Source organism: Chironomus tepperi, unplaced genomic scaffold (genome assembly GCF_022539635.2).
Source record: "Chironomus tepperi strain 1889 unplaced genomic scaffold, CSIRO-AGI_Ctep_v1 contig_260, whole genome shotgun sequence".
Taxonomy (NCBI): domain Eukaryota; kingdom Metazoa; phylum Arthropoda; class Insecta; order Diptera; family Chironomidae; genus Chironomus; species Chironomus tepperi.
The window spans coordinates 920,715-1,189,370 of record NW_027226382.1 but is presented as its reverse complement, the minus strand read 5'-3'; the positions used below and the strand labels follow the sequence as shown (position 1 = coordinate 1,189,370).

The 268,656-nt window shown below is 32.7% G+C and overlaps 13 protein-coding genes, 1 long non-coding RNA gene and 2 other non-coding genes across 16 annotated transcripts; 9 read left to right on the top strand and 7 right to left on the bottom strand.

The window, feature by feature from the left end:
* Window positions 1–27,492: 27,492 nt before the first annotated feature.
* Window positions 27,493–29,290, bottom strand: LOC139091733 (G-protein coupled receptor Mth2-like). Its single transcript, XM_070641893.1, has 4 exons — window positions 29,278–29,290; window positions 28,305–28,542; window positions 27,816–27,998; window positions 27,493–27,689 (listed from the first exon to the last, which is right to left on the bottom strand). Exons 1-4 carry the CDS (start codon window positions 29,288–29,290, stop codon window positions 27,611–27,613), a joined length of 513 nt encoding a protein of 170 aa, XP_070497994.1. The 3' UTR covers window positions 27,493–27,610.
* A 24,009-nt stretch (window positions 29,291–53,299) lies between these two features.
* Window positions 53,300–149,282, bottom strand: LOC139091684 (dentin sialophosphoprotein-like). The gene is given in 17 exon segments (XM_070641834.1): window positions 53,300–55,054; window positions 55,251–55,480; window positions 55,558–55,700; window positions 55,772–55,970; window positions 64,717–65,037; window positions 65,929–66,016; window positions 66,089–66,240; window positions 68,570–68,715; window positions 74,070–74,115; window positions 82,654–82,710; window positions 82,805–82,876; window positions 89,065–89,124; window positions 89,126–89,175; window positions 94,227–94,273; window positions 96,896–97,065; window positions 97,251–97,481; window positions 148,430–149,282. Coding segments are annotated over 17 exon segments (2,928 nt in total). The 5' UTR covers window positions 148,793–149,282; the 3' UTR covers window positions 53,300–54,501.
* LOC139091711 (uncharacterized) lies at window positions 98,602–103,646 on the top strand. Its single transcript, XM_070641870.1, has 5 exons — window positions 98,602–98,617; window positions 101,648–102,068; window positions 102,120–102,702; window positions 103,006–103,193; window positions 103,454–103,646. Exons 1-5 carry the CDS (start codon window positions 98,602–98,604, stop codon window positions 103,644–103,646), a joined length of 1,401 nt encoding a protein of 466 aa, XP_070497971.1.
* LOC139091687 (uncharacterized) lies at window positions 103,778–105,391 on the top strand. The gene is made up of 3 exons (XR_011544532.1): window positions 103,778–104,087; window positions 104,147–104,511; window positions 104,648–105,391. It is a non-coding gene; the product is annotated as an uncharacterized lncRNA (long non-coding RNA).
* On the top strand, window positions 120,999–123,748 carry LOC139091685 (probable cytochrome P450 6g2). Its single transcript, XM_070641835.1, has 3 exons — window positions 120,999–121,391; window positions 121,466–122,331; window positions 123,471–123,748. The coding sequence occupies exons 1-3, from the start codon at window positions 121,126–121,128 to the stop codon at window positions 123,641–123,643; spliced, it is 1,305 nt and encodes a 434-aa protein (XP_070497936.1). The 5' UTR covers window positions 120,999–121,125; the 3' UTR covers window positions 123,644–123,748.
* On the top strand, window positions 124,091–125,851 carry LOC139091686 (probable cytochrome P450 6g2). Its single transcript, XM_070641836.1, has 3 exons — window positions 124,091–124,483; window positions 124,573–125,423; window positions 125,496–125,851. The coding sequence occupies exons 1-3, from the start codon at window positions 124,218–124,220 to the stop codon at window positions 125,666–125,668; spliced, it is 1,290 nt and encodes a 429-aa protein (XP_070497937.1). The 5' UTR covers window positions 124,091–124,217; the 3' UTR covers window positions 125,669–125,851.
* On the top strand, window positions 126,152–130,289 carry LOC139091710 (probable cytochrome P450 6g2). The gene is given in 10 exon segments (XM_070641869.1): window positions 126,152–126,534; window positions 126,589–126,743; window positions 126,746–126,864; window positions 126,948–127,437; window positions 127,489–127,652; window positions 127,979–127,987; window positions 128,102–128,108; window positions 128,367–128,901; window positions 128,991–129,841; window positions 129,905–130,289. Coding segments are annotated over 10 exon segments (2,781 nt in total). The 5' UTR covers window positions 126,152–126,268; the 3' UTR covers window positions 130,090–130,289.
* A 25,090-nt stretch (window positions 149,283–174,372) lies between the features above and the next one.
* On the bottom strand, window positions 174,373–175,308 carry LOC139091698 (uncharacterized). The gene is made up of 2 exons (XM_070641852.1): window positions 175,007–175,308; window positions 174,373–174,934 (listed from the first exon to the last, which is right to left on the bottom strand). The coding sequence occupies exons 1-2, from the start codon at window positions 175,263–175,265 to the stop codon at window positions 174,447–174,449; spliced, it is 747 nt and encodes a 248-aa protein (XP_070497953.1). The 5' UTR covers window positions 175,266–175,308; the 3' UTR covers window positions 174,373–174,446.
* A 2,032-nt stretch (window positions 175,309–177,340) lies between these two features.
* Window positions 177,341–178,051, top strand: LOC139091732 (venom allergen-1-like). The gene is made up of 2 exons (XM_070641892.1): window positions 177,341–177,532; window positions 177,593–178,051. Exons 1-2 carry the CDS (start codon window positions 177,413–177,415, stop codon window positions 178,049–178,051), a joined length of 579 nt encoding a protein of 192 aa, XP_070497993.1. The 5' UTR covers window positions 177,341–177,412.
* A 513-nt stretch (window positions 178,052–178,564) lies between these two features.
* LOC139091731 (antigen 5 like allergen Cul n 1-like) lies at window positions 178,565–179,333 on the top strand. Its single transcript, XM_070641891.1, has 2 exons — window positions 178,565–178,831; window positions 178,890–179,333. Exons 1-2 carry the CDS (start codon window positions 178,565–178,567, stop codon window positions 179,331–179,333), a joined length of 711 nt encoding a protein of 236 aa, XP_070497992.1.
* A 758-nt stretch (window positions 179,334–180,091) lies between these two features.
* LOC139091692 (antigen 5 like allergen Cul n 1-like) lies at window positions 180,092–181,042 on the top strand. Its single transcript, XM_070641844.1, has 2 exons — window positions 180,092–180,393; window positions 180,448–181,042. The coding sequence occupies exons 1-2, from the start codon at window positions 180,121–180,123 to the stop codon at window positions 180,904–180,906; spliced, it is 732 nt and encodes a 243-aa protein (XP_070497945.1). The 5' UTR covers window positions 180,092–180,120; the 3' UTR covers window positions 180,907–181,042.
* An 8,059-nt stretch (window positions 181,043–189,101) lies between these two features.
* On the bottom strand, window positions 189,102–190,375 carry LOC139091730 (leucine-rich repeat-containing protein 15-like). The gene is made up of 2 exons (XM_070641890.1): window positions 189,358–190,375; window positions 189,102–189,298 (listed from the first exon to the last, which is right to left on the bottom strand). Exons 1-2 carry the CDS (start codon window positions 190,373–190,375, stop codon window positions 189,102–189,104), a joined length of 1,215 nt encoding a protein of 404 aa, XP_070497991.1.
* A 5,490-nt stretch (window positions 190,376–195,865) lies between these two features.
* Window positions 195,866–196,839, bottom strand: LOC139091729 (alpha-tocopherol transfer protein-like). The gene is made up of 2 exons (XM_070641889.1): window positions 196,692–196,839; window positions 195,866–196,632 (listed from the first exon to the last, which is right to left on the bottom strand). Exons 1-2 carry the CDS (start codon window positions 196,837–196,839, stop codon window positions 195,866–195,868), a joined length of 915 nt encoding a protein of 304 aa, XP_070497990.1.
* Window positions 196,840–197,377: 538 nt separating this feature from the next.
* On the bottom strand, window positions 197,378–198,601 carry LOC139091728 (retinaldehyde-binding protein 1-like). The gene is made up of 2 exons (XM_070641888.1): window positions 198,466–198,601; window positions 197,378–198,141 (listed from the first exon to the last, which is right to left on the bottom strand). Exons 1-2 carry the CDS (start codon window positions 198,599–198,601, stop codon window positions 197,378–197,380), a joined length of 900 nt encoding a protein of 299 aa, XP_070497989.1.
* Window positions 198,602–228,840: 30,239 nt separating this feature from the next.
* LOC139091752 (U2 spliceosomal RNA) lies at window positions 228,841–229,026 on the bottom strand. The gene has a single exon (XR_011544539.1). It is a non-coding gene; the product is annotated as a U2 spliceosomal RNA (small nuclear RNA).
* Window positions 229,027–229,271: 245 nt separating this feature from the next.
* LOC139091753 (U2 spliceosomal RNA) lies at window positions 229,272–229,457 on the top strand. Its single transcript, XR_011544540.1, has one exon. It is a non-coding gene; the product is annotated as a U2 spliceosomal RNA (small nuclear RNA).
* Window positions 229,458–268,656: the final 39,199 nt, after the last annotated feature.

Here is a 268,656-nt window from a genome sequence, read left to right as displayed (position 1 = left end):
AGCAGGGTGAGCCATCGCCATTTGTGATGCTCGAAAGGCTATCCTAAAAATGAGTAATTATTAACGACCCATGCATGCTGTAGCTTTAAAATTTCCATCCCAAAATTATCATTCATCCTCTTTAAAATTCACTTTCATTTGCAACTAAAACCTCGAAAATGCATTGAAATAAATTAATTAATTTATAAGATTTATGCATCATAAATCGTTTAATTAATTAAATTTAATGAAATGAATAATTAAAAACTGTTTATGAATAATTTACACTTCAAAGCACATAATTGGTAACAAAATCAATGGAAAATTCCCTTAGGGGATTATAGTAAATGTGCTTCATACATAAATTACACCGAATAGTGCAAAAAAGCAATTATTCAATTATTGCAGTTATAAGGAGTAGGTGGAAGTAGAAGGAATGGAATGAGAAATAGAAATATTTCCTTCAATTTCTCACATTTACATTTCAATGCGCACATGGAAGTAGAAGATTTCCGAAAATTATTTCCATTATATGCTATGAAAAAGATGAATGGATAGAGGAGTTAGAGACGCTGAGAATAGCCGCAATTTGTAGGAAAGGATTTGCACAATTAATTTCTAAATTGCATTAAATTATTCACTATTGCCTCTGCATTGTATTAATTCCACTTGAATGACTCAATTTCCAACATTCATCAAAATCACAAGCACCGAACATTTCCTGATTTTGTGTGGTATTTTTGGCTTTTTAGAATGTCATTTACGCATGTTTTTGTGGCATTTGTGGAGTGAGTGGGGATGAATCAACAAAAACCGCACCGGTAAGCATCGTTACGCACGCAAATCAATCATAAATGAATGATCAAAAGTTAAGATCCTAATTTCACGCTATTTTTAACATACCACTTATGCCATGTTCCTTCCCTCTTACTTTACTTTCCTACCATCATGTATGTTTGTACAATATGTAAGTTATTGTTATATAACACCTTGATAGAACATATTTGAAAAATTGTAAATTGTCGTAGCGAACATTTAGACTGCTACTGCCCAACACATTAATTATATCGTCGAAAGTCACGGTTATGTCCTGTATTTTGTAAGTTAGATTTTTTGACTGTCAACACTTTGTCTGCTTCTGCATGAGAATTGCAGAAAGGAGTAAGCAGAATCAATCTTTAATGGCTTAAATTTCCTGAGCAGCATTTAGATATCAAAGTCTCACTCCGAATCTAGTCAACATTATCAAGCCAGTACCTTCTCTTGGTATCCCATGATAATTTTTAAGGATACCGCTGGCGACTCGAAAAATTTGCCAACGTCAAAATTTCTTCAGCGCCATTTTAAGTACATTAAAGAATATTGAAACTCATCACAGTTGCATGGCCAAGGAAATACTAATGTTCCTAGCCACAATTTTTGTATCGGGGGTACACAAGAAGCCGTAATGGTGTAATCTAGAAGCTGACAAAAATGTCACCCGAATTTGACTACACCCTCTCGTGGTATCATCTGATACCCGGCTAAATAGGGTCGGAACCACTGGCCGGTGCGAGCTATTTCGTTGCATCCAGGTTAAGTCCGTTAGATTGGATAGAGTTAAAGTCCTATCCAAAGGATCTTCGTACTCAAGATAGGCAGTCTACACAGCAAAGTCTGGCATATGGTATTGGTTTACAAATGACCGTGTCCAAAATCATACTTGTACAAAGAATAGAACATAAAGGAAGGTCGAGCGACAGTTAGAAGGCTAGACTCACTGCCAAAAGCCCTCTGATCCTCTCCCAAAAGACAAGAGCTTGTTATAAGATGGCAATATCAGGATATTTTCTCGTCATTATGCTAGTGTGTTTCGATGCGTGTTGTATAGATGCAGGGGTTCATTACACCTCAAACTTTATATACAGTCATTTTGATGGAATCAGATATGAGATAGGAATTTTTTATTTTTCTGTCGTGATTTTCTCGAGTTAGAAATCACTTAACAAAATTAAAATCGACTGCCTTTTATATTTATAATACTTTTTTTTTGTCGTCAACATCGCAATTCAGTTGTTATTGCTTGGTGCTTACCGTGGAAAAAAGAAATGTTTGTTTGACAAATAAAAATAAATCCAAGCGCTACAATTTTCATTACAGTCAATTTGCATAATATCTAATTTATAATATCATCAAAGTCGAAAGTGAAATGAATACGATAGGTTTTTTTATTCTGTTGCTGCTTGTAATTTATTCTCTTATGTTTTATTTGTTTGTCTCATTCTTGCATAATTTCCACATTGTATCATTAAAATGTAATGAATAAATGATAAACAGTCGTGGTTGGAAAAGAAGAAATGGAATGCTTTATATCACTCTTTTTCCTTATTCAATCCATTTTGTTCATTATCATTGTTATTGCCATTATTCTTATTATTTCGCATTATTTTCAGATAGAAAAAAAGGAGAAAGTTTGTTTGTATGTCTTTTTTTCGTTATAAATTGTTATCAAGTTGCTTGTTAAAACTATGGTGGGAAGAACAGCAGAGAAGAGTAAAATAACAAATGAGTCGTGCACGAAATGAAAATGATAAGGGTATGAAGGAATTAAATATCATTTAAATTTTAATTACCGAGTTTTTATCGCTCTTGCTTTCCTATGCTGTTAAATTATTTTCTCTCCATTTCTTTTTGACATATTTTTCCACTTGGGACGGAAGGTGTGAATGCAACACACTTTGATTGTCTGTCTGGCTCATGTTCTTAGTTGTCTTTTAATGAGTTTAGAAGACGAGCTAGGGGATCGATCACTTATTAGGTAAAGCGAAAGATTTACTTTTTGGATTTTAATCTGTTGAGGCGTAAGAAAATCAGCTCTTCCACCTCAAAAGCGTTGCGTAATAATGGAATGTCTTCTAAGATCCTGATTAGACAATAATACATTATAACCAGTTAAAGGCATGTCGATTTCCCGTCAAGTTTACGAATTAAATTTACGAATAGTGAATGTCGGTTAATTGGTGCTTAATCCGGCACTAGACCGGCATGACTCCGGTGGCTACTCGGCATTGATTTTATCGGTTCTAACGTATTTTTGTCCACTTCTCACTTGTGGCACTCCTTTCATATTCACTAGTCTAAGTTTCTAATCCTTCTATCGGTACTCTAGATGAATTCGAGATCAATATATCCTAGGATTGTCTTGATCTGGAAAATTTGTAGATGACAAGACTATGAGATTGCCTTATGACAGTAAATGCAAAGTGTGCAATGCTGATATAATGACACATTAGCCAAATCCTTTATACTATCTCCAATAATTTCTATATAGGAAGAGCTATGTTGATAATTGTGCAATTATTCAATTAATCTTCATGCACCAATTCCTCACTATTCCTTCAGTCCGCATGTCTAAAATCAACTAACCCAGATAAATAAATTGACAACATCACCAATTCAATTTTTTATTGAATCTCAAATGTTCATAAAATCTTAAGCATTTGCCTTTGGTACGCGAATTTATCAAAGGTAGTTCTTACATAAATCCACTTTCAAGTGCCTTGCAAACTTGCCGAGTTGTTTGCATGAAAAAAGAGTCTTCTACATCATCATGATGGTTATGAAAACCAAAAAGTTTTTCTTTTAATGTTATTTGAGTTATACTTTTTCCTCATATTAAATGACCTATATTTCCCACTGAAAGATAGTTCCTTTTTGTGCACAGGAACAAATAAAAAAGTTGTTATTAAGGATTTTAATTTTCAAATTTAATATTTCATATGAAAAAAAACTTTTTCTCACATAATTTTTTGAAGGGTGGAGATTAAACTTCTGTTAGTGCTTTAATACTGTAGTTAAACTGCTTTAATTGCTCCGGAATTAAAGCTTAAGAATTTAATTTTGTTGAGTATTTCGAATGAATTTTTTATAGTTACTTTAAGTGGTTGTTACATAAAAGGTTAATGATTTAATCAAATTGAATTAATTTCTAATGAACCGAGCAACACAGATGAAGAAGGATCCGCTAAAGAGCTTGTCAAATGGAAGTTATGGCAGGATGTCACTTGGAGACGGTTTCCATTTAGTGCTTCTATAGAAGGCAAGCGATCATGTGAACACACCGAATACTCATGAAGAGATGCACTTGGCATCGGTAATTGGCAAGTGGTTGCCAGCGATAGATTTAGCTTCAAACGCAAACTTAGAGAGGCCATGAATCACAATTGATCAGTACGACCAGAGAAGTAGGTGAGCGAGTAAATCATTTGTGCTGCTCTGGTATTGAACATGTCATTTGCTACATCCCCATTTCAAAAAAATTGTAATTAAATTCTTCATTTCCTTTAGAGGTTTTGTATTATTTCAAACAATAGCATAAACAACTTCAATGGGCTTTATAGCAAGCATGCACTTCAAAAAAGAAATCCATTAAACCTCAAAACTTCACATTTTTTGATGCTTTTAACATAACAGGAATAATAAAATTTTCCATGATTTTAAAATGGTCATTTAGGAATTTATTTGAATTCACCCCTTTTTCCATTTCCGTTTTTGTGAGACAGGACACATTTTTATTTATATTTAAAGAGCATTAAAAAATATTCTTTTTTTTTGAACGTTTTATGCTAAATTGAAAAAAGTTGAAGGATGTTTCGTTGACAAGAACAGTAAATTTTTTATTTATTTATTTTGGGTCACTTAAGTACAATGTATATCACATCAAAAACAAATTATAAAGGTTGGGGACAAGATTGATGAATTTTTTCTTTTAAAATGTGATTTTGTGTGGTGAATTTGAGCAGAATCTTAATGATGAAGATGCTTGGTATTGCTGGAAATTTAGTCTTTTATGAAAATGGTCTTAAATTGCATCTAAATTGAAGAATATGGATGTCAACTGTCATTTAATATTCAAATTGTATCAACAACTTCAATTAGTTGATTTTCCCCTTTCATAGTTGTCGGCCCCTTCATATTTACAATTCAGTCTGTTTTCTGACTTCAAACAATAATCATCATTCTTATTTATCTGCTCAACAGCATTAAAATCTGATAAATTCATCCTAATAGCTTAATATTTTCCATACGGCAGAAATATTTTTCATCTACGCATAAATGCACACGTATTACCAATTTATTGATTTTCATTTTAACCAAAAATTCCACTTTTTTTTTTTTGTTTATCAATCCTTGTTTGCTTTTGATTATTTTTAAGAGTTTTATGGCCTTTATTTCAATATTTTAGTACTTTTGAACTCCACAGTGAGATAGAGACGAGAGACATTACGTCACATAATCTGTTCGATTTTTTCTTTTCAACAACGAGCTTTCTTCGTAAATTTTTGAAATACAATCCTTATACCCTATTGAATGTCATAAAGCTTGATTTATCTTCTCAACCATAAAAAAATGTAACGAATCATGTATGTACAATAGACATTCAAGAGGCTGCATGGAAGATGTGCATGCACAAAAGAGGAAAAATGAAAAGGAGAAAAGTAAACTGAGTGTGATGAAAAATCAATAAGCCATAATCTGATATAAAATGTCATAAAATTTTGCGGACATGATTTTATGCATCGAGTGTCTCTGTAAAAAATTTATTTTGCGAATCTTTGAATAAAAGCTTCAAGTTTGTCTAAGGTCTTTGTGAGGTTAAGTTTACTTTATTTTATTAAATAAAAGCTGTTGGTTTTGCCATGTTGAATGATCAACAAAAATTTGGGTGGATTTATACTGTTACTGATAATCTGAATGCACAACAGACTTTCTGTATCCGAGGGAAGTGATGATGACTTGTGACTTATTTTATGTATTGAAGGGCATTCATGACACTGCCTTTTAAAGCAGCATTGATATTGTATCCTCATCAGCATGGTGCTAACCCGAATCCCAACAGCAACTTATCGATCCAAAATCCGACACCAGTTCGGCATGACTCTTGCATGATGCCAGATTTGAATCAGATCATCAAGACAAAGTTATGCATGGGGCTAGATTTTGACATTCTATACATAGCTAAGTGTTGTATTTTCCATGTTCCATGTTTCTTGTCACACTGAATGACTGTTGACTGCCGTCAGTTTCCAATCACTTTCAAGTTGATTCCACCAACATATAAATTTAAGAACATCCGCTAATGATGTCCATTAGAAAAATTAGGTTTCAAGCAGTTCTCAAACTTTTACTTATCTCGCAGGTCGTACAGATCAATAGATCTGTATCAATAGATCAATATCCTGTATCAACCAGATCCTCGTTCGGGTCATTCCTACTATGTGGCTTAGATTGACGGTCTCTACTTGGTCTCTACCTCGAGAACTTGAGAATTGTGCATAGTGGAGTTATTCTAGGTGAGGCTAATGCCACATTCCGAGTTCACCACCTTTAGGCTTCACAATTCTAAAATGTAACAACCTAGGCTCCAAGTCGGAGCATGCTTACATTAAATAAGGTTTCAAAATCACAAATCTTCAATCATTTATTCCTCAAAATACTGCATGGCATAATTATCCGACTTCAGCATGACAATATCATTTTATGCATTGTCATTTATAAGAATGCGCCTAAGTATTCCTCAATGTATGGAAAATTTCATTCATTCTTGAACGTAAAAAAATGATAAAAAATATTATACGATTTGAGATATTTTTCAACAATATGTGCTGAAATATTCTTTTTGTCATTATAGTTGACATTTCATCGAGTGAGACGAACATTTTTTTTTTTTGTGTATGCATGAACATTTTTCGAATGTCATCGAAAATACATTTTTCTGAAGGCAAGAAGTGAGAACTAAATGACAGCAGTGATTGGTGAGATTTTTTATTTCACTTCAAGGACGAAAAATGATGAGGAACAAAAGACAATAAAGTAAAGTTTTTGTCCAACAGATGCTTACATGTCCACAATGAATGTGATATTATGGTGATATCCAATATTTTTATCATCATCATAAATTGAGAAGCTTGTTGCAATATTTCATATACAGTATTGTGCATGAATTATGAGCACATGCATATGAATATTCAGCGATTTTCTTTTTTTGGCACCGCTTGATACTTTTTTCCAATCACCTCGACAAACAACTATGACCGAGTCATTTCCATATTAATCACATTTAAACGATTCGCGATTGTAAATATTTGCTTATGAAACGACATGAGTCCCAATTTTGTTCATCTTTTGACTTCTTTATGTGACTCATGATCTTTTCAATTTCCATTTTGGTCGCCTAAAATGTCTTTTGCCGATGCCGATGTTTGTTTTTAATTTTTAATGAATTTTAATTTATTTTCAGTGACTTTTTTTATTTTATTCAAAATTCCGAAATCAATTCAATTCAATGTTCTCATATAATTTCCAATAAACGCCTTAAATGCACACAATTATAATAAGAACGATGAGAATGTAAAGTCAAAGAAAGAAAGTGACACATACTAAGTGTGAATCACAGCATGTTGTCTTTTTTGTTCAGGTCTTTGTTTTAAACAGAGCGTGAAGTTGACTCGAGTTTCATATGGAGCTGATAAGAGTCAAGTCGACGTTTCCATGCAAGATTCGAGGTGAGTTAGAATTCTAAATTCAAGAAAATTTTGAAATTGCACTTGCTGGTTGATAGCAATAAGCAAGTTTTATTTTGGTTATTCTTGCAATAACCCGAAGAGACAAGGAGCATGCTCATGATTATTCTCATTAAATTGAGCATCCTCAATCATATACGCTTATTTCGTTGAGTACACTCATCTGTCTGTAAGGGAATTTTATGACAAATTATGCCAAATTTAGAATCCATATGGGAAACGGCGACCAGGAGCTCCAAAAGCTACTTGGTACAGAACAATGATGAACAGGAATGTCACCTTATCATGCGGATCGGTAATTTGTACAAACTAGGTGACAGAGCCAGCAGCAGAGTCAGATTGATAGCTTTTTGTTTTCACCTAAGCTCCACATAAGAACATCAATACAGTAAGTAATTAATTATAAAGAAATTGACGATTCCAAATTCAGCACAAAAAGACTATCAAATCTAATTGACACACAATTAAAAACAATCATTCCATGCAATTTCGAACATAAACAGACACATAAGAAAACCAATAAAAATGAAAATTTCCAGTCGTGTTCAGACAGCATTAAAATAAATCGCTGATAAGACGTAAGGCGCTAAAGTATTCATTGAAACTAACGGAAGTTGTAAATTTCATTAAGGAACCATTTGCTACCGAGCTGCTAAAGCTTGTCTTATCCCTATTAAATTTCAATTTCAAAACACGAAAAAATTAACAAAATGAAAGCCGGAAATGAGGAAGGAAGAAATGCTAGCCATTGAGTAGTCAAGCAATTACAATCGAAATTAAATTTTCTATAAAACTATCCACAAGAAATTTCATGCAATGTCATCAGTATCCAACAATGAAGCAAGTTGCATCTTGTTGAGATTTTAACGAGAAATTTTTTCCGTATGAGGAATGAGCAAAGACACGAAAGAATGTCATGAAGAGGCGACAAAAGGCGACATCAGAGAAATAACCTTTCATTATTGCCAAAGAAAATCAATAAATTTTGTAATTGGATACTTTTCCACTCTAAAACTCTTCAATTTCATGTTTCATTTCTTCTTCTTCTGTCTGTAAAAGTTCTTAACAACAACAAATGGTCTCTAAAGTGTCTGAATGTGCACTGGTATCTTTAATGTTCAAGGAAGTTTTTTGTTTATTTTCAAAAGTGAGAAAGTAAATGGAGAAGAAATAATTAAAAACTTGGGTATTTAAAGTTGTCCTTAAACTTCCGTGCTGAAAGGGACAAATGACAAAATTCTTACATTCTTTTGAAATGATTGCCATCTTTTGGAATGTGATGTAGACTGAGATTTACTGACTAGAAGGTGGCAATTTGAGGATAGAGTCATCAGCTCAAGGTGGCAACCTGAAAAAGGGGCCTGATGCGGATGTAGTAGTTCTACAGTATTTGCCGATTACTTCTTCTTGCATGCAAACTCTGGTGTTAGTCAGCACATTAAAATCCTTACCTTAGGAATTATGACCCTTGGACATAGCGACGACTGATTTTGGCTTATTTGAGACATGTGATTCGGTGCATTGCGTAACTCGGAGGTGGGCTAGAATCCAAATTTTTGTATGTTCAGTATATCGTTGAGACCGAGTGTGGGAGCACATAGCAACTACTGTGTCGATTAGCATACTTTAGGTAACAAAATTCTAAATCACAGCAAGGAAGTCCAATATAGCAACAACATTGTAGTCGTTGTTTTTGGAAATTAATTATTCCGAAAACATACACGTGTATGCCTGTCAGAAAATATAATATCGTAATCGAAAGCAATTTGCTATCAATTGCCATACGATCCATTGATTTTTACTATTTAAAAAACAACGAGCATTTAATTAGAAGCAAAATTTATATCTCTGGCGTCTTTTCGATGTAAAATGAGAATTTTTAAAGATCTGAAATGTTGATATGACAAAATGAATAGTACCTAGCACTTTGTAAGCATTTTAATTTTCTGAACAAATTAATTTAATTATATTTCCACTTAACATTTGCTTATCTTTGTGTTTGATCAATGTGCTGAGAAATTTGTAGTTTTTTGTGTTTAACATTTAAGATTTTCAACTAATTTTTTTGTTTCTTTTATTGCTTAAGGTTTTGTGTTTGACCATGCAAAGCAAATATTTTGATGTAGTCATCAACCTAATGTTATTTTTGGCAAATACTACATTTCTTGCTTATTCTCTGAATTAATTAGAATAAAAGATGATTTTATTGGCAGAAGAGACTGGATTATTTGCAGTTCACATCGGTCCGTCAAAGGGAACAGACGTGTTTTTGATTCGCTCCGCAATTAATTCAAAATTCTCAAAAGCTCCAGATAACAACAACAGAGATTAAAGTTTCGAATCTCAGTTCAACTTGTTCAGACGTGTTTTGACTTGTTCGGCAAAATGGTAGAAACAACAACAAATCTCAACAACGAGGAAAGTAACCAAAAACTTTCGGAAAAACAACCTGAATCTCAACAACAAGATTCAGCACCCGTGACAACTCTCATCACCGAGGATATAAACAACGAAAAGCAACATCATTGAGATGGAAAATCTCAAAACAAAACAGACAACAATTCAATTCGTCCAACCATTAAGGGCAGAAAAACGTCGCAGCCAACTTGAAATCTTCAGTGCGCCAGCCAAAAAGATATCTAGTGCTAGCAAAAAGAAAGATGACAACAAAAAACAATTTGACTTCTCAAATGCCAGGATGAATCTGTACGATGACAGATTTTTCAACTTCAGCGGAGATAACAGCAATGCACCAGAACAACCAAAACAAAGTGAAATATCATCATCATCGAAAGACAACAACCTAACATCACAGCAGAAACCAAAACCACCACCGATCCATATAACTAGTGGTGGAGGACAGGAGATCAGAAGGTTGATGAACCAGATCAACAACCAACCCAGGAGTTTTATGATCAACGTCAAAAAGGATAAACTCAAAACAAAAGTTGTATCAACGGAGAGTTGGGACGACTACGACAGATTCATCAAACTCCTCAGAGAAAAACAACACCACTTTCACACCTATGCAAACCAGGAACCACAGATGAAATTCGTGCTCTACGGACTTCCAATGATGGAGATCGTAGACTTGGAAAAGGAGTTGAAAACGGAAAACATATCACCAGTTAAAATTGTCAAAATGACAATGAAACAAAGGAGACACGAAAACGACGACGACCAGAACTACCTTCTGTATTTTAATAAAGTACAGGAAGGTAACATTTTGGAAAACCTTCGAAAGGTTAACTGTGTCTACGGCTTCAAAGTAAAATGGGCTTACAACAACAGGCGTAACGGACCTTCTTTCTGTTCGAAATGTTTGCAGTTTGGTCATGGACAACGTGGTTGTAACAAACCACTAATCTGTTTCAGATGCTCTGAACAGCATGATTCAAAAACCTGTCCTTACATTTCGATTGAAACCAACAAGGTCCCAATCGAAAAACTAAAGTGTCACTTCTGCGGCGAGAAACATACAGCAATCTCACAAGAATGCAACATCAGGAAACAAATAATCGAGAAGTGGAATTTGCTAAATCAATGAACGACAACAACCGAAATCAAAACAGACCATCAGGTGAATCAACAAAGGAATTCACGAAATCCTGCTGGACAACAAAGGAATTCACGAAATCCTGCTGGACAACAAAGGAATGCTCCACCAACATCAAAAGCAGGTGAACGATCAGGCGGATCTGATCAACTTACATCACAAAGACCATAGGAGTATCCCAGAGCCGGTACCAACAACATCTAGAAAACCAGCTTCTGAAACCTTCGCCAGTCACCATAAAATCACAAAATAAGCATCCACAGCAGAAACCCTCAAGTCAGGGAAATCAAAACAAAAACCGTAGAAATAGGAGAAGGGGAAGGAATGGAAATAACAACAGGTCAAAGCCAAAGACCAATAACAATCATCAACAGAACTCAACGCAGGTTGTAGAAATTATGGACCTAGACTTCAATTCACTAACCTTGGAAACAAACAAGGTCGATCCTGAACCTTCATCCAGTGGTAATACAAAGGAACAAATTTCACCAGCCCAAGGCACAATCGATGAAATGAGCACAGAGACAGATTTATCAAAGTGCATGTTCTTCATCAACTCATTCTTCGAAATCATCACCAAAAAACCAGAGTACCTAAAAGAGGAACAGGTACAACAAGCCATCGGCCAAGAAGTTGCCAAAATCTACATGAGTCAACATGGATTGTAGTCACCAAAGAATCAACGTAATTTACTGGAATGCTAACAGCCTTGCAGATAAGATGACGTTGATGTTGCGTGCATATCGGAAACATTCCTAAAACCAAACTCCAAAGTAGACTCGCATCCTGACTACGTAATTCATCGATTTGATCGCATTGATAGACCAAAAGGTGGTGTTGCGATCATTGTCAAAAGAAATCTAAAACATCAGCTTCAACCAAGTTACAACACAAAGCTAATAGAATGCATCGGAATAAAAGTCTTCATCAACGAATCAATAAGCTGCCACATCCTCTCCGTCTATCTTCCAGGAGGAAGCAAAGGAAGGAAATAGACGATCATCTAAGAGATGACATCAACAAAATAACAAACATCAGAGGAAACTACTACATCTGCGTAGACTTCAATGCAAAACATCGAGAGTGGAATTGCAACGTAGCAAACAAAGCCGGGACAATACTACAGGATATGTCCGGTGAGTTCATGATCTACTACCCCGATTCACCAACGTATTATCCAGAAGATCCGACGAAATCTGTATCAACAATCGACCTAATGCTCTCAAATTCCAGTCTGAACACTACAGAACTAAAATGCACAGAGGCAATGAGTGACCATTGCGCTGTGTATTTTCAAATCAGGACATCCAAAGTTGACAGAACAGACAACACAGTTTACAGATATGACTACAGAAATGCCAACTGGAAAAAATTCAAATCGTATATAACTCGTCGCATCGAAGACAGCACTCTGGAAAACCCATGCAACACAGTAGAGGAGATAGAACATCATATCAAAGTATTCTCAGAACTCATCATGGATTCCAGAAACAAAACTGTGAAGAAGAAAAAGATCAACTATGAATCGACAAAGCTCACACCAGAAATCAAAGACTTAATCAGAACGAAAAGAAGTCTTCGACGAAGATGGCAACGTAGCAGAGATAATCAAATCAAAACTGAATTAAACATTCTACAGAAAGTCATCAAAGACAAAATTAAGGAACTCAAAAATACAAACTGGAATAAGCGGCTTTCAGAAATCCAACCATCAAACCAAACAGTCTGGAGGATTGCAAAGCATTGCAAGAAAGGTTCAAAATCGATGCCACCGTTGATTGATGCAGATAGAACATTCATCACTAATAAGGAAAAAGCCAGCGTTCTCAGTGACTATTTTCGTAAAGCTCACGAAAATCCACTTGAGGATAACAACCCAGTACATACCCAGGAAGTAGACAACGCAGTGAAGGAAACATTGGAAGGAGAAAAAAGTGACTGCATAGAACTTACAAATGTAGAGGAAATCTCATACATTGTAAGAAATCTGAAAAATCCTAAAGCACCAGGATTAGACGATGTCAACAACATACTCCTCAAAAATCTTCCACCAAAAGGCATAGAATATTTGAAGTTCATCACCAACACGTGTCTCAAACTTAACTATTTTCCGAAAGTTTGGAAAAAAGCTAAAGTAATCCCGATCCCAAAACCTGGCAAACCAGCAAACGAAGTGAGCAGCTATAGGCCAATAAGCTTGCTTAGTTCCCTAAGCAAAATATTGGAGAGAGTATTGCTGAATAGAATAAACGAGCATCTGGAGGATAACAACATCATTCCGACTCAACAGTGTGGCTTTCGCACAGGACGATCAACATCTCACCAACTCATCAAAGTAATCAAAACAGCAAAGGAAAACATAAGCAGGAAGAAATCAACAGGAATGATCTTCCTAGATGTGGAGAAAGCATTTGACAGAGTCTGGCATAACGGACTCTTGTTTAAAATGATCAAATTAGGGTTTCCACTACCACTTATAAAAACTGTAAGATCTTTCCTAAGTGAAAGAACTTTCTCAGTTTTTATTAAAGGTCAGTTCTCAGAAACCAATGAAATCAAATTCGGAGTACCACAAGGAGCAGTGCTTTCACCAACTCTCTACAACATCTACACATATGATATTGTAAGAGAAACAACCAACAATATCGCACTCTTCGCAGATGATACTGCATTGTATCATTCTGCAGAAAACTCAGCCGATATTGTAACACATCTACAACACACTGGAAGAAAAGTACAACAATACATGAACAAATGGAAAATAAATCTCAACAAACAGAAGACTCAAGCCTTATTCATCACAAATAGGTACTCCAGGCAACTTCCTAGAGACAACATCAAATTCCTCAACGAAAACATCAAATGGGAAACCGAAGCTAAATATCTGGGAATGATAATCGACAAGAGAGTGACATTAAAGCAGCATGTAGAATATGTGACCAACAGAGCTCACAGTGCACTAAGACTACTTTATCCCCTCATCAGCAGGAACTCACATCTCGACGTTCGAAACAAACTTCTCATCTACAAGCTAGCCGTGAGACCCATCTTCACATACGGCTGTCCAGCATTTGAACGGATGGCAAAATCACATCTACAAAAACTACAAGTACTACAAAACAAATTCTTGAGAATTGTTCTCAACAAAACAAGATATGAAAGGATATCAGATCTACATACTGAAGCAAAAATACCCTCTATTGAGGACTACGTCGGAAATTTGCAAGCGAATTTCAACACTCGTCTTGCGTCGCGAAACACCGAATAAACCACAACATAAATTAAAGCAAAACAATTTCAAAATAAAATCAAAAACTAAGTGATTGAATGCGATAAGTCAGAATCCTTAAAAATTTAAATACAAATAAAATGTATCCAAACTTTGTACATAATTAAGTTAAAAATTTAATGAATAAAAAGTTTATTTAAAAAAAAAAAAAAAAAAAACTGGATTATTTGCATTATTTGTGCAAGAAGAATGTAAGGAACATTACCCGAACAGCACAACGGACTCTTTAAGGCACTGATAAGTGACCATGTCAACGGTAATAGACAAAGAGATCCTGACAGCAACATAATTGGTGATTTTGCATCGATAAATGAGTTTTGCCTTATTGTGCTTTTCGAGTAGTCAAGTTAGTTCAAGCTGCATGTCCAAGCTACGGCTAGTACTAGCTCCAGTTATGACAGTGATTCTTGAAAATATGAATACACCTGATTATTGAGCTCCAGAGCTTATGATTGTTTAACGATTGAGAGTGTGCCATACCACTGCACTTAGTAAACCAAAGTAAGATGCACTTAGTAAACCAAATGTGAGTCGCGTTTCCACTGCACATGATTCGAAAAATGCCAGGTGAAATAGTTTCTCTTGCCGAGTCTTGAATTCACATGACCGCTTGGTCGATATCACCATAATTAGGTACCGAAGTATGAAACTATTACGATACCGAGCCACCTCGACTCACAGAGACAATTGGTAGAAACTCTTAAAATTCATCTAAAACTTAATGTTTTTACCATTGAACTTCTTTATTCTACATTAGTAAATTTGATTATCTCAAAGCAAGTCACATGGGAATTGTTCAAATTCCATCATATCTAGCGAATCTTAAAATTAAATCCAAAATAGGCCCTTGCATCTTATTTTTGAATACTTCCAAACTGAACATTCTTATCTTAAAAAAATTATGATAATACCTAAATAAAATTTATTCTATAATAGAATGAACTAAGAGGAGCAAGTGAACAAGGAAAATATGAAGTGAACATAATATGAGATTATGCAGTATTATGTTGATTTAATTTTCATACGAATTTATTTACTTTAATGGAATACAACACAACATAACATAACATAACATCCATATAACAGAGCATTATTAATATTATTTCTGATGATATTTATTTGCGGAAAGAGGATTTTCATTCATACATTATAATATTTATGTGCATTAAATCTAAAGAGGAAAGTCTAGACATTATGCTTTATGATTTTCTATGCAAATATTCACAAAGAAGAATTTTCGACACAGAGACACTGAGTGACTTTAGGTTCCTCTTTGATACGGGAATTTCTCTCATTAAATTTTGAAACTTCAACATCATCATCATCAGCCTGAATCAAATTCATTTGTTGGAATTTATGTTTTCCATACATTAAATCCACTCAGCCGGTACAAGACACATATTTTAATTCTTCATTGCAATTGTGGGGAAATCTATAGATGGAAGGATCGGGAGCTATTTGTGTAGCTGCAAACATGCCTTAATTATGTTTTAGTAGGACCGTTTATTAGTGATTATTAGTTTATTAGTCCAGAATAGAACTGATTTATATTAAATCATATTGGTATGGGATTCCACTATATATTGTACATATGGCCGAATAACTGTCGGTAGCTTAGTGATAGAAGTCCGGAGTAGGTCAGTGAGACCGGAAATCATTGGATGTGGGTTCAAGTCCCACTCGGGTCCAATTATTCAAAATTATCCCTTTTCTATTAGATCAACATAACTAGACATAAAATTGATTTATATTGAGTTTAATGCCTTTACATACAGAATCCATCTCCCTTAATCCAGGACGTACATAATTATAAGTAAATTCCGATCCTCCCCATGCTTAACCAATATTCTAATCACTCATATTCACTTGAAATCCTACCCATAGCATGTGAATATTCAATCCTAAATTCAATTCAATGCTCGAAGCATTGAAATGAAAAATTTAAATTTATGCAAATCAATTAGGTCGAAATGTGATGAAGAACAAGTAGTAGGAGCCATAACATAAACTCACAGACATAATATAATATAAAATCAAGTGAAGAGGTGAAACATTGCAAATATCAATCTGATAAAATGATTATGCTAATTTATCTTGATTGCGATGATGATGCTGATGATGCTTCAATCAAAAAAGATCAAAGGCAGTTTTTTTCATGTGTTCCTGTATACTGTAGTATGCTCGTTGATATTTTATGATGAAATTTAAAGATTGCTCACATTTTTCGTACGATAAAAATCAAAATTTAAGCGTCAGCCGCACTTTTTGGCTTTAATTCTTTGCTATACATTTACGAGCATCGTGAATGTACTTTATACATTTTTGAAGTAGTGAGATATTTGAATAATTCATAAAGTATCGTACGATAAAGGCAACGAGAGGAGGAATATTTTTTTTTTTGTAGAATTTATTCAGAATATTCATGGAATTTTTCCTTTCAGCTTTTTTTTGTTGTTTCTCATTTTTTTTCCGTGAATATTTTCTGCAAACATGTCCACATTTTAGCACAAAAGTACACAAAGCCTTACATTTCCATCAACACAAAGGAAACTTTTTTGTTGCTTTGTACTTTGAAATGTAAGCATGAATGTTTTGATGGTGTGTTGTTGAGGGATTTTCTATGACTAACAATTGAATGTAGAATAGAGGCTTTCATGAATTGTTTAAAAATGATGTCTTTTTGTGTTAGAAACTGGCACAAGTTGTTTGAAGATAGAGGCAAATTTTTGACATATTCTGAATGGACAATGGGAATATGTGTGGCTTTCCTAAGGAAGTAAGGAGGTAAATTATAAATTCAGAAGATGAACGTATAAAACTTCCTAAAAAACGTATTGTATGTCATTAAACAAATCTCATGTGTTCTGTGTGGTTCATCATGTGTTCTGTGCTATTTTATACGTGTTAAGCATTCTTCAGAAAGAAGTACATTAACCGAAACATAATAGATTATGGAATAATAGACGAATAGATAAAAAAAGAATTGAATCGCTAGTTTGATCTGCTGTAAACAATCAGTGTAGAAATAGATGATTTGATTCCCGAACCACATAAATGAAGAAGCCTCCATTACTGACCTTCGAGGTGCTAACATTTCATGTTGAAGACGGTCATTTGAAGTTGATAAATAGGTTGCATGATGTGCATACGCTCCCATGCTGTATTTCACTAGGATCATGAGCATGTGTAGAAAATTTGGAAAATGAGTAAGCCTGCTTATGAATGTTAAACAATTGAGCCTGCCTAACACAAAATTGACGAAACTTTCACAAGCAAGTTCATTTAGGTGAGTATTCTCATGAGCTTAAAACTAAGTGTAGCTTTGTACAAAATCGACGAAGGAATCCATACTAAATCTATTCTTAATTCTCTATAAGCATACAGATCAATTTGATTATCAGGGAAGGCTTGATGTTTCAATTTGCCTGATACCTATTCTATCGCTACTTATTTGCTAGCCGCACATATCAATCGTGATCCATTAGGGAGGCCCCTAAGATGTCACGCTGATCGCTGTCACTTGTCAATTTCCCTTACCAAATGTAATATAGTAATTTGTAGATAACAAAATATTATTATTATGTAGATCTGTGTCTAGATTTCCTCCTTCATTAGCATTTTTCAACAAGTTCACTATTGATTATTTCGACGAATTCCCTCAACTTGTTTAAAAATTCATAAAAAACTTAAGATCATCTTTAAAGCAGACAAAAGGGAGAATGAAAGAACAACAAGAAATCTTGATGGAAAAAGTTTCAAATTAATTCAATGTCATTTAAGACATTGTCCTAATTTTTTTCTCGTCTCCTTTCAGAACTGTCGTATAAAAAAGCTCTTATCTCTATTAGTTATCTTAAATGAATGTATAAAGGAAGTAAAGGAAATAGTGTTAAGTGGAAATAGGAATGGAATGTTGTATAAAATGTCATTTTAAAGGATGACTTTTAAGAATTGTTTGCGTACATAAAATTTTATAATGTCAAAAAAATTCCACAATGAGAAAGTTTTTTGGGAAAATTCCTTTTTTAAAGTTTTCGGTAGACAAGAATGGGTATGGGTAGACGGAAAAGCTGCAGTATAAAACTATTAAAACTTTCTTTCTTTTGCAGTTTTTTGCTCCTTTTGCTTTTGCTTTGATAGGAAAATATTTAACTTTACTTATATAATATGGACATAATGTGAACACATTTGAGCAGCAGAAGAAGAAGCAACTTTTCAGCACATAAAAGAGAAAAATTCCGGAAGAAATTCTCAATATTAATATGGAACATAAAACTTGTCGAATTATTTCTTCCTTTGAAACAAGCAGCATGAGAAAAAAATAAATCAAATAGAAAATTGCTGCAATGGCAAAAATAATTCTTTACTTTTCATTCTTCTATTTCTTTGGCTTCCACTGCAGTCACTTTAATGCTCTTCAGCAATTTATCCTCTCCTCTACCTTACTCTACAATATACTCGAAAGATTAATGACACATAAACACTGTACACACAGTAAGATTCATGTTAAATTTAATTGGAGTTTAAAAGCAACTTTCAAGTTTATTTTTATTTTATTTACACACCTTAAAGGCAATAGGCACCTTTAATGTTTACTTAGCGAGCCGTTTAAGTATGAAAATGTGGTCATTATTGAACTTTTGACTGTTTGGTGAGATGCCAGAGTAGACAGGGTATCGAGCTGATCTAGGCAAATCTGTCAGTGTAAGAACAAGTTAATTGTGGTGTAGGTCACTAGAGCGGTCAGGGAAAAGAACTGGCATTTGTAATGTTCTCTTTTTTGAAGACATGAGCTCGATTTTCATCAAATGCTGATTCTTATTACGAAGAGTTTGCATAATACTCAGAACTAAACGCATGCACAAATATCATGAGTCGGTTAAATGACCAAAATCAGGCACATGGCCGACTCAACTCAGATATGGTCTGGATTTACTTTGTGATTTAAGCCGAATCCGACACCAATCTAGAGTCACGCCGAATTATGATCGAATGCTTGATGGATTAAGTGATCTTGGAAGGAGACTGTGAATAGAGACAGTGCTACACTTGGCATTGCAATTGGCAAAGGGTAATCAGCAATGGAACCAGAATGACGTCAACTGAGAGAGACCATGGATTCCAGCTGATCTTTATGGCCAACGAATTAATTAAGTAAGTAAGATTAAAATAAGTTGTATAACAGGATACTGTTCCTTATTCTGTTTATATTCTGTCTGGCCAACAAGAAGCCCTACTAAATAATTTCTTGACCAACTTTAAATGCGTCTCTAAAACTACGTCCCCAAAACTATCGTACTCGTCTCAATTCCTTTATGTATCTCACACCCACGCACAATTTGCACAGACAGACACGCGTATGTATGTAACGTAAGTCAGACAATCGATAATAATCTACCAACATGAAAATCACTCCATCTCATTTTTAAATTGTTTGTTTATTTGAGGAAATTTCAATCATTCATTTTTATTGTTACGTTGCTTTATTTGGGCAACAACAATATGCCGAGTTCCATGTGAAGACGATATAAAGCAAGAATGAACAAAAAAAAATAAAGAATAATTTAATGTGTAAGCAAAGAAGATCTCACCGTGTCGTTTTGTTGTGTTATGATTGAATGTCGCGACGGCTTTCTCTTCACACAAACAATATGTGTAGCTGATTTTTTTGTATATTTAAATGTTTACAAAGGCGGTGACACCTCCCAGTCGTATACATTGTTTAATCATTTGTAGATTGCATTTAATATTGTGGGATGGCTTGTCATGTAGTTCTTCAAATACGAAAACCAAAATTTTCATATTGTTGTGTGAATAAATAACAAAAAAAAAAAGAAGTATAAAGCGAGGCTCAATAAAATCCAATTAAAATTACAATAAATAGAATACGATTACATTTTTTTTTTTATTTTATTTCATTCATACATTGTCGATAGGGGGGCTTACTTGCTTGTGATGTGGAGAATACAATTATTACAAAAACGAGAGTTCTGTGTATGAAAATGATTCACACTTATTGTTGCCATTGTTGAATTTTTTGTTTGCAAAATTTTTTTTATGTGGCTTCCGATTTAATTTTTAATTTCTTTCCATTCTGTACTTTATTTTATTTAGCTATTGAGCCGTCAAATAAACAATTCTCTGGAAATTTTGATTTATGTACGAAATTTTATTTTTTTTTTATTATTTGTCATAGCCATTATTACAAATTGCTGGTAATGAAGTGAAAATGTACATGTGTTCATGTACTGTAATGTTTACTGTTGGGTGGTGTACATTACGCATTTTTTGACTGCAAATAGCATGAAAATGAGGTTTTAGCAATCAATTTGCGATGTAGATGCAAATGACGTTTTATTTACTCAATAGGATATATTTTGCATTTTTGATTCCAGTTGATTGAAATATATAGATTTAATTTTCCCGAGCGACACATAATGAAATGAGGCTTCTCTAATGGCCCCTCTTTTTAGCAGGCATATGGAAGCTAAACGGATTCGACCTCCTTTTGGTAACAAGCGACAAAACTTTAGAAGGCTCCCCTGGAATTTTCAAGGCTAAAGTCTGTGTCTATTAGGCCATGTGGAAGTTACAAGGAGGATACTTCTATTTGGTTCTGAGCGACACACGTAGCGATGATGAGAATGTCTAAAGCCAACTCTATCTTAAGATTATATCCAATTTAGGAGTTCTTTAGTCTTCCTCGAGATCTCTTACCATCCACAAATTCTGATAGTGTTACCCTGTATGGGCGTCTTGTGAGCGTCTATAATGTGGGAACTCTTATATAGGAAAGTCATACGTAGGCCATTGAAAGCCATACAGAAGCACATCCCATTTGGAGTTAATAAAAGACCGTATGCCGCCTTCTTATTTTGTGTCGCTCGGGTTTATAGATAGTTGAATTTCTAGAAAAACTAAACTAACTATTTCATGTTGACCAAAAAATGTTTCTCGCCTACAAATGTTCAGCCTTTTGCGATTTGTTTGTTTTCAGTCTAAAACATTTGTGACAATCGCCATTGATTTAATCCAAAAATTTCAAACATGCCGCAATTGTGACATTTCACGAAATACATATAAAAAAGCTACAAGCCGATCAATCCACAGATCGTAAAAAAAATCTTAAAGTTTGCCTTACAAGCTCAAATGCTGTTATCTTTTATGTCTAAAACACAAAAAGTCTTGTTCAAGTTACAATAAGGTCAGTGAATTAATTTTGGATTAACGATTTGACAAGCTGGAACATTGGTATTAAAAAGCAGCGCTAAGTAAGCAAACATGAGGTGAATTAACACAACAAGTGAACAAGAAATTGTGACAGCCAACGCAAATTTTTTATTAAATTAACATAATTTATTAACATTTTTTTTTTAATTTTATTAATATTTCAACAGACTCAGCAAATTGTATGTGAAATCAAGAGGCAGTGCCAATGAAAAATTAAACATGAAAATGGGAAAATATTGTGACCGCAGGAAAGATTTACTGATGATTCATTTGTTTTTTTCATTAAACATAAATTTTTCATTGACATAAATTATAAAATAAAATGAAGGTAATTATAGGCTCGTTTCTCTTGTGTATCTCGTGCGGTTGATTAATTTTTAGCGTAATATTTTGGAAGAATGCTTGAAGTTTTACTACATCTTTTGGTTGGGTATCAAGTAATGTTAATGGAAAATGTCTTATAACTAGTCCGAATAGAACAAGTCGAATAATTGATGCAAAATCCAGAACCATATCGGCGTGACTCTGAATATATACCAAATCCGATATCAAGTCACGATCATGTTGACTTGAGGTTCATTCTTGCTATGTTTTGTTCTGAATCTGGTGTTTAAAATACTGCAATGACCAACCAATCACTAAAATGCAACCTGATTTCCAAAGCAATCCCTCGCTGATGACTTCAGGTCTCTGTGATAGACAAGAATGATACATATCAGTAGCATAGTTCAGAAAACTGCATTTTTCGCCTTAAAAATTTTCGAAATTTGCAGTCACGGTGACCTCACGTAGCTTTGCAATTGACCGTTAATACGACATCATAGCGATGACCTTGCAAACACTGTGTCTTGTTCAGGTGCACTTGAGGAAGACCATCCAAGTCAAGTGTTAATCAATCTAGCATCCAAAACAAGCTCGACATGACTCTGATACCGGTTTTAACTGATTTAAATCGAATCAATCCTGTACCAAATCAGAGTCACGAAGTTGATTTTTCGCGTTACATAATAAATGAACGTTCCCTTACCATGAGGTGCTATTCGGCCATCAAATAATTGGACAAAATAACAATCGCTTTGGCCATAAAATTAATATTCCTTTCATACTTAATGCACCGGATGATTTGAGGGTTAAAAACGTTTTTTTATTTCCTTTGATCTTTGCCGATAATTTCTGTCAATTAAAACCGCTTCTCATGCTTCAGTTTTAAATTTCTTTCCATCTGCCGCTAATTAATCATACAAAAAAAAGCAAAAAAATTGCACGAGGGGTGCACTGAAGCCATTTATAGCAGTTATCGTTATTATAAATAGGTAATGAGGTTTCTTTTGAAAATTATTTTTTATTGTCTTATTATTTTTATGTAAAAATATTCAACTCAAAGCTAAATTGAGGTTTTTTGTTGCCACACTAAAAAATTATACTTCTCTCGGTGCTGTTTTCAGTTTTTTTTTTCGCAGAGTCAAGTAAATTAAAAAACTTTTTAATCATAACAATTCATGAATATTTTTTTCCAGTCGTGAAAACTACTTTGCACCTTTTTCAGCTTCCTTTATGATTCGGACTATGAATGAAGTTGTAAATGTAAGTTGGGATATTAGCGTCTTTTTGAGGAAATTGAATTTATTTGACAATTTTTAGCTGCTTTTTGGAGCAATGCAGTATTAAGGAAAAGTCAAGGATCCAAATTCAAGATTGTAGTCAGAAGCTTTATATCATCCACTATTCGACCAGAATGATTAAATGGTGTCTATTATCTGAGTGATCAAATGTGACAAACAGCTATTTTTGCTTGAACATGAGTTGCAGTTTGCAGTCAAGTTGCCATCTGAGCAATTTCGTGTCTTTCCGTTAATGCAGCGACGTAGTGGTATCCCAGCGAATACGGTATACTGTTCGAGTTAGTGCTAAAAACTAAGAAACAAACATGTGACATAAGCCCCTTACAGGCAAATAGCATGCTTTCATGGTACAGGAACATCACTACGGTATCTATAAGCAGTTTTTTTGCCTGCTAGGGAACCAAATAGACAGCGAGCATACTTATCTAAATGAGTGTACTTATGGGTATACTCAACCAATGTAATTGAACATGCTCATTTTTATAAGTATACTTATGAGTCATAAATCATGAATCATGATCATTCTCCTTGTCAGCTCGGGCTTATAAGCTACAAACTGTCCAAAAACGTTATCATAACCTTTTGTTAGCAAGACAACAACTTCCATTTACCTACAATAATGCAATTTTACTTCATAAAGCTGATAAAAATTGCTCAAAAGGAAAGCAGCAAAACTTTTTAATTCAGAAGAATATAACACTGAATTATTCTGGTTAGTGAGAAGAGCAGCATAAAAGAAAAGAAAATTAAAATTTAATGCTTGCAATTTTCTCATCGCCCAACATCCAAGTCCCTTTTTGTCTGTGCTATAACGCGAAAAAGAAGAGAAGAAAAAGGGCGAAAAAAAAAACAAGAAAGCTTATTATGAGTTTATAACCTTGCTAAGCATAAAAGAAAGTAGAAGAAATGAGAGATTCAGTGTGACTTACTTTTAAAACAAGAAGCATCTTTCGACTTGCTATGAAAATTATGATGATTTTTAGGTGAAAATTAATTATTAATTTAATTAGATTTTTTTTTCATGAAAATAGCTTTTACTCTTAGTTACTAAAGAAGTGAAGCAGATGCTTAAGGGAGATTCTTGAATGTTGGATGTTATTCAATGGTTAATTTTTTAGTGACGATACATGTTGTGATGAAGATTTTGTTATTTAAAATTCACGTTTTGTAGACCTAATTTGAGTTGATTTACAGCCAGATACATAACTTTGTGGATAAATGGAGGGTTGGCATTAGGATCGTAGCCAACGCCCAACTATCCCCTGAGTACCCCCACTCCTACTTCCTCTAAAAACACTTCACTGAATAAGTGTTCCGTCAAATCTGTGAGTATTGAGTATCCAATTTTTTGGTAGATAATCTGCACCTAATCGCTGATTTTATATTAACATCCATCATTTGAAGAATTGAAGAAGCAGAAGTCTGACTCCGAAGCTGACCAAAATTTAAGTGTATACCTTCTTGTAGTATTCTCTGATATCGCTAAATAAACTTCTGGCAACCAAGTTAAGTGCCGGAATAATTACATTAAATAATAGAGTAACAGCATATCCAATACACCTTGGCTGTGTGACAGCACCACAGTCAAATTTTGAATGGTTAGGCTTACAACCGACTATTTTCCAAATCAACTTGTACAATGAAAGTAACTTAAGGTAAATACGAGTGAATTAAGAATGAAGACCCAATTTTGGACCCAACATCATTTGTGGACGTCCCAAATCATCATCTACATGATCCTCGTTCTTAATTGCATCAAAAAAATCCTCAAATGATAAGCAAAATTTGTTTATGAGAAATTTGAAACAAAATCTACAAAATTTAGATGATCTCATTAAATATTCAAATCATTCATGTGTCTGAACGTACGCATCTATATAATCTACATTTACAATATTGTATGAGCAAAAAAAAGAATCCCTAGCATAATCAAAAATTCAAACAACATTATTTACAAGTCTACAATGACTCATCAAAAGCTATTTTTATTTCCCATCTAAGGCCATAAAAAATATAAAATTTGATTAGCAATTTGAAATTCAGCAAAATCTCCCCAATAAATTTAAATTTAATCTAGTATACACTTACAAAACATCTACAAAATAAGCATAAAATGCTGTGCTACATCCCCAAAAAAACAGAAAAAGTTTAAAATTTATCTAGGAAAATTTGCATCACAAAAAAACTTTGAAATTAAGAAGAAATAAAGAAATATCTACCGACCTTATCCTGATGACTGCTTCTTTCTTATTCTCAGTCATTCTGCTTACGTTTCTGAGGAAAAAAAATCAGATCACGTTCGAGCACATGAAAATTGTTAATGAATATTTGTGTACTCAGTTCATCGAATGTCAGAATGATTTAAGGGTTGCTGATTGCAATAAATATATATCCACAAGATAAGGAAAAAAATATCCGTCAACATTGATCAATGTAGTCGGCAGACTTAACTACATTTGATGACTGAAATTCCCTCTTCAGTTCTTTTTGTACCATCATATGTGTATCAGTTGGTTATACGTGGAAACAACAAAAAAGTAGTAAGGAAGAAGAAAGAGTGATAGGTAGTAGAATGGATGGATGGGAGATACATCTATAAAATAAAGAAATTGAGGGTTTTGACGCATATAACGGAGAATGAATCAGATTTACGTGATGTGAATGTAAAGCATATGAAATTTTTGTTGGAAGTAAAGAAAAAAATTGTGCGGTGATTAATTCACTCAAATGCATCTTTTGGTTAGTTACTGAAAATGAAAAGGAAATGAAGACAGTAGATAAATTTACATTCGAATCGTGTCTGAATACAAAATGAATTTTTAATATTTCGGCAATTTTCTTCTATTTTCTTATGAGATTTGATTACAGGAAGAGTATTGATTGTAGGAAAATTGAAGACAAATCAGGTTTAATTGTTGGAAATGAAATATTCAATGCTTATTCGTAGATGATGTCCTATTAGACCGACATGTAACGAGGGTCGACTGATAGCCAAGCTCGTACGCTAGTAAGAGAGGCAATCAGTCACAGTCAGAGCTCGAAGTTTATTCCGATTTTGTATGAAAAAGTCAAATCGACTCCATATGAAATTTGAGTCGACTTCAACTTCTGGTCACAGTTGATCTTTACGGCCAGCAAAAAAGAAGAAGAATAAGAAGAAGAGCATCAGATTAGTATAAACTATCTCAAGTATAAAGTAGAACTGCCCTGAAAACTGCCTTACACGCAGTTGCTGTTGTTTATTGGCCGTACAGATCAATTGTGTGATTCATGTAAGGGAGGTCCTTCACATGTCTCCAAAAAATAGTTCTATCGTGTATTAGATTACACGCAGTTGACACGATACTAGCCCATGATCAAATGTATGTCCGTGTACTATCCGGATCTCTTATATCTCCGGGTCCTAGTCATTGATCTGGACGACTATCGAGCAATAACATCAATTATCCTGGTCCCTGTGTAGTTAGACATTTCCTATTCTAGTTATACACATGACTATCCAATAAAATGACTATATTTAAATATATTAATCATTTTGAATTAGTAACTTTATTTTCGTCATAAAAAATTTATTACTCTCATATAGGGGTTTCAATCCCGGGATCCCGCATCCCGGGATCCCGGGATCCCGGACGTTTTTCCGGTCCCGAAATCCCGGAATGGAGAAGCTTCAATCCCGGGATTACGGGATTGAGAATTCATTTGATGTTGATACAAAAACTTCAAGTTTAAAGTCTAAAATTTTAAAAAAATTAAGAATCACACGTTTGAAAATCATGTCTAATAATATAATATAGTAATTTCATCCACAATTTTTGAAGTTAAAGTTAAAAATGAGGCTTTACAGTATCAAATAACAAAAATTTATTGAAACTTTCTTTAAAAATTCATATTAAATTGTTAATATTTTGAAAGGCCAGAAATTAAACTTATTTGTATGAAATTTCTTAAAATTCTGTTAAAGCGTACCAAAGATCTCAAAAATTTAGGCAAACTCTGTGTTGATTATGCTTTCTTGATATCGGGAATCCCGAAAATTCTATTCCTGATCCCAAAAATCTATCTAGATTGGGATTTTGAGAAAGCATGATATTGACATCTTGATTTCGGCTTTGAAATCACAAATCTTGGCAATTTTTTGTCATTAATTTGTCTCGTTGACTATTTAAACTACATTTTTGTGTACTGGAAATGATTTTTTTTATCCTCAAAATTTCTAATAAAACTATTAGTATTACATTTGCAATGGAATTCGACTAAAAACTTGATATTTTTTTCATCATCCAATCCCGGGATTAATCCCGGGATCCCGGGATTGAGATTTCAAATCCCGTAATCCCGGGATTGAGATTTTGTCCCGGGATTGAAACCCCTACTCTCCTATTTGTATGATGAACATCTCCATTTCCGTTAACGCATCACGTGATGCAAATTTTTTGGTTTTATTAAATCTAAAATGACAAAATATGAACAAAGTTTTATTATTTTTGTCAACGGTGCAGCTTAAGTTATGTGTCAAGACACGCTAATGTGTCTAGACGAGATCTCAAGTGCAGCATAAAGTTCAAGATACATACCTCTTATTTAAGATGTATTTAACTCTTGTATTGCACACAAAAGTTAGGAAAATAATAGGTCCTTGCATATTGAACAGAACGAAAGCCACAAAATACAATCTAGGATCTCCAATCAGACTGGAGCTAACTTCTACGATCCAATGAACTCCCATTACAATAGCAAGTCGCATATACAGTGATGATCTGTAAATTAACGTGATTAAGTCATAAGCATAGTTAGAAGATGAGTCAACGTAGAATTGACTAAAACCGGCTTTTTCATATCGACTTCGAGGTTTGTCCTAACATGCAAAGAGCCTGCTTTCATGGCACAGAAATACAACTACGGCACCTAAAAGTGGGTATCTTTGCCTGTTAGGACAAAGCATAGGGAACCTAAGGCTTAGGCTCCTAGGGACCATTTTAAGGAGACGTAGTGGTATTTCTGTACCATAAAAGCGGTCTCTTTGCATGCTAAGGCTGGTCACAAGCTTTAAATTATTTCAATACTTATTAAAGTTTATGTTCTTCTTAGAGAATATTTTGCATGAGGTTCCTCTCCGATATGCTGTAGTATTCTGTTGATGTTTGTAAATCTTTATAGAAGTAAGGATATAAAGGATTGTATTGACAATCAGACAAAATGCTAATGGTCCATAGATGTAAATTATTTTTGGAAGTTTATCATGATTTGCGAAAATTTTGCATGACTTCACACCAATTTTGTTGTTGTATTTGTCAGGAACGACTTCATAATGATTCAATAAGAAAAATATGATTTCAAGTGTTAATGGAACTCCAAAAGCATACAGACAGTATCGGATGAACACTGAGTTGCTTTCAATCCTTAGTTTGGACCTATAAAAGTTTTATTTAGTTAATACTTTTTTCGATTAATTATGGACAATACATATCATACTTAAATGTCCTCCAAATATCAAAACACAATACATTTGACCAAAAACAACAGCATAATATAGCTGTCATCCACAAGTATCCAAGTATTGAGCATATTTCGGTGTGTTGCTTCAATAAAACTTTATTATTGAGCTCAATTATAGATGATGTTGCGTAAAGAATGGCAAATGAGAATACATATGACATAAGGCATTTGCCATGAAGATTTCTTATTTCCGAGATGAAGGCATAAATAAAAAATGTTGTCACAAGAAATGGTATTGATGATAACATGACTAAATGACGGTACAAATATTTATTTAAGTCAACTTTTTTGAACTTGAGGGTTTTATGTCTAGAGCTCGAAGTCGACTCGACTTCATGCCCTAATGACACAAAGGAAGAAGGCTCTGCCATAAAGCTTTTAAGGCTCCGCTAAAGCTCATTTATTAACATCATTTGGACGTCAAACGGAACCGGTCTAACGGTCTAACGTTCCGTGGTCGAGTCTTTATCCTTTATGTCTTTCGGGTATGCAGTCGAGTCAACTTCGAACTCTGGTTAAAACAATCAAGTTCAAACTTACAGTATGGACACATCATGTAACCAGAGTAACAGTCATTCTCATCACAAGGAACAAGATATGAACTTTTAAATTCATCCTCGAATAAAAAATAACATCCTATTAAAATTAAAGAGGTTAAAAGGAAACAAATCACAATTCCTTTAAATTCCATTAAATTTGTATTCAACTCCTTTTAGTTCTGTTTATAATGTGCAACTAACTTTTATTTCTATATTTAAGTACAGTTCATAATTTATAACAACAGATGAGTTATTATGTTGAGTCAAATTGATGAAATCACAAGATATGAATATCCATGTATTTCAAAATAATTTAAGTATTCAAGCTTGTAGTTGTATTTTTTGAGTTTATGAATCTAGAATCAATTTAGAAATATAATTATTTTAGTTTATTTGATACATACGAACAGCATGCGCTCTATTTGAAAAATGGGCTGAAATCTGCTGTCACATGACTGTCAGGTTATTCTCACATCTTACTGTCACCACGAGGAAGTAACAAAAATTTATCGATGACGTTATGCTGCTCGGAACAGTATTAAGATTCTTATCTTTTTGTATGAAATTCTTTACTCTTGCACTGCAGACAAATGTCATGAAAATAAGTGGATATGCATGTGTCGGTCGGGATGCATAAATGTTTCTTCACAAAAAATTAATTCAGAAGATGTAATCGAAAGAAAATGATCAGCCATTCAATAAGCAAAGCATGAACTTGGCATTTACCTTTCTTGATTATTAGCTATTAAGTCACATCGCTACCATCTTTATATATTCTTATATTATCTGCATATAAAATAATAAAAGCATTTTTTTCACATATTCCACTTCCATTCTTCCTCATTTCAATTTTCCTCTACTGTCAAATTTTATTTATTCATCCATCTATACACATACTATATGTCTAGAAATACATATGTGGATTAGTAAAAGTGGGGATGATAATAACATAAGAAGTTTATGTGTATATATCAACATTGAATCATATTTTCCTCATTTTTCCCTCTTATGTGTCACACATGTATGTTTTTGTCGGTGAGATAAAGGGAGAATTAGCGGGGGTAGAAAAAAGTGAAGTTTAGAAAGTAAAATAGACATGGATGGGAAGTTTGTGGAAAAAACGCTTATCGGTAGAAATGACAAAAATACACTTGATTGGATTTATGACACTCTTGAGTAAATTATGATTTCTGAGAAGTAGTGCTGTAAGTCTGACAAATGAGAAAGTACGAATAGATTGAACGTACAGATCGAAAGAAAACTATAACAGAAAATGTCATTGCTGGAATAGAAACACAAGTTTGTTACACTACTATTGGCTAGAATCCAAGGGAAGCGTCGCCAAGAAGTTCCAAAAACTATTTGGCATAGAACAATGTTGAAAGAATGTCAGTTTAACGTGCAGACAGATAAATAGTGCAAACTAGACGACGGACCAGCAACAGAGTCAGATGACAAGCCTTTTGTTGTAAACTATGCTCCGAATACACAGGAACATGGTAACAGTAAGTAAATAAGTAAGATCTCTAAGTCGGCAATGTTAAAATTGACAGTTGAAGTCGACTTGAGTCAGTTTGACTTGGCTTCGAGTTCTTCCAAGCCACATACGGCATTTGGTTCATGACTAAGGACATTACCAAGTTTTTAAGGTACTATCATGTCAATATAATCATCATTTGATCCCCACAAATACATCATTGTCACATATCAACATATTGTCAAAATGACATATTGAAGCTTTTAAATAATTCAAGAAAAATTGTGAAAAACTCAGAGAAAAACTCTTAATACCTGTTATACCGAAAATTAAAGACAATATGACAATCTAATCTTGATAAGACCACACAATTATTCGCAGCATAATATAGATACCACTAAAACACGAAGCGACATGACAAGGAATTTTGTGAATGTTAATCAAGCTTCAATATATGCGTATCGAGTGGGAAAGTTGAAGAAATATAAAAGCAACAAGATATTTTCCTTTTTCATAAAATAGAGACGCCTTGGGGATGTGTTGAAATCACTAAAATATAGAAAATTATTGAGCTGTCTATGAAATTTTAGCAAATTAGAGAATAAATTCCTTTTCTTTACTCCCTTCTTCATGTTGTGGAAATATGAAGAACATATTTAATGGATTAATAGAATTTAATGAAATTATTTACGATGCGCTACATTTTTCACTTAGTTGACTTTATGTATATGTGGGAATCTCATTAAATTTTCATCATTTTTACACGCGAAGGAATGAAGCTGAAAAAGTATAAAGTGTTAAAAGAGGCAATGAAGGTTTTTAATCAAGTAATTTTATGGGTGTGATGTACATACATCTTCATTTTTCAACTGAATGCTTTATGATACAATAATTCCCCAGCTCTTTAATGCTTTCATCTCACATGACATGTAAATGCTTTTGTCTACAATAACACCTTAATCTGTAAAAGCAAACGACAATGGAATGCATTGAGCATTTTCTTTTACATATTCTAGTTCCTCCATATTCAGTGTTTTATTGCAGCATTTTTTTTTGCAAGAACGCGAATTTTTTGTGCTCCATTTTCATTCATTTGTGCTTTTTTTTTGTTTATTTGTAAGCGGAAACAGCAAAAAGCATGAAAGAGGAAAAATTTATTTATGACATGCAAAAATGTTGGTGGAAGCTTTTTTGCTGACATAAATTTCACTTTACAAAAATTTTTGCACCCTCATACACGAGGAAATGAAATTGCTTGATATAATGAATTACGTAACAACTCTATGGGCTGAAAAGAGGATGAATTGAATATAAATTTGGAATAATTTTTTAAATGCCAGATCCATAACTTTTTGTTTGATTTTTATAAATAAATTTCCGAAAGAATTCAATTAAGGTATATAAATTTAAATTATTTATTAGATGTAGGTACGTCAACAACGATTTTTGAAATTGTTGTTCTAATTTGGTAACACTGAGAAATCATAAAGTAATGACACACGTTTTATCTGAATCAAAGACTTCTTCTATTTCAAAAATCAACTAACAGTACAAAGCACTTCAATTATACGATTGCTGCAGATTTGCTAGCAGTTAATGCTTAGGTACAGACAAGAGATTTCTTCCCTCTTAAATGAAGCTAACTAGGTTTTGCCAAAAACTGCGGGCTTTAAGGAATAACGGTAAATTTGTAGTTTGGGATGCTCATGGATAGCTGCAATATAACACATGTAGTGCTAAAAATCATGTCCTAATGCCAACAATGTCCTCGATCTTAAGATAGTCTGCACATTCAAACTGTTGAGCTTTAAGTCATTATTTCTTTTCCGTTTTGGGTTGGTCTTCATTTCAAATTCCAATTCGGCTCTCTTACCTTGTATTTAAGGATGGCAACTTGCTAGGTTAACGTATCCTGTGTTAACTACTAAAGCCACGTTTGACTCCACTCTAATATGTGGTATGGATTTCTGGCAGCAGTTGGTACATACTAGAGTTAAGATAGATTTATTACGTGCACTTAAAATGCACAAAATTCAGCTCTGCAGCTATTTGGTGAACCCGAGAGCTAACGTGTTTGTTACATCTGATTATGAAATGACCCATCTGGTAACATTGGTTTTGAATTGACGCAGATATCATTTGACACGAAATATTCTAAAGCTGCATATTCAAATCACTAAAATGGTTCACATAATAAGCAAACAATCTATAAATAAAGTGCAATAACCAGAAATTTTTTTCGTATATCTTGCATTAAATTATAATTTCATACATTTCTATTTACACATTAATCTCATTAATTAAAATGCTGTACAACCATTTACATTAAATATGTATATTCAGATCGTGTGCATTCTTGAATATGGTTGATAAAAAAAACTGAAAAGTAGCAACTCGCGGATTTTTCATGCAAAAGCATTTCTCCCTCATGTGAATTGAATGAAAAACCCTTTTCATTTTCATAATTTTTTATGCTAAAAGCATTTTCATGTAGCACTAATAACTGTTCGAGTAATTACAAATTATAAATCATAAATTTTAACAACGTTAATTAACATGAAAGAAAATGGCTTAAAAAAAACTAAACCAGTATGAAATCGTAATTGAAAATGCACATTTTTTGCCTTATGTATGATTATTTAATTCACAAGTGGTAAAATTTTGTTGAGTTTATGCTGGAATAAAAAGTTCTCAGTATTTTATTACATTTCATGTGGAAGTAAAATAATTTTATCATAAGCTTAAGCCCGAGCAGCATATCCTGACATGCAACGGGACTAATTTTAGGTACCACTGTGGATTTTCTTGATCTTAAAAGCCCGCACTTTTGCCACAATGCGAGGAACCGTATTTTTCGCTGTATATCCCTAACATGGCAAAGAACATGCTCGAGAGAGCTGACTCACCTCAAATACACTAAGTGAGCATCCTCGTGAGCGTTGCTCTCAGATTATTCGGCTCTTGAGGGCATGCCCTTTGCCTCTAGAGTATATGGGTTAGAAATCACCCGTCACAGTATCGTCAGGGTATCTTCACATCTTACCGTTCATATATGTGACGATTGTTGCTGATTCCTTGCCATCTAGGGTATATGGGCGAAATCAGCCGTCACGGTGTCGTCAATATCTTCGCATCTTACCGGTAGATGATATACTGCTCTGCTATGTCATCTATCAGCATCCTCGAATAACTCATAAAGCTCATTATTATATCCGCTTCTAAATTCCTCGTCGTCACTGATGGGAATACGGCGTCATACCGCTGCCCTTCAGAACACACTGTGCTGCTCGGAAATATTATTTGTTACAATGAAAATGAATTTTTATGAACATCATGGTAGAGATTTTTGTACATGAGGAGTAATTTGTAGCATGCATAAAATTTGCATATTTCAAGTGTCGGTTGGAATTAAAAGGAATTAGCATACTAATGAGAAAATTTTCATTAACAATATCGAAAAGTGAGTCCATTTGTGAAAAAGTTGTTTAAAATCGTGTGCTATCAACGATTTTATGTGTTCTCATCTGACGAGTCTTATCATTATTTGTATCAGTGTTCTTATAGAAAGGACTTTAAAACTATATAGCTGATTAATCAAGGTCGTAAAAGTGCTATCATTGATCTTTAATTTTCTAAACTATTTTTCAATTTTATCATAAGATTAGATCTTAAATGAAGCACGTTGAGATATTGAGTATCAATTTTATGATTTTTGCAGGGTCAAATCATTGCGAAGCTTTTGAGATTTTAACTCAAACGTAATGTTAATGTCACTGTATGCCTGTGAGGCTTGCCATGAAAGTGGCCACTTCGCTTACTTATATCTTCAATTTTTCGTTAACAAGTGCTTACGAAAGATCTGCGGCTTTAGGAGATGTCAAATAAATCCCTAATAGCAAAAGTTTGTTAATCCATCAAAAATCTTACCCTAGACCGGAGTAACATAGACTTGACACCAGATACGGTTAAAATCTGGCATCATGCCAGAGTCACGCCATCGTGGTGCAGGATTATGGATCGATCAACCGACTTATATTCTAGGGAATAATTAGCAACAGTGAGCATGCAATGTATTCAATGACAGGACAATTAGTTATTGAAATTGAGATTAACAGAAAGAAGTGGGGCTGGATTGGCTATACTTCATTGAATTATTAAATAGACAGGAATACTTTTTGGAACGTAAAAGACACTCGAAGTGCTGGAAAGAGGAAAATCACTTGATTCACAACCATAAAAAAGAAGACAGAGCAACAAGAAGATAAACTAGTAGAAGTACCCATTTTAGCTAGAAAAAGAAACCTGTTCACAACCATAAAAAAGAAGACAGAGCAACAAGAAGATAAACTAGTAGAAGTACCCATTTTAGCATAATATCTTGAGAATCCGCCTTATGGTGATTGGAACTTAAAAATTATTCATCCTTAAAAATCTTAAATCCTAGCTTTACAGAGTCGATCATCAATCGCAGTACCTGTTTTCTTGCCAGTTAGCTCAGGCTGTATTCTGTTCCATTTCCCGACATTCTTAAATTTTCTTTGAATCCGTCGCTAAGTGCTTGCTTATCTAGTTTTAAAAAATATTAAAATTGATCCATCAATTTGTTACTGCCCGAAAATAAATCTTATTTTAGACTTCAAGGATAAACAAATCAACTTACACTCTTTTTTATAGTAAAAACTTGAAGGTCGAAACAACAATTTTATGCCATAAATATAAGCCTTAAAAATATTCTGTCCCCTTGCTGCTCTCATCGCAATTCAATTGAAATTGATTTCTTCTTTATATTCTTTTATATTTAAACCCTTTTTTTTTTTTTTGTGACTCGGAAAGACTGCTATTTATGGCAATTTGAACGATAATGGAATGTCAAAGAGAGGCCGAAAAGTCATAAATTTCTGAATTTGGCAATAAATGAAGACAGAACGAGAGAAAAGGAAAGCTTTCAATTTGATCCATTTGTGATGAAATTTATGGTCAGTGTCTCTTTCCCTAGCGCCAAAATGGCAAGATTTTTGGACGATATTGCCAGAATTTGAATGCAAGATTTTTGCCCGAGAACGATTTTTGCCAGACTTTGCAAGATTTTCCATACATTGAAAATCCTTAACTGCACGACAATGCAAGAAAACAGCTATAAATCGGACCGATTTTTTTTATCGGTCCGATTTTTGCAAGATTTTGCCAGACAAATCGTCCATAACTTGACTAACTTGCATGCAAGTTTTGGACGATTTTTGCCAGATTTTGAAAGATAATGCAAGATTTTTAATTAAAAAATTTTAAAAATTTAATTTTTCCCATCTTTTTTTTGCTTTCTCATATACTTCACAAGTGTATTAATCTTTTTAAAACCTTTAATACTCGTCCGATTTTTGCCAGATTATGCCAGATTTGTCTTGGGATTCGAACCTTGGATCGCTTGTTCTGAAAATTGTTTGAAGTCCTATACTTAACCGCTGAGCCACCGCTATCTGAAATTATATAATATTCTAAATGGCTAAAGACATATATAAGTTATTAACTTATTGCGAACGTAAAACATACTTATATTTTGAATATATCTATTTGAATTATATTTAGGTATATTGCAATTATTTAAAAAAATTAATTACAAAATATTTACTATTACTTTTATTATATAATCGTAAACAAACATTATTTTTACATCTTATTCAAGTGTAAATGAATTAAATTTGTTTAGATTCGGAAATCAGTTTTTATGAATGACAAATTCATTATAGATTTCTAAATAATAATCTAAACACAGAATTGAAATTGGCCAAGGAAATTGCAAAATTTCTTTTTTGCAATATAATAAACTTCCATTTTGATCATTTTGGATATATGATCAAGATCTGCTTAATAAAAGAATTATTAAATTTTAAGAATGGTAGAAACAGCCAGTGATTTTAAAAGGCTGAGATTAAACATACATTTAATCTAGTATAAACTCTGAATTTTTTAAGATTTCCAGAAAATTCCAAAAATTTTTTGAAAAATATCTGGCAAAATCTTTCAGAAATCTTTTAATTTCTGTTCGATATTCGAAAGACTTTTTCATCCGATTTTTGAAAGATTTATCTTCCATAATCGGGCCGAAAACTGGAAGAAATTTCGTACGTTTTATCAAAATTTATGTCTGGCAAATTCTGGCAAAAGTCGGACGTTTATTATTCGTCCGATTTTTGCCAGAAAATGCAAGAAAAATTTTCTGGCAAAATCGTCCAAAAATCTTTCAAAATCGGACGGAGATTTTTTTGCAAAAAAAAATCGTCCAATATCTTGCAAAAATCTGGCAAAATCTGACGGAGAAAAAAAATCTGGCGAAAATCTTTCCATTTTGGCTCAAGGGTTGTAGAATGTGTGCCTTTTCATTGAAAATAAGACAGCAGCAAGTTGGAAGAAAAAAGGAAACGAAAAGAAAATCATAAAATAAAATTTATTTTTTGGTTAAGCAATACGAAAAGGAAAGGAAGAAGTTGAGCTTCACATTTGAATATTAAATTGAACTTTCTTCCATTGGCTTTTTCTCATGAATGATGAGTGGAAATATGATGTCTATGAATAGTTAAAAGTTCCATTTTCCTGTCAGATTTATTGGTGGCGTAGAGACAGTGTCGTAGCATGGGGGCTCCTTCCTGAGCAGCAGTTTGTCGCGACATCGGCTTAAGAAGTTTGCAATCAAAGAACCGACCATGCAAAGCTAACACGAGTGCTCAAATCACATCTCCGACTACACAAAACCCTCGTTACGTCTCGTAATAAAGACAAACTTTCGTTCCACTTCTTGAGCACGTCTCTTTTATATCCTTTGATCTGAAATTATATTAAGAAAAGGAGGAAAATCTTCATATTTTTGCCATTAGACCACTTCCAACATGCCATTTCCGACTCAAATATTTCATTGCTAAGTACTTTATTTTCCTTAAAAACTTTTTCTTTTGCTTTTAATCCTCCATTAATCTCCTCAACAACTATAATCGTCTTATGTCTATATAGAAATAAATACATCGAATTGAGAAGCATTATCGATGGAATATCTACATATATTCAATAAAGTCATTCTATTCATTCTTTATACTTACATATCCCTCATAAATGCATAACTTGATGTAAAGTGAATCTTGACTTCTCCTATTATTCATCATTTAAGCTCATCATAAAAAAGCAAGGAAGACTTTCTACTCCCATAAAATAATGTTCATGCACTGATTTTCATCTTCAGTCTTTTATGATTCATACAAATTTGATTCTTAAATATGGAAGAATGGATGCATGATGAAGGGATTGTTGTCTCATGATTTAAAATAAATATGCTGATGCTTAAATTTACTCAATTTGTGATGAAGTATATCATACTATGTCTTTCGAGATCTTGTCATTGTCCTTTTGGGGATTATTTGTTGTGTATGGTTGTGATCGGATGCAGAAGTTTTGAAGAAACATGTTTGGAAGAAGTTTGGAAAAAGCTGGATCTGATGCTTAGAAACGGAAGCTTTGATGATTATTCTGGATAGCACAAGTCGGTAAATTGATTTAAAATTCTGCACCAAGCCGGAGTGGCTCCAAATTTTTGATTTAAACCATTTCCGATACCAAGCCAAGCCGAAGCCACGATGTCATAGGGTTAAATTTTTAATCGATAGTTCTTGACATGACTCGAGGCATGACTCTGGGTTCGAATCGGATTTTGCAAAATTTGGTTCCTCGCTAAGGATTTTGGTACTCGTAACGCAGATGACGTTAAGAAGTCAGAAAATAATGTCCTCAGTACATCGTGACTTTAGCGTGGGGCTTGATTTGGTTGAATCCGACTCCAACCTAGAATCATCTTGGATTAAGCCCGTGTAGCACTCCTATAAGTCCTGTAAAAGAAGAATTTGTAAAAAAACCATAAAACTTCTGCTCCAAAGGTGCCGACTTGCTTTAATTTATTACTTGTGGGATGTAAAGTTATGTCTTCAAGTTCATTTAATCTTTTTCAAGGAACAAACTGCTTAAAGCCTTTTTAATCCTATAATTTCAATTACATCCTCACCAAGTTCAAGTCACAAAACACGATAACAACCCCTGTGAATGATGTTCATATAAATACCATAAAAACTTCACATGTGAAGGGATACACAGACTTAAATTTTATTTTATTTATGGAAAGGATGTTCAACAAACTGTAAAGTTTACTTTCTTGTTAGCTTCTACATCATCTTAATAAAATCTTGAATGAAATTTATTTTCCTTTAATTAAATCTCATCAGTCAGTCTCATCCCTCCTCCTGTATGATGAAAATGGGTAAATATGCAGCAGTGTGAAAGGAATAAATTATGGGATACATAAAAGGAACAAAAGGAATTGATAATGATGAAAACACATACAAATATTTCAATTTGTTTCAGTCAATTCATTTTATTTTTTTTTTCTAGATTCTGTGAAGGATCTTCTTCCATTGCTGTTAATGATGACCAATTAAATTTAATTCTCTTAAATTGGACAAAAATTTGATTTTTTTTAACATACACAATGTTGTATTTCCGACCTTTTCAGTTTGGCATGTAATACTTTGTTCAGCTTAAACTTTTTTTTGTGAGCTTTTTTCTCTGCCATTTTTTTTAGCTCATAAACTTTTTTTTTACTATTCAGCCTTTTTATAAATTACAATTTTTTTTTCTGTTGGACATATAAAAATTTTTCTTGATAATTTTTTTATATTTTTGCTGTTTTTAATTAGTTTTTGTTATCTAAACGACGATTTGATTTACGAAATAATTTTTTTTTGATGTTTTTATCTACTTACTCGTTAGTGAAATATTTCAACCTTTTTTTTGAGTTTCTAAATACTTAATTTAAATGAATACATGAAAATTTGAATTTGCTACAGAAATGGATTCAAAGAGAATTTATGGGAGTTTTTTGATTTTTTTTCCGTTCATTTTCGTTGTTTCTAATTGCAATTTCAAGAGTCATTCAAAAATGACGTTTGTTAAAAAAATAAATTCAAGATCTTTCTTTAAAATAAACTATCATGGAAGGCATACGGAGTAGAAATGGTCAGAAATCCGGTTGCAGGCCAGTATGACTTTGGTTCTAAGCCAGATTTGATGAATTTTACTTTCAAGCTAGATCCAAGGCAGTCTGGGTTTGGAATTTCGACCATTTCAACTCCATCTACTTTCTGGGTATCAAGCTTTTGATTAGAGTTGACAGATAGGTGTCTAGTTGATACCTAGCCCGGACACACGAAGAGTGCACTCACTTTAGTGATGGCACTTGTGAGTACACTCACAACTGCCATCACAGTGCCATCTTTACAAAGAGTGCACTCAGAGTGCAGTGTGAGTGCACTCATGTTGTACAACATTCTGGATTTGTCGCATTAGATTCAAAAACTACACTCAGAGTACACTCTTTGTTCAAAATTTGAGTGCACTTTCTGAATATCCTAGAAACCGTACTCTGAGTACAATTTCTACTGATATTTTGAAGTCAGTTTTTTTTAGTCCACAGAAAGTACACTCAGAGTACACTCTGTATGAATCTATTGAGTACACTTTCTGGATATCCTAGAAACCGTACTCTGAGTACAATTTCTACTGAAATTTTGAAGTCAGTTTTTTGTAGTCCACAGAAAGTACACTCAGAGTACACACTCTATGAATTTATTGAGTACACTTTCTGGATATCCTAGAAACCGTACTCTGAGTACAATTTCTACTGAAATTTTGAAGTCAGTTTTTTGTAGTCCACAGAAAGTACACTCAGAGTACACTCTCTATGAATTTATTGAGTACACTTTCTGGATACCCTAGAAACCGTACTCTGAGTACAATTTCTACTGATATTTTGAAGTCAGTTTTTTGTAGTCCACAGAAAGTGCACTCAGAGTACACTCTGTATGAATCTATTGAGTACACTTTCTGGATATCCTAGAAACCGTACTCTGAGTACAGTTTCTACTGAAATTTTGAAGTCAGTTTTTTGTAGTCCACAGAAAGTACACTCAGAGTACACTCTGTATGAATCTATTGAGTACACTTTCTGGATATCCTAGAAACCGTACTCTGAGTACAGTTTCTACTGAAATTTTGAAGTCAGTTTTTTGTAGTCCACAGAAAGTACACTCAGAGTACACTCTGTATGAATCTATTGAGTACACTTTCTGGATACCCTAGAAACCGTACTCTGAGTACAATTTCTACTGATATTTTGAAGTCAGTTTTTTGTAGTCCACAGAAAGTACACTCAGAGTACACTCTGTATGAATCTATTGAGTACACTTTCTGGATATCCTAGAAACCATACTCTGAGTACAGTTTCTACTGAAATTTTGAAGTCAGTTTTTTGTAGTCCACAGAAAGTACACTCAGAGTACACTCTGTATGAATCTATTGAGTACACTTTCTGGATACCCTAGAAACCGTACTCTGAGTACAATTTCTACTGATATTTTGAAGTCAGTTTTTTGTAGTCCACAGAAAGTACACTCAGAGTACACTCTCTATGAATCTATTGAGTACACTTTCTGGATATCCTAGAAACCGTACTCTGAGTACAATTTCTACTGAAATTTTGAAGCCAGTTTTTTGTAGTCCACAGAAAGTACACTCAGAGTACACTCTCTATGAATCTATTGAGTACACTTTCTGGATACCCTAGAAACTGCAATCTGAGTACAGTTTTTCATGTAGAATTTGGGAATAATTTTTAAATATCTTAATGAATGCAGTCTGATTGTTCTTTTTCTTCAGATTTTGAGTGAACTTTTTAAGGCCACTTTATGAGTGCACTCTGAGTCCAGTTTTTTGTGGTCATGTGAGCATGCTATGAAATGTGGTGTGACATGAGACATTTTTTTAAAAATGACATGTGGCATCATAAACTTGAGCATGCTCAGAGCACACTCAGAAGCATGCTCAACGAGTGTACTCAAAATACACTCACTGAGTATGCTTAGAGTGTACTCACTAAGGATGCATAAAAATGCAAAATTTAAAAAAATTATTTATTTTTACAATTCTTTAATATTTGTATTATTAGAAATTTGTTTTTGTTATAAATTCTGTTTAATTAATGTTCTGAAAAAATCAAAGTTAGAAAAATTCTGCTTTTACCTGGGTTCGAACCTGTGACCGCTCCGTTGCTATCTGATACTATCGCCTTAACCATTTCTCCACCGCTGTATTTAATATAATAATTTTTAATTAGCTAAAAGCATATATAAATGTTATGCATTTAACTGATTAATTTTTAAAAGTTTTTTGGTTATTTTTTTCGGAGTTACACTATATAACAGGTGTTTTTAGGTGGACACTTTTCATAGATTTTTCCAAAATGTTCTAAATTTCTCGTTGTGCTCAGGGTGTGCTCTTGAACATGCTCAACGATGTGCTCAGACTATGAATTTGAGCACGCTCTTTGTACATTCGGGTTTTTCTGCAGATTTTGAGTGAACTTTAATAAAGCGACAAAATCATTAGCATGCCGTTTCTAGTGAATGCCATGTTATTTAAATCATTCTAAGCTATTTCTCTCAATGGAGGCACATTAGAGACAGAACATTGAACACCTGCGAAGTTGTCTTAGGAACAAGCAGAAAGAAAAGTGAGGAATATATCCAAGAGAGTACCTGGAAGACAATTGACCTAAGGAAAGAGTTGTATGTAATGCTCTTAAGTGCATCGGAGGAGAACGCGGAAAAACTATGTCAAAAGAGAAGTCTGAAAGGATTGGAGGCATCCTTTGAACATCTTGGCTAAAAAAGCGCAAGCTGCTTCTGATTGTGATAATATGAAGGGCCGGTATGACACTATCAAAGAGCTTGGTGGACAGTCGGCAAGAAAACAGGCGCCAATCAAATCAAAAGAAGGAAAAGTCTTGGTCACCCTCGATGAACAGATTGCTAGGTGGAAGGAAGAAGTGCTTAATATCCAAAGAGATGGAAAAGTTGTTGAAGCAATTGACAATCCTCCATATTTACCGATTAGAACGGAATCCCCAAGCATGAAATAAATTTTTGAGGCAGGAAAGAGACTGAAGAATGGCATGGCCGCAGGTGTTGATGCAATTCCTGGTGAGGTCCTTAAAGTGGATGCAAATGCCATGGCAAAGATGCTCAAGCCACTGTTTGACGAGACCTGGTTTCAAGGAGGAGCTACTCTGGAGCAGTACCCAGAGGATTGGATATAGAGTCTTATAGTAAAGCTCTCTAAGAAAGGAGATGTATGTAGCTGTGGAAATTGGAGAGGAATCACCTTGTCAGTAGTGAGTAAAACGTTTATTTCAAACTGCTGATCAAATTAGCACTTTGAGGATCATTATTGAACAATGGTAATCAGCATTATATCTCGTTTTCGTAGACTACGAAAAAGCGTTTGACTCCATAACCAGAGAGTGTATCTGGACGGAGTTTCGGAATCTCGCTGTTTGTTCCGGAGAAGCTTATAAGGCTCATCAGTGAGGCTTACAACAGATTTAGATGGAGAGTACTGCACGACGGTGTACAATCTGAGCCATTCGTGTCCCTTACAGGAGTTAGGCATGGAGACCTGCTGTTATTCCTATTCCTTATTATGGATAACGCAGCTACATGGAACAAGCCAAAAGGGATAGTTGGGACACAAAATAAGTGGCTTGAAGACCTTGATTACGCAGATGATCCATGTTTACTGGCACATACACAGCAAGATATGCAAGCGAAGTTAAAAGACCTTGAATCTGAATCAGCAAAAGTTGGGCTGTTCGTGAACAACAAAAAAACGAAGAGATTCGAGTAAATGCCCGAAATAATCGACCATTGCTAATAGGCAACGAAACCATAAATCGCGTCGAAAATTTCACATATCTAGGCAGCAAAATATCAGCTGATGGAGGCGCAATGAAAGGCGTGAGTATGAGAATCCAGAAGGCAAGAGGAGCTTTTGCAAAGCATTCAAATGTATGAGAGTCCACTAGCATCACCAAAAACCTAAAGATTAAAATCTTTAATGCATGCGTCAGTGCTGCTGTATGGTTGTGAGACATGGTTTGTGACAAATGAAGTCAAGCGCAAACTGCAAGTATTCGTCAATAGCTGCTATAGAATGATTCTCAGGATTTGGTGGAACGGAAATCCAAATGATTGGCCTTCGAACGATAAGCTTCAACAATAAGTCAACAAGACATCAACAAGGAGATACAGATGAAAAAGTACGGCTGGATAGGGCATACGCTTCGGAAGAAAAATATCATTGTTGGGACAGAAACATTAGTTTGTTACACAGTAATGAAAGAAAGTCAACTCGACGTGCGGACAGAGAATTTGTACAAATAAGGTGACAGAGACAGAGTCAGATGGAAAGCCTTCTGTTGTAACCTAAGCTCCACATAGGAACATGGTTGCATGTCATTGGCAATACTTTAGGTCATTGGCGTGTCATATATGTCACAATATATATTTTTTTGTGAACATTGGCATGTTGGCAATATGAAAGTGACAATATAACTTAACCGCATTTTTTGTCGCATTTTTGTCCCAGCGATCAGTAATTGGTTAATAAATCACTTTTAGACCTAAAAAACAAGATCCAGGTTACTTCCAGACCTAAAATTAATGATCCAGTAAGATCCAGGTCACTTCCATACCTAAATACAAGATCTATTAAGATCCAGGTCTTTTCCAGACTTAAAAAATCAGGTTAAATAAGATCCAGGTCACTTCCTGACCTAAAAAACAAGATCAAAAAAGATCCAGGTCACTTTCAGATCTAAAAACAAGATCCAGTAAGATCCAGGTCACTTCTAGACCTAAAAAACAAGATCCAGTAAGATCCAGGTCACTTCCAGACCTAAAAGCTTTCTTGCAAAAGTTTGTTTACATTTTGTACTGAAATATAAAATTCATTAATTATCGCATTTAGAGATTGTTTTAAGAGTTTAAAAATACTTTGCGGCCAATAAAACAATGGAACTGATATTTTGAAAACATTGCGAGCTCTCTACGATATCTAGTTTAAAAGTTTTTCTTCGCCCGAACAGCCGAACAAAGTGTCTTATTAAGTTTCTCTTAATTAAAACAAGTTTCAAAAATGCGCTAAAAATCACGATTTTCCTTGAATTTTTACATTAAATTAAGAGTTTTAAGGTAGAAAATCGTCATTTTTCCAGAGTTTCTCACCTTTGTCTTGCAAGCGTTGGCAAAAAATTGCTATTTTTCATGATTTAGGATTTGGGATTTGTATAAATTCTGAAATCCCAAATAATCGACACCCCTAAGTGTAACTTTAAAAAAAATAACCAATAAACTCCTAAAATTTATCGGTAAAATACATAACATTAATATATGCTTTTAGCCAAACATAAATTAATAGGTAAAATGCAGCGGTGGAGCAATGGTTAAAGCGATGGTCTCATATAGCAACGGAGCGGTCACAGGTTCGAACCCAGGTAAAAGCAAAATTTTTCTATCTTTGATTTTTTCAGAATATTGGTGGAGCAATAATTACGGCGTTTATCTTAGTACATAGCAACGGAGCGGTCACGGGTTCGAATCTAGGTAAAAGCGAAATTTTCTAACTTTGGTTTTTCAGAATATTAATTAAACAGAATTTATTACAAAAACAATTTTCTAATAGTACAAATATAATATAATTAAAAAAGTGCCCCTCCCATAGTAAAATTAATTAATTTTTTTAAATATTGCATTTTTAAGCATCCTTAGTGAGTACACTCTAAGTATACTCAGTGAGTGATTTTGAGTACACTCGTTGAGCATTCTTCTGAGTGTGCTCTGAGCATGCTCAAGTCTATGATGCCACATGACATTTCTCAAAAAATGTCTCATGTCACACCACATTCCAGAGCACCTTAAGAGTGTACTCAGAGTGCACTCAAAGTGCCATCACAAAAAATCAAAAAGTATCCTCACATGACCCCCAAAAACTGTACTCAGAGTGCACTCATAAAGTGACCTCATGATGGTACTTTAAGAGTGTACTCAGAGTGCACTCAAAGTGCCATCACAAAAAATTAAAAAGTATCCTCACATGACCCCCAAAAACTGTACTCAGAGTGCACTCATAAAGTAACCTCATGATGGTACTTTAAGAGTGTACTCAGAGTGCACTCAAAGTGCCATCACAAAAAATCAAAAAGTATCCACACATGACCCCCAAAAACTGTACTCAGAGTGCACTCATAAAGTAACCTCATGATGGTACTTAAAGAGTGTACTCAGAGTGCACTCGTTGCGCGCAACATGAGGTCCCGTTCATGTTGCATGCAACTACCATCAAAGTACCATCAAAAAGTGCCATCATTGCGGTCAAGTAGCCTCATCACTCTGATATATGTAGTGATGGTACTTTCAAAGTGAGTGCACTATGCATAGTGAGTGCACTCTGAGTGCACTTTTCGTCTGTCCGGGTAGCTTTATCATGGTAGCTTTTGTCTAGGAAAGACCATCAAATTTGCCTTATTGTAGGCTTGTCTAGCCAAAAGCCTAGGTAACCTAAGTGACAACTATGCTTTTGATCATACTAACAATTTTTTACTCTACGATATGCACATTCTATGTATTTAAACAATTTCTAACAACAATTAAAAGTTACATTTTGAAAGCAATTCTATTTGTCAACTCAACTATTAAAATTGGATTTCAATCCAATGTGAATAAACTAAGTATTAATATCGACAATATTCTTCTAAACTTAATTCGTATGGTAACGTTGAAGGCAAATCAGTCAATTGAACACTTGAATGAAAATGGAATTAAAGATTAGGGGTCGTTCACTTAATACATTAAGGTGGTGGATGATGGTTGAATTCCTTCTAATTGAATGGTTTTTTAGTGCCATTTCAGTTTGAATACTTTTAAATCAATTTCAAATTTTTTGAAAATAAGTTCAGATTAAAATGCTGTTCTATGATGATTAAGTTCATGTGGAACTCTTTTAACTCATACGGAATTCAGTTAAAATAGAGAATTTAATTTGTACAAGCTTTGTAGTGTGACCAGCAATAACTTGAGATGTGAAGCCGTTTTAAGGATTCTGAGTACTGGGAGTTAATCTAACGATTCAGTTTCTGGCCTACACTTTATGCATTATATTTGCGGAATCCTTCAATTTTGAAAATTTTGGCTATTTCTGAAATGGCTTTAGTCTTGAGGATATTCAGAAAAGGTATTTCTATTATTATTTCATAATTTTAACTTGCAGGTAAATATTAAGAACAAACCAAAAACTCTTAAAATCTATTTCCAAAAATGTATGTCGAAATGCATATTAATAGACATCAAATTATTAAACCTTTTAAAAAGTGCTCTAACATAGAATTTTTAATAATTGAAAATTTGTACCACTTTAATGCTCCTCTTAATTATACTTCTAAGGCTCATGCATTGAACATAATTTTATACACGACTGTTCAAACCTTAAATTCATTTACCATCAACAAAATACAGACCAAAAAACCTTCAATTTTAAATCCAATTGAAATTTGTTTTTCTAATCGTGTAAATGAGCTGCAAACAGCTATAAACCAATTATCCAATTTAGAATGTGAGAAACTTTTAAATTAAAGGTTTTTTGTGTCGTAAAAAATTCAAAAAAAAAGTTTCAATTTACATCCAACATGAAGTTTTGCTTCGTCGTTCCACTTGTGCATGAACGGAAAAAAACATTCTAACCCTAAAAGCAATAAAGTTCAAATTCCAATCAGAAAGTTTGAGTTTTGCTTGTTTTTGTTTGACTGCTGTAAAATTTATCCTCAATTCAATTTTTATCGATTCCCATAAAATCTCCTTGATCCTGAGCTTTAAAAAATATTTTTCTTTTTTTTGAACAAGTTCAAGTTTTGGATTCTAAATGCTTTAAACAATGTCTCGGACATGACACATTTTTTTATTTGATACTTTTCCAGACTGTCATCAAAAAATGAAAAATAGAAAAATTTGGTTCTGACAGTTGATTGTTAGAACTGCTGTTGCTGATGATGATGATGATGATGTGATGTATTTTATGAATGTCTATGTTTGCTGTGTAAATGTTACTGAAAGGCCAAAGGATGGAATTTTTCTATAAATAAATTTTGATCATTTGTAGTCTACATGAAGTAATTTCAAATAGGACATGACATTTTTATATTTTCGTTGATGAGTGAATAACTGATGCTAGGCTTTTATTGCGAAACTAGTTTTAATTAATATTACATTTTGATTGAATATTTAGGACAACTTAGAAGTGCCAGAAATATTTTTGGATAATAGATCCATAAAGAATTAATGAAATTGGCAGTGAAATGGTTGATCCTTATTTTGGTGCAGGATTAAATCTTTGGTTTTGTTCAATTTACGAAGCTAGTTTTCCATTTTAATGTTCTACTTACGAAGTTTAGGACGTGTATTGAGTGCATATTGAGGTCTTTGATACATAATGAGTCCCTATTGCAGCATTCATAAGGATATGCGATTACCTTAAGATTTTCTGCATGAAATTCATGCGTGTCCTCGCAATGCGCAGAACTTTCAAATGGTTTAGATTACTCTATAGTTTATAAACTGTAAGTCTTAAAGATGTGGCAGAATAGATTTTTGGTCGCAGTGCCTCAAAATGTCAGAATTGAATCCTTAACTCCCCTATAAATTTTTGGAATCCAAACAAAAAGATTTCAAACCTTTTTCTAGCTATACTCCTGACCTCAGACATCAATTGCAACAAATATACTCTAGCTTGTTCCCAACTCATGATAAATAAAAATGTCATGTTCCTGAAATTCACTAATTTTATGTCCAAAATTTTTAGTTTTCTGTTTTTTTTTTAATCTTTCTTTATCTTCATTTTTAACTTTTTTCATCATTTTTTGATTGTGTAACAAAATAATATTCAACATATTGGATATTAATTTATTAATTTTTTAAATTTCATCATTTTTCTTAAATGATTAGTATCGCATTTCCTACTAGAATAATTAATTTCCTATTTTATTTACAAGTTGCAAAAAACTTCATTTATTGATTTTGTCAATAAATCGGATTTTCAATATTTTTGTAGTCTCTTCTGTTTAGAATTGAAAAATTGAAGCATACATTTTTAAGCTTTTATTCCAATTCTATCTGCAATGAAAATATTTCATAATAAAAAAAATTTAATAAAGCATATCTTGATCTTATAAACTCAATTTCGCATCTCATAAATTTCTCTTGACTCTGATTTATCGAATTTTTATTCAAATTTAACTCTTTTTAGGTTCCGAGTGACACAAGTGAAGATAGGTCCGCCATGGAGTTTCTTAGAGTTTACCAAGGAGCTTTAAGGGATCCACCAAACCTCTTTTATTGACACCGAATGGAAGACGCCTCTGTGTGGCTTCCATATGGCTGTCAAAAGAGGAGTCCATATGGTTACCAAAGTGAGGCAGCTTCCATAAGGCTGTTAAAAAGCTTTCATTTGGCCGCATCCTTTTGGTGACCATATGGAAGCCATACGACAGCGACTACCTACCATTTGGTCTTAATAAAAAAGCTTCAAAGGACTCTTGAAAACTACATGACCGACCCATCTCCAACTGTGTCACTCGGAAAAACAATTTAAAAGCGAGAATTTGTCAGCATATTAATTTGAATTTCATTCAAAATGAATAATGCTTATGATTGCATCCAATATTTTGATAAATTGTACAGCTAAACTGAACAGCATCCAACATTAATCATTGCTCAATTTAGTGATGGATGCTTTGTTTTTCTGAATTTAAAATTGAGATGCAAAAATCATTTCAATGCAGATATATGCAGACCACATAATCATTCAGTCAATCTGATTTTTTTGTATGTAATCAGATCCTTCTATTGCTCACTATTTCGTTTATTTTTTTGTTCCTACATACCTACACTTTTTACAAAAAGCACATTTTAATGTTCATTCATTGAATTTTCTGATTTAAAGCAGAGAAAAATTGATTTTTTTTAAAGTTTTTCAATTTTTTTTTATTGTGTGAATTAGATTTTTTTTTATGTTTTTTTTGTTAACTTACATTCTGTTTTTTTCAGATAAACTAATTACAATTGATTGAATTTGTTAGCTATTGCTTACTACTATGTTCATAACAAAAGCCAATTTTATCAAAAATAGCAAAAAAATTTAACAAATTTAACAAATTAATTTCAGTGTTCAATTTATTTTTATAAATTAATAAAATTCGATAATGTGATTCATAAGTTTTGACCCGAGTGACATAAATGATGAAGGCACTGGCATAGAGCTCGTAAGGCCTTCACCATGGAGCCCTTAAGTTCTGCATCATGGAGATCTTAAGGGTTCTATCATGAAGCACTTAAAGGCATCCATCATGATGCTATTAAAGGCTCTATTATGGAGCTCTTAAGGCTTCCATCATGATGCTCTTAAAGGCTCTACTATGGAGCTCTTAAGGCTTCCATCATGGAGCTCTTAAGGCTTCCATCATGGTGCTCTTAAGGCTTCCATCATGGAGCTCTTAAGGCTTCCATCATGGAACACTTAAGGCTTCCATCATGGATCTCTTAAGGCTTCCATCATGATGCTCATGGAGCTCTCAAAGTCTTAATTACGGAGCCTTTAATGCCTAAATCACGGAGCTTCTAATGCTTTCAGCACGGAGCTCTTGAGGATCTTAAGACCCCGCTGAACCTCTTTAGCCACCCTCGTTTGTCTAAAAATTGGAGGTTTCCATTTGGTGTTAAAAGGGGCTTAGTTTAGCCTTAAGAGCTTCGTGTCATAACCTTCTGCATTTGTGTCACTCGGGTTCATATTTTGACTTGAATTTGAGCTCAATTTTAGATCCACAAAAATTCAATGGAAATCCATTTCAGACACTTTAGGTCATTAACAATGATGAAAAGTGAATTCCATTGAAATTTTTGTGTCTGCACAAAATTGACACCTTTTCAAATAAAAGAAAGTTTTTTCCTCATCAGCCATAAAAAAAACTGTGAAAATCAAAAACTTTTCCATCCAAAAATGACTGAAAAACTAAATTAAAGTTTCATTTTTGTCCTCAATTTTCATATCAACATTAAACATATTTTTCATCCATTCCTTCAATATTCATTTCTTTTTTTTTGTGTGAATTTAAACCTTACATTTGACATCTGCTCTCTATCTATCTACATACAGGATTTATTTGACTTTTTTTCATGTTTTGTTAGACACGAAAAAACTTAAATATGAGAAAAAATTTCATATATAAAAAAAAGGAATCGAATCAAGTTTGGAGAGGAGCTGGAAAAAAAAAGTTCTCGTTTTTTTTTTGGCATGAAATATATAAATTTTATAGCTGTCGGCAAATAAACTAGAAAAAAAAATTATTTCTTGCAAGCTTTTTTTCAAGCATTAAGCGAGCGAGCGCGAGGGATGTGGTTGAAATTTATGTGATATATATCGAACTATTGATTTACTGTATTGTTGAATTTTATAAGGCAAAACGAATTGTTGTATGTATATCTTCTGTATATATCATTTTACTTGTTCTGTTTGTTGCAACTGACTATCATTTGGAAAATGTATAAAATATTTTTTAGAGAGTATAAATGGATATAAATTTTCTGCTTTTTTTACTAGTTTTTTAAATATAAAAAAAAAGACTCGAAACAAAGACAGAAATGAAAATTATTTTTCATTTTATTGCTTTTTATTCTACATTATTGGCATTCATCGTCTAGCTTGTAATCTTGGAGTTTACCACGACAATGAGTTTGAGGTGATTTTCAGAAAGAGAACGAATCATGAAAGTGGATTTAATAGCTTTTTTTGTGAACAAAAGTCATTATAGTTTACAATTTATTTATAAAGCTCATGCAGACTTAAGCAGACTATTTAAAAGCTCCAACAAGTCGAATAATGTCCCTAGCAGGTAAAGAGCGTGTTCTGAAAACTTGCTTCCTGATAGAGCCTGATAGAGTTTGGGAGATTTTGTGCATCAATTATCAGAAACATCACTGACAATCTCTGGTTAGACGTGTTTGAGTGTTTAGGTATTGAAGTCTAAATTTGAACTAGAAATCATAAGCGCACCTTCAATATAAACTGATTTAGAGTTATGGTGATCGAGAGGATTTCGTGGTCGTATTTCCTTTGAGCATGCTCACCCTCATGAACGTGTTCGTTTAGATGAATATACTCCCCGAAAGCAACAAGTCGAGTAACAAGCAAAGAGCATTGTCTTTAGTGCTAGTTCATCTTAAATTTACCAGATGAGAATGTTTATGAGCGTTGCTCTCATCTCACTCTGCTCTTGACTCACACTCTTCACTTTCACGGCTTATTGCCGTCTACCAAGTCGGCGTGAATCTGGCATGATTCTGAATTTAAACTGAATTCGGTACTAAGTTAGAATCATGTCGATCTAAGTCCTGATTATTAATTGATTTGTGTTGTTCGGGCTCATCGTGGTATTGTCTGTTGGGGTCTGGCTCCTCTTTGATCTAGGATCTAACCCATTGTCAGGTTTTGTTTAAATCACCAAGCAGACAGCTCATAGCCTAAATATTCACATTAAATTGTCTTTTAAAAATTCCATCAAATTTGCATGAAACAATTTTTTTCCAAACTTTTCATATCCCCATCCTCATGTTCGTGAATTGGAATTCCATTTTAATGGATCATTTTCTCATTTTCATTTCCCAAGTCATAAAAAAGATTTGCGTGAAGGACTTTTTCTTTCATTCACTTTTCGATTTTGGTTTTGTTCTCCTTTGAGGACTATTATAAGTTAAAGCAACAACAACAAAAAGAAAGAGAAAAGAAGTAAATAAAAACCAACATACAAACAGTTAAGGATGAAAAGGAAACTAAAAACGTTCCTTTTCATCGCCTATATGCTATGTTTATTTCCCACAAAGAGGAAAATTGTTGTGCAATAAAAATGAAAAAAATCTTTAACAGCAAAAAAAAAGAAGGTAAAAGGCAATAAATTTCAGTTTTGTGACGTACTGGATATACATGTATTATTACAACTCTATCGTGTGTATAAAAATTCACAACAACAACAACAGCTCCGCGTGTCTTGAATGAAACGGAATGTATGAGCTGGTGAGAATGAAAGAAAAATTTATGGAAAATCGATTTTCCTTACCACTGCCACTTCCGCTTATTTTTCCTTTCACACTTTAATGTTATTGACCCAAAACTTTTATTTTGTGGTTTTCCTCTCGTATCCAGTATAGAAATTCCTCAAGTGTTGCGTTCCGCTTCCAAATAGAGATTTTGTTACATGACTTGAGTGTCAAAAAGAAAAACGAGACGGAAAAAAGAAGAAAGACACAAAAAAAAGGAGGTTGAAGATGTTTTGGGCGATGTGTGTATGATAATAAATTATGTCACATAGGAACAAATTCTTGGATTTTAGTTCCACAACATGAAATTCATGAATGTAGAGCTTATATGGAAGGAATGAAGCAGAGTTGGAAGGACTCTAATGTGGAGTTGCCCTTATTGGAGTCTATTGAACTAACAGGCAAAGAGCATGCTCTCGAGAGCTTGCTCACATAAATGTACTGGATGAGCAAGTCCATACTCTGTTTTTGAGAGCACACTCTTTGACTGCATGGATTGGACTTCGTGGAGTCTCTTAAAAAAGTGGAGCTTCCAGTAAATGCGCCTTTTTGAGTCTAGACTCTCAAAGCACCTCCAACTCTGCAATATAGCACAAAAAGCTCTAAACTTGTGTCTGCATTAAAGAATTTTTGGGCAGGGCAAATGGATGATTTATTTATTGGAAAAACAAATATTTTTTTATGGATGTGAAGCTTATGCTGAACACGCTATATTTAGACGAGCCTAATAGAATGTTGAGTGTATTTTGTATCAAATTAATCGTGTAATGCACGCTATTTTGACGAGCTTTAAATTAAGCTGAAATGATTGACATCAAATCATGTTAAGTGTGTTATTTTGATGGAAGTAACTGAGCAGGGAATTTTGGACTGAGTGAAATCGCACGGAACAGTCTAATTTGACCGTTTGATTAATTAAGATATTGTTGATGGATCAATGAACTAAAAGCTGTCCAAAATGGTCAAATATTGGTTTAGCATGGAATTTGGAGATTTTTAAGCTAGTTCATTGCCTAGGGGGTATTTAGGGTATTTATTGAAAACGTCAGTTCCATCCAGGGTTCCATCCTAATACCTCTCTGTACCATCATAAAGGGAGAAGTCAACTTGGAAGGGGGATTTGGTTTAGTGATCAAATCTCCCTCTTTTGGTCTAACAACCTTCATCCCTCATCCTCGCATCCTCCTCAGAAGATCCCTGACTACATCCCTGACCCACACCTCTCAAACATGTTACACGTCATGATTGCTTTTGGTCTGCTTCAAAATCTCTTCTCAAATATTTGAAAAGTGATTTTTTATGGTCGTTTTCTGAATTCTTTTTCTCTTTCTGCATTTATGTTCTGTGGCTAAAGCTATCAGTCTGTTATTTACATTTTCTAAATTTTTTCCTCTCTCTCTCTTTTTCAAATATTCTACCATAAATTCCTTTAAAAAATGATGGAAATAACCAAATGGAAAATATGCAACAGTCGATTTTAAGTTTTGTGAGGAGCATAAAGTAAATAGTAATGTATCCAATTGAAAGCTTCTCATTGAACAAGTAAATAAGAAATAAGAATAAATACTGAAGGTTAAGAGCAGTGGAAAAATTTGTCATTTTAATAATTGAGCTATTTTTTGGCATCATCTGATTGATTCTTATTAATTTGATTATGAATTTTAAGTAAAATTTCATTATCTATGCGCTATAGATTATTTTTAATTGGCCCAGATGATAAACTACTGCTACTAACGCCACTATCACTTGATTTTTCACTCAATGCTCCACCACCACTGCTACTTCGTGAATTACTAAAATCATCTATTCCGGCACCTCCAAGCAATCCCTTTTTCGTTAAACGATTTAAACTCTTTGGTGTAGTCGAATCGTCTTTGGTGCGACGTAAATTATCAACACGCTTCATAAGTTCGTTGGAGCATTGTGTGACGACGGAATCGAGGCAATTTGCATCATCATTGCTCTGAATTGAGTTGATATTTGGCAGTGGCGAACCCTCATAGCATCCAGAATCTCTAGGAAAGTGGCGTCTCCCAAAAGGAGACAATGAATTCTTTTTTTGTATTCTACTATCGTCATTCTCTGAACTCGAGCCTGCAACATCATCTGATCCTGCTGAATCGATTGCATGAAGAAGTTGTACGGCTGCTAATAGCTTGGCACGATGCTCTTGATTTAATATTCCTAAATAATCCAAATCGGCTGGTTCAAGCTCTTTGAATAATTCTAAGTCTTCATAGCTGTGGATTGGAATCAAAAAGAAAAGGAACGATTAAAGATAAGGGACGTGCTGCATTAATGAGAAGGGTCAATTGAAACAATGAATTAATCAGAGCAGGAAATCAACTAGTTGCTATGAGGTCAGGTCATGTCCTCATCAATTCCTGTCTCCAACTCTGACTCAAATTAGCAAATAAAATAAGTAATGTCACGTACCCATTTAATACAAACACAGACGTATATTCTTTCAGGCCAATACGATTGAGCAGTTCATCGACGGTCGATGGACACGAGTTACGCGTTCGGTCAAGTTTATTTAATGCTTTTCCTTTCTGTTCAGGCATAACTTCAACATTGATGAATTTAAAGTGTCCAATACGACCATTTATACAGCCCTTCCAAACGCCTGAAGCGTTCATTGAAAGCACATCGATTATATCACCTTTCTGTATGTACGTAAGAAAGAATGAGAAATGTTTAAGGTCTTTTATGTTAACAGCCATAATTTAAAGTTGTTCCTTACCTTAAATTTTAATGCATCCTTTTCATACGGAAATGTTGCGCTATCTACAATTGCTTTTGCTCGACAAATGGGCAAAATTGTTGCTCTATCGTCTGCTGAAAGTGAACTATTTGGACTTCCGGATCTTACAAGTGCTTGCGTACCTTGATTGTGATAGATAAAGTTTTATAATTCAAGAAAAAGAAAGAGTTTTTTTTTATGACTTGATACTTACTTGATCCACTAGCACTCGGAAGACTTTCAACGGAACTTGCAGAGCAATGAAATGCTTGATCACTTATACTACTTCTGTCATCTTTTGTTGCTCCTATACCACTAACATTAAGATTTCTGCTATTGCTATTATTATTGTTATTGAAGCTTATACTATTGTCTTTTAGTAAGTCCTTCGGGGAATTTCTGGCGTCATTCGACTGCACAAAGGAAACGTGAAATGAGAGAAAAAAGATAAAGAAATAAGTGAGTAAAACAATTAAATGTAATGAATGGCATTAAAGTATATGAAAAAGAATTTCGCTTCGCAATTTTTATTTCTTGTTAGTTCATAAAAAAAGTTGAGTGTACCTTGAGGTTATTTAGTAAAAGAATTTACAACGAGAGTTTGAGTTTCGTTTTTTTCAGTCGCTGAATGACTTTGCAACAAAAAAACTTTTTCTTCAAGTTGTGATGTTATTTTTTTATGAAAGAAAATTTTTTGATTTTGTGGAAGAAAAACCTGAGAAAGTCAAACAAACTATGTTTGCAGATTTATGGGTGGGAAGATATGTGATGATGACTGAAGCGCATCTGCTTGACTGATGAGTAGGATAGAATAAACATTTCTCTTTTCTGTGAGATTGTGGGTATCAAGTGCTCAATATGCTTAGAGCAACTCCTGCGAACATGAACATCTCGTATATTAAAGCAAACTCTCGTGAACATGCCTGTTAGAGGATCAGTGTTTTTTGCTCGGATATTAGAAAGTATTGTAAATTGAAAAGCAGCAGTCAGCATCAGAGATCATCTAAGTGATGTCATAGATCACAAAGGATCTGTTCGATCATCAGTACATGTAAGTGAGTACCTCTAGATGTATCCCTAAATAGCTACATTGATAAATTACTCATTGTTCTCAGAAAATTCATGATTAACTTAAGCTATACGCGAAAAATTCAGAATATTAAGTTAGTCACTTCGAAGGAATTTTTGTCAATTGCACAATATATTCATCCGTAGGTTAAGAACTTCCCAAAAAGCATTCTGAAGCCTACAAGTGAAAAGCCCAAACTTTCTGACTGTTAGTAACAAAAACTGAGTTGGCAAAGCTAATTGAAGGTATTGAAATACAGATTAAGGAAGAATTAACTTTTGAATTTTCAGCCTTTCTTAACAAATTTCAATTTTCTTCCCATTCAAAAGTTTTTTTTTGCATCCAGTTTCTTAATTTTTTTAATATAACTTATTCATTTTCTTGTTCTAAAGTAAGAAGCCCTCTGGGTGACATGCGAAAAAAAGGAAGAGCAGCAAAAAAATTGAATTATGTACCGCAAAAAAAAACTTGAGCACTTTTTTCAGTTCATAAGACAAAGTTTTATAATTGAAAAGCTAAAAGAAAATTCCTCCTCATTTCACATTATTTCGTTTATTACCATAATGACTCTTGCCATGTTTCATTTTTTTCCATCCATTCTTGAAATTTTACTTCTTCTTTATTTACCCATCGCGACAAATGCATGAATGAGACACCACTGTAATAATAATGATCATAATGAACATGAGGAGGAAGTTTGAAGATGGGGAGGAAGACGTAAGTAAGCGAGATAAGAATAAAAACATCGCCAATAGCAAAATGTGTCTGGCACATAAATTTTCAATTCACATTGATCTTTTTTGAGCACATACTGAATAAAAAAAAGGTTTTTTTGCTGTTGTTCGGTTCATAAAATTACATGAAGATATTTTGAAGTTCAATTTTATTGTTGCAAGCGTAATAAAACATGAAAAATTGTGCAAACATATGTATGTATGGAGGCACATTTGTATGTGTGTCTACATTGTGGCTTTGAAAGTTTATCGTATATGTGGTAAAAAAATATGTAATACGATAACATTTCGTAATTGAGCTTGTTAAATTCTTTTTTTCATTCTGATAACCCAAGGGGTGAAAAATCTGCGTTGGCAGTCTTTTTTTTGAAAAATCCACTTTTTGAGTAAAGGGATTCTAAATTTTATTAAGAATTGCCTTGAGTATATCAACCCACTTATGAAATATATGTGAATTATTGTTAGATTTCTACTTAAGCATCTACTGAGACGCATTTGAGGGTACTTTATGTTCAAGATATTCAACACAGTCTGATTTTGAATCTCCTTCAGTATCCAAAAGCATTAAAAGAGTACCAGTAGCAAGGTCTCCTGAAATAACCCCTTTACAGTAGCGTCCAAAAAGATAGAACCACCTATGGAAATTTTAGTATTTTGGCTATAAATTCGTCAAAACTCAACCAATTTTGATGATTCTTTCGGTTTCTGAATCATAATTAAATATGTGATCAAATAATATAGAGCTTTTTGTATAGAAAAATTTAATTATAGTACAATAATTTTTTGAATGATTTTCAAGTGGGTCAAAAGATAGAACCACTTTAGTATTAAATAAATTACACTATTATAGGACTTCACTCAATATAAATCACAATTGTTATGTATAAACGACATATTTATTGTTGTATATAAACATTGAAAGTTATGCTAAAGTATGTTTATACAATGTTTTCAGCATAAAAATATTCCATGCTTTTTTCAATGATTTACTCGATTTTCTCAGAAGTCTTTAATTTATAAGTTAAAGTTTATCCATAAATTGATAGCACTTTTAAAGACCTTTCGATTGATGTACAAAACATTATCATAACATAAAGTATTAAAAAGATATCAATGAAAATCTTTACAAAAATCCAATATGGCGGCTCCATAGAAATGAAATTTTTTAAAATTCTTTAAAAATAGTCGTAAGTTTTACAGTTTTTGGATATAATTTAGTCAATTAGATACTATTCTTTTATTTTATGCTCAGTTTTGTGAGCCTTGATCCATTTTTCGTGAGTAAATTTATGGTTTAATATTGACATTGCATAGAAACTGTTTCATATAAAAACTCGATCTCAAATTTTTTGGTGAAGAACCACATTGGACTTCAAAGTTTGATTAAAATAGCTTACAGTAGTTATTATTCATCAAATAAAATGATTTCTAATGTAAAAAACTTGATATTGGCCAAAAAATTTGAGATCGAGTTTTTATATGAAACAGTTTCTATGCAATGTCAATATTAAACCATAAATTTACTCTTGAAAAATGGATCAAGGCTTAGAAAACTGAGCATAAAATAAAAGAATAGTATCTAATTGACTAAATTATGTCCAAAAACTGTAAAACTTACGACTATTTTTAAAGAATTTTATAAAATTTCATTTATATGGAGCCGCCATATTGGATTTTTGTAAAGATTTTCATTGATATCTTTTTAATGCTTTATGTTGTGATAATGTTTTGTACATCAATCGAAAGGTCTTTAAAAGTGCTATTAATTTATGGATAAACTTAAATTTATAAATTAAAGACTTCTGAGAAAATCGAGTAAATCATTGAAAAAAGCATGGAATATTTTTATGCTGAAAACATTGTATAAACATACTTTAGCATAACTTTCAATGTTTATATACAACAATAAACATGTCGTTTATACATAACAATTGTAATTTATATTGAGTGAAGTCCTATAATAGTGTAATTTATTTAATACTAAAGTGGTTCTATCTTTTTGACCCACTTGAAAATCATTCAAAAAATTATTCTACTATAATTAAGTTTTTCCATACAAGAAGCTCTGTATTATTTGATCACATATTTAATTATGATTCAGAAACCGAAAAAATCATCAAAATTGGTTGAGTTTTGACGATTTTATAACCAAAATACTAAAATTTTCATAGGTGGTTCTATCTTTTTGGACGCTACTGTAGCTATTTAGATTATTGAGATCCAGAGCTCTGTTGGGAGCATTTCGATGTCAATAATTTTTTAATGAGTGAGGATGTGCTTGACCTTTATACTAACTAAAGCTACAATTTATATTGAGATCAGAATCACTCCTTTGGTGACAATACTGCCAATAGTCTACAATTGAACGCTGTGAGTTGCGATTCCACTAAATATGATTCAGAAATGGCAGATGCGGAACTTCTCACAAGCCGGTTAATCGATCCAGCACGAGACCAGCGTGACTCTGTCATGATGCCGAATTGAACCCTAATCCAACAGCAAATCAGAGTCACACCTACCTCTTGCCTTGTTTTGGATCAATTATTCGGAAGTAATATATGATCAAAGAACCTGCACATGTCCCTACCCCTTGAGTTTGAAACGAGAAGAGAATGAAAATTTCCAATAGAATGAAAATCCAAGCAGCTATGAAATAAAATAAGAGAATCGAATTCAGACAAAGAATCGAATTTTGGAGAAGAAAAAGAAAAACCTTTGAGCAATTTACAAAAAAATTTAAGAATAATTGCATCATATGAATGCTCACACAGAAGAAATTTTATTGCTTGCTCGATTCTATCCATTAAATAGTGAGCATTTTAAAAACTGTAAAACTATCTTTTAAGCTTTTCTTTCTATAAACTTTATAGGAATGATGATCGAATTGGAATAAATTATCTATTTCAATCATTGCATGTTATAGAAAGGAATTCAATGATGTTGAAGAGGTTTCATAACTGGATTAAAGAATGTTGAGTAATGCATAATGTGGCTTTATCGGAATGTAATTTGTGAAGGATGTTATCTATATATCTATTAATAAATGTAGGTCACATAAATGAACAATTTCCATTTATTGTGAGAATTCTAAAATTGAAACAATTTTGCTGCCATGCTGCATTTAGGTTGCTGGTTGTTATGACAAAAATATTTTCTGTATCTAAACAGATTCTATGGATAAATACAGCAGTAATTGAATTGACGTTCGCTAATAAACCGTAAAAAAATCTAAATATAACAAAAGAGGAGCCTTGAGAGTTCAATGCCATAGCTTAATCATACAACCTTGCAGACAAAATGGCTGTTAAGCTTCATAATCAATCACAAGACTGACTGACTGCCGTCTGTATTAAAAAGTAATCCTTAATCAGTTTGTCGCAAAATTCTTTTTTTTTTATATTCATTGATCCGTGTTTCCCAAACTTTGTTGTAGGAACAAACATTTTTTAAAACTTTGGAGATAAAAAAAGACATGAAAATAAATCCAAGACTCAATCACATTCAAAAGTTTTCTGCTTGAAAACGTTGTTTACTCTTCTATAAGGAAAGGGATGAGGACAAAACGTATTTTTCATTCTATAGCAGAGGTGGGCAATTTGTGAGCTGAGGCACATGAATGTGTAACTCCAAAATATTGGAAACGCCATGAATCGTATGCTGTGCAAGGTTCTGGTCGTGGCTTACCATCTAGTAGAGCTCGAGATCTACTCGAATTTTATATAGAGATTATTCAACTTGAATCGACTTTTACATACAAAATCCGAGTCGACATCAAGCTCTGCCACCAAGGTATGCCCTGACACATGAAAGGTCGCCCAGAACTGATATACAGCAATAGAGTATGACGAAGGAATAGGAAAATATCTCAAATGTATCGATTCTTTTTTATTAAAATAAAAGACACACACACACACACAAAATGCTTCTGATAGATATTTATGCAGATGTAAAAGCACGTAAGAATCTTTTTTTCATCCTTTTCCCTTGGTTTGTAAGAAAAAAAAAAGTAAGAATTGAGCACAATTGCGAAGAAAAACTTTGAAAACGTGATGCGATATCTGTTGAATATTTTATTGCCCGAGTATCTTAAGCAATTCCTTTCTGTACATCGTCTGAGTAAGTGGCAAGCTAGCGAGAGTATAGGAAAAAAAATGTAAGAATGGAATGTATTTTTATATATTTTATCGCACACTTGTGGATTTAAATGGCAGCAATTTCAAAGTATAGAAAACGAAGAGAAATGAAGCGATGCATCTTCTTAGACATTTTTTTTTCATTTTCTGGTATCATGCTGGAGAAAGTAAGACTATTCAATATTTTCATTTCTTTAGTGTTTCTTGCATTTTCTTAAGATATGAATTTAAATCCGACAATGAAGCTATATTGGCATGATCCAATATATTACATTGTCTTAGGAGCTCCAAGCATTGTTTTAGGAGCTTTTATATAAAGTCGAGCAAATCTGATGAAAATTTAGAATTTAATTGATTTAGAGCCTTAGTACTAATGATCCATGACGCTTGTTGAAGAGTATGAATGCAGATTTGAAGCACAGATGATTCCATTTTTAATATGAATCAACATGCGATAAAATTGAGTCAAATTCAGCCATCAAGATGCCATTCGGGCAACCTAGACGCAATTCGGCAATATTGGAGTGCCCTAGCAAACACGATGTGTCGTTCGGGTACCCTAGCAAGCAAAGAGCATGATCTTATTAGCAGAGTAAGCTAAAAACACGCTCACAAGCATGATTAACTAGTTATTTAAGTTGATCACGATCTTGAAAGCATGCTCTTAGCCTATTAGGTGTATGATATTCCTTTAAAGATCTAAGTGCATCTATTCCAACTTCAAAACGTACAAAACTATCATCCCACATCTCAAAAGCTTGCATTATACAATTTATGCAGTTTAAGTGAATATCAGTAACTACACATGAGAATAAAATTCATATAAATTGAATGAATGATCCAAGATGGCACTAATGAATTTATGAAAAGCACTCAAATTAAATATTTATTACGCTTTACTGGTTTTCACAACGTCTAGAATGGATGTACATATTTACTTATTTCAAACTAAACTATTTATAACGATAACATCTTGCTCGATGAATATGCTTCTCCTCCCAAACCTCATTTTCAACAACATAAATTTCTATTTTATTCCATTTTGTTCTATATGTCTCGTTGAGCACCGAGTATAGGGAGTCAAATAGAACAAGCAAAAGTTGAATGATTGATTGTTCTCGGGCGAGCGCTTAATAAAGTCATTTTTGTTGCTATTTCGAAATGTTGGAGCATAAATTATTTTTCACTATGTGATGTGATGAATATATATTCATTTTCTATTATTTTAGCATGGTTTGGTGGAATTAAGGACGGGATTTTGATGCGTTTTGGTCGACAATTTTGTTTTATTGTGGTCAAAGCTGAATATTGACTCGGGTTTTGTATTTGAAGGTTGATTTGAGTTTATTCGACTTATTTGACATTCGAGTCGACTTGAAGCTATGAATGTTCTTAATTAGAGACATACACCTCCTGCATACATCACTCGACATGGTTTCTTGTGTTCAGCTAATGAACACTTAATGAATTAAGTGACAAACCTTCAAAAAAGAATCAATACGCTTAATACACGATCAAATCGAGTCTCTAAACTTTCTACAATTGTCTCCATCCTTACAATTTTTCAGGATTCAAAGCTTGATAAAGGCAATCACGAATGACAGTCAAAATATTTCTCTTCTCATTGTAAATGAGCTAACATTCAGCCGATAAAATCAGCTGACGTCGATCAAGAATAGAAAAATGAAATGTAATTGTGTATTTATTCTCAATGTTTATGCTACTTCCTACAGCTATTGCATATTTTACAATCGAAGATGTTTGTGTTTTTCTTAGAAATTCAAATAGATTGAAGAAAAAGGGGAGAAAATGAAAAATCATCTTTATTGTTTGATTAATTCGAGTAGGAAAGAAGAAAATCAAATTTACTCTTCCTCAATCACTGACTCTGATTAATCTAATTTTCGTTGAAGGGGAGATAATGGAAAGACTCTTTTTAATTTATGTGAAAAAATATTTTTTCTTTCTCATTTTTTTGCAGGTCTGATTTGAATTTTAATTCAAAAACTGATTTAAAATTTTAAATGAAGGTAGTGAGGGGGTTTGTTCTTCGATGATAGAACGATATGGTACAAGTGAATTACTGATACGGTGCAATGGTACACCTGGTATGGCAAAATGTTATATCTGTACCGTGTTAATCTTTAATTAATCTGGGGCAGATTTCTCGGTGTACGCTAAATAGAGTTTTCAATCGGGATCAAAATATATGTAATCTCGGAATGCAATCCCGGGACTGCATACAAATCAATTCAGTACGCTAGACAGCACTCTATAAAATGATTGAGAGATCGGTCTCTGATAAGTATCAAACCCACGTACTCACAAAAAAGTGACACAGATTTTAGGTCTGGTATCTAATTTCTCGGCCACATAGGCCACATAGACCGCATAGACCACAGTTCAGTATAGTGGTATACCTGGCAAAGTGATATACATATATAGTAACAATGATACGCTGAACTAGTGGCATGATTTAGTGTGCGTGAACAATAGTAGGCAACCTATGTGCCACAATAGATTAGTGTGCCGTCAAAATTTTTTGGAAATACCATGAACAGTACCATCGATATACCAATGTCGGACCACAATAATGTACCAGTAATGTACGATTCCTTATTACTACCGAAGAAACCGGCCCTAGATTCAACTCTGCTCAGATAATACAGATAGCAATAGCTTTAAGTTACTCTTAAATTCTAAGATTGCTCAAAGCCAATTTCTCATCATCACTTCAAGAATTCAAATTATTTACATCAAAAAATTCTGATTAAATTTTCCTTGCAAAAAAAAAATGAAAATTAATTTTTCATTATTTTTTTTTATAGACTTCAAAGAGCGACGAACGAAGTAAATATTTTTGATTCAAGTCAATGAACTACAAGCTCTATATTTTTTTTTTCTTATTTCCGAAAGATGAAAATACAACAAAGCTGTAAACATGAAAGCAAATAACGAAAATTAAATATTAAAGTCGGTGAAGTAAAGTAAATTCAGATGAAAAAGTGAAAATAAACAGTGACTTATTTTATGACTGATGATGTGGATGTACGGAGTTACTCCATGAATTTTAATCATTTTGGCTAATGATAATCATTCAGCTTCTCAACAATGATTGAATTTGTTATCATATAGACTGAATTAATTTCAAATTATCTTAGTGAACCAACAAGAGCGAAAAGCAGCAATAATTAAGTCCATAAACAATAAAAGCTTCACTTACATAATGAACAGTTGCCTTCTGATAGCTTATTGTTGATGATGTTTTATGCAAATGCGACGAAAGGTTATTTCGTTTTGATTTTAAATTGTTTGTCATCATCACATTTGTGCTTGTCGATCCTGCTGTTCCACAGCTACCGTTACTCGTTGAATTTCCAACAATTGATGAATTTGTTAATCCATTAAGTACAGCCGTATTTGTTGTTAAGTCATCATCGTCGTCATCATCATCGACATAATCTGATGAATGTGTCGGCGATGGTGAATTTCCGATTCCACCACTCAGTGTTCTATAGCGTGTTGTACAGTTGTTCGTACCAACCTGGTGAGGAAATGAAAAAAGTGTTTTATTTCCATATTTTTTTGGATCAATAAAAATTTTTTTTAATTTGTTCTACAATGTTTATGTTGTTGCAAAATGAAATGAACAACCCTCATCTCGTGGGTGAGCGGCTGGATGTTTCACATTCAAGTTGCCTTAAAAAATATTTATGAATTTAATTAAAAACAATTTTTATTTTTCAATTTTTAACGTAGGTAGTTTGCTTATTGCATTGCATTAGCGATGTGATTACAGTGTAATGGGAGGCTGATGATGAGGTTTGATTTTAGGATGGGACGATAGGCAAAGGGAGCATTTAATGATGTCTACGGGTGTCTATCTCAGTTCTAGAATCGTAAATTGATTCATAAAGTGATTTGAGGCCTAATTACTCAAGAAAATTATGCAGAAATGTTTCAAAGGACAGGATGCTTCCAATTAAAAGCCTAAAATTGTTCAAAGCATTCATCCGAATATCACAAGCTGATTAATCGATCTAAAATTCGATATCCGATCGGATGACTCAGACATGGTGCCTTGTTTAAACGGAGTCAGACATCATGTCAAAGTAATGCCTGTCTAGTGATGGATTTTGGATTGACTAACCAATTAGCTCTTTGGGCACATTGGAATTGGGGATACACATCAGGAATTGGGCTTAATACCCCTAGGAGAGTTAGACGTTATATAATTGGAAATAGATTAGATCATAAGCTTATTTGGCAAATAATTAGTCAATTATATTCAAACTAAATCCAATTTTTATAATTTTAAATTCTAGTAATGGAAATTCATTCTGTCAATTCCTTATAATACTAAATAGTCTACGCCTGAAGTCGCGAAATAAAACCCCTGTAAATTATATTTTATCAAATTTAATTAAACACTCACCGATACTTGACTTAATCGCGATGTAACACTATGAATATCAGAAACGGAAGCTGCATAGTCTCCACTCACTCCTCTTACATCGTGTGATCTATTAAAGGTAATTAAAAATTATTTTATAAAATAAATGAGAAAATGTAATGAAATTAATATTAATTCTCACCTTTTAAGTGGAATAATTGTTGGCGGATTTGGTGGTTGTTGTGGAACGATAAGGCCTCGACGTATTGGTCTTTGTTGTGATATTGATATGTCACCAGCCGATCGTAAGGATATCACCCCAGGACCGCTAGTCGTGTAACACACGCGGGCTCCCTGTTTGTGTCATATTTTTGGTTGAATATGAAAATAAAATAAATAAATGGAAAAATTATTAAAATGGAATTTATGTCAGAGAGCACTTTCTACGACATTTCTGCATGTCATAAATAAATTTTGTTCTTCTCTCTCTTTTTTATGCCTTTTTTTGGTTGCGTCTGTCTTTTCATAAATGAAAATGGAACGAAAAAAGAAAAAAAGTTTCTGCGCGTCCTAGCAAAAATGGAAAATTTCTGTTTGTGGCAATAAAACACGATGTAGAAAATTTTTATGCATTATCGTGGTAAAGTTGGCTTTACTTATTGTGTTCAGCTCCCCTTTATTATCCCATTCTCATACGATTCTCTCTCTCTTACGTGTATACAAAAATAAATAAAGTGGAAGAAATGACTAGCTTTTGTATTCTGCACTTTTACAGTGGTATGATTACAGCTGTAAGTCAAAATTTTTTTGCTTCTTTTACGGCCATAAAATCCACAACATTAGGCATTTTTTTATTATCTTTAAGAGGCAGTGGATGTGAAATGAGTCATGGTAGATTGTGCATTTTTTTTGGACAGTAAATTAATGCAATGGAAGGACACTTTTAAGGTGTTGAAAAGTTAGTTTTTTTTGGGGATGCTGAGTGACTTTTTTATTAGTGACTGAGCCTCACAGGCTTTTAAGTATTGAAGTGGTCTTTCTGCATCATGAAAGAATCCTCTTTTTGCCTGTTGGGTGACTTTTCGGACTACACAATGCTTAGTTTTGCAGTTATTTGAAGCTACTTGCTAGGAGTTCTGAACCCATTCTAAACTGTAAGTATACAGAGTTTAGTGGTCTGGTGAACCCCTCACGTTAAACAATTATTGACCGCAAAATGCCTTAGGAACAATTATTATGTTCAGGATGATGGAAAAGGGTTATATTGATTTTGTATAATGGAAATTCATTGGATCTCTTTGATCTGAATTGCTCAAGATTATTTTCGAAGCTGCATGGAATTGGAGACCATTAGAAATGCGTGCGGATTTTGTTGATTGAGTTGTGCTACTAGAACTTGTCCTTCAACATGGCTTAGGATGGTAATGAAGGAATGTTAGCTATATGTCAAAACTATGAATTTGTACAAGCTTTGTAATTTGACTAGCAAAAGAGTCAGATTGGATGCATTTTGTAGCAACCTAGACTTCGGAGCATGGTTCCAGCATTTAAGTGAGTAACAATGTCCATCAGTTCACAGAAGGATTTGAATTCGAAAATTAAGCTTTGCAATTCAAACATAAATTGTGATGTGCAATCACTGACTTGCATCAAATTTGCTATTCAGCTTAATTAATGACCTTAGAAAATATCATTAATTTATATCATAAAGTATATCCCTTTCACATTGTGACCTGATTAACTAATTAAATCAATTAACAGATCAGCAAAAAAATTGTGTCATTTTTTCTCATTGCAATTATTTCTCCATTGTTATAAAAAAGCAAATGTTACCAAAACTGACAATTTATGATATAATGGCTGTATTCATGGATATATATCATATAATATTACAAGTAAATGCTGGTTTATGAACATGATATTATTGGTAAGAGGAAAAAAAAGTTTGGAAGCAAAATCAGACCATTATGATTCATGGTCACACAAAAAATGAAACTTTTTCATTGTAAATTAAAAATGCAGTGCTTGTTGTTTGGACACTAATGAATGTTATTTTTTGTGTAGCAAAATTTCATGTTGTGATTCCCCAAAATGACCAGAAATTAATGGTTTTAATTTGCTTTGTTGATTAAAATTACATCCAAATGGTCTGTTGACAATTTTAATGAATGTACAGGATTTAGTTATTAAAGTATCTAAGTCTAATGATGTAGCAACATGTTGTAGGATAGTAACGAACGAATGCCAAGTCTGAACATGGTTCCAGGAAGCAAATATCTAACTCTAATGATGTGGATGTTGGGAACCACACCTGTAGCAAATCTGCATCATTAATGGTACCAAAAGTAAGCATACCAAACACTTGATGCAGTACCAAGAATCATTAAATAAATTCAATCACGTACCACGATAGCTTAAAATTCAACTTTACCATAATCTACAGTATATAATTCATAAACATGTGCCATTGCAATTTGTAAATAAACGAGCAACAAGATGTAAAGTACTCTCATTCGGCATGTGTAAATGTACACTATGAATAAAGTGATTGTACCCGGTCTTAATTATTTTTAATGATGGTATCCATTATGAAACATTGACAGCAACAGAAGCAATTCAATGAATGATTGCATGGTGTAAAGTAATTGTAATTTTTATTTTTATTTTTCATAATAAAACATACCTGAATGGTGGCGGCTGGTCCAATGCCTGCCATTAAAAAATCATCCGGATCACTTTCATATGGCGGCTCATCGTACCAGTGCTGATGATGGTGAATGTTTCGATAGTTGCTGGTGGCTATTGTATCGTCATACATGTACGTATCATCTACAGGCAGGCAGGCAGGCATGAGGGAGAGATGAGTGAAAATAATAATGTTAGTAAAGTGAATTAAAAATATTACAATGTGAAGGATTTGAGTGAAAAAAAAAGAGAGTCAGCTTTTATGTCCTTTCATGAACACACAGTCATAGTCATGTGTATGTACACATGTATAAAAAAAAGTTATGTGAACATGAATGGAAAAAGAATAAAAGAATGGAAAAGAAGTGAAATATGCCATAACAATTTATGAGTTTTTCATTCCGCTGGCAATTCACAAAACTGTACAGCATAACATAATACACTTGAAGCATAAAAGGATGACTTGTTTTACTTAATAACAGCGCTTTTTTAGCACCATCAAAGGACTTTTTTTCATTATACATATCATAGCACGCTTTAAATTTTAAGTTCCATCCTTTTCTTTCATGTTACACGACGTAATGTTGATTTTTCATTTTTTCCAACTTCTACATGTGAATGTTGGCTTTGGGAGAAATTTTCCAAATTCTACTCTCTCTCTAAAGATTCTTTCTTTTGTTTCTTTATGCTTGAGAATGAAATTTTAATGCGAAAAAATGTTTCAATAGAAATTTTTTCATTTTCATTCAAAGCTAAATTGTATTTTTTGGAATATTTCATGTGAATGTTTTGGGGTTCAAAAATTACTTTTTTGTGGTTGAAAATTGAAGAAAAACACGTGGTAAGGTTACGTGTCGTTCACTTATGATGCTCAGTGCTGAAGGGGATTTAGTTAATAAACTCGAGTGGCACAATGCGATGTCCCAGTTCATAAAGTAACAACTACAGACTTTGTGGATGGCCAGAGGTCGCGAGGAAGACCGAAGAATTCATGGATGTGTTGAAGGACGAAAGTAGAGTCAATAATATCCCGTTTAGACAGAAGATTTCAAAGGATAGATTTGTCTTTATGCATTCCCTACGCGCGGCAATAGGCCCTCGTGTGCCCCAGCCAAGGAAGTAAGTAAATAAGACCTTATGCGATGGATTGCATTTTTTGTCTTAAAAATGAATCTAAATCAGCTGCAAACGCGCCTTCCCTTTAATACAGTGCCCTAGTAAACTCAAAGTGCTTTTCGGAAATCGTGACAGACCGGTGACCTTGAAACGCATCTAAAACGCAGTTAATGCAGAACTGCGTCTCTTGATCGAATCCAATATTTCACCGCCCGGGTAAACGAAATAAAGTCAAAAAAATTATTTTCTGTAATAAATTAACCATAACAGTTTATGATGCATTCTTTCGCTGATTTTATTTAGCTTTTTTATAGTCACAAATTTTTCAGTTGATAGCTTTTTTATATTCATACTTAACAATTCTTTTTTTTTTTTATTTATCATATTTTATTTCATTTTTAATGCTTTAGCAAATAAAGCTCTGAATACGCATAAGCAGTACTTTTTATAGAAATAAATTACAAATTGGAATGAAACTATTTGCTTTAAACTTTAAAATATAAAAATTGGTATTTGAAATTGTTAGAGTTTTTGTACTCATGAATGATGATTGGATTTTTAAAATTATTATACAAATATTAAGTTCTTAATGGAATCAAGGGGCGTATTTAGTAGGTCAAAACCCTTTCTTTTGGAAAATTTGCTAAGATTATTCGTAAATTAATTGTGATATATGAATTTATTGTTAATCAAATACCTTTATGGTAAATAAATCTATCTAAAAAATAAATTCCAAAATCTCCCAAACTCATGCGATTCATAGATAAAATTTCAAACCCTAACCCTCCACCCCCTCAAATAACTTCCGACTACGCTTCTGAATGGAATCATTCAAACATACTTTTGTGAATTATTTGAAAAAAAAATAATGCATTTTTATTGGCTATAAATTTGAATGATTGAACTTTCAACCACAACTCAGTATTGATACAGATTATGTTTGAACTCCTTTGAAACTCCTCGATTTGACCTCTCTATGAAATTTTGATTAACTGCTTTCAATTTCGTATCAATTGTCTTCTTTATATCTTTAAATTGTTATTCAATAGAGGATTAATTCCTACAAATGACAAGCTTTATGTCAAAAATTCATTTTCACCACAAACAGTTTCAATTTCAACTTATTCCTCCAGCCTTTAATTGACTTCAACTTCAAGTGTGAATTCCTTTGTCAATTTTCATGTATCAACATTTTCATGTTCTTTATGAACCATCGAAATGGCAGAGGCGCATAAAAATGTGGTTTCGAAAGGAATTAATTAACAATTCAGTCAGAACTTTTATTTTCCATTTTCATTTCCATTACCAAAATTCAATTTGAATTGCTGTCGAGGGAAAAAAATGAACAATTTTTTTATTCGTGTAGCATCAAACAGAATTGAAAGGGAGAGCGTCGAAATTTACGTTTTTTAAATGACAATATCCTTTTATTATAAAAGAATGGAGGCATCAAGCGGTATTAAGCAAGCAGGAATGATTGGAAGGAACAAAAAAATTTGTGCTTAATTAAAATATATGTAAAAATGAAAATGTGACTTGAGCTCATTTTATTTTGTCATGAAAAAATAAGTCTCATGGGAGCTCTGAATATGAGACAGGAATGTAAAGTAATTTCGTTAAATTCCATTAATCCTAGATAATTTTTTACATGCAGAGAAAGGAATTAATGTGATGTTGTCATTGAATGAAATGAATACATTAATTTGTCTGGATGGGCAAATGGATTCTTTTGAAATTTGTATTGTATTGATATTGACGCTCAATATTTTGAATTTAATAGCTTGTCATAAATATTGAACTTAGGGATACTTGACAATACAGGCATTTATTCCAATGAGTTAAAGGACAACTAATCCGAGAATTATAAGGCGGATAATCGATCCAAAATCCGGCACCAAACATCCGTGATGCCAATACTTTGTCATAAATTGTGCTAAGGTTAACTTGACCACTCAAAATTTTAGGTCAATGAGTCAAAACTCAACTTACATGAATAGAACAAGTTTAAAATAGATTCCAAATCCGGCATCTGACCGCTGTGATCTTGGCCTAAAGAAAAGCCATGAAAGTCTTGTGTTGGATCCATTTTAAACCCGGCATCATGTCAGAATCACACTGGAATCGTGCCACACAAATGCCTGATTTTGAATCAATTTGCCAACTTGTTCTATTCAGCCAAGTGCGCTTTTTTGACTGCCTGAATATTCCTTACTGATTCTAACATAATTTCCTCTAAATTCCTCGAACAAGGTATTTTTTTAACTTTTAACTTTTCACAAAAAAAACGAGTTAAGCACGAATAATGCGCGGTGCTCACATATTGCTAGATTAACATTTATAAAATTCCATTCGTGCTTCCTCTTTCCCTTTTTAAATGATTTTGTGATTCAACAACTTTTTTTGCCTATATGACGCGAAGAAAATTTTCCTATGTGCTGCATGTGTGTATACTCATATTATGTATGGATGAATAAAATTCATTTTGACATCAAGTGAAGATGAAAAAGAGATGAAAAAATTCTTCAGAAAAATTCCTTCAAATTTTGGGTATGAGAAGAAGAAAAAATGTTGCAGAACGTAGAAATCGACAAATGCGCGATGCTTAGGGGTGAAAGGAGATAAAGCGTACAGGAGAAAAAAATACAATCCGGGGAGGGAGGGAAACAAAAACATCAAAACCGAAAATTTGCTCAGTCGAGCATTTTGCTCTGTAAATTGGATTTCATTTCCATCTCTCACTCGCTTGCCTTTCTTTTTCTTCTTCTTGATATTCTTTTATGATGCAGACATATCAAATAAGAAAGCAAAAGTGGAAGGATCCCTTCCATTCCAATTTTTCTTTCCTTTTATACGTTTCATTGCAAAAAAAGCATATAAGAATGAAAATTAATAGTAATCAAACGTGATTCACATTATTCTATCTATTTGGCATACCAGACGAAGCAGTCGTGGTGGATGAAGTATAATAAATGAAATATCCAGTGGGAATTTTTAAGACATTTATTAGAAATGTTCGGGAGTTTTGAGATATAAATTGCTTTTGTCATCGTGAGTCTGCATCCTTGATAGATTACAATGTGAATTAATTTGGAGTTTTAAATCCGTGCTGCAATAAAGCACATGAACATGTAATGTCAGAAGAATATTATTAAGTGTTATGTCTTAAGCTTGCAATAATAATTTGCCAAATTTTTATCACCAACTCCTCATCTGTCATTCCATCCATCACTGTTATTACGTCACATGAATCACCCTTCATGATAATATTAAATTCCCACCAGGACACCAACATCAAAACTCTTCTCATTTATTCCTTTTTATTTATCTAATAAGCTTATTTGTTCCGCAAAAGGCAATGAATGGCACAAGAGAACAAAAAGAATCTTTTATATCAATATTGCTTCACGTGATGCTATTAAGCAGTGTTTTTTTAACTTTTTTTACGATTCCAAATGCCGACCCATTTAGGCGTGAATTTGAAGATATTAGGAAGTTGCTTTGACTTTAGATAAATTTGACTTTATTGTTGATGTTTTGTTGTTTTGATGCTTTTTTTCAATTTTTTACGTTGGGATGGTATTTTGAATTTGGAAATGGGGCCAATTACTTATTACGTGATGTGTATGTGGGGGCAACAGCCAGAATGGGCCAGCTTCAGGCGCAAACTAAAAAAAGTCATGGATAACAATTGCTGTGTTCGGCCAGCGAAGTAAAAAGTTAAGTTCTTGGGGGTGAATTTGGGATAATGTTGCACTTGAGACTATGAGTAATAAGTGAACGGCTCCTTTGACGACTTAGTAGGGGTGTATTCAGTGGAAAGAGGGTTTTAGGGTTTGTCAAATGTCTAAACATGCCAAATCATGTACCTAGGGGTTTTCAAGGCAAAAATCCAAATTTCTTTCTCAACGTGGCCTCAAATCTTGCTTCACCCCTGCGGGTCATATTAAGAAAGGTGTGAAAATATGAAAAGAGGACTAACTGTGCATTAATTCATCAAAAAATTATTCTACGATTTTTATCAACAATAAAATTTCATACAAATCCATTTTTACTGACGTCATTTATGAACAACCCCCCAAATAAAACAAACGAGTTTCCGTCTGGACTGTTTGAGTTAACAATAAAAAAAAGTCTTTTAAAATATAAAAAGGGAAATCAAAACAGCAATAAAAAGTCCTGTGCAATTCGTTCCATATTTTCTGCACCATAATCATGACAAATATTGTAACCTAATGTAACGAATTTCTTCCATTTACCTTTAAGATGAACCATAACTAACTTAAATCTAACATTCAACTTCTCTTTTTCATTCACATTTATTCAATGTCCTCAATTCAATTACAAGTTTATGACACATGTTAATAAATCATATCAATACATACCTTTACGTCCCTGTTGCATTAATCCTTGGCGAATATCTCGTAATATCTAAGATTGAAGGAAAGAAATGAAAAAAAAAAAGATGATAAAAATAAGAGGGTAAAGAAAACAAGTTGACTGGAATATAAAAATGTGACAATGTGGCAATCAATAAAGGAACATAAAAATTCTAGAAGGGAAAGACTTAATAATAATAATTTTATTAGTTTTTGGGTGACATATTTCTACTTTATTCAACTCAAATTGTAATAAATTCAATTTTTCATCACACACACATAATGTACGTATGTCAATTATTGATCCTCATCATCATCATCAACAACATATCTTGGTATATTAAACCATAGAGCAGCAGCAAATGGTAAGATTGAGGAGAAAAAAATTTCTTCCTTATTTTGACGCATATATTGATTTATATTGAGGATAATTCTGTAATTTAGGCAATCATAAAAAAAGTTTTTTGTTCCTTTTTGTTTCTTTCTGGTTAATGGAATTTTTAAAGAAATTTAGGGGAATTTTTGAGTTTGAGCAGATTTTGTGCTGTTTGGGTGTGCTTGGGAAATTTTTAGAATTCATAAAAAGTTGAAGAATACAGGGTTTTCCATCTTTACGTTTATTGAGGCCATAAAGTTGTTTTACCAATTTATGACCAAAGTCTAAAATTGATGTCAGACAGTGCCTTTAGAAAGATTATAAGTTCTGAGAAATTGTACTTAGGCGTTGTGTTTGTGAATGCACAGCTTATAGTATGAACTCTAGGAGAATTTAGTAATAGAACTTGCCCATTGACTTATGAAACGCTCAGAAGCTACGTAACGCTAAAATAGCATTTTTTCACTCCACTCTGACTGTAACATATTGCAACAAAATCAGAACCAAAATCTGTAGTCCGTAACAAAATTAGCAACTCCCTTTCCTTTAGCTGTTCATCCCCTAATCTTATTAAAAAGTATATTAAAATGATTGAATTTTGGAATAGATCTAGGTTGCCAAGAGCATTTATATATAATTTGTGCCTAAACAAAACTAGTATCTAGCTAGGCAATGCCCAGGTACAGGCCATACTTTGATATTTCTGACTTTGTCTAATCATGCTTAGTACTAAGTTGTGCATAATGGAAATCAAATGATTCATAAGATGAATTTTAATGGAGTCGAGTCGACTTGAGTCAATTTTCTTATACAAATCCGAGTCGACTTCCAGCTCTACATAGACCTTATGTCACATTAGACTACAAATTTCTCATATTTCATTTGTAAAGGAACACTGATTGTGACCCATGAATAAGCAACATCAAAAATGTCATTACATTAAAAATGCGTCTTTCTATTTCATTTATGACTTCATTACTCCATAATTCTGCTCACTTCCTCTCTCTATATTGTTTTATATCCACATATTTTTATATTCTCTAATTCACTGAAGGAAGTAAAAGAAGGAAACTGTGGAAAGAAGAAAAATGAAAATGAGAAGTTTTCATCATTTTTATTATAGTTGAAAAGAAGGCAAAATTACGTGACATCACGTTTTGCTTAATGTTCTATACACGGGACGCACTTTTTTTGATATTTTACACACACATTCTTAGACAGTAAATAGAGAAATTCTTTGTAGCAAAAAAGGGAACTTCTTTCAAAAATTTATTTTCAAAAAAGGAAATTCTTTGATGAAAAAGTTTTTGAATTAAATTATGCAGCACATACTGAAAAAGGGATGAAAGAATTTAATTTTGAGAACTGGATGACAATGGCATATTTAGCTTAGAATTGGAGTTAAAGCATGTGAGAGACATAAATCCGACCCGAGTAGTACAATCCCCATTTTCTGACGTTAAAAATAGATCAAAATCCGACTCCGCGGTGCTGTCAGGGCAACTTCGCGTTAGTACCGCCCGGTAACCTTGTGAACATACTGTGCTACTCGGTAACACAACATATAAGTTGTAGTTTAACGACCAAATTAATTTTCGTACGCACAAAAGGAGCGTTAATTACAATTATTAAGCCTTGATGTTTGTCATGTTTGTTCCTAATAGCTTATATTGTTCCTCTTCTTGAACTAATAGCTTTTGATTATGATGTGTGCGTCTAAAAGGATCTAACTGCAATATGTGCTGTAAATGACCAATAAAATTATAATTAAGGTATTAGACCCAGAAGCACAATATGAAAGTTGGCATTGGATATATTAAAGCTCAATTTATATCGTTTACAACTAATATGTAGGTTGTACGATGAAGCTCATTTAGTAAGTCAATTGATAATGAATAAGTAATTATGATGAATGATTGACGGTTTTGACATTTTGACCTTAGCACATTGTGAAGGCATAAATGAACGATTTAATTAATTTTTATTGATCCGTATCTGTTGCTATAAAATTAACTTTTGCTTGTTTAACATTTCATATAAAATAAAAATTGAAATTTTATGTGAAAAATTGTGATAAAAAAATAAAAGTTTCACTCTTGATATCCCACAGCAATTTTACCCAGAAATAACATGCAAAACAGCGAGAAGTAAAGCACGTCGAGAGAATAGAAATCACGGAGGTGTTAAACCAACAAACAATAAAAATAGAATGAAAGCGCAGAATTTTAAAATTCAAACGACGAACTTGACAGTAGAGCAAATCTCTTGGATGTGAGCTTGAATGTCAAGTATGGAAAAATCAACTATTTTAGGTTATGCAATGGAATTTATTGTTAAATTTCAGGAATGGAGGTTTTTTAAAAGCTTAAAGTGATTTGAGGCCGAGTGACACAAATGAAGAAAGAGTTTTTAAGGCAGTGGAGGGCAACCTTAAGGTCTTCAAACTTGACTTACTGGACGGTAAAATAGCTCGTGGACGTCCAAAGAACTCTTGGAAGGAAGCTGTCGATAAAGACAGTATTGAGCTTGGTATTGGAATATGCAAGTGGAAACCAACGATAGACCCAGCTTGGGACGACTCCTAAAGGAAGTCTTAGGCAGGTTATGGATCATATTTGATCTTTTCGACCAGAGAAGTAAGTAAGATGGCCAACTTGAATTTTTCGCGGCATATCTTGGTAATATACCTCGATGGAGACCCCACATGGCATACGGTTCATGGTAATTCCAAATTTCTTTAGCTTCACACTAGTGTATCGTGGCATACAGGCTGCCAACGACCTTTTTAAAGCTTGCTAAAGCTCTAATGTTAACACTAAATTGGGGCCACTTCAACTTGGTATTTATATGGACATCATTTGAGCTTCACATGAAGCATTAGAGTCCACTTAAAAGTTCCATGACGTAGCCTTCTCAATTCGATCGGCACAAATTAAAATGTTGCCACCTGGCGACGAGTCGGTCGTATACTTAAAGCCAAGTGGCTGCCACTTGGAGAAAACAACCGGATTTGTCAAGTGGCAGCCATTTGGCTTTAAGTATACGACCGACTCGTCGCCGTGGTGGCAACATTTCAATATGTGCCGATCAGGTTCGTGTCACTCGGGGCGTCCACAGTCATGGATTCAATAAGATAGCCATTAGAATGTTGAAATATGAATTAGAAAGCTTCCGAATTTATCTATGACATTTTTTCCTGCCTTCCGGATACATTCATTTTCCATAAATTTTCTCATTTTCCTTATCAAGCAAGACCAAATTGTCATACGAATCTCAATATAAAGAAACAAAGAAGAAAAGTCAAATAAATGAGTCCAATGATTCCGTAAAAATGTTCATAATCTCAAATATTTAAAACGGATGATAAAAGTCAAAGTCACATCCTCAGTAGACAAATCAATAAAGTCTATCTCTGACTCTCTATTCATCCAATCAGCCAGTTGAAGTGCACGAAAAAAAGGAAAATCACAGAAAATTTATTTAACTTTTTTTTGTTCTGCTTTCTCAATTTTATAATATAATGTCAAGCCATTATCATGAAATTGTCATTTATTATTATTCAACTCGCTACTCTATGTATCAGTCGTGAAGCGTATCGTTAGCTAAGTTGAAATTTAAAGGCAGTACTGCCACAAGGAATGAATGGATAAATGATAAGACGCAAAGTAATACAAATAATATGAATAAGCATCTCTCGCTTTTCCGTTTCCTTTTTGGCTTGCTATTCTTCTCCATCTCATCGATTATCGTTTTATCATTTTCATGGATGTCGATTTTGTTTGTAAATGCTATTGATAGCTGTAAATATACATACTATGAGTTCAATATCGACAATACGAATACAGCATGAGAAAGTGAAATCAGAATGGAAGTTTGCTTAAAACTTGTTGAAAAAGCATCAGTAGGTCAATATTGATGGATATCGACGCATTTTTTTGAAGAATTAATATTGACGTAATGGCGTAATGCCTGGTATTGGTAATTGGAAGATGAAGCCAGCGATAGAGCAAGCTCTAGGAGACATTTAAAGGAAGTTATGGATAACAATTGATCTGAACGACCAGAAAAGTAATTAAGTAGCGTATCATGTGTAGATATGCTAAATCCATATCGTCTTGTTAGAGTGCTTATGTTCCTGAACAATTCAGGAACCAAATTTGAGCTTCGTATCTTCCGAGAAGTTTCTCTTAAGGTCCTAAACGGCTATTCGTCTAAGGAGAAGCTTAAACTAACTGACCAGATATAACTAAAGTTATTCCATACTCTTCTATACCTTACTACACAAGCTTAACATTTTAAACAGTAAAACTGAATGCTAAACCTCATAATACCTCACAGGAAAAGACTAACAAAACGAGAAAATTGTATCTCATCATCGCACGGAAGGAAAAAACCATTTGGATGAGCTACATCGAACCTACACATCATGTGTATCAGTATATTGTGTATATATGCTCATAAAAGCAGAAGAAAAAAAATGTACGAGAAAATGAAATGATTGGACAAGTAATAAAGGATGAATCAGTCAAACGTGATTGGAATTTCAAGTCATGACTGAAATATAATTAATTTTATTCCGATGCTGTCTATAGATTCCATTTTCTCTTTTGTTAAATAAGGGAGAGAAGAGCTTAGGTTTAGAAATGGAAGAAAAAATGTATCAAATGAATCGTTGTAGCCACAAAATTAAACAAATGTTTGTGCCACAGAAAGAAGATTAAAATTATTAGTGGTCTTGCTTTATTGAAGCTTTGGGGATTTTCATCATCATGTTCATTTCTGATGACTTGAAATAATTCAAAAAAGAGTCTAAAATTGTTTAATCCTTGTTATATGGGAAAACTGATAGAGCTCTGTTCTAAAATGAAAATTAAAATCAAATTTTTAAGGAATTGGTTCATTTACGGATGTTGTCTAGTGTTTATAGTAGGGGAGGTACATCCTCCTCCCTAGACGTTACGTAAATTCCGAGATAGATATAAGAGCTCTTAGAGAGACTGACATTGTAAAAAGTTTTAAAGTGGACAGGCTTTGGTGGTCATTACATGTTATCAGAAGACTTGTTGAAACTCCTTTAAGTAAGGTCTTTAAGTCTGATTTTTTAGATGTCAAAAGATCACTTGTGAGTCCAAAGAAGTCATGGAAGAATGCAGTCGATCGAGACAATATTGCATATTGAAAATCTAATTAGAAATTAGAAAGCAGAAGTCATCAATTGAACTAGTTTTAAACGACATCTATAGGAGATCAATTAATCCCTAACAGGCAAAGAACGTACTATTTATAGCAGTATAAGCCTAAAGCATGCTCTGCCAGTGTTCGGGCTTGTTGGGGATACGCCCAGTCAGCGAAGTAATTTTGTAAAGTAAGTAATTCTCGAACGTTCTCTAACCATTTAAATGGACATCATTTGTAAATAATCTAATGGAAATCATCTGAAAATTCCAATTTACGTAGATACTATAAGGAACACAGTAAAGATAAAGAAGACTTAGATCAGTAAAAATCATTATATTTGAAGGGGTTGCATCATAAAGTGTGTTTTGAAGCAAAAGCATTTGTATATAAAGATCCATAAATATTATGAGTAGTAAAGAAATCAAAGGCTTTGACTGAATTTTTAACATCCAAAGAACTTGAAGAATTTTCCCAGAAAATCTCGGCATTTTCCCTTGCTTTAAAACCCTTCCTTATTTCCTAAAAGTATGTTATCGTCTAAAAAATATCTAAAATACCAAAAAATCCATTCAACCTTTGGAAAAATAAGCAAGACCACAAGAATCTCCGGAAAGTTAACCTTCAATCATTTGTCATGAACGGAAGATGAGAAGGAAGGAAGAGACTTTTTACGACACCAGAAAAAATTATAAATTTCACTGTAGAGTAACCTTAAAGGAACTAAATGAAAATTATCATGATGGTCGTGTTCATAATGACTACTTTCAAAGTATGAGCAGCATCCCCTAAAGGGGCAAACAATTTTTTAACATGAAAAAACTTTTTCCTCTGTCTCATTTCTATTTTTTATATTTTACATTCGTTCCATCCACTCACCTACTTCAAAAATGTTATCTCTATTTTACCAACGTATTTATACAGGAATGGGAAGGATGGGGTGAGCATAAAAAGATGAGAGGAAAAAATGATGGTTTTGACATTTTTCTCATTGTTGACTCACCGACATTGAGAGATAAGGAAGCAAAGAAAAAAAGGCATGTGCCCTGTATCATTTCATTATACTTACTATACGATATAAATTTTTTGAAAAAAAATTGTTGTTGTTCTATGTACATCAGAAAGGACTTGACCAAATTATGAGAAAATCCCCACAGCAATAAAGAAAAGGTTTATTTTTGCAATGAGCAAATTTCTGTTATTAAAGAGGGTCCGAACATTCTTTCTCCCCCTTTCTTTTACAGTTTGTACTTGATGGGGTTCATTTATAATGATTTTTCCCCTTCTTCCTCCTTATTTCCATTCATTCATTTATTATTGTACATTTATGGGGATGCTATCTTCTTATTTTTGAGTAAGAATAGTAAACTATACATGCATGTTGCATAAAATCCGAGATTTTATTTCTTATTCCAAAAGCTTCCAGACAGAACGACCAATAACAGTTTGAACCACAACTAAGGATAAATCTAGCTACAAAAAATTACCAAGAAAAGTAAGTGGATGTAGAAATGATGATGAGGATTGAGTATTGATGATCATGATAAGGATGTAAATGTGATGCAAACAATAAATAAGGGATTTATTTGCTACTTGTTTCTGATATCTTCTACATTATAGAGGCGTTAAACTGTCTGATTGATCCAGAAAAATGAAACTTTTGCTTTATTCTCTTTGATGATGAATGATTTTGATTTCTTTTGAGGCATGCTACATGCTTATGTTTATTCCGGAGGTATTATCAATAGAAAAAGGGTTTATAGTCATATCCATTGACTGACCTGCATCAAATGCAATAGGGGAATTTTTAATCTTTAATATGATTGATTGAGAGTCAACAATAGATTCGATATGACTGACTTAACGCAGTCACTAGATTACAAATGAAAAATATGTTTTGACATAAAATCATTAAAAATTGTTATTCTAGATACAATCCCCTGAGACACAAGCATGGGCGCAATTCCCGTCCACTATCCTCCTTCAAAAAATCCCTGACTTCACCCTTGTATCACACATGGCTTCTTTTTTGAGCTACACAGAGTTCATATACCATTTAGAATTGAAATGATTTTTTTAATTGCTTACTGGAACCTCCTTGCTCACTTAGAGACAGGATTGGAAATTAGCAAACGGTTGCTAGTAATAGACCCAGCTTTAGGCCCATCTGAGGGATTTCATTGTTCTCAATTGATCTGTACGACCACCGAAGCAATTAAGTAAGTACTTACTGGAACTATGCTCCAATTTGAAGTCAAGGTTACTACAAAAGGTTTTCCATTTAACTCTATTGCTGTGCACATCATGAAGCGTGAACTTGTTCTCTGAATTTGAAATTCAATTGACATTTTTGGATTACCGCCCTACGCCATGTTGCTTTAGGCAAGAATTGACAGATTTGAATCCCGTACAAAATTAACCTAGAATATATGTGGGAAGATTTTTCTTCTGTCTTTCTGTTTCTTTCTGCCCAAATGCAAAACTACAGAGGACTTAACCCATCATATTTAGAGAGATTTACCTCCATCAGCAAAGCTACTGATTTTGTACAAAATTTCCCAGAAAACTTAAATCTCAGCTTTTGAGAAGTTCCAAGAATTCTATTATAGTAAATGTAAAATGAATTGAGCCCTACCAAGGAAGTACCTTAATTTAAATTTACAATTCAAGCTTTTTTGAAATCAGAAATAAATTTAAATAATTAAAGGTTAAATATTTGAAGCTTCAATTCCCAACTCAGAATACTAATTTAGTCATGACTCAATCCTCAAATGATTTTCTAATTTAATGGCTTTCCAATGAAGCCCATAGAGACAGCAAAAGTTTCCTCACTTATAATTAAATTTCTATGAAGCACATTTTTGATTAATTAAGTCACCCAAAATTTATTTTCGTCTTTCCCTTCTTCTTCCTCGAAAATTTATTCAAGCATTCGCTGTCAAAATTTAAATCCGAGGATTAAAAATTAATTTAAAGAAACAAAAATATTGAGTTAATCTGAAGTAAACAATTTATGAATGTATAATGATGTTGACTTACCTCTTCATGTTCTCGTTGAAATTTTTCCTTTTTCCTTAATGCTTCTTGTACTTTAAGCTACATGATGAGAAACGATAAAATAAAAAGAGTTGGAAGGAAATCGATAAATTTGTCATTAGAAATTCATAAAATAAAAAAAAAATTATCTTACTCGATGTATCGTCTCCTCAAAACTCGGTTGTGGTCCTCCATTCATTTGAAAATGCCTCAGTCTTTCGTGTGTCTGCTGGCACAAAGAGGAAAAAGAATAAAAAAAAAGAAATATTAAACTCATGAATTTTTCATAAATCTTCATCTTGTCGAGAGAGATTCAAATATCTGTGTCCAACCATCTGTGAATTTAAGTTTTAAAAATCTTTTTTTTTTTGTATAATAACCAGAATGAATATACATGTACATTAAACCACCGGCATTTCTTTTGCAAAAAAAAAAATAAAAAATAAATCAAGGTTTAGAAAAAATAAAACAAAAGAAGTTGAATGGATGAGTTATAAAGTCGTTATAGTCAGGTGATTTTGTTGATTGCGCAGTAAACATTTTAACGTATTTTAAGTATTCTTGACTTGAGTTTGCAGGACTTTGGGAGTTTCGACTCTAAACCTCAAAATGGACCGGACTCTAGTAGACCGGAGTCCTACCATCTCTGTATTAGACTTTGATTAAGTTTAAAGTTTGTTTACTAACAGAATCAAATTCAATTAATTGCTAAATGCTGTGACTATGAGCTGTCCTCGGAAACATCCGTCTACTGAGCAAATAACTTGCAAATAACTTTAATTTTAAATATGAATCTAATTAACTAGCATTTTTAGCATGACAGGAAGTGAGGTCTATTTTGCTTACATTTCCATACATAGAGCTGTCTTGGAGAATATGACAGCCTAAGGAATGGATAAAATTGTATTGTGTACCCGAATTGACAAAGAACCGTTACAGCTAGTTATTAACTAGAAATTAACTTGCCTTTAACGAATTATAAAGTATTTTTGTACATTTGGAATTGAACGTTTTGTACCATGTCCTTTAGGGTCTCTAACATTTCGGCCTCTTATGTCCCATCGCCAAAATCAAATCCGCGTCATTTTTTTTTTTTTTTAATTTTTATTTCCTTTCCGCCATCAGACTGACTAAGTTCTCTTTAAAACCGCTCTTTTTTCATAAATTCTTAATCAAAAACATTCTGTTTCCTACTCGTGTTCCTTTTTTTCAGTCATGTAAGAAAATGAAGTCTTTTGTTTATCCGCATGACGAATTACAATGAAAAGTTAAAAATTATGCCATTTTTAATGTTTTCTAATTTAAAATAAAATAAAGTACGAGAGCCATTGTAGATAATATCAAGAATTTTTTTGTCATTTTTCATTTTTGAAAAGCATAAAAAGACAGTGGAGTGAGTGAGATGGGGTACAGAAGAAATAAGATAAGTTTACCGACCGTATAAGCGACGACAAGAGCACAAACAAGATAAAAATGTTGAAATGAGACAGCTTTTTAACTTTTTTCATTTTAATTTGTCATAAAGTATAATTTATATAGCACGAAATTATTATTTGCTGGCTGCGTGTGGCTACTGCCGGCATTTTAGATATAAATGTTAACTTTTTCTCTTGAATGTTGTTTATCGGCATGATTTGCACGAAAGGAACTACTTCAATTTTATTACAAGCTAGACATTGTAGACTAAGAATTCCTACTGCCTATGAGCCCGAGCGACACAGGTGACGTAGGCTCTGTCATGAAACTTTAAAGGATGTGCTAACTGCGGCTTCCATTTTGTGTTTATAAAATAGACTCCGTGGCGCCGAGGAGCCGTCACCCTCAGTGTCTCTCGGGTTGCAGCTTTAAGTTAAAGCTGAGAAGCAAATCAATCAAACATAACCAAGATTCTCTCATAATATTTAAGCAAAATAATTTTGTTTGAATTATCTTGACTAACAATATTTTAGGTTTAATTATAACGACTGTGGGATTTGAGTTTTGTTGCTAATTATTTTGCTTAGATGAAATTATCGCTCTAATTACGATAGGATATTAATTTTATTCAGTATTATTGTCAACAAGTATGATTGCTATAACGAATATTAATTATACTCTAAGGAGCTGTATTTTTAGACTAAAATGATATTCATCATCTTCAGTATTTCGTTAATTATGTATATGCTTGCTTAAAGAATTATTATAGATTCTTCCTTATACAAATACGCCTTCGTCTGTGTCCTAAAATAATTTTGTATTACATGGATTATTCCCGAACAGCATAACGTGTATGCTAAGGAACGGTTAAACGCGAAGTTGCTCTGACAGGACGGCTGATTTAGATCAATTTTTGAAGCAACAAATGCAGTTCATTGCATTCTCTAACAATCAATAATCATACTTGCCTAAATAAATTAGCATACTAATGAGTAAAGTCAATCGATATGATTAAGCATCCTCAATTTTTCAAGCATACACATGAGCATACTCATTGTGTGTTCGGGATTGTGCAGTTCGAGATTGTGCCGCTCGGGATTGTGCCATTTGGGATCGCATTTTACTTTAACTTCTGCTTACATTATTTCTAAAACAAAATATCAAGGATACCTTTAATTCGAAATACAGTGTCTGTGCAAATGCTGTAATGTTCAATTTCATTATATGGACATAAATAAAAATAGAAGAGACAGTTCGAGATTATTTATATTTCATTGACTAAGACTAATGAAGAATCTTAAGTGATCAATATTGGATAGACGTTATTAATATTTCAGAAAGCTTAAGGTGTTTTGATAGATGTGATCGATTTTTGGAAATGAGATCAATGACCTTTAAAGAAGAGAATAAATGATTTTATGAAATTAATTAAGCATGTGCTGGATTAGTTTTAGGATGGTAAGCAGGACTATTAGGGAGGAAGTCACGAGTCAATCAAATGTAAGAACAAATTTCAATTGCTATTAAGCAGCGTAGACCAGCTGGTGTTGCTGTGGTATGACAGCACTAAGCCATCTCATATCGCAAATGAGCTACTGCTTCAAAGTACTTTCCACTTACTTGATCTTCTATTTTTATATTTCCCAAATCTCTCCATTTCCGGAAATAAAACAGAAAAATATTCAATTTAGCAGCAGAAAATTCATTTCCTGATTAAGAAAAATCATTCCTAAATTGTTCACAATTCTTGATTAAACTATGTCCAAAAGTATATCAGCAAGGAATCCTTATTTTTTATTTCGGTAATCTTAATGAAGTAGAAATATTTCATCAAGTTTATCACTTAATCCTCATTCTTATCAAATTATCTGGCCCACTTAACTAACTCATTCATTTTCTCTCTCTCACTCACTCTCCCTTATACCTCAATAAAATAACGAACTAACAAAAGGGAATTTTTTTGTTCTGCAAGAAATGTTTTGATGATTTCTGTATCTGTTTATTTTCTTTGTATTTTCTTTTTTCCTTTCCGCATCAAATCATTCTCATTCAGTTTTATCTCTTTCTACATCTTTGTCTTCAATGGATGCCACCACTTTTTTTTTCCTTCATGTCATCTTGCCATTTTTATTCTTTCTTTTTTCATGTCTTGATATAATCTTTAATTAAAGTACATGGAGCATTCTTTTAAGCACAAAAGAAATTAGAACGAAAAATCGGCGAGAAGCCTTTAGTCTTCGACTTTGTCGCCATTCTCATTCCCATCAACATCGTCAACCATGAAAAGTGAAATTTAATTTAATCTTGTTCTTCATTAGCTTTCTGCCGATGTTATCAAATTAATTAAAAGTCAGCAGGAATAAAGCTACAAAAAAAAAGCGGTGGTGGTTTGATGCGCGGCAGTTAAAGCCGATTTTTTTTCATTTCATTCATTTATTCAATGATCCACACTTACTCAATTCTCTTTCACTCGTTAGCTGTTCCATTATTAATATATTTTTGGTACTCATGGCACAAAAGGTGCAGATTTTTTTTTTTCACTTTCAGTGAGCATTTTTTAATGGAATTTTAAATTATATTTTGTTCATTCATGCTCAAGGTTTCAACAATTTTTTTTATTCTGCTCGTTCATTTTTTGTCATATTTTGATGGGTTTTCATCTAATATGAATTGTTCTTGGTTGTAAAATGTCTGGCTGTTACATAACCTTCATACTGTTATACTATCAAAAATTTAACAACTTTAAATTTTAACAGTTAAAGCATGGAGAATACAGCTTTAAAGGGGAAAGTTAATCAAATTTTTTGTATATTTTGTCAAAGCATGTCCCAGTGCAATGCAAAGTAGGAGAAGGAGTTCATGCAAAAGGACTATGAATTCAGCGTGAGCTGAAATAGCTGCAATATGGAAGCATTTGATTGATTCTTTTAGAATCAGCATCCTCTTTTAATGTGTTTCTCTGATCATGATTCTTTGTTTGTGGAATAAACAGGTTCGAAACAATTTTAAATGACGAAGTAACTGAGTAATAAGCAAGGCCTGTCTGGATGCAAGTGTCATGCAACTGAATAATGTTGTAACACAGGTCAAGAGAGCTAATATCCAACCCAATCTACTTTAATAAATAACATTATTCAATTCCCTAGGGGATTTTCCTAGACAAAAGCCTAATATCCTTATAAATATTTGAATTTCATGAAAAAATATCATTTGGAACAATGGATCTGAATGGGACTCGAACGTATATTTAACGAATTCCGGTTAGATGCTCCTATCCTTGAGCAATTGAGGGTTATTCGACTGTATCCTCCTTACTACCTACAGTTTCTGAAAAATCGCATTTTATGTCAAAAAGTGCGGCTAAGCGGTTCACAAAACCGCTTCCAGAAACTCTAGATACACCGATTGATAGACCATTACATGAGTCTTACTCCAACACCCTGTTTACAAGTGTTCGTCCATCAAGCAACTAAAGAACTGCGTTCCATTCACTTTCACCCTCAAATTTTCTCAATATTCTTTTACACTTTTATTACGTTGGTGGTAAATTTTCATCACAAAAAAGAAGTACAAAAAAATTTTCACTTCGTTGTATGAAAAGTTTTTTAATCATCATCCGAGTGAATAAAAGCCTTATTTTCAAAAAAAGAATGAATGGAAAGAACGAGCAACAAATTTTTTTTTATGAATGACGAAGGAGAAATTATTGGAGATGAATATTTTTATGTGTCGACAGGTCTCCTTCCTTAAAAATGTAAGTTGAAATGATGATGTGATGAAAAAGTTAAATGATGAATTTGAAAGCTTATTGAGTATAAGATGAGTGCCAATATATTAAAGGTAAAAAGATCATAAGATGATGGAATTTAATGGAACAAATTCTAAAGTAAGGAAGTAAGTAAGTGGATTGCTTTAAAAGAAAAGAGCAATAATCGACTGTGATGTCGTCAGCATGGTGCGGCTCCTTGTCATATCGACAGCTCTATACAGTGAGAGTCTCTGGTGGAAATTGAACTCACGTACCCACAACTGAGACTATTGGCTAATCACTCGACCACAGAGGCCTTACTATTGCACTGGCAGATTCGTCTCTTTATGTATACATGTCCCGACACTCCGGTTCCATTCTGCTCAGACCCCACAACAGTAATAATTATTTGAGGTTCTTTTAATTGACGTCCATCATAAAACTCCAAAATAATCTGCCATAAGAGTAATCCATACAAAATTAGTTTGTATGGAATGTCAAACAGTTGTAAGCTTCCCAACCCCTAAAAGCTAAATGTCAATTCCGAACTATCTTTAATCGCACGTATTTCATGAATTCTATGTCCGAAAAAGTTTTGTTGTTACATTCTAAAAATACTATTTAATTTAATTTCATCAGGAAGTCCATTCATCTTGTCCACCCATCCAGTTCTTAAAATAAAACATCTTCAACCACAAATGACTTCTTATTTCTTTGCCTTAGAGTCAAGGTGACAACTTCATGTTTCATTCATAATCCACCCTTATGTTTGGCATTAAGTCACTACAATATAAAGTCATTCATCCACCTTCTTTTCCTTTATTATCATCCATAACACACACAGAGATATCTTTACGTTTAATGTTTATGTGAAACGATATAGAAAGAGATTCTCCGTACACAAAATAATACTGTCGCAATCACTTTCATATTAAGTCTACATTACAGTCATCGGTGTAAGTGAGTTTGCAGTAAATCCTCTTCTTTTTTTTCCAGTGCATCTATCCTCTCTATAATACAAACGATTTTAATGCACTTTTGAATATGTGATGTTATTTGCGACTACTTTATGCAGACATTCTGTCTCAAGAGGCTCTTTTTACACTTTTATGTTCTTTGTTACTTTTCTTTTTATATGCCTCACATGACTCATGAATATAAAAAATTATTCTGTTTTTTTTTTTTGAGGTTGAGTGCAAATGTCTGGATGATGGTTGGAAACACAAGTGATGATATACTTGTCAACTTACCTTAATTTGCGCACCAGCCGATGCATTTTGATTTGCTCGTCTATTAACAGTCTTTAATCCCTCTCAATAATCTTGCCAATGTTGTTCGTTTCTTATTTGCCTCTCGACCATCTAGAAAATACAAAAACAACAAAAAAATTTATATAGTCAGTAAATTCATAAATCAATCAGCCGAAATCCAAAACGAAAAAAAAAGATTAGATTGTAGATCAACAAAAGAAGGAAGTAAAAAAGGAAGGAAAATATAAAAAAAAATAAGAGAAGCAAAACGATTGAAATTGAAATAAGAAAGGAAGAGAATAAAGAATATTGTTTAGACAATCAAGAATGTAGCTCCATTGCCTGCCTTGAATAAATTTTTTTATTCTTTTCAACAGTCTTGACATAGGAAAGGAGAGGAATTTTGGTGGTTTTTTTGCGAATGTGGCGCTTTAAGATTAAGTAACGGAATTGGTTCTGATGCTTCTACAGTAATGGCTATTTTGGTCTATTTGAGGATTTTTAAGGGTTGGTAAAGCAGATGACATTGTTTGTAAGATGCTAGATTAGAGTGGAATCGGGGATATTGAGCCATATGCAGCTAAATTTGCCAACTTTGTCAGTTTAAGAGTGAGGCTTTTATGGTCAAGTGACTAGGAATCTTTAACATCCTCTTTTGTTTTGAACGTAAGTTCGAATCTCAGATATGATAAGACTGTGTGGCAATGCTCATCACATTACCAGTATTGACAAATCGGCTAATTATTTTACTTGCCCTAATTGCAGAAATTGCTTAGTTTATCAAATGTCCGGCACTAAAGCGGAGTGACTTTAACTAGATACCAGGTCTGGTTTAAATCTAGCAGCGTGACTCTGACAAGACTTCGGTTTAAATTCAACATCATGATAGAATTAAGCTCTGAATTTAAACAAAATGCAGCACCAAGTTAGATTCTTGGCTGCCTGATACCGGATTTTGGAACGATTTACAGGCTTGTGCCATTCAGGTTGATCGCAAACAGAAGATCATTTACGCATGGATTTAGCCTACTTAACAGACAAGCATGGTTCAGAAGTTGCAAAAACCTCCAAATCTAAATGAACAACTTCCCATCCCTAGAATGTTACAATAAAAAATCGCTCGAAAACGAATAAATTCATCTCAATTTTCGCACACACAGATCCCTTATAAGCAAGAAAAAAAATCATTGAGAGATGAAAAAAAAGAAGTTGAAATTCATCACAATCAATGCACATATTTATTTACTGCCTTCTGCTGTACACATATACATACATATATGATGATGAAGACGAATAAAACAAGCTCCATTAACGATTCTATTTGAGTAAATAAATCTTTTGAAAACCCAAAAAAAAGCATATATATATGCTATATAATACGAGAAGTATTTTGATTAGCAATGAAGTACGAATAAGAGAGAACAGAGACCCCGTGGGGAAAGGAAAAAGAAACATTGAAGCGCATACAGAATGAATCAAGTAAGTAAAAAAGAAAATAAAAGTTGCTGATTGTGCTGATAAATTTCAGTGAATATTTACTAAACAAAGTCATTGCGATAGCTTGACAAGAAAATTTGGCAGCCGCAAGCAAACCATTTTTTTGTTGTTGTTGTTGCTCTCCTTCCTCTTTTGTTCGTATGTATATCAAAATCTGAATGCTGAGATTAAATTGAAAAGAGCACAAAAAGTACACGAACGAATAAGAAGGAACGAAAAATGTTTTGTAGAAGCAGCAGAATTTAAGCGATTCGCTTGAGTTTCTTTAATCTTGAAAGGTTGAAGATTTTTTTTATGAAGGATAAAGGATTGTGTATTTTATATTAAGATATCAGATTTCAGTACGTCTTACTCAGTCGTAAAAATATACGATTCTATTTTTAATTAGCAAGTAATTAAAGTTCATTCTGTGAAATTCTTTGCGAAATATCAGCCAACAGCATCAGAATCATAAAGTTAATGCTCGTTTTTAGACTAATTTGCTAAAATTTAGGATTGTTATTACACTTTTTGAAGCTATGATTTCATTAATTTTTGTTGTCTTATTCGTTATTCTTATAAATGTATTCTGGGAAGTGCAATAAGAGTATTTGATATTGCTTTTATTATAAACAGAAAATAAGTAAGCAAGGATTGGGTTATTTCGATTTTCACGTAGAGGACTGTTGGATAGCTACATAATGCGAGCATTCCCCACCCCCTTAGTGAACGATAAGTAGCTCAGTTAGTTGTCCTGAACATTACATAGTAAGTACGAGATTTTCAATATTGACCCAAAGATTTGGAGTTCGAGATGCAATCTTTTAGACTAGGATATCCGATGTCTCGACTTCCATTGATCATTTTTAAGATCTCTATTCCAGCACCGGCGTCAAACTCTTAATAAGTGTTTCTGATATTTCCGACTTGGAAAGCATATAAAGTAGAAATATCTGAACATCCCAGAGATCGAAGTCACTAACGTCGGCGGCTTCGATCTCTGGAATATCCAGACCCAGGTCAACTTTATTCTAGTCTAAGGCCTGATTCAATAGAATCTGCCTTTGAACTGAGTCAATAAGCTTGTTTGTAGCCGGATTTAATCAAATCTGTTTTGTGAAACTGAATCATCAAGCTAGCCTGGAGTCGGATTTTAAGCAATTTTTATATCTTGTAGCTCGTTTAATCAACATCATCAATAAGCTAACTAACTGTGACTTTATTATTTACAAAAATTTAATTACATCATAGTCTTAGTCCATCCATGAAATAAACACAAAAAGTTAATAGAAAGATCAAAGAAGCTCAAACAATTATTAGAACAATAAGTTCCTGTGATGTAACCCGAAAGTTCAAAGAGCTTTTTATTTTAAAATCTTAACTAATGTCTGAATTTAAAAATTATTTCCGACTCTCCTTATTTAGCAAATTCCTATCAGCTATTTAATCTTTCTATACTTTTCCTCAACTTCATCATCCTCGACCGTCTTAACAAGGAAAATGAAAAGAAAGGAAAGAAATATTTATTTTTCGGGGTTTTTCATTCCTTTTGTTGTGCGAAAGAAAGTGCTTAAGTAGAGATTTTTTTTATGTGATTTAATCAGTATCAAAAGTGAAAGACAACAGAGGATAAAAGAAAGCAGAAAAACGGAGAGTTTTTCCTCAACAGACTCATTACGCTTATTGTTTTTCCTTCTTTTGTGCCATTTTAACAATAACAATGCCAAAGTGAAATAAAATGCCAGAAAAATATTTTTTGCCACTAAATTTCTTATTTTTAAGATAGAAAATAAACATAAGGCATGACGGGGATGGTAAGAAGGCATTTAATATTAAATAGCGGAAACAGTTTTTCTTCCCATTTTTCCTTCTTTCCTACAATTTTTTGAAGACTCGACAAATTTTGTCAATAAAAAAATTTTCCTTTTTTTTTCTATTCATTTCAGCGATAAAAAGCAGCAAACAAGCATTTGTTGTTGATCGTCCACTGGTTGAGGTCTGAGGAGGAAGTAGAAATATAGAAGAAAGCAAAGGAACTGACTTTTATGGAATAATTTCTTTTATTTTTCGTTGCCAAAAATATTCTCTTTTTTTTGCTAAGATAGCACATAAGTTAGTGCCTGCGCCAACAAATGGAAGTTAGTTTGTCAAAAATTTTATGTAATCATTTTCAGTGGAAATGCTGGCTATATTTTCATATTTTTTTGCTCATTCTAAAAAGCGTTCATGTTTGCAAAAACGTATCCTGAATTTTTAAATTATGTACGGCACATTGGCTGTATGTGGAACTACTAATACTTAGTTAATTAGTAAACCTGAATGGAAAGTCAGAACAGCACAGAATGTTTGTTAGGGCCACTACATTAAAGGTAAAACGCAATGCTATCATGGCGACATCGTCACGCCTGATTCTGACATTTTTGAGACTCTCCGCTTTGTGCTACTTAGGGGAGATGTCATTTTCGACTAGTTTTACGTATGGTAGTTAGGACGTCCAGTGTCGTCGTGATCAAAAGGGTTGAAGTGATCAAAATGGTCAAACATGAGCAATATTGATCAAAATGACCATTGATCAGTTCCGAAGCCTTGATCGTGATGTGCGAAGCTAGTTCTAGAGACGACAGAAGGTGAAAATGATGCTGGATGCTGGCTCCATCCACAGACGACTTTACTAAAGTTCCAAATGGTGAGAAATGATTCAATAAATTAATCAGTTCCTCGAAACGTTCATTCCATAACTCTTTACTTAAATGCGCTCAAGCCACTTCATCCACAAGAAGCCTCTCCCAAAAATTCTTTGTTAGTCTTACGCGTAAAAAGCTCGCGGGTAAATTTATGCGATTAAATTTTCTTTTCCCTTTTTTATTTCTGATAAACTAAAGAAGTAACAGAAGCAGCATCAGAGGCAAAAATGAAACAAGAAGAAATGAAGAACGAAAATTTATTCTGATTTTTTTCTCCTTTATCTCTCACATTTTATCTCTACCGAATCTCCGCTTTTATTTCCACTGGCAATGGCATATATATATGTTCATCCACAAGAAGCCTCCAAAAAATTTTTGTTAGTCTTACGCGTAAAAAGCTCGCGGGTAAATTTATGCGATTAAATTTTCTTTTCCCTTTTTTATTTCTGATAAACTAAAGAAGTAACAGAAGCAGCATCAGAGGCAAAAATGAAACAAGAAGAAATGAAGAACGAAAATTTATTCTGATTTTTTTCTCCTTTATCTCTCACATTTTATCTCTACCGAATATCTGGTGCCCATTATAATGGCATGACTTGGTCACAATGGATGATGCGAGATAATGAGAAATGAAACGGAGGACTGTAAATAATCTGTGCTTGTAATATGTACGTAAGTGAGTGAGATAGGTAGGTGCATGAATTTATAACATGTTTGGGCAATAACAGTAGAGTAAGAGGGACAGAGGACCATGCACAGAGATAAATATTTACGAAAAAAAAAGAAAAGAGAGCAATAATAATCACATAAAGTTTACGATATTCATAAATTTATTAATAATATCGTGATCATAATGGGCAGTATGAGAATGGATAATGGTCATAGAATTCATATGCATAATGATATTATGTGTTAAATTAGGCATTAATCATCTAAATTTATAAATTATTTCACAACACGTAACCAAAAAAGAATAAGTACGTAAAATCTGTATGTACATACCTGCAGGTGGAAGCTCATAAAAATATGCTGATCGTGGACTTAAACAGCTGTAAAAGATATAAAGAAGACATTGTTATTCATTAATTATTTCACTGACATTCGTAATAAATAAAAAATATTGTGTGCATTGCTGTTGGTTAACGATCAACAATATAATTTACATGTAGCCAGTCTTTTTTTTCTGTAGCAATTAAGCAGGTTTTATTGATGTAAATAAAAATTGATTAACTTGAAAATGGAGACTATCGTATTATTGGTAGTCATAACTACACATTTATATTCATTGGATTAATATTTCATTAAACGTAATGGATGATTAATAAATTTTATGATCACATTTTACAATTTTTTATTTTCTTGTGTAGGAAGAAACTTTGTAGACATTCGAGGAAGTTTTGATGGATTCAAAATAATTAACTGGTTGGAAAATTCAACATGAATAAAGTTGATTGTAATTAATCGTACATTTAATAGGCTCTAAAATGGGCAGGACACCTTGTCTCCACCTAGTGAAGCTCCCATTAATACAGCCTGATAAACATTCATGTCTGACTTTGAGGATGGCAACAGAGCACGACGACAGCCAAAGAACTCTTGGAGACTAGTGAGGCTGTTGATAGAGACATTGAAGCATTTGATGTTGGGTAAATGGCAAATAGCAGTCAGGAATAGAGCCTGTATTAGACGCCAACTGAGAGAGGCCATGAATCACGGACGATCTTGTACGGCTAGCAAAAGTAAGGAAATAATTAAATTTAAGGGTGTTTTAAGTCTTTAATGGTGCGTTTAGGTACCGTAGTGGTTTATCTGTACCATTGAAACATGTTCTTAGTCTGTTAAAGTACGTAACATAAGAATTTGATGTTTTGACACCCAACCTAAGAACGTTACGTAATAAGTGAACCTCCATTGTGTATTTTTGGAACAGCTGCTTCATGGACTTTTAATTACACTAATACAGTTATCCATCCAAAAGTCTTTCAAACTTCACAAATCGCGTTTTCAACACTTTATAGCAATTCCTGTCGAAATCTACAATGTTATCAAAAAAAAGTAACATTTGCACTAGTTTCCATTTATAATTCTAAAATACAAAATAGCATGAAATCAAAAATTAAATTTTATGTTCATTAGCCGTATTTTACACTATCATCGTATCGTGCAGTTCAAATCGTGACTAACAACAATGTTGCTAATTTATATTTTTTTGTACATTCAATTTCATTTCATCAGCTTAATGATATTAATGTGGCTCATGTTGAATTGATATATTTGACATTATACAATGTTTAATCTATCGTGATTCTCCAAGCCCAATTGAATTATTTCAGTGACTATTTATATGTGGAAATTGAAATATGTTTTTGGACTATCAACAAATCATTAAAATTCAATAAAGAGTGAATGACTTTATTTCACTGTAAAAGGAAATTTGCTTTGGTGATTTCATTTCTTTGAGAATCCACAGAAACAATACTTGAACTATACTCTATGATTCACTCCTATGTCACAGCTTGATTTCAGGTGTGTCGAGAAGCATTGACGGCAGTACTCGGTAGTCTCGGTACAATCAAGAATTGTCAAAAAATTGGATATGCTCAATTATATTGATTTAGCATATTCATTAGCATGTTCATTCAGATGAGTATGCTCACTGTCGGTTAGGTCCTGTTCGGCACACTCTAAAATGTTGCAACTACGGCTGCGTGTCGAGAGTTTATTTAAAACCAAGTGGCAGGTAATTGGCAAATTTGATTGTATTCGCCAATTTAGTTCAAAGCATACTGCCACCTCATCGCCATAGTGCTAACATTTCAATATATGCAGACCGGGTTTCCTTTAAACATAAATTTATTTAAATTAATTAACCATAAATCAAAATTATTCAATCCACAATTCCAAAACACATTAAACACCAATAATTAATTAAGTTATTTTGCACTTTTGTTGCTGTGTTGGACACCAACTCTTCCGATTTTAATTAATGGTTAGCACTAATATTTTGAACAAGCCAATTTTGTAGGATGTATTATAATCATTGTAATTAAATTATTGCCAGTCATAATTTATTTATGAAAGGATTTTATTGTGGTTTGAGCTACTTGGAACTAAAATTCATTGAGGTTATTTTAGTTTGTAAAATTATGGCTATGATGTCTGGAAGCAGAACATTGTCACATAGCAAGAATCTCATTAATCATCCTCATATGGATCCATTCATTAAATTAATTTTAATCTTATTTTAGGTGGAATCAAAATATTCATTGAAATGCCGGTAATTCCAGCTCAAATTTAATTCATTAACCAAATTATGAATAGAAAATCATCTCCATAACTAAGCGAGACAGATTTGAAAATTAAACAATTTAGTTCCTCTGTTCCAAAAAAAAATTCTTTCGGTTTTGTGTACATTAATAAAATCAAATTTAAACAGCCGTGATACATAAATATCCTCCAAATACTTCCTCATTATTGTGCATTCAATGTTCAGCTAAAATCTCGTTGGGTGTGACAAATTTGTATAAATGATTTAGAAAATATTAGTCGTAATGTGTGGTCATAAAATCTTTTAATCCTATCCGAGCATGAAATTTTTTTCCTACATCTATAATGCATTTTCGATACAGGTACACTAAATAAAAAACGTTAATTTCGTCATGGGGACTTACCTTTGCTGCGTAACAGGTACATTTGTTGAATTATTTGGTAATGATTGCTGTTGTTGTGGCATTTGGCTTTGCATTGATTGTAATGTATTACGTCCGACCCGTGAGGCAAAGCACCCATAGCCGAAACCATAAATTTCATCCTCCTCCTTGTCAGATAGACAACTTGATGGCTAAATATAGAAAATTTAATCCATTTTATTGTCATGTTAAAGTAAAATCGAGTGGACGAGCAAGCAGCATATCATGTAAATGTAAAGAAAGGGATGAAAAGAGGAGAGTTAAAATGTTTGTCGTAATTTGTTTTCGTGATTAATGGATGTGACACAATGAATAAAAAAAAGAAGCAAATACTCACAGAATATTTTCCCGGTACATAAATAGGTTGACTATGACTATTTGGTAACGTGCCAATTTGATTGGAATTGCCTCGATGGCCTCGACTCATACCCGGATAATGCTTTGGACTACGTTGTGACCACGCCCTCTGTCGGGCATCTTCAAGTGATGATAAAACTTCATTAAATGGTGCCATCAACAATTCACAATAAACAGATGCTAATCCATCCAAGTGTCCCCTTCCGCCATCCTGTACATGGAAAAAAAATAATTGAAAAAAAAGACAATGAAATATTAAGTTTGTCAAATGAAATTTGATATCATTTTGTAAGTATATATTGCATCAGACATTGCAAATTCAATGACGAGACAAGACTCCTTTCTATTGCAATTCTTTTGTAATTACCCTCGTCATTGCATTTGTTCTTCAACTTTATATATAACCCATTGAAATATGAAGTTCAGTTTCTAATCGCATGTTTTTAGAAATAAGTTGGTGACTGTCCTGAATGTTTTTAGGAATTTCAATTTAAAATGTGTTTGTAAGGAATTTGTTCGGAACCTTAATGTTCTAGAGAAGAAAGTACACTTTCCCGAGGGACTCAATCCCACGTCCTCTTATCTGAGGGCTACTGCACAAAGGAGCGTGACACAAAGCATTCTAAAACCATCTTCTATTAGCAGTGCTCAATACACAGCTCTTATCGTTGTATTGGACCAAGTCACAAAATATAGATGATTGGCTTTGAAATTAGGTTTTAAGCTACATGCACTAAAAACCATGACAAGTCATGTGACTTTCTTGATGAAGCTCAAAATACCTAGCAAAAGGTCCACGAGATTAAAGCGCCATGGACTCACTTCACCTTAAATTCTCAGTTTCTTAACTTAAATTACTCCTTTTCTTTCACTCTTATTTATGCTGCATATATTTTCAATGTCATACCACAATGCAATTCCTCAATCATACATACGTGAACTAACGTACATACATGTCGCATAACTTCAAACAATGATAATATATATTCTGTATTGTTTATAAAATTTCCATGCTTTATGAGCTCTCGTTCCATTCATTCATATGACAGACATATCAATTTACATGCGTTAGAGTAAAACTCTTTCACTTCTTCTTCTTCATTCTCTCCCCTTTCCTTTCCATTCTTTTTAATTGCTTTTTTTTCGCAAACATTTTAATTCACATCAAAGAGCATGTGTATATGTAGTGACAGTAAGTATGTAGACTCATGTACTCAACAAACGCGTGAGAGTTTGAGAAGTTTAATTGGGAATAATGTACATGAAGGGTTTTAATTTGACATGCGACATAAAGAAGAGGAAGAATAGAAATGTAGGGCATATTTGCACAAATGGTTGGCATTGAAGGTAATAATCACAAGATAGGGGTTAATTATGCGAATTTAAAGAAAAATTATTATTGTATTTCAATATTGGAATAGAAAGAAGTTTATCAAAAGGAAATGACAAATGCCGTTGCGTGCAAAACAACAAAAGGAAACGACTTTGTGTTGTACCCTTAAATTTTTTTAAATGGATATGCATTTATTGAATGATTTTCAATTTGTTATAACATGGAACCGACGAACGTTGATTGGTGAATAATTTTCGTAAATTTTTCAATTATTTTGGAAGGCACTCATGCATAACATTACCATAATGGCAGCTATTTCGCAGACTATTAAGTCATCATGATAAATGCAGTAAATAAGACGGTTGCTCTTGATGTATTTCCTTCATAATTTTTATGATTTTCGAAATTTTTTAATCTGGAATCTGCAGTAATTTTTGTGGATTATTGTGCATTAAAATATTCCGTGTTAGCGTCAGGATTATCAGATCATCATAACTTCTATTCAAATAGATTTGCACTAATCATTCATAGAACTAAATCCATATTGCCCTAGATTCTAGATTCCAATATTATTGTTCATTCTCTATTAAATATTTATAAAACATAATAAAGTTCAATAAATATGATATTTGTTGGAATAATAAAGGCATTTCCATATGCTTCATTTGCTATGTATTGATTAAATTATAAATAATTCCTAATTCCAATCTAGATTAAAGAATGAACTTTAGTGTTATATAAGTAGAGCAGTGGTATTCTATTATTTTAGCATTATCGACATCAGGGGAGTAGCCAGTATGGATTTTGCATGAATTGGCATGGACTCCAAACAATTGAGGATTGATTTATGACAATTTCTGCATTTTGGTACACAAACGGCTTAGAAACGACTTAAACATCGATTGAATGAAGAATTCAGGCAATCATGAGACAGTATTGCTGGTTTTATGAAGTCAGGAAGCCATGATCATAATTGATTTATACGGCTCGATGAATACCCAATTTTAACCATGTTCACAAAGCTGAGGCTTGATTTCTCACCTGTTCTATTCCATTTGCATTCCGGGATTAAAGCTTGTATATTATTGAAAATGTGAATGTCATTATTAGCGAGCTTAAGCACAATTTGCTCATTGATTTCCAGAAATTTAAATATGTATGTATATGCTTAACATTTACCGGAAAGCCTTGAAATATGCGAGATAAATAAATTATTCAAAAATGTTATTGTCAGTCGAGTAGACTAAATTATGAAATATGTTCTTTTTGTCCTTTCTTGACAATTTTATAAAAAATTATTATTTTCATCGCCTACTGTTAGTAAATTCATAAAATTACGGTGCATTAAATCCGCATAAAAGACTGTCATAAATTGCATAAAAGTGTCATTTATGAAATTGCATTTTTTTTTTGTTCATATACAAATTCACATTCATAAAATAAAATTGCAAAATGAGTATCAGTGGCAACAACACAAAAAAAGGAGAACAAACAACATAAATTTAAAAGCAAAATGACAATTTAAATTCAATTAAATTAACACATCAACTACACAAGTTGGGAATACAAAGAGCAGAAGGAAGAAACAGAACGGAATATTTTTTTTTTCACTCTCCATTTGCATGTTTGCACAAAAATTTATGGCTCAATTTTCACCGCCATCAGATGCAATCATGCTACAATTTATTTTCAGTGTGCACATAGACAGACATATATTTATATATAACATGAATTGTGTGGCATGAGCACAGGATATCAGAGTGCAATTTTTAACCAAATAGATTTTTTTTTTCAATTTCACACAGCAAGGAACGATGAAGAAATGGGAAAATAATTTTCCATTGTCAGCTGATGCTGCTTTTAAGAAGCAACGAAACATGCAACAGAAAATAAAAAAAATTATGAAAATTTCATGTTATAATGTGAAACGTTGGACAGATATATTGCATGTTTGGGAAGCACAAAAATGAATTATTTGTACAATTTTTATATCTCTTTAAATGCTTCAGGAATTTTCTTATTGCATTACTTGATGCTATATAGAATTAAACATGAGATCAGTCATGATGGTTTTTAAAGGATGGAAAAAATGTACATGTTTATTTAGGGTTACTGTTGTCTTGTTGTGCTTATCTTTGTAGAAATTATTATTATCCTAGATAAAGTAAACGATTCTTAAATGGATACATGAGAAGGAACGGAGCTTTAAATTTTATATAAAAATAATGAACATTCAGAGTCTTATTCTTTAAAATGTCAGAATCTAACCCTAAAAGACAATGAACATACTCACTTAAATATTTCATAACCATACTCATGAGCATGCTCCTTGAATGGTCAGGTAGTTGTGCTTTTTGAATTCTTTATTCCTGCTTATATTATCCAAACAGCACAGCATATTAACAAAAGCAGCGTTAAGTCGCCGCATTGTGCCTCTCGGGTTTAATAGGAAGGATACCCTACCAACTTACTCTACTCCAAGGAGAAATTTAAATGTTGGCTTTTGGTGTTAATAAAGAACCTTAAAAGTACTGAATTTGCTGGGAATAACCATAGTTATAGAACTCGAAATATATCACCAATAATAACTCTGGTGTCTGAGCAGAGTGAAATTTGAGGAACCCAACCATATATAAGCATATGCTCCCCATATCTCACTAAGGATTCCGAATTGTAACGACGTATGTGATTCGGTCCCTACTGTGAAATCTTAACAGAAATGCTGTCGATATGATTACCAACTCGTGCTTCAATATTGAAAAAATTTAAACAAATTTTATTATAATGTCAATGGCTTAGTAAATTTGTATACAACTGAGAGAGAACAACAAATCTAGTGATAACACATAAACCTATTGATACGATAACCTTCATGATTAGTTCATTTCTTCTCAGCTTTAGTTCACTTTTCATCTTCGAACTGTTTACTTCACAGTCGAGTTAGTGGCAAATATGAATATTTGCGAGGAATTTTTGAAAGACTTTAGAGAAAATAATTTATCGGGATGGAAGGCTGAGTGTGAGTGTTGGAAATATCATATAAGGTTCAAAAATAATAAACTTGAATTTTGTAGTAACATCAACATTCGCGGACTTTAAAACAGAAAAATTGTATGGCAATTCCTACGATTTCGGTGATTTTGACAAATGCATTAATTTTGGACTAGATGGAAATGAAGGAATTCAAGGAAAATATTGCTCAGTTCAATATTATTCAACATCTCAAGACACAATATCAGTCATGCCTAAATCAAGCTTTTTCAATCAAGGCTGGCAGGATTTAGACTCAAGATTTGGAGGTGCTGTATGTATTCCATCAACCTGCAATCCTAATACTTTAGTTCCTCAATTGATGGAACATATTCTGAATGGCACAAAGTACGTTATGTCTACTGACTATGATCAAGATGAATTTTGTCAAGTAAAGAAGCACTTCCTGATGACAACTTCTGGAGTTTTTGGAATGTCAGTAATTTAAAATTCCCAATTATTTTCATGCTATCAAAATTCTCTCAGATCTTTCGTTCTTTTCTTCATTATTTTAGCTATTGTAAGCACTATCAAAAGCTATCGGAATCAAGAATCAATCTATTCATCATTTTCTCTGACTAGAAACCTTAAAAATTTAATCTATGATGAAAATAATGATGATACCATTGCATATCTACGAGGAATCAAGACAATATCACATTACGTAACTGCTTTTATTCATATGATACTTGCTAGTCTTTATATACCAACAAGAAATTCTCAAAACATTCTTGCATATCATCAAGGAGAATATGAAATGGTTATATCACAAGGTCCAGCTGGAACAACATTTTGTCAAATGATAACAAGCTTCTTATTGACGAGAGCACTTTGGAAATTGTTGGAACTAAAAAGGCTAAACATTCCAATGATGTACATTTATCGATATTTAAGAATTGTTCCATTATTATTTTTCGTAATGGTTGTTGAGAGATTTATCATGCAAGGTTGGGTATCGGAATTTATTGAAGCACCATACTTCTTTCCAAATCAATTTACAAAAGCATACAAATTATATTGGCTTCCACTGCTTCAAATTCAAAACTATTTTGTTGACCTCAAAGAGACTGTAAGTAATTTCGAGCTACACAAATGGGAAACGTCTCAATACAGAAACTTTAGAAAATTGACATTGATCCTTTACGTCGTCACGCATACGTACATTCATTAATGTTAATCATATGCTCGCCAAAGGAAGTATGATTCAAATATTTGTATCCGTGACGGAGCTTCAGAGAAGTGATGAAGCCTTAAAGAAGTCGAAATAGAGCCATAAAGTAGTCACAACAGAGCCTTTTCCATTTTTCGCTCGGAATGCTCCTGCTTAATTTCATTAAAATTTCATAAAATAATGAATTTCTTAAATTTTTAGTTCTTGCCACCATCATATTATTTTGCTGTGGACTTTCATTTGTTTATGCTTACACCATTTGTTGTGTTCCTTTTATGGAAATGGAGGAAGTCAAGTTATATTGTTTTTTCATCGCTTCTTGTGATTGCGTATGCCATCAATTACTCATATATCATTGGGAATAAAGAATATTTTCAAAATATGAAGTAGTAAGTAGCTGATAGTAGTTATTAAGGCCCTAGTACAGTACACTCAAACAATACTTTGCGACACACTAGTGACTCATATGATGCAAAATCTGTAGTTGTATCTTGAAAAGTATGGCAACATCCAAAATTCACACTAGACATGTCACCCTCGAAGTAGTTTGAAAAGCACTGTCCTAATATAAAACAGATTGGTCTTAAAAACTCTTTTAAAATTCCTAAATTAAATGTTTGAATGACATTATATCCTGATCTATTTTTAGCCTTTCATATGAGGAGAAAACCCTATCAAGATACATTCAAGAAACTCAATTCGCGTTACCTGGATGGATTTTTGGAATGATGTTTGGATACTTCACTATTACAGTTAAATCTGTTAACATTGACAGGGTATACTATATATTTCTTGAGCTGGCAGGTTTATGTTGGACTAGCTGTATGTCTAATGAAGGCTAATCGCATTTAATGAGTACTAATTGCACCTGGATGACATACAGTTGGTCCGATATAGCTTTGACAATCGTTATTACCCATTATTACTTTCAATCTTAAGCTAATTATGCCTTTCTTCATATTTCATAGAACAAAAAATTATTTTTATGGACAACACCATTCTTCCTAACATTAATATGGCTCCTACGTGTAAAAGTCCCATTTCTCAAAGAATACGTAGTTTACTTATCAACACTCGACAAATTCTATCATTCAGTGATATTCACGATGGTTCTATTCCTATGTCATTATGGTTCACAAGATTTAGTTACAAAATTTCTATCGCTTCGATTCTGGGTGCCATTTGATCGACTTGGATTATCTGTTCTGATTGCTCATGCGGTGGTTTATCGATGGATGTTGATAACGCGTAAAGAACTTATTGACTATAATTTGTACACAATTGTAAGCTCAAATTAATTCATAATATGTTCTGACATTAATTCGTCAAACTTCCATTCTAGACTGTGCATTATCTCTACGGAATGACAGCATCTTTGGCCTATGGATTGATACTGAACTTGCTCATTGAACAACCGATTATTAATCTCTTTAAATTTTATTTTAGAGCTTCCAGGCAGAAGAAGAAAGATTTGTGATAATTTACTCAATTTTCTCACTTTTTTGTAGAATTCTCTTTAATAAATGAATGACTTTAAAATTAAATGCTTGTGACTTTAATGCAATAGACAGTTCAAAATGTTTCACGTAAAAGAGAAGACTGACAACGGGCATTATGAAGACGATGAAATTTTGAAACAAAAAGCCATTGATGAGTTTACAAAGTTTATACAAGAACATCCATTTATAGCATATAATGGTGAAATAGGTAATTCAATAAGGGTCTTTTGGGATGCTAGGCAGTGATATATAGAACAGAAACTGCAAGTTATATCGATTTAGTATCAAAATGACTCCTTATCTCCAATGTTTTTAAATTTAATCAAAATATTTTCCTTTTTTAGACAAATTGACCGTTCTTGCATTTTTACGAGCAAGGAAGTATGTCATTCCAAGATCCAAAGAATTGTTTGAGAGAGCATGTCTCTTCGTTAAACAGAATCCCGAAATTTGTATTTTTGATGAAGAAAAATACACAAAAATATTGGAATTATATGACACAGGTGCGATAACAGTACTGAAGGAACGAGATGCATTAGGAAGGAGAATAATCATGTGCGCAACAAGAAAGTTCGACACATCAAAATATACACTCGATGATACAATGAGACTGTTTAACTTGATACTGTGCGTGCTGTCATATGAAGAGGATACACAGAAAAATGGGATAGTCTTTATTAATGACCTGAATGGATTGAGCCTTAGTCATTTGAAGTTATTTCCTTACAAAATGCTTGCAAACTATTCTTCATACATGAATATCAGTGTAATCAAGTTTAAAGAGATTTATGTTGTGGGAATGCCAACAATTGCTGTCCAGTTATTCAAGGCTATTCGATACATATTACATGATAAAAATCGAAGCCGACTTCAAGTAATGAGCGATTTAGGAAACTTATGGACATTTGTTGACCAAAGTAAAATGTCAACTGAGTACGGTGGAAAAAGATTTACTGATACGGAAGCTTTAAGTGACTTCAAAAGCCTTATAACTTTGAATAAGGATAAACTTTTTGAGCTCTCAACGAAATTTACTATCAATACAGAATAGACTATTGAATGAAGATTTAAAGAGTAAATGAGACAAATTTAGTTTAAGCTTTCAGACATCTTTAAATCCTTTCAAAGTTGTTTCAAAATTTTCCGGTTTTGGTGACTTTACCATAATGATTATTTTTATGCCATATAAAATAAATATGAAGCAAAAATTGCTGAGTCCAATATCACTCAACGTCTTTAGACAAAGTTTCTATCATATCAACAGAATAATTTGAAAATGTCTATTTGAATCTAAATAGACATGAGTTTTGATGGTACTAGGTTTATGTATTCCGCCGATTTGCATTTTCAATTCAAATGCATTTGGTTCCAAAATAGATAGAAGCTGTATTGAATGACACAAGTTTTTTGATTATAACCAGAATTATTTTCGATTTATAGCATTCCAAGATATATTGACAGATTCAATCCCAATAGATTCAAACTAAATTTTGTCTACAATTTAACCAATTGCCCTGTACAATACAAGTCAGTTAATCAATCCAAAAACCGGCACCAGATTGAGTGACTCCAAATTTAAACCAAATCCCACAGTAATTCAGAAAATACTCCATTAAACCTAAGTACATCCCTTTAATGATTCTCTCTGAATTCATATAAAAACAGATATCAAAACAGATCAATAGCAGCTTTTTCCTCATTTTTTTCAATTATTCTCTTGAATAAATAATAAGATATTAAGACAGATAATAAGAAATGTGTTTTAGTTTAATATCATCTCTCGACAGTGAAAAATGTATAAACAATTGGAGACGACAGACTTTGATCATTTTGAAGATAATGAAATTTTGAAACAAAAATCGATTGACGAGTTTTCGAGGTTTATCAAAAATCATTCATTTATCAAATGTCATTTTCCCTTTGGTAAGACATTGAATTTAAGAATCCTGAATGGCACAAGTCGGTTAATAAATCTAAAATCCGGCACCAGGCCGGCATGAAAAGTGGAGACGATTTAAATTGAACCCATAACCAAGTCAGAGCCATGCCAGTTTGAGATTGGATTTTTGACCGATTAATCGATTTGTGCTATTCGGGAATGTCCAACAAATTATTAACAATTTTAATATATTGATTATTGTAGATGATTTACACATTCTTGCATTTCTCCGAGCTCGAAGATATGTGATACCCAAAGCTAAGAAATTATATGAACGATTCTGCATATTTATTAATCAACACCCTCAAATTTGCATTTTGAATGAGGAACTTTACATGAAAGGATTGGAAATGTATGATTCCGGTGCAATTACAGTGATGAAAGATAGAGATGCATTCGGCAGAAGAATTGTGCTGTGCATAACAAGAAAATTCGACACGTCAAAATACACACTCGATGACATCGTGAGACTGCTTACTATTGTCTTTTATACTCTATTGTTTGAGGAAAATACACAGATAAATGGAATAATTTTCATAAATGATTTACGAGGATTGAGCATTAATCATGTCAAACTATTTCCATATAAAATGTTCAAAAAGTTCTCTTCATTTATCAATGTTAGTACAATTCGCGTTAAGGAACTATATTTTGTCGGATTACCATCAATTGCTGTTCAACTATTCAAATCCATTCAATTTATTTTAGACGATAAAAATAAGAAAATATTGGAAGTAATGAGTGATGTGACTAAATTGTGGAATTTTGTGGATCAAAACTTACTGACTAAAGAGTATGGAGGTAGCTACGATGAATCAGAAACATTAAATAATTTCAAGGAATGCATTATTAAACATAAAGATGACATTATACATCTTACGAATAATATAGAAATTGACATGGAAAAAGCTAAGAAATTTCATAAAGTTAAGGAAAGTCGATCTAAGAATAAGAAAGATGGTTTACTGGATTATGATTAAGAATCACACCCGGAATCACACACGGCTTAGAAGTGTCCGAAAATACGAGGCAGGTGCATTGGATCGACGAATTTTCTACGGTTCCAGTGCAATTTGGTTCTGGATTATGGTCAGTTTTCACCATATCTGACATGTAGTCAGATGTAATGCTTGTCTAGTGCCGGATTTTCGCCCATTTCTAAGCCGTGTTCCTTCCAAAATAGCTTTCAGTTGTGTCTCGAGCTACACAAATGACCAAGGCTTTTCTACAGAGCGTATAAGGACTTAAAAAAGTCATACGGATGTTGATAAAAGAGCATCATTGGACCCTTCTTCATTTGTGTCACTCGGGTCGTGAATAAAGGAAATGCCTCGACTTTGTGCAAATTATTCGTATCACAAGTGAAATAAAAAATATTACTTAATGTAAAAATTCATGAAATATTATCCATCTTCATTCATAAAGACTGCATAAAGGCACAATAAGTAAATTAATATTTCAAATGTCACGGTATATGAAATTGAATGTTGAACCTCTGAATATGCAGCAATAAAAATTTCTTTAGATTATTTATCATAATAATAAAGCATTAAAAAATTAAAAAATTCTTTTTTGGGGTCATTCATAAATGACGTCTGTTGAGCTCTGGATTGATCTTCAACGGAACTAAAACCATCCTCACATGAATAAAACTCATCGCAAAAACATTCTTATTGCAGCATAATTAATGATTCTTTCAGCTCATTCTGATCGTTTCACTACAATTATAACCACTCATCCAATTTCATCTCATTTCATCATGTGTACATGCTTCACATCCATTTGTAAGAAATTCTATTTTTTGCTCTTTTTGCCATACTCTCTTTTACAATGGATGGAAAGAATGAAAAGAAATCGAAATGTAGGTAAAAGAAATATAAAAATGATTCATTGAAATGTATCCGAAGCAAGCAAGGCTAATATATGTATGTGAAGTTGTACAGTTGTTTGTGTGAGGAAAGCGAAAAACAACACAGAAATTCCTATATAAGTAAGTAAAGGAAGAGATGTGAAAGAAGAAGAGAAGAACTAAAAAATTCAATTAATTCCATGATACAGCAGCAAATACACCTGGCATTTTTCAGTTTTTTTTTACGAGCATGATTCTTCTCTTTCCATCGAGCATAGCATAACATAGCTCAAATATTACTACTGGTGCTGCTGGTTGCTGCTTCTTGCTTTTATCTTCATTGCCTGTTTTGTAATTTATTTTCTTTTCCTTTTTTTTTGCTTATGCAAGAAGGAATTGAGAGGTTAATGGTGAAAACTGTGCATGTCATGAGCAAATGTGCAAAATCAATCAGAATCAAATGAATATTTCGGCATTTTTAATGTGGCTTTTAAGATGCGCTTATCAATTATTGATGAATTTATATTGAACGTGATTTAAAGATGCAATTAAAGATTTTTTGCATGATTTATTGCTGTTCCGTTTGATTATTAGAATGTCCATGCATTTATGTAAGTAGTGACTACTTGATGCTGATATTATTAGATCCGTTGAGCAAAAAATGCTGGAAGGAACTTGAATAAATAGGGTTTTTAGGTTTGATCTTGTGAATGTTAAGAGGATAGACTGTCACAAGAACTGTTTAAGAGACATAACTGTTCATTAGTGACATGTGACATCTCAGAATTGGCATGCAGGCCGAAATAATTCGCGAAAGTCATTCGAAGACTTCCATAAGTTGCTATAAATCTGTGGGAATAGCCATCGGCGGAAGGTGGACTTATATGCAGCCAACTCCGACTTCTGCCAACGCTATGACAAAGAATATACCAAAAAGTACTGGCTATTTGAAAAATCAATTTGGAATCTTTATTTGTTTACACCAACATGCCAAAACTGACCACAAGAGATCTTTAAGGAACAAAAAAGAGTTGTGGTCTCGAAAAATTCTTTAAGCAAACACCATAAAGTGTTGAAAATCTCCAAAAACCACCGTATTTCATTACAGACTCAAGCAATCTTCAACAAACAATTTTAACCACAAAGTGCCCGTGTACTTACAGCTTCGACCTTAGTTCTTTTTCCAAAGCATTCGAAGCAAAATTGCTATTTCATATATTAAAATGTGCAAATGAATGCAGTTAAAAATAATTTTTATTACTTATTGGAAATAAGTCGAGTAATGAAGCTACATAAATATGTTTCATGTTTATTCCAGCATAAACTCACATACAGCTCTACCTCCTAGTTGGTAATTAAAATGATTATTGCAAACGTGAAACTTCTAAAAGAAGTCGAACGAAAAAAGAGCAAAGTAGCAATTAAGTGCAGGTGATATTTAGAAATAGTGGAAATAGTTTATAAAATTTAATATTTTTTATTGTGCACATATTTTTACTTTATCGATTTTATGCTGTCTTCCTTCCTCTTGGAAACAAGCATTGAGCTTGTGGTGTTTACTTGAATATTTGCTTGTGGATTTCTTTCTCTTTTTTGCTTGCTGTGTTGTAGTAAAAGAAGAATGGAATTCATGAGAATTTCCCAAATCTTCAGGTACACAACAAGCAAGACTTACTTTTTTTTTTATTTTTAACGACAAATTCTTGTAATACAAAATATTACATTATTTGCTCGATAAATTTCTATGAATGACATTTTTTGTGGTAAATTTATCGTAAAATATTTTTTGGTAAATAATTGTTTGGAGATCCCTGGATTATGGCTGTATCCTGCTGTATCCATCTATTGAGAATATATTTTTCTATTTTGTCACTTATTGCCTTAAACATTTTGCTTATTTGAACAGCACAACATAGATTCTAGGGTACTGCTTCATTACAGTTTTGAGGACAAAACGTCAAAGTGCCGATGAGATGTCCTCCCGGCATCATGATGGCAAGCCTTTGTTCATCATTCCGGGAAACATTGAGTTAAATCGCATTGAACCGTTTTTACATTTTTGGGTTATTTACTTTATTGATTCTGGCAATTGAAGCTTGAGGATATTTAGGTAGCATGTTTTTCAAGTAGAAACATTACTGCCCCGAGCGACACAAATGAAGAAGGCACAACTAAAGCATTTTTATTAGCACCAATGTAGACCAAATTGAAGTTGTCTGTGTGTGGCATCCATATGGATGCTTAATTAAGGCTGATTCCATTTGTTGTTTATAACAGAACTTTATCAGACACTCCTTTATTTGTATTGCTCGGGTGGTGAATGACCCCATAGACTATTAGTCAATAATCTGAGCATTAAATCGCCAAAAATAGTTTAAAATACCATGGGAAATATAAACAACTTCAAAGAAATTTTGCATGAAGTTCTGATTAGTGCCGTAAAATTTTAAAACTCTTTGTTGTCTAGTCTACAACAAAGACTATATAATTTTTAATTACATCAATGCATAAAAAATTGATTTAAATCTTCTCAATTCTTCAGCTTATTTTTTTGTCTTTTCATCATCATTCTCTATCCTTTAAATTTTTGTGTATGTACATGAGGTAGTTTTAAGGCAATCAATACTTGCTTCAAAAATAATAAAAATATAATGAAGAAACAAAAAAGGGAATATCCACCGGCATAAGAAGCAAATGATGAAAAGAGATTGGATGAGAAATGAAAGGATGAAAATGGAAATGAATGATGTTTTAATAGCTTCATTAACCATTTATTTCATGTGGTAATATTCAATCATTAGACATGCATAATTTTCATTTTTTTTTTAAACATCACATTGAGGACTTCATTATTCTTATTATTGTTATTATCTTGATCATTTTTCGTAATATTACATTGTAACTGAATATTTGTCATGTCATGAATCATGTAGCAGTAGTCAATGCATCAGTAGCTATGAAATCTGTGCATAAGCTTCTCGTGATATTTATAAATACAAGTTAAATGAACGTAGATGAGATTCTGCTGCTGATGATGATGCTGCATAAATTGTGTCAATGTAAAAAGAAAGGCAAGACGATGATGATGATGATGATGAAAAAAAGAGATCTTTGAAAACGTGATGGCAAATTGTTTATGCCTGTCTTTTTTCTTCTTTTTTGATTAAAAGTTCCTTCATGTCATGAACAGTAATCGCGTATGTACAAATACGAAATGTCTTTCGAGGTGGGTTGGGACTGTTTCTAAATAGGACACTGCTGATGGATGTTCCATAAATTGAAATTTTCAAGATATTAGAATCTGCGCATCAAAATTGAACAATCTGTCATAAATCATGCCAAAATCTCCAGAACGCTACATTTGTAGACCCACTCAGACTTGATACATCCCATATTCATAATAAATTTTGATGAATACTTCATCAACAAGCAAACAATCCGAGTGACATGCAGATAGACAAGAAGACACACAATAACGCCCTTTTCCCTTTTGGGAAAATTCGTTCCAAATTATTCGTACATACGTACATGATGAGGCGCACAAGGCAGTTTATTTTTTTTTTGGTACTACTGCTCAATTTTGTTTTCTTTCTTTTGTTTTTCCATTCCTTGTTCTTTCTCGCTTGCTCGCAAATTACACGATGCATGAAAATCCACGTACATATCCGCATGCCGCATAATTTTCAAGTCTCTATAGACCACCCATATAGGCGCATATATGTCTATCTAAGTATATATTCTCTCTTTCTGTCTTACTTAATTTTCATTTCTTGTATATGTGTACATATAAAAATAAATACAATTTTTTTTTTGGGTAGAAATAATGGAGCAAGTAAGTATGATGGAAATGAGAATTTCTTGCGAAACTTTTTTTCGTTCATTTCTTCCTCCTCGGACTCCGATGTGAATTTTATTTCATCTTTTTCTTCATTAATTTCTGATGAAATACAAACATGAAGACAGTTTGTTAGCATTTCTTAAGACACATGACGCACATGAACTCTCCACTATCATTAAAAACCTTCTTTTTTTTATGCCTTGTGTTTTTTTGGGATCCCAGGAAATAAAGAACTAATTGCAATACTTTATACACATAATGATTATGATGATGATGATGAAAGAGGCATGCATACACTTGATATTCACATAAAAATTTTCGTATAAAAAAAAAAGTAAGGAAGGAAGAAGACGAATGATTAATGTGAATGATTTTCGGCATGTTAACCCGTTCTTTACTAGCGTAACTTATATGTAACGCTAATATTTTCTCTGAAATCTCTTTAAATATTAATTTAATTGGCTATTTTATCAAATGTTATCATTCATTAATGACTAAACTTGCATATTTACTAACTTACAATTTGCAATTATGTAAATTAGTGAAGTTAATTAAGTTTAAGTTTTGAGTCGTAAAATGAGTGATTTTTAAACTCAAAATTTTTGGGTTTCAAGCCATATTTCAAACATGAAATCGAAAGATATTTAAAGTTCATCATTATATGTTATCAAATTTAACAAGTTAACATATAGAAACTTTAATTAAATACATTAATTATTGTCTGATAAAAAATGTAACATAAATGTTACGCCAGGATTTTGACGACAATTTGCTTGTTACATATATGTTACGCTAGTATTTTAAAGACTTTTGAGTGAAAAATTTTGAAAATATTTAATTAATAATTTAAAGTGATTCAGCTGTGATTTGAGCTGTAGTTTTTTTCTGGATAGTTAACTATTATGAAATAGAAGTTTTAAAAATATAATCAAGATGTATTATCAGTTTTTCGTAGAATTTTTAATGAAATAAATTTTTTGGTGTAAAATTATGAGGAGAAAATTTGGAAGTTGTTTTAAGCCATTTTAAAAGAATTGTTGACTACTCATAATGTTTCATGTGATGAACTAAAGTAAAAAACACTTATTAATTAAAGTTTGAAAGCACGTCAATGCGTAATTCAAGAAATATGACGTGCAATGTGACAGTGAATTTTTTTCAGCTATGCGTAATGAAACATTAAAGTTTAACTAATACAGCAGTAAATGACATAAAGATAACAGTATATATGCATTTTTACTTTAAATGCTAGGGAAAGGACAAAATTGGTGAATTAAAATTTTCTATGGAGGAAAAAAAAGTGTCGGTCAAATACTAGCGTAACATAAATGTTACACTAAATTTTTGTTAATTATACGAAATTGGTACACTTAATCGCTCCAATGTCTTCGTAAACCTTATTTATTAACTATAATTTATCAATTAAATACACTCCAAAGTCCTAAAAAAACTCCGTAATTAACGGGTTAAATTACTAAATTATTTCACTGAAAATGAAGAAATAAAAATTGAACGTAGAAATGAGTTTCTTTTGTTCTAATTGAGCTAAATTATTTCATTCCTTTCTCCTTCTTCTTCTTCTTTTCTTTCTTTTGGACCGGCTTGTTTACGTTTATACTTCTTTTTTTTTTTTTTTGCAAAAATTTCTTAATCTTTTTTCCTTTCATCTTATTTGATGTTGGATTTTCTTCTTATATCGTCTCTCTAAATTGAATTTTTCTTGAGGAAATGGTAAATACTTAAGGATTTGCAAAAGGAAATGACAATGTTAGTAAGGTTGTGTAAATTGCTGCGGAATAACGAAAGAATCATCATATAAATTATTGTTTTTAATATTTGTCGTCAAAATGCTAAGTTTAGTGCTGTGGATTTAAATTTAATTTTCTATGTTCCTTTAATGTGCACAAGAGACAGATTTTTTTGTCATAATAGTTAATTTGATGCTTTCCGGCTTATAAATTTCAATTTTTATGTTTCAGAATGTTAAGCAGTTTGGGACTTTAGAATGCTTAGATTAAAGGTATGTTGAGTCAGTTTATGCTGTGTTTTGTTAGGTAAGGATACAATGTTCATGATTTGAAAACATGGCTGTCAAAAATAGGCGCCAAGTATGCATATGACGCCAAACGGATGCGGCTCCCATTAGGTGTTAATAAAAGAAGTTTAGCGGAGCCTTTAAAGTTCTGTGACGGAGTCTTTTGAGTTCTATTTGTATCTGTTATTCGGATAGTGCTAGATCAACATAAAGCTAATGTTTAGTTCTAAAGGCATAATGACGAATTCTATTTCTCAAATCTACTGTATTCTTTAGAATCCTATTTCTTAGTCACATTCTAAGTTAGTAGCCCATAGAGCTAGTCATACAACTATTCAAATCATAACATGTCAACTCAAGGCTGTTATGAAAAGAAAAGGTCCAGAATTCACTTTAAAAATTCCGTATTCTTCTTAACCAATATTCGCAAAATTTTCATTTGTCTACCTGATTATTGTGGGAAACAAATAAAATGAAATATTGATCTATTTGTATACAGGCTTATTCCGACATAGTCTAACCTTTTAAATTCAGTTTTTTGTCTCTTTGATGTTGGATTTTACCGATTTAATTTTAATCCATTTCTGAATTAAAAAATCTAATAAAAGAATCACTAGTTTGATTAAGCTATAGTCTTAAGATTATCCAGCGGCTATTATTGAGATAAAAATAATTAATATCTTTGTTTAATTATTCTCGGCTTTTTTTTAGACTCGAATGATTTTTAATTGTAGTTTTTATGTAAACAATTTCCATTATTTCCCTATCGTGTCTGCATAAAATTTATGGTTATGATTTAATAAAGGAATTACACAATTACTTTTTAATGAATGATTTTCTTTTATTGAGGCATTATCATTCTATAAATAATGTCGGTTATTAATTTGATGACATTGTGCTTAAGTTCTTCCGATGATTAATTTAACTATGCAAGTCAATCACTATATCAGTACTCAATTACGATAATGAAGTACTTAATAAGAAGCGGAAGATTATTCTTTATTAATAGAGCAGTTGTCGACAACCTGTGTGCCGCGGCACAAATACCAAATGGCAGTAACAGTTATAATTGGAATCGGCTTCCATTTGGTATTAGTAAAAGATTTTTAGCGGAGTCAAAGGTCTATCTCTCGGGAATAATGCACTACGACTGAATCCGCCCATGGTATGCGGTTTATGGCATTTTAAAGTGACACACAGCTTGACAGCTTGCCCACCACTGCCGTAGAATGACGTAGTTGAGTATAAATTTCATCATCATGCTCTAATTGCTTCTTGATGAATGAAAATATTTTCAAATCTTGACAAAATTTAATAATCACAATAAGAAGAGGAAGGAATATAAAGTCTCAACATGACTATGACTAATGAGTATTTATTAAATTTTAAAAAATATTCTCACACAAAATTCATCTTCAGGGGATATATCTATTGAGGGGTTCAACAAAAATAAAAATGAGCAAAAATGTTAATCTTCGCATTTCAATTTAATATTGTGCAGACTAAAATTATGAAAATATAGGAATTAAAATCGATGACATGCCATTCAGGGCTAAAAATACCAAGAATAGAAGGAATTAATTGAGAGAGAAAAATTCATTTTTCCACCCTATAAAAACCATATCAGAATTGGGAATGAAAATCACAGAAAGTATCGTGATCAATGCTCATTTTATAGGCGTACACAGAACACATTGTGCCATAGCATGAGCCATAAAATTAATTATTAACTCTAATGTCTATTCATTGTCACATAGATGAATAGTGAATGAATAGATACGGATCTGAAAAAAGCAGGCAAACTATTGTGATTGAAAAAAAGGGACCAGTTAGGGATGGAATAAAAATCTCTGTGCTGTTCCATTCTCTCTCATTTTCGTTTCCAATTTTTTGATTAAATTTCTAATATTTATTAGCAGCTGTTGTAGCTCTAGCCGTTGCCATTGTATTGATGTTCAGTCTTTTTCAACTTTTCAATTTACTTTAATTTCAATGTCACAACGCTATGTTCTTACTTTGGTTTGGCATGTGTTGTGGATTGAATGTAATAAAAATATTTTTCTTTCTTTCATTCCTAATAACGAGATGTTGTTAGAATGGCAAGGAGAATGCGACAAATTTGATGAGGAGAATTGAAAAAAAAAAGACATTAAAAATGGGACTCAATTGATTTTTGCTGTGAATTGTTAAAATTTGCTGTGGTATATTTTAAAGTAAAATTGTTAATTTGACAGCAATGGTTCATAATGAGGTGCTGCTAATGCAATGAATTATAAATTGCAAATGGTCGTTGCAATGTCTGTGACTTAACGCCATTGTGATAAAGAGTTCTCGATATCGCGGCAAAGAATCCAATGGTTAAGACTTTGAAGGAATACCTTGTCTTAGACTCGGTCTTTTTCTCTGTCTCTGTCTCAGTCTCCGTAATCTGGGTCTCGATCAAAGTATCAAAAATTCGTTGAAACTATGACTTCAGAATCTATAATTATGATTATGATTCCTATTGTTGCCCCATTTTGACAGATTCAAAATACTCAACTTCCGTAAGTTCCATTAGTCTCTGATTTAGTCAGAAGCTAACAAGATTACATATGGAAATGATGTTAATTTTCATAAAATTCTAATAACTCAATTTATTCATAATATCTATCGTGACTAGTCTTTAAGTTTATCTCACATACTTATAATATATGTGTAGCTATGGCAAAATTCTTGATGTCTTAATCATACTTTAAATCTAGATAAATATACCACAAAAATTATCGAAATATTCAAATCCGCAAATACAAATTACTTTTCATATTAAATTTAAATGTCTTACACTTTTTAGACATTCAACAGCTGCTTGCCATTAAAGTTCGCTTATGATTCTTCAGTAGAAAATTATCAAAATAAATCATCAATCCAAAAATACATCATCTTCATCATAATAATCGTCTTCAAAAAATATTCTTTATTTTCTCATGATATTAATCACTCAATTGATTCGACTCTTGAGGATGTCATAACGTAAGAATGACAGGGAACATAAGCAACGCTACAAGATGGAAATACGAATATAACACAAATTATATATTCCAATGTACAATTTTTTGTTGTAAAGTAATTTTCAAAGTCATTTCAGCAGCTAAACATGTGAAAAGAGCTTACTGCTTATTCACATTCAAAATAATGCTAATGCTTAGTCTAAAGACACCCGAAAAAAAAAAATGAAAAATGTATGGGAATTGCCGTCGAATTTTGTTTTATGTAGATTCAGTCGTATATGAACTTTTTGTATTTTTTGTCTAATGTGTGTAATTCTGAAAAGGTTCCAATTAAACCAATTCTAACAATTCTTTGTATTTCTTACTTCTCGGTATCATGATTTCGCTTCTTCATTCTCTACTTCTTCTTCTTTCTTTTATTATTTTTTTAATGTTTACCGAATTAAAGTATATTTTCTCTTCTTCTCCTTTTAATGACTTTTTGGTGGATATATTTATAAAAAATAACAAGAAATAATATTGTATTGTGTAAGTTTGTTCCTTAAACTCAACATATTCGACATGAAGAAGGAAGAAAAAAAGAGAAATTTGATGACAATGAGATAATCATCAAAAATGAAAACATTTTATATATATTCCATGCTTCCTTATTCAGTTGTCTATCGTTCTTACTTACTTACAGCATATTACAATGTATTTAAGTATTATTTCTATGGGAACAGAAATTTATATCTTTTTTGGTCTCTGTTTATTGACCAGTAAAAAAATATTATCGTGTGAAGGTTTAGAAATATATACTTTTTTTGTGAAGGGTTTGAAGGTCGACTTTTGACCGGAAATATAGAAGATTTGAATGATTGTTGTGACGGACTTAGAAAAAAATGAGCAATATGCACTGCAGGACGGCTACTCAATTTAATTCTCATGACAATTGTTTTGATGAGTTTTTTTGTGTGATTGATTGGAGTTGAGTCTTTTGTGAGAAATGTTTATTGAACTTTTGCTGCCTTTGGCATATTTATGGAACCGGATTCTAATTCGAACGACACACATGAAGAAGATTCTGTCACAGAACTGAAAGACTCCGTCAAATCTCTTTTATTAACACTAAATTGAGGTAGTCTAAATTTGGCAGTCATATAGATGCCATATGGCAGCTTTAGCGATGCATTTATAGTTTCATTACGTAACCTAATTGTCCTAGTTGACCGTCGATCTAGTTACAAACGACAAATTATGACACACTGTCCACTCGGTAATGTTAAGCTCTTTAACTTAAATTCCCAAATTTTATGGAAAGAAACCAGGCAGGAACTTTAACCTACTCAAATATCATCAGTCACCCTCGTGATAACGTCACATCCTTTTAAATAACATCATAAAATATCAAATTATTCGCTCAATAAATTCATAAAGCAATTAAATTAGCTTAATGCTCAACATACATCCTCTTACATCGTGTTGCTTCTTCTTCCTCCTTCTCAAAAGACTCTTCTCATTCATCAAAGAACATTCTTTGATAATGAGAATAAAAATAATCTTCAAAAGAAAAATTCTCAATGACAATTTTTTCTGATCTTCCGAAATTCTCATGCTTCTATTGATTTCATGTCAATACCAGTAGATGGATGATGGAATTAAATCATCACAATGAATGATTGTCTGAAAAAAAAAGAATATGTTGTGTGGAGCTCCATCGAATGATGCATCGTCATCATTATTAAAGGAATAAAGTCAAGGAGATGGAGGATGAATGTCTTCTGTGTGGAGAGATAAGAGACACAATAAAAGATGTGAGAAAGTCACATTTTTGGACCACCAGCTGTCGTAGAAAAAAAGACACACATTCCTTAAGTCCATTTCACTTAAAGACGAGTTTCTGTTTTATCGACAGAAATTAAATTAAGATTATGAGACTAATTTCATTATGAATCTAAATGTGAAGTCTATCGAGTAAAGAAGAGGAAAGAAATAAAAGATTTCTCTCAATTTGACATGAAATGCCGCCGCTTAAACTAGTAAGTAGTTTGGTCTTATTTGTGAGTTATAATTTTATTTATGTGTTTATCAATCAAACGGCCAAAATATGTAGATAGGCTATATCATTTAAAGTTTACAAAGCTGGTGGCACAACTTAATTGAAATTCCTCATTCCCTTCTGTGAGAGCTAAATAAATCTCATAAAAATATATAAAATATGTATTTCCATTTTCTCGATAGATGGATAGATGGACAGGCAGTGAACATATAAAAGAAATCAAAGCGCTTTTAATTGATAAAAGAGTAAAAAAAAGAGCCAAAAGAGAGAAATGTCTTAAGCTCCAATTAACCTCGAAACTGAGAAGAACATCAACATTTCATATAGAAATGGAAATAAGAAATAAGTAAGAAGCAACAAAAAGAATGAAAATAGCAGTTATACTGACTTAGAGCATAAGAAGGATGGTAAAAAATTGAAAATAATCAAAAAATATCTTAAAACAATAATTTATGTCGGAATTGCTCGTTATATTCATCTTAACATGCAGTAACAGTAAGTAATCGACTTCCATTCTTTATTGAATTAATTTTTTTTTCGTCTGCTACAGCGAAATCGTGCTTGTTTTGTTAAACGAGTAAAAATTATTTTCTTATACACTTTTTGTTTTATTTATCGAATTAGAAGCTAAAAAGTGAATTGTGAGAAATGTGGCATGGAATGAGTATAGGATGATATATGTGGGGGGTCATATTGAGGTTAGAAAAAGATTGCTAAAGTCAGTTTATTCTTCCAATTTCCTATAGATTATGGCTCGCATTTGATTTGAAACTCTCATGGAGATTAGTGTCTTTTCAAGGTTCTTTTCAGCGTGATTTCTAGCTGTATCATGAGAATGTGGATGTGGATTTACATCGTTTCGATTGAAATGGACTTTTTTCCGACTAGTCATTGAATGCAAAATTGAATGTTTTGTTGGATATTTAACAAATTTTGGTATTTAAGCATTGTTGGATTTGCTAACAACTCATTATCAATGACAAGACAGTTTATGACGAGAAATTCAAGAAGCACTGATGAAGAATGATAGAACATTGACATATGACATTGTCATGTACTAGACGACTTATCTTCATCAATTTCATCTTGAAGGTCTAAGAATTCATTCAGATCTTGCATTTTTAGATCGAAAATGTAGCAATCCCAATGGATATTCCTTGAAGCCTTACTCTGACTTTGTTATTCTTTACAAGATGCCCATCTTTATTCCCATCTATGGAATCCAACGTGACGAGAAATTATTTGAGGATCCATTAAAGTTTGATCTCGAGAGATTCTCACTGGAGAATATTCATAATGTTTCTACGTTTATCCATCTTCCTTTGGAACTAAGAGTAGATCGTGCATTGAAGGTTATATTTTTGCATTAATTATTTATGATAATTAATTTCTATAAAATTCATTAATCATTCTCAGAGCATTTTGGACTCGTGCAATCATCGAATGAGATGATTAGCTAGAAATGGCGATATAAAGTTCAACCTGGCACATCAGGTTTGAGGTTTGATATTTTTGAGATTTGTTAGGGATGAAATTGTAAATTAAGTCAAAGGTCATCGATTACAATCGATTATCGGCAAAGTACCCCAAAAAATATGGAAGTCGACTCGAATTTCATATGGAGTATGAATATTTCCATGCAAAGCCTGAGGCGTCTTCCAGCTCTGATTAAACGTAATAGTAGTGACACTCCAATTTTTACATAATTTCCTGACTCGACAGTATCACTTTCACGTGCAATGTCAAGTGATGTTTATTTGATAATAGTTTGTGATTATACGTATTTAAGTAAACACACGTAAGGAACTATTTTTGCATTATCATGATTAAAAATCAAATAAAATCGCAAAAATAGATTTTTAAAACTTTTAGTTACAGCTTTCAACTCGATCAGTAATGTCATTCTCGGGATTTGATATTTCACTCATTCTTTTCAGTGCAATTTTGGTATTCATTTTCTGCTGGATAAACCAAAGGCTTAATTACTTTAAAATCCATAATGTGCCGTATTTAAAGAGTTTTCCTATAATTGGAGTATTGACAGAATCAATTATTGGAAAGGAAGGACTTTATGACTGTATTGATAGAATCTATAAAAACCTACAATTCAAGAATGAACAGTTTTTTGGGATTTTTATGTTTCATAAGCCAGCATTACTTATTAAAGATCCAGAATTAATTAAACAGATCTTAGTTAAAGATTTCAACAGTTTTGTAAATCATGTAGGAGGTTCGGATGATCATGATCCAATCGGAAGAGACAATTTATTTCTGTCCAAAGATGGTTTGTGGAGAAATCTTCGTAAAAAGCTAACGCCATTCTTTACAAGTGGCAAGATGAAGTCAATGTTTCCTTTTTTGGACAAAATTGGTGATAATTTGTTGGACCACATGGAAAAAATGTAAGTGACTTTAACTTCTTAAAACGACTTGACTTCGAGATCTTCCAATTCTCATTGAATCTTCTAATTTTCAGGTCATTGAATAAAAATTGTGTTGAAATGAAAGTCAAAGAAAAACTTTCCCTCTTCACAACGGATGTTATTGCAAGTGTTGCATTTGGGGTCGATGCAAATGGTCTCAATAATCCAAAATCAGAATTCGCATATATTTCTAAAAAGATTTTTGATTTTACTCTTTGGCGTGGATTTGAATTTACTGCTCTATTTCTCTTACCAGAAATTAGTAAGCTATTTAATTTTAAAATGTTCACAAAAGAAGGAACGGAATTTATGGCTAAGACGATAACACATGTGATGAATGAGAGAGAAAAGTCGAAAGTTCATCGAAATGACTTGATCGATACTTTAATTGAAATTAAAAATTCAGAAATGAGAAATAATGATGAGAAGCCATTAGAAATTGAGACATTGATATCACAAGCCGCAGTTTTCTTTTCAGCTGGCCATGAGACGTCATCTGGAGCTGCAACATTTGTTTTGTATGAAATTGCAAAACGCGAAGATATCCAAGAACGTGTACGAGTTGAACTACAAGAAGCGTTGATGAAAAATGATGGAAAATTGACTTATGACATTGTCATGAACGATACGCCTTATCTTCATCAAGTTTTTCTTGAAGTTCTTAGAATCTACCCAACTCTTCCATTCCTAGATCGAGAATGCAGCAATCCCAATGGATATTCCTTGAAGCCTTACTCTGACTTTGTTATTCCTTACAAGATGCCCATCTTAATTCCCATCTATGGCATCCAACGTGACGAGAAATATTTTGAGGATCCATTAAAGTTTGACCCCGAGAGATTCTCACCGGATAATATTCACAAAATTTCCACGTTTACCAATCTTCCATTTGGAACTGGAAATAGATCATGTATTGGAGGTACAATTTTTTGCATAAATAATTAATATTTTTACACGCTTTTATTTTTAAAAATTACATTGTATTGTTATTGATCGTGTTATTGATCGAGGGACTTAAGCGCATTTTTGTCCAGCGATCAGTAATTGATTAATAAGTCACTTCCAGAGCTCAAAACCAGATTCAGTAGGATTCTGGTCACTTTCTAGTCCATGAAACAAGATCCAGGTCACTTCCAGACCTAAAAACAGATCCAGGTCACTTCCAGATCCAAAAAACGAAGATCCATATAAAACTTCCACAAATTTACTTAATCATTTAACGGATCATAATTCAAACCAAACGGTCAAAAAATTCAAACATTGTTCGGTAAACAGTAAACTCGACACACATTGAAAAACACTGTAAAACAATTAAAAAACGTGTTGTTGTTTTTTTTGTTGTTGTATATGAAAATGAAAAATTGTTAATTATAGTATTTATGCTTTGAATTGAAACTTTTAAACAATAACTTTATGGAACTGATCTTTTAAAACCATTCACTTCTAGATGTCTAGGTAAACACAATTCCAGTAATGGCAGCCAACGAACGACCGAACATCTTACTTCCAGACCTAAAACACAAGATCCAGTAAGATCCAGTTCACTTCCAGACCAAAAACACAAGATCCAGGTCACTTCCAGACCTAAAAACCAAGATCCAGGTCACTTTCAGATCTAAAAAACAAGATCCATATAAAACTTCCACAAATTTAAGAACTTAATCATTTAACGCATTTTCATAATTCAAACCTCATAACGGTCAAAAAAAATTCAAACATTGTTCAGTAAACACTGTAAAAACATCGACACACATTGAAAAACACTGTAAAACAATGAAAAGACGTGTTGTTGTTTTTGTTGTTGTTGTATATGAATATGAAAAACTGTTAATTATAGTATTTATGCTTTGATTTGAAACTTTTAAATGCCCGGGGCGCCAATAACTTTATGGAACTGATCTTTTAAAACCATTCCGAGCTCTCTACGATGTCTAGATAAAAAGTTTTTAATGGCAGCCGAACGAACGACCGAACGGACGACCGAACATTGTGTCTTATTAAGCTACCTTTTTGAAAAAAATTTCAAAAATGCGCTAAAAATTTATTAATCATTCACAGAACGTTTCGGACTTATGCAATCAAAGACAGCGGTAATTAAAATTTTGATGAATTATCGAGTGGAAATGGCGGATGAGACACCGAAGGAAATTCGATTAGCTAAGAATGCTTTAGTGATACAATCTGAGGTGCCGATAGTTTTAAGATTTGTTAAGGATGAACTTGTGAAATAATTTTAATCCAGTAACATCCAGAATCATATTTATACAGGATAGAAAGATCCAGGATCTTATAAATACGAATTATAAAGATAAAGTTATAATCACGAACTTATATATACAGTAGCATTAAAAAGTATCATGTAGTTTGTTGAATTTCAATAAAGATTAACGGTTTTTGAAGATTTATATATAACTGTTTCTTCGGAATTCAAATTTTTGCTAAGAATATCCTCGAGAAAATCCCCCAATACGTGTACCTAACAATAAATATAAATAACCAAGAAAAACGAGGTAAAATCAAATAAAATAGATTTAAAAACTTTTAGTTTCTTTAACTCGATCAGCAATGTCATTTTCGGTACTTGATATTTCAATAGTTCTATTTATTGGAATTTCGGGATTTATTTTTTACTTTCTAAACCAAAGGCTTAATTACTTTAAAATTCATAATGTGCCGTATTTAAAGAGTTTTCCTATACTTGGAGTGTTGACAGATTCAATTATTGGAAAGGAAGGACTTTATGACTGTATTGATAGAATCTATAAAAACCCACAATTCAAGAATGAACAGTTTTTTGGGATTTTTATGTTTCATAAGCCAGCATTACTTATTAAAGATCCAGAATTAATTAAACAGATCTTAGTTAAAGATTTCAACAGTTTTGTAAATCATGTTGGAGGTTCGGATGATCATGATCCTATCGGAAGAGACAATTTATTTCTGTCCAAAGATGGTTTGTGGAGAAATCTTCGTAAAAAGCTAACGCCATTCTTTACAAGTGGCAAGATGAAGTCAATGTTTCCTTTTTTGGATAAAATTGGTGATAATTTGTTGGACCACATGGAACAAATGTAAGTGACTTTAAGTTCTTAAAACGACTTGAATCGATTCGACTTGGTTTCGAGCTCTGCTAATTCTCATTTAATCTTCTAATCTTCAGGTCATTTGGTGAAAATTGGGTTGAAATGCATGTCAAAGAAAAACTTTCCCTCTTCACAACTGATGCTATTGCAAGTGTTGCATTTGGTGTTGATGCAAATTGTCTCAATAATTCAGAATCAGAATTCGCATATATTTCTAAAAAGATGTTTGATTTCACTTTTTGGCGTGGATTAGAATTAACTGCTATATTTCTCTTACCAGAAATTACTAAGTTCTTTAATTTGAAAATGTTTACAAAAGAAGGAACTGAGTTTATGGCTAAGACGATAATGCATGTGATGAATGAGAGAGAGAAGTCGAAAGTTCGACGAAATGATTTGATCGATATTTTAATTGAAATGAAAAATAATGATGAGCAGCCATTAGAAATTGAGACATTAATATCACAAGCCGCAGTTTTCTTTTTAGCTGGGTATGAAACGTCATCTGGAGCTGCAACCTTTGCTTTGTATGAAATTGCAAAATGCCAGGACATCCAAAATCGTTTACGAGTAGAACTAAGAGAAGCGTTGTTAAAAAATCAAGGAGAATTGACTTATGACATTGTCATGAACGATACGCCGTATCTTCATCAAGTTTTTCTTGAAGTTCTTAGAATCTACCCAACTACTCCAATCCTAGATCGAGAATGTAGCAATCCCAATGGATATTCCTTGGAGCCTTACTCTGACTTTGTTATTCCTTACAAGATGCCCATCTTAATTCCCATCTATGGCATCCAACGTGACGAGAAATATTTTGAGGATCCATTAAAGTTTGACCCCGAGAGATTCTCACCGGATAATATTCACAAAATTTCCACGTTTACCAATCTTCCATTTGGAACTGGAAATAGATCATGTATTGGAGGTACAATTTTTTGCATAAATAATTAATATTTTTACACGCTTTTATTTTAAAACATTTATTAATCATTCACAGAACGTTTCGGACTTATGCAATCAAAAACGGCTATAATTAAAATTTTGATGAATTATCGAGTGGAAATGGCGGATGGGACACCGCAGGAAATTCGATTAGCTAGGAATGCCTTAACGGTACAATCTGAGGTGAAGATAGTTTTGAGATTTGTTAAGGATGAACTTGTAAAATAACTCTAATCCAGTAACATCCATGGCCGCATTTACACAGTATACCAAGATCCAGTAACACTTAGAATCCAGGATCTTATAAATACGGCTTTTAAAGATCCAGTTATATCAAGGACCTTATATATACATAATTCAAGATATAGGAGCATCCAAAAGTATCTGGCAGTTTGTTGAAATTCAATAAAAATTAACGGATTTTGAAGATTTATATATAACTGTTTCTTCGGAATTCAAATTTTTGTAAAGAACATCCTCGAGAAAATTACTTAATAAGTGTACCTAACAATAATATAATTAAGAAAAACGAGGTAAAATCAAATAAAATAGATTTAAAAACTTTTAGTTTCTTTAACTCGATCAGCAATGTCATTTTCGGTACTTGATATTTCAATAGTTCTATTTATTGCAATTTTGGGATTTATTTTTTACTTGCTAAACCAAAGGCTTAATTACTTTAAAATCCATAATGTCCCGTATTTAAAGAGTTTTCCTATACTAGGAGTGCTAACAGAATCAATTATTGGAAAGGAAGGATTTTATGACTGTATTGACAGAATCTATAAAAACCCACAATTCAAGAATGAACAGTTTTTTGGGATTTTTATGTTTCATAAGCCAGCATTACTTATTAAAGATCCAGAACTAATTAAACAGATCTTAGTTAAAGATTTCAACAGTTTTGTAAATCATGTTGGAGGTTCAGATGATCATGATCCAATCGGAAGAGACAATTTATTTCTGTCCAAAGATGGTTTGTGGAGAAATCTTCGTAAAAAGCTAACGCCATTCTTTACAAGTGGCAAGATGAAGTCAATGTTTCCTTTTTTGGATAAAATTGGTGATAATTTGTTGGACCACATAGAACAATTGTAAGTGACTTTAACTTTTTAAAACTCTTTTTCATTTGATCTTCTAATCTTCAGGTCATTTGGTGAAGATTGGATTGAAATGAAAGTCAGAGAAAAACTTTCCCTCTTCACAACTGATGCTATTGCAAGTGTTGCATTTGGTATTGATGCAAATTGTCTTAATAATCCAAAATCAGAATTCGCATATATTTCTAAAAAGATGGTTGATTTCACTTTTGGCGTGGATTAGAATTAACTGCTATATTTCTCTTACCAGAAATTACTAAGTTCTTTAATTTGAAAATGTTTACAAAAGAAGGAACTGAGTTTATGGCTAAGACGATTACGCATGTGATGAATGAGAGAGAAAGTCGAAAGTTCGACGAAATGACTTGATCGACATTTTAATTGAAATGAGAAATAATGATGAGCAGCCATTAGAAATTGAGACATTGATATCACAAGCCGCAGTTTTATTTTCAGCTGGATATGAAACAACATCTGGAGTGGCCACCTTTGCTTTGTATGAAATTGCAAAATGCCATGACGCCCAAGAACGTTTACGAGCAGAATTACAAGAAGCGATTATGAAAACTGATGGAAAATTGACTTATGACATTGTCATGAACGATACGCCTTATCTTCATCAAGTTTTTCTTGAAGTTCTTAGAATCTATCCAAATACTTCATTTCTAGATCGAGAATGTAGCAATCCAAATGGATATTCCTTGAAGCCTTACTCTGACTTTGTTATTCCTTACAAGATGCCCATCTTAATTCCCATCTATGGAATTCAACGTGACCCGAAATATTTTGAGGATCCATTAAAGTTTGATCTCGAGAGATTCTCACCGGATAATATTCACAAAATTTCCACGTTTACCAATCTTCCATTTGGAACCGGAAATAGATCATGTATTGGAGGTAAAGCTTTTTGCATAAATAATTAATATATTTTAAAAAATTTAGCATAAGAACGTTTCGGACTTATGCAATCAAAAACGGCTATAATTAAAATTTTGATGAATTATCGAGTGGAAATGGCGGATGAGACACCGAAGGAAATTCGATTAGCTAAGAATGCTTTAGTGATACAATCTGAGGTTCCGATAGTTTTGAGATTTGTTAAGGATGAACTTGTAAAATAATTTCAATCCAGTAACATCCAGGACCTTAATATATACAGTATAGTAACATCCAGGACTTTATAATATGGCACATAAAGATCCAGTAACATCCAGAACCTTATATTTACAGTAAAGCAAGATGCAGTAACATCTAATACTGTATATTTACAGAAAAGCAAGATTCAGGAGCATCCAAGAGTATAACTGTTTTTTCGGAATTCAAATTTTTGCTAAGAATATCCGCAAAAAATCACTTATTTTTTTTGCCCTCCTTAAATATCCAGAATAGATTTAAATTATAATATAATTAATAATTCACATTATTAATTAATCTTTAGATAATCAAAGTAAATCATTTCCAGTTCGATTAAAAAGTCTAGATAATGTGAATTCAAAACACACATAATTGACAATGGAGTTTTTTCCATATTTAATTTAAAATTAATTAATTCAAATATAAGGAAGCATGTTAGCGATTTAATGATGAAATATCAATTTGTTCTCCTGGACGCTTATGTATAAAAATAAACAGCATAATTAGAGCAGAAAAAGTCGTCGAAAAACGGGTCACAAATTTTGAAGGTGACAGACAGACAGAATGTCAACTCAATTTAAGACAAGTAAAAAAAGCGTGTAAAAAGTGTAAAACGTGTAATAATAAGATAATTAAGAAAAACTAGGTAAAAACAAATAAAATCGAATAAAACAGATTTTTAAAACTTTTAGTTACAGCTTTTAACTCGATCAGCAATCAAGAGAGAATGGATAAATATGATATTACAATAATTTTATTAAGTGTAATTGTGATATGTATTTTTTACTTTCTTAACAAGAGGCTTAGTTACTTTGAAAACCATAATGTGCCGTATTTAGATAGTTTTCCTATAATTGGAGTGTTAAAGAAATCAATTTTTGGAAATGAAGGAATTTATGAGTGTTTCGATAGAATCTATAATAACCCACAATTCATAGGAGATCGGTTTTTTGGGATTTTTATGTTTCATAAGCCAGCATTAGTTATTAAAGATCCAGAATTAATACTAAAGATCTTAGTTCAAGATTTCAACAGTTTTTCAAATCGTGTAGGAGGTTCAGGAGATCACGATCCAATCGGCAGAGACAGTTTATTTTTAGCCAAAGATGGACTGTGGAGAAATCTTCGAAAAAAGTTAACGCATTTCTTTACAAGTGGAAATTTAAAGCAAATGTTTTCTCTTGTGGATAAAATTGGTGATAATTTGGTGAACCATATGGAACAAATGTAAGTGACTTTAAGTTCTTAAAACGACTTGAATCGATTCGACTTGATTTCGAGCTCTGCTAATTCTCATTTAATCTTCTAATCTTCAGAGCATGGGATAAAGATTGGGTTGAAATGAAAGTCAGAGAAAAACTTTCTCTCTTCACAACGGATGTTATTGCAAAAGTTGCATTTGGTCTTGATGCAAATTGTCTCAATGATCCAGAATCTAAATTTACGTATATTTCTAAAAAGATTTTTGATTTCACTGTTTGGCGTAAATTAGAATTAATTACTCTATTTCTCTTACCAGAAATTAGTAGGCTATTTGATTGTCGAATGTTTACAGAAGAAGGAACTGTATTTTTGATTGAAACGATAAGGAAGGTGATGCATGAGAGAGAAATGTCAGAAGAATACCGGGATGACTTGATCGATATTTTAATTGAATTGAGAAATGATGAGAAACAGCCATTAAACATTAAGCCATTGATATCACAAGCCGCAACTTTCTTTACAGCTGGATATGAAACAACATCTGGAGTGGCCACCTTTGCTTTGTATGAAATTGCAAAACGCAAAGACATCCAAAATCGTTTACGAGTAGAACTAAGAGAAGCGTTGTTAAAAAATCAAGGAGAATTGACTTATGACATTGTCATGAACGATACGCCTTATCTTCATCAAGTTATTCTTGAAACTCTTAGAATCTATCCAACTCTTCCATTCCTAGATCGAGAATGTAGCAATCCCAATGGATATTCCTTGAAGCCTTACTCTGACTTTGTTATTCCTTACAAGATGCCCATCTTTATTCCCATCTATGGCTTACAACGTGACCCGAAATATTATGACGATCCTTTAAAATTTGATCCCGAGAGATTCTCACCGGATTTTATTGATTTTGTTCCCAAGTTTACCAATTTTCCATTTGGATCTGGACAAAGATCATGTATTGGAGGTAAAGCTTTTTGCATAAATAATTAATATTTTTTAAAAAATTTATTATATTTATCATTCACAGAACGTTTGGGTCTTATGCAATCAAAGACGGCGGTAATTAAAATTTTGATGAATTTTCAAGTGGAAATGACGGATGGGACACCGAAGGAAATTCGATTAGCTAAGAATGCTTTAGCGATAGAATCTGAGGTTCCGATAGTTTTAAGATTTATTAAGAATAAACTTGTAAGAAATGCTTATCGATAGTTTGTAGCTGCAATAATTTGTAGCTGATTCTCCCTAGTCATTCAAAGAAGATTGAATGGCATTTACATTTTCACGCCATCCATTTGGTGTTCAAAGCTTCATTTGTGTCTTTATAGTCTCAAATTTTACAGAATTTTATTTTCATTTACTTCATAGTCATTGGCTTAAAATTGCATAATCTGTTTCAATTTAAACTTTCATTTACTACCCATTCTCATGTTAATTCTATTGTGTGTATTTCATAGCTTACTATTGTAAGTTGATTTATTAAATTAATTACATAATTTTTAATTGCATTATTATTTGATTTAAACAAGCAGCATGTCCATTTCTATTAGACTTTCTATTATTCAAAAATTAACATTACATTTATTTTTAATGCAATTAATTATATTATTTCACTCAATCATTGATTAAAATCCTACAATCGATAATATATGTGATATAAAAATCAATTCCAATATAATGTGAAAATTTATTTAATAGCTTGTAAATGTGTACATAATTCAATGGAGATAATTAGCTCGTAAATATTATTAATTAAATGTTTGAAATAGTGCCAGTATTTATTTAATGAGGGCTTGAAAAATTTAAACAGATATTGAGTACTCATGTGTCGTTCGGCGTGTACAATTTGTAAATTATTGGGAATTAAATTATTGTTCTTTATTGAGAATTATAGAGGACTATAAAATGTTATTTTAGAGGAGGAATTAATTTTCATTGTTTTGTTATTGAGGGGGGATGTCTTTTAAAAAAGCTATGCAAAATATTCGCATATGTTATATTTGTACTTAATTAAATATTTGAAGTCTAATTTCAGATCTATTCCAGCTTTTGCAATCGACATCATTTTAATTCTGTTCTCTTCATGGACTTGCTTACACTTAGATAGTAACCACCTTCTCGCAGTGAATATCGTCAATTCAAGCCACATAGAGGAGCGGAGTCAAACGAGGCTCTGGTTATTACAGGATGAGTTCACCGTTCCTTAATACAAACTAAGAGAATCAATGGACTTGGTACAATCGATTCTTCCGATATTTAGGATCTCAGAGCCTCTAGTTCAATAGTAGGCAATATTTTTCGTGTCAATAGACTTCAGCTAAAGTTCAGCTGCAACGCTATTTGCCGTAATTTTGAAACTCGATTCCATTATTTTTAATTATCTTCATAAATAAGACATTTTTCTTAGGAGTATTGAGGAGTAACAGAAATTTATGAGTATATGGTTTCGATTGATTTATATATTTCAGCATGTATAAGCTTGACTAGGATGAATTTAATGATTCTATCAGTGATGATACTTGTTTGAATCTAGGTTAAATGCTAACAATACTCAATAACTCAATATCTTCAAACATTTTAATAAAATTGTCTAGAAAGTATTTTTCTATACTTAATGTATACTGAAGCCATTAATGTTCTCATGCATTCAGGATTGGATGTTGTATGTTTGTGAATATTCAGTAAGATAGTAATCATATCGTAAATTTTTCATTCAGGTCTTAAAAAATACATCATATTGTATTGTATTTCATACCCAATGCATCTGTTGATGGAGTTTTATGCAAAGATTTTATTTACCTACAAAAATAAACTAATGGAAGTCGTTTAAAAACACATTATTGTCCCTCCCCGTTGTTAAATTCCATAAAAATGAACGACACTATAGATTCTAAGCCTCGTAAAACCATTCACATCTATTTATTATTAAATCGATTTGTGGCTTCGTAGAAGAAATTTATGCATCAACATGATCATGAATATTGTGGATGAGACATAAGTTTTAGATGATTCTCAAAACGTTGTTGATAGTAATTTATTTATTATAGAGAGAAAACAATCTTATGAAAATGAAACTGCATTTACGGTACGAGGAATATGAGGACTGAACAAAAAAAAAATTATCAAATATCATATGAATGCACATAAAGAAATGCCAAATGTGATGTTTTTATGGTAGAATAATGATGAGATGAATGGATGGAGAGAAACAAGAGATGAGAAGAATGAAAAGGAAGAGGAAAAAAAGCAATAAAACAATTTTAAAGATATTGGGAAGAGATGAAGAACACAAAAAGAGTAGAATTATGGACAGCCATAAAAAATTAATTATAATAAATTACTATTCAATCTCAAATCGATTAGATATCAAGTTAAATGCTGGCATCTCATGGAGTAGAAGTTTACTACTGCTACAAAGTATTTTCTCTATTAAAAGTCTCTATCAGTTCCACTAATTTTATCTCATTTATCAATATCGAGACCCGAACGACACAAATGTAGAAGTCTTAACCGTGGGACTTTAAAGGATTCTCAATTTAGCGATTTTTGGTTGCCGAATGGCTCATTAACCAAACTAGGTGGTTTTCATATGGTGTTAATAAAAGAGCAAAAGCGGATCCTATCCCGAGAGACACATTAACTCCAAATGGAAGCCGCCTTTTTTTGGAAGCCATATTGTCGCCAAAAGAAGATGGCTTCTATTTGGTGTTAATAAGAGAGATTTTGCAGAGCCTATAGAGATCCATTGCAGATCCTTCTTCATTCGTGACCCTCGGAACACCAAAATATCCCAAAAATAATTAAAAATACACGAAAACTTTACAAGTCACATCTCTTAATAAAATCAAAATTAAATGTGATTCCAAAATTTAAATGAAAATACACAAGATCATAAAAATGTCTATAAAATATTCATTCTGGCTTCTGCTCACGGAATAATGTCCCGAGCGAAAAATTTTAATATAATTGAAAATTCTAAAATGACTCATTTTGCACAATACAATATTCATAATCGCCATTATGATTTATTGCCAAGTTTTTTGCAACGACACCGACAAATAAACTAATTTTACGAAAATTACTTCCATTAAAAATTTTGTGCTGTGCGAATTTTATTTTTAAAAATTTATCTCTGATGACTTTGGTTTCATTATTTTGACATTAGAAATATTTCATGTTTTTTGGTCGGGATTCCGTATTCTGGTCAGGGAGTTTAGAATTGTTTATGATGTGATATGATATGTAGATGCGTGTTAGAGCATGCTGGAGCAATATGGAAAATTTAGCGTAATGAAAGAAATGTTCAGAATTGGATTATTTAGCGTGCATATGTAGTGGATATCTCGCCATTAGATTGCACTATGAGCAGCAAGAAGTATATCAGCATTTTGTTGACACTTCTAACCATTGGATTGTATAGATCGTGGTTAGTAGAAGATAGAAAAAGAGAATGGCTTGGAACTGCGCTTGAAGTAAGACAGTCAGTGAGTGGATGCTACACGTGAAGATCTTCAGATCAAATTGAAATCGAAACTGAGTTAGTCCCTTGGTATCTTAATTCCGTCTTAAGAACTCTCAGTAAAAAGTCAATGTAAATTAAAATCGGGATTAGATTGAAATCACGACGAAGCCTAAATATCACAGATAACCTCAATCTTGAAAACATTTAGTTCTGTTCCTTAAATGCTCTTTGAGCTCATTTATGTCTAATATAAATGACATCTAATTATAAACGAAGACATCGATTCACGGATCATGAATTAAATAATATGTTATTCCAATCTTAATACCCAAATCTTGTTTTCTTACAGAATCTGAAGAACCTCCATCTCATCCTTTAAGTATCATTAAATCTCCCCCAAAAAAACCCAAATCATCCCAATCTAAACAACTCCAAAATTAATTCCTCTAAAATAGTCATTACAACCTCATAATCTGATTATCATCATAAATTCATCATGATTGTCATCATTGTGACCCAATTAATAATAAAAACATTTTTAAAGGCTTCTTAAGAATGCCATCAAGATGGATATCATTTATAGGGTTATTGAAATATAAATGCTGACAGCTATGAATGATGGATTAATGATGAGAAGATTCTTGAAGGTTAATAGTCTGGACTTGAGAAGAATATAAAAATTCTTAAAAGACAAAAAAACCTGTCGATTAATTTAGAATTTTTATTTCTGTTCTGTCGATGCTTGTGCTGTATAAAAAGAAGAAACTAATTTGAAATTTAATTTAAAGGTGAATTTTCTAGATCAATAGTTTCTCATCGCGCTATGTATAAATTACCCTGCTTGTCTTTGTCTATATCCTCGTCATATGGCATCGTCAGTAGAAAAAAAAAAAAATAAGAAGCATAAAAATTTTTTTTAATTGCTGACCGGTTCTTGTGTATAATGCTCACTGCATGAATGGACATTTCTACTTCATTACATTCACTGCTTCCGCCCATTTTATTTTTTAATTGTTATTCATGATTTCATTATTTCAGCTTTATTTTTTCAATGCTATACAGCAGAACAACCGGCAGCAGACTTGATGATGAGAATGAAAAAATATAATTCTTCGTAGAATAAATTTTCATTTTTCCACTACTACTGCTTGCTGAATGTCTCGTGCTGTTGCAAGTGTCATTTTTATAGTGAGAGAAAATTCTCAACCATGGAATTAATAATTTAATGCCATCGCCTTCTTCTTCATCTTTCCTTTTGGTGTTTCTTCAACTTTCCTCAAACACTCAATGTCGTCCCATGCCAACGATTCTCGCGTCGGATCGTTAACGAAAGAAAATAGCACATAAAAGGAAAAAAGAAATTGCAATGAGCAGCATAACAAACAATAAAAATGTCTAAAGTCACATTTAATTGCACAATTTTTAGAGTCACTGAATTTTCAGTAAGGAGAGTGAGAGAGGAAGAAATATAAAAGAATTAAGTGCATTGTACGAAAAATGTTTAATTTCATTTATGTCGTTTTCTCACTTTAGCAGTTGACATTGCCATTAATCTTAATTTCCTCTGTTAATATTGTTTTTTATTTGTTGGGATTTTTCTCTCTCTCAAAGTTAGTACTTAATTTGTGCTTGTGTTTAAATGGACTTGGTGTTCTTACTGCTAATGTGAATGCACACGGCAGTAGCATTTTAATAACTTCATTATTGCATCAAATGTTACTTATATCTTCTTAGATTTAAGTCTTGAAAGTTCTGATTGATACTGGATTGATATTGGAACTAAAGTCCGAAGTCGACTCGGATTTTGCATGATAATGTAGATTCAAGTAAAAGCCATTGATAGGAGCAGTTTCAGGCGGCATCTGAAGGAAGGAATGGATCACAATAGCTCTGTATAACCAGTGAATTAAGGAAGAAAGTCAACTCAAGTCGATTCGACTCTGAGTGATCCTCCATAGCTACACAAATGAAAAAGGCTCTATTTGGCAGTCATATGGATAACAAAAGAAGGACGTGACATCTGAGGGAGACTAAAGATCACAAGTAAGTAAGATGAACATAGTCATCTAAGTCATCGTCTCTAAGACTACATTTTAGAAAAACCTCAAAAGTCACGCAATCTTCCCACAAGTCAGGCATATTTAATTTCAAAACCCATACTTTATTCCTAATTGCCAAGTTTACGGAGCTTAAAATTTCATTTCATTGTCAGGAACTAAAAATACACATTTTCCAAAAACTGCAAAGTTGTCATACCATTTCATTCTATTTATTGTTATTATTATAACGATTATGAGACATTTTTTCTGTGAAAAAAGCTGCAAATGAGAAACTCAATTTCTGTGCTTAATTAAGATTGGCAATAATTTCTGCTCTTTTCTGTTGTCTTAATTGGAAGTTTATTTTTTTGTTTTTATTTCAATAACATTTTTTTCTCATTTCATCATCGCATATTTTGCTAAATAATTGGCATGACATTTAAAACACAGAAAGAGAAATAAGCCAGCACTGATGACGATTTTATGATCCAGTCATTTTAAAAATATCGCTGCTTAAGTTTCACTTTTTTTATTTAAACTTCTTCCTATTAATTTATTAATCGTTCAGTAAATTAGTGGAATGGATTTTGCTGTTCGAATGGAGATGTATTTTATGGTTGAATGATTTGAAGCAGTTATAGCTATGGACGTAATAAGTTAATTTGTTTTGTGCATTTTTTTTCTACAATGAAGAGTTGTTTCGTTCAAGATTTATGGATCATTTTGGCATTAGTTAGCTGATGAGATGTTACACAACATGATTTTTTAGAGATTTATTGTTCATAAGCTTTAAATGAAGCATAAGTTTGTGGTTATTAGTTTGTAAAAGGTTATGGAGATTCGTTTATGATTAGTTTATGGTATGCAATGGCGCAGTGATGAGGTTCGGGATGATAAGATTCAAAGGGATCAAAAAGACAAGCTCGTTAGAGCCACGGAGATTTTGTTAACAGCCACCCGAACCAGCTTTAGATCGACGTGCCGGACTAGGTTTCTATCCGGTATCATGCTAGTTATACGCCAGCATAGGGCCGGATTTGGGATCCATTAGCAGATCTCGGTTTAAAACTGGCATCAAGTAAGCTTTACTTGTGATATTCGCCCTAACAGACAAAGAACATGTTCCCGAGAGCTTGCTCGCCTAAAATATTATATATAAGCATGATCACGAATGTTGACTTCTGCTTAGTATGTTTATAAAAGCTTGATCATCGCCTATTAGGGTCGAATTATATTCAAAATAACAACTGTTGATTAGATTCGCTACGGAACTTGTTACATGTGTCAAAAGTCAAATCATTTTCTGTTGATGAGCATGTTGAAAAAAATACAGATAATGTTTACATGTACAGTTTTAGTGAACTCTAACTGGAGGTTAACAATTATGATTTTATTTGCTAAATTATTGTCATTGAAAAGGTCATGACACTTCCAATTTGCTTCTGAAATTTCACAGGAAATTTAAAAAAAATCTGCCAAATTAATTTTAACAAGTTCTTGTTATTTATTAGTCTCATTCATAAAACCTGACATGTAAGCCTCAGGCGTTTTCATGATGACAAGCATGTACATTCTCACTCAGAAACAGAAACAGATTTATGTTACTTTCATTTTAGTTTAATGACTCTTGCTTGACATTTTCTGAAATCACAAAATTTATGACTTGTCCTACCATTGATTCCATTCCTGGTAGGCTCATACCTGATTGTTTTATAGCTTCATATCTCATAATTTTTATGACCCTAAACGAGGCAAAAACATACTTTGAGGCATTTATTAATTTTCATAAACTTTATAGACATATCAAAAAATTATTTAAATGCTAATTTTTGTCCATCAACAAAGGAAGGAACTTTCATCAAATGTGTTCGTGATCTCGGTCGTTCTTCAAGATAATAAACACTAATTCTCATTTGAATAACCAAAAAAATCGACCTTTTTTTTCTTCTGCCTTTATTCCTCTATTTATATTCAATTCCAAGTGAGCAAATATATTGAATAAAGGCAGTCAATATCAATACCAAGTTTAATTGAAATCAGCAATCAATGTGATACAAAGTTAGTTTGTATCCATAGCAAGTCTATAAAATAATTGAGTCAATTAAATGGAATTAAAACTGTGAAAAAAGCCGCAAAAACGGCAATAAAATTCTTCAAGCAAAAATCGATTTTACAATTAAGCATAAAATAATTTCTGTTTATTGCAGCATATTTTAATCTATTTTTATTCAACTCATCTAACGACTCTGAAAAAATTTCAATTTACTCTTTTTTGCTTTGCACTGTTTTACCTCTAAAAGGCTTTAAGACGCTTAATTGATCATTAAGCAAAAAGCTAATTTAACATTTTTTTTCTCTCTTTCTCCTTTTCAAATGAATTTTTAAACTTTTTCTAATTTATTTGCTGCATTGAATGGAGCAGTGTTGCTTAAATTATAATTTACGATTTAGCAATGTGGAGGCAATACTTTCAAGTGAGTCGCAAAAAGTATGAAGACATTTAACAAATTTACATATGACTATTTGAATTTTCCATCCCGAGGTAGACCGAAGAGCCCAAGAGATTACTGTATGATCAAGTATGCAAAAGTGCTGAAATTAGAAATTGACAGAAGTTATCTATAGGCAGATCCAACTTTAGATTAACTCTTAATGTGACTATATGCACTCGTGCGCTTTCGCAAAAGAAGTAAATGTCCCTTGAATTCGTTCCTTATGCTTGATATGTAATTTAATATTTTGCGATTTAAAGTAGGTTGAGAAGCACTGCAATAGAGCCTAATAGAAATGAAACTTTAATTATGTATACTTTGGTTTGGTATTACAATAATTGATGCTTGGTGATTCATGATTGACTAAATGCTATAAAATGAATTTCAGGGCAAATTATTTAAGTGTCACTCAATTTCAAATTAATATTGAACAAATTCTAAAAGTATAATGTGCAATACATTGTATTATTGTATGCAGTCTCTGTGACTCTGTATGGCTTCCTGAATGCAAAATAGGGTCTCAATAATCCAAATCAGTTTATCAAAATGACTCTGATTTATTGCTAAACTCGGTTTATATGCATCAGGTCCGTCGTGATTCTGACCAACTTGAACCAGAGCTCGAAGTGGGCTCGGATTTTGTATGATCAAATTAAGTTAGCTCGACTCCATAGAAAATTCTAGTCGACTTCGAGCTCTGACTTAAACCCATCGCGGCCTATGCAGCTTTGGATTTAAATGTCAATCTTATTTTATGCTACACAAACCCAGCAAAAATAAGCTTTACTCACATCTTGAAATTACTGAAGAATCAAAAATTTAATTTCCCTTTCAGGCGCTCATGACACATCAACTTTATGGAATTAATTGATGTCTAATGAAAAAATTGATATAAAGCTGATTTGCCGTATTACTGCTGCTCATTCAATTGTGAAAATGAAGTTTTTTAATAAAGAAGTAAAGCGTAACAGCGCTAGTGATGATGCTCAACTTTGTGAGATATTTTTTTTTTATATAAAATCAAATTTATGTGTGAAATTGGAAAAAAGAAATATCAGAAAATCGTAAGAAGATAGAAGGAGCGAGAGAGAGAGAATGAAGAAGATTTAGTAAGAATGAGAGCGATCATGTCAAATGATATGAATTGGTGTTAATTATGTGAATAAGAGAATGTACAGAAAGCAAGAGCGAAGAGAGATTATTGAGTCAATTAATTGATAAATCTGTTTATGAAGAAGAATAGTTAATAATTTATAGCAGCTTTGGTCATGAAATGATGATTCTATTGTTAAAGAGTATGAACTTGCTAGAGCGTGTCTTTAGTGTATACCGCAATGTAGAAAAATATTGTAGATTGTTGATCATAAAAGCTAATTTCTGATCTATGGGAAATTTTTTATTAGTGACGAAATTATTTGTAAGCAATGCAAGCTACATAAGAGGTTTTGAATATAAGTGTTGTCAGTTTTCACTATTCTAATGTCATCAAATGCGCCTTTGTAAATGTTAAAAGAGTACGTGGACGACCCAAGAATTCTTAGACGGATGCTGTCCATAGAGATGTTGTTGGACTTGGTTTGGGAAATTGGCAGATGGAAGTCAACGATAGAGCCAGTTTGAGGCATCATCTGAAGTATGGCATGGATCACAATTCATCTATATTATCTCTTATTCACTGAATTGGACTCGAATACCCTTTACATTCCAGGAAGGAAGCTGTTGATAGAGACAGTGTAGGCTTTAGGCAATTGGCAATGGGCAGTCAGAAATAGAGAGAAGCCATGGTTCACAGCTGCTATGTACGACTATGCGAAGTAGGTAAGTAGGCATATCCATTACATACCCTTGAAATTAGTGAATACAACCTAGAATACAATTAAGTAAGCATTTGAAGATGGGAGGGAATCATCCTCAGTTTAAGAATCACTCAATTCACAAAATATTGAACAGCATCTAAATAAGAATCAAGTAATACATTTCTTGAAATCATTCCGCTTATTGAATATCTAATCAATTTCAATTAATCAATTCAATATTTTGATAGAATCAGTTTCATTAATGCTGTACAAAGAATCCACGATCTTCTCGTTTTCGAATCAAAATCTTCTTTACCCTTCTTTACTAATTGATCATCAAAAGCATATGAATTAACGAGAATTTCATGTTTAATGTATGATTTAGCGCAACACACGAAATCATTTCTTCATGCTCATAGCGGAACATTCGAAACTCTATGTTTATGTCTGTCCAAGAGACTTTCTTATTATGACCGTATAAAACAAACAGCAACAAATGGTAACATTATTTAGTGACAGTTCTCAGAAGGCATTCGAGTATGATATTTACTTTACATGCCTTTTTTATTTTCCACCCATTAACCTTTTTCAAAAAAATAGGAATTGAGCAAAAGCTTAAATGCTCCATGAATAATAATAGTAATAATAATAACGTAATAATGATAGTTTTATACACAACAGCACATTGACGCTGAATATCTGTGTTCTTTATTTTTTTTTCTTATAGTCATCATGATCATCGCATGTAAAGGAATATTTTTGCTCATAGACCCATATCAAATCTCAGTATTTGACCTTTTCTGCTTTAATGAACCTTATATTTCTTAATTTACCCAATCAAATTGCTCACATTACCGCCTTGTGCTTCACTACTTATGCCCGCAATCACTTTTTTCATACTTATTCTATTCTGCGCGCTTGCCTTTAATTCTATCTGTTGATGGCAATAAGATTGGGGCATTAATTTCATATTATGAGTAGGATGATGGGTGAAAATTATCAAGAGCTATTGATTCTTTCTGTTATTTTTTGGAAGGTCATAAAATGAGTACTTGTATCTTAATTGATGATATTTGAGGAACAATTTGAGTAAATCACCACTTTTGATTTAAGCTTTAGGTACTATATTGGAATGAATTATTTTAATTAGCATTAATTGCCTTGGATTTTTAAAAATTGTTGAATGAGGAAAAGCTGATGAAAATTTGTAGTAGTTCTTGGTAGTTTAAGCATTGATGAGGAACCGTTAATTTCTTACGGAGGAGGGTAATCTTAGATTTGATCTTCAAGTCAAATTTGTAATGATGGCCCGAACAGCAGGGCATGATTGCTAAAACACCTGTATGTCGTCGTATTAGCGGTATCCAGAATAGACAAGGAGTATGCTCATGAGCATGTTCAGGTAAATTGAGCATTCTCAATTAGTATGCTCATGAAAATGCTCATTTAGGTGATTATGTTCATGTTTGTTGGGATAAGACGAAGTTGCTCTAACGACACCAGCAAATATTTATGACAATTGGCAAAGAGCAGCACAGCTGATCTGTATAGATTAGCCAGTTTTTGCGCGGATGCGCAGGTCTGTAGTTTTTTGCATCTAATTTTGGCCTAGTACGGACATAGTATGACGATAAATGCGATTCGCCCGATTATCCATCTCGGGTGGGATAATATGAAAGTAGAGGTTAATCTCATGAATGGATTGACCCATTCAAGAGTGAGATCAATATTCTTAAATTTTGACCTTTTAACCCAATTCAATATTTATAAACTTTCTATGTACGTCGTTCTACTAACTCATTATTTACCAAATCTCATCCTCAAAATCTTTTCTCAAACACTTCTTAACAAGATTACAGCATTTATCTGCACACAATATGAAATTTACTTGTTATTGCTTCTTAACTTTCATCCATAATAAATTTTTCCTTCTTCTTTTTTCGCTCTTTTAGAGCATATATCAGCAACACGAAAAGCAAGCTGAAGCATTTAGATATGAAAGTTTTATAAACATACATATTTGTAAGCATGTTCGTGTGCTCATGTGGTCTCAAAGTACAATATTATTATTATATATATTTTGCTGTTATTTGATTTATGGGTTTTCATTCTGACTAACCTATAATTGATCTTATGTCTTGAGTTCATGTACGTGTGTTTCAAGATACTTTTATGCATAATTTGAAATTAATTTACTATTTTTTTCTATGAACTTTTAGCATAAAAATTCAACTCAATTTTCATTAATTTTTATTTTTTCATCTCGGCAACACACTCGCAGCTCTTATTTTTCCATTCCTATTGATTATCATAATAACTCAGTCGGTATTTCGTGCCTTGCAATCATCAGAAGACGAGAGGAGAAAAGAATGAAATAAAAAAAAGTTGAAAACTTGTTTGTTTGTTTTGCTCTTTCACGAATGAAATGGAAGGGAGAGGAGAAGTAAAAAACCGTTTGCAACATTTGTTGATGGCTATGAGCCAAAGCATAAGGCATAATAATAACAACAGTAGAGATATACACATTGAGAATACATTCATAAAAATGCGGCATGGTGTGTATTTTATGTACAGATAGAATTGAAGGAAGTATGAATCGACAAAATTATCTTTATTAAACGGTACATTTACAAAAAAAAAAGTTCAAAATATCTCTATAGAGATCAATTTTATGTACTTCTTCTTGCTATAATAAGCATAAGCATAAGCAATATTAGATTATGATTGTAGTCTTCAAATATGATTTTGTTGGGCTTTAGAAAGTTCAAGACGTTCATAAAAATTATTCTATCGATTGTTATGTTAAGCCTTACAGCAAAAGGGTCATGACTTACACAAGTCTTGTGCCAATTTACAATCTTTTGTTGATTTTTAAAAGCTCAATTGGGAATTTGTTGTAAATTTACATTTAATTTTCTTCATTTGAGACTTGAGACTTGAGAGAATGAGAAGTTCTATTATTATGCATCAATGGATCGTTAACGACCAGAGAACCTTTTGTGAATTGAATTGTCGATTCGATAAAATTTGAATGCAAATGAGTTTATTATGTTTAAGGCTCGTAGCTGTATGATTTTCTGAATTCTGATATAGGTCCAGATTTGACCTTGAAGGCTACAACATTTCTAGGTCATAGACAATTTCTGGGAAAATATGAAATTTTAATTTAAAATAGAATTTAAAGTCTTTGATATTGACGTTGTCTAGGTCCTTTAGACTCCGTTATCAGCTTCTGACATTAATACGTCTTGTAAACACCGCACCATCAAACGTGCCGAAAAAGTTCAAGCATATTATCATCATAACAATCCTCATCAAAAAGCTTAAAAGTTTTACAATATAAATTACGTATTAATTTTTGCTAAAAAAATTTAAAGAAGCTCTCCCGACCGGCACATGTTAAATTGTTAGCACTACTGTGACCAATTAGGAATTGGCAAATTTGGTTGCGTGCATCAAGTGGCTGTCACTTAATTCTAAGGCTTGTAGTTTTGGGCTGTACCTCATAATACTTCTAAGGTTACAAGCTTGCATTTTATGTCATCAGGCCTGCACTTTTGGACGAACGCTAGTACTAAGTATACTGTCATCTCGACGTAGTATTAGCAAAATTTCAATAAGTGCTGATCGGGTCTGCCAAAGCACCATTATTAATATCAAGTTTCAATATTAATCAGTCGAAAATAAGAAGAACTTTTAAGCAGATTTATTCAGTTCTTAAGCAAAAAGAGCGAATGGATATTAAAGAGAGCATTAATTATTATTAAAAGCCATTATAAATACATATGAAAAAAAAAATCTTCTTATGGACATTAAATCATAAAAATTAATGGAAGTAAATTGAAATATTTCTATGAGTACACATGTCATGATATTATTTTGAGTGACTTGAAATTGCTGATGTATTTACGATGATGAAAAGAAATCCTTCAATTAGCAAAATGGAAGCATTATTTTCGTCAGTTTGGTCTCGGTCATCATTGTCATCGTCAAAGTTTCTTAAAACAGTCGTCTCGTCACAACTAGAAGATTGTTCTTCTTAATAAATAAATAAAAATGATCGACATCAAGTGGATGTTGGCAAAAGACAGCGAGAAAGATGTAAGTGAAATAAATAAAAGTATTTAATGGACAGTTTAGACTAGTTTTCAAGATTTTTATCAGCACAGAAACGACATAAATATATAAAAGCATTTTATCATCATCTGTCATTTCATTTCATTCCCTCTGTTGCTTTCTAGCTCTCGACTCTCGACTCTTGGTTTTGAGAGCTATTAAAGCATGAAAATATATAGCTTCTACTAGAAGACTGTTGCTCTTTGGGTATGATGAGGTTATTTATTGAAGCATAAGCAATTTTTAAAGAGTTGATATAAATTTTGGAGATTTTGGGTGAATATTTCGTTATGAATTACAGGTTGGCTTATAGCAATTGGATAAATAGGATTCAGTAATCATAAAGGAACCCACAAACTGTATTTACTTAATACCAAAGCTTGAAGTCAACTCGGATTTTGTATGGAAGAGTTGACTCAAGTCACCGCAAGTGCTCGTAGCCTGGTCTTAGTATTAAGGCTAAGCCATCAAATGAATCTTAAATCACAGACTAAATTCCATAATTATACAAATAAAAAAGTCTTGAATACTTGACCAAAGATAGAAACGAGCTGGGAATTGATTGCAAGAAGCCCTCAACATCTATACACAAAAACCGCAATTTATATCCATTTTAAAACATCATCTATATCCATTTGTAGTGAAAAGCATTAAACGACAACCACATCATGCATATGAATGAGAATAAATGAATAGTTGAGTAGCTTCAAGTCACGATATATCGAGACCGCACTATCTTCTCGTCTCATAGTTTAAGTTTATGCTAGATCTCATCTACATCTTCGTCGTCTAATTAAAATTGCACTCACAATTTTAAGTGAATAAGTGTGGATTATATTGTGAAAAAGAGCTAGTGCTGATGATGATGAACCACAATTATGCAAATGACTTAATCCAACAATCATCATCAGTTTTTATTTATATTATGCGTCTGTAGTTATTTGCATCTTGCACTTTATTTTATTTAATTAACTTCAACAAGTCAAATGAATAAATTTATATGAGCAGAAATAATGTGTCGATGCACATTTAAAGAAGTATAAAGGAACGGAGTGCGACAGAAATGAGAATAAAAATTCTTCGGGCTTCTGAAGTGAGCATATAAATCTGCATTACGTGCATGGAATCTCAAATGTATCTGCATTCAATGGTGCATTTTTATTGGATATTCCTTTCCATAATGAATTGAAAAATTATAATATGCATGTGGAAAGAGAAATAAAACATTTTGAGATGGTAAATTGAGGGATTATTTTAATATGGGATTAAAAAAAAAAGTGGAAATGCATTGAACATTTAAGCGTGTGGCTTTTTAGATCAAAATTGGATGAATTGAGTTAAGTCGTGTTTGGAATATTTTATAGAATTTAGTTGATGACGATGCATATGAATTAGGACTTTATTTGTAAATTTTAACTGTTTTTTAATTTGAATTTTAAATTGATGTCGTTAATGCTTCTTCTGTTGGATGTGATGAGTTCATTTGATGGTTTTATTGAATTAGATTGGTGACACATATTTGAGGCTGTTGACTGCTATGTGATTAAATTGTATTTGTTGATTCAAAAGTGGAACTAAGTCTCTAAATATTTCTAAATTAGCTAGGCTGAGCTAAGCCGTTAACGAGTGAGGGTGAGCCTGACCACTGCGTTCAATAGACCTACAGTTTGTTCTTTAATGACGGTATTGTCAGCTTAATGTCTTTAATCTTCAAAGGGAAGCTGTGATCTGCGTTCTCAAGTCTGTCGAGTCTCGGAAATCATGACCGATTGGTCGGTATCACAATAATTATATACGGAAGTACGAAACCATTCCGCTATCGAGTCACCTCGTTTCTCAAAATAATCAGCTGATGCTGTTACCAACGTGATACCAACAAGCATCCCAAATAGCACATCAACAATAAAAAACATTTGCTAAGCTAAGCCATAAATTCCTCAGATGAACCTCGTTCATGTACACTCTAAATTACTTGTATAAATCGACACTGAATTATGTACACTTAAGCCATTTCTCTTTCACTCCAAGTAAATAAAAACAAAGTCAATGAGGAGTAAAAAAAACAACGAGAGAATGAAAAAGCAGGCATAAAGCCTGAAAATAAATGTCGATAGATTGGCCAATAACATAAATAACATGAACATTTAATTTCAGGTAAAATTGAGAAGGCACACAGAGGTAAAGGAAGAAAAAAAAAAGAAATTTGCATAAAAAGGCAATCAACGATCAACATTCAATATGATGCACACAAGGCAACAAGCCAGGCAGTCGAGTAGATGCTAGTACAGAAAAGAATGAAAGTTCAATTTTTTTTATATGGCCATTCCATCATGAATTGATTATTATCGAAGGTCAAGTAATTTGATTCCTTTTCTTTTCTCTCTCTCCCTCTTTTGTTCCATGTCTTGTCTTGCCTTGTTTGCTTGCCTGTTTATTGTTATAAGTTATTGTAAGCTCGTTGTTGTTTTATTGTATTTTATAGGTTAAAGCAGCAAAAAGCCAATATTACAACAATTTTATATAACAGATTGGTATTCTTCTTCTTGATTCCTTTATTGCCATGCTTACTCTCCTTTATCTCTCTATAAAAAATCTCTCTTTTTTATCATTTTATAATCTTTAGACATGCTGGCATCTGGTTTAGAACAAAAAAAAAAACAGGAATGTTCTTGTGCTGTCTTCAACTTCTTTAGATTCTCAAATTTACGATACCAATAATGCAGAGATTTATGCATACATGTTACATGTCTTTACTATATGAACGTGATTCCTTCTTTGAAATAATATTTACATCTCTCTTTTCATTCCTTTTATATTGTTTTCATTTCATCTCTCTATGCTCGCATTCAGCTACGACAAACAATTGAATCAGAACAGGAACAGCAACAACAAAAAAACTAGAGTAGATAAGTAAGTAGAATAAATTCAATATGCATATATTTATTTATATTATATGATTATTTTTTTTTTCATCCGTGTGTGTCTAGGGATGGATTTTTAGTGTGATTAAATTGGATGATTTCCAATAATGTCGAGAAAGCGAAAGAGTTTTGCGGTGAATATAAATAAAAAAAAACGAGGAGTCTCGTAATCGCATTAGCAATGAATTTCAATGTATTTTTTGTGTGTGCTACCATGTATTACATAAAACTGGATTTTATTGAGGTTCTTGCTTCTTTTTCGGGGATATAAACATTGTTTGTAGATTTTATGGTTTTATATGAATTGAAAAGTAGGGAGTGAGGATTTAAATGAAGAGTGGATGAAATGTTTTGATTTTTATCACCTTTTTCAGTTTCAACAGTTCTTTTATGCTGCGCATTTTAATAAATAAATTGAAAATATGATGGAATTGCATTTGACAGCATTCCAAATTTGGATTATTCATTTAATGCCGATGTGCGCTGATTTGAAATTGGTACTAAAATATTTAGTTGAAATCAATCTAGATTACAGCTTATACAACCAATATAAATATGCATTAGATGGAATGTATTGATATTAAAATTTGTATGAAATGACATCGATACATTTTTGAATTGGAAACTAGAAACTATTCAGTGTCACTAAAACCGCAACAGGAAATATTAATTATAGGAAACAGCATGGCTAGTCATACATAAATATCAATAATTAAATCTCGAATATCTAGTATAAATCGGCTAATCGATTAAAAATCAGGCCTCAGGCTGGCGTGACTCTTACTTGATGCCGGATTTAGTTTGGTTTTGAATCCAATTGCTATTCAGAAATGAAGCTGAATATTTTGGCCTCAGGCTAGATTCGATGGAATCCGGCATCAGACTAGAGTCTAGTTGACCTGGTGCCAAACTTTCGGCCATTTCTACGTCATGTGCTTTCTGGAAGGGCTCAATTGGACGAATTGAGAATATTTAATCATGAACAGATTAAAAATTCAAATATTCAAAGTGCTTGGTTCTAGATAATCAGCTATGATGATGGCTAATGCTCAACTCTACCAACATTAAGGTACAAATCTACCCGAATCTTTCATAAAACTCCAGTCGACTTCCAATTCTGACAAAATCTATGTAAATCCAGTCATTTGAAAGAATTATTTCAATTCCACTAAGTACAAAGTCAATCATTCTCAGTAAGAGTCATATAACCTTCCCTAATTAAAATACTTCTCATTCTCAGCAATTCAAATTCCATTCATTTCCATTCTTTTCACTTTTTACAACAACTTGTTTAGAGTCTCATTCTTCTCAAGTTATAAAGAAAGATCCCGAAATTCTGTGTAGTAAATAAATAACTCAAACTCATTTTAATATCAAGTCACAAGAGAAGGGAAATATCTCAAAAAAAAAAAGTCAAACCGAGGAGCTTGCACAACATCATCATTTGGACCTTTTTTAATGAAATTCAAATCATTTTTTTCTTCTCTTTCCTTCCCAAAACAGTCGACAACTCTTATTCTTTACATTTTTCAATTCAACTCGACTTAGTATGGCTTTGAGCTTCCTCAATAGAGTATCATACCCAAAAAAGGAAAGAAGGCAATAAAGAGGAAGGAAGGAAAGGAAGAAAAATTTTCTCATCCATCATTTTAAGGCACTGAAATGTCATGTCTGATGCTTATTTACGTTTAAAATGCTGACCATTATCTTATCATCATTTACTTACCGGACTTGAGTATGGATGTGCGGTGAGACAAACTCCATCAGTTTCCAACTGTTCTATTATTAAACGATCTAATTCAGAATATAAAATTGGTGAATTGTCACGTTCTAATCCGTCCGTATCGATTAATGAAGGATCATTGATTTGAAAATATACACTAGCTGCTCCTTTCTCACGTAATAGTCGTACACTTTTTAATAACTTATGACGATGTGTTGGATTTTGTACACCGATTGCATCGAGATCCGGATCACCGACTTGCTTACAAATTTCTAAATCGTCATAGCCATTGTCGAGAAAACTTTGGGCATATTGTGTTAGACCAAGGGCTTTAAGCCACTCACAAACTATATTACTAACAGCCATATTTACTTATTTACTTTTTGCTCTCAGCACTTTTATCCTCTTCTTCTTTTTTTTCTTCACTATACAACTTTATGGATATACAACACTTTTACTTTAGCTTTTTTTTTATTATTTTTTTCTTTTGACACTTTCCATGATCCTGTTGATGATGATAATGATGAAAAATAAAAGTATACGCTTCACTCAGCAACACTAAAGGTTATTTATGATACACAAAGTTTCTCTTCCGATTCCTGCTACTTAATTCTATATAGGATTGTGTACATACAAAACATCTACACGAGAATGGAAAATGGAAGAAAAAGGAAACTTTAATCTTCTACTTCTGTTATTATTTTTTTATATTAAATTTTTTTCTTTCTCTTTTCTCACTGACTGTGTTATTTGCAAACAGAATAAAAAGAGATTTCCTCCGACTTTTCCGTCTTCTTGTGCTTACACACGAATGAATAAAACAGAGTTGGCAGGACTTTAAAGTGGAGTCCGGACTTTGAAAGTCCGGACTTTCAAAGTCCGGACTTTGAAAAAAAAAATGGAGTCCGACTTTCAAAGTCCGGACTTCCTTTAGAAAAGTCCGGACTTTGGGACTTTGGGAGTCCGAAAAGTCCCATACAAAATTTTTTTTTTTTTATTGAAAAGTATTTTAATATTTTTTTTTCGGTACCACTGCGTAACCCGACTTGAAAAAGTGAATTTTTTGACATTTTTTTCGATACCACTGCGTAACCCGACTTGAAAAAATGAATTTTTTGAAATACCACTGCGTAACCCAACTTGAAAAAATGATTTTTTTGACATTTTTTTCGATACCACTGCGTAACCCGACTTGAAAAAATGATTTTTTTGACATTTTTTTCGATACCACTGCGTAACCCGACTTGAAAAAGTGAATTTTTTGACATTTTTTTCGATACCACTGCGTAACCCAACTTGAAAAAATGATTTTTTTGACATTTTTTTCGATACCACTGCGTAACCCGACTTGAAAAAGTGAATTTTTTGACATTTTTTTCGATACCACTGCGTAACCCGACTTGAAAAAATGATTTTTTTTGACATTTTTTTCGATACCACTGCGTAACCCGACTTGAAAAAATGATTTTTTTGACATTTTTTTCGATACCACTGCGTAACCCGACTTGAAAAAATGATTTTTTTGACATTTTTTTCGATACCACTGCGTAACCCGACTTGAAAAAGTGAATTTTTTGACATTTTTTTCGGTACCACTGCGTAACCCGACTTGAAAAAAAATGAATTTTTTGACATTTTTTCGGTAACTGCGTAACCCGACTTGAAAAAATGATTTTTTTGACATTTTTTTCGATACCACTGTAACCCGATTTGAAAAAATGATTTTTTTGACATATTCGGTACCACTGTCCCAACTTTAAAAAATGATTTTTTTGACATTTGGTGATACCACTGCGTAACCCGACTTGAAAAAATGATTTTTTTGACATTTTTTTCGATACCACTGCGTATTGAAAAAGTGAATTTTTTGACATTTTTTTCGATACCACTGCGTAACCCGACTTGAAAAAATTTTTTTTGATCATACCACTGCGTAACCCGACAAAATGATTTTTTTGACATTTTTTTCGATACCACTGGTAACCCGACTTGAAAAAATGATCGATACCACTGCGTAACCCAACTTGAAAAAATGAGTTTTTTTCGATACCACTGCGTAACCCAACTTGAAAAAATGATTTTTTTGACATTTTTTTCGATACCACTGGTAACCCGACTGGCTTTTTTACATTTTTTTCGAACCACTTAACCCAACTTGAAAAAATGATTTTTTGATTTTTTTCGATACACTGCGTAACCCGACTTGAAAAAGTGAATTTTTTGACATTTTTTTCGATACCACTGCGTAACAAAAAAATGATTTTTTTTGACATTTTTTTCGATACCACTGCGTAACCCAACTTGAAAAAATGATTTTTTGACATTTTTTTCGATACCACTGCGTAACCCAACTTGAAAAAAATACATTTTTTTCGATACCACTGCCAACCCGACTTGAAAAAGTGAATTTTTTGACATTTTTTTCTACCACTGCGTAACCCGATTGATTTTTTTGACATTTTTTTCGGTACCACTGCGTAACCCGACTTGAAAAAATGATTTTTTTGACATCAAGTACCTTTGCGTAACCCGAGTTGAAAAAATGAATTTTTTGACATTTTTTTCGGTACCACGTAACCCGACTTGAAAAAATGATTTTTTTGACATTTTTTTCGATACCACTGCGTAACCCGACTTGAAAAAGTGAATTTTTTGACATTTTTTTCGGTACCACTGCGTAACCCGAGTTGAAAAAATTAATTTTTTGACATTTTTTTCGATACCACTGCGCAACCCGACTTGAAAAAGTGAATTTTTTGACATTTTTTTCGGTATTACTGCGTAACCCGACTTGAAAAAGTGAATTTTTTGACATTTTTTTCGGTACCACTGCGTAACCCGACTTGAAAAAATGATTTTTTTTGACATTTTTTTCGATACCACTGCGTAACCCGACTTGAAAAAGTGAATTTTTTGACATTTTTTTCGATACCACTGCGTAACCCGAGTTGAAAAAATGAATTTTTTGACATTTTTTTCGATACCACTTAACCCGACTTGAAAAAGTGAATTTTTTGACATTTTTTTCAGTACCACTGCGTAACCCGAGTTGATATTTTTTGACATTTTTCTCGATACCACTGCGTAACCCGACTTGAAAAAGTGAATTTTTTGACATTTTTCTCGATACCACTGCGTAACCCGACTTGAAAAAATGAATTTTTTGACATTTTTTTCGGTACCACTGCGTAACCCGAGTTGAAAAAATGAATTTTTTGACATTTTTTTCGGTACCACTGCGTAACCCGAGTTGAAAAAATGAATTTTTTGACATTTTTTTCGATACCACTGCGTAACCCGACTTGAAAAAATGATTTTTTTTGACATTTTTTTCGATACCACTGCGTAACCCGACTTGAAAAAGTGAATTTTTTGACATTTTTTTCGATACCACTGCGTATTGAAAAAATGAATTTTTTGACATTTTTTTCGATACCACTGCGTAACCCGACTTGAAAAAATGAATTTTTTGACATTTTTTTCGATACCACTGCGTAACCCGACTTGAAAAAATGAATTTTTTGACATTTTTTTCGGTACCACTGCGTAACCCGAGTTGAAAAAATGACATTTTTTTAGATTACACTGTGTAACAATTCAAAAAATCATTTTTTCAAGTCGGGTTACGCAGTGGTATCGAAAAAAATGTCAAAAAATTCACTTTTTCAAGTCGGGTTACGCAGTGGTATCGAAAAAAATGTCAAAAAAATCATTTTTTCAAGTCGGGTTACGCAGTGGTATCGAAAAAAATGTCAAAAAATTCATTTTTTCAAGTCGGGTTACGCAGTGGTATCGAAAAAAATGTCAAAAAATTCCCAAAGTCCCAAAGTCAAAGTCCCAAAGTCCCAAAAGTCCGGACTTTCATAGTCCGGACTTTCGTGGAGTCCGGACTTTCAAAGTCCGGACTTTGGTGGAGTCCGGACTTTCAAAGTCCGGACTTTTGGGACTTTTGGGACTTTTAAAGTCCGGACTCCAAAGTCCTGCCAACTCTGGAATAAAATAAAAAAAAAATTATTCTGTTCCTACAAAATGTGCGTAATGAAGTTTTTATTTGTTTTATCTGCAATGAAAGGAAAAGAAAGAAAAAATGTTAAATTAAAATTAATTGAATTGTGAACTTCTTTTGCGAAAACAGGTGAAATGGAAGAGCACGAAGCAGTTCATTTTACAAATTCGTTTTGCGGATGAGATAGGAAATTCAGGTATACGAAATTATTAGGTAAAATATATTCAGTCAATTTAATTCATCTTGGTGAATAAAGATGTAAATTGATAATTTTCACAGAATAAATTGAATTATCAGACAAAATGACCTTGAGGATGTCGAGTTCAGTTATCGTTAGGTCAGTCTCGGAAACTGGCTGCTTTAATAACTTCCTTGAGATTTTTCATCCCAACCCAAAACTTAATTTATTCAAGATATCTGATATCCAATACAACATGGATCCCAAATATTATTTTTTTCTATCAAATATTCATCCGGACCCTTTAGAGTCAAGAGCCTTTCTTTCCTCTTTAATCCTTTTAGAAATTTATAGAAGAAAATGCATTGAACTCTTTTTGATATTTATTGAGATGTGATGGAGAATATTTTTAGAAAGATTAAATTTTCATGATGCTTAGAAACATTAAAGATTATATTTTTGAACCAGGTCAAAAATGGTCACGTAGACGACCAAAGAATAAGGAGTTTGTTGATAAAGACAGTATTGTATTCGTCGGGACGGACAACTCAGGTGACAAGTGAAAAATAGATGACAAAATTGAGCTGTCCGCCCCTTTGGTACTTGATATTGGTAATTAACAGATAGAATCCAGGATAGAGCCAGCTTTAGGTGCCATCTGAAAGGCTATGGATTACGATTGTTCTATAATGAATATTAAGATGGATTCAAAATTTGGTAACATTCCCTCATCTAGCAATGAGTTCTTGATACTTCGGATTCAAAGATCATAGAACAACAGAGTGTTAGGCAATTTTTTTTGAACCACGACATACCTCAACCCTAAATGTTTTTTCGCGGCTTATCATATCATTCTGAATTATTATACTGCACGGTGCTTTCTCGCTATCGGGATTAAGCTCTTCATAAAACTCAAAATGTGAAGCTAGTTTTGTAGCTCTCTTTTAATAGTATTATATAATAAGTAAGCGACCTCTTGGCAGGCTTCTTGGGTAATCTTGAAAAAATTGTCGATACACCTTAGATTTTTCACGGCACACAGGTTGCCCACCACTGTATTTGATGATGTATTTTAAGAAATTCCCACACCGTACTGTATATGCCTTAAGATCTAAGCTTACTTCACAGAAAATTTATGAAAAACATTTAATCAAATTTTTTTCCAAAAATACCTTAATTCTGAAAATTTATCATGTCTTTAATTGGACTTCCTTAAAAAATATAAAAACTCAAAAGAATTGAAGCCAAAAGTTTTAACCTTTAAAACAAGAAAACAAACAAGTTGATCGAGCAGAAGTAATTGAAGCCAAAACAATTCAGTTTTACAATGTTACACCCATTGAAAGCTGCATATTCCTTTACGAGTTTGTTTAAAATTACAGAGAAATAAAAACAAAATTCACCTTTCAATTTAAATTTCTTATCTTTCATTACTTGTGACATCAAAACAGTTTTAAAATTCCTGAAGAAAAAGCAGAAATTAAGGTAAAAATGGAATGAAGAATGAATGTAAAGAAGTATAAAAAAAAGTTGAGCAGTTGCACAATTTCAATTTATCGTTGTCGCTACCGGTAACATAAGAAAGAAGGAAGAAAGTAGGAAAGAACATCATCAACAACACATCAAAATGAATAATGCGACACTTAAAATGTTTTATGTCTTATGAGATAGGAGGAAATAAAAGAAAAGAGAGCATTAAAGGCTTTTCTTATGGCATTTTTAAAGAAATATTCAAGAAAAAAAAAGAGTTTTTATCTCGTGACTTTAAAATGGCAACAATTATTTTTAACATTCTTATAATTCATTCAAATGTGCTTACATAAATTTATATCCATGAATTTTAATTAATGCTTTATATATTTTCCATTATTTTACTCAATAGATAATGCCAACATACAACAACCTCATAAGAATATTACGAAATTATTTCGTAATTCTTTTATTTTTTGGCTGTACAGCATAAAAAACAATTAAATTTTCAACTTTAATGACTTTTCAAGCAGAATGAGGAATGAAAATGAAATGTGTAAGGGTAATAAATCTATTTTGATAAGACCGGGCAGCAGTTTAGTTTTCAAACACAGCAATGTACAGCGCGAAAAGCAATGATGGCAATAAATTTAAAAAAGTGAGACTGAAGGGAATGAATTAATGGCTTATCATGCCGTCACATGGTGTGGAAAATACTTTTTCCTTTACTTTGTTAGCTGAATTCTTAATAAGATTTGGAATTAAGTTTGGTATGTCCACTTGGGTGGATGTCTTAATTACTCACATGTCCAAAAACTGTTTTTCATGACTTTTGAATGCTTCAAACTTTAACTTGCTGTTAATGCCCAAAATTAAGGCGAAATTGGATCTCTGGATAGTGCTTATGGACTGGGTCTTGAACTAGAAGTGTATTATGAATCTAGATCCGCTTTACTCTGAATCGGTGCAGGATTTAGTTTAAATCTGGCACCATAACAGAGTTACGCCAGCCTGCAGCCTGATTTTGTATCGATTAACCTACTTGTGCTTTTCAGGAAGAATGCCTGACGAACGTTCCCAAGAGTATCAAGTCATACTCATTGAACATCAAGCTTCAACCTAGATTTCTATTTGTATTCTTGATCCTACATCATTAATAGTCAATAAATTCATATATCGCTAATTATACATACAAAGTGAATTGCTGCAGACATTAATTCTAAATATGATTTCTATGTCTGTCAAGTATCCAGGATTAACTCTACAAAAATCGATACTATGAAATTACTCTACTATTCCTGTCCCCATAATCTTCAACTCAAGTTTTTCCTCATGTACAATTTCATAAATTTATCACCAGACTTTATTCAACACCTGCAAATTATGGGCGACTAATACGCTAAGCAGCAACAACGACTGAATGAGTAATGAGATATTTTGTTATCAGCATATCATATATAATTTTGACACCTATGTCAATATTTTAACAAGAAGTGTGTGTTGGCGATGAGCAAATAAACGCATTCAAATGTCATAGAATGGTCATTAATCATCAGTAAAACTAAGCCACAGTATTGGATTTCCTTTGGATTATATTTATCATTCAATTATATGGGGTTTGTTCGTCAATGATATTGGTATTTTGGGGGATTTTAATGTAAAAATGAGAATTTTGTGAGAATCTACCTAAAATGGATACATTATAGCTGGTTAAAAACAAGTTAATGGCTGGTTCTAACGGTTCCAATTGCGTACAACAATCCAATCCACAAATGCGCTCTGACAATTGCCCCAAAAAATCACAATTTTACAACCTAATTTTAAAAAAATTCTCATCCATTTATTCATTCACATTGCCGACGACATCAACGACTAGTTGTGGTAATTTTGGCTTTTTAACTTCTTGTTGATGAAAAAACACTCGCTGCTGTTAAGATGGATTTGCGATAGGTGTATTTTTTTCGATTATATATACGAAAATTCATGTAAGAAGAAGTGAGAATAAAAATGTTAGCGAAAGTGAAGAAGGGCATGAAATTACATCGCATAAATCATTATGGAAATGACTAAGGAAAATTTTATTTTGATGGAAAAATATTTTTTTTGTTGTTGAGAATTTTGGTAGGTATTATGTTTTATTGTATGGTGGATTAATATCAGGTTGAGCAGTCTGTATTATGACTTGACTACATAATTGAGTTGAGTAGCTTTTTATAGCTTACTTAATTTCTAACATTAGATGGCTAAATGTATGAATTGTTTACAAAAAGTGTACCCAAGACTCATTAGTTGGAATTGACATGTTGAGGTTTGGAGACTTTGGCATCAAGTTTGACCTTTTTTATGTATATATATTTTTAATTAAAAATACGCAAAAACTTTCATTCTCAGAAGCATACCTAATTTGTATACCAAGAAAAAAATCAATCACGAAACTTTTACATCACAGAAGTTTCCAAGCCTCATGGCACACATTTCTACGAATTTCCATTAACATTCAACATCATCGACTTAATTCAGTATGAAAGAAACTAATTAAGTCTCCTCAAAGTTCTAATTATTTCTCACTTTACCTTTTTTTCCTTTCGTTGCCCGAACTAATTTCAATTCACCAGGCAACGAATATTGCCCTAACGCCAAAATGGCAAGATTTTTGGACGATATTGCCAGAATTCGAATGCAAGATTTTTGCCCGAGAACGATTTTTGCCAGACTTTGCAAGATTTTCCATACAATGAAAATCCTTAACTGCACGACAATGCAAGAAAACAGCTATAAATCGGACCGATTTTTTTATCGGTCCGATTTTTGCAAGATTTTGCCAGACAAATCGTCCATAACTTGATCAACTTGCATACAAGTTATGGACGATTTTTGCCAGATTTTGAAAGATATTGCAAGATTTTTTATTAAAAAATTTTAAAAATTATATTTTTTGTTCTCTTTTTTTCCAGTCTCATATTTCACAAGCGTTTGAATCTTTTTAAAACCTTTTATACTCGTCCGATTTTTGCCAGATTATGCCAGATTTGTCTTGGGATTCGAACCGTGGATCGCTTGATTTGAATTGTTTGAAGTCCTACACTTTACCGCTGAGCTACCGCTATCTGAAAATGATGGCAAATGACATATATAAGTTACTAATGAAATTCAAGCATGAAATATAGTTATATTTTTAACATAACTTTTTTAATTAAATTTATATGAATCAAAAAAAAATTTTTCTAAATTTTTAAGTTTATTTTATTCACATCGAATTCACATTGGTATTTTATTTAGATTCGGAAGTTTTTTTTAACGAATGGTAAATTACAGTTAGTTGTAATAAGTTTGTTTTTTAATTCTACATCATTATTTACATGCAGAATTGAGTTTAGTAAGCAGGATAATGCGAAATTCCCTATTTGCATTATAGATCTTCTATATTTTATGAGATGAAAAGGCGCCGCTAGTTTCAGTTTGATCGTTCAAGAATCTTTCAATTTCTGTGTGATTAGCAACTGTATTGAGGAAGTTTTTCGTAGGTTTTCAAAGAAAATTATTCTGGAAGTGATTCGTCAGATTTTTGCCAGAAAATGCAAGATTTATTTTCTGGCAATATCGTCCAAAAATGGGGAGTCATAATATCTTGCGAAAATCTGGCATCGGACGGAAAAAAAAGTCTGGCGAAAATCTTTCCATTTTGGCTCAAGGGTGTAACCTGCCAATTCTAACATTTTTAGTTATTTTTGTTCCCATAAGAATGTCTAATGCATGACAATAAAATAAAAATTAACTCAACAACTGAGCAACTTTAAAATAATTTATTGCTTTTTCCAGTAATTTTTCTTTCTTTATTCTCTCATTCGGTATTTTATATAATTTTATATGCGGTGCCAAAATGAATACAGTAGAAAAAGCAGTAAAACAGCAGCAAAAAGAAATAAATTATTTATGTCCATTGGATTTTTTTTTTCTTTTTTCTTCTACAATAAATACATATTTAGCATATTTTATGAGATGAAAAGGCGCCGCTAGTTTCAGTTTGATTGTGTGATTAGCAACTGTATTGAGGAAGTTTGAGGAATTCCGAAGTGACGTCAATTGCATACTGGGGTCATAGATCTAAAAAGACTGATGGATTTGGCGGAATCCACTAAAAAATTGAAATAATGTCTCACAAAGCTGCAGAGCCAAGTGTTTGTCATCAAAATAAACTGAGTTGCACAATCAGCAAATTGCATCATTCGTCAAAATTACTTTTAACGGTTCTGTAAGCTCAACATTGCGTCTTTTCGTCAATATGCCCGTGTGGACCAAAATACCTCATAACAAGTTGATGCCAAGTTAATGTCCAATTGTTGACTAATTCTAATGTGTTTTTGTCTACTCGGGATAGCGTCGTATCTATGCCCTAGTATACATTATTCCATTGGTGGGCAACCTGTTATTTTTGGGTAGTATGCCGATAGTGTGCTAGTAGTGGGCTAGGTTACCCACCACTGCATTTTGCTGCTCGAAAAGCAATCTCCACGTTATATACTGCCTTATTATGTTACTTGTAGTTTCGATTTGATAAATTCATTCCAATTTGACATCTGATGCCTTTAAAATATTTTTAAAAATTACCATAATTACCACTTTCCCTAAAAAGCGCTTCATAATCCAACATTAAGAAGTTCTATATCCCATACTAGATGTGAGTATTAAAAAAGAGTAGAGAAAAGAAAGGAAGATCGAGAAGTAAAAAAAAGCCCCCAAAATTACACAATAAATTTTCGAATGATGATTGTTATCAGCGAGGTTGAAAGAATATAAAAGTAGAGAGAAACTACATTAAAGGAGAGAGTGAGTTGGTCTAAAAGGAACGCAGGGGTAATACGACGATGAAAAAAAAAATTTCTTGCTTTCACGCGCGCATTGCGGATACAAAAAGTAATAATTTGTGTGCATGGGAAACAAAGAAAGGAGGCAGAAGAAAGAGAGAGATGATGATGATGATTAAAATACTGACTTTTCAGCAAAGATATTATTGTGGCTGTTGGAAAAATTTATTACATTTCTCCAATCAGCTTTATGGTTGCCGCATCTTATTGCTGCAATTATGAATTAACTTGTCCTATTACTTCTACTAAATTTCTTCTCTATTATTTCCGCCATACGGTATTATCAATAGCGAGTTAAGGATGGTCAGAAGCTATTCCAAAGTGATTTACAGCATAAAAATGAAACTTTATATCTCTTACTGCCCATCGCTATTGCTTGTGTTCTCGCCTTTAATCATCATTATTTCTTGTTTTATTCGCTATTTATAGAACCTAGCACATAGAAAGTTCGGACGTCAGTTGGAGAAAATTACAGTCTCATTATGCGAACGCTTTTGTATGTTCAGTTCGCATCTATTCATCCATATCCAAATATTTGACCTTCAGTATTCAGAAATGAGAGCAAAGAATTTAGGAATTTTTTTAAGGACGGAAGAGTCTCTTTACACCGAAGAAAAGGTAGATATGTCTACTTTACATAATCTGTTGAGTTTGCCTTTCTCACGCCTCTTATTCCGCTTTACCTCCATGCACACAAACACATGAAAAAGAGTCCGTCCTTTATTAATATTATCAGCATCATTTTTGCCTTTCTCGGTATCTTCTTTTTCGAATAAATTAAAGTACATTTTTGCTTTTGGGACGTGTAAAAAATTTTTTGGTAAAGATTAAAAAGATATGACTGGAAAGATGTAATGAACAGTTTTTCGAGGGATATTATTTTTAAGGCTGTAATTGTTGGTAGATGCTTTTAATGGTGTTTATTTAATGTGGACTTTTTTTTTCGTGATTTATTTAACGGCTTTATGGAATTTTAAATTTTGGTATTTGTTGACTTTTTACGGTGTTGATTTTTGTATTGAATTCTAGGCTTTTAAGCTTTTAAATGGAAAATTTCTCTTTAAAGGCAGCTTAAGCATTCAATTTATACAGACATGGGGAGCAATTTGTGTGCCGTGACGCTAGTATACCGTCGAAAATGATTGGAATTTCTATAAACCTTGCGGATCTGATTAAGGCTTACCAGCAAGATGTGCCGCAAATAATAAAAAGTTGCTCAGCACTGGCATACAATTTGCTTCAACAATTTCATGAATTCTTGCTGATTTTAAGTTTCAGTAAGCCTTTCCTAACCCAAAACTTTCTTAACTAGGTCAATTCAATTTATTAGCTTACTCAGCAACACTAGAATTCATCGATAATACCCGATCCTTTTAAATTCGCATAAAACTATCTAATAATTGCCTCATAAAGCCCCCCACAAAAAACGACTATAGCATCACACCAAACTTAATAAATTCCTATTTTTCAATAATTCCCTTGAGTGCCTTTAAAAGGGATTAAAAGGTTGTGCATGAAATGAATTCCTTGCTTATTTTTATCAATTCATGGCATCTTGCCAATCTCTTCGTTTTTGCACAACCTAAATGAATGAATGAAAATTTTATGCAGTATTTTGTGTGCAGAAAATAAATCCTTCCATTTTTTTTGTATGTTCCTCCGTACACAGGGATGATATGAAATAAGAAGTAAAATGAGTTTGTTTTTTCTATTTAAAAAACATTTGTATTAATGTTCTCATCTTCATGTCTATTTCTGTATGAAGAAACGTGAATGAATAAATGCGATAAAGATATAGGAACGAGTGAGGAAGAAAGAAAAAGTTTCCTAAAAATGAGTTTCTTTTCTTTTCTTCATGAGAAAATGTGATTTTAATGTATCTTTTGTGTGGATGCATTTCAGATCCATTTATTTTCGTTTTTTCAAATTTTTATTCTATTTTGGCAACAAAAAAACATGCGAAAAAAAGAGGAAATTTCTTACAGAAAAATATTTTTAAGCAAGAAACAGCACAAATTCCTAAATGACAGGAAAAATTAAATTTACCGAGAAAAAGCAATTTTTCAGTACAGACTTTCTATTTCATCATCATTACGTAGCAATCCTAATGCCATCCCGAACGACACAAGTGAAGAAGGTTCCTCCAAAGAGCTAAAAGACTTAAGACTCTGCTAAGCCCCTTATATTAGAACAAAATGGAAGCCGCCTCCCTTTGGCATCCATATAACTCTCTTCAATGCTCAGTGTGGTCTCCATAAGGTGAGCGAATTCAGAGCATAAACAGTCAAGTACTGCACTTAGCCAAACTATACCAAGTACAAACCTCACCTTCTCGCGGTGGAGACCGTCAATCCAAGCCACATAATTGGGTGAATCGAACGAGACAGTTGGAACGTGCGGACGCTGTCTGGACAGGGAGCGTTGTCAGCATTAGTACTTGAGCTCCGACACTTCAAGTTCAATAAAGCTGTCGATAGAGACAGTATTGAATTTTGTATTGGCATTTGGCAGGCAGAAGTCTGCGATAAAGCCAGCTATGAGCGTCAAATCACAGTTGATCTGTTTGAGCAGCAAAATAAGTAAAGTAAGTAAATATTCCGCTGCAGAGCCTCCTTAATTTGTGTAGCTCGGGCTTCCTATGACAAAAAGATTATTTCATCGACACAAGAAAAAGTAAGCAATTTTCTATAAGTAAAGCAATTTTTATTGTATTCAGTCTTGCCTACACACGAGCGCACTCTAAAAGGGAGGCGCAAAATGCTCAATGGAGTGAAAATTTTTGCTTATTTCTCGCGAGGGAAATAAATTTTTTTCGCATGACTTTTCGAGTTCACTCAAGAAATGCGTATGGCAATTTTACTGTAAATTTTTCCTTGGAATTTTCTGACTTGAATCATTGCATTACTTTGCCATACTTCGTACGTTCACGTGATTGTACAAAATTTCTCTCGTCTCTAATTTTTCATGTCGTGAAAGGCAAACGTGTAGATTTGAGATGTTGAGTCATATTTCACATTTTACATGAAAATTTCAACAACGATTTTTCTTGTCATTTGTAAGATGAGGTATTTTTTTAAGGCTGAAAAATCTTGCGAAAATTGGATGAGACGGATGATTTTTACTTTCTTATGAAAGGTAATTTTTAGACTCTAATTTGGGCTTTGGGGAATTCTGGGAGAATTGTTCTGATGCTTCTGTATTATTTAAACTTATTTTCATTTCATTAAGTCTCAATCCGAGCAGGATATGCTGAAATGTTGCCACTATGCCAATGAGGCGGTAGCACACTGTCAGCTAATTTGGTTGTTTCCGACAAGTGACTGTCACTTAATTCTAAGTATACTGCCGCTTCGTCGCTTTGCTAGCAACATTTCAACATGTGCAGATCGGGTTTCATTCACAATATTGAAGTTTGCCGAGGATAAATATCCTGTAGACATGAAAGTGAGCTAAAATATCTCAAATTAAACAACATTTCCTGAAGGAATTTGTGACATATGAAGAAAATAGCTCAAGGAATTCAATGGAATTCAAATTTAGAAAAGAAAATGGAAATTAAAATTTTCGCAGGCATTTTTGAATAGTTGAGGGAAGGAATGTTCAGAAATTACGTAGCTTTACAATTTGTCTTTTCAGATTCTCACCTATAATAAAATCATGAACCAAAATTTGCAGACTGCAACTGATTTATTAGCACCCACTAGTGTGCCTTCGAGCATTTTTGGAAATGTCATGAATCATTAGCAATTTCAGTTGAAGCTTACCATCCAGTTGCGCCGTGAAAAATAAAAGGTTGTCCACTACTGCTCTAATCATTACGAAGTTTCCGAACTGTCCCTAAACAACATGAGGATGAATTATTTTTGCAACTCAATATTTAGCTCATCACCCACGCGATTCTCAGTAAATGATTTATGCTGAAGATAGAATTTTTTAACTCAATTTCCATTCTGTCTCAAAAATATTTGGTGATCTTATTTCAGACTCAAAAATATTCACAGAAGCTCGTTAATCTAATATTCAGCACATTCTACTTCTTATTACTTCGTTTTCTCTTTCAATTCTCATTCTTCATTCCCTATTCAGCGTGATAAAAACGTATTCTCTGATTATTCGATTTTATAGAAATCATATAAAATATATATATGCTTGCAAATATGATTTTCGACAGAAAGTTGATTACGTTCCCATCCTTTATGCAACGATTCAATCGATAAAAATATTATTATTATATATGCAAAAGGATCAAGTATCGCTTATCGGCAGAATTTTTCTTTTAAACAATTTCGTGCCTGAAAAGTATACTTTTTTTGTGTCATTGGAACTAAAATTATTTAAAGCATAAATGATATTGCATTTTCATGTAAAGAACAAATTTAATTCGCGTGCTCACAAAAGTCATAGACATATATACATGTAAAATGAGTTCAGCAATAAGCCCCCTACATGACAATATCTTCCTTCTCCTCACGTATTTCACATTTTTACCTCATCGTCGTCGCTCTCATAATCATCATCATCAGCAGCAATAATTTTAGCATGTAATTTGGAAAATGCTGTAATTTTTTTTAGAGCAGAATGTTTGCTTTGTATTTGGAAGAGAGCTATTCCGAATAAGCACAAGTTGGTTAGTCAATTAAAAATTCTAGACTTAGTGCCGGCAGTTATATCGGTTTAAATCTGGTATGTTCAGGATGAGACTTCAAATTAAGACTTTTTCGAATAGCACACTGAGTTCGTTAGGACATCGCTAAGTCGCAGTATAAGCAGAGAAACGTGAAGCTGCTTTTGCAGCACCCTGTCGGTTGAGCTTGACCAATTTTTAAGTTTCTTAGTTTTTGTCTAATTTCAAACATAAAGCCATCCTGGAGAGGTTACCAATTATTAACATCAGTCATACAATGCCTGAGCAATCAATAAGAATGCTTATGAGTATCCTCTCTAAATTGAGCATGCTCAATTATATTGGTTAAATGTACTTATCAGCATGTTATTTTATGAGAGGATGCTGATTTTCTGTTGTATGCTCAATTTCTGTTCGCGATCAAACCATGTCCAGCAACCTTAAGATTAGTCAGGATGCTGATTGTCTGTTGCATGCTGATTGTCTGTTTAGAAAGACCATGTCCAGTCCTCTTAAAGATTAGTCAAATCTTGACCAAATCATGGATTACTCTAGAAATTCAGATGAGACCCGACATGAGGTGGTAAGATGCGCCCTAGTTCCTCATCACGAATAAAATTCAGAACTCAATGATCTTGACTTGATAGTTGCATTACAATTTTCATTCTCACTCAAATTCCCTTTATTTCTTTTCCATTTTTTTTCGCCTTCTTCTTTACATTATTGAATGTGTTATGCTTTAGCATAAATGATATAGAAAACGAAGAGAAAAAAGTCCCACGAGACAAAAATTGATGATGAGTTAGTTGATGGGGAAGAAACAAAAAAAATAAAAAAAAGCAGGCAAAATATTTTTATGTTTCTATAATTGAAGGCGGCTTTTATGATGAAAAGGATGGAGAAATTTGCTCATAAATTCAATAGACATTCTTACTCTACTTGCTACATTAGCATTAACTTCATAAAAATAGCAATTTTCTTTTCATATTTTTTTCCATCCTCAATTATTTTGTTGTGTTGTGCATTCATTTCATTTTATTTTAACTGCAGAGTACACAGCACGATAAAAAGGCGAGGGTGGATGACGATGAATGAGGAGTTTTATTTGTGGAAACAATAGCACAAAAAGTTTGCATTGTTTCGTCTCTTTTTTTAGGAACAATACAAAAACTATAATTAACCACTTAAGTCAACTCACAAGTCAATTTAAGAGGAGGTGTGGCAGATAAAGGGAAAAGAAGCTTGCCTTTTGTTATATCCAACTCTCTCAGACCATAATGCATGCGTAAATTCTATTTCTTCTTCACCTTTAATCGATTTAAAAGCAACAAATTATAACACTGTGTGTGACACAAGAGGGAGGCAATTTCAGTTGCTATTTCCAATGTGAATAATTTGTGGGTGTAGAAGATGAAAAAAAAAGTATTTGAATTTTTTTTTATTTTTGGCGCAACAAATATTTAATGGACATTGTGGCTGTCAATTTATTGACTTTTTATTATTGTTGCTGTAAAAATGAATCAATCATAATGTCATGTTGTGGAATTGAATTGTTTGCAAACTGCTGGATGTCAGTATATTGTTTATGATGAATGTTATTCAGCTTCTGTTGTGCTGAATATTTTATTGAAATGTAAAAATTGTTTCAATATTCGGCATACGCACACAGTGTCTATTTTTAAGCAAACAACATTTTTGTTTTATGGGCGTCAAGATTGCTTGACTTGTCAGGTAATTTTAATTGTCAAAGATATAGGAGGTGTAAATGTGCGGCTGTCAAGTCTTATGGACTATAATTCATTTCCCAAAAATGACAACTTTTTTTTTCAGCTTGTTGATATTTTTTCATGTACCAATAGCAAGTTATATACGACATTGTTGATCGAGTTACAGATTTTTAAAAATGGGCATGAAGATTAACATACAAAATGTCTTGTACTCATAAATTTAGCTCTGCTTATGAAGAGATTTTTTAAAAATTGAGATTTATTTTTGAAATTTGTGTGGTCGTTGACGTATTAGATTTACATTTAAGGAGGAGAGGAAATGGGAAAGGTTCAAAGGTTAAGCAGCAAGGTAGAAGGCGTCAAAAACACATTTGTTGACAAATAGCACCCTTATGTAGATCAATCTGCTTTAATTTATATCAATTTCATCAAAAAGTCATGGTAAATTCTTAAAAATCCCAAAACATACGTCAAAATACATTTATATCTCTTTTTCTCAAGCATCTTAAATCTGTATCGCTTATATTAAAAGTCCTCGTCATCTTTCATCTTCTTGAAATCTCAGAAAAAATTTTGCAGATGTGAAAATACAGATACATCATGCTTTGATATTCACAATTTCTAAAGCTTTCAAAGTACTTTTTCTTTTATTTGGCTTAAAGGCAAGAATGACATGTTGCTGTCTTCATCTTACCACTTATCTTTCACTTATTCTTTATCTTTGTCAACATCAACATCACAAAGGAAGTGATGTCCTTAAGAGACATGCTTGTTCTAAAAATAACACTAACTGTAAACATATTCAAGTGAAAATATTCGCAAATGAATTGTGAATCAGTTAGGAATGACTCTGATGAATCTTATTGATGTACAAACTTTCATCATCCATATCTACAGCACTAATTCATTTACCTCCCGTTTAATGATATACCCGAAGATACAAAGATCCACAGCATCAAGTCATTTGCAATTCGGATTAAGCAAATCACAAAGATACAAAGAGCAAAATTAAGCGGCACCAGACCGACGTGACACTGTCATGATTCCGGATTAAAATCGAATTTGGAACTAAGTCAGAGTCACGAGGACCTGAGACATTATCGATTAATCGATTAACAAATTGTGCTTCTCAGAATACAATTCAAATTAGACTAAGCAACTAATCGAAAATCCTCTGAAACTGACATCTGAATCTACTAATAGCTCAATATTCTAATCGAGTTGCCTGTCTGCTAACCTTCTCAGAAATTCAAGAATTCAGAAGCTTTAACACAAATTTAAGAATATTTCACTCTTATTCTTTCTCTTTTGTCACTTCCACTTTCTATTTTTGCGACTAATATCTTCTTCCTATTTTTCTCAATGTTAACGGAGGACGAGACACGAGAAATTAAATCATCTGTCACTGGAATTTCGTTTAGCAAGCTGCCCACTTGGGAATATAGCACGACGTAATATCACTCAGGAAATGAATAGGAAGGAAATATTTCAATTCTATCCATAAATTCTATCGTCTTTATTTAAATATCGACTTACGTCAGTCAGACACTCCAAACTATGTAGCTACAATAACAACTACGTAAAGAACTTAAAAAAAAAAAGTTATTGCAGACAGAAGAAGAAGAAATGAAACATGAAATTGAAGAGTTTTAGAGTGGAAAAGTATCCAATTACAAAATTTATTGATTTTCTTTGGCAATAATGAAAGGTTATTTCTCTGATGTCGCCTTTTGTCGCCTCTTCATGACATTCTTTCGTGTCTTTGCTCATTCCTCATACGGACAAAATTTTCTCGTTAAAATCTCAACAAGATGCAACTTGCTTCATTGTTGGATACTGATGACATTGCATGAAATTTCTTGTGGATAGTTTTATAGAAAATTTAATTTCGATTGTCATTGCTTGACTTCTCTCTGGCTAGCATTTCTTCCTTCCTCATTTCCGGCTTTCATTTTGTTAATTTTTACGTGTTTCGAAATTGAAATTTAATAGGGATAAGACAAGCTCTAGCAGCTCGGTAGCTAATGGTTCCTTAATGAAATTTACAACTTCCGTTATTTTCGATGAATACTTTAGCGCCTTACGTTCTTATCAACGATTTGTTTTAATGCTGTCTGAACACGACTGGAAATTTTCATTTTTATTGGTTTTCTTATGTGTCTGTTTGAGCTCAAAACAATTATTTTTATGGCATTAATTGTGTGTCAATAGATTTTTGATAGTCATTTTATGGTCGAATAAGTACTTGAGGATCAAAAGTGGGAGGTCATTTTTTGGAAAGTGGAACAAGTCATAAAAATTATTCAAATTGAACTTCTTCAATCTTTTTAGCACAGATTAAATCAGTTATGGGCAACCTATGTGATCCGGCACACTAATGTGAGATCAATAATTATTGGAAATGGCATAAACCGTGTGCTGCATGCGATTTCGAGTCGTATCATTAAAATGTGCCGCGAATAACAAAAGGTTGCCCACGACTGGATTTAATTATTTGCAAATTTTTGTGTTTTGGTTGTTAAAAATGAACGAAAATAACATAAGTTTTAAGTAGAAAACCAAACATGACAGTAAATTATGCAGGAAGAAATAAAAAAATATTTAATCACCATTGAAACTTAATTCCAATATCTTCACGATCTCATTAGCTTCAAAATCTGCATTTTTGTCTTCGATTATCTTTAACAAAAATATCTGATTTGACTTTTGCAAAATGTTTTTTGGATAATTTTGATTGCTTAAAATTCTTCCAGAAAGCAGGACATCATGCTGTGATTTTTAAAGACTGTTCTCGGTTTTTTAACATTTTTATTTTCTTTCTCACAAAAAAATGACCTTTCATTCACATTTCTTCAGATTTTTTTCTTTTTTTGGTATTCTTTGCTTTTGTCTTTCCTTTCTTATTCACTTTGATCTGTACAGACAAAAAAAATATGTACATTTTGAGTTTTTTGTCCAGAGATGCATTACTTTGTAACGTCAAAAATACTAATATGGATTTAATTCTTAACTGTCGACTTTTCATTTTAAATTGCAATTGAATTTAAAGTGGCTTGACAATCAGAGGTTATTTATGACTTTCATTAGAACTTCAATCATTGTGTCTTGTCACTAAACTAGCAATTACACTTCAATTTTTAGGCTCGTCCAAAACTGCTATAATAACTATTAAGGTCGACCAAACACTGCAGGCTTGTTCATCTAAAATGCATGCCTATAGCTAAGGGACGAAACCTAGAAAAAAACTATCTTATTCCCAAAAATTGCAATTTTTCTAGTCGTCGACTCTAAAAATCAGTAAAAATCAAATTTTATCCTCCAACTCTGTTTTTAACACTAAATTTCTTTAAAATCTTGCCCGCAACGAGAACATGAAAAAAAATGAAACTTTAAATCCATAAAAATTAAAAAACGAGCAAAGACAACAAGAAAATGAGCAGAAAAGTTTCAAATGACAAAAATAAAAATTATGAAGATCATGAATCACATAAAGAAGTCAAGAGATGAACAAAATTGGCATCCATGTCGCCTCATAAGCAAATATTTACAATCGCGAATCATTTAAAATGTGATTAATATGGAAATTACGCGCTCATTCTTGTAGTCTCTGCTTTCTGTCTTATTTCTCGATATTTTATTTTATTGTCGAAATTTTGTCACATTTTTGTTGTCGTTTTTAAAAAACAGCACATAAAAAAGTCTCTTTTTTTGCACACCAACCAAATGCTCATTTATGTTCATTTTGCGTGCATCCATTGCACATACAACATATAGGAACGAGATATAAATTTATGACAATAATGATGATTTTCAAATTTTTTATGCACAATGCACACAAATTGTGGACATAAACATCTGTTGTTAATTTTAAAACAATTTTATTTTCCTTTAATTTGCTTCAAAAAAATTTTGTGCTGCAATCACTTGCTGCTGTCATTCAAATTTACACATTTCATTTAATTTAATAATTTTTGAACATCACAAAAACACATAAGCACTTAAGACTTATTATATTGTTTGATATGAGAAAAAGGAAGTTTCAGGATGGGTCACTAGGAGTTTTTTTCGGAAGGATTTGAGTGGAATTTATCGATTTAAAATCCTGAATTTGAGCCACATGGGAAATTAAATATTAAATAGGTCGAAATTAGCAATCACAGTGCCTTCAGGGTAAGGTGTCCTTATTGTTTATACAGCTGGCAGTGTCCTAGCAAATTAGCTGTGTTGCTCGGAATCAAAGCTAATACTGCATCAAACCCTCGTCCTTAAGTGTGAACACATAAAATAATTTAGACTCTATCGTTTCCTGGCTTCTTTTAGTCAAATTAACCTAATCCTTTAAAATAGTCGAAAATTTTGATTCAGAAATTGTATAAACGACTGGACTACATCCAGTGTCTACAATTTTTAATCACATCACAAATAATTCCCAAGTGACAAGCCCTTAAAATCAACTTATTCCACAAATTATGCACTACAAGTTCATCAGAAAGGATCCTGCTTCTCCTTATGTTCTTCATTTTCTTTAAGTAAATTAATCCACAAGTCAAAAAGTTTCACATTTTAAAGAAGAAATGTTCAACGAGCAGCTGTCATTTCCAATTTTTATCTCATATTTATTCATTAAAAATTAACGAATCAAACAATATTTTTTTTTGCCTTTATATTTTTTGAGACAATCTTTAATGATTCACAATAAAAAAAAATTCGGAAAGAACAGAGAAGAGGAAAAGAATTAAATTCTTAAAAGCCATCAACTTGCTCGCCCATCAATGTCGTTATTTAAACATCACACAGACAATTTGATTTTATTTGAAGCATATCCATAAGTATGTTTAATATAAACACATGACATGACAGAGTAAACTCATCCTGAGCAAATAAAAGAGATGCACGATCAGAGTTGAGGAGAGGGAAGTGAATATTATTTACAGTAACACATCTGCAGCTTTCATAAAGTTAAGTATCAAGTGGCAAGGAGTATCTCATCTGCCAGATCATGCATTGTCGCAAAATATTTTTTTTAATCGTCAATATTGCCTTAACTCATGCTGTAACGCAGCGATGGATCGATTTTATGGATAAAAAAAAAAAATTATTCTGCCTGCTTCAAAAAGTAACAAAATATTTCTTTTATTCTGCTTTATTGTGTGTATTGAGAAGAGAGCAGCAGTAGAGAAGATTTAAAGATTCAGCACCGTAAAAACAGGTTAAAGACGAAGATGAAGATGAAGACGAAAAAGGAGAAGCAAACAGAACAGAGAGGAGAAAAAAAAATCCGCACAATGTCGCATTTTGCCCTTTTTTCTTTACTTTCCATTTAAGTTTTCGCTTTCTTATTCCCTTTTGCTTACTTTTTTTTTTATTCTGTATTTTGAGAATGTCTCGTAGTATTTTTTGTGGCAAATCTCATCCACTTTTCAACCCAAAAAATCGATTTTTTTCTGTGTTTCGTGCTACTCGTCCTCGGTGTCTTTAAGGAGCGAGTTGTATGTTATCCAGTTTTAATCCACTTTGTTGGAAATATTTAGGAATCACACAAAACCTTTATTGCTTTTTTCACGAACTTTCTGGCTTTTTTACCAAATTATATTCTTTCGAGTTCACTTAAAATATCTTCTTTACACTCAAAAATTCACTTGTTTTAATTTAGAAAATTTCCAACTTCCTATTTATTATTTTTTATCAGCATAAATGATTTAATGATTCATTTCATCTTTCAAGAATTATTTAATTTTTTTTTTATAAACACAACAAAAATTCATATTTTATTCTCTTATCAAATCAATCCACTTATTTCGTAAATGTTTTCATTCTAGAGTAATTTCTTATTTGAAAAATAATTTTTTTTATTCTCATTCTTATTTAACCGCACGTCATGGCGATGATGAACCTTCTCTCGACCGATACGCGCTAAAGACTGAAGAAATGTTTTTCTCTCGACAGACTCAAAACACAACAGAATGAGATTGTGAATGAAGGTTTTTATGTAATGATCAAAACATTAAACATTTTGCAGTCGGTAAAACATTGGACAATGTTGCATCAACTGTGTAAACATAAACAATTTATGTCAATAAAAACATTCAACATTGGGAGTCGTGAGAGTTGAAAACATTGAGAGAGAATAATTTTGAGAGAGGATGAAATTTGGCAACAGTGGAAAGGTCATTACGATGGAATTGATTTTCATGTAAGGCACTTTAAGATCAATGTCACTAGCTTCTCTCACCATGTTGCTCAGGAGCTAGTTCAATGGACTTTAAATGAGATTTATCTAACAAATAAGGGGTTGTTCACTTATTATGGTCGATTTTCGTGGGGGAGGTTGGGCGGTCTCCGATTTTATAATAATATAAAGGAATGAAAGTCTTTTGCTTTGACTTATTGTAGCTATGGGGTTAAGTCAGCATAACCTAGTAAGCGAATGACTCTCAAGCACTTCAAACCATTAAATACAATTTTAACGAGATAGATATCGACAATATGATAACAATCTGAACTTTTTTCTATAATATTTTGTAGAATCATGTATTACTTAAAAAGCTGCTCATACCACATAAATGTAAATGTTTTGAAAAATTAATAAAATATTTATTTATAAGCACGTGAAGTTTTATCGCTCAGATTTCGTGACACTTCAATTGCTAGTTTGTTATTCAAAATTCCCAACAATAGCTTTAATGAATAGTTTGTTGATCAACAAATAGACGGAATTTTATGGTTATTGCTCTGAAAATCGATGAACTTTTCAGATTCTCGTGTGATTTGTAATGTTTGAAGGGCTCAGACTTATGAGCTGAAGACACTACGATCAATAATCTATGTATTACACCCTTTAGACAGACAGTTTGTTGTGGGATCTGGGCCACATCGTGGATAAACCTAACAATTGTGACACACAAAGTGAAAGAGACCTCAAAACTGGATCCAACACACGAATCGAGGTTCGTAACAAGGACGATGAATAAGAAAAATATCTTCTGGAGTTGAATACCGGATATTTGCCACGTGGTGCTAACGCTCAACTATTTAGATCATAGGTTATAACTTATAAACCGCGGCACAATAGTATGCCTAACAAAATTATTGGAGATGTCTGCCGTGTGCTGTTTAGATTGAGGTTTACCACCAAGGTGTGTCTCAAAAGTTGCATGCCACTGATTTAGACCACTGATGCCATTTCAGCATCACTTCTGAAATGAAAGCTTCTAGCTAGATTTTAAAAACATTCTGAATTCAGTGATTTTGCAATCAAAATGTAAAATTGCTTGACATAAATCCATATCTTGAAGCTTTTTTGCAGTGTCTACAAGAACTGCATTCCATTTCACACTTTATGTACTAATTACAACACAGCAGACTCAACGATCCAACAAAGAACAAGGAATTAATTACAAAATGAAACCTTCAAAAGTCACTTAACTAGAAAAAGTAATCCATTCATTCACAAATTTGTAACCTCACTATGAATTTCCTGGAAATCATTATTCATTCTCAAAAAAAAAAAAAACTTTATTTAAAATTTAACACAAAAATTCCTTTTTCTCATCCTCACCTCAAAAACCCGTCGACAAGAACCAACAAAAAGTCATCAACCTAACAAGCAGAACCGTAAAAATTTGAGAATGATTAATTATTGTTATCAAAAAATTATGCTTCCATGATGATGATGATGATGCCATCTGATTCTATACGTCTTTCTTTCTCACTTGTTCTTTACTTTCTCGTGTTTCAAATTGTGTAAATTTAAAAATATTTCCATTCTTTTGGTTTTTTGAAACAATGAAAAATGGGTGAAAAGTAAGAACTAAACGTGATACACTGGCAAAAAAGCAGAGGAATCAACTTTATTTTTTTTCGAAAAATAAGAAAGAAATTTCAAATTTCTATCCTGATGACATTGAATAATGCTTTTTGAGTCGTTAAATTAATGGATATCAAACGGCAATCAAATTTATCATTTTTTTGGTATCTTACTATACAGAATGGATATGCTATGTTATGTCTTTGCTGCTGATGTTATTTCATCTACTTCTTTGTCTTTCTTATTCTCCTTATTTTGATATAATTTTTCTTTCTATTGTTTCTTATGCGAGTTGCTGGTCTGTAAGTCAGTCTCTATTTTTTATTCACATTATGAATTTAAGTTGGTATTTTTGGTGTGTGGGGAGTTTGCTTTTTGGAATATTTATCATGTATCATGAATTTTTATATAATCCATCATTGTCTGCATTAGAATTTTGCTATCACATAACTTAAAATTGTGTACTTTTTCTTATTTAATTAGAATTTTTTGATGAGAATTCTATTTGCGAAGTTAATTTTTAAAACAGAATTAAAATGTTTGGAAATTTCATTTGAATCGATACGTTCATACTTGAAATTACTTAGAAATGAAGAAGCAAAAGTGTCTTGAGTGAGCTACTTAGCAAGGTGCAGATCACGAATGTTGGTGTTGAATTTAAACTCCCGGTTTAAGATCCCATCATCAACCTAGTGCTTTTTTGAACGTTTGGATACTTCAGCTTCCTAAGTGTAGCATTTAAATGACCAAGAATTGGACAACGTGAGATGAAAGATCGGGTCATTAAAGATGTTGGAAAGATACAAGAGCTATTGATTCCCCGTGGAGAGGTTTTACTAGAACCGACGAGAATATATTGTAATTTACTGTAAAATTGAATCTAGAGCTGACATAAGCACTGGACCTTAGATCTAAATAGGGTTTCTATTTAGCTGCTGCACATCTATAAAGAGTAATATAATCATAAAAGTGGGAATTCAACAGCATATTCTCAATAATTATAAATGGTTTTTTTTTCTTCCAATTTTGCCTCAATATTGACATAATTTTGTAGATGTCAAAAGATCACGTGATTATCCAAAGAGCTCATCAAAAAAAGCTGTTGATAAATTCAGTATAGCACTTGAAATTGGGAATTTTGCAAGCATTACCCAGCGATAGAACCAGCTTTAGGTGACTTCTACAGAAAGTCAAGGTCAAGTCACAATTAACTTGTATATCAATAGAAGTAAATAAGTAAGTATTGTCTTAAGTATTGAAAAAGTTGGATGTTGTAATCATACGGCAGTTTAGAAACTCCGTAAAAAACAATAAATTTTATTAAAAAGAATTACAAGAAGTATTTATGGACAGAATACAACTTCATAACCCGTTTCGGGATTTCCATGACAAGTGAATGTACTCAATTCATCGTCATATGCGTAACTGTAAGCTTCAGGACAAGCTTGTTTGAAAACAGCTGGGTAGTTGTGTGGCCAATGATGACTCTTGCAAGTTTGTGGTGTATTATGAGCGCCACGACAACAATATTCATCAGTATTGAATGCTAAGCAAGCACTTTTGCACGCAACTTTCCATCCGTTTTGCCAAACAGCCAATTCATCAGGGCAAATTTCATTTAAATCACGATAACAACCAGCTGGTGTGCAGTCATATTTTCCATTACCTGTTTTTCTATATGTTCCAGGAATCAAGTTGATTTTTATTGGTAGATTGTATCCGTCGACAAGTGATACATCATAATAATCTTGATCACCCCAACCATCGAGTGTAAATTCAGCAAGTGATGCTGGTGGATTTCCACCTGCTCCATTACATTCAATTTTGTTTCCTGTGCACACAATTTATTTATTTTTTTGTTTTAGTCATGGAAAAAAATATAAAATTCAGCAAAATAACTTACCACAATCTCCACTAACACAATGTCCATTTCCATCGCAATCTCTTCTTGGCCAAATGCGTCCACCCCAACCACGACCAACATGGAATGTTTTTGTTTCGTATTTATTCAATTGGAATCCTCCTCTCAATGGTGTTTCTTTACCTGGATTACCCAAAAGACCTGGCCATACTGTAAATGGACAATTGTTTCTCAAGCGAAACTCGTGAGCACATGACATGCCCAAGGCTACGGTGAAAACTAAAACAATTTGTAATTTCATCTCGATTCTGTCTAGAGTGAGAATTTCAACTGATTAAAGACATGACATGTCAACACCTTTTATACTACCGAGATTATGTGTACTATACATGTGTATAAATATTCGAACATTATTTGCAATTTGAATAAAATTGTTTCTTTTCGAATCTTCTAACTGATACTACTTTAAAAAATAACAATCAGCCACATTCCCATCTGGAAAGTACAAAGCGATATTGAAATCAAAAACAATTTTCTGGGAATTCTCATTTATTTATTCTATTAAACTTTATTTTTTTGAGCGAATAAGTGATGTGTAAGTAGGAGAAGTCATAAATCATTCCCCAATTAAAATTATAGCAAAGCTTATTAGCTGCATGTGTTGATATTATAGCGACATTTGGAATCATATAAGTGCTTTTTCAAAGAGGTCATTGAAACTTGTGGGAACGCATCTAATTATTGGTGATTAGGAATTTCAATAGACAATGACTTTGTCTACTTGGTATCCATTATTAGAGTTAACTTTAACACACCATTGGAGATCAAACTGTGAAAATATGCCGCTTAACGTGCATAATATTTAGTTAAGCTGACAAGAATAAGATTTTTAGAGTCATATTTAGACCCAGAATTTTATTATAAAGGAGGGGCTGATATCATAAGACGAGCCAAAGTAAACAAACCTCCAATGAGCTAGTCATGTTATTAGAAAACCTGCAGAAGCTCCATTAAATATGGTTTTTAAATCCGACTTTGTAGATGGAGATGGTGATGTTTACGGTTGACGACCAACGAACTCTTGGAAGAAAGCTGTCGACAAAGACAGTAATGCACTTGGTATTGGAAGCTTTAGGCGTCATCTAAAGGATGTCATAGATCATCTGAAATTACAAAAATTCAATAAATGTATAAATTTTCAGTTAAGTCTACAAATAAATTCAGATCAGATATTATTTTCCAAAGAAAATTGTAATTGTTAAGAATCATAGGATGTGAAATTAAATGTTTTATATCAACCCTGAAAATATTGGTTGATTGGATCACGGCTATTTAAAATATAGATTAGTACTAATGGTAAACTAAAGCGCCAATTTAGTGTTTATGACGATTTTACTTACAAAATAACGATCTAGAGATGCTTTGAAAAATTTGAAATTTGATCACCAATCACTCCCGTGCTCCTCTAAATATACTAGTTCGATTAAACAGAACGAAACTTTTCAATTTTTGAATGAAAATAAAAAGACAAAAAAATACTAATTTTAGGCTGCTCAAAGTATTAGATTCCTTATAAATATAATTCCTTATAAAGATTGCTTATAAATTCAGCGAAAACAGTCTAAGCTTCTCGAATGTATGAGAATGCATAATATACGCTTTGTGCCTATGCTACACTTATCCTAACACAAACATGTACCACCCTCTTCTTCTCGTGGTGAGAGGTTGTTAATCCAAGCCACATATAGGGACCGCACTGATTTTATACGTAGGCTCCGTTGGCCTAACAAGTCGCCAGCCTTAACCAAGAAACTAAAAGTGAGGCAGTAAATTAACAGAAAATTGTAATATAACGAAAAATAATATTCATGGTCAGCCAAGCAAAAATTATTAGTAAATCTTTGATTTACATTATTTTGCGACAGCCTAACAAAAAGCATTTCCAATACTCGTGTTTAAAAGTAATAAAAAAGTATTCAAATTCAGTAGCATTTGTGATTGTAATTTGACAAGCATCATAACTGTAAATTTTTCAATATTTGTATTAGAATAAATTTCATAATAGAAGTCTTCCTAATAATCGTTATTTGCTGGAAGCGAAAGTCAAGCAGACATCTGGAAATCTGAGACACAAGTGTGTTCTGGATTTAAATACATTTGTGACAGAACAATAATTGCGGATAAAATTTATTTATTTTCTTGGAAAATTCTATTGACTCAAGTGGACACGTGCCGCAATTGTGTGATTAACCTGTGCCTATAAATATAGATAACATTTCTAAGAGCTTTCCTAGTTCCTTTAAAGCTTTTGAAATGAAGTTTCTCGTTCTAACTTTGATAACAATTTTAAATCTTGTTAGTGCTGTAGACTACTGTAGCCTATGTAACAATCATGTGGCATGTAATAATAATGGAAAGTTCTTAGCTTCATGTCCTAAAGATGCAGCGATGGTAAAACTGTCGAGTGACAATGTGGAGACTATCTTAAAGGCGCATAATATTGACAGAAATTTACTTGCAAGTGGAAAAGTTCCAGGATTCAAAAGTGCCACAAAAATGAATGTTCTGGTATGTATATTGTCAACAGTTCCTTGGACTCGTCCTTAATTTCACAATTCTTTAATCCAGAAATGGGATCCTGAACTTGCAGCACTTGCTGAATTTAATGTAAAGCAGTGTGAAATTAAACATGACAAATGCAGAGCAACTGAAAAATATCCAAGAGCTGGACAAAATCTATTCTGGAAAGCATCAACTGGAAGCTTCAAAGACGTAAATTCTGTTTTGAATGCAGCTGTAAAGAGTTGGTTTGATGAATACAAACTTGCATCACAATCAAATATTGACACTTGCTGTGGGGGAGGAAAGCTTAAGAAGATAGGACACTTTTTGCAAATGGCACAAGACAAAGCTGTTGCAGTAGGATGTGCAGTGTCAAAATATACAAATGGAAAATGGAAAACTACTTTAGTAGCTTGTAATTATTCGTATGGAAATATTCTCCAGAATCATGTCTATACTACTGGTCGCGCGGCATCTGATTGTCCCAAAGGAACCAGTTCCGAATATACAAGTTTATGTAATTAACTTTTAAATCATGAAAATGTTAATTTTTCACTTGAAATGCTTTACAATAAATTTATAGGAAAATCATTTGAAATTTTTTGAGATTGCTGCAAACATATCTGCAGTCATGAGTATATAATTCAAGTTTTGGATTAAAGAAACCCTATATATTATCCAGAATACCACCTCCTTATATGTTTGCAGGACAAAATTCAATCGATATTTGATCGAACTATTCTGCTTACTATTCAATTACAAGTACTGCAGCAAATTTAACGATTTATTGATTTATTGAATATAAACTGACTTATCAAATGCTTATCAAGTCGTGCTGTCAGCCTGATTGTCCACACATTAAAGTCCAATAACTTCTCTTTCAACTTGTTTGAATATCCACAATAACTATAATTTATCTGAACAGATATATTACCATGCAAATATTAAAGATAAGCCCTTATTTCAAATGCACGATTTGCTTCAATATAAAAAGAAGTCACAGTACAAGAAGCAAACAGTAAGCAATCAACTGATATCATGAACGTTTTATTCATCAAAGTTTTAATTTTAATTTGCACATTGCAGTACATCAATGGGCAAACTGATTACTGCGACCTATGTCCAGATCACATTGCTTGCAATAATACTGGGACGTTTAGTTCTAAATGTCCAGCAAATGCTGTGATTGTAAATTTATCTGATAGTGATAAAGATTTATTCGTCAGTGTGCATAATGAGCTACGAAATAAAATAGCTGGTGGACTGCTGCCTGGTTTTTCGACTGCATCCGATATGTTTGCTGTGGTAAGCACAGCTTTTGACTTAATCAACTCTTTCTAGTTCTAAATATTAATTATCTTAGGTCTGGGATCCAAAACTTGCATATTTTGCTGAATTAAATGTGATGCAGTGTGAAATGAGGCACGATGGCTGCAGAAACACTGAAAATTTTCCGTTTGCTGGTCAAAATATTATTGCAAGATCCTCTAATTATCCTCAATATCCAGCAGTAAGTGCCACTATTCGAGGTTTCATTAATGCTTGGTTTAATGAATACAAAGCAGCTAATCAAACTCAAATGACCAATTGCTGTCAAGGAAGTGGACATTTTACACAAGTCGTTCAATCTCGAGTTGTTGCTATAGGATGTGCATTAGCTAGATATGGGTATACTTGGAAAAATGACCTTATGGTGTGCAATTATTCCTTTACGAATCTTATTAATTCTCCAGTTTATAATGCTGGGCCAACGGCATCAGATTGTCCTGATGGAACACATGAAGTTTATACAAATTTGTGTCAATAATTAGAGAAAAATGTTGGTTTTGGTACAGTAAAGTCTAAATTTAGTTCAATAATATTTGAGTGCATCTTGTTCTTTTAAATTTTCAATTTTTTATGACTACACATGCTTAATCATATAATAATAGCGTTTGATAAAGTGTGAATAGCAAACAAAATAAATTGAAGTCTTAAACCTTAATGTTGAATGCCTAATAAATAAGTTGCGAATGGCGAAAAATGAGCAGAATTTTGCTTGAATTTATCAAAATGTAAGTTGCGAAAATGATAAAATTTAGATGTTTACAATTTTGACCAGCTGGTTATCAATGTTGTTTATTACATGCGTTTACTGCGTCATCAAGGTTGAGCAACTATATGAAATAAATTTAGTATTTTTTCTCTAACTTATGTACTTTTTAAGTCAAATTTAAGACTGCTAGAGCAGTGGTGGTCAATCTTTCTTGTACCACGGCATTTCTTGGTCATAAGTCACGACCGACGCGGTACACTAGTCTGCCGAGTAACATAGGATTCGTTGCCCACCACTGAATTGAAGATTCTGATCATAATCTCAAATTGGAAGGACAGTGTCAATTTGGCATTGATCTTGAAACTAGCGCCTGTAAAATAAAACGTGCAACTCTTCCAAACCTTGAATTTTTAGTAAACACTATCTTTTACAGAAAACATCATGTTAACTCTTTTCAGGAAAAATATTAAATGTTATCATATTTAAGATAAAAATTGGCAATGCCTATAAATGTCAGAAAATTGCAAAAATCTAAATTATTTGAAAGTATTCAGTCAAAATGAAGAAATCAATTTTATTTACTTGTTTAGTTCTGTATTCATTCAGTGTCATCAGCAGTGTATCTGGGTACTGCTCATTATGTGCAGGTCATATTGCCTGTAACACAACTGGAGATTTAAGCATTTTCTGTCCTCCAGATGCAAGAGTTATACCTTTAGGTGCTCAGGAAATAAACGTCTTACTTGACGTGCACAATGGCTATCGCAATACAGTTGCTAGCGGACTAACTCCAGGATTATCAAGTGCACCCGCATCAAGAATGATGGCATTGGTAAGTTACCTGAAACTTAAAAAACTGTCAAAATTAAAATATTGACCATTTTAGTCTTGGGATTTTGAACTTGCTTGGCTAGCTGAACTTAATGTTATGGAATGCAGAATGGATCACGATCAATGCAGATCCACTGTTACATTCCCATTAGCTGGTCAAAATATATATATGCACGGAACAACTGGAGAATTTGGTCCGATTGAAAACCAACTTAGAGGAGCAGTTGATTTATGGTATCGAGAGTATACAAGCACTACTGTAGCTGATATTCGCAACTGTTGTGGAGGAGAAAGAATTTCCGCAATTGGACATTTCCTTCAAATGGTTCAAGACCGTGCCATTCGTATTGGATGCGCAGCAGCAAGATTTACAACAGTACAGTGGGCAACTACATTGGTTACATGCAATTATTCATTCGGCAATGTCTTGAACCAAGCTGTTTATCAAATTGGAAACCCTGGATCAGCATGTAGAACAAGAGACAGTACTTTCCCCAATTTATGCTCTGCTTAAATACCGATTTGAATAATTAACACCAAAATATTGTTTTGTATGGAAAATCAAAAGTAAATGTACGATAAAAGTTGAACATATAAATAAGCTTTCGTTCCTAAGAATAAAAATAATCCTAAAGTGTCTAGCAATCAGATTACTGCTTATAAAAATCGACATAATTTCTGAGAATGATTGTGATTTGGTTCACAATTTTGAGTAAATTGCTTACGTAATTTCAAAAATGCTGCCGTTATTCGTTCTATGTATATCTCGTTTTAGAGAGTTTAAAGCAGTGGTGGGTAACCTTTTTTGAGGCACGGTACACTTTAGTTCATTATGTATCGTTGAGCAATATTTGCTAAGTATATAATTGTGTAGGGTACAATATGAATCCTTAGCGAAGAGTTCGATTTCAAGAGCAATGTAAGCTGATAGTTTAAGCAGTAATGAATTTATAGAAGGTTAGTAATCTCTCGAGAGTATGCTTTTTGACCGTTAGGATATAGAGATTGAGCTTCATCCCCAAATGTATTCAAACTTGACAACACTTTTGAATTTTTACACTATTTGAGTTTTTTCATGCCATTCCGACGTGCCGCGACACACAAGCTACCCACCACTGATTTAAAGCTTACTCAATCATTCTTGTGCTTGCGACATCCTTTAAGATTTTTTTATCTGCATTCATCCTACATGTTTTGTTGTCATTGTAAAAAGAGAAGAAAAAAATTACATTCAATTTTTCAATCCATTTTCCAATCTTCTATGACATGATTATGTAAAGAATTCAATAAGCTTATTTATTGTATTTTCCAAAGTAAAGTATGTATGTAAACATGCATGACATACATAACATTATTGTTGAAGTTATAAACGATCTGTCGTCAGGTCTGATGCGACATTTCTCTCACTTTTTGAAGAGGAAATGAGCTGAAAATGATTATTTTGGCTTCTGGATGTTCTATTTTTCACTTGATAGGATGTTAATTAAGTCAATTAATTTGTATTTTCCTTTACCTATTGACTGATGATTCAAATGTTTCAAAATTCAATTCCAGGTATTTTTTCCAATTAAACTTTCAGCAATTGACTAATGAAATCATTCAAAATAATTGCAAAAGTTTACTTTTCATGTCGAATCAGCTTCTATTCCTTCAAATTATAAACAAATTTTTGGAATGAACTGAATTTAAAATTGGAAATTTCCAAGTCTTATCTTTAATTAACAAAAAAGTCGTGATGTTCAATCCACCTCCAAAAATTTATCGTTTTTCATGATTTGCTTGCTCAGTTTAATTAGCTGTCATCAAATTTAACCAAAAAAAAATTATCAAACTCATTCATTGGATTTATTTCTCCCGTGAGAAATGCGATATTCTCATGACAATTTTAATTAAAGATTTGCAGAAAGTATAACAAAAACTTCACAGCATGAAAATACAAACACGGAAGATACGTGCAAGCAAATAAACTCAAAAGTTCAAAAATAATGAACTAAATAGAATGCGATAAATGTATATATATACATAGAGGAAGTGTTTATTGTTGCCACAAAATCTGTCAAAAGTTTTCATTCAGCACTTTCTAGTTTAGTTTCATCGTTGAACTAAATTAAAGCACATAGATTTTTTGCTCCTCTTTTACTCAGTTCCTGAGTGAGTTGATGAAATTATGAGACGTGAAAATTGACAAAGTTGAATGATAAAGTTTTGCTTCTTCGTGTTTTTGTATTTAGACAGCAAAAAGGAAGGAGAAGACACTTGTGTGTTTGATTGCACAACGGTAAACAATGTTTCCTTATTATTTGTTTTTATCATTCAGTATCATCAGTACTTTCTATTATTCTTAATTAAAACTCTAACTTTTCAATTCATTTTTTTCCTTCCAACAATCTAAAAAGTATAAAGATTTTTGAATATGGATGTGAAGGTAATGAAAAAGTTTTAATCAATTCATGATGATGATATCATGTCAAATTATTCAATAATGAAATATATATCTTAAAATGTTTATTCGATTCCTAACTTCTTCTTAATGTAATTAAACTCGTTTTAATGGTAATTTTTTGATGAAATGATGTCATGGATGTTATTTTATAAATGTCAGCAGTTTTATTTATTTTCGAACTTTTGCGTACATTACAGAGAATGTACAGAGGTAGAATAAATAAATGTCATTGAGTTTATACAATTGATGTAGTTTTAATCACTTAAATGTTCAAGTTTTATACTAGGTTAAGTGGTTTTTTAACTTTTAAAGTCCGGTATTTTAAGGTATCCTGTACAAGATGGGGATACAAACTTTACTTAAAGCAGTAAATTTTCCCAGAAAAGAAATTGCTTCTTAAAGCCACGACTCTGTTCAAATTCACAAACTACGTCACAGATATGACTTTAACCTGGAAGTTAATTCAATGGCTGAACACATCAGCTACGATCCATGACTTACCATAGATATCTCCTTAAACTAGCTCTAACGCTAACGCTGGGTAACAAATGTCAATTTCTGATTCCATCTGTCTAGATCAAGAGATTTCTTCCATGAGCTTATGGCTCCACACGTGATATTTTGCCATATACAATGCCAATACTCATGAGTCATGATGGAACCTGGAAGAAGTCGACAGGATACTTTTCTCATATGTGCCGCTCAGGATTAACTTTCTTCAAATTATAAGGACTTGGAAATAATTGGCCAAGACATGACTTTAAAACAGTCAAAAGCTTCAAGCTCTGCTAAGACTTCACATCAAATCTTAAAATTTTTTAACAAAAAACCCCCAAAAATCTTCAAAAATACGTCAAACAAAAAGAAGCACAAACAGACATTTTAGCATTAAAGTATAAAGCTTTTAAAAGCCATAAAGATCATTATGTACACAAAAGTTCCGACACTGAAATACATAATCAGCATAATGATGACTTGTTTAATGGTAAAATTGATTGAAAGCTATCGGAAGTGACTACAGAAACCAACATCATTATAATAACAACAAAATATTCTTATTTCATGCTACTTGATATTTACTTTCTTTGATATTTTTCTTATATGCCAATAAAATAAGAAGCGGAAGAATTTTCTTGTAGCTACTTAAGTGATTTCAACAAAAAAATTTTTTTTGAAACTTCCGATTTTCCTATTTTCAGTTGATTAAACAATAACAAGCGAGGAAAAGTTTTTTATAGCTTTTTGGAAGCAGTGGTGTTTTGAGGGGTGTAGTAAGAGGAGTAACTTAGGGGTCGTTCATTTATTACATAACGCTATAGGGAGGGGGATGATCTAAATAGCACAAATCGGTTAATTGATCAAAAATCCAACTTCAAGCTGGAGTGACTCCGATTTGGTCCCGGAATTGATTTAATTTCAGTACCATACCAGAGTCACGCCAGTCAGGGGCTAGGAGAACTCAAAAAATCAAGGAGCAGTTCATCCTAAAATTAGCATGAGGACTCTGAAATATCACAAACCCTACCTACATCCCTGTTTACAAGTGTATATGAAAGGCATATGAATATACAAATGGAAATAGTTAGTATAGTAATATTGATTTGATAAAAAATATAGAAAGGAATAGAACAATTCTAACATGGAAAAGTTTTGTTTACTTTTAATCTGTGCCACACATTTCCTTAAAGGAAATTAATTTTTAGACGAAGATCTTATTTGATTATTTTAATCAATAAAGTGCTCCAAAATTAATTTATGAAATAAAAAGGATTGAGACACAACAAATGGCCGATGGGCACATATTGGAATTTTGGCACCACAATAACGATTGGATAGCATACTTAGATCCAATTTACAGCTAATTAGCAAATTTATTTGGTTTTTTGAAACTTCTGGTCGTACCTGATTGTTAGTCCAAGGTTGAACGACTGCATTTTATATGCACAAGCCTGAAGCTTTGGCTATATCTTTTCGTTCTACCAGATAGACACAGGACTGGGATTTAGAGCGAACCTAAGTTTTAAGTATACAGCCGTCTCGTCGTCTTCATGGCAACATTTCAATAAGTGCCGATCGGGATAATTTGTGGAAATTGATTAATATTCTAATTCTACAATAGATGTAACTTCCTATTTAATTCAAATTCATTCTATTCGCTCAAAGCATAAATTACAATGTTTTATGATGTCAGTAAGAATAATTCCAGTATCGTGTATAGATTTTAAATAGAGAATTCAATATGGAAAACGGGTAGCAGAAAAATGGAAAAAAGTTTTACGTTTCTTCGGCTATAAACATTGGTAAAAAGGTATATTAGGAGGGGATTTTTCATGCGTCAGTGGAATGAGTCAGTACACTTATTAAAAACTTCATTCATCGTGTTTCTCGATGGAAACAAGAAAAGTTTATTTTCAACTCGGCTTTTTTTTTTATTTTTCCCTCTTGTCTGTGTCTTTATTTATTCGTGAAATGTGTGCTGAATTTTTGCGTAGGCATGCTCGACAAAAATTTTCTCAGCATAAATGTCTTTAATTCCTCTTTAGGAAAATTATTTTTTGTTTTAAGAAAATTAAATATAAATGAGATTAAAATGAGTCTTTTCATAGCTTCTGTGGCAGAAACAATGGAAGTACAACTTCACTATCAACATCAAACACACTCGACTGTTAACATCTCAACTGCTAAAACAAACACAAACCGAGACTAAAAAAACAAAGAAAACGTGAGAAATTGCGACTTTTGTGATGAACAAACAAATGTAAAAAATTTCATAAAGATGTTTGGTGAAGTTAATAACGCATACGGCAGTTAAGCACCTTCTTCATCTTGCTTTCATCTCACTTCTGGATGAATAACTACAAATCAAATAAATATAAAAATCTACTTTGTGGTTAAGAAATATAATACCGAGTGCTATAAAACAACGTATTTAGGCAGGTTTGGCGGATTGAGAGATATTTTGGTAGGATTTCTATCATATTTTGTGATTGGGACATAGAATGGGCTTGAGAGCTGTGAGTTGGGAAGATCCTCAATTTAATGAATACAGTCAAAAGTAAGGCTTAATTTTGAAGAACTTCCTTTCTCTTTCAAAATTCAATTCAAAATTACAGCAGACTAAAATCGTACGTCGTAGCCGTAGAAAAAGGTTAAACTATTGATAAGATAGAGCTCAACACTGCAGAATTGTGTAACTAAATTGCAAGAAATGCAGACGTTTTGCACAACTTATTGATTATCAGAGTTGCAATCAAAGACAGGTTAAACCTGTGACTAATCATGAAGTGATAGGCGAATGAAAGGCCAAAAAAATTTACCTGTCAACAGGTAACGATCAGTCGCAGGCCTGCTTTCGATAGAATCAGTCACCTCAATCGCGAATAGTACCTGAAATCACAACTCTGGCAATAAAACTGCAAGCACTCATCATAAAACCTTTATAATCTTTATCGGATCATAAAATCTCTCCAAAAAATTTGTTCGCTTCAAAATTTCATAGCAAAATCATCGATCATTATTAATTAATCAATCCACACATGCTGACATGCACACTAATAATTTCTTTCTTCTTTTCAAAAAAAAAGAGCCTCTTAAACAACAAGAAGAGCGATAAATAATTGAAAAACTGAAGAATGTAAAAGAGAAATATGGATTAACATGTTCCAAAACGTGACTTTTTGGTGATTTTTAGAAGCGAATAAACAAACATTATAAACCAATAATTGCCATGAAAGATTTAGTAAAGAAAATAAAGATTTTTTTATTTTTTTGGTGTTATCAATAAACTGAAACATGACAAATCTCATATTTATGATGATGATGGAATGACCTCAGCATGTTAGAATAGGCCATATATAGAGAAACAACAAACAACGTTGAAAAAGAATAAAAACATTCATTTTTTTTACGATGTGATGAAGCTACAAGTAGCTGTCATAGGAAATGAACTTTGATGACTTATTATTTATGGATGTCAAGATAATGAGAATTGATTCTCATAGTAAATCAGATAAATATCTCGTGCCGACTTTCGTTCATTTCGCTCGTTACTCACATTAAAATTCATTAATTTACATATCAATTCAATTATCACACAAAGTCATACCAAAAGGCATAAATTAATTAGGAAAAATTTTGAAATATTATTTTTTGTTGTATTTGCTGTTTTTAATGGGATTTGTTCATTAATGACGTCATCTGAAAATTGCATTTTTGACACCAACTGTATTAAAATTTATGAAGTTTCAGAGCTCGCTTAATATCAAAGATTCTTCGCTTTGTCGTCGAATTATCGGGACTAAGACGCGTTGCCCTGATGGCAACATGATGACTGGTTTGGAGTCATTATTACAAGAAAAATTTAAGTTAGTCGCATTTTGTCGCTTGGTTCTTTCAATTTTGATTTCAAATAACTTCCATCATACTTCAGACTTATTGTCAAATGAAAAAGTGCAGCCAGCGATAGGGCCAGTTTTAAACGTCAACTGAGAGAGGCAATAGATCACAGCTGAACTGTACGGCCAATGGAGTATGTAAGTAAACTTGCTTCAGTTCTCTCCTAAATGCTGGTCGTCATTTATGAAAGAGCCCTTGCTTGACTAGTGACTTTATTTTATCGCGTCTGGTGTTTTTCTATTTCTTCTTATTAACGAAAGAAAGGAGAGGAAAAATTGAAAGGCTTTTCGTGTTTTAATTACTCACTTTTTAATCACACAAATTAATAGCAAGTGAGAAATATGAAACAATATTTTTTTTTCGCTGTTTCCCTTTACTGCCATTTTCCTTCGTTTTTAGTTAACCATGTCGTTTTGTAATTTGAAAATTTAAGAGGGAAAAGTTTTAATGCTTTCACTATAGAGTCATTTGGTTATTACATATTTTGTGTTTTATCGGGGGAGAAGTGTCGAAAGTTATGTCTAATTTTTGTATGAAGAATTAATGTATTTCTATAATATTTAGAACATGATGGGAAATGGACTAATATTAAATTTTTTTGGGGTCACCAATGAGTAGAGTTTGTTTAAAATTTCAGGCCTGCAGTCAAGGACGAGCTATATGAATCAGTCGAATTCTGCACGCCTGAGTAACTAAAATGCAGGAAATCCAGGTCTACAGTTCTTGGCCGAATCCTAGTAATGAGTCTAAATCGAAGATTTGCAATCTTTGTGCAGCTTTACTCTAAAGTGCCGTCTTAAATTTTGGAAATCTAATGAACCTAATGCCGTGTGCGGTATCTGTCGAGGAGTGCAACTAAAAGTAAATGATTCCCCAACACTGGTCTAGATATTAAATGAAGAACCACGAAATCATCGACTAAAGTGGGACAAATGTAATTTAAAATTCAAAAATTTCTAGAATCTCTTTCTCTAGTTTGAAGTCTAATGATACATACTTTAATGGATTTTAATTAATATTGATTTGACATTTCGTTAGAAATTCACGAATTTTTTCATCAGACATTTATCATTTAAAATAGAAATTATAATATTATCAAAAAATATTTTGTTTGACATACAGACACACAAAACAGCTTTTATGACATTTCAATTAAAAATTCCTCGACTATATTCAAGCAAGCGCTATTCTAACTTCATTAAATTCCATTCACGCATTCTCCACTGCTTATTTAATTTTCATTAACTATTTTTATGCTGATGACATAATAAAAGTGATGATTATGTTGAGTCGTAGAATGTCACTAATAATTATCATTTTTTCCATTTATTAAAGCATAAAAAAATTCTTTAATAAAATGCTTTCATGAGTTTTGGATGTTAAAATTCCGAGTGCAAAAATGCCTGAAAATTTGTACAAAGAGGAATTTTATGCTGATCAATATTTATTATTTTCAATTTTAACTCATGACATATAAGAGCCATGAACTTCCACGCTTGAATTTCATCAATTCTAACCTATTTGCTTTATGTTGCTTTCTTTATACATGTTGAATTCGAAAATGGTTGGTCGTAAGCCTTATCATCTCTAACCTGATAGTGGAGCTTTGATACATTGCAAACTTCTATACTATACCGTATTTACCTCGGCATATAGTTCGGTCGCCAGCGTTGTATTTAGTGATATCAGGAGATATCACAAGAAGGTATACAATTGATATTTAGCCAACTTCGGAGACAAACTTTAACTTTCCTAATCACCTACCTAATTTTCTTACTTATAGTATACAATGCTTTATATGATTCCACTAATTTATTCAATGATTATAACATATCAACTTTAACAGCTTTTAACAATTTAAGACAAAAGCCTTAATTTTCATCCTCATCCTCATCATCATCATCAGCATCTACCTCAGCTTCAGCCTCACCTTTGGCCTCAGCTTTCGCCGCTTCATTCAACTGATTTGCCAATGTACTAAAAAATGTAAAAAACTCTTTAATCACTTTTTGTCCTTCTGCCAAACCAGCTGGTGATGCTGCTGTTGTAGTAGACTCATCTGCATCAGCTAATAAAATACAGTCATTGAAAAACCACAAATTCATAGAAATATTCAATTCTACTCACTTCTCTCATTTACAGTTGCAGCAGTGACATGTTCATCTCTAGGCACATAATTATCAAAACATCTCTTTAGAACCTTCTTCAGTTCAGTTTTATATCCATTTCGAGAGATGTATCTATCCTCAGCGCAGTTCATATCATCAAATAGGAAGTTCGTAATGCCAATATTGTCAATAAACTTCTCATCAATCGCAGCAAGGTCATTTTCCACAACATTTACGCTTTCCAAATTCGGATGTACACCGAATGAATCTGAATGGATGACTGTAAGCTTGTTTGTTGATAGCCAAAGATCTTTCAAATTTGTGAGTGTAGCAAAAGTATTTTTGGGAATGTCGGCGATTTTGTTCTTATAAAAGTACAATATTTCGAGATTTACGAGAGTTTCGAACCATTCTGGATTTAGTTTTCTTAATGAATTTTCGGAAAGGTATAGCTCTTTTAGGTTGACAAGTGGCTTGAAGATGTCAGCAGGCAATGTTCTAATTTTATTTTCTATTAATGAAATTTTACGTAATTCCGGATTATTTGCGAAGAATTTCTCAGGCAATGTCTTCAATTCATGCAATTTAGCTTCAAAAACTTCCAATTTTGGATTTCCAGCAAGTAAATTTTTAGGAAGTTTTTCGATATCTTGCCCAAAGAACGGTGATGTTCCGAGTTTTATGTCCAATATATTTTTGCAGTTAACAAAAGAATCTTCTGGAAGTTCTGTTAAATCAAGTATATAAAGGCCAAAAAATGTCAGATTTTTGAATTTATTGCAGACAAAGGCTGGCAAGTCAGGCGATTTGACCGATCGGTAAACCTCAACACCAACTACGTCGTCATCAGTTTTCCCTTCTAAATGAGTTCCTCCAATTTCTGTAAAGGCACTATCGTAATGTGAATCACGGATATTTAGCGTGCAGCGATAGCCATTCTCATCACTAAATTCATATGTACAATCACCGCCACTTCCATGAACTTTAGAATTTATTAATGTGATACAAATAATCACAAACGCAAGTTTTAATCTCATCTTTTTTTTTGTGTCTTGATTAAGGAACTCGTAAACAACAACTGACTTAAATTTAGAAAAAATTCTGCTTTTTATTGCGATAAGAAGTTATAAATTTAAACAACAAAAGCTCAGTTAGTGGTATTTATTATAATTTTAAGTATGAATCATCATAAGTTGACAAGAGAGATCATTAATAATTATTTGGTGCTCATTGGTTGTTATTTAGAGTCAGGGACTTATTTAGTTGGGATTTTAGTGGTCAATGCTCCTTTTTTGGAAGGATTCTTCAATTTGCCAAAGATTTTCGTGATTACTCAATTACTGACTAGACATACAACAAGACATTTCTGACTCCACCCTTGATTAGACTGTAAAATTTGTTGTAGAAGTTAGAAGAGGATGTTCGGGGGATGCACAAAATATTTATTTTGCTTTCAAAATGACTGCTGCATACCTTAACAGAACTCATCATTTAGGACTAAAACTAAAAACTAATACGCAAATGCGAGTAAATTATTAAAATGCTTTCATAACTTCTGGATGTTGAAATTCCAAATGGGAACAAAATACCAGAAAATTCATACAAAAGAGATATTTTAAGCTGTTCTATATTTATTATTATTTTCAATCCCAACTGATGACATAAGAGAAATTGAAAAAAATATATAAATTGAAAGAGTTGAGCGAGTCATTTCCGGAATTTCATGCTCCTTCCGTAGTTTGCTCATCTTGTGTCTGTTGTGGATCTGTTTATATCCTACAATATGGATTTTCAATTTGATGACTAATGGTTTTTTTCGGTTTATTAAAGTGCATGAAAAATTGTTTTTGCAGAGTATTTAAAAAGTTTAATGGGGTTAAAAAAGGGGATGTATATGCTGGAAATCGATTTTTATTTCAATGAAAGGTTTTAATTATCTGACAACAAATTTGGATGCTGTTAAAGCGGCTTTGTAGCATAGTGGTTTCGTGAATTGATAACTAATGCCTGAGTGGAACACTTAATTCAATGTCTAGTAAGAAAATAAGCCTTCGGTCGACTAATAACAAATATTGTGGAACGTTTCCGACGAAATGTCATCGGTCGAACTTAGATTTAATTATGAACCAGACATTATGTCAAGTTGTCTATTCGGAATATGTGTTCCACTTCACAGCAAACTTAGGTTTGAGACTCATGGTAGAGACAAACTAGTTGATTGTCGTTTTTTACGAATCATACTTATTTACTTCCTTTTCTGACAGTATAGATAATTTGTGATTCACCACTGTTCATTGGCGCTTGAAACCAACTCTATCACTGGAAATCGCCCGTCAATTACAAATAATTCCAAAATGCATGTTCTAGAAATAGGCAATTAAAGTCTCAGAATCATTTTGAGTTAACATGCAGACTTGCAGATATGCAGATGTTATCAAAATAATGATTTGGGCCCCAATATATGCTGTAAATTATAATCGGCACCCAATTCAGAAGAAGGAAGGTAGTTTTGGAAGATTTTATCTTCTATTATCTGCATACAGAAATGTCATTATCTCCTTGTAGATCACCTATTGTGTCTGGATAATGATAAGGCTTTTGGAAAAAAATAATTCTTAATCCCGCGAACTTTCTTCGAGATATCCAAAACCGACCTTTCTCTTTTTAGCTATATATCCCTGCTGACAAGCGTCCGTGTCCAAATTTGCAATAATTTAAATTGCCTCATTTTAATCAACGCCTTAAAGAAGTTCGAATACAATAAATGCCTTCCGAAGACAAAAAGACACATCAATCATGCCTTAGCACCCAGGAACAACAGAGAATCCTCCTTTAAAGGGATTTTGGATATCATCTTTAAATCATTTTATTAAATTTTAAAAAAACAAAAAGGTGTGTCTGCATTTGCTTTATATTTATTTATTCTAAAAAGTTTCAAAATTATTCCTCCCGGCATATTTAATATTATAAAGAATGAAACCATAAAAAGCCTATTCAGCACAACAATACACAACAAATAAAAAAAATATTCAAATAAATTTTTGGACTGTTAGTATTTGTAACTTTACAATTCTCTATAGTCCTATGAAAAGTAAACAATATTTTATGCACATAAGTAATTCAATGATTTTTTGGAAATGACTCCCTATTGTGTGGCGATTAGTCTCAATTTGAATAGCAAAAAACCAAAAACTAAATATTGTAAATTCGCATTAAAGTGCGCAGAATGTTAAAAATTCTACAATATGTGGGATCAGCTGCTTGATTCCGTTTAGGAAATTTATCTTTATTTTCTAACAAAAACATGAGGAAAAAATTCAGTTACAACAAAAAAATGTGGAATAGGATGAAGTAAACCCCCCAAGAACAATGGATAGATTATTTAAGCATATTTAAAAGGGAGAAAAATTTATTTGTGGAAACTTGAAAATGTGAAACGCATATTTTAATGTTGCTTCCGCTTACTTTTTTTTTTATTAATATTTTCTATCATCAACATTATTATTTTGTTCCTCCCGTTCTTCCCCCTTGCTCACTCTTTATGTGCATAACACAAAGAAATTTTTGTATGTTTTTTTGTAATAAATAAAGTTATATAAACCATTGGATGTGGTAATCGTAACTTGATGCACGAAAAAAAAAATGTTGAAAAGAAGTTGTGAAATGATATTGGAGTCTCTTTTAATGAGCGCATTTGACCTAGTCGATTCCTGTATTATGAAGTTAACTAGACATTCTTAGAGGTTATATCTAGGTTGTAAGTGATATATGCCAATATTGATACAAGGGAGTCTCTACATATTCTTTGAATCCTTTTTGTTCGATGGTAATTTTGACCTCAAATCTAGGGCGGATAAGTCAGATGACTTGTCCCATTTTGTCATTTTTGTCACTTCTTACTCAAGTTGTCCGCCCTCGGCAGAACACTTCTTGGCTAATATCTATGACTAATATCAACCAGAACGAAACACATGAAGAAGGCGTCTCCATATTCATTTGGACACCAATTCTAGGCGACTACCGCTTTAAATAAAAGAGATTTAGCGAAGTCTTTAAAATTCCGTAGCAAAGTCACATCAGTTTTTCTACTCTGGATCATCTAAGACAGCCCAGATCGCAGTCAAAATGATCCAAACTCAACAATCAAACTTTAAATTTTTCTTTGTCAAAATGAGCAAAAAAAAAATATATCAAAATAATAAAACCTAAATAAACAGCATTATTTCATGTTATGGTAAAAGGAGATGCTGAAAAACGAAAATTCTGAAAGTTTTTGATTGCACACGAAAAAAAGCGATTAATATTTCTTTTATTTCGATTTTTTACTGTCGTCATTATTTGCAAAGTATCATGTTGTAACTAGAAAGTTTTTTGGTAAAAGTATTGAATGTTTCTTATTCTTTATGGTGTAAGTAAGGAACGAGTAATGAAATAAATTATGATAGATAAAATATCATGGATCATATCATAGCTCGTAGTACTTTGACTCAAATTTTATATTAAGTCTAGTCGACTTAAGTCATACAAAATGTCATACAATTATGTGAGGAGATATAACGATGATCACAGCTGTAAAATTAAATTTGAGGCAGTCGAATGTCATAACGTGCCTGAACTACCAGGACTCTAATGCTTCTGTTTCTCCAAAAATAGAGTCACTCTATTGAATTGTGTGTTCTGTCCGGACTCCATATTGCAGACGTCTTTTGGATTTTTGAAGTCCTGTCAACTATGCAACATGTTCATTGTGATTAGCTTCGTTGCCGTATTAACGATAAGTCATGAAGTTCCCTGATGTACAGTTATCATCCCGTTTTCATGGCTAAATTGCGATTCGCCACATCGTGCCCCTCGAAAGTACATGTAAGTCGATTCATAATTGAGATCTTCCCTTTCACTTAGAACAGAACAAATCCTCTCAGCATGGCGTGACATCATCCATGAATTTTAATTTTTAATTCTCTAAATTATCAATAAAGTTGCGAAAAGAATTTCTAACACATCACCTCACACACTGTGTACCAGCAGTCTAATAATACAAAATTATTTTATCATGCCATGACGTATTATGTCACTCAACGCTTAGAGCATCCACACATGTGTGTGATAAAAAGCGAATGAAAAGCGTAAAACAATTTTTTATCTTATTTTACAAAAAATGTAGCAACAAAGTACATCAGATACACAGGATGTAACAAACTCATTCATGTAATTGCTTGTTGCAAAAATGATGAAATGAGCTTTAAAAAAAAGTGTAAAAGCACGATGAAAAAAAATAAAGAAAAACAATATAAAGACAGAAAAGGCAGTAGCACTAATGGCACAAACAGCAAACTTCTCGTCAACATTTAATTTTCGTGTGTAAAATGTTGAAAGGATGTCGAGTAGAAGAGTAAATAAATCAATTTAATTACATCATAAACAAGAAAAGGTAAAAGTTTCGTGCCATAAAAAAAGTTTTGATAGCAACATGAATTTTCTGTTTCCGCAGCAGTTGAAGAGGAAAAAAGGATTTTTTTTTATACACACGACTGTATTGCGAATATTGTGCGTTACTTAATATTTAAACCATGTTGATGTTGACGTAGTTGTGCTGACGATTTATTACTTTCGGTGGGGTTTTTTTGCGCTCTGCAAAAAGCATATGAAAATTAAAGAGAGATAATGAAACGTTGGAAATTTTATAGCCACATTCTTATGCCGATGTATTTTTTTTATTTTTATTTTTTGCAATAAAGATTTTGTAAATTATTTAATTCAATGAATTTTTATAAGTTGATTAAATTTAATGTACGCAGATGTGGATGAGTGGAATCTGAAATTGTTATTAGAATGGAAGTGTGACTGTCTTGTAAATTATGTGCTTAGCATGATGGTATGAAAATTTAGAAACGAGCAGAAACCGAGCGACACAAGTGAATAAGGCTCATGAAACGGAGCTTTAAGGCCCCAATGAACCATTTATGGCAAGTGGATGCCAAACGGTCGTATGACGCCAAACGGAGGGGGCTTGCACATGGCTTTAATAATAGAGGTATAGTGAAGCCTTAAAATATCCGTAGCAGAGCTCTCTACATTTGTGTAACTCGTTAAATGAAATATTTTTAAAAATTTTGAGTAGCTTTTTTCATTGTGGGAACGTTCGAAAATTATGTAACGCTTCGAAATTCCATTTTCAGATCCCCTTTGTTTAATTCCCATTGTAACGTTTTGTGCCAAAATCACGAATCAAAATAGTGCTCGGTAAAAAATTGTAAACCCTTTCCTCCCTCCCCTTCCCTATAAAGAAGCAGTGTTGAGCAATATGTATCCACGAAAATTTTTCAAACAACCCAAAAGTAGAAGATTACATTAAAAGTATAGATTTAAGATTTCCGAGTGTGTCGTGGCCAAAAAAAGGTTCCACATCTCTGCTCTAAATTGATTTGTAACTTTCGAACGTCCCCCTAAACGAATCCAGATTACTCTGTGATATAATACTCAATGGTCTTAACTTAATTAACTAAACGTACACTATCTTGTATATGTTAATCAATTTCCAGCTTTCTAAATGATCCCCGCATTTCAGATTCATCATATTCTTTATCTACAACTTTTGAGAAGTCAATTTGAATTTTTTCAATAATTTCACTCATAAATTTTGCATTTGCCACAAGTTTTGGTCTGAAATCTTCAACCAGCTCTGCTTTCGTGTATTTTCCACCATATTCTTCTGTTAATATTGATACATCAACTTGATTTGAGAGTTCAGAAATGCCATCGACAAACTTAAGACGATTTTTGATTTTTTCCGACAATGCCAGTTTTGAAATGTTCATCAGCTGATTCGCAAATGCTGGCATTCCAACAGTAACTATTTTCTTCATGCGAATTGGCGATGACTTCAATTGAGTTACAAATTGGAAAAATGATTTGATTGTGAAACTTGTAATATAATTTATGTTTGCAGCTCTTGCATCACTGATGTAAATTACACCGCCAATTTGAGCTTCTTCATCATTGTAAAGTGTCGAGAACAGCAATACAATAAGACGAAAAACGTCATCAGCATTAAATTTTGTCAAGTTCATTTCATGATTGCAGACAATTATTTTACGACATTCGGAATCGTGCTCTCTTGTAACAATTAAATATCCAGTGTCATACAAGTCAAGTGCACGTTGTAACTTTTCGCCATGAAAATCAGACCAGTTTTTGTGACGTTTGATGAATAATAACGTTTTTTCGATTGACTCATAAACTTTGTCCATTGAAAACTTCTTCACACGTAAAAATGGAAGAAACATTTCAAGTGCTGAAAATTTACAGAAATTGAGTACGATTTGAGAATCTAAAGCAATAACACACACTTACTTAATATTTCTGGATCGAGAACTGTAATAAATGGATGCTTTAATACCCATTCCTTTACAATCTTGTAGGATTGCAGCTTTCTGCTCTCATCTTCCCGCAACTCTTTCTTAGCCTTCTTCACAAAGACATCCGACAACACTTTACTCATGATTTTTAAATGTATGACTTGTTTGATCAACAGAAACGAGGGAACTAAAGCAGAATCATTCAAAATAATTTCTATTAAGTCAATAAGTTTGAGCCATGCACCACATGAGCTACGTATGACTCAATTAAGTTAGTCGAATCAGTAAATCAGATTACTTAACTTAATCTTCATCCTACATGAAATTGACTGCTGTATTTATGGATTGCCAACTATTGAACAACAGACAATCTTATGATGTAAGACTTAAGACAGTGGTGGGCAACCTGTATGCTGCTGCATTTTTGAAAATGCCATCAATTAATGCCGCAAACGGTCGAGACTGATCACAAAGTGTGCCCCAAAATAAGAGGTTGTCCACCACTGACTTAACACATAATTCACACTAATCTTTGCTTCTATGCCAAAAATCAATAATTTTTATTCAACATTGCTAAAATTGCTTTAAATATCAACATTTTGTGCATTAATAAACACCTTATACATCATTACCCAATAAAATATAAAATCACAAAATAGTCAATGAACTGGAAAAGCATCTTTAATCAATTTCAAGCTTCCTAAAGCTTCCTATATTTTCATGATAATCTTTTAAAACTTCCGCTTTTGTCATGTCAAGCTCAAAATCAAAGAATGCTTTTACGATGTCAATATTTGCATCAATAATCTTCCTAAATTCTTTTAAGCACTCATCACCATCAAGTTTACCACCATAATCCTTCGTCATTACTGATTGATCGACATAATTGCCAAGTTCAGACGCATTATCGACAACATGTAATCTTTGATTCATAACTTCCGAAAGTCCAAGCTTTACGATGTTTAGGAATTGTGTCGCAAATGATGGTAATCCTACCAAACAAATGTTCTTCAATCTTACAGGCGTGACCTTTAATTGGATTGTGAAATCATACATTGATTTTAGTGGAAACATTGAGAGATATTTCATCGTAATTCCGGTGCTAAAATCATCGATGTAAACTATTCCACAAATTTGAGTTTCTTCTTCAAGAGCAAGTATAAGAAAAACCAGGCAATGTAGACGGAAGACGTCATCAGCATTGTATTTCTCCATATCAAGACTATTATTGGCGATGACAACTCGTCGCCCTTCAGAATCTCTGTGTTTCATGACTTTTAGGAATCCTGTGTCGTACAGCTCCATGATCCTATTGAATTTTTCTTCGGAAAAATCAAACCAGTCATCATGAGTACGTACAAATATTAATGCCTTTTCAAAGGTGTCACAAACTCGATCCATATTATATTTTCGTGCACGTAAGAACGGAAGGAGATATCTGTCGTCTAAAAATGTTAAAATATGTAGTATAAAAATGTAATTAATTTAAATTAAGTGCTATATTTCAGGAAGTTCCTGAGATTCCTGAGCGACACAAATGAAGAAGGCTCCGTAACTGAGCTTCTAATGGACACATGTGGACAATTGGCCTATTTAGACACTTGGCATTTATAGACACTTGGGCTATTTGAACACTTTGAATTTGTGGACACTTGGTACATGTGGACACTTAGCATATGTGGTGCCCAGCTATAACAGAGCCTTAGTAGCTCCGTGTCGGTGCCTTCTTAATTTGTGTTCCTCAAAACTTCATAAATAAAGAATATTACCAGTTCTGCATGCCTTAATGAATGCATGCTTTGTAACAAAATCTCTAAGTTGTTCCACCGATTGCTGCTTTCTTGTTTCATCTTCACGAATTTCAGCTTTTGCTTTTTCTAATACTTCTTCCGAAATGTTGCTCATGTTGTCTTCTTTGTTTTTTTTTTGATCCGCACTTGTCAACTCAACAAATGTCAACTGAATAATGAGCTAAAAATATTTGCTACTCAACAAAAGAAATCTTTTTTTATTGGGAATATTCTGTTGTGTTTTCTTGGCAAATTGCTTATTATAATTTTCGTGTGATGATGTCCCTGAGTTTTTTGAGTCTTACACATTTTTAATTGAATTGGTCAACATTTGTGATATGTCATCAGAATTGAAGGAATTAACATAAAACATTAGTTGTGTGCAAGTAGCGTGTTTTTCTTAATTTGGAATTTTAGACGTGCCTTACAAACTTTGGTACTTGATTATTACAATACCAATACACCTCACAGTCTTGCTTTGCAGGCTACTAGCAATAAGGCCATCAAATGAGTGGTTCTGATTCTACCATAAACCGTGGGTCTATTGAGTACAGAGGTCTAGCGTAAATTCAGTAAACAATTATTAGTTCTAGTGCAACTGAATTATTGTTTAAATAGCCTACGGTTTTTTACCCATAGTAGCAACTTTGTAGAAATCCGCGTTCAGAATTTAAATTAGATAATTATTTACAACGTAATTAGTACTTCCATCAAACTTTACTTTTGTCGGTTAAAAATTATTACCACAATTCTATTAGAAACGCATACATATCTCATTACTTTGTTAATTTTGTCAATGAAACTCATGAGAAAAAGCAAATTTTCTGTAATTGTTTTGAATTTTTATGTCTGTTTTATCCAGTGTTGTCCAACTTTTTTTGAATGATGACACATTTTGTTTGGAGAAAATTATTTGCTCAAGTGTGCTACTCAAGCTTGTTCTATGACTTTTCTACATAAGCACTGCTCCCTAACGATGTGACACGACACACAGTTTAGACAGCACTAGTTAAATCAATCAAAAAGAAAAACGCTGGCATTTATATTCGGACTGAAATTGGGACATTGTTGATTTAGTGATTGTTTGTAGCATTTAGTTGATTTAAAACAATTTTGTGAAGATGTTGACAGAGCAAGAAGAAAATGCAGTGAATTTTTATAAATCCAGTACTAAACTTAGGTCAAATTTCAGGGTCAGACACGTACGATACTGGACTGTCTGCACTTTTCATACGAGTACTGTACTGGACTGTTTGAGGCTCAAACTTTGAGTGTCTGACTCTCAGTCGAAATCTACAAAACTTAAACCTGATTTGATGTTGCTTAGCATCTAAGAATTCTCTAGACTGCATGAGATGAATGCATTCTAGAAGTGTCTTGAACTCAATCCCGTCTCGGTTTCGAGATTTCTTCAGAATCAGATGTCTTTAATAGAAGTTGTAACCACAATACCGACTTTAAAAATGTGAATAGCAACCAAGTTACAATGACGACGACAAAAAAAAAAGAAATTCATAAATCAGTTTCAGATCGTAAACCAATTTGTGGAAATAAAAAGATATTGTGAGTAAACAACCCCACAATCAAAAAATATAAAAGAAATGCCAATAAGAAAAAAAAGTCATAAAAACCTTCGTCTCAATAATAAAAAAATTTCTCCCTTTTAAAATCCTTTCAAGCCCCCCCTTTTTTGGTGTTACTGTCGTGCAATCACTGAAACTGAGATTTGATTCCCTTATTATCACTCACATAAGAAGGATTTCAATTCCTTTTGTAAATCGAAACTGATTTCCAGACTTAAACCCTTTTTTGACTCCCCATTCCCAAATTTATTTCCCTTTTGAATTCATTTGTTTAAGAAGGAAAACTTTCTCCTCAAGGAAGAGTTTTTTTTGGCCATAAATATGAATTTCCACACGTGCGTATTTTGGTTTTACGTCAGATGTTGCATATAGTATGATTCAGAAGTCGGCAACCTTTATGCCGTGGCACACTAGTGATCTGTCGATAAAATGCCATGAAAGTATGTCTTGTGCATTTTAGGTAGAGAGTAATTATTAGGATGTGCCCCGAAAAACAAAAGGTTGTCCAGCACTGGTATTAATATGAAAGGTATTGAACGATTTTTAGAGCAGGATATGCCTAAAAAATTGCAATTTAATATTTATTCAGTCGATTTTGTGGGATAATAGGCGGTAAAAAAGAAATTGATGTACTGCATTCTTAAAGGATGATTGGATCCAAAATGCAGACATTCAATTAAGTAATTTTAAGGATTTTTTAACTCTTTAACTAAATGATAGACATCTCAAGGCTGATAAACAGCTTTTTTTAACATCCCAATAAACCCTGACTACATTCTTATAAATATGCCCTCAAAAACTTTTAATGTCTCAAATGAGGGTACATCCTCATTTTCAGAATGTCTATAAAAAAAAGTTTTCATGTCCATTTGTTATATCACATCCCCTATAGACTTTTTTTGAATGTTACACGAGGTCAATGTTCAGAATTTTTTTGTTTTTATGTAACAAACACAAGATGCTTGCTAAATGGAAGTGATCGGCTTCAAACTTCACAATCTGATTTTCCTTAAGGTAAAACAAAAAAGAAATAAGCGCAAAAGAAGCAAAATTTAATTTTGCCTTTAAAACTTTCTTCTTTTTGATTCACTTTTACAACTCGTAACGAGATTCGGAAAGGAAGGCAACAAGAATCTTTGACTTTTGAACTTTAAAGGGATATTGATACAACAATTGACATTGATACATGCACATGTATACATACAAATATTCATGAATTTTAACATGTTCAAAAATAAATAAAATCGATGTGCTATATGTGCCTGATACTTCCGATTTCTTTTTTTTTTTTTTTTTGCAGACACAACTTCCTTATTCATTTTCTTTTAAAAGGATGTAAAGAGGAGCTTCTTGAAAAATTCGATTTAAATTTGTTAGAAGATTTCATTCAAAATGGTATTTTCCTCTTTATTGAATGAGCATTGAAAGGATTGAAGTAAGGCAAGATTTTTATTTTGGGAAAGCTCAAAGCTCTATGAAGTGGAAAGAGATTCAAATGGAAAGCAAAAGTTGGTGAGAAGAAAATAAAAGTTTTATTTGGGCATGAAAAATCAACAAAAAGATTTGGTAGACATTCGTGCCTTAATGTCATAGAGATATTCATTTCTCATGTGGGCGATGTTTGGTGACTATTTGGATATTACTAAAGGTTTTTCTTAGAACTCTGTTAATAGACTAAATAGAGGGATAAAGTTTCTATAGTAATGATTTTCTATTGACATTGGGTTTTTAGTGGGATGTCCACAAATGACTCTCATTTACGAATTGAAATTTTTCTGACATCCTCATTCCTATTAGAGAGCTGGAAAGACTAGTGGAATCTAAATAGATCTAATGTTCATTAATATATTTTATGTCATTTGTCACGCTGTCATTCTATCCTTCCATCCTTCTTCTACCATACTGTCATTCTGTCAAACTATTATTTAATGATTCTGTCATTTTGTTATTAAGTATGTAAGTAAGTAGTCTGTCGTCAAGTAAGTAATAAGTTAATGTGCCCTGATATTAAGCTCATGACAAGGTGCAGTTCACGAAGATTAAAAGGAATATGGACTCCCAGATTCAAATCTCACCACATCAATTCAGAGATTCTTCAGAAGTTAAGATACTTTAACTTCTTTAGATGTAAAACTAAGTATAGTGTCTTTAAGATAGCGTAGAGTTGAATTTGGCGTTTTAGAATTTTTTGCCAAGTCGAAAGCTTTAAGTCAATTTTGTAGCTAGAAACTAATATTATCCACACACACGCTTGCTCTAGGAATCTGCTCTTGGTTGGAATTCACAACGAAAAAGACGCCCTTGAGCTCTAAAAGCTAAATGACGCAAAACACTGATGAATGAATGTCAGCTTAACATGCGGATAGAGAATTTGTACAAATTAGTAGTTGACAGAGACAGCAACAGAGTCAGATGGAAGCACTTTAATGCAACCTAAGTTTCTAAGTTCCACAAAGAAGCATGGTTACAGTAAGTTAGTATCACCCTTCACACTACCTGCCTAATATGCTTTAAAATTATCTTTTGAATTCATTTAAAGTCAAAAGTTCACTATACCTTCTATTTACTCTTGTAGGTTTTTACAAAATAAGTAAGTACTTAAAAATTTAAAGAACATTTTTATTCAATGAAACAAAAATTTTCCATATTATTTCTTATTCTATCTCCCATTTGAACAGAATAACCCCCATTTCACTTCATCTCAGTAATTCCCATGTATTCTTATTTAAATATTTTTTTGCCTTAAATTGCGGAATAAATTCTAAATCCTTTCTCTTTTTCCTACATCTTTTTCTTATCAATTCACTTCAGTAAGTTGAAAGAATTTCTTTTCATTGCCTTTAAAATTTGCCTTTCCTTCCTTCTTCTATACAGTATTTCTCATTTATTCCGTTTTCGTTTTTTAAGGAAGCTAAATCGATGAGAGACAGAAAAATTCCTGAAAAGCATTCAAGTGATGCAATTATTCTTACATTTTTCAAATTGCTAAAGGAAGTAAAAAAGGGGTTTTTTTTTCGCCCTTTTGTTTGTTCGGTAATAAGAGATCGAATGGGATTTTTATTATTATTTGAAAAGATTTAAGGAGATATTGTCGATTGCGGTTTCACAAGAGAAATGCGATAAAAATTCTTGTAAAAAAAGGAGGAAAAAGGAAGGTTTAACGAGGTTTAAGATTTATTGAAACAGGAACTGCTGATGAAGAAGATAGTAAAAGAAATTAATGCAATGAATTTAAACTTTTCAAATTAATCTGCTTGATCAATTGAATTCTATATCATCTGGATTTATAGTGAAGATCGGTGAGTTCCTACATCTTAAGGAAATGGATAATGTTCATAACAATCTCATTCTTTGCTATAAACCACTTTACATTTTACATAACATCAGTTGGGAACATTTAGATTATATAATGTTTCGAAGAATGTAGAGGGGATGAGGGAGTGGTACAGAGTTGGCTTGTAGGGAGAAGTAATTGGCGAAACCCCTGCCTATCCATGGCTTCCGTCTAAGGTCTCTTCTGCAGCTTGCTACCTTCCACCGATGCCTCTATCTGCAAATAAATGCCCTCCGACGATGATCCTTCTTCTAGCAGCCACCTTTCACGGATGACCCCTTCCTCAAGTTAGCATTTTCAGCAGGATTCCTCCTTTCAACGATAGCTCCTTCCGCAAGTTCCATTATTTTGTTACAAAGCGTTAAGTTCTGAGGTTTAAAAACTATTGCTAACGTTACGTAATGGCCAAACGTCCCTACTCCTCACAAGCAACCGTTATAAGTGAAAGTTATAAGTACGACATGAGCCGCCCCTTCCTTGACGTCTACATACCTCCTATTAATAATGTCTAAAATATAAAGTTTTAATAACGTTGATTTTATTTACAGAAAAACTTCATCAACAAGAAACAAAACATTGATTTTATAATTAACTCATTATAAACTTCCAAGGTCGTATCTTCATGCTTGTAAAATCCATCAAGCATATTAAATCCATCCTTATTAAAGAAAATGTATACATAATTATCTTCGTGTATCACGAATGCATGTTTATTCTACTTACAGTTTTTCTTCCCTTACATCTTATTTATTTTCTCATTTCTGCATCTTCTGCTCGTTCTATAAATTCAGTCAGATGTTTTTTTTCTTCTTCTATTTTCATTCTGTATAGACATAAGGAGATTATAGTTGTTGAGGAGATTAATGGAAGATTAAAGACGAAAAAAAAAAGTTTGAAGGAAGAAATGCTTTGGTGAGATAGGAATCGTCATGGTAGAAAAATAATCGTTTGGATGTCTTTGGAAATGGAATTTTTTCGGAAGAACTGCATCATGAAAAATAGAAAATGATGAAAATTTAGAAAAACAAAATTCTAAATCAAAGTATGTGAAAGAGTTCCAAAGATGTGCATGCAAATTGGAAGTGAAATTTATTTCTATCATATTCTTCTTTAGAATTGGAACCTTTCACTTAACATAGACATCATCATTCATAACGAAATATGCTGGCATAAACCCGAGTAATGTAGGAATGCATCCAGATTTATAGGAATCTTCCGAATATGCTTTTAGGATGAACAAATTAAAATCCGGCATCAAGCCAGTGTGACTATGATTTGGTGTCGGATTCGGCTTAAGTCAGACTCTATGTCAGAGTTACGCCGTGCTTGAACCAGATTTTTGATCAATTAATCGATATGTGCTACTCGGCTTTGTTCATCAGATGTAGATTATGAGTACAAAACAGTCTCATTCTGTCTTGGATATGTATCTCGGGTATGGAATTTCAATTTAATATTCAAATGTAGAACTCGACTGATTCGGCTTGAAAAAACCAAAAAATAAATTCATTTTATGACTCTTTTTTGCTCCTTAAGTTGCTTCTTCCTCTTTCTTCAGTGTATAAAATACACAGATAGACACTGACATAAATTTCATCACAAATGGATCAAATTGAAAAGGCTTTCTTTATTGCGAATTGAGAATTTACGACTTTTCAGCCTTCTCTGACATTCCATTATCATTCAAGTATCATGCATCAAAGTGAGACAGTTCAGTATTCGCTGTGCAACAAAAGGTTCAATATGAAAAGAGGAAATAGGGACCTGAAAGTGGAAAATAAATGGAATTTATACTTTCAAATTCCGTGAAGGCGGAAAAGCTCTTTTGGTTCAGCAACAAAAATGTTCAAGTAGATATTTTCCATGCAATAATGTTAAAGGTTTAAATGCTATCCAAAAAAAAAAAAATGTAATGGCAATGTGAAATTAAATTGGGGGGAATTAAATTGAAAAAAATGTATTTTTGGAGGAAAGAAAATCTTTTATTATTTTCAATCAGAGCGAGACATGGAAGGGTTGTGTTGAGTTTTTAATGAGGAATCAAGTGAAAAATTTAAAAGAAATTTTATGGACCTAAGAGAACGTTCGCTAAGCATTTGATGCATAAAATGACATGAAGCAAATTCATGATACCTTAAGTGGCAATGAGTATGATTCCCTAAATGAGCATTATCATGAGTATACTCAATCAATATAATTGAACATGCTCAATTTTGTGAGCAAACTCATGAGCATGCTCCTTGTCTGTTTGGGATATAAAATCATGAACCAAAATGTATATCCTCAAACCAAATGGTACAAAATAGGTGACGGAGCCAGCAACATAGTCAGATGGAAAGCATTTTGCTTTAACTTAAGTTCCATATTGGAACATGGTTGCAGTATCCCACCTAAGAGTTGATTTATTCGAAATCTCTCCTTAATGACTTACTTAATAGAATGATATAATGTGGAGCCTAGGATACTACAAAAGACTTTCCGTCTGACTCTATTGCTTGCTGTATCTCAAAGTTTGTACAAATTAGCCGTTCTTGCATCTTATTTACATTTTATTAGAGCCGTCCTATGCTATGTTGGTTTTGGAGCTTCAGGACATCTTTTTCTTTTGGATTCCATCCTAGATGGATATAACAAACTTGTGTTTCTTCCCATTGCATTTAAATGAAAAGGAGGGTGATATGAATAAGTTCAAAGATCTAATTGATATTTGATTCAGTAATAATTGTTGTGACTGCTTCAACAGCATAAAATTCTAAATTTCTGAAACATCTGCACCCGCCATGAAGACATCCAAATTTTTTTTTTTTTGACGAAAAGAAGTTTAAAATTACCAAAAACTTTTTCAGTATCTTTTAGACAGTGTCAAAGTTCACATCTACAACAATTCAATAAAATAAAATCATCTGTATTTATAAAGTGCTAATAGCATCCAATACCAAAGTTATTCCACCCTGCCTCACTCATTCCATACCTTTCAATTTTAAAATAATTTTTTTTTCTTTAATGCCATTCAACCCCTTTATTTCCTTTTACCCCCAAAATTTTTTATTTCCTATTTTATCCACAAGAAATTCATCGTCTCGCTTTACTTGAGTTGAAAAAAAAAAATATAAAAAAGGCAATAAAAGAGGAAAAAAAAATTTGATGTCTTCTTAAGATACTGCAAATAAGAATGAAGAAATGAAAGAAGATTTTTGAATAAAGCGATTTTTTATTTGGTTGTGACTTACTTTTTTTTCTGCTTTCATTCACCGACACTTGAGGATGGGGGAGTTGGATTCTAAAAATCTTTTGCTCGTGTAGCATCTAAAATCATTCTGTTTTATTATAGAATAAGAAGAAATAATTGTGAGGAAAATTTCTGAATTGAAGAATATAAAAATTTTAATCTTGTAGAAATGGATTAAGTAACGATCTTGAAAATTTTGTGAGACATTCAAAAATAAAATTTAAGGAGTTTGTTTTGCATTTTTTAGAAATTTACAGTTAAATTAGTTTGTTGACTTCTGTTTATTGTGGCAACTTACTGCTGTTGTTAAACAAATTGACTTGAATATTATTTCATATTTTATAATTTTGTATAAATTTCGGAATTATTTCCACATATTTTCATATCATGACTGCATCAAAGGTGTATGGAGTTGTAAATTTTAGATTATATGCATTTACGTACAAGTTATTGAATTTTTCTGATCAGAATTGATTTACAGTATCTCGCTCGGTACAAAATTTTTAATGACAGTCAGGTGGCGACCATATGGCATACAAGAGGCAATTTTTATAGCAGTTAACATGAAAGTTACTACTGGACGCCTTGTGACAGTAAATTGGCTGTTATAAATAATTTATGTGTATCACTCAGAGATCGAAGTCATTAAGATCGGCAGCTAAATGTTCGTTTATTTTAGCGAATATTTCAGCTCGGGTAAATTAAGCGAACATTTTACCGGCTAAATTATCAGCGGCTTCGATCTCTGGTATTACTTATTTTCAAATGTTCAAATGATTCCATAGTTTGTATGCATAACAAACAATGAGCATACCTATCTAAATTAGCGTAATTTTGAATAAAGTAAATCAATTTAATTAATCTAGTTCAATTTTGTGTGCATTTTCATGAACATGACTTTTGTTTACTCGGGAATAATTTAGACGTTTACATTGTGCATCATTTTTGGATCTTAAACCTCATAAACGTGATTTTTAAGTCAAAAATCAGCAGCGATCAGGAAGTGTAAAAGATATAAAGTAGTTGATCAAACTTAGATTTATCTAATGAATTTAAGTTCAAAAATTACGAGAAAATACAAATTGAATTATAACGAGTTTGTTCTTTTAAAATTACTGTATCGTAGTGCAGGCGTCTAAGCTCGTGGCTTTCTACGTATTTAAGTCATGTTTATGAAATTAAAGTAGAATTTATTATACTGTGGGTTGATATTCTCTGAAATCCCTAAAAATCGAGTGAAATTTGCAGTAACCGAGAATTCTGACTCCAAAATCTTCACCTTGAATTCATTCCCGCTGCACTCATTTTACATGAAAATTTAATAAATACAAAACAAAATGAGATTTTGTAAATAAAATCATTCCTCATCCTTAACACGAGAATGCACGTAAGAGAATATTCTTTCATGCTAAATAAATTATGATTATTGTGTAACTTTCTCCATCCATAATATTCATCTCTTTAATACTCAAATAATAAAAAAATGAAATCCCACGATATAAAAACAGGAAGGAAGCAACAAAAACATTCGCGAGGGTTGTACAGAAAAGAATGAAGTAAGATTGTTAAAAATCTTATTGATTTTAAATATAAACAAACAATCGGATTTCATTTATGCCTTTTTATTCGAATTGAGGAGTCGAATGGAAATAAAAGAAGTGAAAATATCAAAGTGGGGATGCGTGGGGATTTGTTTCGCTACATTAAATTTTATGAGGCTTTTCGAAAAAAAAATATTCTTTTCATTTTATTTCTGTTTATGCTGTACAGTTGCGATATAAATTGAATTAAATGCGAACGATTCCTTTCGTGAAAATGAATTATAAAGGATATACTTTTTTTATTATAAATGAAAGACGAAGGGGTCGTTTGCTTATTAAGTAACGTGAAAAATCGACGTCCTTACTCACTACCTCCCCTCTATTCATAGCAAAGTCTTCCTTTACTTACTTACTTCGCTGGTCGTGCAGATCAATTGTGATCCATGACCTCAAGAGTCAGAAGTCTATCAAGAGTCCATGAAACAAGAATCGCCTGAAGCTGGCTCTATCGCTGGCTTTCACTTGCCGATTTTCAATAGCAAGCGCAATAATTTCTCTATCGACAGCTTCCTTCCAAGAATTCTTTGGCCGTCCACGAGCTCTTTTTCCTTCTAGAAAGTCATCTTTACAGTTTTCAATCCCGGATTGAAAACCCTAGTCAGCGTTGAAGACCATGTCCGGCACATCGTATATCTAAATCTCTCAAAACTGATGATCCCCATCTTCCCTAAGAGCGTTACGTAACAAGTTAACGACCCCCGAATAACAAAATGAAGCCTTTTGGTGGAAATTTAAACATTAAAAATTTTTCGCTCCAGATTTTCTAATTAAATTTTTTTCATTCTACACATTCCAAAAAAAAATACTCGAAAATGAGAAGATTTTTACGATCGCAGTGGGAATTTTTCATTTTGCCACATAAGAATTGCTTTTATATTCATGTTTTATACTTAATAAAGTTAATTAGCAAGACGCGTAATTATGATTTACAGCTTTAATTTCAAAACAACACGAGAATGCTTTTCTTTGTAGCATTCTCATTTTTATTTAATTTTTTTGGGTCTGTTTTGTTCGAATGACTGGTGTTGCCAAGATTGACTTTGGCGAAACAATTGTACAAAGGAAGTAATATTAATCATGCTTGCCAGGGGTGTTGTGAAGTGGTTTCTTAAATTTACTGACAGTTTCCTGTCTTGAAATATTCAGTCCTTTTAAAAATTTATAATTTCAATTAAAAATCTTGTAGAAGGACAAATTGAGTTCTTTTAAAGACTTGGTCACTGCAACAGTTCTATACTGAACAGAGATGTACTTTGAATCAGCAACTTTGCTTAATTTAAATGCACGTTTTTATTATTTTTCATGTAAAACTTTGAATTCAACGTACTACATTGAAAATTTTGATGTTTATAAAACATGAACTTAAGCGGAACTCTTACAACTGCTTACTTACTACTGGAATCATGCTCCGACTAGGAGCCTAAGTTGCTACAAAATGCTTTTCATTTGATCTATTGCAAGCTGTATCACAAAGCTTGTACAAATTCTCAATATTAACATCTAACTGACATTCCTTCATTACCGTCCTACGCCATGTTCCTTACTCCTTAATCAATTACGCTGGCCGTACAGATCAATTGTGATCCATGATCTTCCTCAAATAGTATCCAGATCTGGCTCAATTGCTGACTTCCGTCTGCGAATTTCCAATACCAAGTACAATACTGCCTGTATCGATAGCTTATTTCAAATAGTTCTTCGTGTCACTCAAAAACTCTGATTTTTAATGAACAATTGAGATCAATATCTGATGTATATCCAAAATGGAAATTTCCTGTGATGTTAGGTTTTCATACAAAAGTTTTAGTTAATATTCATCTCAATTGACTGAAGGTTATGGCCTTTTCAAAAATCATACAAAGCAAACCTTTTGCAGCATTAGACCATACTTACACAAATATTAAATGTAGGATGCCATTTTAAATATACAAATCTATTCAAAACAATTTAAATGAAATGAACAATATTCTCAGAGCAAAGTTTAAATTTTGGGAACGAAAAGTTTACTTAAGAGCACATACGACCTTCTTAGAATTTGGAAAACTTACATTATTTATACTAAAAGTTGTTCAATTGGATATTTTAGGGTGTGTTGAATATTATTGTTATAGAAAATAAATAGTTAAGTTCCACAAAAAGTAAGTATATTGGGGGAAATAAACTTAAATGCTCTACAAGTTCAAGTTTATTAGACATATTAATTTACATTCGTAAATCTGAAATTCCGCTTAGTTATTTAATGATTTTCTTTTGGTTAGCAACATTGTACGAAGAGCTGAATACTTAATTAAATAAAAGGCGCTAGAGCTATAAATAAATAGAATTATTTTTAATTGTTACTCGCAAATAAAACCGCTCCATAAAATGAAATTTTTGCTAAACCTCCCCTTAAAATTATACAATTTCATCATCCAACAACAGTAACATCAGCACCAAACATCATAAGTAACAGCAAAAGTATGGTAAATTTTTTTTTTGCACATTCAAAAATCCTCATACATTTTTCATTGCCTTCATTCATAATCATTTCTCTCTTTTTGTTTTATGCTTGTTAAAATTGTACACGGATATACATGAGAAACATTCACATATAAAACCGCATTACTATCCTACGGAATCCTTTTAGTCTGATGTGTAGAAGACTTTTTGTGAATATAATTTTCAAGTGATTTTTTTCTGTACATACTTGAGGGTTTTGGGAACTTAGTCAGAATTAGCTCAGAATAGACCAGGTATGATACTTTATCCAGGTATGATACCAGGTATGATACAACGGAATACTACAAAACTCAATGCAAAATACTGCAAAAGACTGCAAATTTGAACCAAATACCTTTAACCCCGCATGGATCTCGATTAGGTCTTAATCCTATGATTCTTACCTACTTATTACGATTGCGGAATAGATCCAGTGTAATTCATTTGAGTTTGCCAAAGTTCGCCTCAAGTTTGCCTCAAGTTTGCCTCAAGTTTGCCTCAAGAGCAGGTCAGCATTTCTTGCGTTTTATATACGCAGGCCTGCATTTTAGGGCTGTACCTTATAGTTTGTCCAAGGCATCAGACCAGCAGATTTTAGTCAACTAAGCCTAGATAGGTCAATTAATATGTGCTTGCTAGCATTATGAAGTGGTATTACGGTACCATGAAAGCAAAAATGAAAATTAATTTGTCTAAAAGAGCTTAGACTCTAAGTGAGCATTTCATGTTTGACGAAGTTATATTCTAGTAGTAAAGCAGAAATAAAAGTTATACATAATGATTTCAATCCTCCATCCATCCATTTTCACAACCATCTTCATATTTCTTTTCATCTCACTCTCTCTGCTTATTCTGAGCCTTTTTCTGTTGTTTTTATATTATTACTATTACATCCAGCATACATACAGAGTCTACACCGACATCAAAGCTACAATTTATGGTTATTTTACCCATCTTGAGGCATAACAATGCTCATTTAATAAAAGATTATTCCTTTCATTTAATAGTTTTCCTCACTTTTTCCTCTTGTTATTTATTCTTTTTTCATCATTACTGCTGTCGACACATACACGCTGATATAAAAATTCACTAACACACACACAGTTTTTATTTTATTGTTAACCTTATTATTGTTACTTATGTTTTGAATGAAAATTGCTAGGGAAAATTTTAATGCTCCATATATATTGTTAGGGGTGGAAAAAAGAATTCTTCTGGTGAAATTGGAGATGGCTAAGTGTGATGATTTAAGGCTAGGATTTGTAAGGAATCTGTTTTTGTGAGGAAATTTAGAGGAAGGAATTTTTTTATGGTAAAAAAAGTTGGAATCCACAACAAATTGGTTTGAATTTATATTCATTGGATGGTTATGATGTTTGGTGTTGAAAAATGAAGGCATGCAAATGTAATGAAGTTGTTGGACTGTTGACTGGAGTATATTCATGAGTGATTTAATGGACAATTCTTACTATAGGGACAATTTCTTGCGATTTTGAAGTGTTAATTTATGGAAAATGCAGCTCATTTCATACAAAAGTTGCTGACTATCTGGATATACCTTTAGATTTCTCGTGGGCGTCCAAAGAACTCTTGGAAGGAAACTGTCAATAGAAACAGTATTGCTCTTGAAATCGAAAATTGGCAAGCGGTAGCCAGCGACAGAGATAGTTTTAGACGACATCTATGAGATGCCAAATATTCCTCAATTTTATGAAGTTTTTGAGGATAAAAATGTCTAAAATTCCCCCAAAAAAACGACAAACCACTACCCCAGGCAATATTTGGCTATGTCCTTGCTGCATACAATTCCAAGTCAAGTAATTTAATTAATTTAGCATTTTTAAAGATCCACAATGATTATAATTTAAAGTTCCATTCCAAACACAAAACCCAGCATGCCAAAAAAAAGTAAAGAACATTTCAAAAAGTTTTGCCTTAATCTACTAAAATCCCCACAAAATTTCATTGTTTAATCCACAGACACTTCCGAAAGGAATCCATAAAAACCATCCACAAATACACACATTCATTCATTTTGAAAACTGCAATAATACCATGAAATGAATAGTATGAGAAATGATTTGTTAAAATAATGACTCTGCAGAGATATGATAGACAAAGCTTTATGTTTCAATGATTGCGTTTCATCGTAACAATGGCAGAAGTAGCATCAAGAATCAACCAGAAGTGGTAAAACTGGAGAGAAAATGAGCAATATCAAAAGTTGTTGAAATGAAAAGCGAGAAATAAGGAGCAATAAAAACTAATCTTACGAGATAATGACGTAATCTTCACGAGAATTGCTTTTTTTTTCATGCTCCATCACTGCTTCCTTATTATTTGCTATTCTTTATTTCTATTTTTTTACTATGATTTTCTTCTCTATTTTGATGGTTGATTAACTTTTTTCTTCTTTGCATTCTCTTGTGTGATGAAGCATCAATGTGAATATTGATGCGTTTCTTGAACATACTGAAGAGATATATGAATGTGTTATTGAATTTTTAAAAAGGCTTTTAATGCAGTTTAATAACAGTGGACAAACTTTATGATACAACCGAAAATTGCAGCCTCGTATCGTTGGACGAAATATGCGATACAGCCGAAAACTGCAGATCTACAGCCTTGGACGAACTATAAAGTACATTTGTAAACTGTCGTGCTGCAATCTTGGACAAATTATAAAGTACAGCCGAAAACTGCAAGCCTGCAGTCTTGGACAAACAATAAGATACAGCTGAAAATTGCAGGCCTGCAACCTTGGACGAAATATGAGGTACTGCCAAAAATTGTAGACCTGCGGTTTTGAACAAACTATAAGATACAGCTGAAAACTGAAGGTTTGCATCTTTGGATGAACTATAAGATGATGCAGCCGAAATTGCAGGTACTGCAGCTTTGAACAAATTATAAGGTACAGCCAAGAACTGCTAGTTTGCAACCTTGGATGAACTATAAGACACAGCTAAAAAATGAAGATCTGCAATCTTAAACGAACTATAAGGTACAGGCAAGAATGATTTCGGGTCACCCGACACTCACCCGACACAATTCCGCCCAAGTGTGCCCGATTATGTGTGTCACATTCGCCCAATTGGGCGGAATTGTGTCGGGTGAGTGACCCGCACCCAGCAAGAATTTTTGGTTTGTAGCCTTGAACAAACTGTAAGATATAGCTGAAAAGTGAAGGTCTGTCGACCTATTTTCCTTAATTTTCAATAACTTATAAAAGACACAAAATACATAATTCAAGAATCATTCCAATCATAAATGAGATGAAGAATTAAGTAAACTCAAATCAAATCAAATCTCAAGAGTCTCTCCATCGCACATAAAAAATTCTTTTCATCAATAAGAAAAAGTCATATATGATAAAAATTAATCTCTCGTATGAAATAAGACAAATTTTATTCATTTTCATAAAGTTTCATGCTTCATTCCACCCTCAAAATAATCAACAAACTCAGTCGTTCTCGTTTTGATGTCGTAAAAAAGCTCTTTATTGCTCTTCATTCTTTATTACTCAACTCAATCGTCAGTATTTACACACAGTGTAAATAAAAAAAGTTAGAAAGAGAAACATTTACTGCATAAAGTTCAATGGAATGCATCATAATGTGAGCGTCTCAATTGCGTAATTTTCACGCCACTTAGTCATTTATTCTTTCAAATGTTCTTTTTTATTCCTCCACATCCTTCTTCTCATTGTCTTTCATACCGTCATAAATACTTGGGTGTCTCTTTTCTTTTATCTCAATTACACATATTTTCGCACTCTCTCGAGTCATGCTGACTGGTTAAAAACGTTATAATTTACATCATGCATTTGTAAAATTGTGTGTGTATGAGTGAGGAACTTTCATAACGATACATTTCAAAGGAGTGTTATCATCGCATTCTCAGACACGTCATTTGATTCATTGTTGTCACGCTGAGTATATTTTCTTTCATTATTATTTTTATTGTTATTGTCTGTGTGTGTATGTTGACATAAAGGAGCTTAATGCACTTCAGGAGGGAGTGAAAAAAAGAAAGCTCTTAAAGAACAAACAATGTAGAAAATGATTACTGTCAATTTATCATGACATTAAAGTGAAGTGAAAGTTTTTTTTTCTTGCCTTACCTTGCTATGCACAGGCATGAAAGTTATCTCTTATAAAAAATTGACATAATAAGGACGCCCTTGTGATGCATTCAGACAGGTATTGTTTAACACCTTGCTCGAATATTACCCTTACAGGCAAAGAGCAAGCATTCATTGTGCCTATTAGGGTTATTTTCTGCTGGTCTATAAAGAGTCACTGAAACCAAAGCTTACAGTTTATTCCCGAATTGACTTTAAAAAAATCTGACAAAATTCTCATAAAATATTGTTCCTTCCTTTATCATTAGAATTTCTACCATCTCATCTTCCAGGTGAGTTGACTTAGTGTGAATGAACAAGTCAGTGTGCTTCTTTCATTGGAAAATGTAATTTGTTTCGACAATGTAACAAAGTCAACAAAATCACGTAAAATTAATTTCAATTCACATGAATAAATGTTCTCGAGGGATGAATTAGATAATCTTAACGCTGCTGGCCACGCGCAAATCATTCTGCAAAGACTTGAAAAGAAGTGTGTTTAGCTCTACATTGTGACTATTATTTCAAAAAGAAATTTTTGATAATACCTGACAAACTTTTCACTTCTTTTTATATTATCCACTTTTCATTTGCTAGAAGAAATTTGATTCCATTCAATTTTCATACGCATTATTTAACATTCTATAAAAAACTGTGAAAATAAAACTCAATTCACGTGAAAAAATACTGCGGCATGAAGAAAAGAACATAAATTGAATTTTCTACTGAGCAGCAAATTTTTAAAGCTGAAAAATTTTCATTCAACATTATAAAACATTGAATAACAATTGAATTTTACATAAAAACATTGCAGCATTAGACTTCTTGTTTGTAAAACATTGAATGCATTACTATAATGCTTATCAAACAATAATTAATAATGCTGAATGTTTAGATGATGCGAAAACATTCAACAATATAAAAATACAATCAAAACATTCAGCAGTCAACATTAAAGTTTTATAAAGAAATATTAAGCATGCTTAATTTTTTTTGCTGTCCAAATTATTCCTGAAAGCATGTGCACGTAAAAAAAAATTCAATGGCACAAAAAAGTCTGGCAACATGCTTAATACCCTCTCCCCATTTTATATCCAAACAACATTTCGCCATCACTTTTTTCATTATTTTACACACATACAACATCCATACATGGGAATTAACAACAGCTTGAATCAAACCCAAAAAATCCCTTTTCCTTCACACAGAAGATTTTTTTTTTCGTCTTTCCTTTCTCATCTCATTCCACACAAAAAAAGAAAATATAAATAAGCAGCAAAACATAGCACACAAAATGACGTTAATATGAGGAATGAAAATGGAGATGTAAGAAATATGCACATACAAAAAAAAATGTTGAAAATAAAAAGGATCCTTTAGCTATAATTACAAGACAAGCATAAACAACAGAGGACAAAAACTGTATGAAAATCATGGAGAATAAGCATATGACGAGAGAAAAAAGTCTAGAGCGGAAGAACATGAAGCCACCCTAATGAATTTCATATTTTGAGTAAAGTTTTACTAAATTGGATGATAAATGAGCTCAATTATGATTGTCAGATTGTCTTTTTTCGGTGGTTGTGTTTTGTGGATGGATAAAAAGCTCATGTAATGAAGTTGTTAGTAGAGGCAGATACATAATAATTTGAACAGTCAGCAATATTAGAAAGTGAGGACTGTCATCTTATCATGAAGCTTTAAATTGATTTTTTTAGCTTTTTCAAGCTGTTTCTGGTTCTTAAGATTACTTCTTACGTCTTATTTCTTACCTGGGGTGCACTTCGGCCTATTACTGCATGGAGAGGACGTTTAAAGCCGGCTCTATCCTTCAAAAACTTCTGCATGTTCGGAATGTTAAGTACTTTAGCGTTCTTTACTACTCATCCATTACATGAACAGGTTTTCAAAATTACTTAATAAAAATCAGATCCAATTTTGATCGATGGATATAGAACTCCATTACCCGAGTGATATGAATGAAGAAGGCTCTGCCATGGAGTTTTTAAAACTCCGCTAAAGCTCTTTTATTAGCAGCAAATTATATCCGAAAATTAGATTCAGAAGTAGGAAAACGGGCGTTATAAAAACGCCAGGAACAATATGACCTGTTCAATTTATTTAATTTTCGCTTTATTAACGCCCTTCGGTACACTTTTCGATTCACAGTGGATCAATAGGAACCAATCATCATCATCATCAATTAGATTCCTAATAAAGACGACTGCAATATGACATCCATTTCCATCTGGTGCCCTGCTCGGGACATTACTATGAGTATAAGTAACAGCGTCATCAAATCTACACTCACATTAAAATTCAATATTTCATGATCCTTACTTTTAAAATTTTATCCCATTTTTTTAGTTATCGTGACTCGTGTAGGAAGAATGGAAATGAAGTAAGGCGAAAAAAAAAATGAATAATTAAAAAATCTAGCAGACGAAAAAAAAAGTCTTTCTTCCTTTCTTTTCGTTCAGATTTTCGTCATCATGTAAATTTGAGGCACACTTAACATCAACGACAAAAAAAAAAAAGAAATGAAATGAGAAGAACAAGAAGTGAAGAGAATAGAGAAGAAAAAAAGCTTGTATATGCTTCAGTAAGCAAATCCCTTTTCTTTGATAAATCCATTGTTTTATTCGTTGTACATATTACATCATCCATTCGTTCATCGTCTTCACTTTCATAACTCTTTAAAAAATCTTTTATGATGATGCCTGATGACTATAAGCAACAACAAAAAAGCATAAAGTAAATTATGTCGATGATGCTGGTGACGACAATGATAAAAAATTCAACAAAAGATAAAGATGAAAAAAAAATTTCGTGAATAAAACAATGAGGAATTTCTGAATTTTAAGGAATTCTCACTTAAGGCGATTCTTATTTTAGCTTTCTCGTCTAGAAATGAGAGCATACTTCAATTCACATTTACATTACTATATACAACAATTTTGTTAATGAGTCAGATTTTGACGATGGTGGGAGATCTCGTATTTTAACGTTTCCTCAAGCTTGAGACGATGATAATGATAGCAAATTTGTGAAATGCTCTCAGCATAATTATCCACTCCAGGGATGAAATACAGGCTTTTTGGTTGTTATGCTGATTATTGAGTTATCAACTCATAAAAACTGTTGATTGAAAAATTTAAAATTTGGAAGTAATTTGAAGATGAAAGCTCATTCTTGTAGATGATGCTTGTATTCTGAGCAGCACAAATGCGGAAGGCTCCGTCAAAGCTCTTATATACATAACTAAAAAAGATATCACATGAAGACGGTTTCCATTTGGTGCTTTAAAGAGCTTTGTTGAATCCAGCAAAAAGTCAGTTGCGGAGTCTTAAAAGCTGCGTGGTAGTGCCTTCTCCATTTATGTCGATAGAACACAATATTATACCTGATTTGCCAAAAACACGATATGACTAGTTAATGGCAAGCTAATATCCAGTTAATGACTAGTTCCCGATCGACACATATTGTAATGTTGTCACTGCAGTTACAAGGCAGCAGTATACTTAGAACCAAGTGTCAGCTACTTGGCAAAAACATCAAAATTTGTCAATTAGCTGCCTGTTGGTTATAAGCATACTGTCGCTATGGAATCAACATATTAAAGTATGGCAATCGGGGTTTTAGAAAGCTGTTGATAGAGATAGTATTGCACTTGGTATCGGAAATTTGGAAGTGAAAGCCAGCGATAGAGCCAGCTTCAGGCGACTCCTGTGGGAGGTCATGGATCACAACTGATCTGTACGACCAGCGAAGTAAGTAAGTAAGTAATCGGGGTTCTAACGCGGTTAGAGTTTCAAATTTTAAAACAAGCTTAAACTCTAAGATAAGTTCAAATTTTGATAGAAAGCAACTCTGTAAGAATTTCCACTTTCCTTTTTTCATTTTATTTCAAATAAAATAGATTCATATCAAGCTATGAGACTAATAGCACTTAACGAATTAAATACCTTACAGTAACGTAATAAATGATTGCGCATAAATTATGAATTGAACCTTATGTTTGAAGTAGATTATATTAATTAATTCCATATCAATATTTCGTCGAAAGCTATTCTGAGTTGCACATATAGCACTGCTATGTCATCGCATAAATAACAAAATGAATAACAATTTAAATTTTTTTGAAAATTAAGACTGCAAATCATATTAAATTACAATCAATATAATAAATAATTTGAAACAATTTCAATTCTATGCTGTTGAACATTGGATATACTATAAAGGCAATAAATATATAAGCTGCAAAAAAATTCCACATGCACTAAATTAAATTTCATCAAATCAACAGCAATAAATTTCATCAAAAAACAATTCATAATTTGTGCTTTCAATTTCCTCATTCCCTCCAGTGCTTCCAATTAACATAATACCAAAAACTATTTCTAAATAAATACACACAGATATACACTTAAACAACCCGAACATAAATAGAAGTTTATATATATATTTTTTTATGTATATTTATTCAACACAAACATTGCACACGCAAATTTGAAATTGAAAATGGAAATTCATTCACTAAAAGCTTGATGAAAACGAGAATTTAATAATTTGTTTCACATTCCTTCCTCGTTCCTTTTCACTACTAATATGCATGTCACCCTTAGCTTTGGCCTTTCACTCTGTATGCATGTATATAAAATATTTTTTTTCCTGGCCACCACTCAACAATAGCAAAAAAGAGAGTTATAATGAAAATAGAAGTAAGTTTGAATGATTATTGGGGTTTGTGAATTAGAGCGCATTTTTAAACGCTTTTCTTATGCATTTCCGTTGCTTTCACGTTGCTACTTGGAGCAAGTTGAATCAGTTTGTTTTCTTACTCCTATGTGGAACTTAAGTTACAACAAAATACTTTTCATCTGACTCTGTTGCTAAGCTGGTCATGTGGATAGAACACCAGATGATGCATCAATATTTAAATTGATAACTGATGACTTTCTGGATGAAAAGACCTCGACCAAAGAGCTCATGGGATTACTATGGTACAACGATGCAAAAATTCAGGGAATTAGAAAAGGACAGAAGTTATCTAAATATAAAATCCAACTTCCGACGAATTCTAAATGTGCCAATGGTGTGTCTTCGCCAAGGATGTAAGACTCTGTTACTGACTGTGTCACCTAGTCTATGTATTTTTTCTGTCGGCATGTTAAGCTAGCATTCTTTCATCACTGTTGGATACCATGTAGCTTTTGAAGAACCTTGGTAAGTGGCTATTGAATCAGCAAAGTTCCCGTATATCTTACATTTGGCAGGCCAATAAAGCGGGTTCCATTTAGTCTTGATAAGAAAGCTCTGACGGATCCATAACAGCTTTTTGGTGAGACTTCTTTGTTTGTGTCACTCGGACGTAAATTCAGACAATCCAACAAAATAAAGTCTCAACCTCCATCAATCACAATAACAAGCTTCACAAAAAATATTCAGAACACATAGAAAGTCCATTTTTCGGATATACATTTTAATTTATTTGTCGTGTTGATTATGAATTGTTAGTGAATAAATTTTAATACCCGAATAAAATGTGTATATAATATATTTCCCTTAATGTTTGTCCATAACTTTTTTTTTCCTCTCCTTCTATATGTTTCTAACCGCTCATACCTTTATACTTTCTGCAACATTCACTCACGACCGTCCTCATTTGATTTATTGTGCGGTATGCAGGAACATTTTTGTTGATATTTTAATAATAATTTTTTTGTTGTTGTTATTTCTGTTTACCATGTGGTATATTGCATGTTTTATGTCGTCTCAAGCTTTGACCGAAGGAAGGTAATAAGAATAATGAAATCAGAGGCAAGGTATGGAAAGCTTTTGAAGGAAAGTGAATAAGTATGTCACTAATTAGTGGCAATATATCAACAACACTCAGATTAAGTGATACTTACTTACTTCCTTGGCTGGGGCGCACAAGGGCCCATTGCCACGGAGAGAATGTCTAAAGACAGCTCTATCGTTCGAAACATTCTGCTCGAGATTAATTGATAGAAATGGATGTTTAAGTATCTTCAATATTCAGCACAATATGACTTTTGGACCACATCTTTAAATTGAGACACTCCAGTCGCAGAATCAGCTCAAGGCCATTTGCAAACGACTTCTCAAAATTGCTTTTTTTTTTAAAAAAAACGTTATATTTTATTTCTGTATTTCATGAGTTACATTTCAATTTTAAGAGAACTAGCACAATTACAACTAATTCTGATTTTTACATTGATTATTGATTTCGATGCGATGATCGTGAAGACGGTTAAATTGCTTTCTGCACGCTGCAGTCAATGCAACGTACCTAGCACAATTTGTGTGTCGCGAATCAGCTCAAGGCCATTTGCAAACGACTTCTCAAAATTGCCATCAACACACAAATCCACAAAAATTTCAATTTCCCATCCCTTTAATCCCCTTATTATCTTATTCCTCTTTTCCGGCCGTTTTCCATTCTCCGTCTGCCTTCAAACATCTCATTTTTATTCCAAATATTTTTTGTCGTTTTCACTAAACTCATAAAATCATGAGCGTCTGACCGAAAAGTAATTTTTTATTCCATTTTATTACATTACTTATTTTCCATTCAATTTTGTTGCTATTCTGGTGCGTGATGACCTCATTGGAGGTGGATTATTGTTTATTCATATTATTCTTATTGTTTAATTAGGTAAAATGCAAATTTTTATCCGCAGCTGCCTTTCCTTATTCTTGTATTGCTTCTCCTTAGCTTTTTGGGGTGTGTTTTGAAGACATTTTAATTGATTGGACAATTTTTGGAACTGGCTCAGAAGCTGAAGAATCCAAAAAAATATTCATTTAAGTCACGTTCTCAGAAATCTGAACAGCATAAAAGCCAATTTAAATCTCTAACGGATACCAGTTAATTAGTATCTGTAATCAATGACCTGACGACTGTACCAAAAGTATCTCTTCATTCCTCATATCCAAAATTTTTTGCATGATACCATAAAAAGAATAATTTTCTCCTCTAATGACACATTTCCATTTTAATTAGAATCATTGTCTCTAAAAATATTTTACATCTCATCTGTTCTCTCCCCTAAAACTTTTTTTTTTCTATCTCATCTCATCTATGCATGTAGATGGATAATTTGATTTTTATGGATCACTGACCTTCATCGTCATCATTGTCAAATGTATATATGAATGGTAGATAGAGAGAAAATTGAAGTGTCATATAAAAATTGAACAGTTCGCCAGTGAAAAGTTGCGAATAAAAAAAAAGTGAGGAAAAAAAAGCGAATGCTGGGTGAACCATAAAGAATCACATCAACTTATGTTCCACTTCAATTTTTCATACTCTTGCGTTTTAACTTTACATGTATTTTTATATTATTTAATAAAAACTGTGATTTGAATTGTAAATTTGGTTTCTCTTGATTGCCCGTTGGATGCTTTAAAAATAGTGGACAATCCCCATAATGGTGGATTGCAGACGAAAAATGCAGGTTTGCAACCATTAGTGAACTATGCATCCGCTTATCCGAAAACTGAAGGGCTGCTCATCTGACACGCAGTCCTGTCAGTTCCTAGACTAACTCTATTTTAAAAGAACTAGATGCAGGTTTGGAGATGCAAGTTTGGAACAGGTTTGAGTTAATGTAATGTCGTGAGGATTCGATTCAGAGATCGGTCTTCTGCTGAGAATCGAACCCATATACTCACGAAATAGTGATACTGGTCTGTCGCTAAGTTGAGCAAAATAACCGTTCTGTTGCCTAGCCACTCGGTCACAGAGACCTTTCACTCACACTATCCGATTTGCCTATATATGACTCGATATACCAGATTTCGCGACAGTTAATTGAGTCTTCAAACAGAGCTTTAATGACAAACATCCTTGACATTTTCAAATTTCAAAGAAACCAGTTAAAGCAGTGTTGTCCAAACTATTTTGTGTCATTACACACCTTGGTAATAATCCACGACCGGCACCTTGCACACAGCATGCAGTTAATGGCATTTAAGACATCAGTACCATAAAGTTCTATAAAAATGCGCTTCATCCACCTGCTGCCCACGTCAAAACAAGTTTAAAATATCTAGTGGAAAAAATAATACTGATGCTGTTTTTTATGCTGACTGTAAGTATAAAAGAAAACTTTTTCATGACATTTGAATATTAATAAATGAATGACTGAGAGAATAAGTAAGTTAGAAATGGAAAGTAGCTACAGCAAATGGTCGTTTCTTTTTTTCATTTCACATCGGATAAAGTTCTTAAAATATTCATTAGAAATAAATTATTTGCATTGAATAACAAAAAACCTCATCCTCCAATATCAAGCCTAGTCTTTCGTTGCCATTTTACTTTTTCGTATAAGTAAAATATGAATGCTTTTGTGCTTTTATTATAAAACCTCACTGACCTGAATTTGTTCTTGAATTTTGAATAAAAAGAACTGAATGGAATTGAGATTCCCACGCAATTTTATTTATTAGGTAGCATTTGTGCATGTCGGATATTTCTTTTTTGCGAACATAAATGAATAAAACTTTTTGAATTTGTGGATTAAAATTATTATTAGGAAAAATGTCAGTATAGAATTTTTGGCATATTTTAGAATTTCATCGGAATGAGCTTAATTGAAAAGGATGATTTTTCATAATTGGATATTAAATCAAAAATATTCCTATTTATTCGCTGACCGAACAATCCTGAATGGAAACCACATTTCATCCATGCAGCAAATTATTATGGCAGTTAACATGAAAAAATGCCATATGACAACCAATTGGCTTCCATGAATAATTTGTAACGATCGGGAATCAATTTTGTATGATTCTAATATCTCATAGACAATACTTGATGTCGCTGGCTCTGTCTGATTCAATTTGAATTTCTAGTGTAGCAAGGCAGTTGGATGTGAATTCCTTCTAAAAGTGTCAAAAACACCAATCGGCGATGACTTAAGGATCTCTAATGGAAAGAAATTAAAACTATTCTTATCCAATTGCTTACTTACTTTCTTGGTCAAGTTGGATAAGGTGCTGGATGGCTTCTGCTTGTTTCAAAACACTTTTGCATCGCTAACTCGAAAGTCGTGGAGTCAAGTCTACCCATATCCAAATACGTTCTTTTCGGAAGTTGCGGAAGCTGCTTAATGTGCAAGCTATGAGTAGACCTCTTGGCAACGTTGATTTAAGTCAATGTAGGACAACCTGTGTGACGCGGAAGACTAGAAGATTGCCAACCACTGGTTTTAGGGACGGGTTATGAATTTAAAGTGCAGAGGGAGAAATAGAGTCGTGGACAAGATCGCTTTAAGATTTGATTATTGTTAAAATGGATCTTGAATATTGATGGAATGGATTGAAACGAGAGTCTAAGTTCATTAATAGGTAATAAGACATGTACCTACAAAAATTAGTATTCCACAAAATAAATGACTACAAACAAAAGTAACAGTATGAAATTAACGTGAGCTTTAAATTTCAAATGCATTCACAAGCCACAAAACGTTACATGAATTAAGATCCACAAAAAATAATTTAATTTTAAACACAAATTTCATTTCCACATCAATTTTGTCAAACAAAAAATTAAAATTCAAGTCTTTTAACATTTAAAATGGGGGTAAAGAGAGAAACCGCATGAACATCTTCGAGATCTTCCTTATTCCTTTAATCCTCTACAATTAAAATGTCACAATTAAAACCTAACCAAATAAATTTTCATCTCTTAATGAAAATTAAATTTTTCGTACTCAAAAAAACATGGAAAATTTTCTCATGTATAGCAAAAATACGAGAAGATTAAGATTTTGACAGAATGAACAAGCTTAAGTATGCAAATCCAAATATCTCATCATCATCATCATCAAATCTATGTGTATCATCATCTAATACAGACAGAAATGTATACACAGACAGCTATAATGATTCTCACACCCTCCACCTATGATGAATGTTGTACAAGGGAATATGTATCTAGACACAGATCTATAAATATTTGCATAATATTCAATCTACATCGTAATGTGAATTATAAGACAGAAACGGGATAGATAGATATGCAGCACGAGAAGCAAAATCATTAAATAAAATCTTTTATGTCAATATTTATTATGGATTCAATTCTTGAAAGCTAATTTGAAGGAAGCAAAAATTTTTATGCAAAAAAAATAATCACAACAGAAGCATAACAGCAATTGAATCTGAGACATGAGGATGAAACAAATGAATAGAATAAATAAAGGAAAGAGAAGTAGCAATTTTTGTGACATACATACGAAAAATGTACACAAATGAGATGTTGACGATGGCAATTTTCTTGCAAACAATCTTCTTTTTTCGTGATTTTATGGAAAAATACTTAGGTGAATTTTTGTCGTGTTGAAACTTTCGGATTTATTGCACAGCTCCTTTTTGTATGCTTTGTTACTAAATTTGTCATTTAAATATCGTTCACTTTTAGATGAATCTGAGTTTGTAAAACGTTTTCTGCAAAAAACCGGACTCCATTGATTTGGATCATTTCTTTTGGATGTGACGCCTCCACATTAAGTCCTGTCAATTGTGGACTAATTCTTCTAAATCATATAAAAGTTTGGGCTTAGTCAGTCAAATTGCTCTGTGGCGAATTGTTTAGCACTTCGGTGCTAGGGTCACTGATGTCGAGATCGAGACCAAGATGTCCCGGCTAGTCTCAGTTTCGGTTTCGGTTTCGAGAATTTGTCGAGTTTGAGACTTCGTTAAACCTTACGCGGTACCTTGTTAAAATTTTCACTTGATCTTTTTCGAACCATATGCACTGCAAACGCGACTCACAGCCTCCCTATGAAGACTATAGACACTAATGTCATCAAAGGAGTGGTTCTGATTCCACTAAAAGCTGTAGATCAATTAAATGCGGAGGTCAAACGCACCCTCACTCGTTACACAATTATTAGCCGCTAAACTCCCAAAAACTGCTCTAGATCTCAATGATCTGAATAGTACCAGTCATCAACAAAATAACTAGTTCAAGTAATAATTTCAAAATCTTACTAAAATTTACAAAATATGTACACAGTTGAGTACAACAAACAAGGTGAAAATAAATTACAAAGTAAACAGAATTGTGTACTATTCTTATCAATGATAAGACAAATGCGTCGAGTAATACTATGAGAGTGAGTAAAAATTAAAAATAGTAATTTTTACAAGATTCAATGGAATTGAGATGACAGTGAAATGATTTTCGTCTGAATGGAATTTCCAATCAAATATGTGCACAATTAAAAACATAGACAGTAAATAAGTATATTCATCAAAAACTGGGAAATCCCTGTAGTAAAATAATATTACTCACAAGGTTAAAATCATTTAAATTTAAAAAGAAGATCACATAGAATATCATCATCACTTCAACAGAGATTCTCTTAAAAGCAACAACTTGAAATCTCGTATTTATAAAGTTTAATTTAAAAGCAATTTGAGGATAATTAAAATAAAGAATTGAAAAAGGATTGTGAACTTAAGAATCAAAAAGAACCCTTAAAACAGTTAATCATGAAGCTAGTCTTTTATTATTGGGGAAATTTAATGAGGTCGAAGGATAAAAAATGCACGACAAAAGATTGTAAGTAACACTGAACTATTATTGAAATTTGAAGAATTGATCAATATTTCATGTCTATTCTTTATCTTTTATCAGGTAAAAATCACTCAAGAAATAAATTAACAATTTTTAAAAAAATGTTTAATCAGTCTTCACATCAGTAAAGGACAGCACGTGTGTAATCTGTGTAGACTTCCATAAAAACCTTAAAATTTTTACAATTTTGTTTTTCAAATCAAAAAATGTAAAAAATATTAACCCTTTTACGCAAAGGTCAGACTCAATCGTAAAAATCGTAGATGATAGACATCTTATTGATATGCTGAGACGCGGAAATGAAGGGTCGATTGTAATGTGATTAAAAACGTGTATCAGTTGTTATTGTATTATTATATGATTATTTAATACAGATTAATCTTAAAAATAAGCAAACAAAATAAATGAATTAAGCAATAAACTTGATATAATTTACAAAACTAGATTATTATGATTATGTGTTACCTAGACTGCAATTGATTTCAGTTCCAGTTTCGATTTGCTATTTGTAAAATTACGATTAAAAAACAAATTATTAAGTAGGTCATCATACCGGGATTCACAATTCATAGGATGCAAAATTGGCACTTTCTGAAAAATATCTATACAACCAAGAGATCTTCAATTAAATTCAAAACATCGCCCGAGAGACACAAATGAAGAATGGTCTATATGGTTACCAAATTTAAGTAGCATCCATGAAGTGTTAATAAAAGAGTTGCAATCTGAGACAGGTCAACGGAAACAGTCTATCTGTCACAGGTCGTTTCTTGTTGTCAGGTAAACTCTGCAACACATGTGACAGGTAGGAAAATTTCGTCTGTCGACAGGTCATCTGTGACAGGCGAGATCTGCGACAAGTCAGGCCTGTGACAGGCCAAAGAAATCTGTCTGTCTACAGGAAACGACCTGTGGCAGGTCATCTTTTGACAGAATCTGTCACCTCTATCTTTGCGTAGCCTTCTTCATTAGTGTCGCTCGGGAAGAAACATCATTAATTATTTTTCAAGTTTTAATTAAATTTTTTTGAAAAATTTAATGAATTTATGCATTTTTGCATCTAAATTGAAATAGACTTGCATCAAGCATTCACAATTCCTTTTTTGTAAAACTCATTCACATTTGACATTGACATCATTCATTAATTTTTATGCTCTCTTTCCAGTCCGTTTACCCATATCATATTCGTCTCATTGCCGATGAGTTCACAATTTTTCTCACCGGTAACAATTTTCAGTCATAAATTTTATTAGGTACAAGTGGCAAAAAATTGCGGGTAAAAATAAACATTATACAGCATAAAATTTTGACCCTTTCTCATATATTTTTTGATTAAATACACCTCGGAGGATCCTTTTCATTCATTCGAACGGAAGAAATTAGCTGAGAAAAGGAAAGTCATTTTTGTGCCTCGTCAACTTTTCATTTTATCACTCACAAAAATTGACTGAAAAATGAATTATGGTAAATTTTTCTTTCCTGCTACTTTCTTTTACCTTTTTTTTTGTCAGGTTACCTTAAATAATTCGGTTTGTACTTCTAACAAAAGTAAGCGACAGAGAGTAAAAAGGGTTTTTGTATTCGAAAAATAGAAAAGATCCCTTTTGAATGTGTCGAATTACCTCCTCTTCTCCATAAGGATTTAGAGATGAAATAAAATGTTTTCTCAACCCTTAAATAGCTCCATGGCATTTCATAAACAAAAGGAAACACTTTTGTGGATCAAAATAATTTTTTTGCCTTTACTTTATAAAAAAAGGAATTAAAATTGAAATAGAAAAAGTTTTTCAGGTGTAAAAACTTTTGTTTTAATTTGCTTTGTATTTCTTTTGTTTTGTTGCCAGACACTCAACGTCTATAAAGTTTTTGAAACAAGAATGAATGAATTGCACAATTTGTAAGTAAATAAAGTTTTCAGAATTTGTAAAGAATCTTTAAAAATATTAAGAGATAGTAAAACAAAACGCAGAACCTTTTCGTCTTTAGTGAACCCTAAATAATATTTCTAATCTATTCTAATTAAAAATGTTTTGGATATTTAATTTTCAGCAATTTTTGATAAATATTGAATCACAAATCAATATGATATTAATTATGACACATAGCTGTATATGCCTTGTAAAGGTTCTTAAATCGGTGAGATCTGGCCCTACCACAGAGTAACAGCGCTCTAGTGTCACAGATTTTGCCTTTCCTACGCTGTGTGCTTTCCAATTATAAATCAATAAAGAAACATATTCAATTTTTATATTCCCAATATTTCGTCGGGTCCATACACCTCTCCCGCTATAATATGTATTAGATGACTCTTTGTTCAAAGATCATTTGACTTCCTTCATCTAGTTTCAACTGTTAATTCCTCTCAAAACTACTATTTATATGCTTATGTATTTTATTTGTTTGGGCCGATCCTAGAAATACTAGGCCAACCCGGACAGAATAGAAGCAAGCTTCATTATTTCCGTCATTTTCCAAAAATCAGTTTAACATTCTCCTCCATGCTATGCACGGATTACCAGATGTTAAGCTGATAAGAACAGATACTACACTTTGATCTTAGCCATTACAGCCGAGAAGCGATAACAACGTATTGACACTTTGATGAATATACATTAATAATTTCTTCTAAAGCTTGTGAAGTATTAGATTCAATACATCCACATATGCAAATGGTGTGAATATAAAAATTTAATATGTTCAGATGGGATTCCCATTTTTTTTTTTTTTTCATTTTGCTGGAAAATTAAATGTTTTTTTCAACCTTATACTTCATAAGCTTTAGCAGAAATGATTGATGTATATTCGTCAAAGTGTCAGTACGCTGTTATCGCTTCTCGGCTGTAGTGGCTAAGATCAAAGTGTAGTATCTGTTCTTATCAGCTTAACATCTGGTAATCCGTGCATAGCATGGAGGAGAATGTTAAACTGATTTTTGGAAAATGACGGAAATAATGAAGCTTGCTTCTATTCTGTCCGGGTTGGCCTAGTATTTCTAGGATCGGCCCAAACAAATAAAATACATAAGCATATAAATAGTAGTTTTGAGAGGAATTAACAGTTGAAACTAGATGAAGGAAGTCAAATGGTCTTTGAACATAGAGTCATCTAATACATATTATACTTAGCGGGAGAGGTGCATGGACCCGACGAAATATTGTGAATATAAAAATTGAATATGTTTCTTTATTGATTTATAATTCGAAAGCACACAGCGTAGAAAAGGCAAAATCTGTGGCACTAGAGCGCTGTTACTCTGTTGTAGGCCAGATCTCACCGATTTAAGAAGGCAAATGCAGCATTTTGTCATAATTATAATTATAGTATTTCAAATCACATGACATTCATGTGGCAATTTTTATGGCAATGAACGTCATGGCAAAGATCGTTTTGACCAAGGTAGCCAATTTACTGACATGAACAATTCGTGTCTATCGGGTTAATATTTGAGTTACACCTCAAAAATTATATCCAAAAAAAAAATTTTCAAAGACAAAAGAGAGAGAGAATAAAACAACAAGCACATTTAACAGGTAGATGAATAAGCAAAACTAAATGTGATAAGAAAAATGTTTGCTGTATTGTTTTCCATACCTGCCTCTTGCTGAAAATTTTCCCATTTACTAATTGGAGATTAAAACATATGAAAAGCACAATAGTAAAAGCATTTTCTATCTTTGGTTTTCTGTTTAATTAAAAATTTTAATTTTTTTCATATTTCTATGGAAGGAAGGATGTGTGATGCTAATGGAATTTAAGTCAATTATATTTGGTTGGTTAAAAAAGAGATAGAACTGTAGATTTTAATTTTTGAGATATAATGAGGGTATGTATGTTATTTAGGAAGTAATCTCAACTACATGCTGATATGAAATAAGCAGATTCCAAAAATCATATTTACTGCATCTTTAAGCTTTAAAAATTCAAAATTAAATCCACAAACATCGTCCATAAAATTATTAAAATATTAAATAAAACAAGATTTCCCTTTTGGATTCGCTAGCCAAATTTAATTCCAACTCTTGTTAAGCAATATTCTGTTTTATATCACCACAAAAAGAATCACAAACCAGCTTGTAGGAAGCTTCCATTAACAGAATTATATTCCTCTCATAAACATTCAAATATTCATAAGAATATTCGCAAAAAAAAAGTAAAATTTAAATGAACATTACGAAAACTATAAGAGCGGATGTGGCAGTTATAGAGGATGCTCCATTTTACCTTTTTCCCATGCAGATTCTCATCTCATAAGTTATTTCACTAATTGCTATCTCCATTCATATCTATCTGGGTGTATGATCAAAAAAACAGAAAGAGAGCAATCTTCACATATTCATATATCCTTAACTCCCTACAACTGAATGCTCAACGATTCGTACAAATTTCATTTCCCATCATTTCAGTGCTTTACATTAAGCCTCATCTATAAGATAAAAAATAATTTTCTTTTCTGCTTTTAGCTGATTTATCAAGAAGAAGAAACTGATAATTCTTATTTTGTTCTACTGAGAATCTTGGACGTAGTTTGGTCGTCATTAATGATTTTGGATTTGATTTTCTTAATTTTTATCGAAGGGAATGTTCGGAAATTACGTAACAGAAGTCTTCATAGCGTATCTAATGAGAACGGGGTACGACTGATCAACTTTGCGGCATCATTGAACATGGTGATAAGCTCCACATACTTCCAACACAAAGACATCCACAAAGCAACATGGTGTCCACCAGGATGCAGTAATAACAAGACCCAAATCGATCATGTGATTATAGACAGAAGGCACGCATCGGATATATTGGACGTACGCAGTTATAGATGTTTGGAGATCGACATCGAGCACCACAGCTCTGACCACCTATTGCTAGGAGCAAAAATCAGGGCACGAATCAGCAACATTTGTAAGGAAAGAGGCGTTAAGTGCAACGCTATATGTAGCCAAGCTCAGCACTAAGGAGTTTATCGTTTTACAACGAGCTTAAGGAACGACTGACTGCCCAGCCAAGGAAGAAGTGCCTGGCAGAATTGCTGCATCCCAAAGATAGTGCTGAGAAATGTCTCGGTTTCAAACAACACACAAAGAACGAGTTTCGACGAGGAGTGCAAAGCTGCAGTTCAGAAAGTAATCGATGATAGAAAAGGAAGGATCACGAGAGCAAAAGCTGAGGAGATTAGAAGTCTGCAAAAAGAAAAGAAAAGGGTGCTCCAAAGGAAGAAAAGGGCTCACGACCTCAAATTGATTACTGATGTTCAGGAGGCGCATAATGAGTGAATCCAGAAAGTTCTATAAGTCCATCGATAGAGCAAAGAAGTCTTTCCTTGCGAGAGTGTCTGTTTGCAGAAGAAAGGATGGAAGTCTGGTATGTGATAAAGAAGGAGTTCTAAGCGATTTTCAGCGACTTCTAAACGCAGGTTCCACACATAACAGGCAATCCTATGAGATTGATGATTCCAGAGTTTTCGAAGCACCATCATTAGAGGAGGTAGAGGCGGCTATTAGCAGACTTAAGAACAACAAAGCGCCTGGTCTCGATAACTTACCTGCTTCTTGTTAGCATACTTCATCAGCTAATAGTGCAAGTCTGGATGGAAGAGAAGCTTCCGAATGAATTGATGATCGGCGTGATATGTCCCATACACAAGAAGGGATGTAAGATGACATGCTCAAATTATCGTGGAATCTCACTCCTTCCATCAGCATACAAAGTACTGTCTAAGATCCTTTCCTTGAGACTGGAACCGTATACAGAGCAATTCTTGAGTGAAATCAAGCAGGGTTTAGGCGGCAGCGTTCGACATCCGATCAGCTTTTCAGCATACGCCAAATTGTTCAAAAGAGCTACGAGAGGAATGTAGAAACAATCATGCCTGTTCATCGATTTCAAATCAGCATATGACACGATTGACAGGGAGGGGCTGTGGAACATCATGTGGGAGTATAACTTCCCTCACAAGCTGATCAGATTACTCAAGGCAACCTTGGCAAAGGTCATGTGCAGTGTAAAGGTTCAAGACTCAACATCGGGCCTTTTTGAGTGCAAAATTGGACTGAGACAAGGCGATGAACTTTCTACGAAGCTGTTTAATATCGCACTGGAAGGTGTTTTCAGGAGAGCCAAGTTGGAATTGAACGGAACGATTTTCACAAAATCCATCCAGTTGCTGGGTTTTGCTGATGACGTGGACATTGTTGGTAGGAACATTAGGTCCGTTACCGATGCGTACTCCAGGTTGGAACGAGAAGCTAACAAGATTGGACTACGTGTCAATGAGGATAAAACGAAGTTTCTCATGGTCGCTGCAACGGAGAGATCGATAAGCTTGTGGGATCTCATCTAGTTATTGGTGATAAGAAATTCGAAGTAGTCAATGATTTTGTCTACTTGGGATCCATTATTAGCAATAACTACGACACAACACTGGAGATTAAGCGAAGAATTTTGGCAGCCCAGCGAGCATATTACTCAAAGACATATTCTAACGTCAAGGAAAATCTCAAGGCATGCCAAATTAACGATATACAATACGCTCATCCGACCGGTAGTGTTATATGGTGCTGAGTCATGGAATATGACGGCTGCAGACGAACATCAATTGGAGTTTTTGAGAGGAGGATTCTAAGAGTAGTCTTTGGACCTAAGAAGGAAGGAGACCAATACAAATGTAGGAGTAATGCGGAACTGTATCAGCTAATGGTGAGGCTGATATTATAAAAAGAGTGCAAAGTAAACAGGCTCCGATGGGCTGGGCATATTATCAGAAGACCTGCAGAAGCTCCACTAAATAAAGTCTTTAAATCAGACTATGTGGATGGTAATAGAGCTCGTGGTAGACCGAAAAAGCTCCTGGAAGGAAGCTGTTGACAGAGACAGCATTGCATTTGGTATTGGCAATTGACAGGCGGAAGCCGGCATAGAAACAGTTATAGGCAACATCTGCGGGAGGCCATGGATCACAACTGATCTGTACGGCCAGCGAAGTTAGAAGTAAGTAGGAATGATTTGGAAATTACGTAACAGAAAATATAGTGCTTTTAGTACTCCCCACGCCCCTTTTGACTTCACATGGGTGTCACCTGAAGCTTACTATATCGCTGGCTTCCATTTGCCAATTTCCAATACCAAGTTCAACACTATCTCTTTCAACATTTTCCTTCCAAGAATTTTTTGGTCTCCCAACTAAAGTGTTCCGTAATTTTCAAACGTTCCCTATTAGAAAAGGGCCATCATGGTTCAAAAGCTTAGTATGAGCAATTTGTTCGATTGATTCAAAATGAATTTAATTTGTAACAAAATCGAGACATCCATTAAGTAGACTAACCATGTGTTCCCAATTTCAGGGCACTACACTTTCTTATAATTCTCATGTAGCTTTTAAGAATTACGATTATGTATTATCCCGAATGGTACATATCAGCTAAGTGATCAAAAATTCGGTCCCAGTTCAACGTGACTCAAACTTGGTACCAGATTCAGTCAAAATCCGGAATCAGACCATCGTGACTCTAGCAAACGATTAACTGACTTGTGCAATTCAGGTATAGATTTAATTCTCAATTTAGCACCGAAAACTAATGCTTCACTGATTCAGAACATCATTAGTGTACTGATAACGTAACATAAAGTTTATCAAATATTTGCTTGAATGACTCAATTCTGACATGAACAATTTAAGCGTTTCCATCACTTTATCAAATGTTATTTCATACCTGCATTATTCTCTTTGATTTTCATAAATTCCCAAAAGTAAGTTCCACACATATACACAACATCACATCAACCGACAACCAAAAAGCTTTGCATCAAGATAAGTTAAGAGTAGTAAATAAGAAGGAAAAGAAGACAGAGAAATTAAATAGATAGAAACGAAAATTATTTTACATGGTGGAAAAAGGAACAAGTAAAAGATGAATCTTTATGCCGTCATCAGCAGATTACAAAGGCCTTGATGAGCGAAACAGAAAAGATAGAAATCGGTGAAATGAAATTTTTGCTATGTGAATAATTAATCCCGGGCATTTTATTCCATCTACAAGAGCTTTCATAGCTAAAGGAATGAAGAAATGATAAAAAGAATTGAAATGGTGGAAAAAAGTTGTAGAAATTTTGCTGTGGGATGAACATTTATCAAATGAATTTTAAAGATTTTTTTTTTATTATTATATTTTCTTTGAAGTTATGAGTGATGCTGAACAAAGATTAGGAGGAATTTTAAATGGAGAAACTTTTAATTGCTCTCTTACTTCTTCTTTGATTCAAACAGATTCTGCTGGATGTAAAGTTAAAGAAAATCAGTAAAATTTCATTGTCATTGATCTTTGTGTCATCATTTCTTGAAAATCTTGGTCTACAGCTAGTATACTTACTTACTTCGCTGGCCGTACAGATCAGTTGTGATCCATGGCCTTTATCAGATGTCGCCTAAAACTAGCTATATCGATGGCTATCGTTTGTCAATCACCGATTTCATATGCAAAACCGAGAAAGTATCGACAGCTTCTTTCCATGAGTTCCTTTGCAGCTAGTATGCTTTCTCAAAATTTCGGTCGCGGAAGATTATCGGGCCTCAAGATGGGAGTTTCTTTCGATTTCCCGGTTTTGGTCTTGACATCGAGAAAATTGCTCAAGAAATAAGAATTTAATGAAATTATCAAGACACAGGCACAGATGTGACTTCAAAAATTCACCAAAAATAGCTTCAAGTCACCAGTTGTTTCTAAAAATAAATCTATGAGACAATTTTCTTTTAATTAATGAAATCAATCTTCACTTTTTCTACTTCATTTACGTATAGCTGAATAAGATGAGATGTTAGATAACACAGCTATGAAACCCGAGCGACACAAATGATGATTTGTGATCCGAGGTTCACCTCGGAGTGGGATTCACCAAGAAGGTTTCGTTAAAGCTCTTTTATTAACAACAAATGGATGCTGCTTTCGAGAGGAAGCCAAATTCTGACTCCGGAGTTGACCAAATGTCAAGCGTATACTTTCTCATCGTATTCCATAAATCGCTAAATACTTCGCTGGTGATCGAGCTATGTGCCGGGATAAGAGCATTAAAGGATAGATATAAAAGTCATCTAATGCACCTTGTCGGAAAGGTGGCATCCTATCCTCACAATTAGTGCTAGTGTCTGGCATACAATCGTACATTAAAAATTCTTTGTGCCACTCGGCAATGAACACAGCATGAATTACGAACGGATAAAGAACAAAAGTTAGATAAAAACTGAAATCATCAGATGCTGTAAATTAAAGAAAATTTTATTTTGATGCAACATCATCTTGAATCTCCAATAAACCTACATTCCTTATCTTATTTCTCTGTTGAATTAACGTGTTGATAAAGATGATTAAATGACTTCTTCTTTTAGTGTTAACAAAATGATTGTAAACTTTAATGGTTCTCACTTGAAAGGCGCAAAAAAGTAAGTAAAGGAGCAGGAAAAATGAAAATGAAAATGAAAAGGAGGAAAATATTTTAAGAAAATATGAAAAACTTTAGCAATTATGCACATTCCTGCTCCATCTTACTCTCGGAGATGTTTTGAGATGCTTTTTAATAGAATAAGAAAATAACATAGGAATTTGAAAAAGAAGAGTGAATTCAGGATGGTAAGGAACTGACATATTCTGGTGACATATTCTGATGACATATTCTGGTTAGAGATATACTTTAGAATTTTATATGACATCATCACCTGATGTACAACGCAATGTACAAATATTTCATTTAAGTAGTCTTAACGAAGTCATTTAGATGCTAAAATATGAGCAGCATAAAGATGTTGCTAAATTATTCATTCCTGCACCCGGCACATAAACTAAACTTGATTCAAAATGCTTATTCAGGCTAGAAGACTTTACATGTCAAATTGTTACTTTTGTGAGTAAAATTGCTTCCGTCTTGAGCTCAAAAACTTTAAAACTCATAAGTGAATGACCTTTTAAGGCAAACCGATGTTTCAAGACATGAAATGTAATTTTTTTCTAACCCAAACTTCAACATTACAAGACGCAGCCAAGACAAGGATAAATTGTTAAAAGTTAACAACAAAACTTTTTCTCCTTCCTTGTAATTTTTTAAAGATTAAGATGGAGATAAAAAAATCCCTTTACACCACAGTTGTTGTTATTACAATAAAAATAGTGAAAAGTAAAGATGGAACAAGAATTTGGTTCCTTCATTCATTAAAATACCTCTTGTGCATTTACTTGCATTCATTCATGATTGTTGTGATTTGTTTTCTTCTTTTCTTGAGACAATAAACGAGAATGTTTTTACAGGATGAGTAAATTATGAATATTAAAAGTTCATAGTTAGTAGTATAGATTAAGTCATTTGTCTTTCTGTCTTCCAAAGAACTCTTGGAAAAAGGCTGTTGATAGAGACAATTCCGAGCGACACAACTGAAAGAGACTAAAAATGGAACTTTAAATGCTCCGCTAAACCTCTTTTGTTAATTCCACATTGAAGCCGCTTAGATTTAACAGGCACATGAATGCCAAACGGAGGTTAAGAGGGTTAAGAGCTCTGTTGCTGAGCCTTCTTAATGTGTTGTCATTCGGGAACAACGCATTTAGTATTGAAAATTGGCAAGCGGTATCCAGTGATAAAATCAGCTTCTTAAGTCATCTAAGGGAAACTATGGATCACAATTGATGACCACCAGCAAAGGAAGCAATTAAGTCTTTCTGGCTTTCTGTCATTTCGCAGTTCTTTCTTCCTTAATACTAAATTTCTTTGAGAATCTTTTTGAGTTTTGAGAATCTCAAGTGAATCTTAGAAGTTTACAGTTAGATCCCCATAGAAGCTTACAAAGCCGTCAAATTAAAATATTCCCACCAAACTTGATGGGATATTTTCCTAGTTTAAAGATTTTTTAATGCCGAACCTTACATTTATATTTATTAGAGCATGAATATAAGTTTGAAGTTATTTCTTCTGCTTACATACCTCAAAAATCTTAGTGCTGATTTTAAAAAACATAACTAAAAATCTTGAGTAATTAAAATTCCCATCACAAAACTTTTCCTTTACATCAACTAACAAACTTCCTACAAATTGCAAAAGTCTATATAAATTTTAATTACAATAATTGTATATATTAATTTCATGATGATGAAAAACCTCGAGATTTCATAATAGCACACAGAAAACTTAGTTAACGAAGCCCGAATAATGTAAACGAGGATAGAAATTATCAAAGTCACATATTTTACTTTGTAATTATCACATCAATTTAAATAAATGGCGAGGAGCTGTAAATGTTTAATTATTCAGCACAAACCAGGTACGTGTTCAGGAGTCAGCTTCCTTCCTTTTTTGAATAACGTTCTTCAATTTTCTAGGTTTTTTGAGACAAAAATACGAAAATTTTTGCGTTTCATTTCAAGCAATGCCTGGCTACATCCCTGCCACATCTTTAACGAAATATTGCTAGTGTTCACAAAACTTTTCCATTCTTGCCTTCACCACACATGGCCTTCTCCTGAAGCAACCATTTTTGTCCCAATTTCCAACTTACCAATTCAAATTAATCACGGATTTAGTTAGTCATGTTGTTATTCCATTTAGTTTTTCTCAACCATACACAGCTATTTACAACTCTAGTAAAGATTATATGATGAGAGAATAATGCTATCATAAGGAGACGTGACAATATGCCGATATGGATTTGTATCCTTAACGACTTTATTTTTCTTACTCTATTCGCTTTTTTTCTTTTTTTTTGTGCCGAAATGTGTGTTTTATTCGTAGTCAATATGTTTGGTCTAGAATTTGTGCTCGTTAGATATTATATGGTAGGAAATAGAGACCTGTGGAATCTAGTGAATAAAGTTATTTAAGTCAAGTGCTATGAATGGAAATCTCAAGGGCAACGCGTGAACTTATGTATGCTTACTTACTCTAACCATGCTCCAACATATTGCAGAAGGCTTTCTATCCGACTCTATTGCGGGTCACAGAGCACATGAATATGCTTCTAGAGCTTGTAAAGCACATTTTTAAATGTTCAATAATGAAAAACCCAAATGATTAGCTTTTTGCAACATAGCATGGAGCAGTTATGGATCAAAATTGGTCTGTTCAGAAAACCAGACTTAACAGCCTTACCAAGCAAAGAGACCGCTTTTAGGGACCGTGTGGGTATTTCTGCACCATTTAAGCATGCTCTTTGTCTGTTAAGGAAGGACTCTGCGAACGAACATTGGGAATTCGGACATAAAAAATGCCCAAAAAACCGTCTAACATATTGGAGCTGTGAATCCAATTTCAAAGAATTTAGTAAGTAGAGATGAGTATGGATATTCAAGGATAGGTTTGACTCCATGAGACTCAAAGAACTTCCACTTTATAATGATTTTGACTAACATTGCCTGATTCATATCAAAAACATTAAGATTGAAAATTATATTACACAGTGGAATCGTATGAATATATATAATATAAGCAAGATATGAACATAAGCATAATTGTCATTGTTATTATAACGGGTAGAGTAAAAACGAGATGAAGACCTTTTTAGTCAATATAATTACATAGCTGATTGCTTGCAACAGTGTAAAGAAATGCTGAAAGGACATAAAAAGGAGAGCAACTTTTTTATATATGTCAAGCTACACAAAATCATATGATTTTTCATCATCATCCTTAGTTTTATGAGTACCAAAAAAAACATGACAGCAACAGTAGTCAAAGAAGGATATATAATTCCGGATGTGTTGAACAAATTTTTATTAGCGCATTCCACATGAGCTTTCAATTTACGATTTTTTTTTGTTTCACTGTTGGTTATTGCCATTATCCTTTTATGTTTCTTCATGCTCTGCATACTTTTGCTGCCACTCGTAATACGTATAGAGATGATGCTTAATGATGCCGTTTGTATACAAACTAAATTTTATGTCTACTAATATATGCGAGTATGAGGGCAATGAATGCTTATCAAGTAAAAGGCAAATGATGGAAACTCTGTTAATGATAATGAGTATTGCTGGTAAAATTATGCATGTGGATATGTGAATGAGTGGATGGAAATGGTATAATTACCACTGCATGTATTTTCGTAGAGGATTAAATGTATTTATTGTTAAGGATGGAGGCTTTTTTTTGAATTAATGGATTGTGGCTTAATTTCACGAAACAGAGCCTAAATCTCATGGAATATAACATAAGAAGGTACTTAGCATAATTTATTCATTTATTTTTATAACAATCACTACATTAACTTCTAAAAAATATTCTGTCATATCCATAATTCACTGAATAATGATGATGAATAATTAAACTACTAAATCATTAAGAGCTATTAAAATTGAAGAGTGCTATCGACACATTATGTGTATCTACATAATATAACTCATAGTAATAGGCCAAAATCAGAATCGAATTAACTTTTCTATTCATAAATATTTTTCAAGTGAATTCACTTTATGGCACTTTATAACGTTCAGTAACAGCAACAAACATTTATTATCATGGAATATATACTCATAAAATCATTCTCATGAAACTGATTGAGTGAGATTTACTTCCACTAGATTCATTTTAATACTCTTGTCTCCTTTTTTTTGTTGGTTGTTATTATCTCAATGGTCATAATTCTCTCTCTAAAATTTTCATGACCATTATGGTCCACTATATCAAATGCAGTAAACTTAACTCTATGCCTTTGTTTGTAAAAAAGGAAAAATTATTCATAGGGTAAGTGGTTGTTGAAAATTATAGCATTCGGAAAATGTGGAATAAAATTGAAATTTTGAGTGAGTGGATGGGATTACAAGTTTTGTTACTACATGTTTTATGTACTGTATTGTGATTCCTCTTTGGAACTATGTGTACCTAATTTAAAATTCATAAAAAATGCCAAGAAATATGAATTGGAAAAAGGTGCTTAAGAATTTACTACAAATTAGATGAAACATAAACCTTTTCATGTTTATGTCCATCAAGCCTCCCCCTTACATTCTCACAAATAAATGTATTACATGTTATCCATTCATCTGTCTTTCTAATACATAGATATGTATAAATTGATTACATATAAGTATGTTTATGCTACATCCTATCAATACAGTCTGTCTGATGCCTCGAGAGAAATTTGCCACCTATTTATATACAAAATATTTTTCAATATATTTAAAATGCTAATGACATTGAAAAGAACTGTAGCATCCTTAAAGGGATTAAAGTTCATTGTTGGATCATTTTGAGGTTTCAAGGTAAAAGTGGATATACCGTTTGAGGTCATTCTTAGATATCAGAAGTAGGGATTATCAAAATATAGAGATGGCAGCGTCAGATGGAAAGCGTTCTGTTGTAACCTAAAAATCTATTATAGGAACATGTTTTAAGTAAGTAAGTAAATATAGAAATCCCGAGCAGACAAGGAGTTAAGAGGACAAGCAAATCTTATCAATCGACCGTACTTATGAGCAGAACTCAAAGTAGACTAGAATTTTATATGCAGTCTGGTCTATTTGAGTCGACTTTTCCATACAAAATCCAGTAAACTTAACTCTATGCCTATATGTTTGTTCAAAAAAGACTTATTCGAGCAGTCTAAGTCATATGATGAAAATTATCAGCTTCACAAATGTTTCTAAACATTGAAATTTTGAGTGAGTGGAAGTTACTTCCCAAGTTATTGTTACTACATTTTATTATGTTCTGTATTGTGATGGAAACTATTTGTATACCTATCTTTAAAATGCTCATAAGAAATGCTTCAAGAAATCATGCTATTGGAAAAAGGTCCTTAAGAATATACTACAAATTAGTCTGAAACATCAACCTTTGTATGTCAATTCCATAAGCCTGTTACATTCTCACAAATAAATGTACAAAAGCCTCGTGTAAATTATCGAGACTTTATCGCATTCATGTCTTTCTAGCGATACAGTAATATGATATAAATTGATTACATATAAGTATGTTTATGCAGCATCCTATCAATACAGTCTGTCTGAATGCCATCGAGAGAAATTTGCCAGACCTATTTATATACAAAATATTTTCTGTAATGTTTTCAATATCGGATGAGGTCACTTCCAGTCCCAGATATCAAGATCCAGTAAGATCTATATAATTTAGAGATGACTCAGCAAAACCAGAGTCAGTTGGAATTCCAAGTCACCATAACCTAGAAATATAAGGAACATGTCAATCCTCATAAGGAACATTTAATAAGGTAAGTAAGTAAAGATAGAAATCCTAGCAGACATTGTTGAGAGGAACAGCCAATCATATCAATCTACATTGAAGAGCAGAGCTCGAAGTCGATGAATTTTATGTGCAGTCTAGTTTTTGAGTGTTTTCCATACATAATCCAAGTTCACTTCAAGCCTTGCTCATGGACATAGTCATTTAGCGTTGTATGTTCATTGACTGCTATCGAGCTGTCTAAAGTCATATATCTTTATCACTTCACGAATGCTTTCTAACATCATTCTTACTTCCCAACTTATATTCTCATTTTATTTTCGATATGAAATTCATTTTTATTATCTTTCTGTTCTTGTTGCTTCTCATGCTATTCAATTCCTTTATTTTTTGTCTGCTCATCAATGTTTGTATTTCATTCATAATGTATTGAAAAAAACAGAGAGACTTTCACACATCTACACCCCAAAAAAAAAAAGGAATTGAATGAAGAGCAGCTATTCGAGAGATTTTTTATTTGCCATTATTGCTATTGTTATGAGCCATCAGTGAATAATTTAATATTTCAATATTGTGTTGAATAGTAAAATTTTACAACTAATTTCCCTATAGGTGGTATAAATATTCCCTAAACAGAATGAATGAAATATAAGTTAGAGTCTCAATGTAGCAGTTTGTAACCGAATGATGATCTGAATTATTAACAGTCTTTATGATATTTTTATTTTATTCATGAATATTTGTATTAGCGCATCGCTGTTACTACCCTTGTGGAAATATCAGTAGATTGATAGTATTTGAATTTGTCAGAACTACCTAAAGTTAAAATTAACTAAAGCTGGTTTCGCAGTTCGAACAGACAAGGAGCGTGCTCATAAAGAGCAGGACACCGACGAAGGCTCAAATATAAGTCTGAACTTATTTAGTAAAGGCATCTTTTTGTCCTTTTGAAGTCCGGACTCTTCAAAGTCCTACTAATACTGAATTGGACTAACTTTGATCGAATTCTGACAGGACCCACCGAACTCCCAAATAGCACAAGTCAGTTAATTGATCTAAAATCCAGCACAAGACCATCATGACTCTGGAATTGCGTCGGATTAAAACTAAATCCGTGACCAAGTCTAAGTCTCGCCGGCCTGATGCCAGATTTTATCCAAAAAGTAGGTGAAAAATTTGACCACCAAATTGACCTCCTTACTTACTAACTAACTTACTTGGATGGCAATACAGATCAGTTTTAATCTCCCTTAGATCCTCCCCTTGAAATCCACTCCTGGCTAAACAGATTATGACAAAATGCGTACAAGGTAATACTTTATTTCAATACCCCTCACATAAAAGTATTTTTCACTGACATATTCAACATCATCATTCGCGTATTTCATATTTTTAGTAATAATATTTTTTCAGCAACTCTATCTGATAAAGTGAATTTTATTTCCTGAAAACTAAAATAAATTTTTTATGGAAAATTGTTTTCCACCATTTGGAAAATTGCTTCATTTATTTTTTTGTGCATGTAATAATTTTACAATTCCGATGATAAAAGGATATATCTAAAAAATTTAACGTGGTCTGAATTTTGTGAAGTTTTAGTTTAATTTATCATGCTGATTCGTTTGTGCGGTTTGTATTTACAATCATTTTAAACCATTTTGATAATTTTTTTTTGAAATTAATATTGAAAATCGATTTTTGTAAAATTTGAGGTGTTTTATTTTTGAAGCTTTTGAGGGGAATTGGGGAGGTTGAAGTCTGGCTTAGAAACTGATTAAATGTCAAGGTTGTACCTGCTCGTGGTTTTTCCTGAGCTATGTGCCGGGATAATCACACTAAAATACAGTGTTAAAGACTGTTCAATGCAATTTGTCTGAATGGTGCAGCACTACAATCAGACTAAGAATGGTAAAGCTTACAATCGACCATTTTCTTGTCACTTCCGACATCAACTTGTCTAAAAAAAAACAACTTAAGGTTTTAAAGCTCAAAATCCTTAAGAACTTAAAGAGAAACAATTTCTAAAGAAACTTTCTGTCTATTGAATTCCTAAAACCATCCTCAATATGCTTTTACATCCATAACAACCATAAATTCAATCCTTGTAAATCGTCACCCTCAATATTTTAATTCCCATCCCAGATACATATGCGGTTTTAGTTACAAGACACACAACCCAAAATTTTTTAAATGATTTACAACACTTGGATATTCTGTACACATGAATGAAATCAAACCGCATAGATGTATTTACTAACTATTCCTTTCAATCTCAGTCACAATATTCTTTAGTTCCTAACTTTTTCCCTTTAAAACTTTCAAGATTTCCATTTTTTTTTAGTTCCACAATGTTAAATAAATGTCAATAAGCTCTTCTACTTTTAGTAAATTTACTTTAAACTAACAGCTGATGAAGTAACATGTGGGATGCAAGCTTCTCTACTTTTTCCATATTTACTTTTGTGCAAGGCAACATGAGGGAAAATTTTTATAAAGTTTTTCCTTTCTTCTCTCGTCTTTAACTTGAGTTGTAAAGTTTATAGAAAATAAAAATTAGATTTATTATGACGAAAGTTGCAGCTTCTAAAGAAAACTTACTTCTATAGTAAGAAGGTTTACTTCTATAGTAAGAGAAGTTAATTTTCTTTAGATTTTGTTGCACCCTCTTTTGAGATTTATGATTTTCCTTACTATTGTTAGATTAAAGCAGGATTGTCAAGAGTTATAAAGTGTGATAAATTTTTATTCCAATTTTTCAAGCTTGCAAAACGTAAATCATTTGATTTTTGAGTTACTTATTACTTACTTACTTACTTCTTTACATTTACACTTACACTTACTTTAGTATTTTTGGACATAAAATCTGTTAAAGTTTGCAACTACAGCCACATCAACGACAATTCAGACAGAGTTGATCCAAAGAGAGCCCCTTCAACAGGTTGTGATCATCTGCTTGTTGACGGAAGAGCCAGCACACTAGCCAGATACAGCAGGAGTTATAATTCGATGGACTTTAATTGATTAGTTCTACCTGTGAGCCAGCTCGGTCGCAAACATTTATACCCTGTCTAAAAATCTTCAGAGCAGATTAATAGTTTATATTGGCATTCTACCCCGAGCAGAAAAGGAACTTGCTTAAGAGTATACTCACGAAATTAAGCACTAACTATATTGATTGATTATACCAAAAATACGGACATTTCGCTGAGCACACTCATTGTCTGTTAAGATTGATAAGCAACTAAGCTACCGCGATTGATTTTTAGTAAGGACAACTTAAAATACTTACTTACTCACTGGAACCATGCTCCGACTCGGAGCCTAAGTTATTACAAAAGGCCTACCATCTGACTCTGTTACTGGCCACATCACAAAGCTTGTACATATTCTCTGTTTTGACTTCTAATTGACATTCCCGCGTTACTGTTCTACGCCAAGTTGCTTTTGGAGCACAAGGGCGTCTTTTTCCATCCAAGAGACTAGATCCATGCGGACTAGATGCCTGTTCGGAACAAGTTGTTGTAAAAATGTCCTTTTTCTGCTATTCAGTATAAGACTTGCTTAAGTTGTTACTTTGTTAAGCATCAAAATAAAGTTTCATAAAAGTTACATAAATCTTACTAGATTTCAGTGAATTACTAAGTTTGGGGACAACAACTGATAAAAACAACTTCAAGAAGATTTCTAAAATTGCCTTCCAACCAAAGTCTTTCATCCAGATTATAGTCTTCGTATAAATCATATAATCTCTATTAAATACAGATATTCAGGGACGTAGTCAGAGAAAGAGGTTTAAGAATATTTCCTGAATTTTCATTTTCTCTATTCGAATAGATCTATTCAGTCAAATCAAATTTTGCATCCAAGAAACAAGCAATTTAACCATGATGACAAAAAAAGAAGAAATTTGTTGCTCAAAAAAAACTTACAAATTCACAATAAATTTTTAACAAGATCCAGTCAAGAATAATTTATGAGATAAGGAACTTTTCATTTCAAAGAACTTTTCCTCCTGCTTCCAATTATGTTTCCATACACAACAAAAAACTTTTCATCTAAAAATAAGTAAGAAAGGAACAACCAACAGCAAACAGAAAATAACAACAATAATAAAAATAATAGGAAGCGATTAAAGTCACTCATAGCAACACGTTAGTGATTATTATTCATGAATGAAAGTAATTTTCTACAATCTACAGTTTACTGCTCTTATCTTTGCCACAAAATCTAATTCACACTGATTTCTTTGCTTTTTTTTCTCATTTCGTCTTTCTTTTTCCCATTAACGGTTGTCGTGAGTGTTGAAAGGAACGAAAGGAACAAAAAAAAAAAAACTTGAAGGAAGTGAATGTGAAATGAAAAAAAAAAAAAAAGTTGCGCTAAAGAAAAGAAAAACTTTTCTTTTTAGTTTTGGTGCTTTCAAAGAAATAAAAGAACATATAGATCTATAGGAGCTTCTTATGCTACTCATTTATTCTATATGGATGGAAAAAAAACTCATTCATCTCAACTGTAATTTTAGGATTAAATGCTATTCATTTGATGGAATGTTGTTGATGAGCTTGTTGAATTTTTTTTCCTTGTTCTTGTTTTGCAGGTGTTTTATGGAAGTGGATATTGAGGTAAATGGAAGAAAAAAATGCTGTAAGTGGTTTTTACAATACATAAAAAAAATCCAGATGAGAAGAATAGGAAAAAGTTTTTGTTGAAAAGTTTGATGGATTTATGAACTAAATGTATTGAAGAGGGTCTTACAATCTCAGATACAGTGGTGTAGTCAGAAATGGATTGCAAAATTTAGGGGGTTTAGAATTTTTTCACGAAAAACTGTAACAATTTAACAGTTGAGTGTCTCTGTGGAGTAATCAACAAGGCGCTTGACTTAGATTTACTGTGATAACTCGAAAGTCGTCCGTTCGAATCAAGCGATTCTCAAATTAGTGCTTTTCCAGAAGTTTACATATTTCTACTGCTTGATGTACGAGAATCAAGACGAAATTGAAGCTCTGAGCAACGATCCAACGTTGTAATAGTTACTTACTTCCTTACTTCGCTGACCATACAGATAAAGCTGGTTGGCTTGCAAGGCCGGAAAGGCAGGTGGCTGCACTTTGCTAATTGCGAATATCAAGTTCTTCACTGTCTCTATTATAACAGCGTAGTTCCAAGAATTCTTTGGCCGCTCTCGTGTTTTTTTGCTATCTGTAAAATCGGATTTAAAGAAATTATTAATAGAAGCTTCACTAGGTCTCTTAACAATGTGTCCTGCCCATGGAACGGAGCCTGATGGTTTTCAAGAAAATGCCTAAAAAATAGAATATGACCTCTGAATGTCTCTGAATACTGCCCTTCTCCCTCAATACACCCCTGGTAAGATTCATTTACATTCTGCCTATTAGACTTCTCAGTTGAAATGCTTAAGATTCATAAGCAACAACAAATGACTTATATGTCTCACGTTCACAAATCCAGCATCTTTTTGACGAAAGTTTCAAACAAAATTAGAATATCCACAAGAAGAACAAAATTCCAAATCATGACAACTAGTTTGTTCTTGTCAATTTGCACCAAATGAAAATTCCAACTAAAAATTCAATAAAAACAAAAGTTCAGAAAGTTTTAATTATTTTTGCACCCAATGTAGAGGAGTTCCACTATGTGGCTTTCATGCTAACGTGATTTGTGGTCAAATTTCTCTGAAAAAAAAAAACTTTCTCGTTAATTTTTATCTGAAATCTACAGCATAAAACTTGCATTTTAAATCCACAAATTGCTCTTTCTCTTCTTGTTCCTTTTTTCGTGCTTTCAACAGAACACAATTGTCGTAATTGCTGCCTCCATTTGATTTAATTTTCACTAAAATTTCACCTTTTTCTCGTATTTTTCAAGTAAATGAATATTCATGACAAGGAAATTAGCAATCAGAAGGCAATAAAAAATGAGGTAGAAATTCGACACACAAAACGGACAAAAAAAGTCAACAAATGAATGCTCGCCTTTTTTTTACTCAATTGCCACTGATATGTTAATTCCGACTTTAATTTCAAACTTTTACTGTACAAAATCACGTCAAAGGGTCATAGAATAATGATCGATTTTTATTGCACATTCCAACTGCTGTGAAGCGCGACAATAAACCTTGAAAAAAATATGTACACAAACCCGAACGGTCGATGGAATAATTAGAGTAAGAAATGAGATATGATTTAAGTGAACGCACATATCGCATGAAAATTCCTTTTCACACAATATGAATCATAAAATGAGATTAAGAATATGCGAGCGAATTGGAAGTAGAATAATTTTTTTCTACAGCTAGCTGCGTGGAAAGAAAATGCGGTCAATTAGTAGAATTAAAATGAATTTATTATCTTGAGGATATTTTCTACAGTAGAACGGAAATTTCATTTTTGATGGAAGTTGAGGTTTCATAAAAACGGAAGTGGAAATTGAAGAGAAAGCTTAAAATATAATCTATGGTAATTGAATATGATAAGGGCTAATACGATTTATTATGGATTAGATTTTCATAGGAAGTATGATATTAATCTCGTTGAAGGAATGATTTCATTTGAGGATTTGAGACGTTATTTTGAAAATTTGAATTTTGGACCTTATTAGTACTTATACTACCAAAATGGCGCAATACTGTATACCCGAGCGCGAAAATGAAAAAGGCTTTACGATGGAACTTTAAACGCTCTGTTGATCCTTTTTTATTAATAATTAATGGAAGTTACCCAAATTTGACAGCCAAGCGGATGGGAAAATCGCATTTTTAGCCTTAAAAATGAGCCGAAATCAGACGTCGTGATGCCATCAGGATCACTTCGCGTAATACCATTAATACGACGAAGGAGCGGTGCCTTAGTGAACACTTTGTTCTGTTCGAGAAGTATTTAAATTATAGCAAATGATTGTGAATATGAAACTGCTGCTTTCTCAAGTGTAAGCAGCGCTATTTGGAGATCGTTGGATTCAGTAGGCATTTTATAGAGTATTCAATGAGTATGCTCGCCTGAATGTCACTTACTAATGTGCCGTGTTACACATTTGGACACGCTCAATTATGTGAACATGAGCATGCTCTTAGTCTGTTCAAGACAGCAGAAGCTATGGGACAGTATGGCAATAGTACAAAATCATTAATGGCAATCATATTTTGGTAAAAGCAATCCCAACATCTTATTTCTTTCTAGTGTATGTTCACTTCTCATCATCCGTGATTAACCTCATCCAAAAAACTAAAATTCAAAATTTGATTTATCTTTTAAAAATTATTTTATTTTAATGCTTCTAATTTACTTTAACTACAAACTGACAATTTAATCATGGATTAATTTGTAGATTTATTCTTTGGCACTTTAATTCATTTATTTACTTGTATTTGTTTAATATAAAAAAAATATGAACACATTGATAAAGTTATCATCTAATAAATATTCACTGTTCATTTATAAAGCACTTCCACTAACCTTCACCTTCATCTTTTTGTAATGCCATTCCTCATGACAAACAAATGGACATTTCTCCTCACATGATATATCATGATACAATAAGGGTTTAGCTTCGTCGAAACATAAACAGAATTCATTATTTCCATCGGCATTTGGCTGCTTTTTACCCCATTTAATATCGAAATTTATTTTCTCTCCATTCATCCAGTTCCAATTAGTTTTCGTCCCCGATTCTGTTGTGTTGGCTCCAATGAAGATAAATGAGTCTCGCCCATCAAAAAAGGATTCAAATTTATTACGAAAATTCTCTTCCTCCTTTGTATCGTTAAATGTTAATAATTTCATTCCAAATATCTCACATAATTCAGCTGCTTTTAACCATGTTGCGTGGATATTTCCTGAGTAAAAATACTCTTTCGATATATCATCAGACTGTTCATAACTACCGAGATGTTCGAATGGATGTTTTGTTGATTCCTCATTTGAGAAAATTAAAGGCAAAAAAGCAACAAAAACAAAAAATTTCATTTTTAAAAATACTTGCAACTTTACGCACTGAATGATTATCAACTATTGAGGTTCATTGAGCAAAAAATGCTCAATGAGTCAAAAACATTAACCAGAACTTGATAACACAATTAATGCGCTGTTTTTGAGTTCAATGCAAAAATCTTTGTTTTCATAAACATTCAGAAAATTTCAATGTTCAAAGATAAGGAACCTTGACTTTTGTATTTTACACGAATTCCAAAGTAATGCGTAGACTTGTTAATCTTTTAATATTGTTAACCATAAATAATAGGAGATAATTTGTAAAGCTCTAAGTGGGAAGTGAGATAATACTTATTTAAGGAGTCTTAATTGGGATTATCCTTATTTTAACGAATCTAATTTGTTTGGGTGTCAATGACTATATCATCAAGCTTTTCTTGATTCTTACGTAATTACTTCGCTGGCTGCACAGATTCGTTGTGATCCGTGACCTCCTCAGATGTCGCCTGAGCCAGTTGAATCCACGTTCTACGATTTTCGGTCTCATGCTCCTTCCGACCACCTACCGATGAATTACTTGGTGCTGTTAAGGAGCATGGCACAAATCACATTTAAACCTTCTTTCTCTAACCAGTGCTCATTATACAGCTCTTATCGTTGCACTGATTTTCAGCACAAATTCAACGCTTATTTCATTAAATTTACAGATCAATTGCGATCCATGATGTTTCATAAATAGCACGTAAAGCTGGCAAACTGAAGTTAAGCTTTGTTTAGTTCATGCAAGCAGCTGGCCATCAAAACCACTTTTAATTAATAAACCACAAAAGCAAAGTGAGGTTATGGACTAAAAACTTTAACAACTAGTTCCGAAAAATACTTTATTTATTAAATTTTCAAATACCCAAATAAACAGTCAGAAACAAAATTCACACTGTTTAAATAAATCTGACATAAATTCCTCCTTTTCAATTTCAAATTAATGCAAATTCATCATGAAAAACTTTGTCCATAAACTTTCAATTCACATTCATACATTCACAAAATCATAATGGAAATAAATCAAGAAACAAATAAGAAGGAAGAAATTTTTCATTTTCCCCTCATAATGATGCATTTCCTCACTATGCACAAACATTTTTGCATAAGAAATGATGAGAAACTTTAGTTACAGTTGCTGAGAAGAAATTGTTTTGAAGATGAAAAACTTTTCATTTTAGTTGATGTTATTTTCTGTGGAAAATTAAATTTTATATTATACGAGAAGCAAAATACGAAGCGTGGAATAAATTGCATGGATTTATATCCAAAGGGTGATAATTTTATGATTTTGTAGGAATCAGGGCTGACTACTGTAATTAATAAAATTGAAAGTAAATTCCTTAAAACTCAAAATCACTCTAAGAGAGCATGGTTGGGAGGAAGGAAGGGCAGGAGCATTAGGAACTCATTACTTCCTTAGAAAATTGGATAAACTGATATAACTTTTGAAGACAGACTGTTTTTAGCATGTGATATTGGGAAATGGCAAAGGGCAGTTTGCAATAGAGACAGCTTTCATCGTCAACTGGAGACCCGAGCGACAAAAATGAAGATCCAGCACGGAGCTCATTAGTGTCGCTCGGAAGAGGCCATATATCATAGATGATATGTACAGCCAGCAAAGTAAGTAAGCAACTAAACTCTAATCGATTAGAAAACATTTCAAATATTTCCACCCCTTGACTTTAAAACCTTAATCCATTCTCAAATTCTTCTCTTATTCTCATTCCATTTTCACATTTCAAAATTATCAAGACAATTTTTGTGCTTTTATTTCAGTCTCAAGCGATTTCTCATTTCAAAAACAAAACAACACCTGAATTATTTTATGTAGTTGTTCTAGTTTATTTTAAATTATGGTCATGAAGGTTACAGAATTTATTTTACTTAAATAAGAAATTTTAGGATAAATTTTGAGTTACAATTTTGTGGTCGTTCACTTATTATGTTCTGGGTAAGGGGTAAAAGGGAGATGTAATCTAACTTAAACAATAGAAATTCGTGTGACGTAATAAGTAAACGATTCCTTTAAATATAAGATGAGTTTATTTCTAAGTTTTTAAAATTTTATTATGATTTTTTCAGAGCTCGATGTCGACTCGGTTTGTATGGAAGAGTCTACTCAGTAGACTCGACCTCATATAACATTTGAGTCGACTTCGAACTCTTTTAGAGCTAATTTTTAAAAGTATCTAAATAAATAAAAGAGTCACAACATTGAACTCCAAACTCGTGCGACACATGACTCCATTTGGCAGCTAAACGGAGCTCGAGATTCATTTGTACTCCGTATGGAATCCACGTTTTCCTTCATGTCGCTCGAGATGTCAATACGAACTTGAAAACTCGACAAAATACTAGTCAAGTTCGAGCTTCTTACACAATCAAATACCTTGACATTTTATATACATCCTTAACATTTCCACTATCTGAATCTTTTCATTTGTACCAACATCAATGCATTTTCTGATCACCATTATCCTTAACCTATGACTTTAATATGACTTACAATTTTCTGGGCCAAAAAATTATGTTTTCAATATTTTTGAGATTCCAAAATTTATGTACATTATTTCATTTGTATGGAATAGAATCGCTTAGTACGTTAACATTAATACCCGAATAACACAAACCGGTTAGTAAATCCAAAATCCAGCACAAGTATTGTGTGACTTTAGAGAATTCGGCTTAAATCCGACACCAAGTCAGAATCATGTCAGTCTGCCTGAATGGATAAAAATACGTTCTAACAAGTTGATGGCAAGTTAATGTCCAGTTGATGACTAGTTCTAGCGTATTTTTGTCAACTCGGGATGGGACAGGATTTTGGATCGATTAATCGGTTTGATCATAGCTTGAAGTCAACTCAAATTTTTATGGAAAAGTCGATTAAATTAGACTCGACTCTATATAAAATTTGAGTAGACTTCGAGCTCTGGATTTGAGTTATTCGGGGTAATAACAGTTATTTGACCTTCTTATTTCCATTCCAAAATATTCCATCATATAAATTTATCTACATCATGAAAAAGTTAATCCAAAAATTTTTACCAACTCAACATTCGTAAAACTTTCCACCATACTCAATAAAAATACATTACTAATGAAGATCATCAGCAATAAAATTGAAATCCTCTATGCGCTCAATAAATAATATGTAACATTGTAAAAGCAAAATAAAAAGTTTCATTCAATTCATTCGAGAAATCACAAAATCAATTTGTACTCTATTCCATAACTTGATGGAAATAGTTCACGATGCTGTACAAAATTTTCATCAGTTGTTGAAGTTTTAGTAAAGTCAACGTCTCTATCTAATTCATGTTCACCATCATGGTATAATTCATCACGTCTCACAAATGCTAGAACCTAGATAGAAATGAAGAGAAATTCGTTAGTAAAAGTTTTTTCTTTTAGTATGTGTTGCTGGTGTGATGAACTCACTGCGGGAAAAAACTTGAAAGCTTTTTTAAGTAAAAATTTGACAGCAAGGAAAACCAGAATGCCAATGAAAAGCTTGAATAATATAATTTTCTTCTTCTTCTTCTTTTTCTTTTTCCATTTTAAAAGTTTGAGGAATTTGCGTTCATAAAATTCATTTGATGATGGAGTTTCCAAGCTGAAAAAGTAATTTAAGAACCATTAAATTTTGGTGGCAAAAAAATTTTTTTTGTGGTTTTTTTAGATTTTTTTTGAAGTCATTGTGAAGAGGAATGTGTCTGGTTGAGCCATACGTGAGCGATATTATTAATGAATTACAAAAACTTTTAATTCAAGACAGTCCTTATATCTACTGAGATGCTTCAAATTTGTGAACTTGACATAGGTTCGGCTAACCGCAGCCTGTCGCACTCGGTACAAATTTGTAAAAGCTACTGGAATGATTTAGAACTAATCTGAACTAAAGTTATAGAGTAATACATAATGGTTATTTTTAACACCAGCCTGTTCGGTTTTAGTTGCATGTAGACTTAATGATTTATTTGATGTATCGGATGGAATGATCCTACATGCGAATGATTTGGATTGGATTCCAAGAAGCTAGATTTCTAATGATAAGTTTAGTTTTTGAAAAGGAAAAGCAGCTGAACTTATGATATTAGACATTCTCATTTGTTACAGTCCAGTGGTGGGGAATATTTTATATGCTACAGTACACCTCAGGTCTAGAAAATTTTTCGGAATTTTTTTGAAAATCTGACTCTGCTGTCGCATAAATTCTTTTGGTATGCCTTGTTACCACAAAATGCACGGTTGGCGACCGAGCTTTGTGCCGGCATATGTACTTGGAAAGATAGATTAAAATCCTATCCAAATCCTACCAAGAGAGTTTGAAGACGCTCAATAGGAAAGAAATTCATATTTCTAATATATTTAAGCCCAACATGCACAAAAACACCAACAGAATACAAACAAAACAACTAAGATTTTTATAGGCGCAACAGTTTGTCGTGGCACACAGGTTACTAGCCAAATTAAATCTATTTTATTATAGTCCAAATCTTGATTTTTGATTTTACTTAACACTAGACACTAGACACTTTACAACTGCCAGTCTTTTCATAAAAGGTGATCAAGTATCGGTTACAAAAATGAATCAATACAACATTCTTTTGAACCTTTACAATATTCTCTACCCACTTAAAATTCAATCTATTATAAAACTTACATTTCATTGCCATCATCCTCATCATCATCATCACTGTATTCACTTTCACACTCAAAAGGATTGAACATTCCAAAAAAAGATTCATCCTTATTGTCAGAGTCATCCACATGATGAATTATATATTTTGGTGGTGGTGTAATAGGTTTAGGATTAAAGTACGGTTTGAAATTGTGTGGAAATCCCTTTGACGGAATTAATTCTTTTGGGAAATTATCAATAGTAGTCGCGTAAGAATATGGAATTTCTAAATTCTTTCTCATAGCTGATGCTATTGTTGTGGATGTAATGTGATGAACTTTATATAAATTTAGTGGAAATGGTGTTGGCGATGGAATTAATCTCATTTTTTTGCTACAATTTTTCTTTGTTCATGTACTTCTATATGACTTGAAATGTTAAAAGAAACTAAAAGATTTTGAACTGTAAAAAAATTGTCTCAACAAGATATAAACTTTTGTTTTACTTGGCTGAACTCTTAAATGACTTCTCTAACCTTTTCACTTACTTTCAAGTATAATTTTCACCTTTAAAGCTTCAGGCAAATTTTCAGTTCAACACAACAATCGAGGTCGTTAACTCCATTTAATGTAAAGAAAGTTGTTCTTAATGTGTTTAGTTCTATTTCGGCTTTTAATTTTCACTTTCAATTTTATTATTGTTAATTTTCCCGTCTGATGAGTTTCAATTGCTTTAAGCACTATCATGTTGGCATATTGTCTTCTTTACAGCTGGATTTAATGATAAATTTGAGATTTTCTTAGAAAAGTGTTTGTATTTTAATGATAAATCTGAATATAAATTTGATTTAAATTCTGTTTAATTAATTGTCGAACGAGTCTAATCGTCAAAAATGCTTCAAGGTGAAATTGTAAAGTCTGAGTTTGATATCGTTTTGATAATTAAAAGCATTTAAAATTTTTATTGTAGAGTTTTAATATTTCAGATTATGATATTAAATTAAAAAGCGATAAAATTAAGAAATGTTCAGAATTTTTCACTGGTTTAAGCATTGATTTGGTAAGATGGTGTGCAACGTGTGCGCCACTGTATCTTGGTGAATGTTAAAAAATTAAAGTTTAGATGCACAACTTTTTCAAAAATCCAAAAATTCACGATTTTAAAAAAAAAAATTGCTAAAAATTCAAAATTAAGTGCTACCTTTTAGACTCAACTATGAACGTAAGAACTTAGATTGAATGAGTTTTAGATTGGATGATTAAGCAAATACTCATTAATTAAACTATTATCAGCATCGAATCATTCTTCCGCAGATATGAATTTTAGAGATCGGAATAGTCAGTTTTATTTGTACAATTTGATTTCAGAATTAAACCATACCAAATTAACCAAATAAGCCTTACATACCTAACATACAAGTAGCATTGGATAGGGTTTTCCTTTGTCCTACAATGTAATTATCTCGGCACTTAGCTCGGTCGGCAGCGGTGCATTTAGTAATTTCAGGGAATGTCTCGCGAAGGTATATCCTTGACATTTGGATTTTGGTATGGAGTCAAGTCTACTTGAGTCGACTATTTCGATTTAAAGTTACTATTAAAATTTAACGTTTTAATATTTTTATTAAAAACTTCACGACCCATTTAAAGAATTCCATTCCAACTTAAAAATATTTAAACAAATTTTATCAAATTATATTCCAAACAATAAAATTTCACCACATTAAATGTTGTGAAGCAAAATAAAATGTACAGAATTTTGTCTCTCAAGTTTTTTCACAAAAAAAAAGAAGCAAAACCACATCGATTTGTCATTTTGGATAAATTTTCATCTATCCACATGTCCCAATTTGAATTTTTGTGTGTGTAGTTTTTCCTCTTAATTTAAAGTAAAACAACTATAATTTACAGTGACGTGAGATAGAAATTTATGTTCTGTCCTATGCTCCTCATTAATTTAAATTTAATTACACTTTCGGTAGATGTAAGAAATGCGAAGAAATAACTTACATTGTTGATGATGATGATGTCACTTATTTTTGTACAATATTTAGAAACAAGCACGAATAGGAAGGAATGAATGTTTTTAAAATTAAGTAAACAGATCCAATTTCAAATATCCGTGACTAATTTACTTACTACCTTGGCTGGGGCGCATGGAGGGTCCATTGTCGCGTTTAAAGAACGTCTGTAGGCAGCTCTATCTTTCGATAACTTCTGCTTCGATCTTTTGTCGTCCACAAAGTCTGCAAACGTTACTCTACATACTTGGAAATCCTGTGGTAGTCTGTTTACATGACCGTAGCTAAGGCATTTGGAAAAATGTTAATTAAAGAATGATTAAAACTATTTGGAAGGAATAAAAATTCACACCGGAATTAACCACAAAAATTGTATATTTTCCGTCACTAATAAAGACACATGTTGCTGTAAATGTTGAAAATGAACATGAGATATTTTAATGGATATTAATTACTGAAATGACATTCATCTCATACAATTCACATTTTTTGTTCCTTTCTCATCTTCTCCACCCCGTTTATCATGAAAATGTTACATGTGTGGGATGTCATGAACCGAACGTAACATACAACATAAATAAATTTTTGTGTATGTTAAAAAAAAAATTAGTAACAAGCATAAAGAGATTTATGATGACATAAGAAATGTTCCACGACATGAGATAAAGATGAAAAAATTAAATTAATTAACGTAAAATATTTTTTCATGAATGCATGGGATGTGGATATGATAAAAAATAGTCGTAATGATGATGATGCAATTGGAAATGAACATGAACACTGAATTGTTTTGTTGATGTGATTTGTGGATTTATTTTTAGATATATACACACATATTTTTGTGTTCAAAAGAATCAAAGTACATGTTTAATGTCAACATGAAGCTGTGCTATTAAAATATTATAATTTGTGGTAACTAATTATAGGTCGTGTTATGTTCTGTGTGTAAGAAGATGAGTTAATTTGAATTAGATGGGTTTAAGTCATATGACAAATGCTTAGGATGATATATGTAGAATCATAGATAAGATTAAATTTTTCGAAAAGTATGTTTACGAGTGAGAATATTGCCTAACCAAAGCAATTAAGTCTAGTCCTACCAATTTACAGTGGGATCCGAAAACTCTTGGGCGATAATATTTACTATAGTCTATCAGGGAGATTTTGAGTCGCATTTTCAGTGGTTATGATTCGAAAAAAGACAAACGAATAATTTCCCATGCTGAGTTTTGAAGCAATTGTCACTAGGTTGGTGATACAAGAATTTTGTACCAAAGTACTTAACCATAATGATTTTCCATCGAGCCAATTTGACTCACTATAAGCAAAAACGTATGTAATTTTAATTGCAACCACAACTTGCCCGAGTGTACTACTTGACACGATGTCGATTTAACAACTACATAGACCTATGATTGACTAATGTGATATTTTAAAGTACATTCTGGAGAAAATGTCATTAGTCAAGTAAAGGTATAATAATTAACTAAACATCAACTAGACTTGAACTAGACATCATGTCAAATTGTCCACTCGGGATAGATAATAGTTTGTGAATTTGCCTAACTATGGCACCAGCTTTGTAAGATCTAGTTCAGTTACCTGGTCATATGAACACAATACGCATCTCACTGGTAATAATTTTGTCCATCAATTCATCTGTTTAATCTGTGATCGATTTCAAAAAAAGCTATACATGAATTTTCCATTAAACAAAAGGGGTGCCCTTAAATTCAAAATGTGCAAACATTTTATCAATATCTTTAATTTTATCTTGCAACCCTTTTCACATCCTTTTCTACTGTATATATATATAATTTATTGTTCTTTCAACATAATTCATTGACTTTTGTGAAAGTAATTTAATTCCAGCAATATATTTCTACCTTTCTCTCTATACCTTCATAAATGTATTGCAATTCCATTATAATCTAACATTGGAAGCAGCACTTTCACCTATGTAACCATGATGAATCATTTTTCTCATCCCTTTAGCAATCCCTCTTCCACCTGACTGAAAAACATTTTCATGAATATTTGATTTTCAATTAACATACATAAACTTTAACATTTTCCTCAACAAAAGATGAATTGTTGTTTAAAAATTGATGAGTATCAGATTCATATGAGCAGAAAATTATTACTTCTCATTGAGTTTAATAAAGTATAAGTAAAACTTTTCTTGTATTGAAATTTGCATCGATGAGGGAAGCTACTTAAGTGTTTTTTGTTCAATTTTCTGTTAATAATTGGAAAAAGGTGCGTAAATATTGAGTGTTTGGCATCATTTTGACCTAGTATGTGTAGAGTTCAATAGATTCTTTTGTGATGTATGCCCAGAATAATAATTTACCATCCTGCACCAAATCTTGATTTAATACTCAAAACTTACATAATATTCAATTTAGTTTTACTTGAATAACCCATTTTTAGTCTTAAATTAAGCATATGTACCTAAACTTTTCTTCAACGAAAACTTTAATCAATATTGATGAAGTTTTAAAAGTGTTGAAAATTTGTTTTACTTCATTTCTTTACCAACTCGAATGAAATTTTGCTGCTACTGCTGCTCATGTTTGTTTTCCTTTTTCCCCATAGTTCTTCGTCAATTTGATTACATTTGAGTTAAAATTTATTTTACAACTTTTTACATAAAAGTGTTACAAGTTGAATATATGTGTATTTTGAGATGGAGAGAAGACGAGAAGGCTTATTATTTTTCTGGTGGGATATGGATTGAAATTTTAAGGAGTATTGGTAGAGATGATGATATTGTAAAGTGAAGCAAAACGAATAGCCTTCGACACCTTATCAGGAAGCCTGTGGGAGCAATTAAGAAATTAAGGTTTTTTTATCTGACTTCCTAAATGGTAAAAGAGCTCGTGGACGGCCAAAAAACTCTTGAAAGGATGCTGATGATTAAGATAATGTTGCACTTGGCAAATGGAAGCCAGCGATAGAGCCAACGTTAGACGAAATCTATGGGTGGTATAGGCGAAGTCATAGCGAAGTAAGTATGTAAGTAAGTATTACTAGGGATATTAGAGATTGACTCTTTTAATTGTGGGTATAGTGAATATATTGCAGAGTGGACAAATTAAAATCATGAACAAACGCAAGATAAATCTCATCAAACAGAAGACTCAACCCTTATTCATTACAAATAAGTACCTTACATAAGATAACATCGAATTTCTCAACGGAAACATTAAATGGGAAACCGAAGGTAAGATACTTGGGAATGTTAATCGACAAGAAAGTAACTTTAAAGCAGCATGTTAACTATGTGACCAAAGAAGCTCACACTGCGCTTAGACTACTTTATTTCCCCTTCAGTTAAAACTCACATCGTCCTAGCAGTGAGGCATATACCCAACACTGGTCAAAAATCAAACAGCAGTCCACTAAGTCAATATTCTTCTTATTTCCGTTTTAAACTTATTTTAGAATAGATGTCTACAATATCCTTAAACTATCTGTTTCAAAATTTGAAAATCATCACATCCAGACTAGATGGAACGTTTTTCTCCTACAAATTCTTTCTCATTGTTTTGAATTCTTATTTTTCTAATCATTCTTTAGAAGCAAAACTTTTTCAAACAATAAAATTAAATTGCACCCTTCTTTTTGCTAGCTCACAAATTTATGTTAGTCTATATATGAAAAGAAATAGATGAATGAACGTGCGAGGCCAAAAATTTACAACCAAAACTTTTTCATTTAAATTTGGAAAATTTTTCTACCCATTTTACTCATATTGTTCTTTACACCATCTCTCTTTTTTTGACTATTTAATACTGATGCTGTGGCTGTGAAGGAGGAATAAAAAAATGTTTGTGATGGAATGCGGCAATAAAACAATCTTCATTTAAATTTTCTCTTAATTTTATGAGCATTGAAAAAGTTTTTTTTTCCTCTCCTCTTTTTTTACGCAACCACAGAATGCTCGTAAATTATTTTGTGCACAAATAAAGCATAGAAAATATGTTGAATTTTATATGAACGTAACTTGATGATTATTTTTTTGATGAAAAACGTGAAGCGAAAATGGGAAATAAAGAAGCGTTGAGGTGGTTTTATGGCGAAGCAGAAAATTAAAAGTTTTTCAATTGGAATTTTGTTTTTTGTGCAGGAGTTACTTTAAATTAATTTATTTTTTTTATTTTGATGCTGTTTTATGAGTTTATTTAATTCACTGATTTACAGATAAATACTAGAAAATTTTCCAGTACATTGTCTTGGGAGAGATGATCTTTTGAGGGATGGCTGGTTTTGACTTCTACGATGATTCTGCATAAATAATCAAAAGTTATGAATTATTCGAGTTTTTCTTAATAAAGTTTCTAAATACATTCTTTTATATATTTCTCCTACATTTGTAACGGTCCTCTTCCTTCCTAGGCCTAAAGGGGCCTAAAGATAATTCTTTGAATCTTCTTCTCCAAGACACAAACAGCATGCTAATCTGCAAAAGTCACATTCCATGACTCTGAGCTATAGGCGCTACTGTGCGTCATCATCCTATTTGTGACTAATTTGAGTAACCTCGAAATTCTGAAATTCTTAATTACTTACCTTCGCTGGTCGTACAACTCATTTGTGATCCATGGCCTCCCTTTTGGTCCCGATGGCAATCACTTGCCAATAACCGATGCCAAGTACATTACCATCTCTATTGACAGCATTTTACAATGAGTTCTAACAACACCCTCGTAACCTTTAATGGTGTGTCCAAAGTTGTTGCTTATAATAAACTCAACTAAAGACAAAATAATTGACGACCTCAAATCTCTTGGCTTCAATGACTAGGTACGTGCTGACAAAGTTTCTTGACCTCTTTGAAGCAGCAATCATGAGAAATTTCGTTAATTTAAGCACCATATCTGAGTCAAGACAGTCTGGTGTCGGATTTTAACATCTCCCTTTTCACCCATTTTTATCAAAATAAATCCATGGAAATAATTTAAAGTAATCATCATACCTTTCCCATCAATTGAATTCCATTAAATTCCCTCAAGCAACCTCTACAGCAATGTTCATTATTTTGTGTAACTTCATTTTTATCGACTTGCCACAAATTTCAATTTACATAATCACAAATAGACGGGAAAAGGAACAAAAAAAAAAAAAAAACTCGTCACTCCGAATGGAAATGAAGATTTACATTAAATGTAATTAAATTATTTCTATCTATTGAGAACTAAAAAGAACAATCGCAAATGGAATTCTTGTTCAAAACTGAATCAAATCAATCGATGAATAAAAGTAAAATATTTTCTTCATTTTCTCCCCCTTTTTTCCTTAATTTTGCTTTTGCTGTTTGAAATGAAAAGGAAGTCGCTGCTTATTTTCTTGTTTTTCTTCTTTACTCTTTTGTATTTAATGGATTGCATGGTTAGTTAAGCAAGTGAAAAAAGAGAAAAGGAAGGAAATATTTATTAGCTTGACATTCTATTAAGTTGAGGAAATTTTCAAACAGGATGTGACACTTTGAGAGGAGATTTAGTGCCTCAAGATATAGCATAAGGTAACGATATTCATAAAATATGCATATGTTTCATATCAATTATACGAAGGAATCGATCCAATGGACTTAAAATTCCAAGTGCCTTAAAAATGACTAAAAAATAATTTGGAATGGAGTCTGACTCAATTGGTAGTCAGGAAAGGAAGTAGAGAAGCACTGTGATTAACAATCTGTTGTATCACACCCTTTAGACCAACAGTTTACAATGGGAACCAAATCACTTGAAAGCTCTTCACATTACAAAGACATGAGTACGTTATACGACCTATAATGTATCCACACGCAATGTACCAAGTTACAACAACTATTTGGGTAAAGTATGGCCAACGCTCTACCGTTTAGGCCATTGATTTCATTTCACTGATAATGTCAGGAGGATCCTTAAAATTCCAAACTGGTAGAAGTCTATTCAAGTAGAATAAAGTCTTTATGAGTTCAAGGATGTAAGACATTAAGTAAAAATGATTTTGATGACATTGAAGTGACATGGCTGAAAAGTAATTAACAGTCATAATTATTTCATAAAATTATATTCACAATCTTCAGCATATTGCCTTACCTTATCTATAAAAGAGAGTGCTAAATGACTCTATACTCATCATCACTGACTTTATTTATATTTAATATCAAAGGAAAAAGTGTCATCGACTGGTTTTTTTTTTCATTCCTCATCCAACTTTTCCATCAACGAAAAATAAAAAAAAGTTTGACGATAAGAAGCCAAAAACGGAATATTTTGTTATAAATAAATCCTCAATTTGCTACAATATCAAATAAAAAACAAAAATTCTCTTTACATAAGAATCTTCGTCGAGTGATTTATTTATCTCTGATTTACTTTACGATGATAATTTTTCGATCTCTCGTTCCTCAATATCTTCTTTTTCTATCAGTATCGCTGTTTGTAATTTTTAAATAGAACTCAATGTTTGTCGATGGAAAGGAAAGGAAAAAAAATGTAATAAGAGGAGGGATTGAAGTGGATTTAATGGATTTTTATTATTTAAGAGTGGAATAAGAATAACACAAATTTGATGAGACATTTGCCATTTTCTGTTATTGATGACGAGATGATATTGATTTATTGTAATTGGGATTGATATTGAATTAATTTGCTTGTAATGCCATTATTTGTTCTGATTTATGTGTAGCTGTTCATATTTTGTTGGTAGTTATCTTGAAAGCATTGTGGTCGTAATTTTTAGTTTTGATGGAACTATCTAGAATTGTTGATGAATTTACCGGAAAATACAACTGCGGAAGTAATCCTACTGATTTTATTAACAATATTGTAGTTTTCAGAATGACACGAAACACATTTTTGGCAAGTTCCTAGATTGAATGTGTAGAAAAGTACATAAGAGTCGACAAATCTTGAGACCGAGACCGGAACCGGAACTTTCACCGAAAAATGGATACGGGAACAAAAATGAGACTGTGACAGGGACCAGGACTAAGATTGAAACTAATATTGGGACCTTGATCGATACTGGGAACCGTATACTGAGACTTGGAAACGGGACCGAGACTTTGAATCGAAATCGAGATTTGGAACCGACACCGAAACTTTGAATCGAGACTCAGAACCTTGACTGAGATTTCGAATCGGGACCGAGTTTGGAAACTGGGACCGAGATTGGGAACTGGGACCGAGACCGAGACCAAAATTGGGACTAAGACTGGGGGACCGAAATTGGAGACTGGAAACCGAGATCGAGACTAGGACCGACTACTATAGAGAATTTCCTTATGCGATATTTCAATAATTCAGAGACGGATGCCAGGAAATCTTAGTCTCATCATCGAATTATTTATTTGATATCCTAAAGGATAAAGTCAGCTTCATACATTTCTATGCATCAAAACACCCCATCATAAAAAAAATTACAAATAAAAAACTCATTCATTAACATCAACCTTAAGTCCAAAATAATTAATTAAAAAGAATAGGTTAACAGAAAACTGCAATAAATTAAAGAACAAAAAGACAACACAAAAGGTTGCAAAAACAACGAATATCATCGCTTCCATCGGTGCTTGACAAAAATGATTAAATGCCAACAAGATGAGTGCTTATCTCAATGGTCAATTTGCTTGCCTTTTTTCTCTTCACTTCCCCTTTTTAATTCTCATTTAGCAATTTCACAATGGCAGTGGCAAGGGATGAAACTGTTGGATAGGATGGTATTGGATGATCTCAGGGATTTTTGTTAGGTTCAATGTCCTTACGGTGATTACTTCATGGTCAAATTAGTCTTATGAAAATGAGTCAAAATCAGCAATTGCAACCTTTCAAAGCCAGTTTGCGTCTTAATACAGCGAAGGAGTTATACTCAAGTGAACACGTTATGTGATTCGGGATAAGTTCTTCCCTTGCACACCTCCTGATGCCATTTCGCACAGAAAATAATGAATAATAAAAACTGCAAGATGAAAAATAATTCATTCATGCTGCATGACAGGCAACAAAGAGATGAGTGGTTGGAGAAATGAGGTATTTGAATGTTGCGTCATTTATTTTCATGTCCTTTATCTCACCTACTTTTGTTAACTTTTTAATGTCCTGATAAATTACCAGCAATATTTTATATTAAATTCTCAATGAATCTTCCTTCCATGAACCTATTTTATTATTGTATTGCTAATTTTCATGCTTTATTTATGTCTATAATTTTCATCTTTTTTTATATCTCCCCTCCGAAATTATTTTCTAAATGAATGCTCTTGATGTAAAATGTACATTATGTTGTTTCTATCCTATGAATATTTTCTGACTGAATTTAATGCGCGCTGCCATGTAATTAACTGACCTATGGACTTACTTTAATAATTAATGAGAGCGAAACAATTCTCATTATGAGAATGTTCTCTGTAAGTGGATTGTAGAACATGCATTATATAGATGTGTAGATATATGTGCGATGCTTTTTCTATATCCTTATAGTGCTATATTTAAATGAATGGTATTACTGACTAGACACCATGGTTCTGTATGTTCTAGGGATAATCCTGGAATGACGGTTAGTTGTCATCAATATCCAAACAGACAACGCCTACTCATGAGTACATTGAGGAAGCTTAATTATATTAATTGAGTATATTCATGAGCACGCTCATACTTATTTTGTTATGCACAGATCAACTGATATTGAACATGCTTAATTCTATTAATTGATTTATTGCTTTGCTGACCGCACAGATCAGTTGTGATCCATGACCTCTTTCAGTTGACGTCTAAATCTGGCTATATCGCTGGCTGCTCTTAGCCAATATCAAGTGCTTCACTGTCTATCAACAGCATCCTTCCAAGAAGAACACGCTCATATAAATTAGTACTCTCTTTGTCTGCTAGGGATACATGATGTATTATAGATAATTTGACCTAAATGTGCAGTAGAGTCGAAGGATTTACATGACACTAAGAGACAGGTACACAGAAAGTTCAAAATATTTCTAAGCTTCAAACTTTTAAATTACAATAAAATTTTAATTTTAGAGCAAAGTCATAAAAAAGTACAACATCCAGATATATCCATCGTCCACTCGCTTTGTTTATATCGCATGTAGAATACGTATGTGGATTATACATAATTGATGTTAATTAAAATTTATGATTTTCCACTTCAACTTTATACTCTCAGTTCTTTTTTTTCATCATTGTTCACATTCATATTCAATTCATAGTTGTAGTTGTTGCTAAATGTGAAAATGCTCTTGTGATAATTACCGTACTTTTTTAATGTGTCATGTACATAAATATAAACTGATAGTCTATGTCGATTTATCATGCAAAATAAATTGTTTAAAAAAATTGTTTAATTATCGAGAGTAAAATGGATTTAATGAATGGATAAATAGTGATAATTAGCATTAATTGCTGTCGATTGTTAAAATTCATGCTGTTACTTCCTAAAATTAATTTTCAAAAGTCACCACAAGTTCATTCCTTTCTTGCAATATTCAATACCATTACATTCTTGACTCCATCTTAATTGCAATCCACATCTGACTTTTCACAATTCATTGAATTTCCTCACAAAGGGAGCTCTCAGACGAAAATTTTCCATACATTTTCACCATTTCGAGTGATTTTTTGTCTGAAGTAAGGAGCCTTGCTACCATAAAATTTTGTACTATTAAGGACCACATTCAACAAAGGATCCACAAAATGTAAAGTGCTTCAAATTTATGTGCTATACTTCAGTCTAAGAATATTCGCTATGTGAACTTAAAAATTATTAAAATGTCGCTGAACTTTTGAGATTCATTCACATTTTTTTTTGTGAATCGTTAATTTTTATACATCAATTCCCATGTCTTTGTTTTTATCAAAATATAAGTAAGAGAAGAGCTTTTGGAGTACTGGTGTTTAAAGCGCATTTTGAGATTTACAGTTAGTTGGACATACACGTCGTTCAAGAATGTCAGAGGAAAAATCAATGCTGATACAGTATTACAAGTTTGTTAAACCATCCTTTGTTGGAATCGGAAAGCAAAAAGATATTCTGGAGTACCAAATGAAAATAAGTTTAACAGGTGACAGAGCAAGAATCAGGCTTTGTGGATGGTAGACCAAAGAAATTCTGAAACAAAGCTGTCAATTGGCAGACGAAAGCGGATGATAGAACCAACTTTAGACGTCATCTGAGGGACGTCATGGATCACAATTGATCTGTACGGTCATCGAAGTAAATAAGTAAGGTGACAGAGTTAATTTTCACATATGAGTATGGCTACAGCAAGTAGGTATTTAAGCATCTAAGTCATAGTCATATGCAGCCACAAAGACAACAAACCAAATTAGGAACATCCAAACAAATTGATAAAAAATTATGTGAATGTGATTTTAAAGTCAGCAAAAAATTCGTGAAGTGCATACCCATTCATCATCGTCATCATCTTGCATGAGTGCTGCGCTTATATGTATGTAGACATCCTAAATGAGAAGAGAGAAGAAAAAAATTATCGTCAAGAAGAAGCAAGAAAAAAAATTTTCACTTGTCCATGTTCATAAGCCGTATATACGAAAAAAAAAATAGTTACCGTCATGTAAAAAACAACGAGGCAGGAGGCACCTTAATTGCACAGAGTAATGGCTGAGAATGAGAAACATGAGGAAAAAAAAAAGACAGAGAGAGGGAATTCAAGTGTAATAATGTCTGGAAAGGAAAAGCAATCTCAGCATCATAGTACAGACAAAAAGCAGCAGGAGGGCAATGACATGGGCGTCCTTTGTTGTTAAAAAAGGATTTTTGTGTCTACATGAGATGCCTCTTTGATACCGGATGAAAATAAAAATGTTCTAGTGGAGGTAGAGGAAATGTAGCAGCCGAAAAAAAATTATTTCGTATGAAATGGGAAGAAAATGGATATGAATGCATAATTAAAAGGACTTTTTGACTGTTTGTTTGTTTGTTGAAAGAAGGAAGTATGTATTTTTTTGGAATGGTAAGTATAGGAAATGTAAAATTCCTTTTGAGAATACATTTTTCCATAGATTTTTTTGGTTATTCATAAAGAGCTTTGGTTTTAATGATAAGAGCATTTCAAAATGTGTACAGAAGTCTTGAGTCACAATTTTTGCATAATTAAGGAAAATATGAATTTTTTCTGAATACCTTAAGTGCTTGCATATACACGAATGAAGTCAAATTATGCATCAAAACCACATTTCATAGCTTACATAGTTCAATGTTTGATTGCTTTGTTGCCATTGGCTATTCCGAGCGACATAAATGAAAAAGGCTTCGTCGTGAAACTTTAAAGGATCCGCCATAGAACTTTAAAGAATCCATCATAGACCTTTAAAGGATCTATCATAGAGCTTTAAAAGATCCGCCACAAAACCTTAAAGAATCCGACATGGAACTTTAAAGGATCCGCCACGGAACTAATTAATTAATACCAAATGGAAGCAACCTAAAATTGAGGCCCATACCTTCCTCCATGTGGTTGCAGGTGTCAACGAATCAAAAATTTTCGTATTTAATATTCAAGAACTTATTGAAGCCTTCATTATATTGACACTAAAAGCTTTATTTACCAAATGCATTTTCACGTTCAATTTATGATTGCAATTAAAACTTTTTCGATTTTATATATCAAAGGAAAAATGGAAGTAAAGGAAGACAATGACAGAAATTATGATGAAAATGTGCTTTCATCAGAATTGCTTTTTATATTTTAAAAGTATAGTGTAATTTAGAGTTAATGAAACCCGAATAGCACAAGAAAGTTAGCAGGACTTCAAAAGTCAAAAAAAAGTGTCTCCACTATGGAGTCGCTTTCAATGAAGTTCAGATTTAAAGGCGCTTGTAGGTGCCTCCATAATTTAGTCCTGTCACCTCTGAGCACAGATTGGTTTATTGATCCGAAATCCTTCATCAGGTCAACGTGACTTTGCCATAATTCAGGATTTAAATCGAATTGGAATATAATAAGAATCATGACGGCCTGTGCCCCGATTTTATATCGACTCATTGATTTGTGCTAATCGGGAAACTTGTGAGGGTTAGAGTATTGAAAGCTGACATTAATTCATTAACTGATTGATTCCAACACTGAATTAGTTTATAATAAAAGGAAACATCTACGCTCAAGTTCATTCAGTGTAGAGCTTCATGTTAGATTAAACATTCAAAAGTTAAGCTTAAATATTTGAATATTGAATAAGCATCAACTCAATAGAAATGGGTGTTAAAGTGTACCTTAAAAATAAATATAAATCCTTTGTCCAACGATATTTCCACATCACGGATATACATTATTATGAAAAAATAATGATGAAAATATTCGGATTCTGGCCAGGAGATTCATTGTGTATTTGGAAAATATGTGTAATAGCAATTTCTATGATGAGTCTCACGCTTCTTCCAGGCATT

What these genes read in the sequence shown, in the direction of transcription:
- LOC139091692 (XM_070641844.1), top strand. Translation starts at nt 180,121, where the DNA reads ATGAAGAAATCAATTTTATTTACTTGTTTAGTTCTGTATTCATTCAGT. An exon ending in CATCAAGAATGATGGCATTG is followed by an intron (nt 180,394 to 180,447) that starts GTAAGTTACCTG and finishes TGACCATTTTAG; the next exon opens with TCTTGGGATTTTGAACTTGC.
- LOC139091711 (XM_070641870.1), top strand. An exon ending in ACTTCTGGAGTTTTTGGAAT is followed by an intron (nt 102,069 to 102,119) that starts GTCAGTAATTTA and finishes AAATTCTCTCAG; the next exon opens with ATCTTTCGTTCTTTTCTTCA. An exon ending in TTGTTGACCTCAAAGAGACT is followed by an intron (nt 102,703 to 103,005) that starts GTAAGTAATTTC and finishes TTAAATTTTTAG; the next exon opens with TTCTTGCCACCATCATATTA.
- LOC139091732 (XM_070641892.1), top strand. Translation starts at nt 177,413, where the DNA reads ATGGTAAAACTGTCGAGTGACAATGTGGAGACTATCTTAAAGGCGCAT. An exon ending in CCACAAAAATGAATGTTCTG is followed by an intron (nt 177,533 to 177,592) that starts GTATGTATATTG and finishes TCTTTAATCCAG; the next exon opens with AAATGGGATCCTGAACTTGC.
- LOC139091730 (XM_070641890.1), bottom strand. Translation starts at nt 190,375, where the DNA reads ATGAGATTAAAACTTGCGTTTGTGATTATTTGTATCACATTAATAAAT. An exon ending in TGCAACTGTAAATGAGAGAA is followed by an intron (nt 189,299 to 189,357) that starts GTGAGTAGAATT and finishes GTATTTTATTAG; the next exon opens with CTGATGCAGATGAGTCTACT.
- LOC139091729 (XM_070641889.1), bottom strand. Translation starts at nt 196,839, where the DNA reads ATGAGTAAAGTGTTGTCGGATGTCTTTGTGAAGAAGGCTAAGAAAGAG. An exon ending in TCTCGATCCAGAAATATTAA is followed by an intron (nt 196,633 to 196,691) that starts GTAAGTGTGTGT and finishes GTAAATTTTCAG; the next exon opens with CACTTGAAATGTTTCTTCCA.
- LOC139091686 (XM_070641836.1), top strand. Translation starts at nt 124,218, where the DNA reads ATGTTTCATAAGCCAGCATTACTTATTAAAGATCCAGAATTAATTAAA. An exon ending in TTGGACCACATGGAACAAAT is followed by an intron (nt 124,484 to 124,572) that starts GTAAGTGACTTT and finishes TCTAATCTTCAG; the next exon opens with GTCATTTGGTGAAAATTGGG. An exon ending in AAATAGATCATGTATTGGAG is followed by an intron (nt 125,424 to 125,495) that starts GTACAATTTTTT and finishes AATCATTCACAG; the next exon opens with AACGTTTCGGACTTATGCAA.
- LOC139091728 (XM_070641888.1), bottom strand. Translation starts at nt 198,601, where the DNA reads ATGAGCAACATTTCGGAAGAAGTATTAGAAAAAGCAAAAGCTGAAATT. An exon ending in CATTAAGGCATGCAGAACTG is followed by an intron (nt 198,142 to 198,465) that starts GTAATATTCTTT and finishes TAACATTTTTAG; the next exon opens with ACGACAGATATCTCCTTCCG.
- LOC139091733 (XM_070641893.1), bottom strand. An exon ending in AAGAACATAAACTTTAATAA is followed by an intron (nt 27,999 to 28,304) that starts GTATTGAAATAA and finishes GTTAATTTACAG; the next exon opens with ATCATCACTGTATATGCGAC. An exon ending in AAATACATCTTAAATAAGAG is followed by an intron (nt 27,690 to 27,815) that starts GTATGTATCTTG and finishes TTGTCATTTTAG; the next exon opens with ATTTAATAAAACCAAAAAAT.
- LOC139091685 (XM_070641835.1), top strand. Translation starts at nt 121,126, where the DNA reads ATGTTTCATAAGCCAGCATTACTTATTAAAGATCCAGAATTAATTAAA. An exon ending in TTGGACCACATGGAAAAAAT is followed by an intron (nt 121,392 to 121,465) that starts GTAAGTGACTTT and finishes TCTAATTTTCAG; the next exon opens with GTCATTGAATAAAAATTGTG. An exon ending in AAATAGATCATGTATTGGAG is followed by an intron (nt 122,332 to 123,470) that starts GTACAATTTTTT and finishes AATCATTCACAG; the next exon opens with AACGTTTCGGACTTATGCAA.
- LOC139091698 (XM_070641852.1), bottom strand. Translation starts at nt 175,265, where the DNA reads ATGAAATTACAAATTGTTTTAGTTTTCACCGTAGCCTTGGGCATGTCA. An exon ending in TTGTGTTAGTGGAGATTGTG is followed by an intron (nt 174,935 to 175,006) that starts GTAAGTTATTTT and finishes TTGTGTGCACAG; the next exon opens with GAAACAAAATTGAATGTAAT.
- LOC139091731 (XM_070641891.1), top strand. Translation starts at nt 178,565, where the DNA reads ATGAACGTTTTATTCATCAAAGTTTTAATTTTAATTTGCACATTGCAG. An exon ending in CATCCGATATGTTTGCTGTG is followed by an intron (nt 178,832 to 178,889) that starts GTAAGCACAGCT and finishes TAATTATCTTAG; the next exon opens with GTCTGGGATCCAAAACTTGC.